This window comes from Triturus cristatus, chromosome 3_1 (assembly GCF_964204655.1).
Source record: "Triturus cristatus chromosome 3_1, aTriCri1.1, whole genome shotgun sequence".
NCBI classification, from domain to species: Eukaryota; Metazoa; Chordata; class Amphibia; order Caudata; family Salamandridae; genus Triturus; species Triturus cristatus.
Genome location: NC_140583.1, coordinates 280,075,754 through 280,364,111, shown reverse-complemented (window position 1 = coordinate 280,364,111; position 288,358 = coordinate 280,075,754). Strand labels below are relative to the sequence as shown.

The 288,358-nt window shown below is 44.8% G+C and overlaps 1 protein-coding gene across 1 annotated transcript; it reads left to right on the top strand.

The window, feature by feature from the left end:
• Positions 1-57,132: 57,132 nt before the first annotated feature.
• LOXL1 (lysyl oxidase like 1) lies at positions 57,133-234,906 on the top strand. Its single transcript, XM_085643899.1, has 7 exons — positions 57,133-58,881; positions 192,989-193,097; positions 205,136-205,273; positions 212,204-212,360; positions 218,060-218,155; positions 220,627-220,742; positions 233,889-234,906. The coding sequence occupies exons 1-7, from the start codon at positions 57,720-57,722 to the stop codon at positions 233,893-233,895; spliced, it is 1,785 nt and encodes a 594-aa protein (XP_085500025.1). The 5' UTR covers positions 57,133-57,719; the 3' UTR covers positions 233,896-234,906.
• Positions 234,907-288,358: the final 53,452 nt, after the last annotated feature.

Here is a 288,358-nt window from a genome sequence, read left to right as displayed (position 1 = left end):
AGTGCAGTGGACGGCTGCCTGCCAGGAAGCTTTCGATGCCCTAAAAAAGGCCATGTGTACTGCCCCCGTCGTCCAGGCTCCCGACTACGCCAAGGAGTTCATAGTCCAGACCGATGCCTCCGAGCATGGCATTGGCGCCGTCCTGTCCCAAGTGAATGACCAAGGCCTAGACCAGCCCGTCGCCTTCCTCAGTCGGCGGCTGTTGCCCCGAGAACAGAGATGGAGCACCATAGAGCGCGAAGCCTTTGCCGTGGTCTGGGCACTCAAAAAGCTACGACCCTACCTGTTCGGCACCCATTTCAGAGTCCAAACTGACCATCGGCCCTTGCGATGGCTCATGCAGATGCGAGGAGAAAATCCCAAGCTACTGCGGTGGTCAATCTCCCTCCAGGGGATGGATTTCACCGTAGAACACCGCCCTGGTACGGACCACGCCAACGCTGACGGCCTCTCCCGGTTCTTCCGCCTCAGCGAAGAGAACCCCCCAAGATGATGGGCAGTTCTCTCCGGCTTTCAGCTGGGGGGGGACGCGTGTTGGACCCGGCCTCGTAGAATGGCCCGACGTGCCCCCGCACCACCGAAACCTGGTACCTGCAGCCCCAAGCACACGGCCCAGCCGACCCTCCCCACCAGGACACACGCACCGACCCGGACATCCCCGTCCATGGCCTCTCCCCTTTCGGCCACCCCGGGCCCGCGTGCCCACTTCATGCACCAAGATGGCCGCCCGGCCCCAGCGCGACCCGGGCCTAGAGGCGCCACTCCGGCTGGAGGACATCACGCTTCCAGGGGATGAGAGAGGGAGGAGCAGTTTCTATCGCACCTCTGAACTCCCCTGGGACGATGGGTTTCGATCGGCCCTCCGGCCTCCCTGAGGGCTGGCTCCGTGCCTGCTGGGTGTCTGGGACTCCTCCCGACCCGGCCCTGAAAGGATCAAAAGACAATAGCAGGAAATCCCGACAAGCGACCCCCAGGTGACAAGACCCCTGCCTGCACAGACTCCGGACATCAAAGAGGGGTCGACCTATAACAAGGGGTGCTCTGGGTCTGTCCGGCAGATTCGACACTGGAACAACAAGAGCCTGCCGACGTGGTCGCGGCTCCTGAAACTTGGACCCTCCTGAGCCCTGCTGAGTGACTCGCGGCTCCCTGAAGATCGTAAGACCTCCGAACTTGTACCTGAGCCTGCTGAGTGACTCGCGGCTCCCTGAAGATCGTAAGACCTCCGAACTTGTACCTGAGCCTGCTGAGTGACTCGCGGCTCCCTGAAGATCGTAAGACCTCCGAACTTGTGCCTGAGCCTGCTGAGTGACTCGCGGCTCCGTGAAGCTCGTAAGACCCCCGAACCTGTACCTGAGCCCGCTGAGTGACTCGCGGCTCCAACAGACTCTCACGGTCCCGCCGGACCCCGACTACAACAACGTATCCCCCAGCTCGAGGATTGTGAGCTGTGCGCCGGATACGTCCCTGCCTTGAACCTTTACCAGAGACTGTCCCGCTACCCCCTACCCCTTCCGAGACTCATTGAGCCCGTGCTCACCGTGTACATATTTGCAGTGATAACCTACTTGATAAAGATTGATTTCTAAGAATACCCGGTGTGGTCACTCTGTGTCGTGTGGTGCCAGAAGTACGATCCTAGATACGAGATTCTTCCCCCTGGGGAGTCTCCCGCCAGTGCCCGGCTACGATACTTCGAGGGTGGGTCTCAGGGTAGTCAGAACCCCTTCCAGGCTCCTCTGAGGTCGCCATCTAACATCGACCAAGAAAATATTGCTGAGGAAACCTCTGGAGTGAGGCTGCGCCTCGACGATAGCGTGCTTGTCCAATAAGGCGGAGACCTCTAGGTCGACAAATGCCATGTCGGCGGCCGAAAAAGAAAGAGGGCGAGGGGGAGCCAACTGGAAAGGTTCTCCATGGAAGTCTATGTGGAACCCTCGGACCGTTTGCAGCACCCACGCGTCCCCCGTGACAGAAGTCCAGGCCTGGAAAAAATGCGCCAGACGGCCCCCCACTTTTAGAAGGGAAGAAGGGAGAACACTCACAGGACGAGTGGGAAGCTCCACTGCCTCGACCGCCTCTGCCTCTTCCTCTGCGACCTCTGGTCGGGTAGAAGTTTCCGAATCTGGCTTGATCCTGGTAGTTGCCATTACCGGAGCCTTGCCCTCTGCCCTGATTAGGACGGCCTGACGAGCGGCCCCTGCCTAGTCCGGCCCCCCGGAAAACACGGGGACGGAAAACTTTCCTGATGGAAGAATGGGCTCTATCTAGCGAGGTGAAAGTATTGACAAATTTACCCAATTCCTTAATAAAGGGTTCTCTGAAAAGGCCTCCCTGGGCCACGGAGCCTGCCTCAGAGTCAGCGAGGTCGCCAAGCTTGGGGTCCACCTTGATGAGCAAGCTTCGGCGTCTCTCCGTAGAGAGTGCGCAGTTGGAGTTCCCTAGGAACACCACAACGCGCTGAGCCCAAGCAGAGAGGGTATCAGGAGAAATCAGAGAGCCTGATACTTTGGCCTCTTCGGCCATATCAAGAATCTTTGTGGCAGGCCCAAGAACATCAAGGAGTTTATCCTGGCAAGCTTGCCAGGACCTGTCAATACCCCGCTTGGGGTCCTTGACAAACTTTTGCAGGAATGTCGCCAAGCGGGGGTCAATCTCAGGTGTAGCAGCAACCTTGCCCTCCAGAGAAGGCCGGGGGAATTCCGCCCTAAGACAGCTCCTGGCTGTGACCTCTAACAGCCGACGGATTCTGCTGGCGACATACTGGGCGACTTTTTCTGAGGGAGCCCAGTCCGAGGAGCGGGGATGCAAAATATCATCAGGGTCTAACATGTCGGCGCAAAGGTTTTGCGCCTCGGTAGTCGGTTCTGGACGGGATGGCCGCCAGCGACGGGATGGGCCAGCCTCGTCGTCAGCATTGTCTGCTACCTCCCCTGAAGGTGCAGGAGTTGCCGGTGTGGGATTACTCGCTAAGAACGCCTGCTTAAGGCGAGCGAAGGCATCCACGTCCACTCCAGTCTCTTTAGGCCGTTTGGCAGGGGGAGGCTGGGTATCCACAAGAGTACCACCGGAAACGGAGGAGGGCGGAGGGAGGTTTTGCGCCCTGGCTAACGCCTGCTCTATTCTACGGGAAAGGCGATCCTCCAAGAGCCCCATGGCCTGCTCAACCGCCCTGTGGACAGAATCAGGTCTGCTAGGGGATCCTCCTCCCACTGACCGTCCTGCTGAGAAGCCTCCTCGTCGTAAGACTCCATGAATAATGAAGGGCGTCAAGCAGGTAAGTGGGGCAAAAGAGGGTAACCTCTATAGTGTAGGGGGCTGGGTGTCAGCCTGAATAAGGTGCGGGCAATGCTCGTGATTTAGAAGGGAACAAGCCCTGGGACCCACAGCCCTGGTGCGATGAAAAACTTAGGGCACCCTGCCAACAATATGGGACCCAATACTGGCTCTGCAGAGCGTTATTAAAGCATAAAAATGATACAGACCCCACCCCCAAGGCGATTGGAATCGCCAAGAGACTTGCTGCCTAATGGCAGGTAAATACTTGCTGCCTAATGGCAGGTACAGACTCGCAAAGCGAGCATTCAAAAAGGCTCTGGGGGGGGCGTTGAAATAAACACTGCCTCAGGGCAGGACAACAGACCACACGGGTGTAGAAGGCAGGGCAGGCTCCTCGGCGAAACGTCTCAGGCATTGAAAAGCGCACGAGAATGTGCAGAATGCCAGACGTTTCGCCGATGAGGCGCGCGCCAGGCGCCCTCTAGCGGTAGGAGGAGCACCGCAAGCCTGAGCACCACAATACCCGGCCGTTAGGGAGGAAGAACGCTCCCACGGCCGAGCGAGCAAGGGAAAACCGATTAGCGGGTCCCTCGCACAGCAGCTGAAGAGAATAAGATTAGAATCAGCAAAGTTTTAGAAACGGAAATATGACACCGAAACTGACAGGAAAAACGCGCTGCAAATGAACGCGTTAAATAAAGCCAGCTGATCCCAAAATAACATTAGCATACAGCGCGCGTGAAGCGCGAGTGAAACATAAAACTGTTACCACATGAGAACATGACATTCCCCACAACCAATTTAAGGAAAGGCAAACAACACTTATCTCAGGCTGCCAGCATTAAAGAAAGAGGAGGAATGGATAGGGACAGAGGACTACATACCCCCAGGAGCCCTGTGATTGGTGCATGGATGTTGGACTGTCTACCTATGAACACTCTCTATTGTTTTGTATTAGGTTCCCTGTGGTTCATGGGAACAGTGGCTTTGTTTAACTTTGAAGTGCTGCTATTGAAATTAAAGAAAGATAGAGCATAATCCTCGCCTCCGGTCCTGACAGAGAATTGGTAAATAAGGAATCGGTAAATACCGATTCCTTATTGCTCTTGCATTTAAGGAATTGGGAGTACCTATTCCTTAAATGCAATGCAGGAAGCACTGAAAACAGTGCACCTCAGCTTTAAGGAATCGCTATTTACCACCAATTTCAAGTTGGTGGTAAGTAGCGATTTCCTTACAAAAAGCACTTTTTTGCTTTTTTTAATGTGCCATGTGGCACACATCCATGCCCTTAGGGCATGTATGTGCGCCACATGTGCACACATGCACATTTCAGGGGTGCAACAGGGTGTCCGTTGGACACCCTGGCACCCTTGAAATACCTCCCGCTATTAACGATTCGGTAATACCGAATCGTTAATAGTGAATGTCTTCACATTCATTCTTATGGGCCTCCAAGCCCATAGAAATGAATGGGTAGGTATTACTTATTACCGGATCTCAATTACCGATTCGGTAATAAGGAATATTAACGATTCAGTATTGTTTGCCGAATCTTTACCTACATAGGAAATACCGATTTCTTAATACCGAATCGGTAAAATTCGCTATTAAGAAATCGGTATTTCACACTTACCTACATCTGGTCCCAAGGCTTTTCTCTCCCATTTCCATCCAGCCCATGCTACACTTTTTCTTTTATTGTACATTTTAATTGAAATATACTGGAAAAATGTAATCCCGTATATCAAGAAGTGAACTATATGACAATGCACATTAGCTTTGTATTATCTTCGACAGTTGGTGAACCATGAATGCTGTTTTTTATGTAGGATCCTTTTTTAAATCTGCTCTCCGCTCATGAAGCATTTTGAGTGAATATTTTTATATGATGGAGCGTTCGCTATGTTGCACGGTTTTTATTGTTCATTTCTATACTTTAAAGAAAAGTTTTATTGTGGATTATGATTATGAACTTTTATGGATGCTCTATGCCTCTGAATAAAGCATTTATGAATGAATGAATGAGTTAGTCTTCAGATATTGTAGTTGGATCAGTTCTTCATGTGAAAATTATAACCATCAGTGAAAGAACTATTCTAGTTTGTCATCTACAGCATAGCAAGTTCTCTCGTACTCACATTTATTCGTTTACAGGTATTTAAGACATGGTGGATAGCACATACATTTTACAGGTACAATTATAGTCAGGGCATAAACATGAGGGTGTACATCCACAATAGTCAACACATTGCTTGAATGGAATTGGAGGGGACCAGTATGTCACACATACTTACTGCAGCCACCTAAGGTGGGCGAGTTAGGTAGGTGGCTAGGAGCCAGGCATCCCAACCCCATATCATATCTAGGGTCTGCTCTGTCCTTGGTTTTCGTGAACGTCCTAGTAAGGAGGTTGACTATGGGGCACGCAAGTCGGGTTGTTGGCCATCCACTGGCTGGTTCGTAATAGTGTATGTGTCGTGAGATGTGGACTATATCCAGCTACGGATACCATATTATGTATCAACAGAAGAGCAGGTTATCATGAATTACTGAAATGTATGTAAATGACAGACTAAAAATAATTCCATTCAAGGAATTGGAGTTAGGTGAGTCAAAGCCCTTGGAACATTGCAAAGACACTGGCCATTGTTTGGTGTTGATACAAGTGTTCCAGTAGAGTGATTCTATCGCCAGTCAATCACCATGTGGTTATTTATACTACTAGGCTAGATGTAATCGTAGTAGGGGAATGAGTTAACTGGGAGGTTTTTAAGTCTCAGCCTTAAGTCACTAATTACAAAGCAGGTCCTCCCAGGGACATAGCTCCGGTGCGGGGGGTGGGGTGTTTGGGGTGTTATACCCCCCTAATGAATGTATTCTCTAGTACATAGTTGGGTACAGTGGCTTTCAGTTGGGTATGGTGAGGTGGCTGTTATATTTCACCTAGGATTTGTGCATGCACACATAGACAAAAACATACTCACACACACTTTGTCTCTCTCCTCTCTGTTTTGAAGTTCTTTAAAACTGTTGGTTATTTTACAACATATTGCGCCTAATTACACACTGCTGCACCACCCGCAGAATTACGACTGCAGTGGTCGGATCGCACGAGAACACTGGCACATCTGGGAACAAGGATCCTACTGGGCCGGTAGTCTTTCGCCGGCAGGAATATGCTAGCGGTGCTGCAGCTCACACCGTCGACCATATTCCGAGTTGCCATTTCACCGCCCTTTTCAGGGCAGTGAACTCGCCATGAAAAGGGTGGCAGAATGGGAGCAAAGAAGGCCCTTACATGGCCCCCTGCAGGATCTGAGCCTGGGGTGTATGCGGGGGATTTGCACCCCCCCCTGCCACCGTGCAGGATGGTGCAGTCGGTGCTCTGACTGCAGCGGTCTGCATGATAGGGTCTTCTATGAGCCTAGCAGACCTCCCCAGTCAGACCACCGCAGGACCGCCAGCCAGGCCAGGATTTAATTCCTAATCTGGCGGGCGGTCACACCACTACTTTGATGGTCCTGCTCCGTCCGCTGTAGGACTGCCAAAGTCATAACCAGGCCCATAGTCTTTTTTTACTCAGAATCTTTTTATTGATTTTCAACAGGGACAGCTACAAATACCAGCCACATAATACAGTGTAAGAAGTCATTCAATAACGTAATACAGAAGGAGAATCATACAGATTGACCATATTTCAGTAAATGAAGCAAGCACAGTAGCGGCCCATCGACTACCAATAAATGCATTTTTTTTAAATGTATCTTAAAGTCACCGCTGTCTCCTGCCGCATCATGCTCTTCCTGCATCTGGACACAGGCTCCAGACTGCACTGCGGCCAATCCAGGCATACTGGGAGCCTGTGCCTGCTCTCTCCAATCCCAGCAATGCAGCTGGGGCTGGAGAGAACTTCACTGCACATGAAAGTTTGGCCGGTCTGAGACGGCCGGCCAAACCCTGATATGCAGTGAAGGCAGTGCACACTGCTCCCCCACCAGCAGTGTTATCCCCTGGACCCACCCCCAAGTCTCGTCAGAGTCCTGGGTTGGGTTCAGGGGATTAAAATTAATGATAATAAAATAGATTTCTAACCTGTTCTAATATTGTTTAATCTGCTGGTCGTCGCGGGGGCGGCACTCCACCACTCTAATTGAGCAGCCACTGCTGGGCTAGCATGAGGAGAAGCCTAGAGCATCAGGAATGAGGAGAGAATATCAAAGTATCATTAGGACAACATTAAAATGTTGCATCAACCAAGTCCCACTTATAGCCTTATAATATAAAAGCACAATGTGAGAAAGGCAGATACTGATTACCCCTCTATAAACATGGCAGCCAGAGAGAAGTATCTGATTACCATGCCTAACACAGAAAGTCTGCACTGCTATCCCTTCCCACTGCCCCTTAAGCCCCCTTTTCAAATAAAGGGGCAGATTTACAAGCCCCTTGCGCCACTTTTGCGTCACTTTTATCATGGGAAAAGTGACACAAAAGTGGCGCAAGAGGCTTGTAAATAAGCCCCAAAGTATTTTACTATGATATGCCATGGGTGATTCTTTTGAAATTTGAAACTCACCCCACCCCAATCTTACTGACAAATCTAAGACCCTGGGTCCTCCTGTACAGGATATTCAGTATACTTTGGTTTCAGCCATTACTACCTACCCCAAAGCATAAGTTAAGCAAATGTCTCACTTTATCTGCCTAATTGTTGCCACATTAGCTCACAGCCCTCTTTTCGTCCTTCCGTCTCATTCTAAGAACTGTCTCTCTCACCAGAAAGTGATTTCTCTTCAGTATACTCAGTCTCACCCACATCTCTCTACATCTTTTAAAAAATATATTTGTTAGATTTCAAATAAAACAAACATATTCAACAAATGCAAGTTGTCAAATATTGCATCACCAGAATATATAATGACCACAAAATAGCAGGGCACATCTCTCTTAATCTTAACCCCTCTCATTTCCTCTCTTGCATTTAATTATTCTATTTCCTTCCTTCTCAGTATCTTTTTATTCTTTCATTTTTCCTTCATTTTTAACTTCTTTGTTTACGAGTCTATAATATCTTCCAGACATGTTTGGTGTTTGGTGTTTGGTGTTTCCTCTTCCTGTCTCTCCCAATATCATTTAAATCATTCGTTAAATCGGTCACGCCTTTTGTTTCTTTCTTTCTCTTTCATTTTTCCTCTGTTAATGTCATTTTTTCTTTGGCTACATTATTTGTCTACTTAGAGTTTCTAGCTTCCTTTCTTTGTATTTGTCTCCTTATTCTTTTTTATCTTGTTCTTTCCTCTTCTGCATTTTCCTTTCATTTCATTATTTCCCCTGTCCTTTCTTTTATTCTCCATTTTTCCCACTCATTCTTGCTTCTCTCACCATTCCCTCCTATTTCGTTCACCTATTTTCTTTCACAAGAACATAATTACAGGAACTATGGAGGTTAGTTTGAGCACTTCGGAGGCAGGGGCGGTTTATGGAAATGTATGGAATGGAATATACCTTGGGCAAAATCGGGCATATACGAAGCGGGGTGACTGACTATTAAACTGCGGAACAGGCAAGCCCTTTCTAGCTTCAATGCGCTGAGTTGTCAGCAGGAAATGGATCGCGCTTGATGTATGCATGGGGCAATTTCTTGTTTAGATTAATCTCATATTATTTATGGACTTACCCATTCATTTGCACCTCATTCCGCCTCTACAATAGGGAAGGCAGAAACGGTGGCAATCTTATCAAGCACAATTAAAGGGGCAATGTCAGCTAAGGGGCTTGAATATAGCCTCAAAGAGCTATGTAAATATTATACAGAGGGCATCTCACACCATGGTCTATATCATACATCCACTGGCATTGTGCAGTAGTATAACATTTGTATAGTGCTTAGTTTCCGCTTATGTGGCACGCAGAAGTGAGGCACTCATCTACACGGATAGTATGCTACCCCGTTTTGCTTGCAGTCTTACTGGTTGAGCATTTTATCCCACAAAGTGAAGGCCATATAGATCAGGTTCCCTCAAGGAGCACTACTGATCTTACTGGGATGTATGCTAGAAATTAAATGGACAGCAAGAATGGTCAACAAAAATTAGTAGACCTTATAGTGCTGACAACAAATTAAGTGACATAAGGGAAATGGGGCACTGCAGAATCTCCCACCCGAGAGGCAGTCATCACAGGCTGTGGTATGGATTGGGGAAGGAAAAGAGATGGCATCTGTAGTTCTTCTCAAAGGACTTTAAACATGTGACTTATTAAAGGATACGTCAACACTTCAGGTCCTACAGACCAGACAGGAAGTGGCCCCTTAAGTAGGCAAATATTACCAGAGTTGAAAGTTAAGAACTGTGGGTGGAGTCCTGGGAGAGATTAGGTTTACTTCAAATGTTGTGCATGGGCGATCCTATGGTCCTGTGTCCAGCTGCGGTTTCTTTATGAGGGCATGGGGGCATTGCTGCCCCTGCCCCCGGCACCACATATTAAACAATTAATTTTTCAATTATTAGCCACAGCAGTATGCAGCATAGCCCAGGTGAACTTTGCCATTTTGTAATGTAGAGTCGGGTGAGGCTGGGCGGATGTGGTGGAGCTTGAATGGAGGTTGTTGAGTGAGTGGGACGACACTGGGACCCCTTGGGGGAAAGTGCGCATGTTGGGTTGGACGGGTGCTTTTCTCTGCCAAGCCCGACATGCGCACTTGAACCCTCGCCTTCCTGCAATGATAGGAGCCCGGGGTAGATTACATCCAGAGCCCCCAAGTCTCTTGAGGAGCGTTGGCAGCCCCCAACCTAGCCAATCCTTGCGCTGCACTTCTGCTTTTACGGCAATGAAGCAGAGCGAGGATTGGCTAAAGAGTCGCAGGGGTGGAGCTGCAGAAGGGTCAAGTTGGTGAACAGTGAAGGCCGTGGCCGGACTGTACAGTGAATGTGCCTGTTCATATTTGTTTTTAAAAGTGCCCTCCTGGTACCTTAGTCTGTGTAGCCTCAGCCCTGCCTAAACACATTGACCCCACACTGTTGTCACTAACATGTATGAAAAGCCAGGGGTTTACCGACGGAGGCGGAAAGGGGGTATGTAGGCCATGGATCGCATTTCCTCTGCCCTGCCATGGCTGTGTCTGGGATTGTAACAACATAGAAAAAGCTTTATACTTTTAATTTGCTAATGCATTCTTTATGTCTTACAACTGTCTCAGATGTAAAGCACGCTGGCTTTGGTAATAATCTCTCAAACAATTTTGCACAATAATTTTGTATTCTGCCAGTCGCTAGCAATGCTTGGGGCAACCAACAGAGAGGCAGGCTTTTATCTTCACTGAGCCCTCTCTCACTTTTTTAAGTTGAGTCATTTCAACACAATACATTGATAGCTGAAGTGGTTCCACATGCCTGTTCATGCTCTAAAAACACAGGAAATTACATCACGCAACCTTTAATACCGATAATCGGCTACAAAAATTCTTTATTGAAAACTCGAGCTTGCTGTATGATAAGGACAAGTGGTAATTAAAATCCTCAACATATAAATCTCTACTCACTTTAAATATCAGCAATGAGATACATTTATAAAAGCAAAAAGGTTACAAAGCTGGCCGCAAATCTGCAAGCACAATACACGATCAACCATTGCCGCCCTTAATTAACAGCTCTCAAGTAGCCCCATTGCCCGATGCTGACCTCTAGCCAGTCCTGGTCACTGAACGAACCTACAAAGTGGAAGATGAAACTGTAAATCCCTGCTCCCCTTCTGTCATGGTGGAAATTGAGTTGTCACAAGCATGACAGGGACGTCGACAGGTCGGCATTGTGATGCTTTAAATTGTATTTTAACCGAAAGAGTTGAATTGGAATAGCAGTTCTTTCCATAAGGCTTGGTGTTTCCAAATATCCCTCTATCAGCAAATCATGTCAGTCCAATGCATTCTGGGACATGAAGTCCTCGCTTTCTTTCATTAGATGTTGCTCCCAAGTTTTGCATTCACCATTTCTTTCAGTTAATACCATGTAGTCGCCCAGCAGGCTCTATGCCCTCCACAAGTTGCATGTGTTATTCTTCTAACACAGCAGTGCTGAAAGTGGGAGCTGGTAAAGATATGTTTGTTCATTGATATTTTTAGACAGGAAATACAGTATGGTATTGTAAATGCATCCTCAGTCCAGCATGTGCTAGAACAGCAGGAACGGGGCTTTTCCAGTGCTTGCTATATCATACTGAACTTTATTGACCCCCTGATCTCTACACAGCTGCAGTGACTTGGTGAACATGAACTGCTTTTCTTCAAACTAGGAGCACTGATAGATATGCAGGACAAAGGTCATGCAAAGGTTTCTGGCGAAACAATATACATATGTGTGTTTTCAAAACTTGAAAAATCCTACCTTTTTTGGTCACAGAATGTTGTTAAGAATAATATATCTGTTGGTCTGTGTTTCAAAAATAGTTGCTGCTCTTTGCGCCTTCTTTATATTGACACGTAGCTGAGGTAAGAAGTTTGTCGCTTCCCCATGATGCTATCGTTGTTACTCATTTATCTTAAATAGGTAACAACCCTTTACATAGCCAATTGTAATGAGCAGTTTTAGGTGTATATCAGTCGTTGTGTTATATACCTGGATGCTATTACATCTCATACAGAAGCCTAAATACCATGCCAGATATTTTACATGTTCCCTTTTACAGAGCCCCCAGTTTTTTCATGCCACTTAAAGACGTGTCTGCACATATTTCTATTTCTGTGGGTTCTTCCCGAAGCCTGGTTATGGCATTTTCTTGCAAAGTTGATGCCGCATGCAGTGCAAGACACTGGGCAAGGCAAGCACACACTTTAAAGGACTGAAGTTGCCACTCTATACAATTTGCACATTATAGTAACTGTTGAATATATTAATGCAGTAAGATATGGATCAGTTTTAACGTGTTCAATATTTCAAGACTATACTTCCCCACTGCTCATAAGCCTTGCTTTATGAAATTCATTTGCTTTAAAATGCACCATTTGCCAATTTTTAAAACATTTTTAATCAGGAGGAGTACCTACCCTGGACCCACCCTGGACCTCACTTTTGTCCAATAAGCTTGCTCTGTCGCACGCTTACATAAAAGTCATTCCCAACTGTTACGCCCCACCACTTCCAAATGTCACCAGATGCCACTGCCTGTGGAAGTGTAGTAGCACTCTTTAAACCTTAAAGAATGTCTCCCATGTGCACTCGAGCGTGATGTTCAAAGTGATAATATAACTGTAAATAAGTCTTCAAATGATATTGGATTTTAATGTTGATTTCATTTATTGTAATTCACAAAGTTCATCATTAGTCAATTTGGTTCATAGAAACACGCGTGGAAATCCTTTGAATTACTCTTCATTCAAGATTTTTTAAATGCCCAATGCATTTCGGGCTTAGGAGCCCTTCATCAGGGGCTGACATAAAAATTGCATCTCAAAGAGAAAAGTCACGTTGGTGCATATGAAGATAACCAGTATTGCGGTAGTAATGCGAGGTTTCCTCTGTCAAATCCCCTTCGAAAGGTTGGTTCACTGCCTGTGGAAGAACATAACCACCATTCCTGCAGTCTGGCCACATTTAAGAACAGAACAATCTAAACAAAAAGAAGCACCTATATATAAGATCCTAGGAGGAATATTGTACTCCATGATGCAAACTGGATATGGCACTTAATGTCCTACACGTCTAAAGTCCCGCCATGATGAAGACCTTCATACAAACCAACCAATCTGGTCCAACTATTCGAAGGTCGAAACGCGTTGGCTCTCTTTTTAGAGAGGTTTAGAGCAACCGAACAAAACAAGTCTGTTCAATAATAGGCGTACTTGTGCCATTTAGATTATCGCTCTAGACACGAGTTTGCAAATAAGTCTCTGACCTCTCCAGGACCCGCCTAGTAGAGTTAATTGAGGGCTTAACAGAGTGAATAGCCCCGATTATAAATGTAAACCAGTAGGACTTACTCAAGTCAGGAATGATACACGTGAAAGAATCATTGTAAACAGGATTGTTGTTTTGTATGTATGTAGTTCTTTTTAAAAGTTTTAAGTCACACCTATGTATGTGTTGTAAATAGTGTATATGTTTTCTGTTTAGATTAATTGTGCTAAAAATTCACTATTGTACATACTCACATAAGTTCAAAAGAGAGGTGGATGTTATATATGTGTAACGTGAGGGTAACCTCGTTTTTTGATTAAGAAAAAATGAAGAATGAATCCATAATTAAATGGAGCCAATGGCTATTAAAAAAACATTGAGTTATAAGTAAAAAAACATTCTATGGTGTCAGAGGCATTCTGTTTTTTTGATAATCATACTGATTCTAGCCTCTGTACTTCCTGAAATGAATCATCCCCCACTTGTTAAACTGTGGCAGAACTTGAGCACAAGTGAACTTCTTTTGGTGGTGGAGGGTAATGGCTAAAGTGTTGTTCTGTTGTTTTGATTCAAAAATGTAAATGACAACCTATTGGAATCTAATCATATGCTTATAGGAAGCCATACTCCGCAATCTCTGGCACACGTGCAAACACTGCCACCCTAAAAGGTTGAAAAACATGTTTCCCGTTTTGGAAACTTTAGAAACAATTTGAGTAAGGCCAAGTAGATACGTAGGAGAAAGGTTAAACTCCAAAGTAGCAAAAATTTACTTGACAGCTTTTTCAAAATAGGGAACCTTCATGAAGATCAAACCCACTGATGACAGAAGAATGCCACACATGTTCAATCACATCTGGTTCATCAAACTTTGTGGCAACCAGCATAATTTAACTAGAATCATTTTGGCCCTAACTTTGGCATTTAGTGGCATTCGATTCAGGTGTAAAACAAATGTTGATATCCTTGCCAGATTGACATTCAGAAAATGTAAAATGTATTTTACATACCAATGACTTGCAGGAAAAGGAAGAGGAACTTGACTTCCACGTATATCAGAGAGCTTGTGCACCTTTGGACGTTGTTCAATTGATCCATTTTCTATTTCATAGAAAGAGTCTGAGAGTGAGTGAGCAATTCATTGTATCATTAAATCAGCTACTTTATTGAATGGCCTCCACCTGTGCTGTCTTCAACTAATTCTCCGACCAGACGAAAAAATGTGGGTCACTTGACTGAAGTCCCTACATCTTAGGAGTATTCACTTTGACTAACCCCTTCATAACTTCGCAGTACAGTTTGCCTTCTCTCGTTCGCACAGAAAAGGCACTCTGTAAATACTTGACTTTGTTTTAGTTTGGATTTTGAAACATGGTTACTTTTTGTCGTATCCTTTAGGGATACTTATTTGCACCAGGAGGTGGCGCAAACTGCTTTCAAATCGTTTCGAGCCATATTAATCTAAGAAAATTGATTTAACTTTTTCATTTAAAATGGTAAATTAATATAAAGGGGAATGCTGGTAAAATTTAGTTTGTGAATTTTGATATAGGTGCCAATCTGTAGCCATTATGATGATCATTTATTATTTTAGAAGGGAAATATTTATGGAAAAATTAAGAATACTTTTATAGAAATCCATTTAGCTCTGTGGCTGTTACTATGTTATATATGAATACAGAATTCTACATTCTCATTCTCCCATGACATAGGTGATTATTAAGGAAAGTGAAATAATATGTCACAATTTACTTCCGTTTACCCATTTTCATTCTTGCCGAAATTCTATGCCCGAAAAGAGGTAGGATTTTTCATGTTGCAAAAAAATCTCATTAGCACGTCACGAGAAATAACTGACATTATATGAGCGTGACCTTTCACCTGAAAATGACAGCAGAGGTAATGATCATGTACAGGAAGCAGAGAACTTCACCATGAAGGGGTAAGGGGACAGAGGTATTCTAAATGATCAAAACTCGGGGGCATATTTATCATTGTGTTGTGTCACGCTTACGCCACGCAAGGGCGACACAACAGCTGAGTCAGATTTATCAAGCCACACAAGGCCACCTTGCGTGGCCCTGCATGGCTTGATAAATCTAGAGTAACGCAACACAGGGCAAATTGCTGGGCTGCCATACTCTGCCCCAGGGAGGCGTTCCATGGGTGTTCCCATGCATCCACCCATGGATTTTGGCGCTTTCCCATAGTTACCATTAGTGGTAGACCTAGGAATGCACGAAATGCTACATCTCCCCAGGTGAGGCATAAAGAGGAGAAATATCTTTATTTCTCCTCTTTCTATGTTTGCTGTATTCTGCAGCACACATAGAAAGAGGAAAATGCCCCTGAGGATTGGTTCTGCACAAAAACAATCCTGCTTACAATGCAGACATCCTAGCACCATGGTGCAAGGTTGCCTGTGTTGGCGCTAGGCAGCCAAAAGTGCACCAGATAATGGCAAAGACAGGGATGAGCCGTATGATGTAACATGTGGCTCATTCCTGCCCTTTACGCAAAGCAGCAAGGTGGCTTGTTGCATTGCGAGAAAGTTTGATATATGTCCCCCTGGGAATTTTAGAAACATGACAGCCCTTTACTTGCAGACTACATGGTCTCGAATTTACCTTTGCCTTTTTTAACCCTATTATTCCCTTGTGTTTTAAACCTGGTGTGCCCGTTACCAGCCCCTACATAGTATCTACCTTTATCTTTTGTAACACAGGTACAGTGCTCATAGGCACTGGCACTACTGATTTTCACCTGTGCATTAAAATATAAGATGAAGGACAGAAAGGTGTATGGGAAGAAAGAAGGAATAGGAATAAAAAGGAAATAGGAACGAAAGGATGCAGAATGAAAACGGTGGATGGGAAAGAAGGAGATGAAAGAGGAGGAAACAGTAGGTAGCGAAGAGAAGGGGAGAAAGACAGAAGTTAAAAGCAAGGATGAGGCTGAGAGGAAAGTGGATGGAGAGAGGATTATAGTGGGCGCATTTTTTGAGGGCTTGGTCCAAAGGAACAGCAATAGGAAGGTCTTGGGTCTCAGCATTGGAGTAGGGGTATGGTTCCTCGATAATATATTTTAATAAATTGCACTATATGGTGAGAAAGAAAAGAATGATGAATAATTTGAAACATTTTTTAAGTGTTAGAATATTGACAACTATTTGTGATACATAGTAGGAAATTATGCCTTTTAAAGCACAGCGAACACTGGACATTGGGCATTTGTCAAAAGGTGTTTTGAAAGCATCTCCAGCCAGTGTATTGAATGGAAACTAAAGAGCACATATTTGAAACTGCAGTTATGTAAGTGGTCGTGTGAAGCAGCAGCTCCTCCATTATGGCGGAGGAGCGTCGCCCTGCCTGCAGCCAGCGCAGCAGGCACACACATTCATAAAATGGTTAAAAAAATAAAATGTTATCGTCTGTGGCAGGCTTGCGCTGCTACAGCACGATGGCAGGGGCAGGGCTGATAAGTGCAATTGCAATTGCACTATTAAATAAGACCCTGCCAGTGCACATGAAAGATTGTCCGGCTGTCTGCAGCCGACCAATCTGACCTGCGCATTTCAGGGCCTGCAATCCCAAGGCTGAGAAACAGCCGAGGGATTGCAGCCACAGGCACCACAACATGAGCGCTGGGTTAGCCTGCCCCAACCAATCCTGGAGCTGTGCTTCAGGATTGGTTGGATTCTTGTGGCCTAAGGGGCGAAGTCCCTCCCTTTTCACTGAAGAGCACCAGAAGAAGAGAGAGACGCCGACCGGACCCTGTGGTCAGCAACATTCTTCTGGTGAGTTTTCTGGGCATCGCGCCCCACCAGATGTTAATGTTGCCGGCAGCTACTGGTTGTGTGTTCTCCCTCACGTCACCTTTGGGGAAATGTGTGGCAGATGCTGCAGTTTCAGGCATATTTACTAACGATCATCGATAAAAATAATTGAAAAGATTTCAATGGCAATTCTAAAGCGACTGGAAAGAGTTACAAGTACACAGAAATGGCACATATGACGATATGCCTCACCATTAGTTTACACGGCATTAACTGTACCTGTCTTCTGCAGGAGAGACCTTAATGGAGCAGTCAGCAGGACACACAGACAAGGTAGGCATACTATGTTGGGGGAACAGGTGAGGTAGGCATAAGGTGTTGGTGGAGCACAAGTACATGGGCTAACTTCCATTGCTCAAAGGAGCAAGAATTAGCCAGACCACTGCTGGTGATCGCTCATTTTCACTCACTCTGGGGCATATCAACAACAACCGGCGATAATTATCGCTGAGCGCACTTAGCGCCAGGATAATTATCGCCGGCTAGCGCCGATTTTTATCGCTGAGATAGCGTGCTATTAACAACGCTTATCTCCTCAGCGATAAAAATCCTGGCGCTAACTGGCTAACGTGAGATTATCGCTTGAAACCCAGCGATAATCTCACGTTAGCTTGTTGATAGGGACTCACAAACTGAGCCATGATATCCTCCTTCCATAGGATATCATGGCTAAGTCAGTCCTGAAGCAGGTGTTAGGAAAGTAGCGATAACAGGTGTTATCGCTACTTTTCCTGATGCTATGCTTCATAGCGTTAGGCTTGCTGATAGGAGAAATGTCGCTTAGCGACATTTCTCCTGTCATGCCAGGTCAGGAACGTCCACTTTGCATCTCATTAGAGATGCAAAGCTGGGCGTTAGAAATCCTGACGCTAAAGCAAGGTTTCACGCATTAGCGTGACCTTGCTGATTAGGCGATAAAATTATCGCTGCTTTTCGGCCGAAAACGGCCGCAAAAGCGGCGATAATTTTTTATCGCCTGCTTGTTGATATGCCCCTCTATTATTTGAGGTCCTAGACTTATTTTCATCATCAGAAGTTGATCCAGTGTAAATGAAAGAAAAGCAAAAAGCGAGAATATGCGGGAAAAAGTGGAAAAATAAATATAGGAAAAGAATGGTAAAGGGGAAAGAAAGGATAAACAGAACATGGAAAAGACAAAACACAGACAGAAAGTGCAGGATGGTTGAAAAAGAGGCCTGTGGTGGAATCAAAATAGCACAGCATTGGGGTTTGGCAATGACTTTGGTGTATGGTAACCTTCACATGCAGCAGGCCAAGTCTGATTGGAGTCCCCATTTACAGTGATGACAAAAATCATGTGACCATCTACCAGTATTGAAAACCAAAAGGTGGTATTCTGGTAACACAAACTGTCAGAGGCAGTGGTTGGGATTAAGTTGTGCAGGGCTGGGGCTCAATGTGTTTGGAAACTGTTAGGCTGTCTTATTGTCTCAAGAATAAAGGATGGGAAGTATTGCTAATGATCAGCAATCACCAAGGTGATGCCCTCTTTGTGACGAGGCCTGTAAAATAATGTTGATTGGGCGAGACTATTGACTTGCTTGTTCATACAACCATGGTCCAAGTGCCGTGTCTGCGGTCCCCTGGTCTGTCCCCCTGTCTTTGTGTCCATGCATTAGAGTCACTGTGTTCTCTTGTCCCAGTGCCTGTGGCCTTGGTTGTTTCAGTGCCTATGTCAGTGTCCCTGTATTACCATGTCCAAGTGTCATTGTTGCAGTATCAACCTCCCAATGTTAGTGTCAGTCATAATATCATTCTGTCAGTGTCCCTGTGCTAGTGTCCAAATGTCGATGCTTCCATACTAGTGTCATTGTCCTCGTGCCTACATATAATATTGCTTATTTCATAGCCTCTGTGTCCGTGTCCCATTGACAATATCCCCAACTCAATGCCGGTCTCATTGTCCCAAGTGCCGGTGTCTCACTGAAGCTGTGGTTATGTCCCGGTGACAGTGATGGACTTCCCAATGTCCGTGACAGTGGTCGAGGGTTAGTGTCAGTATCCTTTTGTTCCTGTGGCACTGTACAGGTGACATTGTCCCTGTGTGAGTCTCCCCCTATCAGTATTATATGTCCATGTTGGTGTTTTAGTTTCAGGGACAACTACTGTCAGTGACTCCATACCCGTGCCCTTGTTGCGGGCTACTTTCTAGTGTTAGCATCAGGATACATTTGTCGTAGCATCCCTGTGACAGTGTCCCAGTGCTGGTGCCCTTATGTCAGGTAAGTTTGTAGATTTGCATAGTGCAGCTTATCACCCGTGAGGGTATCCAGGCACTGTCCATGAGCACGGGGAGATTAAGGGATTTGCCCAGAATCACAGGATGTTGGGCCAACGTTGAAACTCGAACCCAGATCCCCAGTTCCCGAATCAAAACACTGGCCGCTGCTCCACATCCTCTACCCTCGCCTTCACCCAGAATTAGTGTTTGTGGACAGTATTCCTGGGTACATGTACTATTTCAGTGACAGTGAGTGTCATTTGGTGCCTCTGTGCGGGTTTCCTCTGTCAGTGTTCCAGAATAAATGTCAGTGCCCTTATTTCGTCATCTAGCAATAGCCCAGTGCCAGCGTCCATTTGTCAGTGTCCAAGCGCCAATATCCCCTTGCCAGCTTGCTCTTCAGAGTCATTGTCCATCAGCCAATGCCAGCCTCCCACTGTCAATGTTCCCATGTTAGTTTCAGTGTGTTTATGTCACTGTCCTACAGTCTAAGTATATGTGTGTGTGTACCCAGGCAGTGTCAGTGTAGCAGTAACCCCTGTCAGGGCTGCCTTGCCCCAAGACAGTGTCTCAGAATCAGCATTAATGCCTACACCAGGGTCTCCTTATCAGTGTCCTTGAATCAGTATCCCTTTGTCAGTAACCCATGTCAGTAATCAATGATCTATGTCAAAACCACAGGGCAGCACCCGAGGGTTGCCACACATCAGTCCCCTAGCATTATTAGTACCTTGTGTCCTATTATTATTCTATGCTTGTGTTCAAGCATCAGCATCCCTGCATCCCTGTGTCAGTTTCACAGTGTCAATGGGTGTGCCCCTTGTCAGCGTTCCAGAGTTAATGTACCGGAATATTTTAATTTTTTTTAGGATTTTGCATTTTCAAACCGGTTTAGCAATGTCCAGGGTAAAAGGACACAACGCGTGCATGCACAAGAGGTATTCCTGGCTGTGTGTGTGTGCAATGGACATCACAGCTCCATGTCCTGATAACCACTGCCTGTGACTTCCCTCTATAGAGAAGGGTCAATCTGCTGCGGGTAGGGCTGTGATCTGCCAGTGTCTAACACTGTCCCGGATAGTGTTGCAAAGACACATTGTCTCTCTTGGGTAAGTATGTGGAGGATGCTGCGAACTTTTTCCCCTGAAGAGGTATTATTTTGACGACTGTTCTCATCCCTCCAGAAAGACACTCTGAAGCACAATAACCCAATGCTTGCAGCTGGCCACACCCACTCGCTCCCTTACTGACCATGCCAACATCACTCCATCTGATATTGATTGTTTTGCCCAAGTCTCTCTTTGGTTTTTTGCTTGTGAGAGTACCAAGTAACATACTACTTTCTTTCTCTTTATGTAGTTGAACTGTCCATTCACATGTATGGACATCATTTTGCGTCACAATGCTCAGGTTCCCATGCCCCTTTATCCAGCCTCAGGTTGTAGCCAGCTCCTTCCAGTTATATTCAGATAAGCAGCAGTGATTCTATCGAGGTTTCTAAATGTCATAATCTAACTCTCCACTTCCTAAATATTTCGGGGTTGATTCTCAAAATGTCGTTCCTGGTCACTCTTCTCCATATCTGCTTCTTCTTCCGGTCTTTCAGACGTGACGCCTGAGTGGTTAAACCTAATCTGGCAGGCATACCTCCCCTTGTCACTCCTAACCCATTCATTCAATGCTCTCCATCAGAGGAGGTTGTCTCAGTGCTGGTAAATTCAGTTTTGTTTCTATTTTGGAACCCACCTGAACTGCATAGGGGCAGCATAGCATCTTTTTTTTGGGTGGGGGGGCAGGAAGGCGTGCTTTGCATGCCACTGTGGTGGCAGTAGCTTAAGTTGTTGAGCTGTCAACACAGGTTCGTTGTTTTGCAAATGAGGCAGTTGTCTAACCGGGTCCACCAAGACTGTTTGTTGGCTCCAGGGAGATAAGCAGGTTAGTCTGCGTGAGAATGCGCCATCTTCAAGCTGTGTTGCTTTACTCACAAAGTGCTAACCAACTGGTTACCAACTTACCTTCACAGCAGACTTCACCTTTGCCCACTAGCCTGCTCAGGTTTGCAAACAAAGCTTTATTAAGGATCCCTCGCATCTGCACCTCATGATTCCGAGTTAGACCCTTCTCATATATTGCCCCACTTCACTGGAACAAACTTCCTCTGCAAATGTGTATGTGCTCAGAACATGCCACTTCAAAAGACGCTTAGAGGCGTGGGTGTTCTTATTGCATTGTACCACTCCCAAGTTGCAAAGCGCCGAGGTAGACCTCCAGATGTGAGGTGCTGCGCTGTAGTAAGTGCCCATAATTATAATAATTATAACATAATAGACACAGCAGTTCAGGGAACAGTCACCATTCTGTAGTATGATCAAGAAACCCACTTCTAACCACACCCTTTGCACTTAGGGTATCTCGCAAAACAAACAAACATTAGTAAAGGCAATAGATTTATCTTAAGTCTACTATCACATGAAGACACAGGCATTTAAAAATATGTCAGACTATTTATGCCTCATTGCTCTGCAGGTATCCTCCAAAATTAGTGCTGCGATCCAGAGGTTTACAAGACGCACAGCACACATAGTCTGAATGCATTTGTGCATGCCTCTCTCCAGCCCTGGAAGTACCAAGCACCAGGGGTTATTGTGATACAGTTTTGCGGGTGTGCCCACATTCCCACACTAAAATTCATTCTCACTCCTTTGTAGCTCATTCGAGCATAGCTGGGTTGCCTTGATTTCAGCATGCCTCAATTGTTTGATCATTCTGCCGTGCCCCAGGCAGTGTGAACCAGGCTCAGGGAAAAGGTGACTATGGTTCCAATGGAAACCTACTCTGAGCCCTGTGTGTTACAATTTATGTCTGGCACATCCAGAAACAACATGACAGGGTCTTCTGAGAGACACACAGACTGAGCAGCATGCAGCTCTTGAGAGCATGCTGATCCCAGGAGCGGTATCCAGCCAAATCCTCTTTGCCACAAGGCTTCAGTCCTCTGCTCAGACCCTAGTTTGAGACTCTGGGTCTGAGAGAGCAGTTTCTTAGCAGCCTGGCAGGTGTGCCCTGACTGCAGATGGAGATGTTGCCTAGAAACAAATTCTCAACACTTAAACCAGGTAATCCATGCCAGTGATGCAGTACTGTTTGCATTTCTTATTTTACTCCATCTTGCATTCCGTAAAGGGTACATGGTCCAGCCAGATGTATGTCTGCAGTTTATTTCCTTGTAAATTGTGATTCTTGTATAGTGCATGAACTGTGAACTGAGCCTCATTTACGTGTCTAGGTAAGTTTAGATTGTGGTTGATGCGCATGACGGAGCACAATCAAGAGCGCTGTTGTTGAAGATTAGGGCAGAGAGAGCTTCTCACAGTGCCTGTTAGAGACTCATAAAGATGTTCAGACCACATTAGCCTCTCTACATGGTAAACAAAAGGATGGTAAGCCTTCCCTTAAAGTAGTCCATGTCAGCCATGCAGTCCCTGTTTACATTTCACATTTTACTTCATTTGCATTCTCTAAGAGTAGATTCATTTTCCAAATGGTGTGTTTTTGTATTTTTTAAGGCAGTGACGGCTTCTCATAGTGCTTCTTGGAGAGTCAAAGTGGTTTTGACTACACACTCATTCAACCCGTAGCTTCTCTCCAGAGTGCACCTAGACACACATGTGTCTTTTGTGATTATCATTTTATGTGATTGAGTGTGAAGGTGGAACACAGCAGTTGAAATACTGACAGCACCAAACCAAGTAAAATAAATTGCTGAATTTACAGATGTGTGTGTGTCTGTGAGTGTGTGTGTGTGTGTGTGCCTGTGAGACAGAGAGAGAGAGAGAGAGAGAGCATAGCGAAGAGTGTGACACAATGAAGTACCTGCAGAAAGTCAGAGCGAAAAGATAGTGGCGAAGTGAAAGGAGATTACGTGAGATATGTAGATGGAGGATTTCAGAAAGATGTGAGGTGAAAAATGGTGTAAGCGGTAAACAGAGTGGAGTGAGAAAATGCTAAACAAAGTGAAGAACAGGACTTATTGATACACACTGTAGACGAACATATGTCTTTGTCCCGCAGTCTTTTTCCCCGCAGGGATTCACAACGCGGTCGTTACAACGACCGCGTTGTGATTCCACATACCATTACTCTGCAAGTCGAAACAACGATTTGTAATGTTTAACTCATGGTCTAATTTACTCATAATCGAAACATTTTCAATTTTATTTATTCACAACAAAATTATTTTTATTACTAATTGATCTGATAATGCAAACAAGCATTAGCTTTGCCAAAAGATCTAGCTTGCATTAGGCGTTTGTTCATTGTTGTGTATGTCTGAAGACAGTACTAGAAATCTCAAAGGGAGGTACTCAACGACTGGCCATTGCTTTGATTTACTCACTATAGTGCCACTAGTAGTGTCATACAGTCGAATGTCACTCACACGCCAACTGAAACCATAGAAATGTCTCACGTAAGCTAAGCATCTCCGAACTTCGCAGTTATACTTATACTGGTCGAATGTGTTCAACTGCTGCTAATTATTTTGTATGCTTTGTTGTACTGTATTCTACAAACGCGCCCGTAGATGGCGCTAAGCACTTAAACTTCTTACTGAGGCGCACTGTTTTGCTGCAAGCAGAACCGTGGAAGTCTAATTTAAAACAGTTTCTAACAGAGAAAACACACACACAAAAAAAGATAAGTGTTTTCATTTGATTGGGGATTTTTTGAGCTGATAAGTTTAAACCATACTCGTACTGTAATGATGGCAACGTTATCCATAGTTCCTTACTATCTTTGGGAGAATGCGATTCAGTCCTCTAGTCTTCAATGGTGTCAGGGAACTTTCTCCCTCACTAATATGGCTCTTGATTCTGTGTCCTCAGTGATATATGTATAAATCTGCCGAGTGGCTCCACGCCATGTGTTTGAAGCCAGCAGTCGATAGAATTCTGAGACGTGTATTGTCATTCTAAACATGTTCCTTATATGTGAAATATCCTAGCAAGTCATGCAATGTTTACTTTGGTTAAAAGGGAAGTACTGTGACAGTGTCACGTATTACATATTGCTCATTGGATGCTATAAATGCATTGGACATTAACGATTGCCTCACTGCTTAATATTTGAGTTCTTGTGTCATGTGTGTCACTGAAACTTGTCTGCCCCACATTGCCCTCTAACTAAACCTGACAAAGCCTCCCCGACTTCTTAAAGCCAGTTGGTACAACATTACAATACAACACGACACAATACAATACAACACGATACAATCAAACACGACACAATACAACACAATACAATACAATGCAATACAATACAGTGCAATAAATGTATAAAGCGCGCAGCTGCTTCCGAACTAACACTTGCAGAATGAGACCAGGATTGGCCAAACTAAAGAGGCCAATCCCCAAACATGGGAGTTTACCAACAGAAATTAAAAAAGAAACATCTTCAGGTGTTTTCTAAACGTAGCTTTAGAAGGAGCTAAACGTAGACCAGGCGGAAGAGAGCTTCACAGCCCTGCGGTAAGGTACACAAAGGATCCCCCTCTGTAACGGTCTAGCTGCTCAGGGCATAACGCCGATACCGGAAGGACCTGCACACAGTGTACCACTCTCTGGCCAGGCGTGGCAGGGCCGGCCTTAGCACTGGTGGCGCCTAGTGCGACAATGTTAGTTGGCGCCCCCAATGACCACCTCCACCACGGATTCTCTCACTAGCACCCTTTAACAGTGACCAAGTCTCCATAACTACTTTCTCTCAGATGCATTGAATTAGTTATATAGTGACACTCATACCAGTAAAGGATGTCAGAGCACTTTGCATCACACACATATTGTACAGAGACACTCAATCATATGTGTGTAAATCAGTGCATAGGAACTGTTACATAAGCCAAAGGACTACAAGTGTAGGAGTCACATGTCATCCATACTGGTAGGCAGTATTCTTTAGGAGTGCTTTGTGTGGAGAAGCACAAACAAACTCAGATTCGATAAAGAAACAGCATAGTAGGGAGTTTTCTTTAATAATAAGAATTGATTTCTACCCAAATGAACCCTTTTTGCAACATTAATCTATGCTCTAATGTATACTTTGCAGTGTGTATGCAGTTCTATGGTGAAAGTTAATAGCTCACTATTCCATATTAAGACTTTAAGTTATAAATTGCTAGTAACAAAAATATGTCTCTTTTAAAAGCAGTAACCTGCTGACCCATTTACATTATATGCAATCTGTAGACTACATGGTACACGTACTTTGGAGCAGGCATATTAACCCCCTGTACTACCTTCACATAAGTCAAAACCGCAACTATACTGAACTCCTATCTCTGTCTAGGAAGAACATTAATCACAGGAGTTATCTTGGCATTTTTGTGATGCCTGGTAGTTGCTGGAGGAAAGAAGCACAGCAGCAGGTGCTTTAAAAACATGATAAACTTGCAAACACGGCGCCTCCAGGAAGCCAGCACCCGGTGCGGCGGCACCGGTCGCACCACCCTAGAGCAGGCCCTGAGGCGTGGCCAGAGAGCTTAAATAAAGGAGCCGGAAGGTCACGAGCGACCTCGGCTTCTTTATTTAAGCTCTCTGGCCACGCCTGGCCAGAGAATGATACATTGTGTGCAGGTCCTTCCGGTGTCAGAGTTATGCCCTGAACAGCTAGATCGTTACACCCCTCCACTCCTAGCCTTATAAATTCGAGGAGTTTGGGTTATGAACAAACTAATTCAAAACAGAAAGGAGCACACATAGCCTTAGGTTCAATTGATTCACAAAAGAAAAGCGTGAATGTGCATGTGAAGTATACATTTACATTTCACAATGGTGGGGATTTTCACTGGGTTTATGACGGAATATTGAAGACAAAAATATCACCCAACAAATATTTGTGGCCAGACTATTGAATACCATCATATCATGAAGGGAAGTAATAAGTCAGGTATTAGAAGCTATTTATTTATTTTATTTATTTTTAGAGTTTTATATAGCGCGAACTTGACCCGGTTACACCACATTGTTATTAAGATTACCTACAATATCTCAAGTTGATCCCATGCAACCAGAATGGTGCCAAGTATGAATATCTCCGTCTGTAGCGCAACTGGTGCTCATGTAAAGCGCTCTGATGCCTTTGGGTCAAGTTTATGTGACATAAAAATGCGGCGGGAAAAAAAGCTTGAAATACTCCATTTGCCAATGATTGGACACTGTTAAGTCATGGATAATCAGATTCTCACCAACTATGTCCTTAATATGTCAAGGATAGATCATTTGTATGCCATTGAATGCCAAAACGTTGTCACAAATACCCCAATAATAAGTCACAATTTTCAGAGCCACATCCTGTTAAGAGCACCTTCGAGCCACTACCAAAACCCTGCCTAATTAAGTCCTCCTCCCCCCCACCAGTCGCACCCAAGCACACTCACAAGAAGGCCAACATACAAACACAAAGGTACCCTGACTTATATACACAGACAAATGCCACTCCTCAACAAATTCCCTCCTCGTTTGTCTCCTGGACAGTGAATCTTGGATCTTGGCACCTCAGCAGCTCATGATCCCAACCTCTTAGCTTCATGAGCCTCAACGTCTGTGGGTGGAGGTGGTCACGCAGCAGGTAGCAGGATGAGGGAGCTATAGGAGCTGACACCAAGCAGCCTCAAGGTTCAAATCTTCAGCAGGGCTCATGACCTCTCTTCACCTCTGAAGCCAGTGTGGCTTGATCCTGTAGGTAGAGGTGGGCAGATGCCTCAGGGGTGGACTGAGGAGACATGCAGCAGTGAACTAGACGTATGCATGCAGCAATTAACGTGTCAAACTCTCTGCTTCCTAGGCCCTGCCTCTTCCTCTTATTTGCTGCCCCTCTAAAGAATTAGCCAATGGTGTGGCAGTGGATTACTGGAGGATGGATTTGGCTCCTGCCTGGGCGCAGGGCAAGCACATTTCGCACTCTTAACCCCAGAAAAACTGCAGGCACTTCCAGCCATCACCTCTGCCTCTCAGACACACAAAACACACGTGAGACTACGGAGAAACTCAAGTCTCCTACAGTTGCATGCCCAAAGCGTGATTTTGCACAGTGCTTTGCTGCTCTTCTAGTGCCTGACTAAGCAACAGGAGAGCAGCAGGCCAGTCTTCCAGTCTCTTTCTCCATAGCTTGTGGACAGTGTTGTCAGATATTGTAAGCTTTTTATAGCCCAAAGCCAAACAAAAAGTAGCCCAGAGTAGCCCAATATTGCTACTTTAGGGAAGGTGGGGCAGGGACAGTGTCAAGCAGGCGTTGAATGCATTGGAATTGATGTTGCAGCAGGATGCCAAGTAAATATTTGTCTAATAAAGTGCTTTAACATCCTACTTTACTGGAGCGCTTGATATATATTTATAATCTGGAAACTAGCACAAACCAAAATTTTACCACACAACCGGCAAAATATAGCCCAACTGTGCGTGATCTAGGCCAATCTGGCAACACTGCTTGTGGAGCACCACCCTAAATGCTCTTGTGAATGAACCATCACACAAAGAAGCATTTAGAAAAATCTGTACCATGCTGCGTTTCACTCAGTGGTTAAAGTCCAAATTAATCACGTCAACACTCTGCTCCAAAGCCTTCCTGAATACCACCTTGACTCGCTGGTAAAATCAAGCCACTGGACGCAGCCTGATGGATAATCTAAACATTCTTAACCTTCCTCATCCTTAAAAAAGACTCCACTAGCTTCCACCTGCCCCAGAATCAATTTTAAAACATTGTCTGACTTCTTGTTTTCGGATCAACCTGACTCATTCCTTCCAGCTCATCAAACTAAAACCGTACATTCCACAAAGAAATCTACTCTGTACCCATTTCTTCATCTGTCAGGTCCCTCCTCCAGGTAGGTGCAAAAAGGCGCGCGCTGCTTTTCTGTGACTGCGCTGGACTCCGATGCTTGTCCATGCCATTCTACTGGCATTCATGGTGCCCATCCACCCTTGTATCACTGTGCCTTATCTGCATGCTGTTCACATCCTTTCAATGTTCCCTTCGCTGAGAGCAGTCTGGTTTCAGGCACTGATATGTTCAGGGTGTTATGGTGATGGATAGAAGTAGGTGGAGTGTCTTGAATAGTGCGAGTTTGATCTTGAATTAATATATAACAGGAATATCTGCTGCCATGTTGGCTAGTTTGAGGTGGCTGTGAAGAAATTTGTCTCTGGTGTTATTTGTACCACAGATCTGTTCCTGACTTCAGAAATACCCTGAAAATAAATGCCCCCCAATCAATCAAAAATAATTTCCACTTTCCTCACATCTTTTTTGTCTTTTTTTGTCCCCCCTGTTGAGAAACACATAGGTACGATTTTATTTTTCTGCTTGTTGTTTCACAAATATATGAATGAATAATTGACTGGATACTTAAATAAACAGAGACTAACGCAGTGAGTGGTCCTGGAACAATTTTCGCAGTGAGGTACTAATATCAATATTACATCACTAAAGTAATAGAGATTATGAAAAATCCAAGCGTCACACAAATAACAAGTTTAGGAAATGTGTTCAGCGGGAGAGTGGTAAGTGTGTGGTATGCAGCCTGTGCTCCGTATTGGAGCATACTGTTGCAAATATATTACTATAGCTTTGTGTGGAAGTGCATTGCCATTTACAGACAGCACACCTTCCATTCACTTCACAAAATCCTCTCACTTTTAAGTCAGAGAAAGAAATGTATGCATCAATATCTGTGTCACGAATGTCAATTAACCAAAATGTCAGGGGTAGCAGAAGTGACATCACATGCCCTTTGACCTTCAATTTCACTCACACACATGCTAGCACACACACATGCACATTTACACACACTCATGTGTAAACACATAATTCTCCTCAAGCACACGCACAGCATACATTTAAAAGTATTTTTCTTATTTACCTCAGCTGCTAGGGAAGGCCATAGTCCAGCTAATTGTACTCTATATTTTATAACACTAATAGTGAATAATGAAACATTATTCACTATTAAAGTTATAAACTATTTGTGAGAAAATAGAGAAAGTGGAGCACCAGCTGATGTCCATAAGGACGAGCTGACACTGTGTCCCTGGCACTAATGTTACCACCTCCAACTCCAGAGGTCAGAAACACAGTGCTGAAGGGTCGCAAGGGGCAAGCCAGGGGTTGATATTTGACCGCTAAAGCTCAGCAAATGTGACAAGATAAACACAAAGTTTAAAGACGTATTTACTCCTCATTCACCTTCTGAACTTTATTTTGGGGGGTGCGGAAGCATCTTCTGCACCCCAACTTCTAGCGCCTATGGACTAAGGTGTAACTGGTCATGCCTGACATTACCTGTGCATTTTCGCAAACCGTATGTATTAGCCTTCTGACAGTTGGCGCACATCCATAGCCCTGGAGTGCGCGTGACGTCGCGCTCCCTCTCGTTCTCTTTCTCTACTGTGTTAATCCCTTTTTCGATTTTGGTGCTCCTTACTGGAGCTGTCTCTACATAGCACTTTAAATGGCAATTACAATTTGCACATGTAGAACCCATTTGGTCCTCCAAGAATGATAGCCATTGAAGGTTTAAACCTTAAAGGTTTGTTTTCAGATTTTAAATAATATAGAAATCATCTAAAATCAAAATCTATTAATCAATAAATCAGAGCACAAAGCTTAGTTTGAGTAAAGAATCAATAAATTATACTCAATCAAGTACAGGTCAGCAAAATACAGAGTATAAAATGGAAGAGCAATGAGGGATGAATAGGCCACCCAAAGTAAGTAAGAAAAGGGCTCCATCGCGCATCCAAAAAGATTGTACATTTATAGGGATCTGAACAAAGGTTTTCATGCATTCAATCCAGTTGAACACGGTTCTCACAGAATAAGCTCACCAGAATTAAATTGAGTGAAACCGTTGCAAGAAAATATATTTTGAAAGTCTCTCATAATCCTACAAAATGGAGCTCTCACGACGCCACCTGCACTAGAATAAAAATTGCTACATTTTGTGCAATTCAGCTAAAACAGTAAGGTGAAACTTTGAACATGTACAACTCTGCTGAATCAATATTTTTATATTCTTGGAGGGGGCATGGCTTGACCAACCAACATGGCGGCTGCTTTTTAGTGTAGCTCACCTCCAACCCCTTGCATGCAACATTCATTCGGTCCTACTGCCACCATCGTGACACCCTGAGTTGCTCCTAAGACTAACCCAGCGGAATTGGCGCCTCTTTGTCTATAAAACTCTTAACTGGAGCATCCCGATGCTTGCTGGGGCTCTGGGGCCAGCAGTGCGGCCTGCCTCTGAGAGGTTGCGACCTGCCAAGTGACGTGTTCTTACTGGCCTTTGTGGGGTTGCAGGAGCGACGGAGCTGGACACCCCCTTTTTTTGCCCCAGTGACAGCGATGTGAACAACCTGAAGTTGAGAACCTGGACCGGCACTGCGGCCGCCAGGGGCACCTGTGGACTGGAGAGAGGCCGAACAGGGGAGGGTTCAGCCTGTATGGGAGGCAGCCCAGGTGCCGGCTGAGGTGGTAGGACAAGCAGCGCTGCCTCCAGGCTCAAAGAGAGGGCCTGCTGGTGTCTTGTGAAACTGATGCTCCCTGCCTTAGGAAGATGGCAACCCTTCACGTTTTTAAGGCTTGGGACCTTATTGGAATCACAGAATTGGGTGACGTGTGGTCTGGGATGCACAAACACTCTTTTCAAGGCTTGCAACGTACATTAGTCCTCACACTCACTTCTATAAATATCTTCAGCTCCGTCACACCCTCCATACTCATGTCCCGACAACCAAGTCTCTCCCAGAATTTAATCTCATGGAACCAAAACTTCTTATGGGCAACCTGGGGTGAGGGGGAATCTCTTAGATCTACCGTACTCTGATAATTAACTCGCCCAGCACGCTGCAGCATCTTAGAACTCGATGGGAGGGTTAGTTGGGTCACATAGAGGTCAAAGATTGGTGGGACGCCTTAATGGCACCTCGCGAGCTTACCATTTCTTCTCGTTTTAGAGTGGTATAAACATATTACCTTTACTTCACCTGTCTCTCCCCGACACGCTTGTACCATGCAGGCCTTTGCTCTCACCCTTCCTGCCCCCGTTGTAGTATTGACCCAAGAGATTTCAACCACAAGACGTGGTCCTGTCCTAATGATGTAGAACTGCTGGGCCAGAGTGGTCAGGGACTCATCAGGCGTCCTTGGATGGGAGGTCTCCCTTTCCCCCCTACTGATACTACTTGGGGTGTTGGAGGGCTCTGGGGGAACGAGTGCGGATCAATCATTTCTAGGCACCGCCCTTCTGGTTGTGAAACGAGATATTGCTGCACTTTGGATGTCCCCGGCTTTCCCTTAACTTGCAGGGATGGAGATGAGGTGTAGATTGGTGACGCGCACAAGAGCTGGTGGTCTATGAGGCCAGGGGTTGTCCCCACGAGCACGGGTGAGTATGGGAAAGTGGTTGGGTTTACTCTAATTGAGGGTGTACTGGCTATGGAATTTTTGATGCTGTCTTTTATAACCAAGTTGTACTGTGAAGAAAGTGACCCGATTAGGGTCACCCGGGTCTCTCACGATCACCTCTCAGCCTTCCATACCAAATAAAGAGTCGGTCAGACAGTAGAGAATACAAACCAATAGTAGTTTTTTCAAAGTACACTCAGAGCAGAGTCCTGTCTGCCCAGTCGCTAGGAGTGCTGAGGGGGGACTAACTTCAACAAGCATAACAATACATTATGTACATTTCGAAACCAATGCAAGTACGCCCACCATGGAATTTTCCAGAGAGGTGCAGCTGGACCGTAAATTACAAAGAAGTACGTTTCGATTCTGGGGCCGGGCACACACTATCTACCAGTCAAGGTCATTCTGCCCGTGCCCATGCCTGCCACCAGACAAGTGGGAGAAGGCTTACATCTAACAGGAAAGGTATGCACTAATAAGAACAGTTCATTCATTAGTGTAGCAAAACTCAGCTCTGAAGAAACATAACTTAGAGAAGGCCATTTCTCAGAATAGGCGAAAGATTGGTTTCGATCATGATACAAGATGGCCCCTGTACACAAAATGGCACAGCGAATGCTAACTTATGTAGAACAATGCAAAAGCATGATTTTTATTCCAACTGCTTGACATTTGATAATGTGAACGATCGCGGTCTCTCCTATCTCTTTTGTACTGAGATCATTGCGTGTCAAATGTTTAATTTTAGCTCTGAATGTGGCACAAAATCAATCAAATCTGTTTATCAAAAAAAAAATATTCTTTGGAAGGCCATTGTCTTGCCTGTTGAAATACATTCAAACATTATTTTACAGAGAAATGAAAATACATGTTTGTCCATCTGATACAAAATATTGGTAGCAAATGTCAAAAACAAAATGGAGTATGAGGACTACAATTGCTATGCTAGCTGGAGTTAACTTTTTCATTAGTGCTATATATTTATTTTTGAAAAACAAAGTAAACACATGTAAAGCATTTCTAAAAAATGCAGTGCATGGTTTTGCCAAAATCAAACTCTGATGTAAGCATTCCATTCTCAGATTACATGTCAGAGCACAGCAGTGTTCCTGAAAGCTCCCCCGCTGTAGCCCCGTGCCTTTTTTCTTGCATGAAACAAGCACACACTGAAATTTACTTTTCGAGTAAATATTCATCAGGCTACAACTGCCAAAATAAAAGCTTTAGACCGCTTGTTCTTTCCTTTCTCATATGCAGGCATTTAGTTACAAATTAGATATGGTTAAATAATTAAAGGACACGTGTGTATGGCATATGGGATTATTGTGTGAAAGAATGTTATGCTAGGTAGTGTTATGTCTTGGCATTCGCATAAACATACCAACACATGTAAGAACAGGTGTAGTTTCGGGTGGCCAAAGGATGCGTGGTTAATTAATGTCCCCAGAAGAGCAAGATGACATTATTACCCAGTAATTCACAAGAATCAAACTTTTTTTAATATATAAAATATTGTGCTAATTGTATGAAAAATATGGTTCTTGTACGTAAATGCTTGTAGAAAAATATGCATTTATATATGTGGGAAATATTCGGTGTTCTTCAGAGCATGCTGAAAAGAATTTTAAATAGAAAATGATTTCATTGTAATAACAGCTAGTGTTTCATACAGAATAGGTACAAATATACATGGCCTTGAAAATGGTAATGATCATGAAAATGAGAAGTGCAAAAAGTAGGAAGTCAAAAGTTCCAATTCAAGACTTCTACCACAAGACACTGGCCCCACAATGATCCTCTCAAGACTGCAAACACAAACTTCTTTAGTAAACAATGAGACTCTGAATTCACTCTCCTTTTATAGATGTTCAATTCAAGATGGCCACTGTATTCGAAATCCCACTTTCCCTGAAATTCAAGTAGGGCTCGTTTTGGTTGCATTCACCGCTGCACATTCCAGCTTTTCCGAAGCTGGATATAGTTATATCTAGATCCTCAACTCTTCAAATGCAGTAAGCATTTAACAATCACCATTTGGGCGTGTTATTACCCGTAATTCACCAATTCTTAAAACAGCTATATCATAAAATCATGACAATTTGATTATTGAAAAATTATGTGGATATATATTAGGCTTTTAAATACCAATATACATGTGACCATCTATGTGGTGCTGATCAGTAAGTTGTTTCTCAGTGCCTAAAGTGTTTAAGGTGTGGCTCCCTTCTCCGTTTCAATGATTGCAGTGTTAGTATCCTTGAGCCTAGTGTCACGAAGCCATGCCTCAGTGGGGTATTTAGCCACCGCTGAATATATAAGGGGGTTTACAATTTCAATGTGGAGATGTGCAACAGTGAAAGATTTGCATCACATGTCATCATGAAGGAAAGTGATAAGTCCCCTAGCTTGAACTGTGTTTGACTACTTAAAAATGAGGTTGATATATATTGGAAATTTAAATGCCAGGAACCATCTCGGCTATACAAAGCATTCACACTTACATTTAATTGTTGCTCAGTGCCAAGGTGTTTAAGGTGGGGCCTCCTCCCTGTTTATAATGTATGGCTTGTTGTCTTGGTTTGCAGATGTGTAAGGCGCCAGATATTGTCTTTCTTACTAGAGTCATGAAATCATTTGGTCACAGTTCTCCCCTCTTTCTGTGAGAATGTTATCTTAAGGAAGCATTCTCCAGTTAAGCACCTAACTCCAGGGCAGAAAAGGCTGCAGAAACTCCCTTGAGCCACTTTTTTCTGTTTCTTTATTCATGACACATGGTGTCTTTCATTTGCTGGGTCAGACCTATCCTAAGGAAGGCAGGGTGTTTACCCGTGAGCACCCAGAAACCGGTAAATGCCCACTATTTTTTTCTTACTTCTGGAGGCCCTGATGAGTTGTTTTAGGTCTCGCCTACACAGCGCGCATGCACTGCTTAGGAAAAAGACCTTTAGCCATCGATTCACTTTTGCAGGCAAAAACATGCACGCGTTGCATTGATTTTAATGGCACCAAGTGCACGTTTTGCGATTCCCTTGCGGGAGCGAGCTTTGACAGATGGTTCCTGCTTGCTCCCGCAAGGGAAACAGGCGCAGGCCACCTCCTCTCTGCCTCCCCCCTGCTGCCAGCGCGAGGCACGCGCGCTTGTTGCAAAATGTCTCGGTTTTTGATTCTCCAGATCTGGTCACCCTAGTCATACTCCCATCCAACCTACCAGGAAATATCACTAACAGCTTTGTCGGCGGTAATAGCTGTATCATGCAATCAGATTTGTGTCGCTGTGTTTGAACGTATCCACAGTTTCCTATTTTTACATTTTCTGCATTGACTACAATTGCACTTTAACACACAGAATTGTGTACAGCAAATAAAAATACTGCCGACAGCTTTTACCACCACCGCAATCAAAACCGATCTGTTTATGATCTGTTTATGCGGTACAGACAATCGCTCGTAACAAGTCATTATAATAAATGTATGGACATATGCAGAGAGCACTAAATGCATCAGTGCTGCCCTCTGCTGGACGCACAGCAAGCCCTTTAATCTTTGACTGCGCCCATATTCCTTAGCAATCTGTAGAGTTGAACATTACTCTGACACCCTGATAGACATCTGTGCCGCAATGCTGCTTCAAAGTCAAACACACAAAGGGTCATGACCAGGAATCGATTTTCAATTTGTAAACCAAGACCCTACACTCCGAGATATGGTCCCAACTCTTGGGCAATCCTCTTCTATGGACATCCTGCCTCTTTTTGCCTCAACCTCGCTTCTGTGTCTGTCTTGGACAATCTGCAACCCTCAGCCTCTCCCCCTTGCTACCTTGCTCCTTTCGTCTCCCAAATAGTTACTTAAAACCTTCCAATGCAGTGTTGTCGTGACCCTCAATTATAGCTGCTAGAGCTCACGCGTAGGTTACCGCTGGACTAATGGGCTGCTAAGATGGATCCCACTAATAAATACAATAATTCTTATTGGGCGCTCCTAGCTGGAAGTACACTGACAAAAACTCATAGCTAACACTGTACGTGAATACCACGGCGGAGGTGACAAGTGAGGGTAAGAATCCAGCCCTCTGTCCCCTTACTGTAAAACCCACCCACAGTCTCTAGACAGGGTCTTCAACCTTTCCTGTAAAAAGAGCAATTTATGTTCGAGGAAAAATCACCCTGAGTTACTAATATTATTCATGTTGCAACAGTGACCCCAAAAGACAAGATTACAGTTGTGACCACCAATGAAATATTACCAGCAATGTTAACCATCAGGCAGCGTTGCCAGTAGTAAAGCAACAAGCATTGGCAAAGCCAATTGGTCGCACCTTTGTGACCTATTAGCTTTGGCAATTGCTTTTGGTGGGACCGTACAGCAACAAGAGACACACAGGGAAGCCTATTTAAAATAAAATAAAATTTTTAAAAAATCTTGAAAATGTAATAGCTCTCACATAGGCGAGACCTATTGGCTTACACCCACTCCTGTGTTGCCTCATTCTAGAACGGGCTCCTTTCACACTTTTGCCAGTCCTGATTTTTTTGTTCTGTTTCCAGTCCTGAGTTCATCTATTCACAAAACATGCTTAAAATCAGGAAATGCAGTTTATTGATTTGAACAGCAGCGATCGGCAGGGAATAGTGAATGTCGGTTCATCTTTTGAGTTAGGAATAGTCTAATTCATAAATGCTAATATAACCAAAGGAAGGGCAGCATAAGCACTATTTATCACAACAGAAGTCCATTATTCATAATCAACATAGCTTGATATGTGTTTATAAGGCGCCTTACTACCATTGGCATCCAAGCACTAAAAGGATGCAGCCCCTTTCTGAGCTGCGTATGACAAATTCCTCTTAGTTTCTTAGACATACATGTTATATAAGTAATTTCTCGACTGTTAACAGTACGGATTTCATGCCATAATGCTGGCCAGTTGGCCAGTTTCAAATGGTTTGTATTGAGAAAACTGCAGTTGACTGCAGTTAGGAGATGGGTATTCTCGTTAATTGCAAGCTATTGTCTTAGTCCACATTTTTTATTTAACCAGTAGAATTACTTTATCATTTAAGACAGATGTTCAACACCCCTCGCGCTATAAGTGGGTTAAGTGGCATTTCCAACAGAGCTGGGATGATGCTCATGCGTCATTGGCCACTGCAGCTACGTGGCTTTCGGAAATAAGCACAGCGGGCCCCAATTCACAAAGGTTTTCCTGTGAGTGGGTGCGATGTTACTCCTGGACGTCAAGTAAGCCACAGGTGCCCGTGAATAGAAGCTTCGTGAGTCCGGCTGAGTGATCCATTCATGTCCGCTGCCATTGTGGATTCGCGTCATAGTGCTCTCGACGTATGTTAATGGCATTTGTAGAAATCTCAGGTATAGCACACCAGTGACAGTGTACGTGCATTTAGTTATTAAAGAGATTTCTGTTGTAAAAAGACAGGAGGAAAAGCATTGAGTGTGGGTGATCCCTTGTACTGTGAGTGCTGTGAGCACTCATAACTCTCTGGTACATACCATGGACTGAGCTCCCAGGAAAACAGAGTGTGTTTATCAAATATTCATCCCATTTAATGTACATATAACTAGTATTTTAACAAGCATTTGCAATGCAATAGGTTTTGCATTTGCGCGAGTTTGAGCTATTGGCATTGTAAATGATTATGCCTTTTATTTACATTTTAAAAAACAAAACATAAATAAAAGTCATTGTCATTTACAATGCCAATAGCTAAAACTCACGTAAATGTGAGACCTATTGCATTGCAAATGCTAGTTTGTTCTTGGCTCCTGTGTTGAGAGAGATTTATTTCATACTCAAGCAACTGTAGGGTTTGTCGGAGGAATATGAGCCAGCACCCTGTTGGCCCTTTTTTCTTCAGGGACTAAGAGGAATATCCAACAATTACGGGAACAATTGGTCCCTCTTATGCTATTCCATCTGAAACATCACACATAGCATATGAGATCATGAGTGAGCTACAGACCTGCACAACTGGCTACGGTGAGAACTGACACATTCAATTACTGCAACACTTTGACATTCCTTGGCTAGATCTTTAATAGGCTGCAACATCCTAAAAGTAATGAAAGACCATCTGTGGTTGCAGTGAAATAGGCTGTACGAAGAGAAAGTCTGGTCCGCTTCTTACTAGACAACACACTAGCAAGAAGCAGAATTGATTTACACTAGGCATTAGAAGAGGTCACAAATTATGGAGACCCTCCAGGTGACAGCCACCAAATGCTTTGCCTCCCTATCGATATCCAACACAAGCTGAGGACCAAAAAATAGTCTAATCACTCTTGAATGTCTCTTTGACAGTGACAAGACTGAGAAGAACATTGCAGCTCAAATGTTACAAACAGACAGTACAATGGTGAGTGACTGTTGGACTGTATAACCAGGATTGAAGATGTTCTGTAGGACTTGTGTAGTCAGAAATAGATGCTTCCAATGCAGCACCCCATGAACTTTGGGGCCATAGAAGACCTTTGGGGACATAGAAGACTAAGTCTTCTCTGGCATCCAACTTCAATACCATGCTTAGAGGAACTCTATAAAGGGAAGTACCAGAACAGCCTCATGTCTCCTCAAACTGACTTAGGTATGATCCAAAGCAAACTAAGCAGTTCACAAGTGGTAAGGTGGAATTACTTGTCAAAAAGTGTGAAGAAACAGGCGGAAGCTCTCAAGATTAAACACTTCTCGCCACCAAGAACTAGTGGTAGGAAATTGGACAGAAAAATAGTCAGAGCATGGGATATACATGCATTCAGAGGAGTTATGGAATCGGAGACTTTAGGTGAGGGAACCAGTAGAGACACATTGAGGAATACCATCTATGCTACAAATGTGTAGATGATCGGCGCTTTGTAACAAGGTAACGTAACCCTACCCAGTATTGTTTATAAAGGAAGTGTGCCATACCTCTAAACACCTCTAAATACAGCTCCACCCAACCCAAGACATAATAAGCCACCAGGGCCAATGGAAATGGAAATATTCACCCTCACCGGCGCGCTCCTCACTCTACCTTCTGTTTTTCTATCAGCCTTCTTTGGAAATAGAAAGTGTTTAAGACAAAGCCCTCTACTGTTCAGGTGCACAGATGCTAAAACTCACCTCCTTCTTGCAGGTATTGCAGCATCCAGAAGAAATTGAGTGTGCTTCTCTTGCAATGACAATCCTGCTCAGAATGTCCACAGGGACAAAGTGGGTAGAAGATGTTTACTCCAGCACTTTTCCCTTTCTAGACAAAGGTGCTCCTTCAAAGTGCATTTGGCCATCTCAGCCAGTAGGTGGAGCTTCATCCTCTCCAGTTCATTGTACTCTCACCATGGAGGGTAAGCAGGTTTCAGTGGAGTTTTGTCAGGGTGTAGGCCTTTCCTTTTCACATGGAGGATCACGCTGTAGCATATCAACAGGTGCTGGTGGGAGTTGAGTAGGTGTTCATCACTACTGATATTGATGTTTGTCTGCCGTTCTGCTGACACAGACTCTTTGTCAGAGACTTGCTGATGGATGTGGGGTCTAAGGTATTATTTGACTCAGCATAAACCTTCCTCCCTGTATGGGTACATGCAAGACAATTCTAGTGTCTGGTTTTTTGGGGGCAGCAAAAGGTGCTAGTGATGGTTTAATACAATGAATAAATATTCTTATAAAAGAAGTACTCTTTGATTCAGAATCAGATGTGTCTTTGACTAAACTTTCCAAGACAGCAGTAGGGGCACAGCTGAAATATGTATTTTTAAGCTACTGAGATTTTCCGACATTGAGGTCAAGGGTCTTAAGTAATGAACTCCTAATAAACTGCTCTCCTACTCCAAGAAAACAATAGAAGGGTATGAATGCCCCGGTCACAATTTTATAAATACCTTCAATTTCGTCATGCCTTCTCCCCCTACCTTACACATCAGGAGGCTCTGCCTGAGTTTAATCCCATAGAGGCTAAAGTGTTCATGGGGGAATTAGGTGCACACAAGATCACTATGATCTATCGTACATTAGTGACAAATAGCCCCACTTCTCTTAGCAGAGCACAAGAGGCCTGGCAGAATGACTTGGGCCCACTGGATGAAGACGACTGGACAGAGGCTTTGGAGTCCCCAGGTGGCGCTCCTATCGCGGCACGGTTAAGATTCGTACAATTCAAATATCTGCATCGCGTTTATTACACCAGATATAGGCTCTGTCGGTCTTATTGAGTCCCCTCTCTGCCTGCGCTGCCAAGTTATGGACGGCACCCTCATACACACCGTATGGAAAATACAATACACTCTCTAGGTTCTGGTGGGGCGTACTCACATGACTGTCAGAAGTCCTGGGCTGGGATATCCCTTACTCGCCTCGGCTAGTCTTGCTTCACATTATGGATGGTATCTGGGGCAACATATATAAACGCCATCTATTGCTCCTGGGCCTCACGCTGTCGAAACAGGATATAGCCAGGGCATGGAAAGACGCCTCCCCACCACGGGTCGGGACATGGAAAAAGGGCCTTGATTTCTGCATGGGTCTAGAATTACCAATATATAAAGCAAGAGGATGTCCCCAGAAACATCCCAAGATCTGGAAGAGAAGGGCAGACTATCGGGGATTATATTTGGAACCTATCCCAACCGAATCATTCGATTAGTAGTGGGTGAAATGGCTTTATTGTAGATGGGAGAATACGGCTGTCATTGTATAGGTATGCGACTGGGGGTGTGAGGAATGGCATGCATTGTATTGTTTATTAGATATATGACACTCTTGTTTATGGTTGGCGGAATATATTTGATTGTATTCAATTTTTAACTGCTATATTGCAATTCAAAAGTCAACATCACTATTGCTACTCTGTACCTTGTGCTACGGGTTAACCTGGAATGGCCAGGCTTGGTACGGCTGTTGACAATAACATTTTGTTGTGAAAAAAAAAGAAGACAATAAACTTCATGTAAAGTACAAGGACTAGTTTCTTCTTCTACATCCTCATCATTGGATGAGGAAAAATCAGCAAGGGCAAGTAATGTCACAAAGAGAACTTAAGCAAAGATTTTGCTTTACTTAAACAAACTCTGACTTTGAAGGAAGTGCAAGCACAGAGCAAAAGCCATGATCTATTCAGCTGAGGATCCTTTTCCTTGCTTATCCATCCACCCACTAATTAAAGACTTAACACAGAGACTATTGAAGAACATTGACTAGAGGCCAATGCTTTGGCCATATTTCTTTGATTGGGCAGATTCAGGGATGCCATAAGTGAAACAAGTGCATTCCCTGATGTCCCTAATGGCTAATCTCTCCAATACATCATCTGCCCTGTCTAACGAGTCTACCCCATCAGAACCGTTAGATAGTATGGTGCACCGATTTTAGAAAGAGCCGCGTATTCAGTAGTCAAGGATATAGACTTTCACTGGTCAGGAAGAAAGGGGTTGATTTTACAAGTTTAATGGTAGACATGGGGATATATTAAAGTCTTTGCCGGATATTTTGTTTGACCTCCTCAAAACATCAGCCATTGCATCTGGAGAGACCGTTGTCGGACTCTACCAGATATGGATGAGGAAAGGGAATGTGGAATGGCTATACAAGTGTTCACTGTGTACCTAACCTTTTCCTCCTTGGTTCTCTTTGGGTCCCAAAAGCAGAAGATGCAATCCAAGTTTTTCAACCATCAAAAACATGGAGTGCGGGTACTGGATAACCATAAACCACGTGCAAGCAGGTTTTGAAACTTTTTCCAATTTTCTTCTAGGGGTTAATACCAGGATAGGTGTCATTCCAGATGGAAGAACAGTTCACTTTTACACTAATGGATGTATCTCCGTTACTGACCATTCAGTCCTGAACATTATCCAGGAGGAGTACAAGATCATGTTCTCTTCTACCTTTCCCAGAAATCGGGGTCCCGCTGCAGCTTGCCAAAACCCCTTTCAGAGGGCCATGGGACAAGCAGGAGCTACTGGACCCAACCCAGGGTCCAGCCTACTACTGATTCTGAAGCAAATGGCCCAAGTAACCCTTCAGCTCAGCACTTGACTCTCAGGATTAGTGTGGTTCTACCACTCCAAAGATTCCTCGATGTGAGGTGGACATAGGGGAGTGAATACAGGCACGCTACTCAAAATGCGAGCAACAATAAATCATTGTCCAGCCAAATGCTCACTTGTATGAAAAAAAGAGACGTGTTTTATTTCTACCACTAACAACACAAAGGTAAAATATGGCCTTTATATACACCTACACCATCTGACTGAAGTTAGGGATGTAGTGTTTCATAGGCAGTTCCTTGTCCCACTTCCTCTCTGGCAGTGGTAATAGTTGCTATTCCCCATTCATTATGTGCAAAAATCCAGGGTATGCCCCACTAGTAGTCCGAGTATCAAGAGTCCACTATGACTGTGTTTTATAATCAACAGTGTTTCTGCGCCACAGCGCTAACTAGCATCAATTTATCCTGGGTCCCACTGGCTTGAGATCACCCGTACTTACACATTGCAGGATCGGAATGACTGGAGTTCCAGAGCACACCACTGCTGTGGGCGCGGAAGCGGCAGCAGCTGATTCAGGGGACTTCACTGCACACAGCCCAAGAGGATTGCACGCAACAATCCTACGCAGTTGCGCCTCCTCAACTAACAGAGATTCTGGGCAGCTCCTCCTTGCAGGGTAAGTTTCTAGTTCCTCTTGCGATGGGGGGTCAGGGGTAGTTAGGGAGGATGGAAGTTCATTCATGGCAGGTGCGCAAAGTCCCACAGTGGCCTAGTTTCTCTGACAACAACTCATGTTACACGTCTTGCTGGTCTCGGTGACCCCTCTGGCATACCAGCCGTGGCCCGTGCAGGTAAGAGCGGTGGGGCCGGGTTGGGGGCGATTCGACAGACGACCACGAGGGGAAATTAAATAATTAAATAATTTTCCCTTGTAGTCGTCTTTCGAAATCCCCCCCACCCGGACCCACAGCCCCACCACTCTTACCGGCACGGTCCGCGGCTGTGGCATACAGGTTCACTGTATCCTCACGGGCTCCGGCCCGATTGTCAAAGTGAACTCCTTAGTGGTGGCTTCTCCTGAATTAGCGGTCGCGGTCTACTAAAGCACCGGACTAAAGTCCTCACCGTATGGCCAGTAGCGGCTGGCAGGGAACGGAGATGGTGGGGCGGAACAGGGAGGAATACAAAAAAAAACTCACTTACCTGCTACAGCCGCCGTGACCATCTCTCCACCATTGTGTCTCATTCTCCGGCGAGTCCTGGAAGCAGGAAGCCCACAGGCTGCCCTAAGCCAATCTCAACGCTGAAATGCATTGTTTTTATTGGTCTGAGCGCTGTGGTTCGACGCTCAGACAGGGAGCCTCTGCATGTTCCCCACCAGGCTGTGTACTACAGTCTGGTGGGGAACATGTAAAGTGTGCATGACTGTTTGGCCGGCCCAAGACGGCCGGCCAAAACGTCATGCACACTTGAAGTGTGCAAACCACTCCTTCCCCTGTGCCACCAGCCCTGTCTCGCCCTAACCCAGCCCCGAACCTATGAAAAAGAAAATGATAATAACGACGTTATTATGATTTCAGGGCAATAGGCTGACACTCCTCCGCCTTAGCACACGAGCCGCCCTTGCTCACGGCAGTCTTACAGTGGCCCCGCCTGGCATATGGGTTCACCGCTCCCCACTACGCATGGGGTCCAGCTAGATCGGTGCAGCGATGCAAAGAGTTCAATTCACAGAAGCCCTCCTCTGGCAATCCTAGGTCACCAACTTCTTCAGGCACATGGGCAACAATCTGACCACTGCAGCAGCCATCTCCTCACACGTCGCAAAGGGAGTCCACTCAACAGGGCTCACCACTCAGCCTTGCTCCCTCCAGCGCACTCTTCTTCATCACAGGGCACAGTGGTCTTGGCAAGCAGGCAGGCACTAGTGCTTTAGGGCAGGTGATCTTGGATTCCCTGGGTGATGTCCCCTCACCCTGTAGGGAGACTAGCAGGCCTTAGTACCAGTCCTGGTCACAGATAAAAATCTTGCAGATTTTCCCCTCTTCATACAGCCATCCGACTGCTTGGCAGATTAAACTTTTTGGGGCCTCAAACTCCCCTACTTATAGCCCATTTCCAGTCACCCAATGTGATTTAGGGCCTGACTCGTTGATGTTTATGTGGGGGGTATGCTTCTCTTGAAGCGCCCACTCCTCTGCCCTAGTTTCCTCTTGAAAGTAGTCAGTCATATCAGAATTGACTCCAAAGCTCCACAGTTCACACCTGAATGTCAACCACAGTAATATGTGTATCAAAAGGCTGTCCCCCCCAAAAAAGAGACATGATGCAGCCAGCGTTGGCTACCCAAGGGGGGAGGGAACCAACGGGAAAAGGGAGGGAAAGTGAAAGCGCGCCATGCACGCGTTGTCCTGAAAACGCCGCGAGTCGTACACGTGCACATCGCCTGTCCAGGCGCGTGCACATCTCCTGTCCCCTTTCCGAAGCTAAACCGACAACAATAGATCTTGACAAAGCGAGCAGCGCATGCACTGCATCGCTAGGTAAGACCTAAAAAGGACCTGTTCATTCCTACTGATCACTATGCCCGATGCGGCCACCACAGCATTTGTGCTGCTTAACTCTTGGTGAAGGCAGTAGCCTCTTACCACTTTGAGGGTAGCACGTTTGAGCACCCCTCCCGGTCCAACAGGACCGCATTTGTGAGAAGTACCTATATTATGGTGCATTTGCTTGATCTATGTTTGCCTGTGACAACAGAAATCAGCATTGGCGATCTAGACATCAGCATAGTTGGGCAATCAGGGATCAGGGTGCAGGTTCCTTACCAAGCGGATGATTTGTTCATCCAACACCCGCTTTGCAATAAACAGAGTTATGTAGGAAATCAAGAAGATGCAGATACAACAAATAAAGGGTCTCCTTTTAAAGAGTACATGGCATTAGTACCACCGGAGAAAAGAGGTATGTTTGACAGAGTCTCTTGCCACGCATCTCTCTTCAGTACACATTTTGAACTTGAAAATGTGTTTGATGGTTGGTGCTTTTTCTTTTAATTGTCTTCTCTACCCTGGTTATTTTTGTCTATACATGTGTTTATTGTTTTGTACATACACAAGATATAACAATACACTGCAATACAAAAGTGGCATAAGGAATAAAGAAGTACCACCCTGTAAACACAAAGTATATCTTACTGTATGAAGACAAGCATAGCGCATACTCCCAAGTTCACATCCTCTGAGTATATGCATCTGGGTAACCACAGAGCCCACATTTTGTTTGTTTGCGCACCCTCTCCATTTGTAGATGGTGCTCTCCATGCTCCTCCCCGTGAAACTTGTCTGCCACCCAAAACATTTCTTTGCTATCTCTGTTCTCATGCCATTTCCAATAAACAATTGCAATTAGGCAGGAATAGTGTGAGAATTTTCAGTGCTCGGATTCTTGCAAAATAGCATTTTATCTGCTGGAGCACCACTGATGCAATGAAAACAAGAAATATTTCTAGCCCTCCTTATTATTTGGCACCCCTGAAAGGAAGCACACTAAGACTGCTGCTTTACTACTCCTATCCAAACTACTGGCAATGAATGTGGGTGTTGATACTCTGTCTTGACCGTGGACACAGGGGTTCCTGTTTACTGGCTCCCGATTCCTCTAATTCAGTGGTTCTTAACCTTTGGTCTAGGAACCCTGAGGATGAGAAAAGCTTACTCAAGGGGTCTGCAGCTGCTTAGAAAATTAAATAATATTAACAGATAAAATGCATTATGTAGGAAAAAAGCTAATTGTACAATTGGAAATTTTAAAACGTTCTGTAAATGATATGCTATGATAGAAAGTATTTATAAAGCACACTACCACTCGAACTGAACATCCTGGCACTAACTCAGAAACAAAAGTAGTTGAACAACACCTACAAAGAAGGATGTAACATTAAGGGCCTGAGAGAAGGGAAATTAACATTGAAATCAGTCTGTCAGGCGTCTGCAGGAATCATCTGATAAAGAAAAGAGTGTTTCCTTAATTCTGTTTCACTGTCTATGAATCTGAGTGGAACAGAGAGCTGATTCCAAATTTTGGGGCCCAGTGCAGAGAAAGATTTGCCTCCCTTTGTCTTGCGCCTAAAAACAGGAATGGCTAGCAAATTCAAGTAAGAATATCTTATGGTTTTTCATGACTTGTAATGTTTAAAAGGATCGGAGAGATATATAGGGCCAAAACGGTGTAAAGTTCTGAAGTCCACGGTCAGAGTCTTGAAAAGAATCAGTTTGTGGACAAAACGCCAATGCAGCTTTTAAGTCCCGGAAAAACTGAAACATTATGTGGAAGTTTATGAACTAATCTGACTGCAGTAGTATGAGCCACTACACGTTTCTGTAATAGGTGATTAGTAATTCCTGAATACAAGCTGTCACAGTAGTCCAATCTTGTAGTATTAAGCGATTGAACTACTGTTTAGCTTTCTGTCAGAGGAACATACTCAAAACATTTTTGTAGGAGAGTAGGATCTGCACTAATGTTGCCCCCACTTTTTTTCTGATGTTTACACTGGATTCTGGCTATAGTCTGGCTGAGTCCCTGCTAATCTTGGAGTGCATATTATATGCACTAGTGATTGGATACTGTGGTACCTTATGAGCCCCTAGTATATGGCACCTTAGGTACCAAGGGCATAGGTACTTCACAGGCCTACCAGGGGCTGAAGCATGTATTATGCCACCCCTGGGAAGCAGACTAAATCTGACACCACAGTCCTGCCACTGTAGTGTTAGCACTCCTCGCTGAGGTATAGGTTCCCTATATCTCACCTTACACACACATATAAACCTGTCAGTCACCCCTAAGGCAGGCCCTAACAATCCTGAGGGCAGGGTGCTTGGTTTCCATGTGAGGGGGTGCCTCTGCCTGAGCAGGGCTCCTCTGCAGCTCTCAGAGTCTATTCTCTGTAGCTGTTTGTGGATGCGGTTAAACCATATACTCTTAAGTGCATTATAACTTAGAGGTAAATGCTAACTTTAGGATGACAGCATCAAAACATGTCGTGTTTGGTGTCAAGCGCTTCGGAATCATACCCCCACACCAGTAACTGGTGTGGGAGTATGATCCCACCCTTTTAGAGGGATAGACATGTACCCACTGTGGAAACACGGTAGAATCCTGAAGAGACCTGGCATCACAAAATGGATGCCACCAGCTCAGACACTGGGCTGCCCTCCTGCTGCTGACCAAAACTCGCAGTGGAGAAGGCCCAACAATAGGCATCCTGTCACAGGGAGGTGTAACCACCTTCCAGACAGGATATAGTGTATTGGAGCTGGGTGGGTGCCCTCCTAGAGTGCTTTGAAGTCCTGCACTGGGGGAGCAGTAGGCTCCTCTGTGCATATGCCGGCTCAAACTGGTTCAGGGGCTACCAGCCCCTGCTCTGGCGTGAAACTGGACAAAGGGAAGTGGGTGTAGCCACCCACTCCCCTGACCCTCCCATTGGAGTGGTCATAGAGCTAGTCCCTCCCTTCCTTGTAGTATAAGCTAGGTAACCCTTGCCATTGTAAATTAGATATCCCTGGATGACGCTCTGAAGAAGAATCCTGGACCTTCGACGTTCCACTACCTTTGGAAGACTGAAGAATCTCCCTTGGAGTCAAGGTGTGACTCACCTGCTTGGCAGGCACCAAAACTTTGCATCAACGGTCGCAATCTTTCCCGCTCCTATTGGAGTCTTAAGTCCCTGCAGCCCCAGAAGTAGATTTCCTGACTCCTCCAAGACCATCGTGAGTCCCCAGTAAAGCTTAGGCAAGTGGACCCCACGAGTGACGAGGAACAGGAATACCCGGGTCCCGTGCACTATTGTCAAGTGCAACCCCTTCACGACATTCTACGAACTTGTGCTTTGGACCACGTGTGTTCCAAGCCTCCAGAAAGATTTCTTCTGAAGATCAGAGGCCTACCTCGTACCGAGTGACCGTGGGCTCCTGGTGAGTGAATCCTCCCGAGGCGTCTTCACGATCCCTTGCCAGCTGGCTTGTGGGTCCCCAGAAGACTTTTCTACAGAACCAAAGGGCTCCCCTGGTTGCTCCAGGCCTACCATGGCTTACCTTTGCTGGGTGAGTTCCTCAGAACTTGCTGGTCTGCACCGCTGACTTTCTTCACTTTCCACGAGACTTCTGTTGCCAAGGCTTGTTGGCTCCAATCCAGTTGCCTACACCTCAGTAAGCTGCACACTTCGTGGGACACGCTGAATCCAGCACCTGGTCATTGTCAACGCCTCCTAGACCTCATGGCTGAAGAGTCAAGACACCCGTGATCACCTGAAATCACCTGACTACTGTGGGCATCCAGCTTCCTGGCCCCAGGTCACTGGCAAGTGACTTTGAACACTGTCTCCTCTGTTTTCAGGTCGTCTTTCTTCTGAATCCAGCCTTGGATTCCACCGGACACTTCTCCTGTCTTCACAAGCAACAAGCCTTCTTTGGCTCCCATTGAAAATGACGCCGTGACCCGACACCAAAAGACACCTATGCACCCGGCTTCCCTGGGTGAGGTAACTCCAGCACTAGGGTGCTCCTGTGGGTGTTGGCTCTAGAACTACTTACCCTGTAAGTGACTTGCTTGTAGACTCTCCCGAAGTATCCGAAAAACTTTAAAATTCCAACCGCGACTTGCTCTATTGAAGTCTATTGGGATCCGCGGCTGTGTTCTCACACTGCATGAGTCTCCCGTGGGTCCTTTACTTACCTGCCTTGGGTGGATTAGTGAGGCCCCAGCGCTTCTGAAGGCCCTAGGCCTTGTCTCTTCTCAAGTCAATATTCTTATACCTTTTTAGTATATGGTCTGGTACGCCCCTAGGGCCTCAGCCATATAAGTGCTTAATTTGTTGTGAAACGTTGATTTTTGTGCATATGTCCTTGACTTCTAATCTCATAAAGAGATTAGTAGAGTGTGTCTAGTAATAAATACATATATATTTTATATATATACCTGTGTGGGGTCCTTTCATTTAGTGATTCAAGAGATTATAAGGTAAAACAAGCTGCTTTACATTCCTCTAAAGACTTAGCCTGAAGGCTGCTCTCCACAGCTACCACTAGGATAGCTTTCTTTAAAAGGTTGTCTTAAACCTATCTACCATAAGAGTCAAATTGTACTGGTGCAAAGTGGCCACTATAACTAGTGACATGGCATATACCAGGCCAACTTCTCACACATTCCTTTTATGATTTAATCAAGTAAATGAAGGTATTAGAGACAGATACGACTAGAGAACGAAAGGAAAGTAAGCAATAAAATATAATACATAGATTGCGAGCCACTTTAACTGGTGATGGTCTGGCCACTCAAGCTGAGGAGAAAATAAATTATTCTGACCAAATAACAGTTTCTCCATCTTGTCAGTATTATATTTAAGGGAATGTGAAGGATTTTAAAATTGGCAGCTGAAAATTAAATTAGCATCCTCCGATTGACTAGTGGGAGCAATATAAGTACATGAAACAGAATATAGTATGGCTGATGAGATAAGCATAGACAGTACAGTTTGTCATTAAATAACACATCTGGCAGTCAGGAGGACGGGAGGAACCCATTGGCAGTCATTTAAGATCGTCGAGACGGTAATGCGAGCCAAAGCAAGGAGGCCAACATTGTAACTAGGAAGCGATATGTGTTTATTTTACCCTGTAATATTGAAATAACAGACAAAGCGGCTTCCTCCGTAAAACACGGCAAAAATCACCCAAGACAAAGCAAGGAGGAGTTTCACTGAAAGAATAATCTGCCCCGTACTGATAAGACGTAGGAGCAGTATTTCGAAACAAAACAAAGCAATACCGCTTAACAAGATGTTGCTGATAAAATTACAAGAATAAATAGACAATCCCTGCATTCGAAGAGTTCAAGACATGCTATAAGGAGCTTACCGCAACGGCAACCAATCAGTGTCTACAATAAGTGAGAGGATGAGACAATCTTTGTCTTGAAAAAGATGGACAATTAGATTAAACCATCGAAACGCGTCGACGCAACACTACAACACAATCTGTGGGAACAGCTTTTCTGGCAGACACTGTATTTACATATTGTGTATAGGAAAAGCTTTGTCGAAGATTCATTAACAGATGTGTTATTTAATGACAAACTGTACTGTCTATTTTTGTCTCTCCACTTCTGGTTTATGGGTTTGCTAATTGATGGGCACAGCTATTGTGTACAGCCGGGTCTGTAAAACTACACCCAAGTTAGACGTATTTGTTGTGCTTTTGAATTTAGCAGAACTTATCTGTTTATTGGCAATAGGCACAATTTCTGACAGGATCATAAACTGTTTTTGTATTGCTTGTTTTTAACTGGTTTTTAATAAAATATGATGTTTTTTTAAATTGCATAGTGGTATGACTTATATTAATCGGACATATCCTAACACATGGGCTTATGTTTGTGTTTCTGATTAGAAAAACTCAGTTAACTTCCATACTATTCTGCACCACGGGAAATTTCTCTCTACCCTAAATTTCTCTCTACCCTAAAGTGCTCACCATGCCGTTCCAGTTTGAACCCAGCCATATCTGTTGACTGGGTGTGAGTGTTTGATTGGTTCTGATGCTCCGTCCATCACCACCCCCTTTTGTACCGCTTTGTTCGCCATAACTTGGCAGGGTATGCTCAGACGTGAGTCCCTTGCTCACTTTGCCACTGGATTCAAGCAAGCCTGGCTGAAGACGGCTAAAATGCCAGAAACCGGTCCTAGGAAGCTTGTTTCCGGTCCAGGGAAGGCATGGCTTGGCAGTTCGGGCTGGACTGTTCCCATGAGGCACAGAGTCAGACTGATTTGCATATGGCCATGTCTGAACTGGGGTGGCAGAGTGGGCTAAAGAACGGTGATGGATCAAACCCAGATCTGTTGACTGGGTGTGAGTGTTTGATTGGTTCTGATGCTCCGTCCATCACCACCCCCTTTTGTACCGCTTTGTTCGCCATAAGTTGGCAGGGTATGCTCAGACGTGAGTCCCTTGCTCACTTTGCCACTGGATTCAAGCAAGCCTGGCTGAAGACGGCTGAAATGCCAGAAACCGGTCCTAGGAAGCTTGTTTTCGGTCCAGGGAAGGCATGGCTTGGCAGTTCGGGCTGGACTGTTCCCATAAGGCACAGGGTCAGACTGATTTGCATATGGCCATGTCTGAACTGGGGTGGCAGAGTGGGCTAAAGAACGGTGATGGATCAAACCCAGATCTGTTGACTGGGTGTGAGTGTTTGATTGGTTCTGATGCTCCGTCCATCACCACCCCCTTATGTACCGCTTTGTTCGCCATAAGTTGGCAGGGTATGCTCAGACGTGAGTCCCTTGCTCACTTTGCCACTGGATTCAAGCAAGCCTGGCTGAAGACGGCTGAAATGCCAGAAACCGGTCCTAGGAAGCTTGTTTCCGGTCCAGGGAAGGCATGGCTTGGCAGTTCGGGCTGGACTGTTCCCATGAGGCACAGGGTCAGACTGATTTGCATATGGCCATGTCTGAACTGGGGTGGCAGAGTGGGCTAAAGAACGGTGATGGATCAAACCCAGATCTGTTGACTGGGTGTGAGTGTTTGATTGGTTCTGATGCTCCGTCCATCACCACCCCCTTTTGAACCGCTTTGTTCGCCATAAGTTGGCAGGGTATGCTCAGACGTGAGTCCCTTGCTCACTTTGCCACTGGATTCAAGCAAGCCTGGCTGAAGACGGCTGAAATGGCAGAAACCGGTCCTAGGAAGCTTGTTTCCGGTCGGGGAAGGCATGGCTTGGCAGTTCGGGCTGGACTGTTCCCATGAGGCACAGGGTCAGACTGATTTGCATATGGCCATGTCTGAACTGGGGTGGCAGAGTGGGCTAAAGAACGGTGATGGATCAAACCCAGATCTGTTGACTGGGTGTGAGTGTTTGATTGGTTCTGATGCTCCGTCCATCACCACCCCCTTATGTACTGCTTTGTTCGCCATAAGTTGGCAGGGTATGCTCAGACGTGAGTCCCTTGCTCACTTTGCCACTGGATTCAAGCAAGCCTGGCTGAAGACGGCTGAAATGCCAGAAACCGGTCCTAGGAAGCTTGTTTCCGGTCCAGGGAAGGCATGGCTTGGCAGTTCGGGCTGGACTGTTCCCATGAGGCACAGGGTCAGACTGATTTGCATATGGCCATGTCTGAACTGGGGTGGCAGAGTGGGCTAAAGAACGGTGATGGATCAAACCCAGATCTGTTGACTGGGTGTGAGTGTTTGATTGGTTCTGATGCTCCGTCCATCACCACCCCCTTATGTACCGCTTTGTTCGCCATAAGTTGGCAGGGTATGCTCAGACGTGAGTCCCTTGCTCACTTTGCCACTGGATTCAAGCAAGCCTGGCTGAAGACGGCTGAAATGTCAGAAACCGGTCCTAGGAAGCTTGTTTCCGGTCCAGGGAAGGCATGGCTTGGCAGTTCGGGCTAGACTGTTCCCATGAGGCACAGGGTCAGACTGATTTGCATATGGCCATGTCTGAACTGGGGTGGCAGAGTGGGCTAAAGAACGGTGATGGATCAAACCCAGATCTGTTGACTGGGTGTGAGTGTTTGATTGGTTCTGATGCTCCGTCCATCACCACCCCCTTTTGAACCGCTTTGTTCGCCATAAGTTGGCAGGGTATGCTCAGACGTGAGTCCCTTGCTCACTTTGCCACTGGATTCAAGCAAGCCTGGCTGAAGACGGCTGAAATGGCAGAAACCGGTCCTAGGAAGCTTGTTTCCGGTCCAGGGAAGGCATGGCTTAGCAGTTCGGGCTGGACTGTTCCCATGAGGCACAGGGTCAGACTGATTTGCATATGGCCATGTCTGAACTGGGGTGGCAGAGTGGGCTAAAGAACGGTGATGGATCAAACCCAGATCTGTTGACTGGGTGTGAGTGTTTGATTGGTTCTGATGCTCCGTCCATCACCACCCCCTTATGTACTGCTTTGTTCGCCATAAGTTGGCAGGGTATGCTCAGACGTGAGTCCCTTGCTCACTTTGCCACTGGATTCAAGCAAGCCTGGCTGAAGACGGCTGAAATGCCAGAAACCGGTCCTAGGAAGCTTGTTTCCGGTCCAGGGAAGGCATGGCTTGGCAGTTCGGGCTGGACTGTTCCCATGAGGCACAGGGTCAGACTGATTTGCATATGGCCATGTCTGAACTGGGGTGGCAGAGTGGGCTAAAGAACGGTGATGGATCAAACCCAGATCTGTTGACTGGGTGTCAGTGTTTGATTGGTTCTGATGCTCCGTCCATCACCACCCCCTTATGTACCGCTTTGTTCGCCATAAGTTGGCAGGGTATGCTCAGACGTGAGTCCCTTGCTCACTTTGCCACTGGATTCAAGCAAGCCTGGCTGAAGACGGCTGAAATGCCAGAAACCGGTCCTAGGAATCTTGTTTCCGGTCCAGGGAAGGCATGGCTTGGCAGTTCGGGCTGGACTGTTCCCATGAGGCACAGGGTCAGACTGATTTGCATATGGCCATGTCTGAACTGGGGGGGCAGAGTGGGCTAAAGAACAGTGATGGATCAAACCCAGATCTGTTGACTGGGTGTGAGTGTTTGATTGGTTCTGATGCTCCGTCCATCACCACCCCCTTTTGTACCGCTTTGTTCGCCATAAGTTGGCAGGGTATGCTCAGACGTGAGTCCCTTGCTCACTTTGCCACTGGATTCAAGCAAGCCTGGCTGAAGACGGCTGAAATGCCAGAAACCGGTCCTAGGAAGCTTGTTTCCGGTCCAGAGAAGGCATGGCTTGGCAGTTCGGGCTGGACTGTTCCCATGAGGCACAGGGTCAGACTGATTTGCATATGGCCATGTCTGAACTGGGGTGGCAGAGTGGGCTAAAGAACGGTGATGGATCAAACCCAGATCTGTTGACTGGGTGTGAGTGTTTGATTGGTTCTGATGCTCCGTCCATCACCACCCCCTTTTGAACCGCTTTGTTCGCCATAAGTTGGCAGGGTATGCTCAGACGTGAGTCCCTTGCTCACTTTGCCACTGGATTCAAGCAAGCCTGGCTGAAGACGGCTGAAATGCCAGAAACCGGTCCTAGGAAGCTTGTTTCCGGTCCAGGGAAGGCATGGCTTGGCAGTTCGGGCTGGACTGTTCCCATGAGGCACAGGGTCAGACTGATTTGCATATGGCCATGTCTGAACTGGAGTGGCAGAGTGGGCTAAAGAACGGTGATGGATCAAACCCAGATCTGTTGACTGGGTGTGAGTGTTTGATTGGTTCTGATGCTCCGTCCATCACCACCCCCTTTTGAACCGCTTTGTTCGCCATAAGTTGGCAGGGTATGCTCAGACGTGAGTCCCTTGCTCACTTTGCCACTGGATTCAAGCAAGCCTGGCTGAAGACGGCTGAAATGGCAGAAACCGGTCCTAGGAAGCTTGTTTCCGGTCCAGGGAAGGCATGGCTTGGCAGTTCGGACTGGACTGTTCCCATGCGGCACAGGGTCAGACTGATTTGCATATGGCCATGTCTGAACTGGGGTGGCAGAGTGGGCTAAAGAACGGTGATGGATCAAACCCAGATCTGTTGACTGGGTGTGAGTGTTTGATTGGTTCTGATGCTCCGTCCATCACCACCCCCTTTTGTACCGCTTTGTTCGCCATAAGTTGGCAGGGTATGCTCAGACGTGAGTCCCTTGCTCACTTTGCCACTGGATTCAAGCAAGCCTGGCTGAAGACGGCTGAAATGCCAGAAACCGGTCCCAGGAAGCTTGTTTCCGGTCCAGGGAAGGCATGGCTTGGCAGTTCGGGCTGGACTGTTCCCATGAGGCACAGGGTCAGACTGAGTTGCATATGGCCATGTCTGAACTGGGGTGGCAGAGTGGGCTAAAGAACGGTGATGGATCAAACCCAGATATGTTGACTGGGTGTGAGTGTTTGATTGGTTCTGATGCTCCGTCCATCACCACCCCCTTTTGTACCGCTTTATCTAGTCGGTGAGCACTATTTTCTTTAATAATCTTCCCTATTCCGCACATGACGTCGCAGCACGCCACCACCTTTTATATTGTTATTAGTCATGTATTTTTTTCATTTTCAGCGTGGTCCACTTTAACTATAGCTGCCGCGCTTATTTAATTATTTCATTTAGAGCGCAGTCCGCTTTGGCTGTGCTTATTTATTTATTTAATTTACAGCACAGGCCACTTTCACTTTAGCGACCGCGCTTATTTAATTTACAGCACAACCGCTTTCACTTTAGCAGCCGAGCTAAAGAAGCTTCATTCATTTGTTTATTTTTATATTTTGTGTAAAAGCACCCCATTTGCACATTCACTTTAATGTTGGCTGCGCCCCTTTCTTAAGACCCTGCTCACTGTAACCTAAATACAGTGAGCACCGTATAAAGAAAGGGATGCAGCCACAATTGAAGTGGTCTCGCATTTGCGTGAGATTGAGTTATTAGCATCAGAAATGCCAATGCCTTTTATATATATGTTGCTTTGAAAAACATATAAATAGAAGACATTATCATTTACAATGCCAATAGCTTAAAATCTGGCAATTGCGGGACTTATTGCATTGAAAATGTTTGTTGTACTTTGTTTTGCAGTTCAAATAATCAAAAATGCTTAGGCCAGGGTCCCCGGCGTCCAGTAATAACTCTGGGGCAGATTTATGTTGCACTTGCGCCTCATTTACGCCGCCGTTGCGTCACTTTTGTGACGCAGCAGCGGCGCAAATCCTGCGCCATGGTGCGGGGTATTTACAAACGTGACGCATCTCCCAGATGCGTCACGTTGTAAAGCCCTGCGCCACATGTAGGCGTTCCAGGGCAGGTGGGGGCGTTCCGGTGCAGGAACGCCTCCTAAAAGTGGCTGAGGGAAATCTACAAGATTTCACTCAGTCACTTTTAGGCCCATGCTGCGTCAAAACCCTGCGCCTGCTTGAAGCAGGCGTAAGGATTGACGCAGCATTGTACAGATAGGGCCCCCCAGATCATTGCTGGAGCTGCGTCGCGCTTGCGACGCAACTCCAGCAATGCGCCACTTTTCGGCACAGATGCGTCACGCATCTGTGCCGTTTTTGCCCCATGGTGCGCCGCATGCGGCGCATCCATGGTGGCGCAGCTGTGGCGCATAATAACTGGCGCATCCCTGCTGATATGCAGGGATGCGCCAGTCGTCATAAATCTGCCCCTAAGTGAAGATCCTCGGATTACAATAATGATTAAGAGGGGGTCCACAGAAATGAAAAAGTTAACCACTGCTCTCCTTCGAAAAAAATTATTTGTACATTGAAGCTGAGAGCAAAATCTTTGTGATCATTGTGTTGTGCCCAACGGTGTCTTGATTTCCTTAGACATATGAAGGAAATGACAAATGAGGGTATGAGCATGCAGGAGTTTAGGCTTCCCTTCATTTCCATAGCTATATGAAGGGCAGCACCGTCATAATTATTAACCATGCCTCACATTCTTTACTCAGACATTTCAATATATGAACATACAGCAAAACATTATTACCCAACTCAATAATGGCAGCACAAAATGTCATTAATAAATGCATGGTCAAAAGATGGAGGCTAAAGTAAAAACCTCTGATTTTTCCTCCGAGATGCCATTCCCAATCTGGACTTCTGTTTGCATTACCCTACACAAGTCCATGAAGTGACTGTGGCCAAACAACCGAGCTCTGAAGTGACACTTAGTATTTTGCTCAGATCAAGAAGTCTAATACTATGTGTTGTAGGTTCAGCTAAACTGGACCTTTTAACATACATCACGTTGCATTCTGGGACTTGTAGTTTCATTTTTAACATTGTAAAACAGGGTCTCAGTGTGTGAACTTTTCTTTTCCTGAAGCCAGGTAGTATTCACAGAATATCACGGACTTGCTCATAGGCTTCACCTATATGATATTTGCGTGAGTAGGTGCATTAAATATAGCCTCATCAACAACCAATAATTTTGAAACTGTGTGTTTTATTCAGTATGATTTTTAATGTTTTATATTCACTTCAGAGAAATATATGCATCCATATTATTTTTAAAATATGTCAGTAAATCTGTGTTTTGGAAAATGTTTTAATCGTTTTATTGTGAATCTTTCCGATGCCAATGGGGGTCTGAGGTCGTGACCCTGTGGAGTAGCAAAACTTGAGCGGGCCCCCCTGGAAAGTACAAGAAGCACCCCCTTGCCCCCCTCGACCCCCCCCCCGCCCCCTCCTCAGGATCTCTCAGGCCAGATTGCTGTGCTGAGGGGGGGCCTTCTCCCGCACTGCGGGGGGCGTTGATACGCCACTGATGTGACGGTGAGCACATGAGGCGGTAGGAAAATGTTTTGACGCCCCTCCACATATGCGACGGTTTTACCGGGACACTGCAGTGAGCCCCAAACCGGGTGGTGTCTAGGACCTCGGAGGACAACTGCCAGGCTGCCCGCAGCCCTCCAAAACTTAACACAGACTTGTTGCTTATTCATTCAGAGCCAGGACAAACTAAACGGGTAGTGAGAGAAACAGAGGAGAGAGGGAGAGGGAGAGGGAGACGAAGGGCGCGCTCCAATCCCTGCGCAGGACATCCTGGCAACGCGCAGAACACGCAAAGGAGACGGAAAAAAACGAAGCCTTGTTCGACGCAGAAACCCCTCCAGTCAGAAGACATCCGCAGCAGCTTTGCCTCGCCACCGCTTCAAAAACATTCCGTGACTTTTTTCCACTTTTTGTTGCTGCTATAGAATTCTGTTCTTCTGACATGCCAACGGGAGATGCTGCTGCCAGGACAAGGCTGAGTGGGAAGAGCTAGTGTCAGAGAGAAACAACAGAAGAGGGGACATCTATCTCAGGGAGGTAGAAAGGGGGGACATCTGCCCCTGGAAGAAAGAAGAGCGGGGATCCATTCTGGGGAAGAAGTGTTATCCATCTTTCCACGAAAGGGGATATCCATTCTTCTTCCGAAGTAAAGGGGGGATCCAACCCTGTGAGCAAGAAGTTTGGTCTTCCTTCCAAAGGAATTTTGGGAAATCAGCAAGGAATTCACCGCTAGGACTGTTGAGAATCTAGTGCAATGCCACCTCAGTGGGCACTGCAGACCTGCCTGGGGCTAGGGTTCCTCCTGTTGGTGCAGGGCCAGGAGAGCAATGGGGACAATGGCCGGTGGAGGCAGATGATCCAGTGGGAGAACAACGGCAGGCGATACAGTCTACTCAACAGTGGCTCGGAGTATGTGCCTGCCATGGGCCGGGCCAGGGACGAGACCCCCTCCAGGGTCATGCTGGCAGACACTGCTACTGGACAAAGTCGAAGGGTGCCAGGGAACACAAGGCGGCAGGCGCCCACACAGCCAGTCCGCTCTGGGTCTGACACAGTGCGGGGACAGACTCGGCATCCATTCGGATTCGGACAGGTGCCAGACAACTGGAGAGATGGGGCAACGCGGGAGAGTACCGGGGGCCAACGTTTCAGGCCATCCTTAGGCCGCCAGCGCCAGACTGGTTCCTCTTCATCTTCTTCTTCTTCATTCTCAAGGACCTCGATTGGCCAGCCACCCTTCATGCAGCCTGCCTTCCCTCAGCCCCCATACTTCAACCAGTATGAAACCTACGACCCCCAGGTGCCTCCAAGCTACGACGAGAGCTCGTCTTACTTCAGAACTGGGGGCAGTGCAGGTATCTATCCTGTCCCACCTCAGCCACGGTTTGATGACTTTGGAGAAGATCAAGGTGGCTATAGAACCCAGGGGTTTTATCTTCCACAGGAGCAACCGCAGGTGCCATACCGACCCCCTCCTCAACCACCGCAGCCTGCTGATGGACTGGATCGGCGGTACACCCACAGTCTTTTCCAGGGTGGTAACACAGATGTAGCCCAGCCCAGACAGGACCCCATTTTGGACCAGCAGACTGACCCCCGGCTTGGACAATACCAGCCAGTTGGGTATGGACCAGTTGAGCCTTACGTACCACCCCGTAACGTGGAGCCATATCCACCTTTCCGCAGCCTGGATCCTTACCCTGCTGCTCCAAGGCAAGACTCCTATCCCGTGGCCCCCAGGCAGGACTCGTACCCTGTCTTGCCAAGGCAAGAACCTTATCCGGTGGTGCCCAGACAGGAGCCTTATTTGCCAGCCAGGAGCCCAGAATTGGCTCAAGCTGGGCAGGATAATCAGGCAGTACAGCAGGCAAGAACCAACGTGGGCAGTGTCTTCAGGCCCAACCAGAATGGAAGGGGTAAGTAGTTAATTTCATGTTATTCGTGGTGGATGCTAGCAGGAGTCCCTTCCATCTGAAGATAGTGTCCCTCCTCTATACCACTATGAACGTAGTGCAGTGGAGAGTCTGAAGGCCTGCGTAGAGGCTTTGCAGGTGAAAAGTGACCACATTATCTGCCCAAACTACTCATTATAATGTATAACTGTAACTCCCAAGGTCGAATCTGCACAGAATAGAGGCCGTGTCTCTCGCCAAGTCAACAGCTCACTATGCTGCTGACTCAGGTTTTTCTCTAGTGCGCGTTTTTAATTGTTTTTACTTGCAGATATTACTGCAAGAAATGTATGTATGCATCAAACCATAAGACCTTGTGCATCTGGTGCCTTACATAAATCGTCTTTAGGAAGCAGTCAAGCAGAGCATAACGGCGCGCTCCAAAAGCATGCTCGCACGCGCCCAGGTAAACAGCGTTCCAGGGAAGCTCCTGACGTCATCGAGAGGGCGGAGGCTGGGGTTTGTTCTGGGGAGGTAGCGTGTTTGAGTAGGCGTTTGGCTAGGTGAGAGTTTACTCTGAAGTCTAGGCGGAGGCTGCTGTGGTAAAGATGTGCAAGGATGGCGAAGGGCGTAAATGGATTTATTCCCTGCTGCAGGTGGCTAGGAAACATTACTCCCCTAGGCTCTCGTTAGGAGTTGCCGGTAATCTCAGCGGGGCCTGTAACATAAATTACTGTCCCTACCGGGTTTACAAGAATACTTTTACGAAAACATACATCCCTGACCCAAAACCTCATGCAATGTGTTTGCCGCCCTTATATGCATGGACATTCTCTCAAGTTGCCATAGTTCGTGCTCGGACAGTTTATCCAGGGCAGATTATATTCCTATGCATTCTGGTACTTGTAGTCCTGAAATTTAATGCATGAAACATGACTGCAAGTGTCTGAAAGCAAAGAAAAAAGGGCGATAATTGAGAAATATGAGCGCTCTGCAACCCATTCCGAAGTTGAATGCAGTATGCCCTCACTCAGCAGCTGTGAATGTCTGCCACTGACAGGCCATTCACCTCACAGTATGTTCTACCTTATTGCATTGTGTATGGCCACCTCAGAGGCATGACATTTCTTTCACTAAGAAACCTTTACACCGCAAGGTATTCGATCAATTAATCAATCAGGGGATTTGTAGAGCTCCTTACTCACCCGTGAGGGTTTCAACGCGCTCAGGGTGAGGGGTTCGGGTATTAAGGAAGTATTTTTACAAGCATATTATTCAGGGAGCTTGTCTTGCTGAAAAGTGTAATATAAATATATCATGGAAAAGTACTTTGAAAACTACAGGAGCAAAGAGTTTTTCTAGCTCAAAAGCCTTTCTCAACACCAGAGCCTATTGCAGTGCCTTCTCACCTTGGAGGAAGAGCGATTTACCCACTTACAATGCACCCTCAGGACCAGAGGGTAGTGCAGTGTGCCTGCGCGCCACAGAGGCAGGGGCCATCGCTCACTTGCAGACAACAGGCAGTAAGAGCCTAGCACAGACCGCCTGCACACCCTGAGGCCGCAGGCTACGCTGGCTGACTGACCAACCTGAGTATCAGAGTTTAGTACAGCGTGCCTACACCTAGAGCCAGGGGGCGTCAGTCATTAACACTCCATCCCCAGCGTCACAGCTCAGTGGGTACAGTCACTCACTGCATAAAATGTTGTCTTTCAACTATTCCAAAACTCTACACCCTACAGGAGGGTAGCCTGTCTCACTGACACCCCCACCCGAGCATCAAGGGCTAGTGCAGGGATTTGCACACGTGGAAAGCAGGGTGCTGCTTACTACCAAGCCCTTGATTGCTTACTGGAAAAGCTGGTAAGCCAGAGGCTCTAAGATAGCTCTGCGGACTAATGCATCTGTGGCAGCCATCTGCGTGTAGCCTGAAGGTGACGGGTTTAGATTATGAGAGGTCCATTGTTCTAAGGTCTATGAAGTGAGTGCCATTCAATTATTTAATGAGTAGCACTGGTTATCGGTGCATTGAAACCGTTCAAGTTGTAGAGTGTGTGATATAATTTGTGTAATTATTATTATGGAATCTTTTGGAACCAGTTTACTGCGCCACTATAATGCTAGGTTCCAAGGTGCTTTCCTTGCCAGAGGATTGTCAGCCCATAAGGAGCTGCAGTTCCTGGAGGGTGGAAGCATAGACCAGAGCCGGCCTTGGGTGAATCAATATCACATGCCCTGCCCTTTTTCATATGGGATCCTTCCACATGTCTCCCTGTGGCACATGCAAGACACCTATCATTCAAGGACCTTCCAGCTCATCCAGAGAACATACTCTTGTCATACATGATGTTACTTCTCGGAACCCCTCACACTCTGAGGGTTGATCGATCTGGGGCACAATACAGGGTCTAGTACAGCCAGAGGAACTAACTTCCACCCTTTACCACAGTTGTCTGCTCTTGGACACACCAGTCAATCTCCTTAGGTCCCACTTCCATTCAATGTCAATGTTGGGGGCACTTCTAAACAGGCTGCATGCCACTATATTAAAATACACGTCTATTATGGTCAGCCTGACACTGACCAGAAACAATCCTGTTTGAGGTGTCATGCCGCACAAGCCCCCTCGCTCACCCTCTGCCATTGCTCGACACAACAGCACGAGTCACCTTGCATTTCTTAATTTCCACAGATACAATCTAAACCTATATACCTTAACGACGTTACATTTGACATGTTATGTAGGTAGCCTTTGCTCTCGTGCACACGTTTAGATAATCTATCCTCTCAAATGGGACTTGCGGTTTAAACCATGCACCAATTTCTGAACCTGTGTTTAAGCTGTCTCCCATCTGCACCTACTAGTCAGTAAATCAGGGCTTCAGAATTGAACACACTGCGCTCCGTTGATGTGCACACTGGTTACACAACCTCCCTTCATGCTGCTCGATGTGGTCAGTCTGTTGGCCAAGTATATTACAGACTTTCACTCCTTCCCAGATGGTAATCAGCCTTCTGAAGGGTCATTCCAGTATTTCCTGCTGAGGTTTGTGGCCAGCAGCATTAACTCCCTCCATTTTGTGGTTTGTGGTCAGCTATTATCTTCCCTTTTGTGCTTATTCCCTCCCGCTGCCTCCAACTCGTGATCACTTGAATATTTTTTTCTAGTCTCTAGCTTATGTTAGTCTTGTCTCACTCCAACGTAGTCACCCCTGATTTACGTCATTTTGTAGCCAGGATTTTGCTCTCCTTCCAGCTTGTGCGTAGTTCTCACTTTTCATCTTGTGGTCAGCCCTTCCATGTGTATGATCAATCAGCCTCCACCTCTCAGTTTAGATTTTGGGCAATGTCCTATTCCACCTTCACTGTGTGGTCATCCCCCTCATCTCCCACCACCTTTTTGACATCATCTTCCTTAAAGCGGTGGGAGGTTATCCTCTTACCCTCCAGAGTCCTATAAGAATCTCACCATACCTCCTCCGTCTTTGGCCACCTAACCACCATTTCTTTTGTTGGATTATGGTAAACATCCCGCTTTATCCAGGGAGTGGTCAGCCTCAATCCAAACACAGGGAGGGCCAGAGGAGGGTTAGAGACCTGCCAGGGTTGACTCCCCTACTCAGAAACCAACAATACAAAAGAAACCCCTGCATCTAACAAACGGAAGAGTGATACAGAAGCGTCCCTTTCAAAGGATGGTTTCCCCTCACCCACCCGAAGGTAGCGTGGTTCATCATAGGGTAACCTCCTCGCAGTATGAACCTAGTCATAATGCGGGCTACAAAAAGGGAGGAGCTCAGGGATGTTTTTTGGTGAAGATATGTATAGTAAATACCTGAAGATGTGCTGGGTGTGATGAGGGGTGCAGAACAAAGTGAATGTATTGTAATTGCATTTATATAGAGCTTACTAGCGCTGACGAGGGCTAAAAAAGCTACTCCGGAACCCATAAAGGATTAGTGGTGAATTAGTATGGTGAAATATGAAAGTAATATGAGTAGCGGATATGTTAGTCAGTTATCTGGACTGAGAAGGATAGTGTGAAGTCAAACTAACTTCAGGTTACACAATAGACTTTACTGGGGCTCCCCTGGGCCAGGATTAAAAACTGAGCTATAACAGGAGGGTATTCAACCTAACATAGAGTAAACAAGCATTGGCATAGCCAATAGGTCTCGCCTTTGGGACCTTATAAGTGTTTAGCTATGCAACAGTTGCATAACTAAATACTTATAAGGTCCCAAAAGCGAGACCTATTGGCTATGCAAAGCGGCCATGCGGCCGCAAAAGTGAAAGTGATCGCAATCGCGATCACGATCAAACATCAAAGCGGCCGTACGGCCGCGAAAGTGAAAGCGCGCGCTCCCGCGCACATGCACTGTACCTCTAGGCTGGCCTGGTAGCACTTTTTGGAGACCTCTCAATAAGTCTCGCCAGACCAGCGCATGCGCTGGGTCAGGCGAGACCTAAAAAACATAGGTTGGCATGTTTCATCCTAATACTCTCGACAGAGGTGTGGTGGCCTTCTTCAGGACCTTAGGAAGCTACTGCAAGGTATGTGTAAACAAGAGTGATGAAACATAAATGGAATATTGTTATATACTAAACCAGTGGTTGGAGTGGAAGTCCACTACATAGGGAGTCCACTGGTAGGTTTACCTGAAAGAAACAACATGTTTCAAAATGACATACTCTTAAATTTTACGACACAACATAGCACTCATTCTAACAGTTCTGGGTAAAGGAAATATCCTGGAACTGAAACCAGGCTACCACTGCTGTCAGTAACAAATACGTCAATGCAACTCAGTGCTATTAAGTCAAATGCATGAGCTTACCCACAGACGTCGGGTAACATGCATCAACCTTAACTTCGCGCAAAACTCAAGGTGGCATCAAGTTGTACAAAAGTGAAAGTACACGTGCAATTCAATATGTCAGAAGACAGCAGGGTTGGTGAGATAAGCGACAATTGCAAACCACATCAATACCCCTACTATATAAATGTAATGTTTTATTTACTGCTTAGCCTATACGCGGAAGGCATTGGCCATGCTGTTAAAAATAACGAAATAAATGTGAGGAGAGTATGATCAAACCAAATGACATCAGTCATTGTTCACACCGTGGCCGCTTATCGTGTCCACCAGTTAGCAGCGCTCTCAGGTGCTCTCCCCTCCAGCATACAGGAGGAGATCACACAAAATGACGGCGACAACCGTTCAGTACAATTCCCTTTGACGGTAAAGCTTTTGGTAGAACCCTCTTAAATTGGTCTTGCACGTGCGTCGCAGTACTGATCCAGCAGGTGAGAATGTGCCACTGGTAGAACAAATCATGGTAGAACAAATTTCATGGGACACCTTAAAGGTGCCCACTGTACACATTTAAGGGAACCACCTCTCCATCTAATCTCTTAAAACGGTAAACCGGTGTCTTTGTTAGTAGGTAAAATCTGTCTCTAACGTGTAATTTGCCTGCCTTGTAGGAAAAGCCAATAAAGCGGTTAAGAGTGTACCGCTGGTGCATCATTTCAGGTCCGTTTAATGAGACCCCTTACAGACTCCCGCCATACAGAGCCCGCAATTTAAAAAACCCGCAAACAACAGCAATTCAAGAGTAAGGCAATTCAGACAGACCACCCCCCAGGGGGCTGTTGCGGACACATACCTTCTAGACACAATGGCTTGTGACGCGGTTTGCGCCGAGGAAGGCATGACTTGCGTCATGAGGCCGGACCTTGTATGTATGTCCTTTCAACTGACATGTAACAGCATGCAACATGCCCTGTTCTCGGTAGCCAATTGCAAGGATAGGTGTAGCCTAAAGAAGCCATAGAAACTGTAGTTCTTATGCACTTCATATGCCACGTGAGGGATGACTACCAAAATACTGGGAGTTGTCACCTCAATTAACGCATGCGAAATCAGATCAGCGTTGATTATGGATGGGCCAAAGTCTGTATCCACGATTGAGGAAATTCACAGATTTTATTGTGAACCGGGGTATTTACCAGTCTCTGGGTAGGATAGTAATTGAAAACGGCCATGCGCCCAAGTATATGACCAATGTGAGGAGATGTGTCGCTACATATGCATGCTGGAAAATGTAGTCTCATGCACCCATGTCAAGACACTATTGGCATATGTAGATTCCCCTGGTGTTAGAACAGGCTCCTACCCTGTTTTCGAGAAACCCTTAAAGGAATGCCTGCTATTTGTGGCTGAATCTGGAATCAGTTAACACCCTTTGTGGCATTACCGTATTTTGCCATTATTTTTTATCTGTGTTTGAAGGGCCTAGGACAAAGTCGCTATAGTTAACCTATTCATAAATGAAAAAGTAAAAAGCAATTGTGGACCTTTGGCTAGCCAAGGAAAAATAGTGCTATATTTACCTTTATTGTTCCATTTTTGACAGTATTCTGTCCAGCCTTGGCATAATAATGGCCCATACTTGACACGTGGACATTATTGACAACAGCCTGGCTATCCTTTACGCAATAGCCACCCATTCCTGAAATAGTAAGGGTAAGCCTGACAACAATCTAGTTATCCATGATGTACCCTTGGACCATCCCTAACATACTGTTGACATACTTGGCGGTATTTTTGTGTATTCCTGCTGTAATAGTGACACATGCTTGCCGTACTGTGGGCATTCCTTTTTATGATATTGTCTACCGTTGTCATACTAGCTATGGAATTCCCTGCATAATGGTGGTTAACTTGGAACTTGTAGATGAAACAAGGTCATAAAAGTCAGAATCTGTCCATGTTTGGCAGTAATACCTGAGAGTACTTAATAAAAATTACAAGAGGATGTTTAGTGACCCTCCATGTATTTAATAAAAATGATAAATTGACATTTTGAGTAAATAACAGAGTTTTCTTAATGCAAATGACAAGCTTATTTGGAGCGGCGGGTGCGTTACTCCGAAATGAAAAGTCTGTACTTGATAGTAAAACGTATTTATTTTTTAAAAACTGTTGTGCTGATATTTAGGAACATTCTTTTCGGTGACAATTAATTCTGTGTTATTGAAAGCTTACTACTGTTCTTGGTTGTTTGGTGGTGTACTTTGAAATGAAATGAAATGAAATGAAAAGGATGGTTTATATAGCGCAACTGTCACTCCTGACGGAGCCTCCTGGCGCTTATTGATAACAACACTGACTGATTACTGTGCAATCTAAATGAAGGCAAGGGAGGCGGTATCTGATAGACCAAAGATCCAGGTGTTAATGGCTCGTCTAAACAGATCTTCCCGTTGGATTGCCCCCAGTTCCTTTGGCATATGATTCCAAGCTTTTGCTCCCAGTATCGTGGCTGACTTCCCTCCTTTTGATGACAGTTTAAACCTACTTATTGTTAACAAATTGGCCGAGCTTGATCGTAATGTTCTAGACGCGATGTAAGGTTTAAATCTGGTGGAGAGATAGGCCGGCCCGACTCCTCGTACAGCTCTAAAAGTTGTCAATAAAAGTTTGAAAAGAATTCTTTTTGGAATTGAGAGCCAATGCAAAATCTTCAAAGCCCCAGAGGCCGAAGATTTGCGAGGGAGTCCCAAAGCCAATCTAGCAGCTGCATGTTGGACCACCTGAAGCCTTCTCAGGGAGGATTTATTGGTCCCTACAAGAAGGCTATTACAGTAGTCCAACCGTGACAATATTAGGGCCACTGTTACCGTTTTCTTTGCTGCTGACGGAATCAGATTAAAGAATTTTTTCAGTGTACGAATGTAACCAAAACAGATCCCCGTTAGTTTTAGGACATGTGGCTTAAAAGAAAGTGATGAGTCAAACAAAACTCCCAGATTTCTTGCAACCTCCACAGTTGATGGAGGGGCTGCGATTTTCTCTGGCCACCAGTCTTTGGGTTGAAACGTGTTGTTTTTGCCTATGGGAAGAATCTCTGTTTTATCGGTGTTACAACAAAGATGGTTGTTAGACATCCATTTGATGATCGCTGAGAAACAGGCTTTAAAATTCTCTTCTGCTGATGTTGATCCATCCTCCAATGACAGAAGGAGCTGGGTATCGTCGGCATAAGATGTGGTCTCAATTCCGAAGGAAGAGATCAATGAGATCAGTGGCGCCATGTATATGTTAAACAACAGGGGGCTGATAGAGGCCCCCTGTGGGACACCCGTGGGGACAGTGCGTTCAGATGACACACAGGATCCCAGGGAGATGATCTGTCTCCTGTTAGACAGGAATGATGATATCCAGTCCAATGCTCGATTTGTGATGCCGCCTGATCTTAATCTGGCAATCAGGATATCATGGGAGATGGTATCAAACGCGGCAGACAAATCCAAAAGAATCAAGACTGCCTTCCTGCCGCTGTCCAAGATGAATTTCAGGGTGTCAGATATCTCGAGTAGGGCTGATTCTGTCGAGTGTTTGGGACGAAAACCCGACTGTCGAGGATGGAGGATAGTTGCAGATTCAGTAAAGCTGGCAAGTTGCTGACATACTATTTTCTCAGTGATCTTACCCAGGATAGGGAGGAGAGAAATAGGCCTGTAGTTGGATAAGATTGAGGACTCTATATTCTGTTTTTTTTTTAACGGTTTGACAACGGCAAATTTCCAATCTCTGGGAACAATACCCAAGGCAAGAGAAGAGTTCACTATACCATTGATGACTGGATTGACCACATCGATTATACGATGTAGAAAAGTTGGGGGGCATACATCCAAGGGTGAGCCTGATTTACAGGCTAAGATGGCCTCTTTTGTTTGAGCTAATGTGGCCATTTGAAATGATGAAAAAACTAGAGAATTAGGATTGGAGTTTGATTCTCTTATATCAGTAAGATCTTCTGATATAAAGGTCTTTAAGTTCCTTTGAATGTTTTTAACTTTTTCTTCAAAAAAACATGCAATATCATTGCAAAGTGCCACAGACGCCGGTATGGTGGAATACAGGGCTTTAGGATCAATAAAAGATTTTACAATTTTAAATATTTCTTTTTGATTGTTCTTGGCTATAGTGATTTATTGCAAAAGTATTCCCTTTTTGCAGTATTAATGTCCAACTTATAGTTCTTCCTAAAAGCTTTAAAGATAAGCCGGCTGGATGGTTCATATTTCCTCCTCCACTTACGCTCCAGTTGCTTACTGTGAAGATGGAGATCCTCTAGTTCCTTGGAAAACCAGGGATCATTGTGGATCTTCCTTTTAGATTTTTTTACTGCCTCCCCTAGAAGATTCCAGTTTATTCCCAATGGATGTGATCCATTTGGACAGTCTAACTGAGTCCTCTTCTGGTTCCCCTATGAGTTCAGGTACTGTGTCTTGAGCTATAGCTGTCAAGAGAGGATCAGAGGCTAATGAGAGCCATTTCCGCTTAAAAGCATAGATGCGATCACTGTCATTTATGCTTGAACTAACTTTCTGGGGAATGGAAAAGACGAAAGGTATAAAACTGTGGTCCGTCCAAATCTGTGGCAGTAAATTGCTTATCTGGTGAGACTTTAAGTTAGAACAAACGGTGTCAAGCGTATGTCCTCCACAGTGAGATGGACCTTGGACCATCTGTTGAAGTCCCAAAATAGAAATAATTTCAAGAAAAGATGATACTCCCGGGCTATTTTCACATTCCAGATGGAGATTAATGTCCCCGAGAAGGGTAAAATTTGAGTACCTAAGTACTGCCTCACTAAGGGCGTCTCCCAGGGATTCCAAGAATATATTGCTATTACCTGGCGGCCGATATAGCAGTACCCCAGAGAATGTGAAGGAGTTGCCCATGGCCAACAGAAGCCCATGTTTTCTGCTCCTTTTAGGCCTTGGAGGGTAAAAGTCTTCACCTGCATATTCTCCCTATGTATGATGGCGACTCCCCCTCCTCTGCCCTCCTCTCTGTCAAGCCTACACAAAGTGAAGTCTGGTGGCAGGGCGATCACTATATCTGGGTTGCAGTCTTCGCTCAACCAGGTTTCAGTGATGAATAGAAGGTCCAATTTATTCTCTACAATCAACTCATTTATGTCCAGGGCATGCTTCCTTAAGGAGCGAGCATTTATTAAGCCCCCAAGGATGGATACCGAGTGGGTGTTTATAATATCTGAGTCAGTCGTTATATGGGGATTAACAACATTTATTTGGGTCTGGCATTTCAGGCAGCTTATCGGACCCATAATATCGTTCACCTCTAACATGTGACCGCATTGTTTACCTATGTTAAGTTCCTCCAGATGCCGAGTCATCAAAATCTGATTTAAGGGGCATCGGGCAACATGGCTGGCGCTGGACGCTTGACGGTCGCGGACGGGCGCAGACGGGCTTGCCTTAGGCGCGCCGCCGGCGCGCCCGCTGCGCGTCAGCGCCATAGCCTGATTATATAGCATGCAGGACAGAATATGTCGAATGACTAGACCGTCACCTCCTCAAGATGGCGGTGTAAAGTGTCCCACAGGAAGTGGGGAAAACGAGTATAGCGTGAATGCTCCCTCCACACAACCAGCACCCGCTGTGGTGGACCGGAGAGTGAACGCAAAGGACAAATTGACACAGGCAAGATTTTACAAGTATATTTCGGCAATCACCGTGCGATTTCTACCGCTTAATGAAGGCAATTTTTATATCAGTTAAAATAAAGAATACAACGCCGCAAAATAAGGGGATACAGTGAATTTTAAAATAAATTATGTTCAGCGCAAAAAAGCGAGCCTTAATTGAGTTACAGCAGTCTCAGCACACAAGTTATCATCAAGTGCGCGTCAGCGCCATAGCCTGATTATATAGCGTGCAGGACAGAATATGTCGAATGACTAGACCGTCACCTCCTCAAGATGGCGGTGTAAAGTGTCCCACAGGAAGTGGGGAAAACGAGTATAGCGTGAATGCTCCCTCCACACAACCAGCACCAGCTGTGGTGGACCGGGGAGTGAACGCAAAGGACAAATTGACACAGGCAAGATTTTACAAGTATATTTCGGCAATCACAGTGCGATTTCTACCGCTTAATGAAGGCAATTTTTATATCAGTTAAAATAAAGAATACAACGCCGCAAAATAAGGGGATACAGTGAATTTTAAAATAAATTATGTTCAGTGCAAAAAAGTGAGCCTTAATTGAGTTACAGCAGTTACAGCAGTCTCAGCACTTTCTGCTGCAGCTGTTATTTTCTACTTTTATTTAGACATTTCATTGTCTGTATTGACTGGTTTTTGATATTTTCACTATTTCTGCCTAAGGCCTGAGGATCACTTTGAATCGAGCATTAACACCCAGTAAGAGCCTGTACAGTTTGCCTAACTCTACTATCTGATGTCCACGATTTTGAGATGTGTATGATGTTTGATTTTCCACTCTACACATTTCAAGTAGCCTCTCAGTTATGAGCTATGATAATAATCTCATTAGGAAATGTGGGGTGACAAATAAAAAGGAAGTGAAATGTAGAAGTGAAGAAATAGGCTCTTACATTTTGAAAAATGATAGGCCATTTGAAATTGTATTACCAGATAGTTTTATTGACTGTATTATCAATTGCTATGTAGCCAATGTTTAGGAATATTGTGCTGAAAAAATTTATTGTTTCGCCAGTTATCTTCCAAGTTGTGTTTGGAAGGATGAACATGGAAGGATGTCACACATGGAAAATATTGAAATATTTCATTATCCCTTCTTGAGTACCTCTTGATTGTTAGTTAATTTATGTCGTAATTATGCTTCTAAATACACCATCCAGATCTGCAGGCTTTAGTTGTTTTCTTTGTCTTGGGGTGAACCTCCTATAGAACTTTTTACTTGTTCTATGCAGTTACAGGGCACAAGTGTAAACTCCTCCACTTTCAAAGTAAACTTAGTGCTAGTAGTGGCCCGTCTCCTCCTTCTCTTGTGGGTAACTACCTCTTCTTTTTCCTTTTTGGGGCCATCTTTCCTTCAAGTCGTAATATAGCTTGTAGTTAGACACCATTGTGGATTTTATCGTAGTCCCGGTCTAATCCTCCAGCATGTTCACAGTGGACAGCTTGTTTTGCCTCTCTATAGACTGTGGTTAGCCAATTTGTTTCCTTCCGACTTTTGGGAAGTCTCCTCCAGGCCTGCCAGATTCTCCAATCTGTGGTGAGTCATATAAAACTATACATCTGGCTCCTGTTTGCGGCCTCTTGCCCAACCAACCAACTCGCCACAGTATCGTGTTCAGATTCATCTCTCGCCAGTTTGTGGTCAACCTCCCGAAGGTCCACTCTCCCAATATTTTTTCTTGGCTGTTTGTGCAAATTCAATTTTCTGGCTACGCTTTGTAGCTCGCTCCCTGTCTTCACGCTTGCTTCCTGCCCTGTGAACTCTTTTTAATAAGTGTTTAAATAATTTCCAACCTCCTTTGAAAATGGGACATCGTTGCATCACCCCTATTTCTCTTTCATATGCTCTTCCACATAGTCTGAAATCAACAACCCCCTTCGTACAATCCGCACCAAATGAATAAACCATAGCACTCTACAGACAGAGCTCAAAATGCTTGTTAATGTGTTTACCAGTGCCTTACCTGTGCAGGTGGTGGTCACTACCATGCATCTTAGATAACCAGGACTTCTATCTCATTAGCAGATGTTGAACTAGTGCACGGGAGAGAAAGGCTGAAAAGGGAGAAAGATAGGAAAACATAAGGGGGTAGACGAAGATGAAAACGATATTGCAAGAGATATAAGTAAGACGTTTAGGGAGGTAGAAGAGCGAGACATGAGGCTGAGCCAGAACATGGGCCGGGCAGAAGGGGCTGTTTGTCCCATACCTTGCCAATATGAGGCCCCATCGTTTGGTTTACAAAATACTTTAAAATAATTACATAGAAGACAAGACCTGGTTCTTTATGTGGCAGCCAAAGCGACCACAAAACTAGGTGGTACCAAATGCTTTTTTTCCCTTTCTACATTTAACATTTATATTAATTATGAGATGCTTTGTGGATTGTATAATAGAAAGGGGTCTCCGAACAATACCCCACACAACCCCGCTACCACCCCCAAAAAAAGCTTCTGACAGACTAGGAATGAGATGGAATAAAAACTAGCGCTGCTCGGTATTTGTCAACGACCGCATTTGGCAGTTCAATCGATGTGCCCTACAAGACACTTTAGACCCGTGCATATTTTTTATTTTTTTATTTTTTTTATTACAAGTTCAACACTGCTTTTTATCTTTCTGAGGTTCTGAGGAAGACACCTGGAATATGTTATGCCTCTCTCCCTCCTAGTCCTCTCTCTTTTATTCTTTCTCCTTCACAACCTTCTCTCTCCCATGCTCTGTCTCTGTTGCTCTACCTCAACCCTCTCGCTCATAATCTTTCTTTCTTTCCTTCTTCATCACACACTTTGTCATTTTTCTCTTATTTCATTTTTTTTCTTGTGTTATCTTTCACTCTATCATTTGTCATTAAGAATCATTCAAAGCTTTACCTTGGAACTGCAAATATTTGTACTTAGCAATTCAGCTAATCGAAAAAGACCAATGCAGTCAATCAGTGAAGCGGTATTTGACAAAAACTTAACATCTCTGTATCTTTGCCATGTTGGGAACTTAGGTCCTTATTTTGATCTTGGCGGAATGGGTTACCCCGTCACAACGGTGATGGATATCCCATCCGCCGAAATATAAATCCCATAGGATATAATGGGATTTATATTTCGGCAGACGGGATATCCGTCACCTTTGTGGCGGAGTATCCCGTCTACCAAGATATAAACATGGGCCTTAGTTCTACTCTGCAGAGATTACTTCAAGTCCCTCAAGCTACTTTCTGGTGATGGTCAAAGTTCAGGGCTTGGATTTCAGTTTCTAATATCGGCCCCTCACTATGGCGCATACTGCATCATGTGTTACTGGGACATATATTACCTATTTAGATGGTCTGGCAGATGTTATAGGTGCAATTCTTAGAATTAACATTAACAAATTAGCATTCACCACAGGGAAAATGTGATTTCATATAGAGAAATGTTTTTTTTTTCCATAGAGAAACAACTTTCCCGGAAATCCCACCAAACAGGTTTACAGCAGTAAATCTCGCCCTGTATTCAAGGTGGGAATGCAAAAGTGTGCGAAAGCAAACAAATGTACACATTTTGTAGTTTTCACCAATTGTCCATTTAATTCTGAGCTGAAATCAAGCAATCTACCCGTCTCCTACCTGCTTTCCTCTGTGTGACACCCTAAGTGCGAGGGGTATGTCAAGTCTTGGGTTCCATGCTAACTGTGCCCTACTGAAGTCATGTGTTAGAAACATTCTTTGTGAGTGGTAATTCACTTTTTCTGAACCCAAACAAGAACTTACACTTGTAACACAAGCAATTTGGAAACCTAAATGGCAGCTTATCATGGCTTGCGATTTATTTTAGTTTAAGTATGGTATTTATTTTGTCAGCCAAACTGTGATGAGCCACATCACGTACATAAGAAGGACAAATTAAATAAAAATCGAGGGCTTGAGGTGAAAATGGGTGAGGACCGGGTCTACTGGTTGTTAATAAGACCGTGATTTTCATACTCAGTTTAGTCAGGAATGTGGAATTGATGGACGATGGGATGGATGCAGTTCGCCTAATTTATTAAGGTAAAGTTTTCCAGAGTTTTGGAGCCGAGCAAGAGAAGGGTAGGCTCCCAATGTTTGCTTTTAAAGCTATGGGTGCTTTTAGTGATTTGCCATTGGAATGGAATGTGCCATTCAAATTGCCAGTGGAATTATTCTTGCAAATAAATTTACATGATTTAGACACCGTATTAATTGGTCTGTACAACAGGCCTCTTCTGCAGGGTTACTCAAATTTGTCATTGACATAACCATTTTGTTTTGTGACCCGATTTCATCAGTGTTTTTCCATTTTTAAAGTTACTAAGTTGGTTATGACCTATTACACACATACACTTGTACCCTTTTATATATCCAAACCTTACTGCATCCATGAATACTGATGGGGTATCGTTTCTTAGTACTTCTGATTGACAAGATACCGCAAAGCTTTCTAACACAATCAATAAATAAGCATTGGCAAAGCCAATACATCTTGCCTAAGCTTTTTCAATGTTTTAGCCATGTTGCATAGCAGCGCGGCTGTTGTGCAGCATGGCTCTAAGTAAAAAAGAATAAAAAGCACTATTATGCAACCGCTATGATTGCCTGCAGAAGGACATGCAGGAGGGATCTCGAAGGGTGCAACACAGAGTTTTAGACAGTGTTGGATTTGGATGCAAAATAGGCCCGGGCACCCTAAAGAAAAAGTTGCCCACATTTACGGATTGCGCCTATTCACAAAACATTGCTTCAGTGTCTTAAGTATTATGAAGAGAAGGGGGAGGGTTGTCTGAAAAAGGCATGTTTTCTTAAGTTCACTGAGATAAAAAAATGCAAATGCTGCCAGGACTCTTCGTGCACAGATTAGTTCACACTGGAACCACACCTGAAAATAAGTGAGACCACTTCTGCCCAGGCCCTCTGCTCAGTTTGCATACATTAATGAGCCGGCCCAGTGTGAGATTGGACATGACATCTTCTCCCCCTTGGTAAAAGGGAGGTAACAGAGGGCCATCTGCCTCCACAAAGGCCACCCAGGCCTCCAATGGGTCACTAACAGCATCTGAACAAGCACAGACGCAGCCCAAATCGGCTATAAAAGTGCCCCACTGCTGCAACTCAGATACCGGCCCATCACCTGAGTACCCACTTTAGAGATCCTACTCTGGTTCTAGATGCCTCCATCCACCAATACCAAAAGTGCTATGACTCATCCAGAGATGGCCACGTGATAGGACATTGTTTTATCATTCAGCCATGCTGTGCAACATGGCTAAAAACATTGACAAAGCCAATAAGTCACACAGGCGAAACCTATTTGCTTTGCCAATGCTTGTTCTAAATTTAACAACTGTAATTAACATGTAGTACTCATTTAAATCCAATATATCATCTAGGAATGAAGAAAGGCTGTGTTGTCTCTGCTGAGTTTCGAGCTTGTGAGTTCACTTCAGATAGGTTCTGAACAATGTCTCTGGTCAGGTCTAAAAAAGAAGTCCGAGCGTGTTCTTCCAAGTAAATAACGGCGGTTTGTTCTGAATATAATACCAATGCATGCAAAACATTGTGGAAGTACGTTTTTTTCCCTAGGCGCCAAGACGGGTACCTGCGATTCTTGTGGCTCACCTAGAAAACAAACATTCATACTGATTAACCAGCAGTTCTGTGAATAAGAATTATTTCCACGAAAGTACTCTTTCAGAAAAGTACAGCAAAGTAAGAATAATTGAGTAGTAAAATTATGTGTCCAAGCCCTCTTCCGACACAATGGCCTTTTAACGTTGAAATGTAAATTCAAAGCTTTTCCTTTGATCTGATGGGCTCCTACATATTTGCATATAAATAATAGGTTTATTGGATGGTGCTTGTCACGTCTAAACGGTGGGTGAGTTTAAACTTCCAGTAACGTATTTGCTTCTTCCTTAGCCCGTTAACTGCTGGGCCTAGGCCTCCTCCCCCCCCCCCACTCCCATGCCCCAAGTGCAGAGCCCCTTTTTTGGCTATTTGGAGTAGTTTGTGCTTAGGGCTCCATAACTTCTTGTCCACAAGAGGTATCCATGCCAAATTTGCGACCAACAGCCTGGGGACTCTAAAGGGGCCTAGGGTTTGTGGACTCCCCTGGAGGGGACTGAGAAAATAGGCACGATTATGTTTAAAATAAAAAATAAAAATAGGGAGAAATGCTCCAGATAATAGTGTCTGATCTTTTTTCCTAAAAAAAGGCACCCACAAACGGTTTACTGCACTAAAGTGACCATCTTCCCAGCTTTCAGGAACATGCAGAGCTGAATCAGACAACCTAATTTTGTAACACAGTTTTGGCATTTTTCTAAGAGGTAGCCTATTTCCCCTATTTTTTGTGTGCTCTCAACCTACTTCTAGTTTGTGGTGGAAGCCAGTATAAAACCTACAGGTGATCCAGGAAAGCTATAGATTTATGAAAAGAAGACAACATTCTGAATTCAGCCAGGTGTCATATTGTTAGATCCCTCAAGGCTTTCCCAAGGAAAATAACAGTTGAAATAAATATTGAAAATGATTGAGAAAAAACAGGCCTTTCTGACAACATTTTCATCTGCAACTTTCTGTCATGATGGCCGATTTACCTAAGCAATATACCACAATGTCCGCTAGACCCTTCTGGTTGCAGCAATATCTAGGGTTTGTAGGCTGTCCAAGAACCCAAGGTACCAAGAGCCAGCAACTGAGCTGCGCAGTAAAATGGTCATGCATTGAGTATCGAGTATAGACCAATTCATATAGTGAAATAGGCAGAGTGAAAAATTAGTATGTAGGACACCTATGTGTTTCTGAAATGGACACAAGATATGGATTTTAGGAGCAGTGGTTATTTGTACATCTCTGAATTTGTGGGTACCTGTACTAGCATAGGATTTTAGAGGGTATTTATCTAAATGTCATGTTTTTTATACACTGGCTTACATTTGAAAGGCGCATATGAAGCAAAAACCAATTGATAATAACACATTTTCTACTATCCTATGCTCCTCCAAGTCATCAAATAAAAATGTTACCTAACTACTGTGGGTAGGCCTAGTGGCCGCAACAGGAAACAGGCCTAAACGCAGCATGATCGCATCTCATTTTTCCACTGAAAACAGGCCCTTCTTAGGTCTCGCGTGGCGTTGCAGCGCAAAGCGCTGCTCGCCTCGGCGAGATTTATTGTGAACGAGGAGTTTCAGAAAAAGGCTTTAAGCTCCGCCCCTCCTTTCCATCGGCTGGCGTCAGAGTTTATGCTAAACGGTGGCCTGCCATTGGAAATGAGCTGTTGGCGTTGCCTCCCTTTCGCCTTTTGGTCCGGCCCTTCCGGACTGGATCACCTGCTTCACGGCTGTCGTGAAGCACTTTCTTATCGCAAGGAGGCGTGTTTATATATACAATCCGTGCGATCCAGTCCGGATGGGCCGACCCAAAAGGAGCCGCATGTTTATTTTGCATCGCACTATCACTTTAAAGTGAAAGCGCGATGCAAAAATAAACAGCTGGAATGGCGAGCGCTTGGCTTTCTTGTTTAAACTTATCTCTCAAACGTCGCCCTAGCAGCAGTCTGGGGTTACCCCAGGAGATGGTAAAGTGACTACAACTCACGTAAGTATGAACAATAGTCCCTCGCCCAGGATAAACTCGATCTCGTGAAGAGATGCAGCTGTTAAAGGGCCTGGTTTGCAGAAGAGGGGTAGAATGAATCTCCAAAAACGAGCCCCTCTGCTCATCGACAAACATCTGCTGAGCCACGTGCCAAGTGTCTGCACACACATGAAGTGCCCTAGAAGTGATGGGGACAGGTGGCCACCATAGATGTACAAAGTCCCAGAGACATAAAAGAAACCATAGCCCTGGCCCGGGTTGTTCGGACCAGTGACCCAAGGCTGGATGCCCAGGGCTGGCTTATACGGGGGCGGGGGGCCAAGTGCAAGAGAGGTAGCGGGGCCCCTCGACCACCCTTTCCCCTCACACACACTGTTCTTCTGTGTGTCCCTCTTCCTCACAGCATGTCCCCTCCTCACACCACACGCCCCCGTTCCTCACAGCACATGTATTTACTTTATTCCCTTTTTACAGGAGTTGCGTCTTGGAGCTTTTCACAGAACGGCATCTCTTCCTCACACTATATGCACGGCACCTCTCCCCTTTACACTACGTGCCTCTCCTTCACAAATCCTACTCTCACACCACATGTGCGTCTTTCCCTCTCACTCACTTTGCCTCCATCCTAGCGCCTTTCTAACTAACCCCACAATCTTGATGCCGACTCCCCTGAGTTACGTGCCTCGTGCTCACACAAATTTTCCCAACACGCCCCCCCACGCTAGTCATATCTCACCTTAGTTCCTCACCTCGCCCTAGGCCCCTCTCCAAAACCCGTCGCCTCATGTCACACACCGCACCCTACTCACTGCTTCAAGCATCTGCGCCCGAAACCCATCACCTCACAGAGCTCATGCTGTCGCATACGTCACATCTCACTTTATCTCCATACCTCCCTCGTGCTCTCGAACATGTCCTTCATACATCACATCTCACTCTAGCCTCTCACATATCTCATCCTACCTCCCTCGGACTCTCCCCCCTACCCCACCTTCACATGACATCTCACACTAGCACCCTCAGACACCCCTGCCCCTCACATGTCACATCTCACACTAGCTCCCTCACACACCCCTGCCCCCTCACATGTCACATCTCCCACTAGCTCCCTCACACACTCCTGCCCCCTCACATGTCACATATCTCACACCAGCTCCCTCACACACCCTGCCCCCTTACATCTCCCCTCATCTCGCCCTTGTTTATGATCCCTTCACCGCCGTGCCCTCTCCACACACCCTTCACATCACATGTGACACATCTCCACCTGAGCCGCCTCCCGCTTCTCTCTCCCTCAAGGCCCCATCATTCCCTCCCTCCCACCCCGCCACGCACGCACGCACAGAAACCCAGAGATGGAGGGAACAATATTCCCGATGGGGAGACGGAGCAAAAGAGGAGGGAAGAAATATACTGGTAGAGGCGAGGAATTAAGGCTCAGGCAGCTGGGCCCTCAGCCTACGGGGGCAGGAGGGCGGGGGTGAGGTGGCAGGAGAGAGCAACCTTATAGGGGGTGAGAGAGAAGGGGGGGATATACTTGGAAAAGAGAGAAATAAGTCGGCTGGGCGTGGTGCAGAGGCTCACACAGGGACGGAGGGAACAACATTTCAGAGGGGTTAGGTGTGGGGAAGGGAAGAAACAAGGAGAACAAAACAAGCGAAAGAAGAATTTGCAATGCAATAGGTTTCAAATTTTCACGAGTTTAAGCTATTGGCATTGTAAATGACAATGCCTTTTATTTATGTTTTAAAAACAAAAATAAAAGGCATTGTCATCTGCAATGTCAATAGCTCAAACTCGCATAAATGCGACACCTATTGCATTGCAAATACTTGTTTCCAATGTGGTTAGCTCTAGATTTTGGACCCTAGCTCAGCCAATACCTAGGGAAATCTAGCCGACCTATACATTTTTTTAAACTAGGCACCTAGATGTTTCCAGGGTGGGCTGACTTGCATGCCTCTCACTAAGTTTGTTACCCTGAATCCCTTGCAATCCTCAAACTCTGACAAAAAAACAAAATTTCCTTACATTTCTGTGATGGAAAGTTCTGGAATCTTCTGGAATCTGTGGGGAGCTACAAACTTCCATCCAGCCGGCATTTCCGCATGTCTCCCGATAAAAATGGTACCTTACTTCTGTGGGTAGGCCTAGCGAGAGCGACAGGAAACAGCCCAAAAGTCAACATGGGCGCATCTATTTTTCCACCGAAAACAGACTCTTTTTTTCCAAGGTGGGTGGCTCTAGAGTTTGGACCCTAGCTCAGCCGGTACCTAGTAAACCGATCCAACCTGTAATTTGTTTTAAACTAGACACATCTGTGTACCTAGGGTGGGCTGACATGCGTGGCACTCACCGCATATTTTACCCAGATTCTCTTGCAAACCTCACATTTTGACTATAAAACTACTTTTCCTCACTTTTCTGTGATGGAAAGTTCTGGAATTTGTGGGAAACACAAACTCCTGTCAAACCGGCATTCCCCAAAGTCTCCCGATAAAAATGGTACCCCACTTCTTAGGGTAGGCCTTGTGGCCGCAACAGGAAACAGCCCTCAACGCAGCATGGACGCATCGCATTTTCCCACCAAAAACGGATCCTTTTTTTCCACTGTGGGTAGCTCTAGAATTTGGACCCTAGCTCAACTGGCACCTATAAAAACCTATCCAATCTGTACATTTTTTTAAACTGCTTGCTTGCTTGATTCATAAAGCTCTTTACTACAATGCTCCAACCTACCCGGCCAACAAACTCGTCCTATCAGGCGAGAACAGAACTCTATAAAGCACAGGCTCCCTCTTATCGAGGCCTTCAAATTCCCTTTAATTTTTTAAACTTTATTTATCATTTTAACAATTCACAATAAACTTATGATACATTAATGTGCAGTTGCATTTACATCAATCCACAATCGTGGTTTGCTTAACACATATGTAGATCCTTGTGTCACCCCTATAATTTTGAAGTACACATTAATCGTTCCCTGTCTTGCCACTTGTGCACCTTAGTTCCAGCCGTGAGTGTTGGTTCTTTCTATTTGGCATTATTTCCAGGTACAGCTCGTGTGTACACCATATTATTTATATATCTTATTTGGAATGAATCCCTATTGATTAGGCTGTATGGCACTTTCCTCTTGCTGTTGGAGATAGTCCTGCAAAGGCTGCCATATGTCCTTTGGGCGGCATGTGGGCGGTTGTAGCTCAGCATATATTTCACTTGTAGTGTCGCAATATGTCATGCTCTTAAGCCAACCTTTAACTGTTGGTTTTTGCCTGGTACCACAGCGTATGACTATTTTGCGCTTCGCTAGGAGCAATGCCACTGCTATGAATCTGCGATTACTTTTCGGCAGCATGTCTACATACCTCAGAAGTGCCAGTAGCAGGGAGGCAGGTAGTTGTAGTCCAGTCATCTGCTGTAGTGTACTGAATATAGTTTATGTTAGAACTGGGGGTCTCTAGTTGGCAGAGGTAGGTACCTTTGGCCAAATAGGGACCCTTGCTTCTAGTCAGTGTAAGGGGGTACACTCCTAAAATAACCCCTGCTCACCCCCTTGGTAGTTTGGCATGAGCAGACAGGCTTATCTCTGAGGCAGTGTGTAAAGCATTTGTGAACACATACAGTAAGCCAGTGACAACACTACAGATGGACACCACACAAGTTGTTGTATAAAATTTTTTATTTTTATATAGACTTAACACAAGACCACAAATGACAAAAATCCACAATACTGTACTTTAAAAATGGTAGAAATAGCTTAGTTCTCTTAAGATGTAAAACCCAACACTTTGAGTTCAATGTACCTTAGGATGCGTAACGCTATACAACGAAAGTGGTGCAGGGAAGGTGATGCGTTGGTTCCTTACACGCAAGAACGGTGATTCGTCGGGTCCCTGCTGATGCATAGGGGATACGTCGGCTCTTCTCTGCGAGGGGAGGTGATGCGTTGGTTTCTTACCACGCTTTCGTGGCAATGCGACCCGCAACGCCGTGATGCGATGAAGATCCGGTGCGATGAAACAAAGATGGCGTCTTCTTCTTGATGCGACACGATGCGTGCACGCCCGACGGCCATGCGGCAGCTCAACGATTCTTCTGAGCCGCGACAGGCCCTGCAACATGCTTCCTGGTGATGCGGCGGCATCTGATGCGACGTCGATCATCTTCTCTGGCGATGCGAGGCGCTTCGGCAACGATGCGACAACTGCAGTGGCGACACGCTTTCCCAGCCATGCGACGACAGCGGCTGCGGCTGTGACACGCTTCTCAGATGATGCGGCGGCGTCTGATGTGACGTCGATGCTCTTCTCCGGTGATGCGAGGCGCTTTCGCGTTGTGAAGCGACAGCGGCAGTTCGGCGTCACGCTTCTTCGTGCATTTCGCTTTTCAGCTTCTTGCGACACACCGTCCCTCAGAAAGCCCAACACAACTGCAGGCACTTCCAAAGAACTCTTGGGGAGCTGGTGGGTGAAGTCTGTTGTCCCTAAGACTTCAGCAGGAAGCAAGCTCTATCTCAAGCCCTTGGAGATCCTTCACAAGTTGATGAAAGTACACACAAAGTTCCTCTCTCCTTTCCTTGGCAGTCAGGCAACCACTACAGGCCAATCCTTCAAGCTTAGGGATAGTCTCTCCTCAGTCTCTCTGGTTAATCTCCTCAGCAAATGTTTCTTCTTGTTTCCCAAAAGTGATCTAAAGTTCTGGGATCTGGGTCCCCCTTTTTATACACAATTTATCTTTGTTCTCTGAAGGCAGAGAGGCCTTTGCCTAGTCCAAACTAGTTCTGGTCAGTCTTGGAGCACTTTGTTTACAGGACTCCTTCTTTCCTTTCACAGTGCCGGCCAGGGACATCCAACGCACCACAGGAGGTGGAGCCAGCATTGTGGAGGGAAGGCACAGCCATATTCAGGTCCCAGGTGCAACTCCTCCCACCCATCTACATGCAGATCTCTCTATTGAGCCCTGTGCTGGCTCACCCTGTTTCCTTTAATCTCCCAGCCCCTGTCACTCAAACTCCAGACAAGGAATACACAACCTAGCAGAGGCAGGCTTAGATGGTTAGACAAGAAAACACCCACTTTCTAAAAGTGGTATTTTCAAATACAGAATGTTAAAACCAACTTAACTAAAAGATGCATTTTATCATTCTGAGTTCAGGCATACTAAACTCGAATTTATACCTAGTTCCCTGAGTCAGCTAGGATTATAAGATGTAATAATCAAACTGCCCATTCTGGGAACAGGTAGCCTTGCAATAGTGAAAAACGAAAATGGCTGTAATTCACTATTAGGACATGCCACACCAGGGCATGTCTTACCTTATACTTACAGTGCACCCTGCCGTTGGGCCTACCATAGGGGTGACTAATATGCAGAAAAGGGAAGGTTTAGGGACTGGCAAGTGGGTGCACTTGCCCAGTCAACATGGCAGTACCAGACTGCACACAGGCTCTGCAATGGCAGACCTTAGACACATTTTACAGGCTGCTTGTGTGGGTGGCACAACCAGTACTGCAAGCCCACCAGCAGCATTTGATTTACAAGCCCTGGGCACACTCAGTGCACTGTACTAGGGTCTGACCAGTAAATCAAATAATCCAATCATGGAGTCTCTAATCCATACATCAATTTACCATAGAGAGAGCATATGCACTTTAGCACTGATCAGCAGTGGTAAAGTGCCCAGAGTCATAAAACCAACAAAAACAGGTCAGACAAAATACAGAAGGAAGGCAAAAAGTTCAGGGATGACCCTGCAAAAAATATTATATTACATGTCCAAGTCATGTGTATGAAAGGTGCTGCTAAGAGGTTGCACTTAGGGCAGTGCATGAATTTAGTGCTATTTATCTGGGTCATCTGCTGTGGTGTTACGTAAACTCGTCTAAGCCTCCAATTGAGCTAGCGTACGCCTAGATAGAGCTTCAAGTGTTGGAGGCAGCCATGGGTTATCTGATATTAGTAGCGCCAGTGAATATAATGTCTCCTTCCCAGTCTTTCTAAGAAGTTTTGTGGAAATGTGCCTTTTAATTAGCAGACTGGTGCAGGGGTCACCCTTCTCTGTCCACGGGTCCATAGACCAACAAAATATAGATTGGCACTGAAGCTGGAATTCAAATAACAAGTTTATTAATCACTCATGAGTGGGACTACGTCCACACAGCACTCTCAAGTGCTGCCTGAGGTAGTACATTGAATACACAGACCATGGTGCTTATATACAGAGTTTGTTGCAGAGTAAGCATGTAGTTACAAATAGAAGGTACAAGCCTACATAGGAATAGTTACAGCCAGACATGGGCAGATGGGTAATCACTTAGCAAAGTGGGAGGGAGAACAGAACTGTTTACAACAGCACAAATGATTGACAGTTACATCTTTAACCAGGTGCATTTTAGCAGCTACAGTCCTTTTCTCAGCACGTACATTGCTTTGGCTCAGTTCAGAAGGAGTTAACTAAAGCTGATGGCACAAGCAGAATAGAAGAGCAAGCAACAGTGAAGACGGAAGAATTACATAGCTAACAAAATGGATGCCACAACCAGGATGGCTTCAGCTTATGCTAACGGAAAGTATTTCAGATTTCCACAGACGACCCTTTTAGCATTTGCTGAAGACATCTTCCTATGCTTTTGAAGGAGTACGAAAAATATCGTAGACATCAATCTTCATCATTTCACTAATTTCTTAATCTTTTGCTCAGCGGGCATTTAAATTTTTGACATTTTGTTTAGTCGGTATACATGAGGTGCAAGTAGAAACACATAGGGAACAAAGCATTGGGCCACATTGAATACGTAGGCAACAAGTGAAAAGAATAGCAAGAAATATACATAGGGCTGACAATAATTTCCAGCCCGAAACAGTAAACATGGTCCATAGCCATTCAGTCAAAGTCCATGTCCCTGAACCTGGTGGATTTCAGTGGCTATTTTGTGCAAAAGAAATTGCATCAAAAACAGAAGGGGTCGTGGTCAGGGATATAAACGCAGTAGCTACTCCCGATGATGCGACATGCACCACCACGGTCTGCGAGGATGACATCAAGAACCATCCTATTTTGGAGGGCCACAATTCTCGCAATTTGAAGTTCCTCTGTGATGTTACCAAGCGCCATTGCTGTCTGATTGATTACAGCCTCTACAACTCGTGTCAAGCGTCTGATCTTTCGACTGTTTAAGGCTGCTCCAACAAAAAGAATAGTCCCAAATTAAAGTCAGTATACTGCTGTAGTGCAGTATCAGTTTGATCCACCTCATCATTATTTATTGTCCTCTTAAATCTATTCTTGGAAAAGTCATTAAACAGTTTATAGTCTTTATGATAGGATGCAGGTGCTAAGAACACAGGGGGAAGCAAAAAGGATACGTAGCAACTTCCTGACCACCCAATAGGCAGATGGTAATAACCTTTACTTCCACAAATGAAATAGGTGTTGTGCGAAGACAAAAAACTGCTATTGTTCATTCCAGTAATATTCGACACTAAAGTACAGTCACTTTTTCCCGCAGGATTATTGCCAATACTGCTCACGCAGAGATCCACTCGAGCTCTAGTAACAGCGATAACAGGAGGTCCATTACCCTTGATGGTTCGAGTGTTGTGGAAAACAGTGTGTGGAGGAATTTCCTTGATGATACTCCTCCATTTCCCATACAGTTCCTTTAGCTTGTGGATCTCCTTCCTCATCAGGGTAACAGACTTTATTCAACTGAGTGTTAAGTCTACCTACATCAAAATTAGTAATATTAGTGATATGAGAAGCCCACAGTAGTGCAAACCGGGCTCTGCAGGAGCCATTATGTGAAAACGGCAAAGGAATTAAAGGTGTTCCTTCCTTTTTAGGTCTCGCTGGCGTTGCAGCGCGAAGCGCTGCCGCAAACGAGACTTATTGTTGCCGTGTTTGCTCTCAAGGGAGACAGACCATGGCATGCGCAGCGATCGGGGTCTGTGGACGCGCTTCTGAGACGCGTTTGCGCAGACGCACACGCACAGACACACGCGCATGCACACACTCTGCCGCTGCCGACCCCCCTCACCACATCCCCGGCTGCCTAACGCGCGCGCACACACCTCGCCACCGCCGCCGCCCCCCCCCTGTTAGAGACCAGTGTCTGGATCAAAAATTTCTGATCGCTGCAGGGGCAACATTAATGTCATTTAGGCGTCAAAAGATGCATGATGCCATCCCCGCCACTCAGACTTTTTGGTAAATCAATGTACATAAATAACATCACGGTAAATGTACATAGGGTTCACTCAGAAAGGTTGCGAATAATAGTTGTTAAAACAATGAGAACCCCTTGATTGAATGCATGAGAAAGATCTCCGCTTGACGCCAAGTATTTATTGGAACATGAGGAGATAATGATACGCCAACAAGCACACAGTGTGTCCGCGGAGTCGCGCTCGCTACTCACAACCAGTGCCTTCAAAAACACTCCGTACGCTCCAGCCGCCAACACCGCAGACAGAATGAAGGGAGGGATCTGCAGGAAGACCACGTCTTTGCCAGTCTAAATAAACCGAACATTACTGCAGCACTCCGCTCTCAGACAGAGCAGCCGGCACCCACTCTGGATAAGGGAGGAGTTTCCTTGGCGGAAACTTAATTCCGTCCTTTCTTGCTGTCTCCTCTCTCATAAGCCTAGCGCAAGGCCAGCAGTGCAGCTGGCAGTCCACAGACCCGAGCAGCGGCAGCGAACGCAGTGAGGCGTCAGTGTGTGCTGACATACTAGGACGGTAAGAGATGCTTCCGTGCACGCGAACAGGAGAGTGGGAGGCAATGCGTGCCTGCGCACCTGCCTGACATCATCCCATCGTGGCAGAAGGCTGTCCCATCATGAATATAAACTAAGCAGCCTCTACAGCTCTCCGATGAGTCTTTACAGGTGAAAAAGATTGTCGTGATGGTAAAACGATTTGGGTGATGTGTGTCGTGTTGTACCAACTCACGAAGCAGCGTTGCCTTTAGAGTTTACTATTGCAAGGGCTTGTTTAATTGTGCGGCAATGAAGCATCATACTGTTTTTCTCTGAGGCATGAGAATACAAATTATGTGGCAAAATGAGATACTCCCGATGCACTATTATTCCATAATGTTGTAATTTTAACACATATTATTACCACAGGGCCCAAGTTTAATCTCTTTATAATCGTTTACTATTATTCCATAATGTTGTAATTTTAACACATATTATTACCACAGGGCCCAAGTTTAATCTCTTTATAATCGTTTAATACCTGAATACAACAAGGTGGCAACTTAATCTTTCCAACAGGTCTGCTACTGCGCTCTATCACCAGCTGCATGTAAAAAAGCACATTTTCATCCCCTTGAACTAGAAACATTTTTTGTTGTAATTTGGAAAATATGTAGAAGATGTAGGCTTATAGGGCAATTGCGGTAACTCTATAATTAGATGGACAATGTCGTGGTAATAGAATCGCGTAGTGTAGTTCAAGTGGCCCAGATTACATTTTTATTAAACATTAAGCATTAAACATTATTTTAGTTGTTAGTTTATATTTTGAGATGACATATTAAAACGTGTGTAATTGTTACTTTCAGTTTTCCCTGACGAATGCCCTTGAGGCCCGAAATGCATTGGATTTTAAATAAACTGCTATGGATGAATTTGCCTTAAGTCGTGTTCTTGGAAAGAGGTTCGGATGGCCCGGCAGGAGCATCAGAAATATGTAAAATGGCCTTATCTTGCATGAAGATCTGAATCATTCTAAAGGGAATACATGGATTACCCATGGGAATAAATAATGTTTTGAACACTGGATAAAATGAATACGAGAATAACAATTACTTGCAAATGCAGTTTTGGCAGTGCCAGTGGATCGGGGCAGAAGGTTGTCCCGAAAATGTTGTTGTTTCGAAAAACATGCTGTTTTGGCTGAGCGCGACGCCACTGTGCACGCAATGGTTAAAAGTAAAAGTTTAAAATCGGAGAAACTTGTAGTACATAAGGAGTGCAACTCGCCTATTTTTGATGATTACAATGCGGCATAGAACGTTTTCCCTGGAATATACAAACTGGATGTATGTGCTTCCCTCTGAAAATGATTATTCTCACTAATTGTACTTGTGCCTGGATTCTGGGCGGAGATCCAAAGATAAGAAGCTGTCATCAGGCATACCATGTTCTAATAGTGGACTTTCATTTTACAAGCTGATGCATTGTGGGATTTGTGAGCTCCGTGACATCAAATGAACCAATTAGACTAATATAAAAAGATGTAGTGGTTTAAAAGAGAGGAAGTATGCTAGGAACATGATGCCCTGGTGTCATGGAGGTATCTGGTAACCTTAGCAGAGCGAGCATACCTTAAAGAGTGGGTATGGTACAGGATGCTGTAAAATAAGTCTATAACTTTTTAGTATTTAAAGACGAGGCGTTAAGGTGTGCCTTTGCTTTTTACTGCACTTTGCCCAAATCTACCCGATATATTAGGGTCATTGTTGCCAGACTTGCTATTTTTTCTATTGATTTTTTTACTGTTTAGTTTAAGCAAAATATAGATTAAATTACAATAAAACAAGACGATCAGTAATAATTCATCAATACCTTTAACACATTCAGCATTATTTGATTACATGTGAGAGTGCGAAGTAAACTATTTCCTGAGTATGCTAGGATAATATTTTGTGCTGCAGGGCATCAGACTACTAGCGCCCTATCATTGTTGTGTGGAGGCTGAACCGATCCCTCTCCTGCCATAACTGGCCTCACTGACCGCTATCTCATCACTTTTGCCTTATATGCCTCCCCTCCGTCAGTATATACATTTCACTAAAAATATAAGTACCCTAACAGCATTAACTCGTTATTGTCTTTAACTCGTTCAGATCTCCTAATCCTAATCCTATCTCTTACCCTTAACCTGGTCCTATTGATTACATTTATTTTACCTTAACCTTAACAATAACTATTTTACCTTAACCTTAACAATAACTTCAAATTAGTCCTATATCTCTAGGTTACCATTTTACCTGCACCCATGTCCACTGGAATTATGCAATTCTTCAATCTACACCTGTGGTATAAGTACCCTAACAGCATTAACTCGTTATTGTCTTTAACTCGTTCAGATCTCCTAATCCTAATCCTATCTCTTACCCTTAACCTGGTCCTATTGATTACATTTATTTTACCTTAACCTTAACAATAACTATTTTACCTTAACCTTAACAATAACTTCAAATTAGTCCTATATCTCTAGGTTACCATTTTACCTGCACCCATGTCCACTGGAATTATGCAACTCTTCAATCTACACCTGTGGTCGCTAAATGTACTCTTGCAGTAGGATTGTTTTCCCCCACATTACTCTTAATTACGTGAGCAGACGTAATCACGTTATTGTTGGAAATTCCGTGTCAAAGGGTAATGCAGAATTACTGAAATTACTCCAGCATAATTAGAATTACACCCAAGCCTATTTGGTACTCCTGGCAATGGCTCTGCTACTCCCTTTCTCAGAGGTCGGGATGATGCAGTGGAAGGACAATATTTCTATACCTTGCCATTCCCTTAGCTTCTCAGCAGCAAATATAAGATTGTTGAGAGGCTAATGGTGGAACCATGTGCCAACAGTGCAAAAGTGTGCATTATTCTTCTGCCTTTTTTGGGGAATTTATGTCCATTCCCCCATTTTCTTAGCAGGTCTTCATTCCGTTGCATGTTTAGGTTTGACGTGTAATGATGTTTACACTATTTCGAGAAAACATTCTGAATTATGTACATACTCCATGGGGTTTGGTTCATCCTTCTTCACCCACTAGACTTTGGCTCGGGATTCTTTAGACACAGGCTGTTTTTGGTTGTATCCTTCCACCTCCACTGAAATGCATGTCAGTCTATTTTACATCTGCAATGTCTCTTGTCACTCATTTAATTCTTTATCTCATCCATGCTTTGTCTACCCAAAACATTCCTATTTAGGTCTCGCCTGGCGTTAGCAGCGCACATGCGTTGCCCTCGCCATGCAAGGGCTTCTTGGAATCTATACGGTTCCAGAAGTCGTGTGTCCGCTCCGCCTGCAACTGTCATTGGCGCGCATCGGTTTTCGTCACTTATTATGCTGAATATGCTTCATTGATTGCACTGGGGGGGTTTTTAGTAGGCCTGGGCTAAATTTCCGTTCCGCTCGCGGAAATTGCGATAATTTGACATTTTCGCGTTCCGCGGAGAGCGCGAAAATGTCAAAATTTCCGTATTCCGCAGCTTAGCGATAATTTGTTTCTTGCTCGCGCTGTAAAATAATACATTCTTGCGCGCGCGCGATCGCCTTACCTGAATCCCCGCGTTCGCTGACAAGTTTTCCCGATCCGGTCGCGTTCTCCAGGAGATGTTGGATTGTTGGTAGCCATTTGCGCTATCTCGCGACAGTTCGCGCCCGCAGTAACGTCATGCGTCACGCGATCACGTCTTTCTTCTCGCGATCATGCACCGCGAGAAGAGTGAAAACAAGATGGCCGCGCCCGCGAGCAACCGCATGGGTAAGTTGGCGAGCCGCGACCACGCAGAAAATACCGCGAACGGGCGGGAAAAAAACTTCCGCATCTTCGCGATATTTCCGCGTGTTTGCGGAGATTTTTAACATTTTCGCGATAATTTGCGAAAGTCACTTTCGCAAATTCCGCCCACCCCTAGTTTTTAGTCCCTCCTGGTTGCCACCCTGTCTGCTTTAGGCCACGCCCACCGGGATTGGATCTTTCACTGACGGCGTGAGACGGTGGGTTTTATAATGACTGGCCGCACTTTGTTTTTACTATTGCGTGCTGTTTGTGTTCTTGTTTGTTCCTGTTTGCCTTTGGTGCTCACACAGTCTTTCAGGGGCGCATACCTTGCATCAGAGGTGTTAGTTGTGTTGGACCCGAAGGCGTCGCAGCACTTTACATAAGTGCACAAGCAGCAGTCACGTTACCGAAGGTAACAACTTCGTTTTTTGTAGCAACATGAGTTGGCCATCTTGGTAGGCGCTAGTTGAATAAATCGCATTCCAGCTCAGAGTTTGCTGTTGTGGCTGCTACTTTTGTTGTTCTTTCAGCGCTTGTTTAATTACGTTTTCTCTCCCAGATGGAAGATAATTTGTCACTCAGCAGGGGTTCCCTGTGTGTGTCCAGGTTCTAGTGTGCGCAGTGCTGAAGTGGGAACTCATGGGAGAGGGAAAGTGTTACTGGGGCCGGAGCTGCTCTGGCCGGTTTGTGTCTGTTCTCTCGCTGCTTGTAACTGGAGGTGATGGGTGTTAGAGCTATCCCCACACCCTCCCCCCGAGGTGGGCCTCAGGCCGTGAGAGGAGAAAGGGAGAGATTGATTGCAAACAGCAGGAGTGCAGTAAGGGTTGAGCTGCTCCTTTCCACAGTCTTTTAAAAGTTGTCTCGAAGACTCGAAAGCGAGGAGGAAGACTAACCACCTCAACCCTATCCTACATTAACAAGCATTTACAATTCAGTAGGTCTCTCATTTACACGAGTTTGAGCTATTGACATTGCAAATGACAATGCCTTTTATTTTTGTTTTCGTTTTTAAAACATAACTAAAAGGCATTGTCATTTACAATGCCAATAGCTCAAACTTGCGTAAATGCGAGACCTATTGCATTGCAAATGCTTGTTCTGATGAGCTAGCATCATTCCACATACCCAGCAGTTGGTAATGTTCGTAGCATTGTGTGTATGTTGCAACATCTGAATGAAAGTGTTATTGAGGTAGGACATTCTGTGCTTTTGCCATGATAAGGTAGAGTGAAATGGTGATGTTCAATGGGGACAGGAGTAGTAGCAGTCAATAGATTTCGAACAGGAGCTACTTCCTCTTCAACCCAAGTTATTGTAGTGATGACAACAACAGTAAAAGTGAGTCCAGTAACAATCTTAGTTTGTTTATTACAGATTCTCGCAGCAGCCGGTTTCTTCTCCTCAAGCATATTCATTCCGTCGTCAAACAACAAAGCAGATGGTGCCCTAAGGTCCTGGGCGGGCGTTGATTTCTTCACTAACATTGAGATGAGTAGTTACTAATAGACTACCCCCCTTTAAAGTCAGTCTTTAACCACCCAGGACAGTGGCTCAAACAGTCTTTTTCAACAAAGTGTCTTTCCTCCTGGGTCAAAGCTGATATTGGGATGTACCAGGGATCGTGTGGTCCGGGATAACTTCCTCGGGTCCTTCAGGTGACCTAGCTCTTCCTTTCTCGGTAACCAGAATATCGAGGTGATCTGTGAACGCAGCTGGGCTCACTAGGTCCTGCAACACTTTATGACAGTGTGTCGCATGGACCCAGTTCTTCCGATTAGTCACCCGAACTGCAGTCCTGGTAGCCAGTAGCACCTGCTCAGGGCCTCGCCATCTCGGTGCTAGGGAGTTGGTCCTCTGGAATGACTTTATGACCACAAAATCACCAGGAAGAAAGCAGTGGCCTTCACCTTGCGACCTGTCTGGAAAGGTTTCCCGAACCTGTTGATAAATAGAAGACAAACTATCAACTGTGACAAATAATTATTCATCAACACATTTGGTACATCATGAATAGGGCGTGGCTTAGGAATCCCCCAAATATTCATAGGCCTTCTGAAAACCACCTCATACGGTGTGAGGCCAGATCGTGAATGTGGTATCGATCTGATAGATAACGCCAGAGGCAGCACATCAGGCCATTTCAATGACGTGGAGGCTTGTATCTTAGCCAATTTCAATTTCAGAGTGGAGTTATATCGCTCCACTAGCCCCGCTGATTGTGGGTGAAAAGCAGCATGAAACTTCTGCTTAATCCCCAATCCTTTCATGACATATTCAACAACTTGCTCAATGAAATGGGGTCCATTGTCACTCCATAAAACTCGACAAATGCCGAAACGGGGGAAAAACTCCTTTAGGAGCACCTTTGCTGTCGTCAGAGCTGTATTATCCTTCGTAGCATATGCCTCCACCCATTTACTGAAGGCACAAACCACTAGCAGGACATACTTTAGATTGTTGCAACGCTTAAACTGGATGTTTGCAGGACCTCAAACGGTATAGTTGGTATCGCAAACCCTCCTGTTGGAGTTTGTGTTCCCTATCCAGGATTATACTGGAGACAAATCAGACATGACTGGACTATCTTTTTAGCCGTGCCGGCAATCTCTGGGTGATCCCAAACTTGCATAAGTTGCTTTGTTATTAAGGATGCTCCAACATGTGCCGGCCCATGTGCCATGTGAATCATAGGATGTAAATAGGCTGTGGGTAACTTCCAGTTTGTCATTTCTTTATTCCTCCAACAGCCCTCATCATCCAATGTTCCTTCCTTGGACCATTGGTCTAATTCGTCAACAGAAGCAGATTGTTGCATGTCCAGCACCTCTTGCCTGGCATCATGACAATGCTCAGCCTGTGACTTAACTACATACATAGATGTGGTACTTTGCTGCATTGCAGTCTCACGAGCTGTGCAATCCGCAAAGACATTGCCTGCTCCTATTTTATCAGTCACTTTCTTGTGTGCGCCACACTTAACAATTGCTACTTTCTTAGGATAGGTCAAAGCAGTAAGGAGATTATGGACTAATTCCCCATGCATTATCTGTGTCCCATGTGAAGTAAGAAAGCCTCTTTCTTTCCAAAGTTTCCCGAAGTTATGCGCCATGCTGAAGGCGTATTGGCTATCAGTGTAAATGTTAACAAGCAAATCTGTACTAATCTCACATGCTCTTGTCAGTGCTATCAATTCGACTTCCTGAGCTGACTTCTGTGGAATGCGAGCTGTCTTAACTACTGTCTGAAGTGTTGTAATTGCATAAGCAGCAGATGTAGTGCCATCAGGCAACTTCAGGCAAGAACCATCAACCCATAGTTCTCAACCAACATTAGAGAGAGGCGTATCTTGCAGGTCAACACAACCCTTTGTTTGTTCTTCAGTAAGGGATATACAGTCATGTAACTCTTGTGCCTGAGACTGAGTAGCTGGAAGTGGCAATAATGTAGCAGGATTCAAAGTCAAACATCTTTTCAACGTGAAATGAGGGGCCAAAAGTGTCAATTCATGTCCTGTCAAGCGGGCACTAGTCAGATGCTGTGTTTTCGTTTGATTTAACAAGGCATCAACTTAATGAGTTACTAACACAAACAATCTATGTAACAAGACTATTCCCTCACTCTGACGTATGGACACAGCCGCTGCCGCCACCGCTCGGAAACAACCAGGCAGCTCACGAGCAACTGGATCAAGGACAGCCGAAAAATATGCACAAGGACGTTGTTTATCATTGTGTGCCTGTGTTAAAACCGAGAGGGCACAACCTTCCCTCTCGTGTACATAGTGTGTGAAAGTCTTAGTGTAGTCTGGAGTTCCTAATACTGGTGCAGAACAAAGAACTTGACGTAGCTTTTGGAAGGCATTCTGGCATTCAGTAGTCCATGAGAGAGGCATCGGATTGTCAAAAGGGCCATCAAGGGTTTAATATTGTATGAAAAGCTAGGAACCCATTGCCTATAGAAGGAAGGCCAATCAATGCACGGACTTCCTTCTGAGTACGGATCACAGGAGTATCTAAAATGGTCTAAATGCGATCTGGTGTGAGTGCACTTCCCTCCTTAGACAGAAGGTAACCTAAATAGGTAACCTGCAGTCTACAATATTGCAATTTCTTCCGAGAGACTTTATGATGATGAGAGGCAAGGAATGATAACAACAACAGTGTTCCTTCTTCACACTGTTCAGGGGTATCGGCCACCAACAAGATGTCGTCAACATATTGAATAAGAGCTACCCATTTTAGTACAGGAAAGGAATCGAGCCGCCTTTTCAATGCCTGTCAATAAATGCTAGAACTCTCTGTATACCCTTGTGGAGCTCTACAGAACCTGAATGATCTATTGTTCAAAGTGAAGCCAAGCAAATAACAGCTGTCAGAGTGAATAGGTATTGAAAAGAAAGCATTCTTCAAATCTATTACACTAAATGTAGTGGCAGTAGGAGGAACCATAGTAAGAAGTGTTGTAATGTCAGAGACTACCGGGTATTGGGGCACCACAATTTTGTTAACCTCTCGTAAATCAATAATGAATCTGTAAATTTTAGTATCAGTGTCTCTTTTCAAAATAGGAAGGATAGGGTTATTACAAATCTTATAAGGAACTTCTTCAACAACCCCCACCTTGATCAAATCCTGAACAATGTGTGTTAATGCTTCTTCGCCTTCCCGAGATATTTTATATTGGGGCAATCAAGGCAATGAAGCACCTTCCTTCACTTGAATATGCACTGGTGGAATAACCATTTGACCCACATTGGTATCTGATTTAGCCCACAAAGTACTAGGTAAGGATCCCAGAGCGATATCCTCTTTAATGAGACAAGACCTCTCAACCATTGGATAGTTATCATTTAAGATAACTCGCACACCTTCTGGGGAACAAAATATTTTAGCACGAAAATATTTGAGCATATCAATACCCACAATGTTATCCGGCGTGTTAGAGGAAAGCAAAAATGGACATGCTGCAGTGAATTTATCAAGACTAAATGCAAGTGGCTGTGGCAATGGGCTAGATGTAGGTGTCCCATCAAATCCTATCGATGTTATCATTGCGCCAGACAGGAGAGCCCTAGGAACCAATTTTTTAGACAGAGCACTACGAGTAGCTCCTGTATCAACCAGAAACCAATCAGTAAAGCCCAAGACATTTGCATCAACATAAGGACCTTTCTGAACTACTGGGACCTCAACCAGTTCCTTACCCCATCCTAGGCATTCCTATGCGTAATCAGAATCTGCAAGACCGTCAGCAGGAAAGTCAGACATTTAATATTGGTTTCGTCTATCAAAGGTATTAGAGTAATTTAGTCCGTGCTCAACTGCCCCAAATCTAGGACGGGTTCCTGTGCCGCCTCTGTTCCCAAAATTCTCTGGGTGTCCTCTCATAGTTCCCCTACCCCGTTGATACTGCTGACCTTGCAAAAGGGGGCATTCAGAATGCCAATGTCCAATTTCTTTACAATAAGCACACTGATCAGAAGACAAAGTTGATCGAGAGAAAGGGGGTACGCCAGGGGTATATACTAGACGTCCACCTCTACCACCACCTCTGAATGGTGGACCATATACTTAAGCCAACATAACTTTTGTTTTTAAATCCTTTACCTTCTAATCCTCTTTGCCTTTTGCTTACAATTCCTGATGCTCAGAGTACTAGGCCACTGTCAAAAGGGAGACAGGGGAAACATAGTCCAAGAACTCTCGCTGGCCTTTAGGCAACTAGCTATTTCTGGCAACATGTTAGCGACAAATTTGTCAACGAACAAATGCTTACCCATCTCATCTGTCAATGACTGCCCACTAAAATCATGGAAGGTCACTTCAAATCGTGTAAAGAAATCTGAAACTGACTCATCCGCTTTCTGTTTACAAGACGCTAACGTATTCCAATCTATTTTCTTACGGGGTATAAGAGTTTTCAACTTAGTCACAATAGCTTTGGGAAGATCTAATATCTCCTGCTGTGGTTTCTGCGCAGGCTCCCTGGCCGCATCTATTTTTTCTAAATGCACCCAAGTATCACCATATGCTATGTTGTCATCTATTTTCCGAATCATTCTCCACATTTCAGGGGGCAAAATAAGTCCAAAAAACATATCCATATCTGGCAAGGTCATAGTGCAGGAGCTAATGGCTCCTTCTACTTCTTCATAGAAAGCGGCAGGATTTTTCTGCGGATCGGGCAAAGCGGCTTTAAGAGCCATAACATCCACTCTACTCCAAGGAGTATAAACCCGATTATAAATAAAATATGATTTTGCATCATCTGAAGTTTTATCTTCATCTGTTCCCGTACCCTTCAGAGGAATATATAAAGGTGCAGCTTTGCGCATTGGTCGTATATTAACTTCAATACTACTAAATCCATTATCTGTTTCAGGAACTTCTACTATCTGTTCTGAGGGTTGGGCTACATGTACAGTTTTAGTTTTACCAGCTGCTTTTTTCTCAGTTTTTAAACAAAATGTGTCATCTCATAATTTAACCACTCACCTAATTAGATCAGGTATTTTTGAGCAAAGAAAAGTTCCATCACTTAATTGTTTATAATCAGAATTTATATCAGTGGGCTCTAAGTTTGTAGAAAGGTTTCTAAAATTAAGTATTACTTCCCAAGTAAACTTCTCTGCAAAATATAACTGCTCTAAATCTTTCTACTGTTGAACCATCACTACAAGATCTGAAGCAGAGGTAAACCCACGGGCTTATTTGTGAACAGTGGATCTGATAGTAGCTTTTTCATCAATAGTTAGAGTAGAGCGAGTCTGTCGCCCATCTGACTTATCTTTGTCTTTATCATCCGAAGAAAGATGTTCTTCGTCGGAAAGATCCTTCTCAGAGGCAGAGGGAAACTTATACGGGGGTAGGGGTCAATCTAATAAGATGGAATCAGCCTCAGGTTTATTAAGTATGAGATAGATGGGGCGCCTAATAGGGTACTGGCCAGTTACCTCTAAACGACGCTCCCTGTCTTCTTTTTTTTTATTACCTTCTTCTCCTTATTTTTTAATTTTAGCGCTTTTGATATATCGTTTTTCGCTGTTCTTTTTCTGCTATAGCTGCTTCTCTCTTCACTCTCTCATGCACTTCTTTCTCTCACATTTGTACACAATCAAACATATCTTGTCAACTTTTCCTTTCAAACAAACACTGCTCTACATACTGAATCTTTTTAAAGTCAAATGACCCATTCACAGGCCATTGTAGATCAGGATCCTTTTTCGTATATTTGTTCCACAGTGTACTATAGATTATGGAAGAAATACCATATTGGTACCACCAAGACAGCAACACAACCTACGGTGTGTGCTGGAAACAGGCATGCTACCAAGTTTTTGTAAAATATTACTTTTCCAAAATATTAAAAAGTGGGGGGAAATCTCCACATTACCTGCCTTTATCTTTTGCAAAAAATAAATCAAACAAACAAAACCAGAATCTTGGCCAAGCAAATCAAGAGTGCCGCTTCAGCGACTTTACCAAACAAGAGTCTCAAACCTCCAACTGCCAATCTCTTGGTCGACCTAATGGTCACTGCAAAAATAATGTCAAAGGATACCTCAGACGGAACCGGCCAACACCTGGAGGGTCAAATCGAGAAAACCGGAAAAATCACTTTGGTTGCAGAGACAAGGGTCTCCTCATGCAGGACCTCTCCTCAGCAATATTCCACTATTCCGTCAAGCCCACTCCTTCGGACGGCCGCATCCACGATGAGGCCCCACGTGTCGGGCGCCAACTGTGGAAATGTGCCTTTTAATGAGCACATCGGTGCATGGGTCACCCTTCTCTGTCCATGGGTCCGTAGACCAACAAAATAGAGATTAGCACTGAAGCTGGAATTCAAATAACAAGTTTATTAATCACTCATGAGTGGGACTACGTCCACACAGCACTCTCAAGTGCTGCCTGAGGTAATACATTGAATACACAGACCATGGTGCTTATATACAGAGTTTGTTGCAGAGTAAGCATGTAGTTACAAATAGAAGGTACAAGCCTGCACAGGAATAGTTACAGCCAGACATGGGCAGATGGGTAATCACTTAGTCAGCAAAGTGGGAGGGAGAACAGAACTGTTTACAACAGCATAAATGATTGACAGTTACATCTTTAACCAGGTGCCTTTTAGAAGCTACTGGCCTTTTCTCAGCAAGTACATTGCTTTGGCTCAGTACAGAAGGAGTTAACTAAAGCTGATGACACAAGCAGAATAGAAGAGCAAGCAACAGTGAAGACGGAAGAAATATATAGCTAACAAAATAAATGCCACAACCAAGATAGCTTCAGCTTATGCTAAAGGAAATTATTTCAGATTTCCATAGTTTCTGCCATGCCCAGCAAGTAGTAGAAATCATTTGTATGTCGTGTGAGTCAGCCTTCAAATTCAACAAAAAGAAAACCTACTAGCGTTCTTTTTTCCAGGATTGCCTCTAAAATCTGGAACTCTCTCCTGAGACCAGGTCTAACCCTTCAACTGTACTCTACAAATGAGAAATAAAGTATCTATTAATGAACAGATTCCTTCCACAATAAAGATGTTACCTCCCAGAATTGCCCTTCCACAAGACTATGTGATCCTTCTACATACCCATTGTCATTTTCTCTGTTATGTCACTCTAGATATTATGTTGGTGACCACTCCTAATCTGGACTCTAGTTCCTTTCTTGTTCTTCCACATTTGTATACTCTAGTATCCTTTTTCTGATGTACAGCGCTCTGATTCCCGAAAGGGTCATGTTCGCGCTATAGAACACTCTATAAATTATAATGAAATAAAATAGCCTGAGCCCACAAACACAAGAAGAGGAAGGACAATGTACTGAGCAAGAAAGCAGTAGTTGGGCCGTGTTCCAGGGGAGGGCCAAACACACAAAGAGGAAGTGAAGCAGGCATGTGCATGTGCTGACCAAAGAGAAGCAAAGAAATAAGAGTGACAGTGAATGTAACCAATGGTAAGCAATCAGCGGGATTTAGGTCCCCTGTAAACTAACGAAAAATGTCTTGCAAGTGACAGCACATGGGCTGTTTCAGGAGAGACCTAAAAAACACCCTTCAGTTTTAGCAGCCAGTGTCCAGTTTCCACTTAGGCAGTGTAAGAAGGTGCGAGATGTACATTTACCAACAGCCACAATAGAAAGGTATATTTTGCTGACAAATCATTGCCACACTGTCCCCTTTAATATGGGAAAGTAGAGTTAGAGAGGAGCTTGATTTTTTTCTTTTGTTCACTCGATGAGTGACTTTAGCGTTTGGTGACCTAAGCCAGTGGTTCCGCGTTCGGTTTTCTAAATTCCACAGCATTCCCATCAAAACCAGCCCACAAATACGAGCATTAGAAAAACAATGAGGCGTTATTCATTGCTGTGCAGAGACTGGAATCTAACTTTAGAATGTTGACTTTGAAAGTTGTGTTTTTGTGCGCCCAGGTAACACGCAGAGTAGAGTTGTGTGGAGCAGCGCAGGCCTTTGGCCACCTCAGACTTCATAATCCTAAAGTTGCGTGAATTGTCAACAGTGACAATATTTTAAAAACATTGCACATCAACCGCAGGCTGTAAGGTGGCCTGCATCCTGCCAGAAATAAGTTACATTTCTCAGCATCAGTCGCGAAATCTGCAGAGCTATCCATCTGCAACAGCCAGACAAGAGCGGAGGCAAAGTCACTGATGTAGTTACAGGAATCAATCAATGAAGCTTCCATGGATCTTCTCAACCCCTCCCTGACCCCTTCTTCAAAAGACACAGAGAGACCCCCCACAACACCCCCAAATGAAAAAAGCTTACTCAAAGGGTTTTCATCCACAGGATAGATAAAGACATTCACTTTCGATTCTAAACCAGTGCTTAGTTTGTAAAGTGTTGGTGCTACTAGATGTCAGTGTGCCGAATACCAAAGCTGCATAGTCTTGAATCCACCTCAGATCTCTTTAATTAACTACCATACACCCCTCTGCCTCTTTATCTCACTGTTGCATGTTCCTTTTTTCTCCTTTTGTAATGGGTTTTCTTCTTTCTCTTCCTCTGTCTTTCTGCTTTGTTTTTCCCTTTTCTGCTCTTTGGAGTGTCTGTTGAGGTAAAATAAGAGCTGGTCCCCAAAAATGAGTGCCAGTCGGCCTCACCAGCTCAAATTAAGCATGAGGCCCCACGTGCCACCCGTGGCTCCAATTGAGCCCTGTCTAAACCAGAGTGATTCCTGCAAGAAATCAAAAAATATGCCCTGTACCAACTTCCTTCTCTGCTCGAAATAAGGCTTGAAATGAGGAAAACAACCATTCAACGAAGAAAATCAGGTCTTGCTTCTGTACATGGCAGAAAACTAGTACATGTGTTTTTTTTAGCAAAAACCATACTGATAGGTCCGGATTCTTGACTACCTAGTTATTTCTAAGAATCCTCTCAGGTCGCCAGGATCTTTTTATCTGCTAAATAGTGTAGAGGGGAGGAAAAACAATTATCAACACATAATCTCCAAAATTAGATTTCATTTGGAAAGGACCACTGACTCTGAATCTAAAAGTTATAGGATTTTATTACAACCAAAATTAACTGAACATACAGACACCTCAATACAAGGTGTAGAAGGTAAATGGGCACTAATACAAATGCAAGTCGTCGGAGGATTCTCATCCGTCTCAAAACAAAAAGAATCACTGATTCTAAGATCATCAAGAAAGCAATGGTTAAGCCAATATCCAAATTAGGAATCATTGATCTAGGAAAAACGAAAAACGTTAGTCTATCCCTACTCTATCTCTAAGGTGACATCCCTACTTAACATTCCCTCCCAGACATGAGAAATAAAAAGGTGTCAGGAGTGAAGACTTCCTAAGAAGCACATTCACTCAATCAGAGCTCTTTCTAAGATGCTCTTCCTAGCTTCCCGTCTAAACCTCAACTGCTCAAACCACGGGGCACTGTCCCTAATACAAAATCCCAAAATCATAGAACACGCCCTTCGGCACATCTCTCCAGCCAGGTCTACTTCCAGTACTTTTCCTACATCTTTGTCTGGCGTCCAACGACGGTTAGCTTGACCTTGGGTCCCAGGCACCTTCTCCGCTGAAAGTATCATCCTCACATTCCAATGTACTCCCCTGTTGGCTTCTCGCAGCATCCTAACTCCTAAAACAAAGACCTAGTCTCACTAACAAGCTAAATGTCCTTGCTCCTGCAACAGAAACATGGGAACGAAAAACATTTCACGTCTCCAAGATTTTACATCTCCCTGCAACCCAAAGCCTTTACCAAGGGAAATCATTTTCGACCTACAACGTTTAGCTAACATAAGAAAATGAACAGGCCTTTCTCTTCAACCGTATATGCGATCAGGCCTTTACACTGTTAAACGCATTAATAAATCACACTCTAAGCATTAGTTCATTATTCGCATATAAGTAAATAAGCAACCTACATGTGTAATTCTAACACATCACACGTTTAACCTAATACATTGCATTGCATGAAAAATAATCATTATGCATTTACTAAATACATTCACGATAGCTTGCAACGTTACTCTTCACAAAAGCATTTTTACATTTCTAATCACCCCTATGTTAAACGATTACAGCAATACATTTCTACGGCACTTCTTAACCTACATCGAATAATATGCGGGTGCTGACTAACGGTAAATATGATGCACCCCTAGAAATTTCAGAATCACATGACGCTCTATCAGTACTTTACCAGGGAAGTGACTCAGTCCACCCTCAGAAGCCTATGCTGCCAGTGACAAATAAAAGCACAAATTGCAGACACAACCCTGACCCACCGAAGGGGGCATTATGTCATCCAAAAATCACTTTTCTATTCCTGTATTTTACATTCCCTCGTCAGGTGTGCTGGCCCCACTGGCTCTAATTAAATGAACCAAGATCACAACTCACAGAGTCTACCTAGTTAAATAGAAACCCAGAAGTGGAAAGTTGTTTTACAGTGACATGAAGTCATTTATGATGATTGGGTCACCCTAATCATCATACAGCACCCCTCTGTGCTGGGAGTGTAGGAAAGACTAACTCACCCACATGCAGAGACTTTCTGATCGGCTCAAGCCCTCCCACTGAAGCACTGTCTATCTAAGGTGGCTCGAGCTGAGAGCTTTTTAGGTCTCGCCTACGCAGTGCGCATGCACTGCATAGGAGACCTTTAGCCGTTGTGCAGCTCTTTTTCCAAGCACATACTCGTGCTTGTGGCGGCATATGGCTTGCGGGACTGCACAGCGGCACACCACAAGCACGAGTCTGTGCTTTGAAAAAGAACACACTGCGTGCACGCATGCACGCATCGCGATCGCTTTCACTTACACTGCGCGACCGTGTCTCTTTCACGCCGCGCGGCCAATGTTTGTCTCATCTTACTGGTATTTACCCATATTTACAGTTTTGTTTTCTGAAAAAGGAATTTGCACCTAGTGTATTTCCACACTTGTCTTCGTTTTTGTTTTTTTACTTCTCTTTTTTTTAGTGGTTGGAAGTATGTTGCACACCCTTCACAAACATGTTGTGGACAAACTTACATCATTTGTTTACCCGCTGCACTCGTAGTTTCTGTTTGTACGGCTCCCGGGCCACAGTTTGATTTTCAGTAGGCAATTTGTTTACGAAGTTAAGCTCCCCTGACAGCCTTTTGATAACTGCTAACTTAAAAACCATAACAACCAATTATTGCGTGTAATAACATCAACTTGTTTTTAATTTGTGCCAGTTTAGCGTCAAAGGATTTATTATTTGTAAATGCAAATTACTTTTCGCAACATCTCGAACTTGATTACAAGAGGAAGAACTGATGAATGGAAAATAAAACCTGGTCATCTTACCTACAGGTGTCACGTGTTAGAGCAGTGGTGTTCACTTTGGTTGAGGCTCTTTGTAAGATGTGGCACTGTCAGTCACTCAATACAAAATGCATCTTCTTAAGCAAGCTATTTTGAACCACTGTAATTATTAGATACAGATTCCCTGGCCCTTGAATACGACAGCCTGTCCATGTAGATCCTGTTTTTGTATAGCCTCAGTGGTTTGATACGTCACATGTGCCACAGCTTCATTACACAGTGGTGTTTGCCTGGGCACCTCGCGATCTGTTGCACCAGCTGTTCTCTCTAAGATGGTGCGTGGCGGTATTTGACATTTGAAGGTATCTGCACTGTCGCTGGCTGTAGTTTTGTGTCTTTTAACAGCACTCTGCACTACAGCACATAGGCCTCTCCGGTCTACAGTGTTTCCTCACCCGTCTTGCAGTGGCAAGACGTGGGTCTCGATAAGCCCAGCAGTTGCTGGGAAAGTTGCACTTTCAGAGACAGGGTTGCAGCCTTGCTTGATGTTATCACAGGGGATGCTTGTTGTGATGCGGGCCTGGAATCCTCCCAGAATTCTTACATCAGAGTGTGGGGGAACTAGATTGACACCATTTCAGCGATTAACTCAAAGCTTTTGTCGCTCATTAAAGATCAGATACCGTAAGATAAAACACACAGTAATTACCTACTGCTGATTTTCGGTCCATAGCAGGGGGAGGGGCTCTTGCGAGACCTGATCGTTGCTTCACCACTGAAAACACCAACAAGCTATGCAGATTTAAAGTTCATTTGACGGAGACTAGTGGAGAGAAGAAACAGGAATATTTGTCAGGTGTAGGGCAATAGCAGTGGTTGATAGAAATTGGGAGACATTACTGGCTATTTCTGGGATGTTAGCAGTGAAACTGCCCTTTTGCTGAATGCCTCTGAAACTAAAATAGTCATTAACCATCCTGCATGTCCAGTAAGTACTTAAACGAGAAATTGCAGTATTAATACACAAGTACGTTCTGTGGGAGACCACTGTGTACTGAAGTGTACATTCAAACTACTGATATCTTAATGCACTAACTCCCAGTGCCTTCTTTGGGGTGATAGGAATCCGTACTTGCCATGTATGACGTAAACGAGGGATGTTCACACATCAAGCGTACACAAGGCTGGTGTGCTCGTCCTGCAAGGAGTTTGTGCTCTCTGATAATTAGTGCTAGAAATGATTCCCAACATGCAAGTCCAATGAGAAGATTTGAACATTTGTTGTTCATTTGTACCACCGGAACTGTCCAGGGAAGATACCCAATACACATAATGAAACTTCCACAATTTGTTTCTCCATTTTTTTAATTTCAAATATTTGCTTCCAGGATTCTAAAAAAAACTAGTCGCCTCTTTCCAAAACACATCTTACATTCTACACTTTCTGTAGTAATTTTAGACTGCTGGCTTCACTTTCCATTCTGCTGTTCCTCGTGAGGTATTCGAGTAGTGATGGGCGACTTGAGTACCCTCACCCCATCATTGTTCCAAGTGAAACTCGCAGCGAGTGTCAGACTGCTGAGCGAGTATGGTAGCAGGCTCAAGTCCAAAGAATTGAGCAGGTATGACGTTGCTGGGATCGGCATCTGATGACGACAGAAGCAGACTGCTGAGATCTAGAGCGCAGCATATGCTTTCACATTGGCATAGTTCTGACAGTGATTAGCCATTTTCGTAAGAAGCCTATTTGAACTTTACTCAGGTTATCCATTATTAAAAAAACATGTAAACACCCGGTTTCTGTATGCATGCTACAAGAGGGGAGACTGGGGGTGCAGGGTGTCTTCAAAATGTTTTCTGCCTTGTGCTTGCTTTCTGGTCTGCAGTTAAAGAAAATGCCAAGTCCGCAGGTTGCCTACATAGAATATTAACTAAAGTTGCACATGATTCTGTGGTATATTTATAGGTTTGACGCTAAAAGTATTGGAATTTCCGATACCTGGAAATTTTGAAGTATGGGTGCATTGCATGTGTTCAGTCTGCAGTCAGGATTGACCTGCTCTTGAATAGAATACGTGATTTAGGTGAGGAAATGGTACACTTATAAGGTACAAGGTTTAGCCATGCAACAGCTGATGTTGTTGCACCAAGTATATTGTGCTGCAAAACTAGATATAAGGTCCCAAAAGCGAGACCTATTGGCTATGCCAATGCTTGTTTTCAAAGGTCCTGTATATTCAATGAATAGCCATTTTCATTCATGTTTATTGATGTAATATGTTCAGGTACATGACTGCCAAGTGTGCTTATTTGTGACATTTACATGTCTTCAGGCGCTTTGTGGTAATAGTGCGATATTTCCCAGCTCCATGTTTGATGAGCTGCACCAGTGCACGAAGTGTCCCAGACAACAAAAGTGAGATCTAAAAAGGGAGAACATTCATGTTGTGTGGTTTAGCTTTGAGAGGAGGGAGAGGCTCTGTAAGCTGTGAGGCAATGCACACATACATAGTGCCAAATATTGACATGCAAAATTTAAACACTAGCCTGGCCTATGCAGAAGCACCGAATATTTTTAAACCCAGCTGACAGAAAAGCTGCTTTTGAATATGTTCTGTTAGTATTTAGAGTAAAATCAAGTTCAATTTCTTGATCTGAGAGACCTCTGTCATGTTTAACAGCACCCAGCCCTGACTTTATTTACATCTCTTTCCACTCTGGGGCATGCAGTTTTACTGACATATAGTATTATACCCTGATGACGTTGCCATTAGAGAGCATGTAATGTCAGTTTGTCATGACCACTGTATATGTGGTCAGCCCTACTAATGTATTTGAAGCATATTTCAGTTAAACCAAATAAGAGTTTGTTTTTTGTATAGTGTGCACCCTGAACAAACTTACCTCACGACGCTTTCAGATTAGTTGGTCAAGGAAAATGGGAGAATGAAGTACAGCGATTTGCCTGACATTTCTCTGTGCTGTTAATAGCAGGTGCAGGAGGTCCCAGAGGGGGCGCTCAGAATACAGCTCTTCACCGAACAAATTCAGTGTTTTATACACGTTCTTCGTTCATATTCCAGTTGCCATTCAGCTGTCCTGCATCCTGTATTCAGAAATACATTAGGGGGGAATAGAGGGTGTTGGGTCAAGCTCCATTTTGGCTCACTAGTTCCGTGGGGCAATTGCGGGGCCAGGGTAGATATTCAACTGGACCCAGCTTCCATTCTTGCCTGGCTTGCCCATCTCTAGTTGGGAGGAACCTCACACTGCTGGTTTCCTACAGCACCACAAAGTCACTAATGGAAGGAAGAAAGCACTGCTGTGGTCCTACAGCACTAGGGGCAGGGCAGGACCCTCACAGTGCTATGGTGACAGTACGGATAGGGCACTGCTGGTAAAAAGCTCACACTGCTGAGTCCTGTCTCAAAGAGATGCTGCTCAATGAAGCGAACATTCCTGGGGTCCTATTGGGTACAGCACAGGGAGAGGTCACTACTGCAGTCTTAGCACGCACAGGGCCCTGATGGCGAAAGGTCATATTATATGAAAGTGTCCTCTGCTCTAGGCATTCTACACCACAAGCAATACATACCCCTCATTCAGAACAAGATGTTCAGTATCGATCTGAAGCTTATTCTCACAAAGGGCTGTTATTTTCCAATAAAACAAGCAATGACTAGTCCGACTCTGAGACAGCAGCAATAACCAGAACTGATTTAGACACTAACTTTCATACAATAAGATGTTACTTGGATTCACCATGGACGCCAACCTCTACACCAACCTCATTCTGAAGAACCACACTGCCAATGAAAAAAGAACAGACTGGTACCATCAGACTGGGGCCAATAATGTGCAAAAAAGAAAAAACTAGACGGCAGATGCAGATGTTCTCTATCAATGCACCCAGGATCTGAAATGACATTCCTGTATCTGTCAGGGCCTCACAAACCATGCTACGGAACAAGCTAAATATACTCCTTTTTTGAGAGCACTTCATCACAATGCAGTAACAGTTGACTTCTCTGAGAACCCTGTGTCCCTCCAATCAGTCGTTGACACTGCATGAGACTCTGCAGTGTATAGGTTTACATCTATGATTATAATACCTTAAACAGCTACATCCCAATTATTTTCAGGGAGAAAAATGGAAGTACTTCCAAGGCCGGGCTTTTTTTTTTCTTCTTTTTTAAGTTTAAGGGGCCGGGCTTTCATCCCCGCACCTACCCACCCAAAAAAAGTAACATAATGGGGAGCTGTGTTCAACGGCCGCGGAGCCACGGGTCAAAACAAATTGGGAACCATTGACCTCAGCTTTACATCATTTCTGATTTGATGAGTGTGGGTGCTCTAAAGCTTTAAGTTTGAAACTTCTTTGTGCATACTGTTATCGTAGAGACAGGTATGTGCCATTATTGTTTGATTCAGGTATGCACGGTGGACTATCTGCACAAGATTGCCTGTGGCTCAGTACCACAAGACTCATTGACTCTTCCTCATTAGACGATGAGCCCCAATCCTAATGTCATCTTGTTACTATTTTTTGGATAGCTCGGTAGATGTTGGCGGCACACTGAGTTCCATGACTGTCTTCAATTGTATCTAAAATGTAATTGTGTCGACAGGTGCAAAAGAAAAGGTTCAAGAAAAAACAGCCGTTAAGCATAGAATGTGGGTAAGGAGAACAGGGGTGACAGTATCATTCTGAAATTAATAATTGTTCCAGTGTTTTTGATCTGTAATGCTTTTGTTCCTAGAATCAGTTACTTTTGTTGATTATCAGGAGTGTCGTTTCTTATGGGAGGGTTTGAGCAGCAACACTTGTCTGCTAATTATAACAAATTGTTTGCATAGAAGGCTTAAGTGGAGAGTGATCTGTCGCGGTATTTAGTGTTCAGTAAGAAGCTATGGGAGTTGCTGTAATAAGGATGATGTAGGCAGGATGAGGTAGGGTTCCAGAAAGGTAGAAAGCTAGGTCTAGCTGCAGCACTTTGGACTGGCTGATGAGCTTATAGGTCACTGTCTCAAACGTCTGTGAGCTTGGATGGGCAGAAGTGTGCAAGCGGATTTAAGTGAGGTCATGGCTAGCTGTCATGATGAGAAAGGGAACAGAAAAGTTTCAGGGTGCTCTGCAGTTTAAGGTTCAGAGAGCAGAGAATAGTTAAGCTTTCAATATTATTCAATAGGATTAAAAGGAGTTACCAGGTGAAAAGAACTCTATAACATAACATATCAACATCAATCCAGCTGCAGGGCAAATAGGGTTCAACAACATAACAAAACATCAACCAAGCCTTAGGCAGTTAGAATCCTATTTTATTTATTTATTTATATTTATTTATTTATAGAGCGCAACATTCATTCAAAAAGGATATCACGGCGCTAGAGGAGCGAGATCCAACGGTAGGGGTGAGGTGGGATGAGGGGTGCTGCCAATATATCCAACATTGGGCCTTAGGGAACAGATGGGTTTTCAACTTTTTTCTAAATGCCATGTAGTCCTCAGTGAGACGAAGATCTAGCGGTAGTTCATTCCATTGAGTTGCAGCCAGGTGGGAAAAGGAGCGGCCTCCTGCTCTTGCTTTCATGATACATTTTTCCTTGGCCTGCGCCTGATAGCCTGACCTCAGTCACCTTGTGGGGGCATAGAATTGGACTTTGTTTTGAAGAATTCTGGGTCCGCGTTGGTGTTGGGCCTTGTGTGCATGGCCCAGAAGCTTGAATCTAGCTCTTTGACGTATGGGCAGCCAATGGAGCTGTCTCATGCATTCTGACGCTGAGGTATATCTACTTTTATTGCACACCAGTTTGGCAGATGAATTCTGTATCACCTGCAGGCATGTGAAGAGGTAGTCAGCCATGCCCACGAACAATGCGTTCCCATAGTCCAGCTTGCTAATGAGTAGGGCTTGTGTAATTGTTCTTCTACATTCCATAGGAATCCAAGGAAATAGCCTTTTGAGGAGCTTCAGAGTAGCGAAGCTTCTTCTGCAGAGGGCCCGGACATAGTCCTGCATGGTTAATGTGTTATCAATAGAGACGCCCAGGTTTTTTGCGACCTGTTTGGGTGCTGGGGCGGCTCCCAGCGATTGGGGCCACCAAGAAGCATCCCAGATTAAATGGGCTTCTCCAAAGACAGGATCTCTGATGTTTCAGCGTTCAGTTTCAAACAGTGCTCTGACATCCAGGTCACCATCTCTGAGAGGCAGCTGTTAAGTTTGATCCTGGTGTCCTCATGCCTTTCTTCAAGGACTATCATCAGTTGTGTGACATCTGCCTAGGAGCAAATACTGAAACCCCATTTCTCACTAATTTTAGCCAAAGATGATACATAGGCGTTAAAGAGCGTGGGGCTCAGGGAGGCTCCCTGTGGGACACCATAGCAAATGGATTTTGGGCTTGAGGAGAACGCACCCGTTTGTACAGTTTGCGTTCTGTTGCTCAAAAAGGAGCTTAGCCACTGAAGGGCTTTGGCATGTACACCTTTTTCGTGTAGGGTTTTCAGCAGCAGTCTTTGTGAGACCGTGTCAAACAACACCGACAGCTCCAATAGGATCAAGGCTGCAGCTTTTCAATGATCGATTAAAGATCTTATATTGTCTAGGACAGCCAGGAAAGTTGCCTCCGTACTATTGGTGGCTCTGAAGCCGGTTTGAAAAGGGTCTAGCAATCCGTTGGTTTCAAGAGAGTTTGATAATTGTGTATTAACCAGCTTCTCAAAAACTTTAGATAGGTAAGGGAGTTGCGAGATTGGCCGATAATTGGCTGGGTTGTGAACGCTTGTGGCTGCCTTTTTCAGCAAAGGGGTTACAACAGCCTTCTTCCAAGTTTCTGGGAAAACTGCAGTATCCAGAGATTGGTTGTATAGTTGGGTTACATATGGGCATAACGCCGGTATAATCCTGGGGAAAATAAAGTGCGGGCATGGGTCAAGTGGGGACCCCGATTTGACTTCCCCCATTGCCTTTGCAACTTGTTCCTCTGTAAAAGGGGGAAAGCTTCCCAGTCTGGCTCGGGCATCAGGGTGAAGATCCAAGTGTTCCCAGTTTGTAATGTCTATCGAGGGTTTAATACTGAATGACGGATATATCTCGCAGCATTCTTCTGAAGGAGGCAGGGTTTGGTACATACTTGCTGGTTTTCAGAGTTCTTTTACTATTTTATACAGCTCTTTATGCAAGTTGCTGTTCTCGTTAATTCGCTTTGCGAAGTAGGTTTTCTTAACCTTCTTGATAGCATTGTTGCAACTTCTCAACTCTGCCTTATATACCAGCCTGTTTTTATCTTGTTTAGACAGTCTCCATTTGTGTTCCATCGTTTTGCACCTTCTTTTCAGTACCCTGAGTTCAGGCAGATACCATTTCTCAGATGGTGTTGTCTTTTTGGGTTTGGATTTTAAACTAGGTGCGCACTGATCCAGTATGTTTAAGATCTCAGTTTCAAGTCAAGGCTTACTACTCCCATGTTGACGGGGAGTGCACCTAGAGCCTTTGCATCGTTGGGGAAGCAGTGGGATTGAAATAGGTCTGAAGTGATCAGCCTCCAGGCTCTATTTGCTGATGATAGGAGCATATGAGTGTTTTTTGGGGTTGCCAGCAGGTTGAACGAGAAAGAAATTAATGAGTGGTCTGTCCAGGAGAGAGGTCTGACCTCTTGGACAAGGATAGATTCTATATTAGAGAACAGTAGGTCCAGTGTATGTCCTGCAATATGTGTGGGCCCTGTAACCCACTGCTTTATTTGTAGAATCTGTATGTCATTTTCCAGATGTGTTGCCACAGAATTTTGTTTTTTTAAATGACATTGAAGTCCCCTATTACTACATAGTGTTTGTGATTTAAGCATGCGGGGAATAATTGGGTGAGTAAATTTGCACTAAAATCTGATTGATATCCGGGTGGATTGTAAATTACTGCTCCACCAAATATTATGTGGCCACCTCTGGATGTCTGAAATGATAATGTTTCATATTCTCCCAGTTGTGCCACTGTGACAAGTGAAGCAGTTCTTGAACAGAATGGCAAGACCCCCTCCCTTCCGTCCCTGCCTATCTTGTTTTAGTAGTTTATATTCAATGGGTAAGGCATTGGCAATATCAGGGGAATTGTTATCGTCCAGCCAGGTTTCAGTGATAAAAACTAAGTCGGGATTCATCTTGTTTATAGTGTCCCAGATCCCAAGGGAGTGCTTGGGTAACGACCTAGCATTAAAATAAACGCAGTTCAGTTTGGACTGGTCATCAATTTCTCTGTGTGACCAATCTGACTGTGCTTGGCTGCACCATTTGCAGCTGAGAAAGGAGAAAGGGCCCTCAATAATCCTTGGATAGGCTTTCATACAGGATGCTTTGTTGCCTAGTATGTTTTCAGATAGTGCCAGGAGTGTGTCTCTGGAGTTGTGAAAATAACGTCTGTGGTCTGGTTTAGAAGGCGCAGGGGTCCTGGCCCCTTGTCCCAGTCGGGCACGGATGGACGCAGATGGGCTTGCCTTAGGCACGCCAGTGGCGCGTGTCCACTGGCACATGAGTCTGAAATAGGGGAGAGAGTGGCTAAGCTACTCCACCCGCCTCCTTGCCCGGAAATGAGAGGTGATTGGCCCTGGGGCTGCCTACCACGCCCTCCAGACAAACGGCAATCAGCCGCGGTGGACTGGGACGGGGAAGGCAGGTAAGAACGGCGAGAAATGCGCTTAAAATGTGCTCAGAATCTAAGACAGTTCAAAGCTGTTATAACTCTTCAAAATGGTATGTGATGTAAAAATTCTTAAAATGCAGAAATTCTTAAAATGCTAGCCTGCAGCCAAGCGGCAGCAACCTTACTGTAAACCGCTATCCTATAATAAAACATCTGCCAAGCTATAGAGAAGATAGGTACCTGGAACATATAATAAAATGACATGCAACCTTTGGGCAATAGGACTCAATAATATATCAGAAAAATACCAAGCAGAAGACAAATGGAATTTTGTAGTGTAACATAATAGCAATCAAGTAACTGGGCATAAAGGGCTGTATAACATAAAATTACTTAACATAACATAATGTAACATCAAACAAGCCACAGGGTGAATAGAACTCTATAGCATAACATGCAACATCAACCAAGACAAAGGGCAAATAGGGTTCTACAACATAACAAACCATCAACCATGCCATAGGTAGATAGGACCCTATAATAAAACGTCAGCCAAGCCGTAAAGAAGATAGGTACCTAGAACATATTATAATAAAACATCCAGCTTCAGGGGAATGAGACTCGACAACAAAACAGAAAAAAAGACTAATAGAATTATGTAATATAACATAACAACAAAGAAGCAGCAGGACATACAGGGCTCTATAACATAACGTCAACCAAGCTGGAAAGACTCTCTGGAATTGTACTTGACGACCGAGTTTGGTTTTGTGAGGAAAGTGTTGTGAGTGAGAGTTAGTGAAGAGTGTCTGTCGGTTGTGAGTAATTTGCTCTCTTGTTCAATTTAGAGGGTATTCTGTTTTGTTGTTCTTTGGACAGGGCAGTAGAGTGACATCTAGCTCTGGAACAATTGAATGATTAGGAGTGCTGGAAACTAGGGGGATCTCGCTAGATTCCAGTTCCTGCAGCTATTTCTGGAGTAATGGATTCAATTTCTAAACCGGGACACAATTCTGCAGCGCCCGCATGTTGTCTGCATTCCATTTGGTGCAGTAACCTGCAGGCAGCGCGAGGGGGTGGGTTCTTATTGTATCTTCCAGACGAGCCCAAAGCAAATAGCTGATTTGAAGGGCTAGATGCCAATGCAACGGAAGGAAACAAAGGTATATAGCTTATCAGTTCACAAGTACTTTAACGGACCCATGACTTGGAGGCAAGGTCCGACTCTGACTGGGCGATCTGGTAGTGCCCGATGGGCTGGTTTTAGAGGTCAGTGTGTAGGTCATTTCTTTGACTGTTTGTGGACCTGTTTTATGGTCGGTTGGCCGGGTTTTTCTGTTGATTTCCCTGATTATTACCACAAACATAACTTCCGACAAGCACACATGCATGCAGTCTTCCATACTCTACAAAAACCCCTATACAGCCTGTCTTTAGAAGTGAAAACAGCCCGATCTGCAAACGGTGCCACTTTTTGAGTTACCTGAGAAGTAAAAGTAGCTACTTCTATTTGGTGCCCAGGCTTTTACTCTGTGTCCCAGCCATTGGAGGCCGGTTTTTGATTTGTTTAATTCTGGATGTAAGAGATTTGCATGCTCTGTAAAAATACAAGATTTATCTGTGTGTATGAGTAATTACACAAATAATGATTTAAATAGCACGTAGTAATTTATTTTTTATTTAATTATTTTATAGTGCTATTTATACCAGAATAGGGTTTCAGAGTGCTTTACATTAGAGACACACAATAAATCATACATGTGTGTAAATCAATTTACAGGAAATGTTACATAAATCAGTGAGGGTTGTACCTTTTATGAATGGTGTTGACATTGTATCTCAAGTGTGAATGGTTGAGAGAAACACAAAGTCAGGATATAAACGTAACATAGTGATTGGGGTTGCCTTTACTAACAAGATTTTATTACTTCTCAAAGGAACCCTTCTTTGCAATCTTAGAATAATAAAAGATTGAAATAAGCAATAAGGATCTAAAGCTGTGACTTGCAGTTTGCATACAGCTTCTTGACGCCGGTAAATAGATCACCGTGGTATAGTAAAACGGCTGCAACTTATAAACTGGGAGTGACAAAATGATCTCAGTGTCAAAAGCAATAGCTCACTTACCAATATAAAATACTGATCTGTGATCTGCATGTTGCATGATGTACTTTGCAGCAGGCAAATTAATCCTCTATTCTACTTTGAGTGAAAACTGTGATTGGACAACACACAGAAATCTCCCAGAACTGCATTAACTCTGAAAGTCCTGGGCCCATTTGTTCAGTAACCCTGCGATGTCGATCCTTCTATGGTTCTTTATAGCAGCATGAAAATGTGAAGGGGAGCAAAATTTCGGAAATTAATTTAGAATACAGTGTAGCCCAATGTGGCTACACAATAACTCAAGTCAACAACCAAAAGACGGTTAGTTAAGTTTATTACAAATTCAATAGTTGAATATTTACGAATCTCAGCATAAGAGTATAAAAATACAATTAAACAGGAAAAATCCAAATCTTCTTAAGAGATTCACTTGGCGCACTAAGAAAAGAACAACAAGTTCTATGATTAGGATGCAAGTTAATCAAAAAACAGGAATATAGATTATATTGCATTGGATCTGTGTTGGAGAAAAGCATTTAGTTCTATCTATCCGTACTCTACCTCTAAAAGTCACGGCATCCCTAATGTTTCATTTAAGCGAAATGTTCAAGAGCGGGAAAAGTGTCAGTGATTGGAGCCTTCCTAAGAATTCACTCCAACATCAGATAGGTCAGGCAGCATAAAGCCACAATCAAGAAAATAGCAAGCTAGTACACAGGTGCTTTCTGTCGGAAAGGTAAGATGGAAACGGGCATCTGTCCCTCCCTTCAATGCATCATATATTCAAAATTGGATTCAGCAAATGTCCCATAATTTTTTTCTCACACGTACTCTACAGTAGGCTTCAGCCACAACATTTTCCATTACGTCGATTCCTTCCACGGCCTCCTCTGTGTACGCCCCTCTGCAACAGGTCGTCCTTGGTCTCTTCTTCTTCTCCTGTGTGAACGTACCTACCATCACCTTATCTTCGCCAGGCCAAACTAACTGTAACTCCTTCATTCCTCAACTATGTAATGGAAACAGTACCCTTACTCTTCACTAACAGAGCGTTTTTCCACCTGCAGTGCAAAGCCTGGAAACAAGTAACATTCTACAAGACTTGCATGGGAATCTAAGCATTAGTTTCAGAAACGAGAACATTCAAACTTGCCGTGGATTCAGGCCTACTACTTAGGCTAAAATAATAAATGCACCATGCTATTTGCGTTTAGTATTTACACAAAGTCATTAGCATTTCAATAGAGAAATTCACTAAACTATATTAAAATGTCTGTTTCCACTACATCATTGGCCTAATAAAAATGGGCTGATGCAACACATCATTAATGAGCCCTATATAAGTGTGCTACATCATTTATACGTAATCAGTACAGCTGTTAAACTTCATATTGGATTGTGTTAATTCCACAAGAACATGTTTATTGATTCACATTTACTCTAACATTTAGTTTCACCAGCAACACTGAATAATATGTGAGCGCAAATTACAAGTGGTTACATTGCACCCCATATAGGATACGAATTTCCACATTATCAACACCCATAATATCTTACGCTATTATGACCTCGTCAAAATTGCTGGACACACAAAGACCTTTTTAGCTAATGCTTAACCCTGAGATATTTTAAAACGCAGCCTCGTTGTGACCATAAGCTACAACAGATTTACTGTAGTCCTTCCTGGCAATTTCTTTGCAGCAGATCTGAAAAAAAAAAAAAAAGAAAAAAGTATGAGTTAGATGTCAGACTCCCAGGTTCATGTGTTTTGTGCTGCTCCAATCCAGGTTCTTTTTTTGAATTCTGGGACCTGTAGTCCAGTTTATAATGGAATAAACAAGACTACAAGTCCTGAAATTCAAAGAAAAAACTTTGATTGGACCAGCAGATCATGCATGGATCAGGAAAACATGGACCTGGTATACTTGGCAGGGCTGCCACTACTGCTGATTACCTTCATATAGCGGCTCTAATACAAGAGGCACCGAGAGCCCATCGGTTCACATCTGGTTAAATGTAGGACAGTTCTATACACGAAGGGATCTTTGGGGCACTCTGCAGTTTAAGGGCCATTCACATTAGCAGCTTTTGCTCATTTTTACTGCTTGTGTTCTGTTCTTGAGGAAGAGCTGTATTTGCTTTCAGAACATTTCCAGACAGACTTTTCAGCTGGGGGGTGTGAATTTCTGTACCAAAGTTGCCCAGGAGTTCATGAAGGTCATGTGCACTTGCAACACTTGGGTAGTATAGTGAGGAGACTGACTGGGACAGCCAAGTACTGAGCTGCTGGGTTGTTGGCAAGGTGGGAAGTGGTTTGTTGCTCACAGAGTAGAATGTTGTGTACTAGTGGTGTAGATCCGTGGTAGTCATCGTACGGCCCGCGGCCTGCTAACGGCCCGGCAGGCCTTCCTTGGTGGCTCGCGGACCTTGCATGTAATATACCCATGGCCCCCCAGAGAGAGAGAGAGGAGAGAGAGAGAGAGAGTGGAGAGAGAGTGGGTGGAGAGAGAGAGCGGAGAGAGAGTGAGTGGAGAGAGAGTGGAGAGCGAGAGAGAGAGAGTGGTGAGAGAGAAAGTGGAGAGAGAGAGTGGAGAGAGAGAGAGAGTGGAGAGAGAGTGTGGAGAGAGAGAGAGAGAGTGGAGAGAGAGAGAGAAAGTGGAGAGAGAGAGAGAAATTGGAGAGAGAGAGAGTGGAGAAAGAGAGAGTGGAGAGCAAGAGAGAGAGTGCAGAGAGATTGGAGAGAGAGTGGAGAGAGAAAGACAGTGGAGAGAGAGACTGACTGACTGACTGAGAGAGAGACTGACTAAGAGAGAGACTGGCTGAGAGAGAGACTGACTGACTGAGAGAGAGACTGACTAAGAGAGAGACTGACTGACTGAGAGAGTCTGACTGACTGAGAGAGACTGACTGACAGAGAGAGACTGACCGAGAGAGAGACTGACTGAGAGACTGAAAGACAGAGAGACTGACAGAGAGATACTGACTGACTGACAGAGAGAGACTGACAGAGAGAGAGAGACTGACTTACTGAGAGAGAGACTGACTGACAGAAAGAGAGAGACTGACAGAGAGAGACTGACTGACTTAGAGAGAGGCTGACTGATTGAGAGAGAGACTGAGTGACTGAGAGAGAGACTGACTAACTGGCAGAGAGAGACTGGCTGACTGACAGAGAGAGACTGGCTGACTGACAGAGAGAGACTGGCTGACTGACAGAGAGAGAGACTGGCAAGAGAGAGACTGACAGAGAGAGAGAGAGAGACTGACAGAGAGAGACTGACTGATAGAGAGAGACTGACTGATAGAGAGAGACTGACTGTCAGATAGAGACTGACTGACTGAGAGAGAGAGTGACTGACTGAGAGAGTGACTGACTAACAGAGAGACTGACTGATGGGAGAGACTGACTGACTGAGGGAGAGAGCGATAGACTGAGAGAGAGAGAGACCGACTGAGAGAGAGAAAGACACAGAGAGACTGACTGACTGACAGAGAGAGACTGACTGACAGAAAGAGAGAGACTGACAGAGAGAGACTGACTGACTTAGAGAGAGGCTGACTGATTGAGAGAGAGACTGAGTGACTGGGAGAGAGAGACGGACTGAGAGAGAGAAAGACACAGAGAGACTGACTGACTGACAGAGAGAGAGACTGACTGACTAAGGGAGAGACAGACTGACTGACAGAGAGACTGACTCAGAGAGAGAGAGAGACTGACTGAGTGAGAGAGAGAAACTGACTGAGAGAGACAGAGAGAGAGTCTGAGAGAGAGAGAGAGAGAGAGACAGACTAAGAGAGAGACTGACTGAGAGAGAGACTGACTGAGAGAGACAGAGAGAGAGTCTGAGAGAGAGAGAGACTAAGAGAGAGACTGATTGAGAGAGAGACTGGCAGAGAGAGAGACTGACAGGCAGAGAGAGAGACTGACAGAGAGGGAGACTGACTGACTGACTGACAGAGAGGCTGACAGAGAGAGAGAGACTGACAGAAAGAAAGAGACTGATAGAGAGTGAGACTGGCTGACAGAAAGAGAGAGAGAGACGGACACAGAGAGACTGACTAACTTAGAGAGAGACTGACTGAGAGAGACTGAGTGACTGAGAGACTGACTGGCTGACAGAGAGAGACTGAGAGAGAGACTGACTGAGGGAGAGAGAGAGAGTGAATGACAGAGAGAGAGACTGAATGACTAAGAGAGAGAGAGAGAGAGAGAGACTGACTGACTAAGAGACTGACAGAGAGAGAGAGAGAGTGACTAAGAGACTGAGAGAGAGGGAGACTGACTATGGGAGAGAGACTGACTGAAAGAGAGAGAGAGAGGACAGAGAAAGAGAATGACAGAGAGAGATACTGACTGACAAAGAGAGAGAGACTGACAGCGAGAGAGAGACTGACAGAGAGAGACTGACTGAGAGACTTACAGAGCGAGAGACTGACAGAGAGAGAGACTGACTGGCAGAGAGAGAGACTGACTGACAGAAAGAGAGAGAGACTGACACAGAGGGACTGACTAACTTAGAGAGAGACTGACTGACTGAGACTGACTGAGAGAGAGACTGACTGACTGAAAGAGAGAGACTGACTGACTAACCGAGAGAGAGAGAGAGACTGACAGAGAGAGAGAAACTGACAGAGAGACTGACTGAGAGAGACTGACTGAATGAGAAACTTACAGAGCGAGAGACTGACAGAGAGAGAGACTGACTGGCAGAGAGAGAGACTTACTGACAGAGAGAGAGACTTACTGACAGAAAGAGAGAGAGAGACTGACACAGAGGGACTGACTAACTTAGAGAGAGACTGACTGACTGTGACTGACTGAGAGAGAGAATGACTGACTGAAAGAGAGAGACTGACTGACTAACCGAGAGAGAGAGAGTCTGACTGACAGACAGAGAGAGAGACTGACAGAGAGAGAGAAACTGACAGAGAGACTGACTGAGAGAGAGAGACTGACTGAGAGAGACAGAGAGAGAGAGATACTGACTGACTGAGAGAGACTGACAGAGAGAGAGAGACTGACTGAGCGAGGGACTGACAGAGAGACTGACAGAGAGAGTGGCTGACTGACTGACAGACAGAGAGAGAGAGAGACTGACTAAGAGAGGGAGAGACTGACTGAGAGAGAGGGAGACTGACAGGGAGAGAGAGGCTAACAGGGAGAGAGAGATAGACTGACAGAATGACTGACTGTGACTGAGAGAGAGACTGATTGACTGACAGAGAGAGACTGACTGACCGATCTACTGGTCAGTAGATCTCTTGTAGAGTCAGTAGTGTGACAGAAGTTTTTAATGTTGACCAGCATCTCCCTGATGTCTTGATGCTGCATGCTCTCACCGATGGGGGGCTCCTTGGTGGCACAGGGACTAGGTCTGGATAAGTCACATGTGTTTGTCATTGAAAGGCAACTTGGATTGCTTGGGGTCCTGTTCACCGCGTGTCGCAGCACAGTGAGTCTGTCTCACCCCAGCATAAGGTTCCTCACAAGGCTTAGGGGCACGAGCAGACTCCTGCAGGAACCCAAGCGGTAGGGAGCAGCAAATGTGGTCTGTTTTCAAGGTCCTCACGGTGCACATTAATGTATGGCTGATGTTATGGCGCACCAGGCTGAGAGGGACATGCGCCAGGCAAGGGTGTACCCTGTGTGTCCCTTCAATCAGGTACCGGATGTCAATACCAGTCCAAGTCCTGCCAGAGAAGTCCACCGCCAGGACCACGCTACAGTGGATGAAAGCGGGCCGCAAGTCCAAGGGGCCACTCTTTGTACTGGGTGTTCATGGGGGGGGGGAAGAGTGCTCTCACCCCCAGCACTATATGCAGCTGGGCTGTGTGGTAGAAGATATTACCTGCTGCTCCTGTTACTGCTGAGGTGCCCGTTCTGATTAATGCTGTGGTTCCTACTATAGTTAAAGCTTTGGTCACTGCTCTGGTCTACACTGCGGTGGCAGTTGTGGTCTCTATTATCATTAAATGAATTACCACTTCTGTGGTTTCATGCTGTGCTTTGAACTTTTTTTACTGTGGTTGTTAGGGCAGCCGTTTTGATTGCATTGTTGGTTGCTGTGGTTCCTGCTGTGACAGGCATGCCAGGGGTCGCATTTGTCAGGAAAGCGCCTTAGTGAGATTGCAAAGATCAATAAAAATTTTAGCACTCTCATTGGTGCAATAAAACAATGAAAATCATCACTGAAATCCACTCATTGCAATTTCTCTGTTGTGTCTTTTATTCACTTCACATGTGTTCGGGTAATAGCTAAACCTGTCTCTAGCTCAACTCCTAGACAAATATTGGCACGTCCAGTAGGTCTTGCGTTTGGGAACTATTGCCTTTGAAAATGGTTTTAGGTCGAGCCTGAGGACCGCATGCGCAGCTCTGCGAGGCCTGCTGTATTTGAGAATGCACTTGAAGCCCCGCCCACACTCTGCCCATATTTGTCTTTGGCTTGTGGCATTGTCCTTCGTAAATGCTGGCTTCTGATTTGTAAATAGGCTTGTTAGTCTCTCCTTAGTACCGCCTTGGCTTCATTTGTAACCTCCCATAAGGACACCCCCTTTTACATGTGTTGTTGCTCGGTAGGCTTTAATTACAGCCTCCGAGCTTTATTCCGTTTTATGGTTTTCACATGCCTGCTATTGCAGGCATGACACACTCACTCTCAACAGCTTTATTATTATTTTTTTACATCACATGGCTCGCCACGCTGATAGTGTTTATTATTATTTTTTTACATCACACGGCACGCCACGCTGATAGTGGCAGCCGTGCCTTTGCTTTACTTGCCACGTCACACGCAGCCGCATGTTTTAAAAAAAACTTTTTTTGTTAATTTCCCCATGCCGCACTTACACTTTAATCTCAACCACACCCCGAGCCGAGTGTAAAGAAAGGGGCGTGGCCACCATTAAAGTGAAAGCGCGGTATGGAGCGCTTTTTTCCCCAAAAAAGTATTTGTTTGTCAAGTTAACAAACAAATGCTTTTATTTGTAAAAGTGCCCCATACGGTGCTTTCACCTTAATGGCAGCCGCGCCTCTTCTTTTAGACACAGCTCGTCTAAAGAAAAGGGCGCGGCCGATATTAAAGTTAAAGCGCAGCATTTGTAATGCAATAGGTAAATGCGAGACCTATTGCTTTGCAAATGCTTTAGCAATGCTGTTCAGAATTTTCGATGAGACGCAGAATGGCTAAAGAGTAGAAAATAAAAATAGATCCTTTGACAAAGCTGGCCTTGTCATTTTGTTGGTGCGTGCACCAGGCATGCTGAGCTAAGTTGGATCTGTAAACTAAAACAACTTTGTAAATCTTTTTTTTTAGAGTGTCTGTAGCAACACAGAGGATGCAATTGAGGTGGAAACAAAACGATTAAAAGCAACAGCAGTGGTGACTGCCCCGCTAAGGCGGAGGAGTGTTGCCCCACTGCTTTTAGGCACCGCAAAGAAGGGAAAATAAAATGATAACAACACGATGTTGTTATCATTTTATGTTTCCTCGTTGATGCAGGTTTTGGAGCGAAGCTTGGCTGTCATCGCAGCCAGCAGGGGAGGAGGAAATATGTGCACTTAAGTGCTCATGACTGTTTGGCTGGCCCTCTTTGGCCGGCCAAACAGTCATGTGCACTTTGCATGTTCCCCACCAGGCTGCATTACACAGCCTGGTTGGGAATATGCCCGGGCTCCCTGTCCCCATCTGAGTGCCGAATCACGGTGCGCAGACCAATCACAACGCTGCATTGCAGCATTGTGATTGCAGCATTGTGATTGGCTTAGGGGAGGGAGCCTGTGTGCTTACTGTTCCTGCAAACTGAACCGGACGAGAGATGACGATGGAGGAGAGTCAGGGATGGAGGAGAGTCGGCGGCCTACAAGGTAAGATATATTTAATTTTTAAACACCCACTTCCCCTGCCCCGCCATCCTCATTCAGTACCAGCCGCGCATGAGCAACAGAGAGGTTGCAAGTAGTGTGAAGCAAAATGGAGGACACAGGAGGGCGGAAGAAATATGAAGGGTGGGTGTGGAGCAAAATAGAGCGTTGGGGGAGAAAAAGTACACAGGCAAAAGAGCATAACATGAAGTTAAGCAGCAAAGCACGTCTTTTAGAAAGCAACAGAGGGAGAAATACATGGCGGTGAGCGCAAATATGAAGGGAAACGGGTGAGAAGCACACGGGTGATAGAGAGCAACACTGAGTGCAATGGAGGGGGGAAGAGAAGTAAACAATGGGGACAGCTGGAAAACACATGTACTTTAATGGAGTGCTTAACAAAATGAAAAAAATAGTACCTGAAAAGTAAGCAGTAGAAGGACACAAGTAATGAAGCCAGCCTACAGGGGAGGGAAAAGCTGAAGAAGAGGAAGGAAAGCCCATATAAGCCAATGAATAGGAAGCACGCAAATGAGAGTGACAATAAAGCCAACCAATGGTAAGCAGTGGGCGGGCTCTAAGCCAGCTCTTTTTAAAAGTAAATTGAACTGTCTAGTAGGCGAGTTCTAGGAAGGGCTTCTGCAGCCCTTTGTGACGACAGGAAACTCTTCCTGGTAACGTGAGGAGCAGTGTGTGGACTGCTGCAGCTTGGCCCCCATCCCTTTAGCCACATCCAAGCAAGTTCCTTGCTACATTGCCCCTGTCCCTTACCAAGGTCCTCATGGGCTAAATCTCACACCCCCAAGGCATCGCCCAATAGGAGCTTGAGCCCCCTATTCCAGGCTCAGTCCCAACTCCAGCCATTGACCCATACACAGCCCTGCCCACTTCTCATTCTTGTCCATACAAGTAGGCCAGTAGCTGTGTATCTCTTGCTTCAAATGTGGAGAGTCTGAAACTAGAACAAACCAGTTGTGTGGGCTTCGGGTGGGCAACCGTCACATACATGAAGTTGGGTGAAGTCCTAACACTATGGACACCAATTTTCACAATTCCCTTGACTTTGCCTCCAGTTCCGTCCATGAACCAGGTACTCCGGTGCATTGTCTGCAGGAGTAAGTCTGACATGCAGAGGAAAATGTGAGTTGATTTTGATTCCATGACTCAAGACCAGGGAATTCTAAACCTTCAGCTTAATTTTATGCACATCAGTTCGAGTTACACGTGCAAAAAGCTTCGGACTCGGATCCATATTGAGACTGATCTGGAAAATTGTGCTCTGAGGGATGTTTGTGGAACACAATAGAGATTTGCTAAAAAAAATGTGGAAACCATTTCAGATGAAAGGAAAAAATGATAGAACTCTCATATTAGGAGAGGAGGGCTGTCAAGGGGGTCTGCTTGTGATAGCATGACTAATGCCGCAGGATGATGAACAGCAGGTTCTGGCAAAGCTTCAAGACCCTTTGTCAACAACTGCACTCACGACTGCGTTTCTGCCTAGTGAGATCATGAAATACAAAATAAATGAAATGTGACTGAAAGAGTTTTTGGTATGTGTCTTTCCAGTCCTGCGTTCAAGTATGCTACATTTACTGGACCCTCGGTTTATTTATCTAACTTAGATGTTTTGTGTTGCACCAACACCCCTTAGCGACGGCCCAGAGCACTTTGAGAAACTGTCAGACCAGCAAAACTGCACGCAAACGAGGCTGCACGCATGTGCACGAGGAACATGCCTCGTGTATCTCGTGCCCCGGCAGGGGTACATGTTAGAGGCAGAGGCCGTCTTGGCATTCCTCTGTGGTCTGTCAAGTCTTTCTAGAGGCCCTACATAGCCCTTCTTTTTACCCTGCGGTCTCTCGGCTGTTGCTGCCATGGACGTCAATTAGGGGTAGCAAAGGGTAGACGCTGCCAATATGACCTTTTACATTAAGAAAGTGGCGTCAGGAAGGGAAAGCAAGCAGGGCTTAGTTTCTGAAGTTCACACTTTCTGTCCAAACCTTCGGCTGCAAATACGAGACTGTTGAGGAGGAACTGTGGGACAACTCATCAACTTTATAGTATTAAGGATCAAGGGGGTGCCTGGTGTAACTCTTGTTACACCTGGAGTTTGGTCAGCAGTTGATTTAGCTTAATGCTCTTTAGTAATAGTATATATGTGCTGTTAATACCAAACCCAACTTCTCTTTCCTACTCATACATCAAGAATACCTGAAAATGACAGGTAGGATCTATTGTCACCGTGGATAGAACCCACCTATTGTCTTTGGGCTCTATTTCATTAGCCTAACAATATACCGTTCCCCCGATAGACAATCGTCCAATTCAGCAAAGCGCATGGACACAGCCTAGCATTCTTTGAAGTAATAACACTTTATTTAGATTAACTCTTAAAATGAATGTCTTCTCACAAACATGTGCTCTAATGTATTTCAATTGCTACAGAGTCCTGACTTTTGAATGTCTCTCTAGGCGCTAAACGGAACCGAGAACACTTTTTTCATGCTCAGTGACCAGCACCAGGTGGCGCTGTCCAGCATCATCCGCGACATCTTGTGACCTCACTGGAAGTGATGCAACAACCCTATATAAAGGTCACAGGTTCCAGTGATTTTAGTTCCCTTTTATGCATGCTTCAACCAAAGCGGTGATCTGTAACCTCTGAATATTTTTGGGAAATTTTAGGCTTGTTTTTTTTCTTTTAAAAAGGCTATGAGATTAATTTAGAAAACCTTTTATATGCGATTTCAAAGACTTTGATTCTCAACATGTACATCTGTCACTGGCACAATGTATTGTCAGAACGTAAAGCAGTCACTGTGCACAGTGGCTTCTTTGCAAACTGAGAATTATATATAAGAACTTATGTCTCCTTCTTAATCAACAGGCTTCTATAGCTGTTATGCACCTACGCTATACCATCACAACTGGCACCCCTGCCTACTTGACTAACTAGTTTGCCATCTTTAGTTGCCTTGGCACACTCGCAGTAAGGGCCCAATCTGAATGGAGTTAAAGAGATTGAAAGAAAATACATGCCTGCAAGCCTTCTCTATCCATGTACCTAGGATCTGGAACAATATCCTCATATCCATTAGGACTGCCCAACCTGCTCCATTGTAAGAAAGAGACACGCCTCTGTAAAGACACCAGCTACCTTTCCAGTCATACGATGACCGTCTCTTTATCTTTGAATCCTTAGCAATGTTCCACTGCCTTTTGGCTAGGTCTTCACTATATAAACCCTGCATATGCATACACATACGGGAAACAGCATTTACAACACTGCATGAACCAGGCATGCCATTACAACGAAAGCTTTACCGGCCAATTTCTTTACCATGCAAATATGCTTTTCCTACGCATATACCTTAACCCTGCATGGCTTTACCACGCATGCCTTTGGCACGAAAAATGTTAGTATGTCACTGGTAAGTCCCAAGACTTTAGATATACATATAGGTGTGTGTATGTATATATCTATATATATATATAATGGCAGGGGTGTTTTTAGGGTTTAGGTTGGGTGTGGGTTTTTGGGTGACAAGGGTATTTTTAAGGTTTATGGTGGGTGTGGATTTTTGGGTGGCAAGGGAATTTTTAGGATTTAGGATGAGTATGGAATTTTGACTAGCAAGGGAATTTTTAGGGTTTAGGGTGGGTATGGGTTTTTGGGTGGCAAGGGGATTTTTCGGCTTTAGGTTGGGTGTAGGTATTACGGTTGCAAGGGAATTTTTAGGGTTTAGGGTGAGTATGGGATTTTGACTGCCAAGGGAATTTTTAGGGTTTAGGGTGGGTATGGGTTTTTGGGTGGCAAGGGTACTTTTAGGCTTTAGGGTGGGTGTAGGTTTTACGGTGGCAAGGGGATTTTTAAGGTTTAAGGTGGGTTTGGGTTTTAGGGTGGTAAGGGGATTTTTAGGGTTGAGGGTGGGTGTGGGGTTTTGGATGGTAAGGGAATTTTTAGGGTGTGGCGTAGGAATTAGAGGTTGTTAAAAGAAAAAAAAGAACATTATATATATATATATATATATATATATATATATATATATATATATATATACACACATTTTATTAAAAATAAATATGTATTTTAAATATGTATTTGTAAAATAAAGATTCCTGTTCTTTAGTCTATACTTCAGGTGAATCCCCCTCCAGCAGGTGCTGCTGCTTGCCAAATGCAGACTTTCAAGCAAGACAAGTTGAAGATTTTGAGACTGCACTCTCTGAGGCATCTCTTCCAGCCACCAGAGTGGATGCTAAGTTGTTCTTGGTGGTTCTTCTATCGACGTTGGTGATTTCAGTCTTGACTTAGTTTCAGACTTATGTTTGCTCACATTCGGCGGCTCTGGCCAAGGCTGAGACTGACGCATACTGTTAAGACCGCTTTGAAGTGCAACAAATGCTGGCTGCGTCACTCTAGACACTGATTGCTATTTCACAGCCAGAATCTATAACTCAGAAAGATTCTGTACACAGCTGCGACTAAAACAGAACATTACTTAAAGGAAAAGGAATTCCTGCATAGTACTAAGATAACCTCACTGGAGAATTTTTCAAGGTTTCAGGAATGGTTTGATTGTGATTCAGGCGCAAGGTAGGGCCCTCACCCTTCAGGTCACACTGAGGATAAGGATGAGGGCTGTAAGACTGCCGGTTTCTAGCCTGCTGTAGACAGTAAGATCTGCTACATGCCAGTGGTTCTAAACCTTTTGACTTTGTGGACACCCACTTAATCATTACTGGAACATATTGAGCCACACTGAATCAATATTGGAATCCGGGGTCTCCAATTAAGTCATTACTGGAAACTAGGGACCCGCCATAAGCAATTCTCAGGATTTGAACCACAAAGCAATAGACAAAAAATATTGAAACAAGCATCCATCAAACAATTGCACACATGATGAAATATTTAATTTAATTCATGAACAAATATAAAATAATCAGAATGTTGATTGTAATGGGAATGTTGGAGCTTTTCTAAATTCAATTGATGATATTGATTGTCCATACTGCAATCTGTTTTATGAGACTTGCACTGCTCCCAGAAATCAATCTGAGGATCTACATTTTTGGCATTCGCTTTCAAATTCCTTCAGCTTTACAGAACTTTTTTACATTTTCAGTTTTTCTTCTTTATTTATCTACTCTTTATTAATCTGTTAATATTATTTTATTTTCTAAGCAGTCATAGACACCTTGAGTAGGCATCGCTGACCCCCAAGGTTTCCCGGACCACAGGCTAAGAACCACTGGTCTAGACACATCAGAGGGAGATTTTTTGACCTTCGAATGGTTTGTCACTCCTGAGTAATTGCATTATGCTGCAAGTATTAAAAAGGTATTGTAGACTCTGGCAATTTTCTTACATTTAGTAGAACCAAAGATTTATCGGTTCACAAAGATTGCCAAATTACCTCCCCATGGAATATTGTCATTTAGAAAGACCTTAATGGATCGGGTGCATGATGTGTTGGACAAATCGCAATCAGCCCCTTTGGTACTGAGGGCTATCTGTAGGAAATAAAGAACAGCATCAATGGACCCTCTGTTTTATTTTTATCAACCTTTTTCTAAGAGCTTGGTAGTGCAAGCATCTTCCTGCAAATTGGGTCAGAACTTCATGCCTTCTGCATCTCCAGACAGAAAATTTAGAGAAACTGGATGCATTCCATCGCAATGTCTTTGCACCAGGGAGCCATGCTTTCCATTTACTGAATGTAACATGTATACTGGCACGTTATAACTATACTTTTTGTGTGATTACTACTGTCATTGAGTATATGAGGCCACCCTTTTAAGCAGCTACTTGCTTTATTATATTATGTTATGTTCGAGGCATATGAGCTGCAGAATTCATACCTTGGCATAGATCGCCATCTGGTGTTGGGCTTGGATGCTAGCACCTTGTTGTTGTCTTGGAAAGAAGTCTTTTGTAGTCACGAGATAGGTGACTCCTCCCTTGGACGATAGTGCGCATGGGAATCAACTCCATCCTCAGATTGTTTTTTTCCGCCATCGGGTTCGGATGTAACTTCAGCGCTCTGGTTCGGTACCGTGCTTTTTCGATGCGCAAACCATCGCAAACTCAACGGTATTGTTTTTGTTCGCGTGCCTTTCGACGCGCTAACTCAAATACTCGATTCCGGTCGTCGACGCGGGCCGCAGCGCCTATCGACGCCATTCGGGCCTACAGCTAATAGAAAGGACTCCATTCAAAAAATGCCCCCAGTGTGGAGCTAAATTCCCACACAGCGACCAACACAAGGTCTGCAACCTTTGTCTCTCGCCCGAACATGAAGAAAAAGATTGCCAAGCCTGCGACTCCTTCCGGTCCAAGAAGACAATCCGTGATCGCCGGGCTCGACGACACATTATGGTGCAACAGGCTGCAGTGGTGCCAGGAGACATATTCGGTGAAGACCCCGACATTCTAGAGGCAGAGGATTCGGAGGATCTCGACATTGTATCCGAAGCAGATGACTCCGACTCCGATGACCACATCACTCCAGGTCAACGAGTGAGTACAACTGTCCCTGCCCCAACCCCACCTGAAAAAAAGAAGGCTCCGGTCAAGACTTAGCCTGAACACCTTAGTCGCGACTGAAAGAAAACTTCAGAAGCCCCGCCTCCGGGCCCGGCTCTGAAGACAAAGGAGAATCCTTCCGGCAGCTCGGACCTAGCAAGCCGCACGTTGGTGCCCCAAAAACACCGTTGGTACCGGAAGTGGGAACACATCCTACTCCCGCTCTCTCCAAAAAGGCCTCGGCACCAAGCACTTCGGCACCCAAAGAACAAAAGGCCTTGAATCCGAAGTCACCTCGAAAACCTTTGGATCCGAAAAAGATATCGGACTCGACACCAAAGCCGAAGGACCAAAAATCCCATTCTAAGGCTCCAGAGCAGAAATCTAAACCATGTTCGGAACTGAAAAATTCGGCGCAGAAAGCAGACGCCAACGAGGAAGAACTGTTTCTACCAGATCTCATCGATCCAAAACAGAAAACACTGCATGTGAACCCTAAAACAGGCCATATTGTCAGTATCCCGATGAACAAGAGGAAATTGGACACCCCACACATTCCTGAGGTGCCTGTGAAGAAAAGAGACTGTGAAACTTCACCATTAAGACCCTCTTCTCCTGTTCTTCCTACTAAACCTTTCTCTCCCCCAAAGGCTCCCATACTTCCTCCATACTCACCACCACCACAGGATGATGATGACCTGGGTGGGGGGGTGGACATAATGACCCTTTCAATGATCCTGATGATGACACTAACATACCACAGGACACATGGGACGACTACAATGACCCTGTAGATCCTCCAGACCTTCCTGATCCAGATGCATACCCAACAAGGCCATCTCCCCCAGATGACAACATTGGTTTTAGTCAGCTCATTGATAGGGCTGCCCAATATCATGGCGTTCAAATGCATTCAGACCCCACAGTGGAAGATTTCCTGGTAGACACTTTTGCACAGACACAAAAGAGAGTACAAACATTACCCATGCTGAAAGGTGTCATCAAACATGCTCCAGACATCTTCAAAGAGCCTGTCAGGACCAGGATTCTCAATCCTCAGATTGATAAAAATTATAAACCCGCCCCTAATGATCCCACCTACATTAAAGGCCAACTCCCCTTAGATTCCCTGGTAGTGACCAATGCTAGGAAGCATGCCAACTCTCAGACCTCCGGTGATGCTCCACCTCCAGACAAAGAGTCTAAATTACTAAACGCTTCAGGCAAACGAGTTGCCTCCCAGGCAGCTAATCACTGGACGATAGCTAATGCACAAGCATTACTTGCCAGATACGATAGGGCTCACTACAACGAGCGTGAGGGCCTAATACAGTATTTGCCTGACCATTACAAGGCCAAAGCCAATGATTTGATTCAGGAGGGCAAGTTAATCACAAACGCATCCATTAACTGTGCCCTCGATGCAGCAGACACTGCATCTAGATCAATTGACAATAGTGTGTTATTACGAAGGCATGCATGGTTGCGCATTTCTGGGTTCAAACAAGAAGTGCAGACTACTATCCTGAATCAACTGTTCAATCAGGAACAACTTTTTGGCCCAGCTATAGACACAACCTTAGAGAAAATGAAAAAAGACACTGAGACTACAAAATCGATGGGAGCATTACAGTCTCCATCTACACGAGGCGCCTTTCGTCACTCCTTTTACAGAGGCACATCCAAGAACATCAGCACAGACACTGCTTCCTCCTACTACAAAAGTCCCACACAAACATCACCCAACAAGGGATATTTCAGAGGTGGGTACAGGGGAAATAACAACAAAGGGAGAAGCCGAGGTAACAACGCTCGCTCCTCCCCCACTAAAAAACAATGACTTCCCTCCACTCCCTCCAGACCATTCCACTCCGGTCGGAGGAAGGCTCTCCCAGTTCCTAACTATCTGGAATTCCATCACTACAGACAGGTGGGTAACAAATTATCCAGTATGGTTACTGCCTGGAACTTACTGCAACTCCCCCCAAAATACCGCCCAAACAGCGTCCAATGTCCACAGAACATCTAACACTTCTGAAATAAGAAGTTCTCTCACTGCTTCAAAAGCACGCAATAGAACCAGTTTCCCTAGAGCATCAAGGGACAGGGGTTAACTCCCTGTACTTTCTAATCCCCAAGAAGGACGGTACTCTCAGGCCAATACTGGACCTCAGACCTCTCAATTTCTACATACATTCAGATCACTTCCACATGATCACTCTCCAACAGGTCCTTCCACTGCTGCAACAAGGCGATTTCCTTGCCACATTAGATCTCAAGGACGCCTAGTTCCATATTCCCATACACCCTGCTCACAGGAAATATCTAAGGTTCACAGCGGACAGCCAACACTATCAGTTCAAGGTTCTCCCATTCAGAGTAACCACAGCACCCAGGGTCTTCACAAAGTGTCTCGCAGTAGTAGCCGCACATTTGCGAAGACAGCAGATCCATGTGTTTCCATATCTGGATGACTGGCTTATAAAAGCCAAGTCACAATGTCAGTGTGTTCATCACACTCACCAAACAATTTAGCTGCTACACCACATGGGGTTCACATTAAACCACGCCAAGTCACATCTACAACCTTCCTACCTACATCTGTATCTAGGAGCCACAATAGACACTTCCAAAGCTCTAGCATACCCCAATCCAGCCAGGATAGCCATTATGCAAACCCTCATCACAAAATTTCAACCCCAACACTCCCTTCCAGCTCGAGTGTTTATGCCGCTCAGAGGAATGATGGCCTCTTGCATTTTCATAGTACCTCACGCATGACTTCAGATGCGCCCCTTACAAGAATGCTTAGCACCTCAGTGGAATCAGGAACTTACAGATCTGGTGTTGGTGGACAGCCGCACACATCGCTATCTGCAGTCGTGGAACACACAAAATCTTTCCAGAGGGCGGCCATTCCTAGAGCCAGTTCCACAGATAGTGCTAACAGCGGACTCATCACTCACCGGCTGGGGAGCCCATCTACTAAACCACACAATTCAGGCCAGGTGCACCACTCAACAAAAAGTGCTCCACATCAATCATCTAGAATTACTGGCAATATTTCTAGCGTTAATGTCATTCCAAGCACATCTCCTCAACAAGACTGTCCTCGTCCGCACGGACAATATGACAGCAATGTATTACATACAGAAACAAGGAGGAACACATTCATTGCAGCTGTCTCATCTAGCACAAAGCATATGGAGAGGGGCCATTCCGCAAAACATATATCTTCTGGCAGAACATCTTCTAGGAGTACACAATCACATTGCGGATCTGCCAAATCGTCATACACAGCAGACACATGAAGGGGAACTTCATCCTCAAGTTCTTCAACCATTTTGTAGATGTGGGGCCAACCAGACATAGGTCTAGTTCGCCACACACACAAACGTAAAAGGCCCAACCTTCGCCGCCAGGTTTCCACACCCGCTGTCCAAGGGCAATGCAATATGGATCAACTGGTCAGGTGGATATGCGCATGCTTTTCCGCCACTCTCACTCATTCCGCTAGTAGTACGCAAGCTCAAGCAACAGTCTCTCAAGATGATCCTAGTTGCTCCCACATGGGTACGGCAACCATGGTTCATAACACTCCTCGAACTCTCAGTAGTTCCACACCAAAAACTAAGTCTCTCCCCAAAGCTGCTGACGCAGAACCATGGAGTGTTAAGGCAATCTGGCTCCTGAAGTCCTAGAGTTAGGTTACCTTAATCTCCCACCGGACTGTATGAACATTATCAAAGAAGCCAGACGCCCTACTACTAGAGCTTGCTATGCAGCCAAATGGAAATGATTAGTTATTTACTGCAATAACAACAAAATTGACCTGCTAGATGCTTCCATTCAGAACATCATTTCCTATTTGCTGCATCTACAAAGATGTAATCTACCATACTCATCCATAAGATTATATCTGGCTGCCCCTGCCGCCTACCTACAAAACAGACAACATTTGTCATTGTTTAGAGTACCCGCTATCAAAGCCTTAATGGAAGGCCTTCCTCCCACACTGCCACCCTCTCCGGTGTGGACCCTAAACATTGTCCTTACTAGGCTCATGGGTCCCCCATTTGAGCCTTTACACAAATGTGAACTGCAGTTCCTTACATGGAGAGTATCTTTCCTTGTCGCAATCACCTCTCTCAGGAGAGTAAGTGAGATGCAGACTTTAACCATACACAAACCATTCTTACAAATACATCGTAACTAGGTGGTTCTTAGAACAAATCCTAAATTCGTTCCCAAAGTAATCTCTGCTTTCCATCTTATTCAATCTGTAGAGTTACCAGTGTTTTTCCAAAACCCACATTCCGTAGCAGAGAGCTCTTTACACACTTGACGTCAAAAGAGGTCTACTTTATTACATTGACCGGACTAAACCTTTTAGAAAGACAAACCAACTGTTTGTAGCTTTCTCTCCACCTCATAAAGGAAACCCCATCTCCAAAGCTGGAATTGCCAGGTGGATAGTCAAATGCATTCAAATATTCTACCAGAAGGCAAAACGCACATTAACAATTCCCCCTAGAGCGCACTCAACACGCAAACTAGGGGCTTCCATGTTTTCTTAGGGAACATTCCCCTAGAAGACATTTGTAAAGCAGCGACATGGTCTACTACACACACCTTCACCAAACACTATTGTGTAGACGTGCAGGCGCAGCAACAGGCTTCTGAAGGCCAGGCTGTTCTTAAGACACTTTTCCAAACCACTGCAACAAATACAGGTGACCACCGCTAAGGGAGACACTGCTGTACAGTCTATGCAAAAGTATGAATTCTGCAGCTCATATGCCTCGAACGGAAAATGCTACTTACCAGTATGCATCTGTTTTTGGCATGTAGAGCTGCAGAATATCATACGCCCACCCACCTCCCCGGAACCTGTATCTGTTCCAGTGTTATGTTACTTAGATACATTCACATGGACATCTTTTCTGTTTCTTACAAACTCCATCATTTCCCATCCTGGCGAAAAACAACCTGAGGATGGAGTCGATGCCCATGCGCACTATTGTCCAAGGTAGGAGTCACCGATCTTGTGACTACAAAAGACTTCTTCCAAGACAAAAACAAGGTGCAAGCATCCGAGCCCAACACCAGATGGCGATCTATGCAAAAGTATTATATTCTGCAGCTCTACATGCCAAGAACAGATGCATACTGGTAAGTAGCATTTTCCTTCTATTTGTAGGGCACGCATACCACCCATTAACTTATTCCGGGGCCTCAGTAGGCAGTGAAAAGTCTTGTCTAGGGACCAGACAGCAATGTCAGGTTTTAAGTTTCTTCTGGAAATGAAGGATGGAGCTGACAGCTGTGATGTGAAAGGAGAGTTAACTTGAGGCTTTTGGGGGCGAGCCTGGAGAGTACTCGACTTCTGGCTGTGGGCTGGCAGATGCATGAGACGTGGGTGAGGACCAGGCTGGCCGAACAAAGGTATCGTGCTAGGTTGTGGAAGAGGTTGCAGTTGTTAAGCTATGCTGGGTTTAGTTCTGTAGTGCTTTATAGCTGTGTATGAGGGGTTTAAAAATGTGTTTGGATATGTGCATGCGCTATGTGAATTTGATTGCAAGTCATGTGGCTGTGTTCTGTAGCAACTTGGAGCTTTTTAGTGAGTTGAGAAGTGATGCCAACATAGATTTAAGCCTGTTGGTGACTAGGGTTTGCAAGATGGTTGCACGGGTTTACAGAGGGAACCATTTGAAAACTTTTCTGAGTAGCGTGTTTAAGCAGGTGGAAGTGACCGTGTTGACTTGATTCACTATGAAGGTACTGCTGTCAATGACGATACTCAGGTTCCTGGCTGCAATGGATGGGCGAGATGTGCCTGGCTTTTCTTGCTTTCTGAAACGTACAGACTCCACGTTAGTGTGTCTATTTAATTTGTACTTAAACTTCTTGATGTTTAAACTTTGCAAACTCTGCGCTAGTCTGTCTTAATAATTTATATTTAGACTTTTCTAGAAGTCTGAAAAACGCAGATTTATGTTAGTATGCTGAACTATATTTTGGTTCTGCCTGTTTACTTGCTTTGAAGCTGGTCCTTATGTTACTACCTATCGCAATTTGCATTATTTGATGCTGATTTAAATTTGACTAACTATTTTTGCCATCTGTTATGACTTAAATTTGAATAAACCTTTATGGTTTTGACTTTGAATTTAGTCGTATGAAGGTTTTCCTAAATGGCATTGGAGACTCGTATGGCCTGATCCTGTGTCTCGCTCCTTTTAATTTATTAGTTAAAATTGTTGACATAGCCTACCAAAAGGTTACACAGAATGCAATATTTTGTTTCCTGGTTCTAATCCAAGCTTTAGTAGAGGGCATGTTCTAGCCTACGTCTTGGGTCCAAATGGCTTCTTCTGTATCTCTAATTCTGCAAGCCACCCTGCACATGCATCGTCCCACTGGAATCAGATTTTTAGCAATCTCACAGTTATGATTTACCTCAGTCCAAAAATTTGACTCATTCGCTCTCTTGGTGGATAGCGCCCATGAATATTCTGAATTGTGAAATATTATGCTCACTATGGCCGCAAATGACCCTAGTTTGCAGATTCTTACCTATTAGGTTCAACGATATGGCTTTCAGGGTACCATCCTCACATATCATCCTCGTAGGACTGAGAGTTGTATGATTGGCTTTGGTTAGTTACAGAACTTTACAGATAGCAAGACAGCAGTGATTTATCTGACTAAATAGGAAGTGTTGGGCCGGTAAATCACTGTAAAGAGACAACACTCAGACATAGACTTTGGCCTGTCACTAGTTTATTTAGCAGATAACAGTAAGTGGAGGCGGATTTACTAAGCAGAATATCCCCAATCAATCCTAAATGTGAAATCAGTCAACAGGTCTTGGATAAGATTTAGCTTTCTCTGGAGTTCCCAGGGATATATTTTTTCACCATGATGGAGAATTAGAAGTGTTGTCATTTCTGTTCCAGACAGTGTCCTCTGAAAGCGTCTCTATAGTGTGTATTTATTCTGATATGGTTGAACAATCTGCATGGTTTTTCCTAACCTTATTTTTACAGGGCGTGAGTCAGAAAATTTGATATCACAGAGCAAGAGGGACATGGTATCCAGACCTTTTACATCTCTGTTGTGCTACTTCTCATTAACAAATTGATGTTTTAGATCAATGATTGAGTTCTTTATACCAAACCTCAAACGCTGCATGCAGTTGCCGCATTTGAAAGGTCTTTGAAAGGTTGCCGCATTTGAAAGGTCTTCCAACCAACTTCTTTAAGTGACCAAGGGCCATATGTACGACCATTTTATTTTGCGCCCCGCAATTTGCGACTAATTGCGAGTCGCAAATTGCGAGGCGCAACATAAACTGTACAACAGTGTGTTTTACACTGTTTGTGATTCCCAATGGGGTCGCAAATTGCGAGGCTCAATAATATTAATGAGCCTCTGGAAATTTGCGAGCCCATTGGGAATGACAGGCCTTCCCAGGGATGGTGGCGTGCTTGGCTCATGTCTGGGACTGCTTTTAAATAAAGTAGTATTTTTTTCTAAATGCAGCCCATTTTCCTTAAAGGAAAAACGGGATGCATTTAAAAAACAAAAAAATGAAACGTTTTCGTTTAATTTTTTAAGGGCAGGAAGTGTTCGCAGGGACCACTGCCTGCCCTTAAAAAATATTTTTGCATGCATTTGCAAAGGAGAAGGGGTCCCCTGGGGACCTCTTCTCATTTGCGAATGCATTACCACTTACTTGAAGTAGGGGGTAATCGCAAGTGTTTTGCGACTCGCAAAACCTATTTAGCGAGTCACAAATAAATTGCGACTCGCTAAATAGGCTTTGTACATGGCCCATGATGTTTTTGCATGCCCAAACGGGTCGTACATCTGTCCCCAAAACTGCAAGGTTTGCCTACTGTAGCAGATGGTCTGTGTTTTGGAGATGGTGCAGGAATAACGGTTGGGGCCATCTTCAGGCTCAGAAGATCCATATATTGCAGTTGGCTTTGTTTCTTGCAGAGCATTTATAATCAAAGACTAATTAGGCACAATCTTGACATGTAGTTTTTCTACTGTTTAAGGGTCTTTATTTTGTTAACTATTTGTAACTCAGTTTCTACATTGGCTCCAAATTTTGTTTCTGCTAAGTCCTTTGCTAATACTTTTTGAGGTCTAAATTGGTTCATACTTGTTTCATGGGGCATCCTTTGAGACATTACATTTCTGTCAATTCAAGTTTCTTTTAAGTAAAGTGACTTTCCTGATAGTCATTACATCAGCTAAGCATGTCAGCAAAATCCAAGTGCTCTCTGTTTCTCCTTCTCTCTCAATTCAGTAAATAAAAGGTAGTTCTGATGGTAAAACCTTTCTCCCAAAGGTAACTTATTAGTTTTGTGCGTCACTGATAATTTCACTAATGGCTTTCTTTCCACCTCCTTGCCCCTAAAACAATGAAGAGAGGTTACACAGGTAAAACAAGCATTGAAAATGCAATAGGTCTCGCCTTTGATTTAGTTAAAGCCATTTGCTTTGCTAATGGTAATGTATAGCAAAGCAAATGGCTTTAACTTATGAAAGGCGAGACCTAATGTTAGTGTCAGTGTCAGTCAGTCAGTGTCAGTCAGTCAGTGTCAGTCAGTCAGTGTCAGTCAGTCAGTTTCAGTCAGTGTCAGTCAGTCAGTGTCAGCGGGCACCGCGCTCCAAATGAAAGTAATAAAAATAAGTAAATAAACGTAGCGCGGTGTCTCTGAAGCAGGCACCGTGCTCCACATTAATGTATGTAATGATGTATTTTGTGTAATGTTTGTTTGGCATCTGCACTGTGTTGTCACTATTCCCAATGCTGTCGCTTAACAAGTGACTGACGTGAGTTATTTGTAGGCACAGTTTTGCCTAAACAGTATGTAAATAGGTAATTAAATAACTCAATAAAATGTTATTTTTGCACTTACACCAGACCTTCCTATTGCTTCTTTAATTACTTTGGCTCCTTCTTTTAACTATGGATAGCCACTAGCACAGCACACGAGATCGTAACCCGAATAAAAGGTGTGGTACTCTGGAGACCATAACATCCTCATCGTGGACTATTTATTGGAGGGAGTGGGGAGTTTATGAGTGCATACCTGAAAGTAGAAACCATTCAAAAAGGCACAGAGCTTCTGGGAGCAAGGCTTGTGATTCGGGCTCATGCGTGCAATGGTGCGCATTATTTTATGACTCCAACACATTATACCGTGGCGACGCTCTGCCAAGGTGTGAGCGGTGCCATTGGTGGGGCCCTTTGCACAAGTGGTCTGGTCTATGCAGAAGCTAAGAGCATCTCTAACAGGCTCTTGAATCTAGAAGGACGGTATGGCTGGGCGCAGTTATTCACATACAAGTGACTCTGGGGAGTGATCCTGCCCCAGCCACTCCAGCCTGTTAATGCTTCTGATAGCCATAAATGCTAGTCTGACTCTGGGGTCCAGAAGATCCACCGAGAAAGCTGCCACTAAAACCCGCCCACGCTGACCCATTAGCCATGCCTTCCAGGCCTGAGACCACCCTGAAATACTCCTCATCACCCCTCCCTCGCTGACGCCTCAGCCATACCTTCCAGGCCCAGTCCACTGAAGTCACAGGTGCACCATGAAAGCTGCCACTTCACCCCTCCCTCACACTGACCCCTCGGACATGCCTTCCAGGTCCGAGACCCCACTAAAGTCACGGGTGCACCTTGAAATCTGCCATATCACCCCTCCCCCACACTGACCCCTCAGCCAGGCCTTCCAGGCCACAGACCCCACTGAAGTCACGGGTGCACCTTTAAAGGTGCCACTTCACCCCTCCCCCACACTGACCCCTCAGCCATGCCTTCCAGGCTCGAGACCCCACTGAAGTCACTCGCGCTGTTGAGACTGTGGGGCGTTCCTGGGTGAGACTGCAGCAGTGAAGCTGGCATTCAGGGCACCACAAGAGGAAGTGAGAGCACACCCGGTGACTCAAGCCTGGTGTGTCTGTTCCTTTCTGCACACGCCTACTCCAAACTCTACGTCCACCCACCACCTGTGGAAGCTGTCCCCTCCATGACCTCACCTTCATCACCAAAACCAGCATAACGGTCAGAGCTGCCGACTTTAGAGCTGAGGAGCAGGTTTGAGAGTCTCGGCGCCGGCTCAACATCCTGTGATTCTGGGCGAATCACTTAATCTCCCCCGTGCTGACCAAAAATGAATGTGTCCTTGTGTAATGTAACTAGTGCGCATTTAAAGTGCTCCAATACCTTCGGGTCCAGTTTGCATGACCCCTCCTCTAACCTGGGGGTGTTTGCTCCAAAGCCTCGCGTTCAAGTGACTCTTTACAGTGGCCACTGCTATTGGCCAAGCCTTCAGGGTCAGCCTCAACGCCAACAAGCATTGGCACAACCAAGGATGAACATTTAACAAAAAAAAGTAACGAGGGAGACGGATCTGAAACAAGAGAGGCGCACGCAAGATGTACACCAGAGCTGTGCACGCCGCACCAGAGCTGAGCAAGCCCTGAACAACCAAAAATAAGTAAATAAACGGAGCGCGGTGTCCCTGAAGCGGGCACCACGGTCCAAATGAAAGTAATAAAAATAAGTAAATAAACGTAGCGCGGTGCCCCTGAAGCGGGGCCCGCGCTCCAAATGAAAGTAATAAAAATAAGTAAATAAACGAAGTGCGGTGTCCCTGAAGCGGGCACCGCACTCCAAATGAAAGTAATAAAGACGAGCCCTCCTCCGCTGCTAGGCAACCTGCGACGCTGGGCCAATCCCAGCGCGGCTCGCGGTGACGTAGGAGCCCACAGCAGATGAAGCTCCCGGCAGTGATCTCTTGTCTATATGGGGCCATATGTTTGAAACACATGGCCCCATAAAGGTAAGAAACCTTTCACGATGCACGGAAGGCAGACGAGCCCGTCCAAATGGGGCGGCTCAAAAAGCCAAAAGTAAACATCACAAACAGCTCTTTTCCAATGGCTGGCCACCATTTAACATTAACGGTGACTCCAGCCAATGAAAAAGAGGGGCGGGGCTTAAAGCCCTTTACAGAAAATACCCAAAAACATAATTTCTCGCCAGCGAGACTGCGCATGTGCGCAGCCCACACCAGCCGAGACCTAAACATGTGGGATCCTTAGCCATTACATTCACAGGGCACAGGCTTTCTGGGCTGATGATAATCTCTTTGTGCACTTTCGAAAAGCCAAACTTGTAAAAACTGAAACAAACTATTTCAAGCTGGATTTCTTTAATAATCTGACATTGTAAGTAGTTGATCCGCCTCCTGATGATTTTGAAGCTTACCTTACTTCGAATGTATCCACCACCCTGCCTTTTAAGTTAATTCCATCTGAAAACAATATTGCCTTGATGTGGAGTGAGCGTGTGGCATGAGTCACAAATTGCTACAGTGGTACTACAATCAATCTTTTACTATCCATATCTAGTGATCTTACCTCACCTCTTTGTTTGAATGATGTGTGCATGGTGTAAAAGTAAGGACTTTGTGGGAGCTAGTAGCCATTAGATGAATATGTTACTTTCCTTCAGTAATGGTCTTTCTGATGGATTTGACAACTCTTTCCAATTCATTAATACCCTCCATCCTGTCCTGTTGAGGAGGTGTTTTTCCATTTCCGTATTCATTTTTGCTTTTGTTCTTCAAGTCCTTTGCATCCATTTGGCCTTAAGAAGTGGCCAGAGCAGATGTCACTAGTTGGCAAGGTTTTAAGTTGTGGAGTTGGGTCACTTTTGGTAAAATTTCAAGATATAGTGGACGACCCGGTGCAACAAATCTGCTCCGTGATAGAGCCTGACACTTGGGACGAGGTGCAAAAGTAAGGCATCTGCGGGAGCTATCATCCATCAAAAAGGTATTTGGAAAAAATATCGAGTTAAAAATATCATGTGGACAAAATCTTATGTCAAGAATAAAGAGGACAAAAATATCGTTAAGGTTAGTTTCTATAAATAAGAAATGTTTTTCTATACTGAACTCCATGTATATGTACATTAGGATATATACATCTTCGAGGTATCAAGATGTGGAGTTAAGAATAGTTAGTCTATACTTACTTACCTATTTGCACTTATCTTCCCAACATTTTGGCCAGTCATTTTTCTGGAAAGATAGCCGTCTACAACATAGTTTTTGCTTCGATGTTCTATCAAACATCTCATCAAAAATAATGTTACCAGCGGTAAGTTACTTGATATTCTCAAACACACTCTTTTTCTCTGGTCTTATATTACACATTCACATTGATTTGTGCATACCATACACTCATTCTTTCACAAACAGAATAACTCTTAAACTACTCTCTCACAAATACAAACATATTTTCTCTGTTTTGCAGATAAGGCCTCATCCATACATTCATGCTTGCACCTATACACTAACATGCTAATTCATACTCTCTCACACACTGACACATTCTCCACATTCGTACTTGCACCTATATATGTACATGCTAATCCATACTCTCACACATTAACACATACTCATTTTCTCTTTATTAACACTCATTCGTACACACATGCACTGACAAATGCACACACACGATTTCTCAGTCATATGCACAATAAACAATCTTACAGAAATACACTAATCTACACACATGTACACACATACAGACCTCACACACATATACAAACACCCATGCATATACACACACCTATTCTTACACATGTACCCACCCACTTGTGTAGTTGCCAATTCATTGTAACACTTCAAACAGTTACCAACGTGTTATCTTTGACACACCTTCATTCTAAGTCATGAAGTCTCAAACATGCCTAAATGTAGTCTCACTAATTCTTTCACCTTCTCATTCACCTCATATAATCTCTCAGATACATTCTCTTTCACATCCACGTTGTTTATTGCAATGAGCTCTACCATCAATAAGACTAGTAGCCAAACTGCAGTTGGTCCAAAATGCAGTAGCAAGATTCATTCTTGATGTTCCTAAATTCTATTCAGCCTCGGCAAGGATGTACAAGCTTCATTGACTGCCTGTGAACAAACGCATCACTTTCAAAGCCAGTAACAGCTGCTACCGGGCAGTGGTGGTGAGGCAGTAAGGGAGGAGGTGGGTTAAAAAAAAGGGGGGATTAGAAAAAAGAAGAAAAAATCATTTACCTTCCCGGCGGCCGCCTCTCTTCAGTCCTCTTCATCGACAAATCAGGAAGCACCCAGGCTACCAACTCCCCTAGCCAATCACAGGGCAGCGTTGTGATTGGTCTGAGCGCTGTGGGTTGGTGATCAGAGAGGGACTGGGAGGCGGGGCATGTTCTCCACCCAGACTGTATAACTGAGCCAGGTGGAGAACATGCCAAGTGCACATGTGTAGTGCTAGAGGCACTCTTGTGGTCTGACACTCCGTGGTGACCTTTGACTACCATTATTTTAATTGACTTTGGAGTTATTTTATCCTAGCTTGAATGTACAACATCCTGCACATGCCGTGTTTCTCTTAGGGGTTTCTTTCTTGTAATCTTGTAGTCTTTCAGTGGAAGCTGTCACGGAGTAGAACAGCCTTGCCAAGAACAGAACATGTGGGATGTGCATTCATTTGAAAGCATGAGGGAGAGAGAGGTGTGGAATCTACTTTTTGGTTTCGAAGGACAGTGTTATGAGCAGTTGTGTACAAATGTGCACTGTGTTGTACATTGAGAGCTGAAGTATGTGATGCTATAAGCAGTGGTGCAAAAATGTGCATTGTGTAGTATTATTAAGTTCTTACTATTGGCTTTGACATGGCCTCATGTCATCCTGAATTCTGACTCTGCCTCGCTCGAGCTTCATCTGCGTGCACAGCCACGCTTGCAAGTTGTTTGGGTTAATCACGTTCAAGGATTGTTTTTGTGAGAGATTGTTTAATGTACCCTGGAAACCTTTCATGAGCTTCGTCAAGATAAAGGCTGGAATATGCGAGAATCTAGAGGGAACGTAGGAACTTCTTCCTGCTAAGGAATGCTTGCTTGGAAGCTGGCCATTCCTGGTAATATTCCTTTGGCGCGGTGAGGAAATTCTCGAACCTTCTAGTGTTAGTTTTGAGATTATAATGCTGAGGGTTGTTGACTTAGAAACCGGGATTTTGGATTCCGAATGGGGACGGACGTATCTACTAAGGTACATTGGAACCCTGGTTGCTGAGGCTCTCATCTCCGGCTGTTAATCCCCCGGTCAGGAGTGGGCTAAGATGCAGTGTTTGCACCAGGTGAAGCGTTGAGTTTTGATTATTGCCATTGTGATGTGTGGCCAGTGGCTTTGATCATTTGAGGTGTTTTCTTTGTGATGTCTGATTGAGCGAGGTGCACATCCAAAGTAATAATTTGATGTATCTAGTGTATATATATCTTTCTGATCTCATGCAGGACGTCCAGCATATTATATTTTCTTGAATTTATCTCATATTATTTTCTGTTTGTTTATTCGTTAGTATTATTCATGCATTTAACTGTTGCATTTACCAAGTTTGTTATTATTGCTTGCATATAAACATATATATCTCTATGTGTATTTGAATGTTCTGCATTTGGCATCTGGGAAAGCCTTTTCTGTTAGAGAGCATTGTGTAAAATAAAACCCCAAGCCTTATTCTAAAATGAGAGTCTTTTCATTTTGTAAAATAAAGCCCTTTTCTGAAGGTGTTTGTTTTGTGTTAGGTCTCCAGCTTCGCCGTGTGGGTTTGAACCACCATGTGGGGAGATTCTGTAATATCTGAATGGCGAAGCAAGACAACATGACAGTTTGGACAGCCCAAGACAGCCGGACAAACCGTCATGCGCTCTTAAAAGAGCACTACCACTCCTCCCCTGCTCTGTGGGAAGCACAACCCCACTCCACACACACCTTTACGTAGCCCATAAATGTAAAATAAAATGATAATAACCTTGTTATTATCATTTAATTTTTCCTGTTTGGCGACGCTCCTCCGCCTTAGCGAAAGAGCCACACCTGTTTAAAGCACTATGTATTGTTCACAAGGCACTGCATAACACCGGGCCTGGAGGAATAAAAAACATGTTTTAATGGTACACTCCCTCCAGACAACTGCAATCTTCATATGAAAATTGTTTTCGAGGCATATGAGCTGTAGATCATATGCTTTAGCATAGATCGCCATCTAGTGTTGGGTCCGGATGTTTGCACTTTATTTTTCTTGAAGAAGTCTTTGTAGTCACGAGGTAGGTGACTTCTCCCTTCGGTGATAGTGCGTATGGGCATGGGCATCGGCTCCGTCCGTTGATTGTTTTTTTCCACCATTGGGTTCGGATGTGTAATGCGATGCTCGGGTTCGGTATCGTTTTCGTACTTCTTCGACACGCATTCCTCTACTCTCAGCGGTATTGTCTTCGATCGCGGTTCCTCATTCAACAGGCATCATTCCAGCTGAGAAAATCTTCGATCAGGTTACTCAAGGTGGGCCGTTGGGCCTACCCGTGCCGACCACACTAGCAGTCGATGGAACTGACTCCATTTAAATTATGTTCCGGGTGTCGTGCTAAGTTTCCACATACTGATTTGCACAAGATCTGCAACCTCTGCTTATCCCCGGAACACAATGAAAAGGACTGTGAGGCGTGTCGATCATTCCAATGGAAGAAAACTATTTGTGCTCATCTGGCTCGACTCCACGAGATGCAACACCACAGCGGCTCCGTTCCAAACATCTTCGGAGAAGATCCAGATATCCAACATCCAGTCGAAGGAGTGAGGAAGAAGAAAAGGTCTCCGTGTCTGAAGCAGACTCCGACATGGAGGAAGAAGAGCACATCACTCCGAGTCAGTGTACCATGAGTACTGATCTCCCCGTGCCCAGTCAACATAAAGCAAAGGCTCCGGTACCACTTTCGCCTCCGGGCTCAGGTCGGCACCAACAGAAAGTTTCTGATGCCCCACCTTCCAGCCCAGCTAAGAGACATAAAGAAAAACCTTCCAGCTCGGGCTCGAGCCGTCCACATTCCGGTGCCGAACCAACACCCTCGTCACCGAAACATAAGCACAAGTCTCTACCTGTCACCACACCGCCGGGACCGAAGACTATACCTTCCACACCGAAGGCTTTGGAACATAAGGCCTCCAAACCTAAAAGTTTGGATCCAAAATCCCAAATACCTACAGGATCGGAGCCGAAATGTTCCACACCGAAAGGCTCGAAGCCGAAATCCTCAGCATCAAAACACCCGGAGCCAAAATCCTCCACATCAAAAGACTCAGAGCCGAATTCCTCCGCACCAAAAGGCTCGGAGCCGAAACCCACCAAACACAAAGACTCGCAGCTGAAAACCCCAACACCAAAGGTGCCAGAGCCGAAAATCTCTGCACCGAAAACAACAAACAAAGTAAAAACACACTCCACCCAAAGAGCCTCGATCCAATGAGCCATCTTTTGACCAAAACAAAAAAGAGTTGTTATTAACCCTTAAACAGGGCATATTCAGGCCACTCTTCCTCAGAAACAGAAGCTGGACCTCACAGAAGACCCTTCTATACCTCTTAAGAAAAAGGACTCTGGTACTAACCCTTCTACACCTTAAATTCCACCTCCCTCTCCTCCTATTAATCCAAATTTGATTATTTCACCATCAAATTCACCTCCACTTTCACCTAGCATTCAGGATGAGGATTATGGGAGTGGGGATGGGGATACTGATGAGGAGCAGGACATACCACCAGATCAGGATAGACCTCAAGATACTGATCCATGGGAAAATTACGATAAGGAACCAGATACAGATAATGACCCGACCTGTATCCTTCTAGACACTTTGATGATACCATTGGATATGGTCAACTCATTAACAGAGCTGAACAATATCATGGAGAAGAGCCTTTGGAAGAGGATTTCCTCTTTGAGACACTCACCTATTCTCAAAGATTTACTCACACTTTACCTATGCTAAACGGCATGTTATAGCACACCGATGAGGTCTTTAAATGCCCAGTTAGTGCTCGAATACACACAACCAGAGTAGACAAAAAATACAAACCCGCTCCAACAGACCCTGCTTATATTAGAGGTCAGTTACCCTTGGACTCTCTTGTAGTCTCTAACGCTCGCAAGAGAGCTAACTCTCAAACCACAGGTGAGGCTCCCCCTCCTGACAAGGAGACCAAAATCATTGATGCCTCAGGCAAGAGAGTGTCTAAACAGGCTGCAAATTATTGGCGTATTGCAAACACTCAAGCTCTGCTAGCACGCTATGATAGGGCTCATTATGATGAGTTAGAACAGCTCATGCAACACTTTCCCGATCAGTATAAAGCAAAAGCTAATGACCTTATCCAGGAAGGCAAACTTATCAGTAACACTTCCATTAAATGTACACTCGAAGCAGCAGACACAGCAGCTCCTGCAGTGAATACTAGCATGCTAATGAGCAGACACGCTTGGCTTAGGATTTGCGGTTTTATGCAGAAGGTACAATCCTCCATACTAAACCAGCCTTTTGATAAGGAACATCTTTTCGAGCCAGCCATAGATACCTCCATTGAAAAGATGAAAATGGACACTGAGGTCGCAAAGTCTATGGGGGCTTTACAATTACCAACTAACAGAGGTTCGTTTCGCTGCTCCTTTTACAGGGGTGGCTCAAAGATAGTATCCACAGAGAATCCCTCTTCTTCTTACAAAGGTAATAATCAATCCAACTCTCCCAGAGGTTATTTTTGAGGAAATTATAGAGGGAACAATAACAGGGGAAGAGGCAAGGGCAACTCCATCTGTACTTCCCCCGCAAACAAACAGTGACTTCCCTCCGCTACCCCTGATCACTCCACACCTGTCAGGGGACGTCTCTCACAATTCCTGGCTGTCTGGATTTCAATCACCTCAGACAAGTGGGTCCTACAAATTATCCAATATGGTTACTGCTCAGAGCTTACAAGCACTCCCCCAACTATTCCTCCAAAACCACATACGTCACCAGAACATATCACTCTCCTAAAACAAGGGGTTCTCTCTCTATTGGAGAAACATGCAATAGAACCAGTTCCATTTCATCATCAAAGGACAGGAATCTACTCCCCGTGCTTGCTAATCCCCCACAACATTAAACCATTAATGATGAAGTTACATTGGCCTCCAGTGACCCAACGTACGATATTAAAAACAGGTTGCATTATCTTCAAATCTCTCCATGACAAAGGTCCCAAGTTCATGTCCACCAAATTCAAAAACATTCACCAAAACGCAATCTTAGGTCTACACAAAGAACCTTCTAATGACCCCAAGATTCAAATGAAAGAGACTGGGAGGTCTTTGCTTCTCGGTGCAAGGTCCCCAGGTCTGTAATTCCCTTCCCATTGCAATCTTTTCTCAGGCTTATAGTAGCTAAGTGTTTGATCTGATGACAGCTCCTAAACCAGCACAAAGAGACCATTTAGTGAACGTGCGCGGTATAAATGGCCTCTTGAATAAACTATATCATAATATATCATACAGATATACACCTTCCTAGCTGAAGGTAGTGCTTAATTTTAGCAAGCGGTTGCTGGTGGTGGCCACCGTGGGCACTTATTTTATGGGACCGACACTTATTTTTCCAGATTAGACATTTCCTGAGAGCAAATGAAAGATAAACACACTAAGGGGAAAGAGAAAGACGGAAAAACCTCCACAAAGGAAGAAGGCTAGAACCTGTAAGAGTGAGCTAAAGGGGCAGGGAGTGTCTGGTAGTGGATTAAGTAGGCATGAGGTGGACAGGGAGACAAGGTAGCATTGGCATTCAGTGCGCTGATATTTAATAGCCACGGGGTTCTGAGCAGAACGTTTGGCATGGGCACTCATTCTTTCACAAATCAGGTGCTGGCTGCGGACATCGTTCCTGCTAAGCTTTGTATCCAGCTATCCGACCAGTCACATCCAATATTCCATGGTACAGTGACCACTCATGCATGTCGATGCATCTTCACACGATTCTGGTACTGCACGTAGAACATTATTTGAGCATACACTATTGCACGGGACAGAATACATTAACCTTTGAAGAACCACAGACATTCATGGGGGGGAAAAACAGGCACTCGATTTGATGCACCACCACTTCCTCCTTAGAGCTCCGCAGACACAGAAAGAAAACAGCTCACAATACAAATATCCCTTACACTAGGATCCCTTTCATAGCAGGTGAATGTTGGCGCAGTCGGAGCCGCAGGCTGAATAAGAATGCACTACTGCTGCAGGTGAGGCGTTCTACACATATGAACGGATGGATCTGTGAAGAACAAGACGTTTATGCTCCTGCCTGTAGACTCTGTGGTTGATGCGCATGTGGAATTGGTTTGACCTGTAGCCATGGGTTCTTTTTATATTGATAATGCATGCTCTGCATGTCCTGATTATAAGTTGCACGGTACTGGTGGAGTGTAAATCTATCAGGTCATGCAAGGTGAGCATGAAGGGGTTATGCCTTGCCCATGGCACGGTGTAAGGCCAGAAAGGATAAACCCCAAGAAGGTGCCAAATATACATCCCCTCCACAGCTGTATCCTGTGAGATTGGCTCATTACTGTCTCGCTGAAAAAATTCATCCTTGATACACTCCTGCTGCTGGAGAGTGATGAATCCGCACGCGGCCGTCCAGTTTATTATTCTGGACTCACAACAGCTTACATCATCTGTCCGTCCATCTGGAAAGAGATGAGTTGTTTTGCCTCCTCCCAGGCAAACAATCTCAGGCTTGCTCTGAGCTGTGTATGACAATGAACCTGCCGCAGTCTCACAGTACCTTGCATTCACAATCACACCTATTTGTAGTATGAGTGTGAGCCTACACTCTCCCCTGGATCCAGTCCACCCCCGTGGACCAGTCGCAGGGCTAGTAATCACGCGTATGGACAACGATTACCATACCTGGTGCATACATACATTTATTAGATATTCAAGACAACCCTTTCAGCATACATTCACATACACATCCTGCTATGTACATGTGCAAAGGTAACCTGAACAGTTTATTCAGGTTTCAAAAAGCAAACAATACCATGGCTTCACCATCATTCAACATCTCAATGACGTGTATTTTCATAATGGTAACACTTAAAGTTAGATGCTATCTTAATTTGATCAAACATCTTACCATTATGGAATCTATTAGGTCAGTCACACAACCGATCATAAGTCCTTGGCTTCAAAACAGCTCCAAAGCCCTCTTCTCACCCTTCTTGGGGCTTTCAAGTTAGCCCTTCAGAATCCAATCCAGAATCTGCAAAGGGTCCATAGCGACTACAAAATAGGTTTCTTGGCAACCCTAAAAGAATCCCTAGTTGGCTGCAGTCATGTATGCATCATTTGCACACTCATGACAGTGCACTTAACATCCTACACAAGCATCTGCAAACTGCCGCCTTGCATACCCTTTGAATCTGTCAGTCATTCCCAGAACTTGCTCCCCTTTATGGGCCACATTTCGGGGTTGTCAGAGTTGTATTCATGTGGCGGACACTGGTGGATACAGCTCCATTTTACTAGGAGTGGTCTGGTATTTACTGACCTCAAAGTACAGTGTCTGGAAACATTGAACTCAGTTTTCCCTTTGAACCCATTTGTACCTGAGCCACACCTGGTAAAACTGAGACTGGAGAGGAACAGGGGCTGTAGACAGAGGCAGCCCAGCCCCTGCCTGCCCGCTCTGGGACATTGACGAGAGCAGAGAATGCTCCCCCGCCTCTCGCATGCTTCCTCAGCCCAACTCTTGCACCCGACACACAGCAATCCCTCAATCTCAGTTAACATCATGGTTCTGACGTGTTTTGGGCCTTGGCGTCAGCTCACTGCCCCAATAGCACTCAGCCTATTGAAACACACACCAACTCTCAGTATTTGACACTATCTGAGTGACATGCATAGTGGCACATACACATCTCTGTAGAGGTACTTGTCGCCTGTGAGGGTATCCAGGCGCTGGGTATTGTGCCGATCGGGTTTCCCTACATAGTCACACCCTAACTAACCTCTTTAGGTGTCGTACATAGTAGCGGTGCGTCCATTAGGGCATTGGGGCGTAGCCCCCCTGCCCGCAGCGTCGCCCGCAGCGTCGCCCGCAGCGTCGGCGTCTTTGAACTTAAGTAAACTGAATCAGTTTACTTAAGTTCAAAGAAGCAGAGGGAGAACTGACAATCATGTCAGTCAGCATGACGTGGGACCGCCCACCCCCTCCATTGTCTGAAGGGGGTGGGCGGTCCGGCGTCATGTTGACTGACATGATTGTCAGAGGACCAGGCAGGTGCAACAGGCAGCAGCACAAGTGCGCATGATTGGGGAAGGTGAGCGAATTTTCGCTCCGTGCCCAGTCATGCGCACTAGTGTCTGCTCTGGCTGGCGCATGCCCATTAGGAGACCGAGGGTTGAGCAAAGGCTCAAACTTCGGTCTCCTAATGGGCAGGCGGGCGAGCAGTAACCGTGCCCTAAGCCAATCCTGGCGCTGCTGTCAGCGCCAGGATTGGCTGAGAGCCTGATAGGGGCTGTAGGCGCCAACGGACGGACCCGAGGCGGTGCGGTGCTGAGGACCTCAGGTAGGATTTTGTTTACATTTACTTTAACACCCCCCCGGCCCCCACATCTCCCCCCCCCTACCCCTCCCCCGCGCGAGCCGCAACTGTCCCCGTCTACACTGGCAGTGGACAAGCTGTATGGTAATGTTGGCATCCTTTTAGTGCGCCCTCATAAAACATGGAATGCGGGACAGCGTGGCAAGGACATGCATTTGCATTCCACCGAGTGTGCATGAGGGCAGATCTGCAAAACAGCCAGTCGTCAGGGCAGGCCCACTTCCTCAACAGCTATATCTTCGACCGCATATTTGCCCCCTTGGTTAAAGGAAAGCACTTTCCAATGTCCGATACTCCATGGAGTGGAAACCAGAGGCTCATAAGCAGAGCTTCACTTTTAAAACCTGTTCTACGTTTTTCTTTTTCTTTTTTTATGCAAGTGTGTCAAACTCTAAACGCCATATTTGCAGCCTGCCACACAGCGAGTGCATTGTTTTACTTTGAATATTTTCGCTGGGGAAGGTCATGTACTGGATAAAATCATTCTGTGTGGGGTTTTTTTGTAAAAGCTGCAAGTGGCAGGAAATGTATACATTAGAATATAGTAATAGGTTTTTCAAAGGTTGTTTCGAGGGATTTGGAAGATAAACACCAATACGGAGCAGAGAGATCGCTCCAAGTGGCATGTCTAACGCTGTTGAGGCCTCCGAGGCATTTAGTTTAGTGATAATCCTGTTCATCAAAGTGCTTCCCCTGCAGTAAAATGAAACGCCTATATTAATTATTAATTAACATGATGCCAGCGCGAACTATGCCACTAAGAGAACAAGATTAGTGCCAGTTTTGAATGAGAGCCAGATTTGCTGCGAGTCGTCGGTCCCTTGTACCAGAGATGCTCAGCGATATGCTTTTGGCAGTGTGGTTGTCTAGTCTATTAATGTCATAACTGCACTTTCACAATTGCTTCATTAACCTTCTTGCTTCTCAAATTTGCTTGAAAATGCACCATTTACCCACTCGCTCGCCACGGTGCACTCCGACACAAAGTTTGTGGCTCACCACTTTCAAATGTCACCAGCCGCCCCTGGTCATACATCTACCTGTTGGTTGTCTTGGTGCTATTTTGTATAAGGAGCTCATAGAGATATACAGAATAATTTTATTTGAATAGTTAAAGGGCCTCCTCCCTGGTAGCAGGTCCAAGAAAGACTTCATGTGAGCTTTAATTTTTAACAGAAATGCACATACTTCTTTCAAAGGTGCCAAGTTCTGGACATTTATTTACATGCCCCAGTCACGGAAGGTTTTAACACATCTAAGCATGACCAAGGACCTTGAGAAAGCCAGTAGGTCAACACTCATCCAGAGCACAAATGGTGCACCTCACACACTCATGCATTTCTGGCTTACACACTTCCTCCCTTGCCAACAATGTCAAACCTATTCTGGTATGTTAGCTCGATAAGTGAAGACTTAGCAACAAATAAATACAAGCAGAAGTGAGGGCAGTTCCACTACCAAAGCCACATCATGGTCCACATAAGTATTGAGCTATGAAAAGAATGCCTGTCTGGCAGATGTGTTCCCTGACCGTGGACGAATGTCTCTGGGGAAGTCCTTCCCCAATCAGTGAATTGGAACCCTTTGCTATGCCTTGACCTTGGCCACCTTGATGAGTCCTTTTCAATGGTGACTGACTGCACAACACTGCTAACTTACTGTCTGTCCTAGGAAGTCATGCCTAGCGCCTGCTTCCCATCCTCTGCACCTCCCTACGCCATGTCAGGATGGACTACTGACTGAGAGATGCTTGTCAATCTGTCTGCTGGTGGGGCGTTCCTGCTCTGCTGGTGGGGCGTTCCTGCCGAGTCCCAAGGCCGTGGAGCACTTGTGTCCTCAATAGGTTGGGTCCTGCCTCGTGTAGAGTCCAGCTTTACCTACAGCCTCTACTATGAGCACTGGCCCTGAGAGGGTAGAGGCCCTGTGCAGGTGCATCATGACCAGTTCCCATGAGCACAGCATCCATCTTCTCTGAGTCCGCCATGGTTAACACACCTTATGAAAAGTTGTGTTCTCCATGTACTCGTGCTCCTGCAAGGTAAAACCCATCAACAACCAGAAGCCTTCATCAATCATCGTGGATAGCTATTGCTTACATCATCCTTTCTTACTGAAGGATATACATTTTTGTCATCCTTCCCGATCCCCCTCCTCCTGCCCCCTCACACACACAAACCTCAGTGGCGCTGGAACAGTTTTTGAGGGGTATGGGAATTAAGAGTTTACTAAATAGACATACTTCAGTAAGAGAATGGGGGTCCTGCAGAACATTTTGAATACATTTTCATAACTATATAGCTTCATTTTGTGTGGTAGAGTAATATGGTCAAGAGGGTCTCTGTGCAATTAAATCACCAGAGTAATCCACTGGACAGTCGCCTCAGTTTTTACTAGAGCCTTAGTAGAGCTTTCACACTTTAAGGTGGCATGTTAAAAAGACTGACCTGGAGAAGCGTGGCCTTCCACCTCCTAGCACGCTTCCTGTATCCTAGCCTTGAACGGTCCATTGGCCATATACATGTGTGAAATAAACCAGATGGTGCCAGCCAGACCCCCATAACCAATAAATCAAATGAAGGCACTAATTTGTTTTATTGTTAGTAGTACCTAACTGTGCGCTGACCCTTGTAAGCATTATACATCTGACAGCTGCCAAAAAATGACTGATCTAGGATACTCTAAATAATATGGATAATCCACAATCAAACACTTGAATGAAACACAATGGTACTCATTTAAATAGCACTGCTAAATCAGGAGGCGAAACTTAATAGCAACAAGCATTGGCATTTGTGACCTTATAAGTGTTTAGCCATGCAACAGTTGATGTTGTTGCACCAAGGATATTGTGCTGCATAACTAAATACTTATAAGGTCCCAAAAGTGAGACCTATTGGCTATGTCAATGCTTGTTATTTGTGCTGTTGGTTGCCGGGGGCAACGACCATCACTTATATCCGGGACTCTGCTACCTCCTGCACAGTCCTCGTCTGCAGAACACAGCAGATTAGTTTCTCTTTTATTTCCACTAATGTTATGGAAAAAACAGGGCAGTCAATACACTGATCATTTACTACTCAGTGTATCTGCCACCCATCCTCTATTTCTGTAAAGGGACAGTGGAAATAAAAGAAGGCCAGTTTCTCACACTCCCAGACAGTGTGCCTGCTGCTCCCCAGCAGCCAGCTACAAGAAATGGTCAGGGCTCATGCCCGTTATTTTGCTGCAAATGTTTGCTGGTCTAAAATTGAGAAGGATAAGGCCTGCCTCATTAATTTTGGGGAACGGTGCTTGTCATTATAAAATTAAGTCAGAGCAAAGGAGGCGGTATACTCATTATATAGGTTTCAAAAGATACAAAGAGGATCAAAACAAAGCAATATATGTAGAAACAATCCATAAATAGTAATGGAATTAACTACTTCCTTCTTCAAAAACGCATTCTTGATTGGTTCACATTTCAAATCGCTGCGAAATACTTGCCTATAAGGTGTGAACAATAGCAGGAGTAGAACATTGCTATGCAAAGGCAAGCCGATCTCAAAAGTCACAATGTTGAATTAAAGTCTTGATACAAAGCAAAGTAAACACAAAGTTGTGTGCGCTGCAAAAATAAAATAAAAAAAACACGCGAGTGGTGGGAGAGCGAGAGGAAAGCCAGATGGCGCCTCTGCGCTGCGAAAGTGAAAGTGATCGCGATGCACTTAATGACCCGTGAAAGACAGATGGCGGCTGCTCGCGTGAAAGCACTCGCTAGGCCAGCCAAAGTGTGGGGTAGCACTTTGAAAACCCTCCTACTAAATGTCTCGCAGGGCAGCGCATGCGCTGGCTCAGACGAGACCTAAAAATAACATTTCTACTGGAACTTACATCCCACTACAGCATTTTCTTGACAAATGACACAGGGCATAGCATAACTCCATTATTGTGAGCTTTTTATATACTTTTGCCTACACATTTACTAGCTGAATTGGCAGGTGTTAATGGGAGACAGTTTATGCATGCTGTGATGCAGTTTCAGCTTGTGACTGGATAGAGGTAAAAAATGTATTAATAAAAGCACACTTTGAGGTGATGTGGCATAATAGAGGTTTGTCCCTCCCCCTGATAATGTGCATCACTTTAAAAAGTGTCAGTATGGATGGCAAAAGGCATCGTATTCTTAAAATCCAATGTATTTGTCTGTTACATCAAAAATTTAGTAAATTTTTAGTTTTGTAACAAATTCATTGTTAAATGAAAACACTAAACTCTGTTCCTCTTACAATTCACGGCATCAGTTTCCTGAAAAACATTTCTTTACGTTTACTTCTTTGACTTTTTGATTTATAAATATTTTATAAATGTTTCAAATTCACAAAGGTTTCAGCTGCACTTCTGCAATAGTTACAGGTTTAAAGGAGTACACCTGGAAAAGGTTTATGAATTCCCAATGAGGTGCATGCAGACCCAAATGTGTACAATTGATTGTGCAAGCAAAAATGCCTTCGCATTATTTCAATTACTGTTTTACATTCTTTCTCCAGAGCGAAATTGTTTTACCTGTCAAGAAACTACTTTCCCTTCACCCTGACAAAATTTGGTAGGGGATGGACTTGTTCCCTTTCCATCTGATCCAGAAAACAAATTTACTGTTGTGATCAACATTTGTAAATTTCTGAAGAATGGAAATGGGTTGAGGAGAACTTTGGGATTCCAACAAATGTATGGGTTTCTTTGTTTTTTCCCAAACATGAAGGGCATCCCTGCCCTGGATGTACCACTTTTCCCCGATTTACCCATGTGCAATATTATACCATACTTGGGTGTTATTATGAATGCATGTTATTTTGCAATGTCTTTATGTGTGCACATTAATTTTCTGCTAATTTCAAAAGTGAATTTGCAGTTGAAAGCCATGCCGTTTCCCCATGTACTTTTTTTTTACTTGCATGTAATAAGGGCTTTGTGAACCAGGCTTAATATTATCTCATCTGTAGTTCACATGTTTTTGGGATAATTTGGAATACATCTAAAGTTTATTTTGGAAAACTAACAGCTGTTTTATGTATATGTGTGTTGGAAAGCACTGGACATGGTATAGCCTTCTTCTTTCATACACTTCTACACAGTGTGATTACGTTAAAATAAGAAACTCCCCTCACTTTGAAGTCACAGAAAGGAAATTAAAACACAAGTGCCATATTAAAATTATTGGCATCAGTTTCTCTGCAGAGGTTGCCTGAGGTACGCCGGTCTGTCTTTGAAGACACAACAGATGTGGCCAGAAGAAAACATTTGAGGAACCCTTTATTGTATATTCTCCTTCTAAACACTCAAGTTTTCTGGGGTACTGCAGCACCTCCTTCATCCCTAGTACAGCCAGTGTTGGCTTTAGGGCGGTGTAAATGAAAGTGGATTCAATATTCACAAAAATTATTCAAACCGGATGCAAAGGGTTGTTTTGAGGTTACTTTCCAGCAAACTACTTTAAAGTATCCCTAATGTAACACCAACTAGCACTGTGTGCTAGGCGCACCACGGGTGGCACACACCCATCCCTTTTAATGCTAATCCCTATCTAATAGCTTTGGAAGAATGAGATTTGCATTAAAAAATGATGAATTGGCTACTTTAATTTGAGGCAGGCGTAACAGCGGAGAAAAGATGTCTTTTCTTCCAACTTTGCATGTGTGCCGCACCGTACAGCTTACATACATATTGGTAAAGTGTTAAACTTTGTCAAAGTGAACAATGGTGTGCTGTAAACGTTCCCTTCCAGTATAAAACCCATGCTTGACATCACACACACATCCCAGCACTATGTGCAAGGGGGTGTGCGGATCGGCGCAAGGCAGCCTAAGGTATGTCAACAGTACACTAGAGAAGAGAACAACAGCACTATATGTTCTGTTGTGCTCTCTCCTTTTCAGGCAGCGCAGCATAGCAACTTTTGTTACTGCACTTTATGAAAACTTAGTAAATCTGCCCCTCTCTTTCTCCAGACCAAGCATTCCTAACATTTATTGTCTACTAGCATGGATATCATGGGATTCCTCCATCTTAATAAGCAATATTGTCGTAAGTAACATTTACATACATCAATTTACACATTTGTATGACTCATTGTCTCTGTAATATATGCTTGTGATGCGAAGCACCCTGACCAGCAGCAGTCCGTCACCTTTTTCCGACACATAAAGTGTGTCTGTCAGGCTGAGCAAAAGTGAGCCTGAGAGACTCTGTTTATGTTCGTGTCAGGCATCCTGGAGCTAAACATGGGCTAAACGCACAGGTGCCTGGCTGCCTTGCTGAGGTTGCTGGGGTGCAGATTTCATAGCCCGGTGAACGTAACCTTCTCAGCCTGACAAAATCTTCTTTGAGCCTCCCCCTCTGCTTAGGGGCAGCACTACTAATAGACTTAGACCTGGGTGGTTCCGGTTTAAGCCCTCAAGTGACCAGGATCAAGGGCCTGTTATGCTCATCACAGAGTGGGATTGGGTCACCAACTCTCACCGACCCCATCCCACTCTGTGTCAAGTAACGGAATTCTGCATCCTCCCATTGGCTGAAGGTCAGGCAATGAGAGAAGGCGGCAGACCAAGTCCTCCAGCAAACTCAGAGGCTTCCCTCCTGCCACTCAAGATACAACCCGATAATTTATTTTTGTAATGTTCAGTGTGGGTGTGTATGTTTGAATGTTTCTGTCTTTGTGCATGCATGTTTTGAATTAATGTGTGTGTGTGTGTGTGCTGGGTGTGAGTATGTGTGTAAAAGACAGTGTGCATATGTGTGTGTGTGTGCGTGTGTGTACCTGCCTCACCCCTGATGCACAATATGGGCCACCACTGACTCTGACACTCTACATTGGGATGAGTAGCACAATAAAATAAATAAATACGAGGGAAAGGTCAAGGAGAGATGAGGGGCACCATTAGGGAGTTGTAATGAGGAAATCTGTAAGAAGGTCATTGCGGGGCAGGGGTTAAGCCCAACAAAGATTGTTGAACCATGCTTCACCAAAGCTAAAGCCAGCGCTGTTTGCAGCACTACTGCACATACGTATTTGAGGTGGCTTTCAAGTTGCACACAGAATCTTGAACAAAGGAAGACCCAAAACATATGTTTATATATTCATTCATTTGTTCTCGTAGATCTGCTTATTTTAGGTCTGGGATTTATCCAAGACCTTTAGATATTACTAAAATTGTATGCATAATATACTTAAAGACACCTCTCTTCATCTATTGGTCAGTTGTTGTGTCATTCTAATTTTGTTCTGTCCACTACAACATACATCATGGGGCAGTGGGTCAGCCTACTTCAGCAACTGGTTTCCTTCACTTTGAGTGACTGCATTTAGCTTTTTCACAATGAGCACATCCACACAAAAGGTAGTTCTCTTCAGTGTCAATGTTTTTGTTTTTACTCAATAACTACTTTAGTGTTGCACTTGTGTTTAGAGCCTGAGGTGATACCAAGATGCTTTATACCAGATGAGCACAAACCACATTCCAGCTATTTGTAAAGTATGAATTAAAAATAACACTAAAAATAATTAAGCACCAACCACAGTCATCTGGTTGCACTCGATCAGCACTAAGGTGAAAGTTAAGGCCAAACGCGATGGAGCCCTGTTCCAATACAGGGACCAGGTTTGTTCTGCTCAAAGAGCTACCTTTGCACTTAGTAACATTTTTAGAAACAGAAAACCTTAAGTGGGGCCAGGCAGCAATGTGCAGGCTGTAGCCAAGGAGGAGCTTGTCAAAAATGGGAGCTTCAGGATGAGGTCTCGGTGAATCCGTCTACAAAGGCAGGAAAAGCTCAAAGCAGATAAAAGTTTTGCATCCAAACAGTCTGCGGCATCGATCAAATGCAGGCGGCCGCTCGGTCCAGTGAAGAATTCTACTTTGAGACTTAGAAACTTTCTTGGAAGTTGGATTTCCTAAGCAAGGCAAGGTTGCAGGCTGTAGCCAAAGAGGGTTTGACATCACCAGATGCTGATCTTGTGGAAATGGATTTGCTGCTGGGGAGAAGCACATAGTGGGAGCTGGGATAAACTCAATCCCAGTGGTGTTGCACCTTCAGCGTATCGGCTTGGCAGGTTTGTCCCAGTAACACCCCAGTTCTCGGAGCAAAAGGTTTGCAAAAAGTTTCTAAGTCCCAGGTTTTAGGGTTAATCCGTGAGGAGTACAATTTGACTCGTCAAAGTATACTCCACAGCCAAGGATTCAGAACCTTGATGGCAGCACTTGGGGGGCAAACACTGACTCCAGCAGCTTACTGCAACAGGGTCCATAGCAGGTCCAGTTGAAACTCATCAGCAGGATTTGCAGGAAAAAGGCTTCTTGGAACTTGTTGTGTCCCTGTAGCTCAAACAGATCAGCCTTATGACTCATGGAGTCACATCTGGAGTTGTGGCTACAAGGAAAGCAGGTTAGATCTTCTCAGGTCTTCAGACAGCGGAGCAGTCCACTTCTTAGTCTTCTTTAGGTCCTGCAGTGTTCTGAGGAGGGAACAGGAGATGTGACTTTTATGCTCAGTACCAGTTGTGGAAGAGGGCAGCTCCTGGCCAGTCCTTAACTGATCGGGTAAAACTTCCCAGATATGATCCTTCCCACTTTTGCAACACTTCCTGTTTGTTCTGACTGTAAACTATCCCACGGAGCCCCTCTCTCCATAAAGCCAATGTGACTGAACCTTTCTTTCGCTGCTCAGAACTCCATGTGCCTACCCAAAGGTGTTGCTATGGAAATGGGTAAAACCTTGGGGTCACTCTAAACCTGTTCTGGGACAGCTTCCCTCCTACAGTGATTGGTGCCAGACTGACTAGAAGGACAATAGAACGGGCAGGCTTAGGTGTGAACTACTTCTTCATGTGACAAGGTAGACCTCTGTTGAAGTCCACCAAGTGCTTGGGCACAGCCCCCAGGCCATCCTCTTAAGTGAAGGAGAATACTTCCTCCCAGCAAGGTCTTTTTTTCTGTCTTGGGACAAATTCACCCCTCGCTGTAGGGGGCCATCCTTACAGGCTTTTAAGCAGGGAAAAGAGGATTTTCTTAAATACCTTTTCCTGAATAGTTAGACAACATATTACTTTGCTATTAAATTGGAGTTTGTTTAACTATTTAAGAGTCCTTTTTCTAGCTGTTGCTCTTATCGACCTGAAATTAATATTATAAGGTGCTATAATGTAATACAGTGTCTCCTTATGGAAGCAGCCAGACTTCCTACAGTACAAATAGCTTTTAGGCTTTTTCACTGTAAGGACATGTGGAACATTAACATTTTACATGTCCTACTTTTAAATACTATGCTCCTTACCTTTATGAGCACTAAGTCCAATTTTAGGCGTGACTTACTAATATTTAAAAGGAAGGTTTATGCCTGTCAAAGGGGTTTAATTTGACGGCTCGAATTGGCAGTTTAAAAACTACTCTGCCATGCTACAATGTTAGTTTAATGGTAGAGATTGGTTCGGCTTGCTGTGCCACTGTAGTGGGTGGCACAATATGACGGCTGCCCACTGGTGACGTTTACAGTACCTTTTGTACCATATAGTTGGAAATTATAGGCAAGTTAAATGCATCTATCAGGTTTATGCCAATTCCATCATGTTTAAAGGGTGTGCACAATCACTTTGTCCATGGTTAGCAGGGGGAAATTGTGCAGAGTTCTTTGCCCAACAAAAACAGTCAAGGCAAAAATCTGTGGGAATACCATGCAGAATATGGTCATTTTGAACACACATTAATAAGATCAATTCTTAGCAGGACTGAAAAGCAGACAAAATCTGCACCTTGTTGCTGCTGCTATTAGTGTAAATTAGGTGTTGACACCTAACAACCTGACAAAGACAAAATGTGTTATTTTTAAATCTGGTGGTAAATATGTATCCACTTAAACCAGATTGAATGTGTTTAAGGGCTAGAAATGATGCTGCTAAAATGAAACTGTGAAGTCTGTTAGGGTTATTTACTGCTGGAGCTAATTACTAGTGGCATCTTTTACTGGCAGGTGGTAGTGACTACATTTCCATCCATGTGGGTGGTCATGTATGGGCTGGGGTATTTCCTCTGGTGTTTCTGCCCCTCACAGATTCTGTCACCCTTTTCCACTCTCGCAAATCACATTCTATTTTGTGAACAGTTTCTTTCTCATACACAAAGACACAATTGTATTATCACAATGCCGTCCCCTCATTGGAAACATTGCGATTACTAACACAAAAACACAAATCTTTCTGGTTTGTCTCCTGTTCTCTCCATCGTTAGCTCTCACGCTAACATGCGGAGCTGACTCTTGTTTTCTCACAAATACCCTTGAGCGCTTAGAAAATACATACATGCCACTTTGAAGCACTATATAATTCGCCTTTACCCTCAGTTGTCATTTTTTTACCTGCTTTGACCCTGACATAAACACGTTTCTCTTGTGTGGTAACATGTCCCTCCCTCTAGTTGCCACTGTTGATTGAGTTTAATCAGGTTATTGTGTGAATGTGTGCGGGCATGGAGGCAAAGGAGAATTTTGTCCACATGCCAAGGTTCAGAATGCATCAGATGGCACATTTGCCGTGCAATGTGGGGAGGGATAATCACGTGGGCCTTGTACCGCGCATTGAGAGTTGCACTAAGAGATCAGCTCAGTATTGGAGAACACAAACACGTCCATCCACTCCCTCCTATCTCGAAGCATCCACACGGGCCTTCCCTCATTCGCTCTGACCTAGTGCTGAGGCAGGAAGCACGGTCCAAACTGGTGATGTGATGTACCCAGGGACCAGGGCCCGTGGAAAAGAGACATTGTTCTGCTTGTGGAAAAACAAACAGTCCCCGAAAAGAGAGCCTTTAACAAGCGGCTTGTTTAAATGAAGTAAGAGACGGGATTCCGGGCAGGCGTGGGTGGGAAGCTTGCAACGCCCAGGCTATGCCACATAAAAGGTAGGGAACGTGGGCGCTGTGAAGGGGGCTCAGGTGACCACAGCTGTGTCTGATTAGGGTACCCATGGAAAAAATGAAGGGCCGCTCCCCCGCACAGCCATCACGTGCACCTGCTTTCACTGAGCACAACGCGGGCTCTATTTGGATGCCAGCGGCCTGCAGCACGCGGCCCTCCTGTTCTCTCTCTCTCTCTCTGCAGTGGGTGAACATGGGTACCCCCTCCCCCTTGTTCTTTGGAGGCGCTGGAACGGAACCGCGAGCAGTTCCACTTACAGTAAAGTTTTGCAGTCTGTTTATGGAACCATGGCGCCCCCTCCTACCTCCGGGATCATTCATTTATCGGCTCCCACGCTATGACCTCACGCTTTTCCTATGGTTTATGGCGGGGGCTTGTGGTCACTTAAAGGCGGCGAGATTAGGAATCAAAACAGTCCCCCCCAAAGGAAAACAAAGTTTGAGGCCCTGGACGATGTGCAGGCGCAGCCTGGGCCCTGGACGGCCGGTCCTTGGCCAGAGCTGGTGCGGGCGCCGGGACGGCTGGTCTGCCTGGCATGTGGAGGGCACCTGTGACTATAACATGTAGCAGTGTCTGCAGAACTCCTGGCCATGGGCTCGTTAGTGTCCCAGTCCAGAAGCCTTTACATGTTGTCCTTATCCTGTTGCATTTGCTGTACGTCCAAAGCCAGAGAGGTCACAAATCAGGCTGCGCCTTCCGACACTGCTGCTTATTCCTTTAACATGAAGGATGGTGATTACTTTCCGTGGTCTGACTGCAAAGTGAGACGGTTGTTTGAAGTGAAGTATCTGTAATGACGGAGCCACCCGGCCCGTGCACACACGCAGGACACGCATCCACGCACCCTGAGGGCGGGCGCGCCCGAAGGTATAAATAAAGGGGCGCAAGACTGCTCGGGGTCTTTGGCCCAATTGTATAACTGAGTGTCTGTGCCGTCATTAGATTGCCATCCCCACTGGCCTGTATTACCATCAGCGCGAGTGCCCGCCCCCAGTCACTACAGTATCTGACCTTCTTGCTGGAGTACAAGGCATAGATGTGCAACCTTAGTGCGTTTTGTTTACACAAACCTAGAATATTTAAATAAAAGGCTGTCAATTTGTTTCTAACACAATACAATTTAAATACATTATATTATACACATATTTCAAAATACACCAGCAGTTCAGAAAGGACAAATCATGCACTGTTTTTGTAATTCTCAAGTGTGATGGAAGAAAATATTTTTAATAGAATTTAAACAAATCACGTCATTTTGGTAGTGAATTGCAAATGATAATTGGTCGCTGAAACTCGATGTCCACACTTTGCCGTTTGTGCACTAAATACTTTTATCTGTAAAACTGCTTGTCTGTGAAAATGTAGTGCCCATTTCAATGGAAAATATGCTGCCTGTAAATGGCAATGCGCTACCATGCCATAATATGTTTGCAACAGTGTGCTGCCAAATGCACCACCGCCTACATACCACACTCCTACTACTCTCCTGCTGAATGGGTGCGGCTCATTTGCTACACATCTTTGTGTAATGCTTGGATTTTCTTTCTCACAACTCCTATGACTTTGTTGTAACACTGCTGGCAGCACCCCTCGCTCAGAAAATGAGTCCAGTGCCTCTGGCTACATCCCTATAAATTCAAGCCCTGGAAGCTCCAGCCCAAAAGGCACCAGCACTACATGCTCTATAGCCGCTATCCATTCAAGCTCCAACGCTACAAACTCCATTGCTTCTAGTTGCATCCCTTAGACGCTCCAGCTCTACAAACTCTAGTCCTGCAAGCTACATCCCTTTGAAGCTCCAATGCAACAAGTTCTACTTCTGCAAGCAACACCCCATAGTAGATCCAGCACTACAAACTCCAGTCCTGCTAGCTAAATTCCTTAGAAGCACCCGCACTACAAGCTCCAGTCCTGCTAGCTACATCCCTTAGAAGCTCCAGTCCTGAAAGCTGTATCGCTCAGAAGCTCCAGGGCTACAAGCTCCAGTTCTGCAAGCTACATCCCTTAGGAGCGCCAGCACTACAAACTCCAGTTCTGCAAGCTACATTCCTTAGAAGCTACAGAGCTACAAACTCCAGTTCTGCTAGCTACATCACTAAGAAGTTCCAGCACTGCAAACTTCAGTCCTGGTAGCTACATCTCTTAGTAGCTCCAGCGCTGCAAGCTCCAGTATGCAAGCAGCATCCTTTAGAAGCTCCAGATCAATAAACTCCAGTCCTGCAAGTTACATCCCTTAGAAGCTCCAGCGCTACTAGCTCCAGTTCCGCTAGCTACATCCCTTAGAAGCTCCAATCCTGAAAGCTGCATCCCTCAGAAGCTCCCACACTACAAACTCCAGTTCTGCCAAATACATCAATAATAATTTCCAGCACTACAATCTCCAGTCCTGCTAGCTACATCTCTTAGAAGCTCCAGCACTACATCAAGTCCTGCAAGCTGCATCGTTTAGAAGCTCCAGCTCAACAAGCTCCAGTTCTACAAGATACATCCCCTAGAAGCTGTGGTAAATATTTCATTACCGGTACTATTTTTTATGTGGTAAAGTCTAGTAAGAATAACTCAGTAAATATAAGAGGCAGAATCAGTGGTATTAGAGGTTCTAAAAGGCTTAATTCCATTACACAGGAAATACAATTCGAATTGCAGGCTTCTAATTCCATCACCACGAAAGTTCAGGAAGGAAGGGCAATACATTATTGACAGGTAATGGTATTTATATGGAAAGCATTACATTAAGACAGATGCAAGAGGCGTAACAGCTGATAATACAGATAAAATATGCATACATAACTAAAAAAGGCGGACATATAGGCGTAACTTAGTAAACGTCATTATACATGATGTCACAAGTGGGTGGATCCGTAAGAGAATCCTGCAATGTCAGCAGAAATATTTGGCAGAGATGCGCGCGCAGCCGCATGACGTGTGATTGACGTGCAACTAGAGGGTGAAGGGGACTTGACATTTAGCTCTACATGTGGAGACAGAAGTCTGGGGGGTCATGTCAACCTAATCCCAAATCATATCTAATATCCTATGTTTAAAGAACTGTGTTATCCAAAAGGAAAGGTCTCTAGGATAGAATCTATTCTATACTGACTGTTAGTGCGTGTACAAGCGTCTAAGTGTCTACATGAGATGCGAGGGGGCAGGAATATTCCATGGTAACAGGGGCTATGAATTACTTGCATGAGGACAGCGAGGCCTGGCCCTTTGCACGGTAGCTGGAGGAATGTTTACCTAAACTACTAGACAGGAATGCATCGGATGAGGAGCGGAGCAGATAATCTTGAAGGTGAAATACAGTTTTTGGCAGGCAACAGGCTGGATCAGGCACCGTTAGCCGCGCAGGGAGTAGGACAAAGTTCATGGATACAGATGCAGGCTCAGACTGGAGCTTTCAGAGGCAGAAGGCAGGAAAAGGCTTGATGACAGAATTCTGGGCCTACTCGCCTGAATCTGTAAAATGTGGAAAGTGAACCACATAAAGTCGGTGGCCTTTCATACTTAGGAATGGAATATCTGACCCATTCATGGCGGATCTGAAAGAGGACATGTTGACGGTGGACGCACATGTATTTGCGTCTTCAAAACTGGAACTGGAGGGAACATACATGTACTTATAGCATGCACATGGAGCCGTTGGGGTCTACGATAGGGGACATAACTGATCACAAAATTCATATTTCCTCATTCCCTCCTTGTCCCCTACGGACCCTCAGGAGATATCGATCTTCATCAATCCATCGATCTGTTCATATAGCATCATTTGTTCTTCTTTCTTCTTCCGGGATCTTGAACGAAAACTTGGATGTGGGATACACGATGTGGCACACAGACCACAAATCGCTGGCCCACATTGTAGACATAAGCAGCAACTGAATAGTATGAGAAAGCCAATACCTAGGAAGGATAGGATTCTCCATCCCCAGGCTGACAACACGCTCCAAAACCAACCGGACCAAGTCCAGGTGCCTGGACTCTGGTGTATCTGGCTCACAATCTTATGGAGACGAGTTATGGCTTTATATACTGACGGCGAATTTTCTGGTATGAAAACACAGCAACTTGATCCGATGACCCTACAAGCTCCGCCCCTATCGGCCAGGATGACGTCAAGGACAAGACGATTTTGAAGCACAACAATCCGCATAGCAGACTGCTCTTCTGTTAAATTGCCTAAGGCGGAAGTAGTCTCGTTCACTACTGCTTCAAGGGTTCTAGTTAATCTACGTATCAGCTTACTATTAGTGACTGTACCTATATAGGGAAAGAAACCTTTATTGAAATCTGTGTATTGCTCCCATGCTGTTTCAGTGTAATCGACAATTGGGAGATCTCTCTGCTGTCTATTGTGTACTAAATGGGTATTTCTGTGATAATCAGGAGGGGCTAGGAAAACAGGTGGCAGAAGGAATGCTATGTAACAGGTACCATCCCAATCTAGAGGTAGACGTATATATGCGGTCTGGCCACATATGAAGTAGGAATGACGGGAAGCTCTAAATGTAGACTTGCCTTGATCACTGAATTTTATTACAGTGGTGCATTTACTATGGCCCATGTGTATGGAACCATTCTTTCTTACACATAATTCCCCTTTTACTGGGAATACTGACATGACGGGCAAGATTGGTGTAGCTTCAGATTCAACGTTCAGGATCATGAGGTTAAGTGTAAAATTACCTAATCCATATACTTCATTTTCTAGATCAGTTCCTGTTCTTTTGGGAAGTCCCTCCTTGTTAGGGTAGCAGACTTTAAGCAAAACTAGGTTCAGGTTTCCCCATACCCAGTTGTCTTGATAAACTGCGGAATTTGAATCTAGGGAATTAATCAAACTAAACCATGCTCCACAGGAGCCATTGTGTGTGAACGGATATGGAAAGAGGGGCAAAACTCCCTTATAGTTCTGATAGGGAGGGAGTCGGCCACATATCCAACAATTTGTAGCATTGCTGGTCTGATGGGAATGATGTAACATACTAATGAATGTGTTGTTGCGCAGCGCAAATCTATAGGACAACTCATGCGGAGGTAATTCGCTAAAAGAATGTTCTGCAGTTACATTGTAAGCACGCTTAGAAATAGGGTAATACATGTGCAGTAGTATACTAGAAATGATGATCAGAAGACTTAGAAAAAACAAAATTAATAATGTTACTGTGCAGTGACTACGAAGTGATTTACAATACGCATGCTTTTTAAGCTGCATCTGTTGATTTCTTTCTCTATTCCGGTCTAGAGGATACATGTCAGAGACAAATTCAACCGATTCACCTTGGAGAGGACTTAAACAATCAAATTGTCTGACTTGCTAGACCTTAATTTCAGTTTATAAAGTTCCGTTTTTGACTGTTCAACCAAGGGAAGCTTTGAGTCTGTCTGTGAGGGAATGCAGGGCTGAGAGTTCACACTGGACGGTAGTCCATAAAATTTCTTGATATGACTCGAGTGCAACCACCCTTTACGTCCCTCGATCTTCACGGCTGTCCTTGTGGTTAGTAGAACAAGTTTTGGCGATTTCCACCTAGGCTCCAGTTGGGTCTTCCGGTCGAAATTCCGGACCAGAACCAGGTCGCCTGGAACCACGTCATGGGGCTTCACCTCAGTATTATCGGGAAAAGCTGCAGCTACCTGTGAACGACAAGATTGTAGTGCAGACATCAAGGAAGCCAGGTAATCTGTCAGCATATTACAGTCAACATCAGTGATTTTGCGAGGTATAGGCGTCCCCCACATATTTGGTGGTCTACCGAAGATCACCTCGTACGGGGATAGCCCTGTTCGAGAATGTGCCACCATTCTCATGTAAAAGAGCGCAACTGGTAAGGCTACTATCCAATCGACACCTTTTTCTCTACATATTTTGGACAATCTAATTTTCAGAGTTTGATTATGGCGTTCCACGAGACCTGCTGCCTCGGGATGTCGGACACAGTGGAATTTCCATTGGTAGCCTAACAAAAGGGAAACGTGTTTCATTAGTTCGGATGAGAATGGCTGGCCGTTATCTGAGTAGACAACACGTGGCAAACCATACCGTGGGAAGAATTCTCGAACTAACTGTTTGGCAGTAGTCGGGGCAGTGTAATCTGAAACCGGGTAGGCTTCTGTCCAACGAGAAAGAGCACAGACAACTACGAGAACATATTTGAATCCTCGACATCGTTCCATCTGGATATAATCCATCTGGAGGACTTCAAAAGCATGATCGGGAGATTGAAATCCACCCTGCTCTACGGGGATGCTTTTACCTGGATTAAACTGACAACATATCATACAGGTACGAACTTTTTGTTTAGCTGCTGCTCGCAAGTGTTTGTTGAACCAGATGTGTTGAATGCTGTCTAGCATAGCTTTTTCTCCTAGGTGCGCTGGACTATGTATTGTGTTAATGATGACTTGAACCATGGAGTCGGGAAGAAACCATATAGATTTTTCCTTCGTCATCCATCCTTGATCCGTTTGGATCCCTCCTAATTCAGTCCATTTCTTTATTTCTTCTGGTGTAGCATGTGTCTGTATGTCAATTACATCAAGGGCGGGATCCTTAACTGTCATGCAATGTGTTGGTGTCGGAACTATTGTCTTTGTCGTGTCAGTTGTGTGAGTCTGATTCTGAGCAGTCTGTTTAGCTGTTCTGTCAGCTAGGTCATTACCCTGAGAAATGATATCGGTAACTTTTGTATGGGCTTTGTATTTCATAATCGATATTGCAGTAGGTAGATGAATCGCGTCTAATAGGGCTTGAATGAGGGGTCCGTGTTGGATGTGGGCACCGTGAGAAGTTAAATAACCTCTCTCTCACCACAGTACGCCGAAGTCATGGACGACTCCGAATGCATAACGTGAATCTGTGTATATGTTGACTTTCTTATCTTTGGCTTGAATACAGGCTTGTGTCAGAGCGATGAGCTCTGCTGCTTGAGCTGACAAAGTGTTAATACAATTTGTTTCAATGACTTCAGTGTCTGTTGTAACTGCGTAAGCAGCCACTAACTCTCCTGTACTTGTTCTCATACATGAACCATCTACATACAATGTCAGGTCTGGATCTGATAAAGGGATGTCTGTCAAGTCTTGTCTAGGTTTCGTCGTGATAGTAATGACTTCGACACAATCATGTGCCAATGGATCTGTTCCGCCTACTGGTAACAGTGTGGCAGGATTTAACGTATTACAACGTCTGATTTCTATGTGTGGCTGAAACAATGTCAATTCGTAACCAGTGAGTCTCGCTATAGTCAAGTGTTGTGTTTGTGTGCGGTTCAAGAGAACCTCTACTGCGTGTGGTACTTGTACTGTCAATTGGTGTCCTAACACTATGGCATCGCTTTGTCTGATTGCTAAAGCTGTTGCTGCCACCGATTTCAGGCACGCAGGAAGAGCCTGAGCTACTGGATCTAATGTACTAGAGAAATAAGCACATGGTTTGTGTGATCCTGCTTGTTCCTGAGTGAGTACTGACAAGGCAGTACCATCGCGTTCTGTAACAAAGAGTGTAAACTGTTTACTGTAACATGGTGTTGTTAAAACAGGTGCTTGGCATAAAGCTTTCTTTAAGCTTTCAAAGGCATGTGTATGTTCTTGAGTCCAAGGGAGGACAGTCGATGTGGCTGCCTCCTGTGTTGTCAACTGGATGAGTGGTTTTGCTAGAAATGCATATTGAGGGATCCACTGCCTACAGTATGAAGTGAGACCTATAAAAGCCCGCACCTCCTTTTGTGTCTTGGGTGGTGGCATGTTAGCGATTAACTGGATGCGATCAGGTGTAAGCTGTCTTCCCTCCTTGGACAGCGAGTGCCCAAGGTAAACAACTCGCTGGACACAGAATTGCAGCTTAGAAGGGGACACCTTGTGCCCCTTGTCGGCCAGAAATTTTAAAACCGTCAGTGACGCTTTTTCACATTGAGGTTCGCTTCGGGCGGTGATCAGCAGATCATCGACATATTGAAGCAAGGCAGTGTTAACTGGCATGTGGATACTGTCAAGTTCTCGTTTCAGTGCTCGGCTATAGATGCTGGGGCTTTCTGTAAATCCTTGAGGTGCGCGTGTGAATTTAAAACTTCGTCCATTTAAACTGAATCCGAACAAATATTGACTTTCCGGATCTATTGGGACACTAAAGAAAGCATTTTTGAGATCAATTACAGTGAAGAACGTTGCTTCTGAGTCAATAGCTGTTAGTAATGAAGAGATATCTGGGACCACAGGGTATTGTGGTACAATACATTTATTTAATTCGCGCAGATCAATAACTAATCGATATACTGGTGGTGCTTTTGGATCCGTTCTTTTAAGAATCGGAATTATCGGGGAATTGCATACATTGGAGTCGGTTTCCACAACCACTCCTTGTGCAATGAGCTCGTCAATGATTTGCAGCAAAGCCACAACAGCATCTGGTGGTAACTTGTATTGTCGCATTCGTGGTAGTACTACTCCTGTTTTTAGTGTGACACGATATGGTGTAATGTTCATGCAACCAACATCAGTGGGGCCTTGTGCCCATAAATGTGTAGGTAAATTCTGCAGCCGGTGATCCATGTCTCTGGACACGTAGTGACCTTTAAAGTCACGTAAAAATAATCGTACTCCCTCCGGAGAACAACATATTATAGCTCCTAGAGCTTTCAATGTTTTTATACCTAACAAGTTTTCTGGACATGATTTAGTAAGCAATAAATCTGTAGTACGTGCCAATGGACCAACCGTGAGTGGAAGAGGTTGGGTTACATCATTAATTATAGGTTTTCCTGAGAATCCAAGGGAAATATTTTGTGAGCCTGAGAGGGGTGCCCCTGGAACTTCACTGCGTCGTATAGTTGTTCTGCTTGCCCCTGTATCAAGTAAAAACTTTCTGTCTTCCCCTAATAGTTCACTATGTACATAAGGTCCCTCTTGGTCTACAGGAACCTCGATAAGGGGTAAGCCAACTTCCCTCTCTAGGCTATTTCATGTGTATCGCTGATAATCGGGATAATCTGCTTGTGCATACTGGTACATCTGTTGTGTTGTTGCTTGTGTGGCAGCAATAGGCTGCACTTGAGGTGGTGCCACGGTCTGTTGTGGAGCTGCCTGTTGCGGAGCTAGTTGTTGCGGAGCTGACCTAAGTTGTGCATGCTGAGGGATTTGTTGTTGATTCTGATCCTGTCTAGGTGGACGTGGTCTCTCCTGGGTTCTACCTGTGGCAATATTATGTTTCAGTACTGGACAATCGTGTATATAATGACCTTGTTGTTTACAATAGTTGCATGTCCCTTTCGCCGGACCTGTTGAATCACCCTTTTGATGACCATCAGCTGGAACTGACTGAGCAACAAGCATTTTCATTTTTGTATCTTTCATACGTCTTTGTTCATGTTCTTGTTCTTCTCTAATTCTATTGTGGTGATATTGTAACATCTGTAACATCTGTGACGGCGTATTACCTTGCCAGGTACTCTCAAATTTCAATACTCTATTCTTGACTTGCGGTAGGGAATTTTCAACTAATTTTGTCACAAACAGATGTGGATATGACTCGCTACTTGCTTTTATGCCACTATTTATACCAAAACATTTTTCAAATCGGGAATAGAAATCACTAGTGTCTTCATCTTGCTTTTGTTTACAGGCTGAGATTGCACCCCAGTCTTCCTTTTTCGTAGTTAATAAACGTGGCAGTACCTGCACTAGTAACCCTGGTAATGCTGTAGTCTTTTCCCCAAGCCCTGCTCCTGCAGCTCGGGCCCTTTCTTCGTTTTCTAATGCTGTCCAATCTATCTTTTGGTCTCCCACCTCCCATTCCTTTTCTTTGAGTTTCTCGTAAACACCGGCAGGCATTAACACTTTCAATATTTTCATAATGTCGGGGTATGTGTACTCTCCCATGAGTAACATGTCTTTTATCTCATGGTGGAAACCTGCTGGATCCTTGTCATGGCTGGGTACTACTTTCTTCATTTCTAATAATTCAATTTTAGTTATAGGCGTGTACACAAACACGCGTGTAAAGTTATTACCTTCACCTCTGATTGGGTGTACTTCGCGTAACGGATTCTGTCTATCTATGTGATACATTTTTCTTCCCATAATGGGAACTGGAACGTGTTCTGGGCATACGAAAGTTATATACTGGTTTCGAAATTCTAGAATTTCATTAATTAAATCAGTACCTGACCCTCTCCATTTATTCGTGAGTAGTTCTGTCAATATGTCAGGTAAGGGTCCTGGATCGGAGTGTTGGCTTTTATATAATATAAGGAGGTGTTGAATCATGTATATACTAGCTAAACGCTGTTCGTATGGGGCAAGATTCAGAAACGTGTGTGCTAGTGCATCATCATTGTATTCGCTGGGACTATCAGCCCATTGTACTGCTGACCTGGCTAATTCTTGTTCGTCCATGGAATCGAGCATGTGGTACCCCCTTCGATCTCGGAGTAATTTATCAGCGGCTTGGAATAGGTGTTCAGGGGATCTTGTATTTAACATAGGGTTTGGAAAATGTCTATTACATTCTAGACGTATCGGACGTATCGGATCATTAAAGCCTCTAGTATTATTATGGGGTCTTCCTCTACCTACATAAGCTATCGTTTCTAATTGTTCTGATTCTTGCTCCTCCTCTTCCTCTGATTCAATTCTGTCTGCTTCTCGTCTTTCTTTATGTATTCGTTCTACTTCCTTGCGGATCTTTCGATACATGGCGATTATACACGCCTGTTTATCATGTTTCTCTTCTGATATGTTCTGACCCCATTTGGCAAGTTTTTGCATGGTATCATGATCTGCCCCAGGCCTGTCTTGGTTCCTGATCACGCAATTTATGAAAAAACGTAGTAGTTGTCTTTGGACATCCACTTTCTGGTATTCCATAGCTTCGTTAATACTCTCTGGACCTCGCCCTGTTTGGACAAAGCGATATATATTGTCTAGGTGTTCAACCATTCCTGGTATCGTCATTAAATACAATGTAGCTCGTTGTATACGTAGTGATGATATGAGCAATCTGTCCTGTTTACCTGGCACTGGATCGTATCTACAATCCACTAGCTGTTCTTTAAACATGTCGGATGTCGCTAGTTGGGGTGTATGTTGGAGTGCTAAATCTCTAAGGGTCTGTTTATTTCGCGGCGGTGTGGCAAACATGTCTCTCGTACCTCCTGTAGCACCATCTGAGGTGCTGGGCAAGAAAGGATTCGTTGGACGTAAGATAGAAATTGTAGATGCGGGAAAAACAGTAGAAACGGACGGACCTGTTGGAACTTGTGTAGGAGTTTGTGGTTGCGGGGATACAGACGGATGCTCTTGGTGTTGAACACCATCGGCAAGCGGTGTGTGTGGTATGGTATTAGCATACTCGGGAGCTACGTCATCTAAATAAGAGGAAAGAAAAACGTCCTTTGCTGTTTTAGGATGTGTTTTGGGATGTGCTTTTATCAGGAGCAATGGAGGAGTCAAGTCTTTTGGTATTTCCGGGGTAGCCTTAGGTAACCCTTCGGCCAGGAGAGGATACATACCATTCATAAGAGTGTTTCTTTGTCTATCTACTTGTTCTGATTTTACTCGGGTACCTTCCTCAATTAATAGATTTTCTCGGGTTTTATTTGAATTCTCCCTACCTTTCTCTTCCTGTCTGAGCGCTTTTTCTGTACGTCTATATGATTCTTTACGCCATAATTCAATGGCATCTTTCTGTGACTGTCTGGCTTTATTTTTCCATAATTCTTCTTCTACTCTCATGATGCTATCTGCATCCCAGGTCCCCGCTGCGGGCCATCTCTGATTTTCTGGTAAATCCTTGGTGTAGTCCACCCATAAATCAAGAAATAATACGGCATCTAGGCCATGCTTATGATACATAAAGTACCCTGGAGTGTCCCTAGGTGGGATGGGAACAGCTTCTTCGAGTACCCCTTTTCTAGTTTTGATCTGTCTTAATTTCGAAAAGAGCGGCATTTTTTAGACCTTATTACTAGGACACACTTTATACAATAAACACAATAATGAACAGTCATTCACACCACAATATATAGAACGTATTAAAACATTTAACACCTAACAGTTTAACGAACGATGATAACTAATAGAAAACTAGTTATTGACATAATACTGACACTAGATAATACTTATTTATATGCAAGACATACTAGATATACTGCTAAACAGTACAGATACACTGCTGAAACAGTGCAGACCGGATTTGTGTACCCAAACCCGTCTTGACCGGCACAGACTATGTGCACGTTAAATGCCTCCCCGGCAATGGTACTCACCGGGTAGCGCGGAACGGAAGGCCTCGGAACGGAACTGAAACTGGACCGGACTGGACTCGACTCGACTGGACTCGGAACTTCGGAACCTGGTGGGCCTCTGTATACCTCGGATCTTGCTCTCTCAGCTAGGCTCTGGTCGGGATACTTCGCACTTCTCACCGCCTCGTCTGGGTGTTGATCGCAGCCTCAGTCGCCCCCGCTTGGCCGGAGGGAGATACAGGAAATCCTGCAGGTACGCGTTTTTGTCCGTTCAGCTGTGGCAGGAGACCGGGCCTGCAACGCACCTCCGGCGCGTGAGATGAGAAAGTGTCCCTGTTCGGGCGCCAATTTATGTGGTAAATATTTCATTACCGGTACTATTTTTTATGCGGTAAAGTCTAGTAAGAATAACTCAGTAAATATAAGAGGCAGAATCCGTGGTATTAGAGGTTCTAAAAGGCTTTATTCCTTTACACAGGAAATACAATTCGAATTGCAGGCTTCTAATTCCATCACCACGAAAGTTCAGGAAGGAAGGGCAATACATTATTGACAGGTAATGGTATTTATATGGAAAGCATTACATTAAGACAGATGCAAGAGGCGTAACAGCTGATAATACAGATAAAATATGCATACGTAACTAAAAAAGGCGGACATATAGGCGTAACTTAGTAAACGTCATTATACATGATGTCACAAGTGGGTGGATCCGTAAGAGAATCCTGCAATGTCAGCAGAAATATTTGGCAGAGATGCGCGCGCAGCCGCATGACGTGTGATTGACGTGCAACTAGAGGGTGAAGGGGACTTGACATTTAGCTCTACATGTGGAGACAGAAGTCTGGGGGGTCATGTCAACCTAATCCCAAATCATATCTAATATCCTATGTTTAAAGAACTGTGTTATCCAAAAGGAAAGGTCTCTAGGATAGAATCTATTCTATACTGACTGTTAGTGCGTGTACAAGCGTCTAAGTGTCTACATGAGATGCGAGGGGGCAGGAATATTCCATGGTAACAGGGGCTATGAATTACTTGCATGAGGACAGCGAGGCCTGGCCCTTTGCACGGTAGCTGGAGGAATGTTTACCTAAACTACTAGACAGGAATGCATCGGATGAGGAGCGGAGCAGATAATCTTGAAGGTGAAATACAGTTTTTGGCAGGCAACAGGCTGGATCAGGCACCGTTAGCCGCGCAGGGAGTAGGACAAAGTTCATGGATACAGATGCAGGCTCAGACTGGAGCTTTCAGAGGCAGAAGGCAGGAAAAGGCTTGATGACAGAATTCTGGGCCTACTCGCCTGAATCTGTAAAATGTGGAAAGTGAACCACATAAAGTCGGTGGCCTTTCATACTTAGGAATGGAATATCTGACCCATTCATGGCGGATCTGAAAGAGGACATGTTGACGGTGGACGCACATGTATTTGCGTCTTCAAAACTGGAACTGGAGGGAACATACATGTACTTATAGCATGCACATGGAGCCGTTGGGGTCTACGATAGGGGACATAACTGATCACAAAATTCATATTTCCTCAAAGCTCCAGCGCTACAGACTCCAGTCTTGCAAGCTACATCCCTTAGAAGCTCCAATGCAACAAGCTCTACTTCTGCATGCAACATCCCATAGAAGATCCAGCACTACAAACTCCAGTCCTGCTAGCTACATCCCTTAGAAGCTCCAGTCCTGCTAGCTAAATTCTTTAGAAGCTCCAGTCCGGAAGGCTGCGTCGCTCAGAAGGTCCAGCGCTACAAGCTCCAGTTCTGCAAGCTACATCCCTTAGGAGCGCCAGCACTACAAACTCCAGTTCTGCAAGCTACATTCCTTAGAAGGTACAGCGCTGCAAGCTCCAGTATGCAAGCGGCATCCTTTAGAAGCTCCAGGTCAACAAACTCCAGTCCTGAAAGCTACATCCCTTAGAAGCTCCAGCGCTACAAGCCCCAGTTCTGCACGCTGCAGCCCTAGGAACTTCAATCCTGCATGTTCCATCCCTGAAAACTGCAGCCCTAAAAGCTCCAGTCCTAAAAGTTCCAGTATTGTTGTTTTAATTCTGCAAGTTCTGTATTTAATGTTTCAGTTCTGAAAGTATTTCATTACTTTTTGCCGGAGTCATTCATGCTTTAATTATGCATACTACAGACTTGTAAATAGCAAAGTCAGTATATCAAGTTCTACCACTCCTTTTTAAGAGAATTCAGCAACAAGTGATGACCCTACAATTGGGACTTAGAAGATTTTTTAATTTTTTTTATCTTAACCTTTTTCTCCTGTGTACTATTTACAAGATGGTATTTGTCTGACCTGGCCCTCGCTGTATGGTTACCCCCAAATGTTTGCCTTTACCCCTCCTGTTTTGCTGAATTCCTTTTTGTTGGCCTTGCCACTGTTAACTAGTGCTAAAGTGAGTGTGCTCACTCCCTAAAACTTGGTAAAATAGATTTACGCTTGATTGGCATACTTAATTTAACTTTAAGTCCCTAATAAAGTGGTATACCCAGGGCTGGTACATACAATGCTACTAGTGGGTCTGTAGTGCGTATTGTGCCACCCAGTTAAGTAGCCACTCAAAACATGTCTCATGCCTACCATTGAAACCTATGTGCAGTTTTAATCTTACACTTCGACTTGGCAAAATAAACCTGTAACCAAGGCAAAAACTAAATTTTTAATAGATATATCACCCCTAGGACAGGCCCTCCACAGCCCATAGGGCGGGGGGCATTGTACCTAAAAATGTAGACATGTACTTTTAAGTTTTGCATGTCCTGGTAGTGAAAAACTCATACATTTGTTTTTCACTACTGTAAGGTCTACCTCTCCCATAGGATAGCATTTGGGTTGCCCTTATTACATTTAAAAAGCGCTAAGTTTTTTGTGGGAGCAGGTAGAAATATCATGTTTGGTGTCTAAGGAATTGTATTTTAAAAAGCTCTATAATGGAAATGTCGGATTTTAAGTCACAATTTTTTTTAAAGTTGGCATTTTCTTGTCCTAATCATTTGTTCCTGCGTCCTGTTTCCTGGGTCACATGACTAGGTGTAGTTGGCAGTTGCCCTTGTGTATTTCTCCCCGAGAGCCACACAGCAGAGGGACTGGACGTTGGTAGGATGGGCCATCCAGGCAGGATGAGGAGGGTGGAACTGTGGAAAACCACACTCACACTTCAAAGTAGGCGTGGGTGGAGTTCGCAGAGTTTTACTCCGCGGAACTCCACGAAGTGACAGAAAAAATCCGCTGTGCTCCGCGGAGTTCTGCCAGTGGCAGAATATGTTAAGTCGCGCTGCTCGCTCTGATTTTAAGCACCGGGAGTTTGTCCTGCGCTGTAAAATCAGTGTGAACGGCACTCCGCATCACGCCGGAGGGCGCTGCTGCTTTCTGCTGCATGAGTAGTCATTCTGCTCGAGCGGCAGCTTCCTCAATGCATGCGGCAGATTTCTTAACGTGATAAATCTCATCGAGAGGAGGTCCAGCACGATTTTTATCTCGTGAGTGTTCGCTTGGCGAGCCGTGCCAGAAAAGAAACTCTGCTCTGTGTCGCTTCATGGATTTTTGCGGAACTCCGCCCTCCACACGGAGGGCGAAGTGTGCAAAATTCACCGGACTATGCCGGGGGAGCAGAATTCTTTGCCCACACCTACTTCAAAGCAGCTGCCTCAGCCCTCACACAAATCACTTCACACTAGCCTTTTGTGCACCCAGACATCCTGGGACCAGGGCAGGGAGGCAGGGAATTCCAGACACCTCTGTGGAGGGAAACTACAGAAGTTTCTTCCACTTTAAAGGGGACAGCAGAAATACAATGACGACCCTCAGACTTGCTCAATAGTTTACTTCTGCACCTACATAGGAGTCTCAGAGGACTGCCTGTGGCCTGCTGTGTACAACAGAGGACTGCCCTGCTGCTACAACAAGACTTCCTTTGTTGCTTGAGGCCTGGTTTGTGCTCTCAGAGGACTGCCCTGCCGCGTGAGACCTGCGTTTCAGCTTGAACCCAGAATTTCCCGCGTGGCTCCAAGGGCTAGTTGTCTGGCCTCGTGATCAGAGCTTCAAGGACAGAAAAGGCTCCAATCATCTTAAATGCAAACCTGGACCCAGCCAGAGTTAGTATTGCCCCTATAAGTGGTATTCCTCCTGGCCTGGACCCTTGAAAGTGGTACTAAAGGTGCACAGATAGTCCAAATCCAAAACTTGAGACTTAGAATATTTTCAGCCAAAAAGTGTTCTGAGAACCGAGCGGAGACCGGGACCTACCTGCTCGCTAATCCACCAAGGGTGCTTCGGCGGTTGGCCTGACTTTATGGTAGCTCCTCGTACGTTCTTCTACACAGCAGCAAATCCTATACAGTGGTACCACACAGAACGGGTTACCAGCCTCATCGACTACAGCATGCAGCATCAGCGTGCTGGAGATTTTCGACTTCCATAAAAGAGGCTGTGTCTGGAGGTAGAAATCTTCACAGCAAATTCATCCAGACGTTCCCAGATGACGACACCTCCTCCTCGGACACTGCCGGCTGGCTTACCCCACCGAACTTAACCCTCTCAGATATTTTTCTACAAAATTTCTTCTAAGTCCGAAAGTAAGTAGAGAACATTCCCAATACATTTCTTGTATCCAAACCGATCTCCATCGCAGTCAGCCATAATTTTCGACTTTGCCCCATTCTCACTCGACTAGATGTCCACGGTTGACCCTTTTTTCTTTTTGGCACTATTTTTCACTTTAATATTTAAAAGTTCACACCTTCAGTTCAACTGATTGGATTGTTGGCATTTTGGTGTTAAATAATTTTTCCTTTATTCTTCTAAATTGGTTTGGGATCGTTTTTTGTGTTTTCACTTTATTACTGTTTAAGGGCTCCATAAATACTTAACAAATAGCCTCTGTAAAGCTTGACTGCTTTTGTACCAAGGTTCCAGAGGGTTAAGGGCTGGTTAATTTAGTGACTTTTTATGGCTCCTCTGATAAGGATTGTGACTTTTGCTTAATGGCTGGGCTGTTGCTTGAGAAGGGCTCATGCCCCCTCTACAAACACAACCAATTTCTCAAAGTATCCTTGTTGGAAAACGAGGCAGCATCTGTGAGGCCTGCACAAATAACATGACCACATTTGTCCTTCAGTGGGAACCAAACACCCAATTGTAGCGCCTGACTCTCAGAGGGTAGCGAGCAGTCTGAGGCTTATTCAAGGGAGGTGGTGTGAGCTAGTAATCGCCATTTGCAGGTGCGCAGAAATAACACTCAATAATTGATTGTCCAATCTGTACTTTGCTTTATAAAAGTAAGAGTTCATTTATTAAACACACACTCTACGCAATACTATGCACCAATTTACAAATATACATAAACTGTTGGAATTACTTTGTGACATTGCATAATCTCTCCACCCCTCCTGCAAGGGGTGTGGGGTCTAGTACCACCACTCCCATGTATGCACATCATCTTGCCCCCAATGCAGTTAGTTGAACATAACCTAGAGCGAGGGCCCTGCGCACTGGCACCTTCCCAGTGGCGACCCACCCCACTACCTCAACAAGCATTAAAAAGGGGTACACCTGCCTTGGTGACACATGACCCTGACTGAGCATCTCCTACTGACCATAAAGTATGCAACTCTATATCTTAAGGGCTAGCAGTCTGGGGTCTTCACCTAAGCGCAGCAGCAAGAATACATGTTTACGCACACTTTAGAATGACAGTACTCAGCACATTTGTGGATCTTTAGAATGTATTGTAATTGCAGCCCTAAAGGCATCACAGATGAAATCACAGGATTACAAATGCAGCCAGACACCCTAGCAGGAAAGTCTGGCCACATAACCCCACTTTGCTTATGACATCACCTTACACCAGTACTTCACATTGAACGCGTGAACTTCAGTCCCTCTAAAATAAATAACCATTAGTAAATGCGTTTCTGGTGCAGTTAAACCTCTTGAGGATGCCCTTCTCAAGACATCCCCAACTCAGCCTTTCACTCCTGGATGCACTTTTTAAGTCACCTTCAGCTGTAGAACTTAAGTTCCAGCCCAAAAGATGTTTAATGCAGACTGAGCTCTTGAGGGGCTATTCCTTTCAAATCCCCCAGGAAACTTAGGGTGGGACTTTTCTTCTTGATGGGGGAGATTGCACTCCTCCAGCAGTTCCCCCAGCACCTTTGCACTCACATGGTGGTGACCCCGTCCTCCTGGGGCCACCACGAGCCAAGAAAAAGCTGTTTTTTTCCCTGCAGGCCGATCCAGGCCTGCAAGGTATTATGGGTGTTGCCGCATATTAGTAGCGGCTCCCCCGCTTCTTCGGAGGGAGCCGCGATCTCACTGTGGCTTCGCCGCATCTCCTGTTCTTGTTGGGGGGCCCGGTCCAACCCGGACCCCCAGGGGATTCATGGCAGCTTAGGGTGCCCACCCCCTGCTACTTCGGCCAGCTCCCCGCGCGGCCCGCACCTCGGTGTGCGGCTGCGGGACCCGGCATTTTCATTCTGGTTTGCCCGACACGGAGGTTCCCGCAGGTGCCAGCGGACCTCCGGGGAGAACGACGGCACTCCCCCCGCCTCCCTCCAGCTTCGGTGCCCGGGGACAGGGTCCCGGGCCACCCCTGCAAACCTTCACGGGGAGCGTGACGGTGCTCCCCTTCTTCACTTTTTGGCGGAGGCCAGGGTGGGCTCCTGGCACCCCGCGGGGTCACATTCACGGGGAGCGCGATGGCGCTCCCCGGTTCACATCTTCACGGGGGCGCGACGGCGCTCCCCCCACCTCCATCTTCGGTGGGGGCCAGGGTGGGCTCCTGGCCACCATGCCGGGCATCTTCACGGGGAGCGCAACGGCACTCCCCGGCATTACTTCTTCATGGGGGCAGCCCCTGGGACCTGACCCACCCCGGGGGCATCTCTGAGACCGGCGGCGGAGCCTCACGCGCTTCGTCGTCGGTCTTCTTAGGGGGTCAAATATCGCCTACCTTCCAGGGGGCATATCTCAGCCCCTGGGGGTCCGTTCTGCCCCATTTCCGCGTCTTCTTGCTCCTGGTCGCGTCCCCCAGCCACTGGGAGCACTCTCCTTCACCCCCTGGGTCTCCAAGAGGGTGGATTCAGCAGGGAGCTGTCTTCACTGGCTGCCTGCGCCAGCCTTTCGCCTGGCTCTCCTCCTTGGCCTCTCTTCTCCCTGCGCAGAGGCCACTGCTTCTGCGCACCGGTCCTGGGCTCTTCTTCTGGTGCTGATAGGGTCCTGGGGCAGTCAGGGGGTCTCTCCTTCCAAGTGCCCATTGCGCCAGTCTCCAGCACCTTCAGCCGCAGCCGACCACACCCCAGAGAGAGCTTCTCTTCCTGTGCAAGCACTTTTTAAAAGTTGAGTAGGGGGCTGGCAGGAAGTCTCTGTTGGTCCTATCAAACAGCGACACATCACTTCCCTGCCCCCTCCTTCTTGTCCAGCCTCTGGGTTTGTTCAAAATGGCGTCGTCCAGTGTTTCTGGCCACATGCCCTCTGAAACCCAACTCCTTCCATCCTTGGTGCAGCCTGGTGCCTGGTACCTAGTGATGGATGAGCCTGTAGCCCCACCCATCATCTCTTCATGGAGAGGAGGCCCTCGCTTGTGGAAGAAAGGTTATCAATCCATCTAGCTGAGGTCAGCTCTCATCCTGGGTCTGGTCATGGCTGACTCAGAGAAATATGACAGTTCTGGATGACCCAAAAGCAGTACAAATATGACTTTGGACTCTGCAGAATACTTATTTTCACATCCGCTACAGTGGACTTAAACACATGTCTGGAATCTGTAAGCCTAATGTAAGTTAGTCTAGCCCATAGGCTCCACATTCCCAAAGGGAAATAATGAAGTAAAAAAACAGAAAGACACACTGACTTTCCCTGGCATGTTTCTTTCCAGTGTATAAAGCCTATTCCATGTCACCACCCAATACTACATACGTCCTGCCACGCCATTCACTTTGTAGCTGCTCCTGGTCTGCGCACGCTAGGAATCTCCCCTGCGCAGCCCGTACACATGTGCACACGCATGTACACATGTGTCTGCATGTAACCAGCCCGGTGCCCCATACTCCAGCTGCTGCGCAGCGGCCTGGTCAAGCCAGGGGGACACCAGTAAAATCCCCATGCAGTCTCTTACATCCTGAGTTCACTGTGGGTGAGTCCCACCTTATGAGGCTCCCCCACAGTAATAGCTCTACAATCAGGTGCTCAAAAAGTGAAAAATCCGGGCGGCCCATAGTGTCAGAACCACCTTCTAACAATCTTTCTATAACCCTTGTTACTATGGGGTACATATATAGGCACATGCAGAGTTGTAAAATCAAGCAACTTGGCACTTTGCCAAGTTTTGAGAATGTAAAGCCCACTAAGTTCAAAATGAAAAAATGGCTAACCTCAGCAGGCCTTCCTGTGTTACTGAAGGAACACTCAGCATAATTTGAGGCCTCCTGCCGCTCAGAGGTTACCCCATCTCCACTGATCCAAGATGCCTCCCCATGGACAATAATCTGAGTACTGCCACTGGACCAAACATTGCCCATACATGCTTTGCTGTTTGAGCCGTCCCCTGCCACGCTTCTCTGTACTCTTGAGCTGTCCCCTGTTGGGGACTGCCCTACCACCCATAAGATATCCCATTGTGCTATTGTCACCACACTGCCTACTCCTCTTTTCTTCTCGCACCGCTTACCTGCACATATTCACAATTTTCCTGGCATATGGTGTCCCACTCTCAGGACTACGTAGGTTATACTTTGCTTCATACAAAGTCAAAAATTATAGCCAATTTTCCTGAGGTGAAGTTTCCGACTTCGCCCTACTTTGCGGGTGAATGATGAAGCTTCAGGCAGCCCTAAACAGGCAGTGTGTCTTCAGTGAAGGTTCACCATTACTTCAAAACCTCAAGGAAAGAAGTGAATAATTTAGGCTGCAATTCATCCATTGATAGCTGCACAAAAGATCTTGAGATAGGATAAGTATGTCACTTTTATACATGAGAGAAATGCCTTGCTTTCAATGCAATTTAAACTATGGCCTCTTCCTGAAGGCAGCCCCCTAGAACTATGCAAGATCAAATTCCTGGTGATAGCGGGATATGTAAGGATGGTATTTGCACCATGTTAACTTGGCTCAAACTCAGAACACCGCTATGTCTGTTAGGATGTAGCTTTTTCTCGAAATCAGGCTGAAATCGCCAATTTACTAACATTTCATTGACAGTGAAGCATTTTTGCCCCATAATCAGTTTTGCCCCATAGTAACGACAGAGAGGGTTAAGTTTTGCAAACTATAAAGATTTATTAGAAAATTAGTAAAATTACAATCTCAAATTGGGCACATATCAAAAGCTACCTAAATATAGCATACATGATTATAATCTAAATAATTCAATAAGTAATGCTAATATTTTATTATTAAAGGCAACATATATAAATCGAAACAAAGTCTTGTTTCTATAAAATATACTCCCCAATGCTAAGCTAAGGTTGTGGTCAGTATGGGGAAGTTCAGAAACAGCATGTGTCAGCAAACATAGCATCGGAAGGAGAACCAAATCAAGGTTCCAATGAGAATGAGTAGGAATGTGCTTGCTCTTGAGAGTAACTCTATGAGCAGAGAAATAAGTACATTGGTCGCAAAAGTAGGGAAAGGATGTCTGGCTGCAAGGGTGGACAGGGGGAAGTAATCTAACCAACAAGCTTCACACAGTTAAAACATAAGTTCCATCCAGGTGATACATCTTTCAGGTTCCCACTGGGCAAGAACCAATAAAAACTAATGTTCTCTCTATTCATGGTGTGGGTCTCCTTCCCACTGATAATATAGTGTCAACTTCTTCCCCCATTGTGACCTTCATTATATCTCACAAAGGAGTATTCACCTCCTCAGATTCCCATCCTGTGCAGGTGCTAAAATCACTGCCCAAACCAACTGATTGACACTTTACGACCTTCAACCTTTGTACTAACAGAGAATAACATTTTACATGAGTGCAAAGTGACTCTGGTGCCTGAAACAGAAAACGTGTTATGCACAGCAAGCAAAAATGCAATGTTTATTTCAAACAGGGAGTAAGGCACCTAGGCCTATTCACAATAATGTTAAATTGCACATATGCTAACTGAAATTAATCAGAATATATGATTCATCCATTCGCCTTAACCTAAATATAAAATAATGTGAAAAAATAATATGTGAAACAATATATGAAATAATTAATAAATCAGGTGTAAATCATATTAGGAGTGGTTATGCAGGTTACGCATTAACATATCAGTAAGCACAAATAAATGATGGTAACATTGCATAATCACTGGCAGGATTGCTGAGTGGGCAAAATGCTCACTGCTGACATATGCGGGTCATCAGTTCAAACCCTGCTTGCCTGATTAAACCTTCCAACTGTCCGAGGTTAGTATATTAAGTATCACCGAGGGAACTTTTACAGGAGTCCCAAAATTGACAGGGATTACTGGATTCAAATTCCAGTGAAAGGCTTGTGTCACTGGTGTCTTATAGCTTCCACTGGTGTCTTATATCTTTACCATACTATTAAGCCCTAAACTAAGTCCCAAGTACAGTCCTTTAGCACTCGACCAACAGGGTAATGAAGGCAAGCAGTCCAATGCTTACCCAGGGAGATGATGCAGGCAGAAATTCTGGACATATACTACTGATTAATAAATTATTTTCCAGCTAGTGCTAGTACATAAGAGAAAAAGTACTTTACTTACACACCTTGCGCCATACTGTGAATAAAAGGTCAAAGGACAATACTGTGGTGCGCAGTTTTCAAGGTGATAGTCACTGTGTGAGGGAACTAGCTGGTATCTAACAGATTCTGCTCTCACGCTAAAATGGTGTAAATGAGTGGAAGCCAGGATCCCTTGCCCCCTTCAGACAAATAAGGGTACGATTCTTCAGTTCCCCTCGTGGTCCCACCTACACCTCTCATATAATATGGTTAGGTTTGTAGTAGTCCCCAAAGTCACAGTTCTCCTGAAATACCTCTCCCTGGCACCACACCTTACTTTTTTACTTAATAGAAGGCCAGCCCCCTTCTGCTGGCGGACTGTGGAGGCTACGTAGTTTTCAGTGGTGGGAGGTCTTTTATGGCCCACCTGGAATGGTGGCCCTTGCTTGGGTCTCACTGCTGCAGTTTCCAGTCTTGCTATTATACACAGACATGCACTACAGCTGTGGAGGCAGAGCAGCACACACACAGGTTGCTTGGGCAGCTGTGCTGCAAATTAGGAATCTTTTTTGGGGGTTCTTCAAAAGGCCCAGCACAAAACCACTGCTCAAACAAAGTGAAGAGCCCTCCCCATGTCACAGTTGTAATACAGTGACACGCACTGTAACTTCTGTCAATATAAGGCTATCTGGCTATTGTCCCAACCTAGGTTGAATGGTAACAAAATGTATTCTGTTAAGTTAGCCTCTACTCCTCTTCCATTTTGTCTACCAGCCCCCATTTTGTGTTTCTGCAGGGACTTTCATAAAGTCAGAAGTTACATGTTCACTGGAAAGCTGGTTGTACTGCTAATACTTGCGTGCCACAGTAAGGAATCCTGCCCTGCCGAAGGGCCAAAGTGCACATATGTCTAATCTGTTAGCCCACCAACGCCTGTAAACTCCTTTGCCTATCTACAAAGATGACGTGGGTAGGGGTTTATCAGGATTCAACAGTTCAGCATGTACGCATTATGTAAAAATGCCAAAAGGGGTTGTGTAAGCATTATGTGACAATGACAAAGGGGTTTTAGTGCTTGTCTTACTGTACCAAAAATGTATAAAAGATAGGTTTGAAACCATGCTTATCAGTTCCCTCTCAGGCACTTGTAGTGTCTGTACGACGGACTCTTCTCATGAGATGTAATAAACTTGTGTGTTGTTCCACTCCAGTGTCGATCCTCATTTTGTGAACCCGTAGACAAAGTGTGGCCCTGCACCAGTGAGACATATAAGATATCTCACTTCTACACCTACTCAAGGTGCTTTGGCTTCTTTTAATGCAACTATTGAAATGCAATCACGATTCTCTAGGTACCACCTGGTCACAGGCACTTTGTTTGTAGGTCTCGCCTAGCGACGCAGCGAATGCGCGTTGCTCACCTTGGCGAGATCTATTGTTGTCGGTTTCTTGGCCGAAGGGGAACAGGACATGTGCGCGCCCAGACAGGTGATGTGCACGCGTATAGCTCGCGTGTTCAGCACAACGCGTGCAAGGCGCGCTTTCACTTTCCCTCGCTCACCGTTCTGGAAGCTCCGGTTGTGCACATGCTCAGCCCAGAGGTTAGCCGTGGACTTGGTGGGCGGCATTCTCATGCAGGGCAGGACACGAGAGTAGCGCAGTAATTCCCCTGGTTTCCTCTCATTTTCGGAGACACCTTATTTGCGCTGGTTTTAGTTTTTTCTGCTCCCTTTTAGGCTCACAGGACTTCTGTTTAGCGTGTGAGCTGGTTTGCGGCCAGCAGTGCGCAGCGACCTCATTAGCTGCGGTTTCAAAGAGAAAGTCAATGGCAGATACTGGTTGTACTCTGTGATCAGTCGGTCTCTTTGTTTGCAGCTACAATTGGAAATGGTTTCAGTGTGTGGGACTGGTTCCGGAACATCTGATTGGTGTTCTAGCAAACTCGTGAGTATTGGAAGCACATGCAGCACTTCTAGGTCGTCTTAGTAACGCTGGCTTCAGGGCAAGCAGGAGGCAACAGAGAGGCCGGTAACCAAAGGGCCTCTAAAGTGGTGGGGGAAGAGGCTGAGCATTAAGTTATGCGCTACAAACCTACAGGCTCGCTACAGGCTTCTTTCTGACTGGAATCAATGCAGAATTTTTCCTAGTTTCAGGTCGGCAACTGTTGCGACAATGCTGTAAACAGCCAGAATGCCTAACACTAGGCAGGGCTGTACGTAAATGTATTTTACAAGAGCACTGATGAATTAATTTGAAAGCGTGTTTAAAGCGCAAGTTGTAGTTTCATTTTTGTAGGGCCATTTTGGCCCAAGTAATATGTTCTATGCGTCACGTGTGTGAAGAGTAACAAAGGGAAGTTGAAACGTTCAGGGAGAAAGAGATAAGTTGTGGAGCAGTTTTGCTAAGCGGTTACGGAGAGGATCATAGAATCTGTGACATTTCATTGAGGATTTAGGAGCATCTCTATTGGACGAGTATTCTTTCAGCCCTTTTCTTTCACTACTCATCTTAATCGTTTCATCTTTTTCCTTCAGGTATTGATAAAGGCGTAGGTCTCAAAACAGATTGTCACAAACACACTTGCTTGCAAAACGTCTGACAGGATTTTAATACACCTGGTGAAACATAAGATGTTGCTGTGCAGTGCTCATCACTATTTAAGACCCTTTAGTTGTCAAAGAGTGCTCTCTGTGCATTAAACTTGTGACTGGGAAAAAGAAAATGTGCTGTTGACTTACTGCATGCATTTCACACGCCGTGATAAACAAAGAAACGCCAGGTGGGCAGCTTAATCTGTCAGATTGAAAATGTCTCCCTTTATAATTTTGAGTCCATTTATAACGTTGTAAGATAAAAAGGAGGTTTTGGGTAGACTATCCTGATGACTTTTGTATTTTCCTACCAGCGCTTGATGGCTATACCATCCATTTTTTACAGGTAGAAACATTATACTTCGACTTTGAAACCACAAGATTATATTATTTTATCTATTATGTTCCAGTTATTGGATCAAACCTCAAGGTGTTAAGTGGCAAGGGGATGTCAGTCTGGAATTGCTACCCTTTATTTATACTGGTACTTTGTATATCAACATCATAGTGTACTTGCATTTCTTGTTGTATGGGCATCTTTACCTCTGTTGCCCATCTTGGTCTTCAGTAGTATTTGCCATTGTGGACAATCTACGTTAAAATATTGCTCTGCGCTTTAAGAGGACTTGTTGCTAGGAATGTACTTGTTAACTGTGCTGTGCACTCACCCCTCCTCTGGGGATGTTTATCATCTCAACTAAGAATGTAACAAACCATTACTAAAGCTCTGATAGACAGACAACACTCATCTTCCTGTGAAGGATGAAAGCAGTGCCTTGAAGCCCTTTTTGTGTTCCTGCCAGAGATGAGTGCTATGACTAGAGATGTTTGTTGCCTTCGAATAGCCCGCGCCATCACTTAGGCTTTCAAACAGACACTTCTGGTCCATCTATTGCTGATTAAAGTTTTGGTTCATGTGGCTGGGCCCAAATATGAATCATATAGTCGTGCGTGCCCGTTATGGCAGAGGAATAGATGTGGCTTGCTCTAGGAGGAAATGAACAAAGACTCCGTCTTATTTCTTTCTCCCTGGACTCTTGTACACCATCCTTGAGGGGGGAGGAGTTGTTTCTGAGGTCTGGTATATTTAGCATCTCTTCGCATTGCAGTGAAAGTGCTGTCTCCTTGACAGGACCGACGAGGGACCCTTAAGAGGCAGCAGTGAAGCTGCCTGTGTGCCGAGGGCAGGCTACGGAGACCTTTGTTGCATGAAATATTTACTTCTTAGGGCAGCCATCAGCACTGCTATTTATATTCCGCTGTTATCTACTGTCCTGTCTCCTAGATTTGCAATTGGCGAGATAATATTAATAGAGTTAGAAAACCGGTATAGGTCTTTTTAAGAGCACTAACTCGCTGAGGTTACCCATCTGGAAGGACCTAGAAGGATGAGTGGCCCCGTTGGGCCCTGCTGCTTTCAAACCTGTGATCTCAGATACTTATCTGTATCAAATGCTCATTGGAACTTTGCAGTTAGCTGTCTTGCTTTATAGTGAAGTGAGGGTGATGAGCTTCAGCTTCCTCCGGCATAGTATGCAGGGATAGTGTTGCGTGTTTTGAATACTATAACACAGTAACGGCTCACTAATGCTACTACAAATAATCTCTGTGACACCATCCCATTTCTCATATATCATGTTCTGTTTTGAGCTAAAGAAACAAATTAAACAAATTAAATCAAGCATTTGCAATGCAATAGGTCTCGCATTTGCGAGCGTTTGAGCTATTGGCTTTGCAAATAACAATGCATTTTATTTCTGTGTTTTGAAAACCTGCAAAGACGTACTTTGTACATATAGTCCTTGCTTACGAGATGCAAAGCTGGCAATAACTGCGCCTCTTTTACTGCCAGCCATGCTTCTCGTAAGCAAGGACTAGAAGTACAAAATGCGTATTTACACACCGCTTCCAGCTTTTCAAAACGCATAAATAAAAAACATTATCATTTACAATGCCAATAGCTCAAACTCTCGCAAATGCGAGACCTATTGCTTTGCAAATGCTTGTTTTATGTGGAAGCATGCGGACGCAGGTGCAATTTTCAGGTCATCACAGACCTTTCTGGTTATGTTATGTTGTGTTGATTTGTACGGCGCACTGATCACCTGGGAGGTTATCCAGGTGTCTAGAAGGAGTTAACTGCACTGTCTGAGAGGAGTCTAGTTGAAAAGCCAGGTTTTAAGTCTCCTTCTGAAATCAAGGTGGGAGCTGGTTGCTCTGATGGGGAAAGGGAGTTTGTTCCAGGTCTTGAGGGCAATGTAGAAGAAGGCGCAACTTTCCATTTTCGTGTGCCAGATAAGGGGGATGTAGGTGAGGAGTCGTCCAGACGGTTTGAGGTACCTGGTCAGGGTGTGAAGGTGCAAGCAGTCATTGAGATAGGCAGGGCCCGATTTGTAAAGTGCCTAATAGCTGAGGGTGAGTGTGGAGATGTGAGTTTGAGGAGGGAGGTTGAGTATGAGTGTGAGGGCAGTGTTCGGAACCACTGTAGTCTGTTTGTAAGCTTTGCACAGATGCCTACATAGAGGACAATGTTTTTGTTAATTTTCGGCCAGTGTCCACTGTGTGCCATTTGAAGATTTTTCGTAGCATCTGTGAGGGTGTGGAAGCGCATGGCAGCTATGGTGTTTACTTGGCTGGGCATGGAGATTTGACTGTCGATCATGATATTGAGGTACCTAGTGGTGTTGGTGGGGATGAGTGCTGGTCCTAGGATGTTGGATCTCCAAGCCGGGATCCTTCTAAAATTATGCTTGCTGCACAGTACCACTTTTATTGTGTCACAGGTGGCTTGAGGCTGCTCCTTTTGAATCAGTCTGCTATGTTGGATATGCACATTAAGAAGTTGGAATGCACCGTAGGTGTGTCTACTGAGAGGGAGAGTATGAGTTGCATGTCATCTGTGTATGAGAGGATGCTGAGGCCGTGAGTGTGAATGATGGAAGCGAGTGGGGCCATGTAGATATTGAGGAGTGTGGGGCTCAAGGAGAATCCCAGAGGAGTTCCACAGATCAGTCTGGTGGGGACCGACTGGAAGGGGGTGAGGCTGAACTTTTGAGAGCATCCAGTGATGGAGGAGTGAAGACAGTGTCAAAGGCTACAGAAAGAATCAGAAGGATAAGGGCTGTTGTATCACCCTTGTTAATGATGCTCCTTATTTCGTCCATGGCTACGATGAGCTGTGATTGTCTCTGAAACACGATTATGAGGGGTCGAGGAGGAGGCTTGTCTCAAGGTAGTGAGCAATGACCAGTTTTTCAAAGACTTCAGCGGAGTAGGGTAAAAGAGAAATGGGTCTGTGATCAGAAATGGTCATCAGGTCAGCCAAGGGTTTCTTGAGGAGGGGTAGGACGGCAGCACGTTTGCAGGTGTCCAGGACTGTGGTGGTAGAAAGCGAGAGGTTGATTATATAGGTGTGTGCCAAGCAGATGGGTTCCAGTCCTCTTAAGCAAATGTAGTAATGGCACTGGTTAAAAGAAGCTCTGGGTTTGATTGATCGTATGGTGATAGCTGTTTCTATGCTGTAGATTTTTGCCAAGCACAATAGCTGTGGGCATGGTGTGGTGCTGGTGTTTGAGATGAGGAGGTTGAGGAATGCAGAGACTGGTTTGGGGTCATTGGTCCTGATTTTCTCCACAAAGTAGATGGATAGGTTGTTGCATAGGTCTTGTTAAGGGGTGACCACGATGGAACTGGCAGGTAGGGATATGAATTCCTTGACAATAAGCGAAGATCTCTTTGGCAGTGTTCTAACTGGTCTGTATGCGCAAGCAGAGGGCTGAGTATTTGGTGACTTTGAGGTATTGACAATAGATCCTGAGGGCGGACTTGAAGGAGAATATGTCATTGCTATTATTGGTTGGGCACCATCGTCATTACAGGTGCTTGCAGTGGTGTTTCTTGAGCTGGAAATCTTTGGTGTACGAGCTGATGTGGTATGTGTTCTGGGGTTTTAAGTTGGTTTGGATCTTGCAGGGAAGTCTGCACAGGTTGGTTATCCATTTGTTGAAGTTGAAGACAGAGTGTATGAGGTTGGTGGGCTGTGATGTCGGCGAGCAAGGTCGTGCGTGACTTACTTCAAATGCCCTTGGAGGTCCTAAAGTTTGCGGGTTTAGCCTGGTTGGGTAACTGGATATTGAATTAGGTAGTGACCAATCCAGCTCAGAGGGGTCAGCGTGCCCACCAAGATGGGGTCAGGCAGGTGTCTTGGTGTGTGGTGTGGGTGGGGCCGTTGACTTATTGGATGAGGCCCAGGATTTAGAGGTCGACTAGGATTTGGGAGGAGTTGCAGTCCGTCTGGTCCTTTAGATAAAAATTCAGGTTGGCGGGCAGGATGAAGGTGTTGGATTCTAGTGTCCAGGGGCCGATGAGGTCCGATAGGACGTCGCAGAAGTTGGACAGACTGCAGGGGCATCAGGGTCTCAAAACAAGCTAAATGTCCTGGCAGTGCTGATCCTTTCTTGGGTTGCAGCAGGGTTCATTCTGCTCCTCCTGCCTCATCTGTCCTATTTTCCTACATTGCTACCTGTGAACTTGCAAGCACACGAAGTGAAATCTGGATTATCCGAATAGTTTATTGTTGGTGTTTGCGCTGGTGTGATTCACATATGTTCTGTTTCCTCTGCACCTCCACAGGCAGCAAAGTACTGAAGCATATACTGCATTTGCTTGTGCTTGTTTAGCCTAGACTGTAATGTTATATTTTTTCTTTATTTGGTTCTGTTTTTTAGATTTTTGTAAACAATAAGTTTTAGAGGCGTTTGTTATTAATGATTAGAAAATTGGAGGCTGCCTTGACGTCTGTCCAGTGGCTGAGGGCCAGTAATGGCTGTATCTTCTCTTAAACGGTTCAAAATTTGTCTTACTGTTTCTATTTTGTTAATTTAGAACATTCTATTAAGTGGATGGAATGGTGTAATAGCTTAATACCTTTTGCTTCAAGTTATACCCTTTGGTAAAGGCCCTTTCTCTCAATCAATCAACATTCTTTATTAGGATAAAATAGCCATAAAATGTTATATCAGTAAATACACAAAAAGTTAAGATACGTTTAAAATCAGAATCAAGTATTAATGTAAGCAAGCAATCAATACAAGTTTAGATGTTACAAAAAGTTGTTTGATTCAATAATCTTGCATGCAATTGCCCACGCCATATTTTTTCCTGACATTTAAAGTAAGTCTTATATTAGTTATCACCGCATAACAAACTTGTATTGTCCCCAGCTGCTGTAAATAAATTATGGCCATTTCATGTTATCTAATGTTAGCAGCTATTCAAAACCAAGGTGTGTAAGGTTGAATCTGTATTGGGTGTTACTAATTAAGGATAGTGAAAATTCTTGGCCAGGCACGATCCTCTAAATTGAATTCAAATCTGGGCCTTCACATGACGCACCTTATCACAATAATTAAAAAACTTTTGACTACATCTATGGATTGTACATTAATACTTTCGGTGTTGGTAAAAAATCTCAGTAACACCCAGACCACTAATAACCCACTTCACATGACTGATCAAAGGGATTTAGGTTTAGACAGTTTTTATGTATCATCGTCAAAATCCTAGCTTAGGATTTCCTTAAATTCTAAGCCATAAAAGGAGTGGGCTTAAAAACTTTGATGACATCTTCCTGGTAGCCAAGTCCGACCTCAGAGGTTCAGATAAATGTGGCAGTGGCTTGAGGGGCAGCTAGCACTCTACCTACAAACCTATTTCCCGTTCTCTGTAGGGGTTCAACACTAGTGTAGACCCATATACCTGGACCATATAGACCCACTGAAATACATTTGCTCCTGTAGTTTTTAGTTATTTCTCTCATAGGCTTATAGTGCAGCTTTGAAGTGAAGTGGACCTCTGAAGTTGCTGTGCTCTTAAATTTAAAAATAGCCCCAGTTTCAAAGCACAGTCCAACTGAATGCGCCTTTTATTTGATGTTCTTTGGGCCACTTCTCCTAGTTAATGGCGTTGATAAGTTTGTTTTTAAATCCATGTCGCCCATTAAGCCTATAAATCAGTACAAAACGCAATGCCTTAGTGTGCACATTCTTCAGTAACTGGGACTCCCCTCATAGAGTGAATATTTAATTTGGTGTTCTTTGGGTGACGGCTCATAGTGGATAGGTGTAATATTTGTTTTTGAATCAAGGTTGCTCATAAAGTTCGGAAATGAGTCTAGAATGATTTGTAGCCAATTCACGGTCCTTGATCTAAGAGCATTGTCGTCTGCAAATAGAAGCTCATGGACTGGGTAATGCCCAATTGGGGATTATCTTTTTCAACAGAAATCAGCAAATTAAAAACAGAAAAGGCACCAAAACGCATCCTAGGCGTACACCAGATTTGTATTGAATTGAGGAGGAGAGTTTACCATTAGATCCCTAGCGGACTCTGGCAGGTGAACCCAAGTGTGACATCTTTGTAAATCAATCAAAGTCTTTTCAGCTTCTAGTTCCTCCATAATGGCCCACAATTTGGAGTGATTTACTATGTCAAAGGCACAGGAGGGGTCCATGAAAGCCATATCTATATCTCCTGTCTTTGCCCAGACATATACCCCTATTAAAAGATATAGGTTGAGACACTGCTACACCATTCCCTCACCGGGGCAGAAGCCGTCCTGCATCTCGGAAAGGATATTTATTTTCCTCAAACCACGCTTCCATCCTGACGAGGAGTTCTCTACCCAAGCTTTTAGATGTGGAGTCAAATAAAGAAATTCAACTGTAGCAATTTGGCGAGTTCCTATCTCCTTTTTTTATAAATTGGCACAATGGCTGCCTCCTTCCAGAATGCTATACCTAGACCAACTATGGCAGCTCTTAGGAGCTCATTTGTTAAATGAGGGCCCAGAAGAATATATTCTTTAAAAATATCCATATGGACCTTGTCCGTTTCCTTTTCTGAAAGGCTAATGTGTACGCCTAAAGTGACGTCTTTGATATTGATTGTATGGGCCAGCAGCCTCTCTCCCATTGGAGGCTCTCAACCCAGGTAGAGAACCTTTACCAAAAGTGATATAGACCTCAGAAACGGTGTTCAATGCTATAATAATGATCAGTCCAGTGAATCATTTCTATTGTTCTATAGGAGGAAGTGATTGTGCACCAACTGATCGATCATAGAGAGCTCAGCGTTGTCACAGTCTAATGTAGGAATGATTCAAATGATCTTCCTGAGTAAAAGACGCACAGACGTATGGTGAGCAGGGCATCCGTCGCATTATAATAAAGATGCATTCATGTCTTCATGCCCATGATTCATTGCCTTTCCTCTGGACATATTATTGTTCGGGGTATAGGAAGGCCTCAACCTCCTTGACCGTATTATCTGTGGTAACGCTCAGATGGTTGACCTCCGTCGGTGAGAATAAAATCCTGCCTCAATGTGTATTCATTTCTTTGTCGTATTCGCCATAAAATTGTACGGTTTAGTGAGGGACAGATAACTCATACCCCAAAACCCTTAAATTACATGCCTTTGTGGTTTTCCCCAGCGATTGCTACTGAGTTTACTTGGTGTCTTTTTTCTCCTCAGGTCTCCCAGACCTTGTACCAGATCCTAACTATGTCCAAGCTTCAACCTATGTACAACGAGCCCATCTCTATTCCCTCCGCTGTGCTGCTGAGGAGAAGTGTCTCGCCAGGTAATGTTTTAACTATTGCCTAAGGACCATAAACCAGTCTTTCCATGCAACGTGCATCTGATCACCATCACTCCAAAATATACCAGCGGCTATGTGGGCAGTGTCCGAGAAGCAGGGGCAAACGAAATTTCAAACCGTAAGGTCCAAAAGCTTCCTGGCGCTCACTTTTGATTTGTAGATATGTTACCTCCATACCGTCTATAGAGTCTATAAAAATGGATAGAATGTTTATTTCACCTAAAATGTTCTTGTCATCATGGTGTAAGGGGTACAAAAGCAGTATTATGTTGGCTTTCAAATGTTTCCAAATGTTTATTTTTATAGGTATTTTGACGAATGGAAAGTTAAAGTAATAGTGTTTTGGATGGGTGGAATGAATTGGGGAGCACTGCTGTTGCTCAGTTTGGTATTTGGGGAATGGAACACTCTTCACTTGCTTTCCTTGGCCAGACGGTGGGTGACGATATATATGGGTTACATTTATTTGGGTTGTAAGAGGTAAGGACCCATGGGAATACTTTTTCACTCCTACAAGGTCTCAGCCTGGTAGTACTGTTGCCTCGGCTCATGGATGTGGCTTTGAACTTAGAAACTTTTCTCTCCCAAATACTGCTTATAGGTGGGATGCGCAGACATTGTCACCAAGATAGGTAAGTTGAGAGGAGGGATAACACACACATCACTGAAAGCATTCTTTGAAGGATGGAAGCAGAAGAGCATGAATGGTGCTACATGCACATCAGGTCTTTGAAGGTAGAGATAGAAACTTTGCCTCCAGGTTATGGGGAGTCAGGAAGAAGGGGATGATAAGTGCTTGTGTGGAGAAAAACTCAGGGGCATATTCACAAGGAGCTATCGCCGAATTAACGGCACTTTATCGCAGCCAAAGTTGTGATATATTTACCTCTCCATTCACAAGCTGGTACTAACAGCCCACAGCACCAATTTACCCGCGATAGCAGCCGCAAACAACATCGCCACAGAGGCCCCCCGCAACTATCACTAATGAGATGCAGAGTGGGCGTTCCCGTGCCAAAAGCCGCGACAACATCACACCTCAACATTCTCAATGACCAGCCAGCTCTGCGATAAAAACACAAAACAGACGATAAGGCGCGTTAGCACCAGGAAATCTACACCTGCTCTGACCTGGTGTAAAGTCAGACGGCAGCCTGCACCACAAAAGGGAGCACAGCCCAGGGCCACATCAGAAGGGCAACAGATGCCATGGAGCCACCCATCATGCGGCCCGGACACGAAAAGGAGGGCACAACACCCACTGACACCACCCAAGGACCACAACCCACACCCGGAACACCCCTCCCCCCCCCCCGGACCACCACAGACTCAGAATAGACAAAGACAGCGGACCCCCAGGAAGCGTACCAGCCACACAGACCCAACCTCTGACAATGTCACCATCCACCACAGGCTGAAAGGGACAACCATCCCACGCTTCCCGACCATCATCGCCTAACAGGCGTACGGCACCAACACAGCAGACAACCAACATCCCACCTCACACCAAGCTGCTGGCTTGGCTGCACCTGTTGGCCCCTGGCACCCCCCAACCAACACCCGTCACCACAGCCAGTGGGGAACCTCTCAGAAATCTTGCCTGTCACGCCCCCCCCCCCCCCCCCCAGCGTGACCGGAGTGGGATGGCCCGGCGTACGCCACGCCAGCGTAGGGGTGTGAATAAGAAGCACGGAGCCCTGGGCGGGGTCCTCTTCCGGAAAAGCCAACGTCTCTGCCAGGGTGGCGCCTCTCAACCTGCCAAGAGGCCGACGCCGTCCTCTTGAGTGGAGTTGCCTGCAACGCTGTGCGCCTGCCAGACCCCAGCACGCTGGACCACAAACCCGTCAGGCCAGTCCCTGCGCAGCCCGGCCTCACTGATCACCTGCCGACACCGGCGTGTGTCAAGGAGGGCCCACCACGTTCCGGCGCAAGGTCGAGGCCGATCCCCACGACCTTGGTAGCCTCCTTAGACCATCACGGCCTCCACCACACAGGCTCGCTTTAGTCCTTTTTCATTGACGTACTCTACTGCAGCCTCAGGCCTACTCTTCGGCCCATAAAGTCCCATATGTGAAACTGTGTCCTGAGTCATGAATGGCAGTGATCTCAAATCCGGGCCAGCGGCAACAGCAACAGGCCCCACCCGATCAGTGAGGCATAGTTCCATATGGGCTTCTTGCGACACATGGTACCACTAACCCTGTTCAACGCCAGCCGGCGACACGTGGTGCCACTAACCCTGTTCAACGCCAGCTGGCGATTCGTGGATGAGGGACCAGGACTATCCTGCGGACCAGTAGGTCCCACATCCAGCACCTGGTCGCAAATCACGAATGGCAGATACCACACCAGTGGTCGCACGGAGAGGAGTAAGAGGAAGATGCGGCTCAGTCCAGACAAAACCCGGGTCACAAACACGGAGGTGTCCGAACATCGTGGTGCCACTGAACCTGAACTACGCAGGCCGGTGGGGCCATCCAACCCATGCCGGCGACACTCAGTGAATGGGCCGTGCTGACCGCTGCCTCAGGCCTACACCACGGTCAGGTAGGTCACACTTTTTGAACAGAGTCTTGATTACACCATGGCAGTGAACACTATTTAAGGCATATGACAAGTCACTATACCACCTTCGATGTGGTGCCAACAAGTCTGTGCATGGCATCACAACCACACGTGTCTGTGGGCCTACGCGGACTACTGCCCTCGGCCTACGCTGCGCACAAGTGGGTCACAGATTTGGAACTGAACATCGGTTATTCAAAAGACAGAATACATGTCAACGCACGCATGGAGAGGCGTAAGAGGATGATGCTTTGCAGTCCGGAGGGAACAGGATCATCGTTACGGAGGTGATCGTACACTACCGACACTAACTCTGTGCCTCGCCAGCCAACGACACGTGGCTGTGGGCTACTGCTGACCGCTGCCTCTGGCCTACATTGCGGTCCAGTAGGTCAAAGTCTTGATTTGACAATGGTGGAGTTCATGTCAGTGTACCGGCATCATCGCAGACTGTATCCCCGCTCAGCACCTGTGCCACTAAGTCTGTTACCCGACATTCATGGACACTCTCTGGTCATACATTGGTGGCGTCTGAGTCTATGGACTAGGGTCTGTTTTCATCCTCATGTAGCTGATACCGAATTGGTGGTGAAAACGAGGCTGGCGCTTTCCACTCCTCCATTTGCTTCTGCCTGATGACATCAGACCTTCCGCATCCTGCCCTGGAGGACACCTTCCTCTGTCCTCCGCAAGCCTATGCCACATTCACCTTGGACATCGATGAGGACCCGCTCACTGCACGTGGACCTACCTCGGTGCACCGCAAATCACCATCCCGTGGCAGGGTGCCTGTGCTGGCCGCAGTACATCCGGGGCCAATAACTCTGTGCTGCTCAGGTCTGGGACCCCTTCTTCTGATATATTGGATGACCTCTGTGACGGTGGTCTTTGGGTCATCAACGCCATGTGTCTGTGGCCCTGTGCTGTCTGCAGCCTCCGGTCTCAACTGCGGGCCACCAGGGCCCACACATAGATACAGGTCCTGACCGGCCCGGACGTCACATCACCGCAGGAGGCACATGCCACCACCGCAAGGACCACCTCCAACCACCATCCGTCAGAGTTGATACAGTGGTCCGGACAGACCCACGGAGTTGCTCAGACCTGTCGTGGATGCCATCATCGGCCTGATACCCTGATACCCTGCTCAGCACCTCCAGGTGCCAGTGACTCAGTGCACCGCAAGCCATTGTCCGTAAGTGATTGAGTTTGCTGCTGTGGAGATGTTGCGCAGCTATGTCACCTCATGCAGTGTGGAAGACCTGGGAATATGATGGGGAAGATATGTCAAGTGTGCGTACGGGAGATGGCACAGACAATGGGAGGGCAGGAGGCAACATCCCCAAGGCAGGAATGCAGACTGGAGGTGGTAGTCAAGCTACACATCCGGAACCTTTACTGGGTATTGCGCTGTTGACTGCGGACGCAACTGTCACCTCAGACAGTGTGGGAGACCTGGGACGTTGATGAGGAAGTTGATGCAGGTGTAACCCACCCCACTGCATCTGGACTAACCTGAGGGGACACAATCCTAGTAATTCCTTCACATGAGCGCGCTCATCTCTAGTGCCCCTACCTCAGTGCACTGCAACTCACGGAACCGCCTGACTGAATATTTGTCCTGTCCTTACTCCGGCTCCCACCATGTTGCTGTGCAGTTGACTCTGTTATGCATGTGTTTTCTGTTTCCGTTGCACTGGTGTCCAATGTTCTAGTTGTTGCCAGCACCAAGGGCCGCCGTACGCTGTGCCAACGTGTGTGTGTGACTGCTATTTGTGCACCCCTGGGCGTGGTTCTGAGGGTGGTAGACTCCAACGTATGTGTTCTAGATCGCCTTCCATGGGTTCGGCACCCACCATCACCTGTTGGGCCACCTCCTTTTGGCTTGATGACACCTGGCATTGGGGTGCCATGTGTGGGTGGACGAAGTGTCGTGTGCCAGCTGTGCTTGCATGTGCTTCCTGCTGTGTGGTCTGTTGCACGAGCTGTGTTCTCCTCTGAGTAGCTTGTCTGGCCTGGTCCTGGTGGTGGTTTGCGTGGGATATCCATGGGCTGTTGTGGGGCATCTGTGTCGACGGTGTGGTGGTCCTCTGCGGCATCACAGATGTGTTGACTTCTGTGCTCTGCTGGAGGAGTTGTGTGCCCCTCTGCAATGTCGACTATGCTTATTGTACCACGTTGTCATCGATGTGGGTGTGCTGTTCTTGCTATGTGTGTGTGCTGCAGTGTGCCAAGGGGATGTGGGACATGATCCTGGGTAATTGTGGGTGTGCAGTGTGCTACGTCTCATTGTGCATGTGTGTCATTGTGCCCATCTCCCCCCCGCCACCCAGTCCCTGTCCATTAATTTCCCTGTTGAAGTTGTCAGGTCCTCTCGAGCTGTGTCCGTACTCCCTACTCCTTGCACCATCTGATGACTGTGGCCTGGGTTTCCTCCAGCTCCTCCTGTGGTGCTGGACTGCCACCTCCTGTCACCATTGCTGCCTTCCTGTTGGCAGCGGGTTTGTACCTGGTTTAGGTTGTCACGTCCTGCCGGCGCCTCATGGCCTCCTCCGTTGGCCTCCTCGACACTCCGGCTGCATTCACGGTAGTCTGCTTGTGGGTCGGTTGCTGGTAGTGTTTTGTCACCTCCGTGACGCTGGTTTTGTTTTCCTGCGATCTGTACCCCGTCTTCCTCTTCCTTTTCTCATTGGCCTTCCCCGAGCCTGTTGTTCCTTGCTGGTGGTCTCGGGGGTTGTGGGGTTCGCATTGTCCTCTGCGCTGGGTCAGGGTGCATTCATGTTGCTCCATGCTTAGGCTTGTTTCTGGTGTGTTGTGTCTGTGGATTTTATGGTGTATTTTCCCACAAGACGCAAGGAATTTGCAGGCCTGTAACAGGTTTTCGCTACTTTTTGAGCGCGATTGGCCTCATCTCATGTATTTTCATGTTCACGTTTCGCATTTTTGTGGCGTGGCGTTGATTTTGACGCTGACATTTGACGTGTTATCTGGTGTCTATCGCATGCTACTGCCTTGTTGTGAATTCCACGTTGACACAGGGTTATTTTCCCGCGATGGGCTGCGATATTGAAAGTTGCGTTACGCTACTCTTACAGTAGTTATCACACGTTCTTGTGAATATACCGCTCAGTGTTATTTATGCTGTGGGAGGGAAGGGGTTTGGTCAGTGGCAGTGCTGGGAATGAGAGGGGGTTCTTTATGGTAGGTAAGGCTATGTTAGGATATGTGCCTCACTGTACTTCTCCAGTTAATTTTTCACAGCCTCACGGAAACAACATTTAGTGTGGATATATACAATTAAGGCGATGTGCGTACAAGTCGTCTGATGTCAGAGGCCACGCCACCCCAGGTTAAGGCAAGGCGACAGTGGCTGTGTTGAACACTGCTTGAAGGATACCGAGATGCTATTTTGCAGTCATTGAATCCAAGTTGAGGATCCAAGAAGCGTCATTGGCCCCTCAAGTGTATTGGTAGTGCAGAATTGGACGTGCCTTAGCATGCAAGTGTCTCTAGAGCCCCCCGTGTGGCGGCTGCACTGAACACCAAAGGCTGCCTAAATGATATCAGCATATTACTTTGCAGCAATTAAATCCAATTTGAGGCCCAGAAAGTTTACTTGGCCCCTCAAGCATGTTGGTGCTGCCAGACTGAATTTGCCTTAGCCTGCAAGCAGTACCAGGAGGGAGCAGAATTTAGACCTCTTCATCTGGAGCAGAATTAAGGCTTTCTTTAGATTTGCATGCAACGATATTGTGACGCTAACCTTTTGGGAGGTGACCGGCCTCTCTGTTTGATTGGGCTTGGTTGTATTGTCTACCTATCTGGAAGAAGAAGAGTCAGGCTCCTGGGGAGCTGGGAACCCAGAGTAGAGTATCACAGGTAAGGTGAAATAGCTCCTTATGTCTATCACTGTCTTCCTCTTTGGTCGTGCTTTGTACTAGTGGTGGAAGAGCCCTTCCCTAAGTATCTGAGTGAGCCATTTTCTTTCAGTTTAAAATCTGCATGGCATGGATGTTTATACCATACCAAAAAATACATCCAATGCCTATCTATCAGCCTCAATTAGGAAAACTTCAGTAGGCTACACTAAAGATCGTTGTAAGGGGCTGGCAACAAAAAGGCGTGCATCCTGTGTTGCTGCAAAATCTAAGGCCCATCTTGCAATTCTTAAGACAAAGGGAGAAAATGGCTTTGTGGTTACTGGCCTGATTAAAGAATCGGAGGTAGCTGAGAAAATAAACAGCTGTCCTATCTCTGGAACAGAGGGCACACCACAAGTCCAGTCACGATACAGAGTGGACATGGTAGATCAGGAGAGAATGGAGACATTGGCACCAAGTAGAGATATTTCAGAGTCTAGCTTCCACTGAACCAGGAGGTTGAAGATTTTGGATACCATGCAACTCAAACCTGGAGCAGTGGCATGAATATGGAGGAGTGGGGTAGTAGGACAACAATATGGGTGGGCTTAGTCTCCATTATGGATGAACTAGATGGTCCCTGGCCTGTTGTGGTGGTTTCCAGCTCAATCACTTCACTAAATGGGAAGGTTGTTATAGCACCTCCTCTTTTAACAACTACAACTTCAGCCTTTAGTCAACCAAAATAAATTTCTACAGAGAAACTGTTTCCATGGTTTAATATGGTAAATTGGGCCTCCAGGAATGCAAAGTCAGCTAATGCGATATCTCTGCAGCTCCCTGCAAAGCAGCCAGGCCTCTAATCTTGTGTAAGTGGGTAGTGCAGCTCTGTGGTATGGATTATGATTAAGGCTCCCTGTTTTCCGTTTTACTGATTTTTACAGATAAATACAGAGAGAAACCCATTTGTTTCTTTGTCTGTATTTATTTTTAAATGTGAATAAAAACAGAAAATTAGGTTGCTGATTTGAGGTGATTCTAAATTCTCTCTGCTGACACTGCCAGGCCAATAGCTGTGTTTGATTGATAGGTAATGGGTTAGAACAGAAAGGGAATTTAGTAAAGAGGCTTTAACAGCAGTATATATGTACACGGTAGATACTGAAATTTGCATATTTTCACATAAGGCGTGATTTTTCTTCGAGTGTGCCTAATACTGAAACCTGGCAGGCTTTCAAGCATGAGTTCATATTTATCTGTAAATAAATGTTGAAATATACCAGTTTCAGCCTATTTTTTTCACAAACCCCAAAATAAATATGGATTAATACAGATAATATTAGCAAAAAGTAAATATGGATAAATACAGACGGAAATGTCAAAAAAATTAATACCATAAAACTGGGAGCCCTTGTTATGATAATTGGGCTGATACAAAAATGTAATCTTTATTATTAACAATTCATGTATTATGTATATTTGAATTATTTTATGTAGATGATTATTTTTACAAATTCAAGTACTGAACAGCTTTTCTAGCAGTTTGAACGCATTGTTTTGCTAATTAACCTAGAAATAGGTCAAGAGCTCTTTGTTACATATTGCACCACACAGGTAATTCCCAACAAGGCAGAAAGGCCACTTGGGCTCTGCGTGTTCCCATTCGGAGTAGGTGTCACCTGGTGGAGAGACACTTTTTAGAGTGGGGAAAAGAGTGAGTAACATATGGTTGTCCCTGTAGTCAATAGCACAAAGAATCTGATACTGGATCAATGGATTGCTTGGATTGTTTGGAATGATTCAAGCATTCCCAGCTATACTTTTTTGCACTCTATAAGTGAGTTGCTTTAGTTGGCGTGTGTATCACCGACATGTCTCACAATCTGACAGTGCCACAGTGGCTCACACTGTGCCTCACGTGCAGACCCAACAAGGCCAAACCACTTGTGCGCTCATGATCCTACTCGCATGGTACGGGGCCTTGCAGTGTTGGCTGAATGGCTCCTTTATGAGGCGTGTCTAGACTGCATACTGGTGGTCACGGACTGTAATGACCCAGACGGTGGGACAAAAAATGCGATGTAAGTACCAGTGGTTCATGGTGAGTTAAGCATTTTCATTCGTCACTTTTCTGTGTCTATGTAAGCTACTGTAAGCCGTAACGTTATGCCCAGTCAGTGGCCCAGATTGCCGCTTCCATAGGGACTCAAGATGCACCTAAGTGATGATCCCAAAACAAGGCTTAGGTTGCTTGTTTTTCTGTTGAGAGGGTACATGGTCTAGCACTGTGGGCAGAACTGTCCATTTTGAGGGTGAGATAAACTGATTCTGGCATGGTTGGTCCATATCTGAAATGCCACAGATGGGGTAACCTCACTGGACTGTATCAAGAGCACAGTAAAGTATCACTGGGACCTCATGTTTACAGTATTCCCATCCATCACGTCTTTGGTCTCTGAATGAATCAAAAGTAGTTTACCTCACTATGCCTAGATGTAGGTCCCCAGCTCACATCGCTACAAAGACTCTATCGGACCCTCAGCTGGGATCCAGCAGGCGGGAACGCATCTGGGCTTGTTCCTGATCCAAATTAAACGGGATTTGGTGTCCTGGACTCTCTCTATTCGATGGAGCTAAAACTGATATTACTATATGGTTAGTCCGTGTTTCAATGGCACGAATGAGCCGAAATGGAATGTGCCTAGAATAATAACACGCGGTTCAGATTAATTTAGGAATTTGCTTCTATTATATTTGACCTATCTGAACAATTTGCTCATAACCGTGACTTGCAAAGATATGTATTTGCAGAGCATAAATGTAACTACCTCAATGGCACTGATGTTTCCCTCTATAACCAGAGTCATTCCAGGTATCACCACTGTTAGCGAGAGAGCGCAGGGGAGACATTACTGTGGAGTAGAACAGAATGTGAAATGCGCTTTTGGAAAACTCTTGTGACCTCCACTCCATCCTAATAAATATCCATGCTTTCAAAAATTCCTATTTACATTTCGGGACTCAGGCATGAACTATGATGGTGGCAGGATGAGGGGAAAGGTTTCAACCACCTGAGATTGGAACAGAGGATTCTGGAGATGGGGAATCTTTATTCAGGCAGAGGTCACCTTTGAGACTAGCTGTGAGTAATGTACTTCAGTGAAACAATAATAGTGGGACAGTAACAAACTTAGCTGAGCTCCCAGAACACTGTAAAGTAGCTGTTCACAGGCAGACAGAGCTGACCCCCTTGAAGTACCGTTACCTCACCTTTTGGTAACGCAAATGGGTCCTCTGGATGCAGAAATGAAGAACCACTGTTCAATGCACCTAAGAAACAATGACATGAGTGAGTCGTTTAACCTGTGGCAGGAGGCCTGACACCCTGCTGGTGTGACTTGGGCCCAAACCTGCATGCCTGACAGGGGACTGCTAACTCATTTAGAGAGACCCACTGGCTTTGCTGGGATTTTTTTGGGAAAAAGTGCATCTGCCGGCATGGCCTAATCATGTTTCATAAAACTGCACACGCCATGACATGGACCAGGTGAGCAGTCAGAATTTATTTGCATTTCAGAATCTAGCCTCGATAGCGGAGTTTATTTCTGAAATGCAAAAAAATCAGTGACTTTGATGTGCAAGGAGTGTTCTTCTTGAGCATGGGGAATAATGGTGGTTGGGTAGGATGGGGGCTTAATTTTCGGCTGGGCCCCCACTCCTTTTAATTCAACTGCTAAGTGTCCAGTAATAAACCTACATTCAATTTTTATACTAAAAGTCAACCTAGCTTTTGTTGTAAAGGAAGTCAATGGTATCATGTAAAACAGTCATATAATGTTGTAAGTGTCTGAAGATGTATTGTTTTGTGATTGGGATGAAGGAGTAGTCATAGCTGTAAATGGACTATGTCGGCCTGTGGGCGGTTTTGGCCAGATGGAAAAAGATGGCATGGATTGCTATAAGGGGCATTTAAAGTGGGGCCGACAGCTTCGGATTGGCGAGATAGAAATACTATTCAAATAGAGGTGAGGTGAAGAGAGGGTTCCAGGCAGAAGAAGAAGTCTCCCACAGCAGGATATCTCACCTGAAGATCCTTACGTTGTTTTCCTTCAATTTCGACCAAGGTGTGCATTTTTAGTATTTAAAACTGTCTAGTGGACACAGGTCAGCAGTAATAGCTGAACACAGTACCTCAGCTTGGAATAGCTCAAGGCTGAAGCTAGTAATAAAGAATCTCGGTACAACCAGTTGGAAGAAGCAATGCTGGACGTCTAGAAGAGCGTGTCCTTCTCAAGGAGTCAAAACTTCTTGGTCTGATAAACTGTTTTACTCATTATCTATTGAGCTTATATTTTCATTGGGTTGTGCAGCCTTATGGAAAGTACTTATCTTGTCCTCATCACTCGCATATGATGCAACCTTGCGGCTGCTTCGTTGCAGGAGAAGCACATGAGGGCATTGTCTCTGCCCAGGACTTCAAAGATCTCGTTTGCTAATCAGCTCAAGTGATACTCAAGGTGGAGTTAGTGACTCCTTTGTTCCATCAGCATTTAGGGCCTTGCTTTCTAAAGGTTTTATGCACTTGATCACACGGTGAGGTAGTCCCGGGCCTCCTCCAGTGGGAGGCCCATCAAACGGCTTTTAGCACAAAGGGCAAAACAGGTCCGCCCTAAAGATGCACTCAAATCCGCTTCACAAGTTAGATATTGCTCCCTCTGCGTAACAAAATGCTTAGTAATAGCAAACTAATTATTCTCTGAAAATGGAAATTTGTGTGTAAGTGAATGGACTGCAATCCTAACAAAGCAGACAATCTACGACTGATTACGCTATGAACATACCTTTAAGTCCATGTGAAATATTTAGATATTTTTTTTGAAAGATTCCTGGGTTTTTGTTATTCTAGTAAGTGCTTCCTCTTATCTTTTACATGTTAGCATAATGTATTCATTCATTCATCAGTTGCTCTCTTACATCCTCAGCCTCGTTCTGGGATTATGCTTTAACGTAATTGACGTTCTATGTTGTAAAGCTCGATGCTTCTCAATGTAATGCATTGTTTTTACCCGGTATTACGTTTCAATAAATGAAAAAAGATCGCATATGGGATCAGCCAAATGAAAATCAAATAAATGCCTCGCGCTGTAGTGAAATATGTGAACCAGCCTCACTGATTTGGATTATGTGGCCGGGTCATTAGAATGGACCACTATGATCTAGCAATGAGAAGTTTGGGATATTGGCTGAGTGAGATGGTACCTACCTCTTACGGTAAGAAATGTAGGGACCAGGCAATGAAAGTGATGTGCTTTCCCTTTTCAACATTGGATAAGAGGTAAAGTCAGGTAATACCAGAATATTGTGACCAAAATATCATTTGATAAAAATAATGAATCCTCATTATCGTTTACAAAAATATTACCCTGTTGGAGTTAATAATACAAAGTGGGGCTACAGTTTTGTCGAGGATATTTAAAACACGGTATTTCTTCAAAATATTTTTGTTAATATTATTCTGACATGTAACCCTTTCAAATACATAGGCCAAAGGATTTAACTTTATCAATTCTGACCTCTTCTCTTTACCTCCTGCAGCACAGCCTACACTCCTGAGTCCACGGACTATGACATCCGGGTGCTACTGAGGTTCCCGCAGCGCGTGAAGAATCAAGGGACCGCAGACTTCCTGCCGAATCGGGCACGCAATACGTGGGAATGGCACAGCTGCCACCAGTGAGTTTGGGAAGGTGGGAAGGTATGGGAGTATCATAGCCATGGTGCTGCATGCCAATTGTAAGTTAGAGCCGCACATTATTTTTTATTTATCAGTTATTAAATCTTACCTCTTAATGTCAAGAATAGATCCAGTAAGTGTATTTATCTAATTCTGAAAACCTCTTACAGAGACTTACTGAGCTTCATGGTTACTACTGGATGACCATTAAATGTGCCTTCTATTTTTTGCGAAATCCATATATAATTATTATGTGAAATAGACATATGCTAATGTGGAGTGATTTAAAAGGTGTGTGTGTAACAGCCCGTGCAAATATAGGTATGGGGACAGGCAAGCCATGCTAGTGAGTGTGTTTTTAGATCCCTGGATCTTCACATAAAAGGAATCAGCCTCATCAGTGCTCCAAGCCTATTTATTACCAGATCCTAGGATGATTTTCCCAGAATTCTCTGGATGAGTCAACGTCACAGACAGCTAAGACCCAAATATTGGTGAGCTTTAGCAATCAAACAATGTCTCATTCAGTGACCCAGACACATAACAGAATTGGAAATGGGCTTTCTCCCTCTCTACGTCTCTCGTCTCAACCAGCTTGGGTAGTGAAACAGGGCAGTCTGTGACCCCCTCATATGTAAGATGTGAAGGGTCCCCAGATGTTACCTATGGACCTTCAGTGTCAGAGGGCCTTCCTCAGGACAGTCAGCCCTGCCTGACTTGCTGTTTTGTTTTCTTAATTCCAACTGCCTTCTCTGACTCCACATTCTAAGTGCCAGGGTCCTGCCCCCTAGAAGAGGAAAAATGCCCCCATCTCCAGAACACACACCCTCATCTGTGGAAACTGATCCATGCACCACCCTGCTGACCAATGTAACTAGGATTCCTCTGTTACCACCACCAACAGTGGTACAATCTTAGGGTAATTATGGAGACTCACACCTGTCTTCTGCTCCTGGTAAGTCAGGTGATTGAAACCTCCTCCTTCACTGTGGAGACCATTCGTCCCACCTTACATTATGCTGGGATCCCTGACAGGGTGCATTCTATCATCAGCTTAGTCATCTTCTCACTGGATTGCACTGATGGACTCTGCCTAGGCAATAGCGGCCTGTAGTAGGAGTGCCGCCAAATGCAATGCAGCCCGTGCAACGAAATTTGTTTTATTTATTTATATGTTTATTTACCTCTAATAGGCCGTAATCCATAGTTTACTACCCCCCACCCTGCCCCTCCTCCGCCCCACGTCAGCGCCCGGCAGCACTCCCACCACGGGCAACTACTGTTCTTAGGGACCATCTTGTCTATCCTACATGGTCTAAAGCACGTCAGCTACTGCTGGAACTCTCTGACAGCAAGAATCGGGAGCATTCCTAACCACCTTGAAATCTTACAAGCTGGCTGCTCACAGCCCTCAGACTGCCACACCCATCCAGGATTTCCTCATATCACAGGCTTCATCGTCAAGCCAACACCTAGATCACCAAGCTAGAGCCCAGCTGGTGTTGGCAAGTATTGTCAAGCATGACTCTACATAACTCACACTGTTCTGCTTTAAGTACATTTCTAAATGCAGCACCAAGCCCCGGGCAGTGACCGGAGTATCCCTCTCCCCTCATTCACTACACCCAATACTTTCTACACAGGTCGTATTTGATCATATACTCTACCAACTAGACATTCCCATCATATATGAACAAGCTTGACCTACAGTTCTCACAGTATCCAACATCACTGGAATATCCAAGGGCAACACCAAGGCCACAGGAAAATGACAGGAGCATAATTACGACCTTCAAACATGATATGTTTCCCATCAAGGTCATGTGACCAGTGCTTAATTTGAGCTGATGGTTAAAGGTGGGGTCCACCGGCACTCATTTTTGGGGACCAGCATGTATTTTTCTTCAGCACAATATAACCAAAAGCATGAAAAACACACAAAGGAGAAAGAAGGAGGAAGAGAAGGACAAAACAAGCATTAAAAATGCAATAGGTCTCGCCTTTCAATAAGTTAAACCCATTTGCTTTGCTATACAATACCATTAGCAAAGCAAATGGCTTTAACTTAATCAAAGGCGAGACCTATTGCATTTTCAATGCTTGTTCATTTTCTGCCTCACATTGACCAGAAATATAAACAAGCATTGACAATACCAATGGTCTAGCTTTAAAGGGATGTTGTATGGTAACGGTAATATGGTATCAGTAAATAGCACGGGAATAGATATGTCTTTGTGTGGAACAAAGAACTGTAGAATAATTTTGGTGTAGGTTAAAAGGCCAGGATGCAGTTGCCCTGCCTAGACAGAACAACAAATCCATGTAGGTTGATGACTACCCACCTCCCATTCATGCTGCTGCCAGAGAAAAACAATATAAATTACCTAGTTATCTAAGGACCAATATTTCTCTAGTAAAAGCAGACTTGCTACTGCCCGCTACCTGCATACATCTGAAATGCGAAAATATCTCTTATACCGCAAACTATGTAACCCACGACCTGCAAGAACCTAAAAAAGTGAGTAACACCTGATATTACCTAAATTATGCAACCCAGTATCTGCATGCATCAGAAACAGTTCAGGACCATGCATTATACCCAGAGGTCAAAATGCACTAAAAATGAATGGGAACTGTGATGCTGATTAACCACAGTGCCAGTCACTAATACAATCACTAGAACAGTCAATCATCATCAATTACAGCGTAGTGAATGCTTACTAGTACAATCATCAGAGTGCATACTTACCAATACATTCACCACAGTGCCGCTCACTATTACAATCACTGGAACGGCCATTCATTAACAATTTCAGCATTGTGAATGCTTACTAGCACAATCATTAGAGTGCACAATTTCCAACATATTCACCAGAGTGCAGCTGTGCCGGTCACTAATACAGTCACTGGAATGGGCAATCATCAATTATTTCAGCATAGTGAATACTTTACCAACATAACCACTCCGACTTCAACCAAGTAGAATACTTTTTAGGAAGCAAATTAAAAGCTGGCTTTACTCTCAATGCTAATTGATCTAGTCGCACTTGCAGGTACTCTATCTTAGTGCCAAGACGCCTCGGCATTAGCTGCGCTCTATGAATGTGTCAGTCAGCCAGTCAGTCATAACCATCAGAGTACGTAATTTCCAACGCTTTCATCCCAGTACACACTTACAACACATTCACTTGAGTGCACAGTCACTCGAGTGGGAAATCATGAATAATTTCAGCATAGTGACGATTTACCAGCACATTCACCAAAGTGCACAATTATCAACATTTTCATCTTTCACACTTGCAATACATTCACCAGAGTGCACACCTCCGGCATATTCGCTGGGGGTAGACAAGCTTCAACAAATTTACCAGCGTGAATTCCCACCAGCACACTCCCCAAAGTGCTCAATTGCCACTGTGCACACTCAGAAACACATTTAAAATTGCACTTACCAGACTATATACCCAACCCGCTGCTACGCACTCGTCAACCGTCACCATTCACCAGTATACCCACTTAGCATTATGCAACACTGTGCCAATTAAAATAGGTAACAAGAATGCCTGTTATCAACAGTGCTGGAGTATGGAAACATTGAGGTTCCGTGGCTTAAAGCAAAATGACGGGCCCCTGCAGAATGTGCTTAAGACTCCCTGGGTCGACCATACACTACAGATATTCACCGGCCTTGGGCTGGGTGGGTCCTGTGAAGGCTTGGGACCTCCCAGCATCTTGGGGGCTGAGTTGCGGCCATGTTGCGGTACCTATTGGCCTACAGTAACACATTAGCCAACACACTCACCGGAATGCAGACTCTGCAACATATTCACAAGGGACACACACACTGTCAGACGCATTCACCAGGACTTAAACCCACCAACACGTTCATGCAGCGCACACATGGACTCACATTTCTGTGCCTGCTCTGCAGCGGGCGCGCACACCCACCTGCACAGATGCAAGCAGCTTCATTCATTCAAGCGCCTGCCTCTCACTGCCCTCCATTTCAAGCCGCGCTCTTTAATGAGTACGTGCGAGAGTAAAAACACAGCCATTGAGCGAACGTTGCGTTGCGAAACAATATATGTCACAATATATCGAGAAAGCCAGCTTCGCGCAACAGAGCGTGGAACAACGGAACCAGGAGACCTCCCTTGTAATCCCGACTTTCCTGTGATGACATTGTGTGATCCAGGACAGATAACATCTACCTGTGGCACAGATCGGCATAACCCGGGGGCTATTCACAAATAGGCATTTACATTTAACTCACACTTTGCATTGCATTTGCACCTGGTTTAGTCAGGGGAGACACTCGGAGCCAGGCAACAGTTTTAAACCTGTTTGTTTTTTGTCGTTTTTGTCCACTCATCACCCACCAGGACAAAACGTGAACTGATCTCAACAAGAAAACAGGAAGAGAGTAGCTCGTCTGTCGAAGGAGGGAATTAAAACAAAAAAATGTAGTGCTTGCGGTCCCGCAAATGAAAGCGTACTGTGCTCCCTTAGTCCATGCAGGTGGTAGCAGATATTTGCATAGACAAACTAGAAAAAAAAATATAGTGCTCACAGTCCCAAAAATGAAAGCGGACAGCGCATGTAACTTAGTGGCAGCAGGGGATTAAAACAAAAAAATATAGTGATCGCAGTCCCGAAAATGAAATCAGACCTCGCTCCCTTAGTGAGTGCGGGTGGTAGCAGATATTTGCATAGACAAAGTAGAAAGAAATATATAGTGCTCACGGTCCCGAAAATGAAAGCGGACCATGCATGTAACTTACAAAAAATAACAAATATAGTTTGTACCGAGTAATTGAAGGAGGCCGTGTCCCTCTGCAAGTAAACGATCCAATCCCGGTGGGCGGGGCCAAAAGCGGACAGGGTGCAACCTTCAGTGTAATGATTGCCTCCGGTGCAATCATTACACTGTGTTTTGCATAATGCATGACGCAAAACGATTCGCATGAATCAAAATTGCAGGCGGAGCAGCGACGCGACTTCTGGAACCGTATTTATTCCACAAAGCCCTTGCATGGCGAAGGCAGTGCAAGGCCGCTATTAACGCCAGGCGAGACCTAAAAAGCGAGAAAGCAGGAACTTGCAAGACTGAGATAAAGTGGCAGCGTGTGTCTGGTGGTGGATTAAACAGGCATGAGGGTGAATCAAGACTACACAGCTTTGCTATTCGGCATGCTGACATTCAATAGCGTGGCTGAGGGTTTCTGAGTAAAGTTTAGGGCCCAAACATGTATTCTTTTAAAAATGAAGCACTGCATATGACACATACACAATGTCCTTACTATGCATTTGAGACAGGGTTGCCACAAACTTGACAAGTGCAGGAAAACATCACTCAGGCTATCCTCACAGCTGATCTCATGAATACAGTGTGTGAACACAGTGTCTGTCTCTCTCGTTCTCTCTGTCTCTCTCTCTCACACACAACTGAACTCACTCGGATGAAGTGCTACTCCTAATTCTTTATACAGACCGGTGTCAGAAGCCAGTCCCAGATACTGTATACAGGAAAAAAAGGAATCTATTAATGATGAGGGGGCCTTCTAACCAAGGTCATCTGCCGCCTGCTGACATCCTAATCTGTGAAGATTGTCACCGTAAGATTTGGATTTGGACATTTGCTGTTGTAGTATTGTGTTATTCCAAGTGACAAGTGAGTCTGCTTGGAAACTGCAAGCCTGAGCTTTGTAACCAGCAGCTTACCTGCTCTGTAAACATCCCTAATCATAAAATGTTTTTGACCATCAATAGTAGCACTGCTGCAGCAATTTGTAACAGGCTGATGAAGATGTGATGTGCAGAATGTGCATACCGTTTTGTGTTGCTTCCTCAAGTATCACAATGTTTATTGATTTTAACACACTTGGAAAAAACTGTTCCAGAGTAGTGCTTCGGGCTATATAAAATGTGAAATAAATGATCATCTTTAGGTTACCTAGTAAGCCATTCTGTCTGCGAGTAGTGTGAGCTGGCAGTTGTGACTTGTTCTGGTTGGTCAATGCTGGTCTTTGGCGTTGCTTTACTGAAACGTGTTCCCATTTTTGCAGACTCTTCATTGCATGAGGGTTGTTGACCGCTAGACGAGAAGCAACCCCTGCAGTGACCAGAGGCATTAACATTGTTTCCTTTCCACTTCTCAAAGATCCAGGAAGTAAGAGGGCAGAGCACCCTCACAAAGTGACCAGTGATTTGCAACTCTGTGAAGGCGTGGTGGCCAAACTGTGGCGTATCATTTCTCACAGTGTGTGCTGCAATAGTGACACTTGTTCTGCAGTGTGACATCTCATACACCGCATGGGAAATTCCCCTATGTCCTTCACACATATACCCCCAGCCCCTTTTAAGCAAATGTCACTAATTGCTTTTGCCATCAAATTGTTCCTTATATGTCCCTCACATATTCAATAAGGCTCTCAGAAGTATGTATCAAATGTTTAAGGTGCAACAATAAGGCCTTTCATTTGTACTTCCTGGCTGTCTAGTGTAGGTATGAGAAAAAAATAATATAAAGCAAAATGTAGCACTTTATCTAACCTGGGCTGGTGTATAATCCCAGGAAGAGCGTCAGGCGGATATTTGCCCCTCTTTTCTTACTGGAATTTGTACATGGAAAATTGAATAATTTGAAGTTATTACACCTTCTGAACTACTCCTTTTGCTGTAGGCAATTCAAATGAAAGCAAAATAGGATTTTTAGCTGTAGTTACAATGGGAGGGCACTACTCATAGAGGAAGGCTAATGATTGAGAGGGAATGGAGTGTAAAATCATCTAAGAGCGGGTAGAAAAGCACCATAATGATGCTAATATTCCAGTGTCGATTAATTTTGTAAGTGCAGTATGGGGTTTTCCTTCTACTGTTGTGCTATTATAATAATTTTTTGATTTGAACACTTTCCTTCCATCCTCTAGGCACTATCACAGCATGGACGAGTTTAGCCACTACGACCTGCTTGATGCAACAACGGGTAGGAAGGTCGCTGAAGGACATAAGGCCAGTTTCTGCCTAGAGGATACTACCTGTGACTTTGGAAATATGAAACGTTACGCCTGCACATCACACACCCAGGTAAGTGGCTTGCAAGTCATATAGCCTAGAGAGAGGTCTGCATGTCACACACTAAGGTAAGAGGCTCCTCCTCTGATGATTTATTGTCCAGGCAAATGGTATTCAAGTGATATATTTAGTATTGTAGTACTTTGGCCATTGCACCTATATAAAGAGCATGCACATCACACATTCAAACAGGAGACCTACACATCACATTTGGGCAAAGGTCCTGAAGAGGAGAAGCATGCCATGCTTCAAGTTCATGGTGCTGATTATCACAAATTGGATACGGTGCCTTCAAATATCATCCTCTGTGAAGGAATTGTTGAATTTCCAGGTAATAGGTACGCACTTTTCACCCCCTGTTGGAATGGAAAAGTCCTCTGCATGGTAATGGATGTGTACCCCTGTTGTGAGTGCTCAACTGTATTGTTGTTTGGAACCCTATTTCTGTTTTTTTAGACATAGGCAAACACAGATCATGTGTGTATCCCATCACATAGACCTGCCTCACGGATTGCGGTATTGTTGGACTGGGAGGAGCACCCAAATCACTACCTCATAGTGGTGGAAGGCTCCTGCCTTCACCTACAAGGTATACATTTGAGATGTAGTGCTGTGTAGTGTATGCACAGTAGAAGCATGTGCTGGGTGTATGAGTGCTTGTGAGAAGTGCAATACATGAATGGTGTAGTGTTGTGCAGCGCACACATGGTAATTAGGTGCCGGCAGTGTGTGTGTGTGTTTGCATATAGCACATCATGGTGCAATACAGAAAGGCTACCCTACTGAGCAGTGCGCACTGAATGAATGTGTAGGCTGAATGTATGTCTGCCTGGGGTGGCACAATGCATGGGGGTGACAGTACTTGAAAGTATGTGCGATGTGTATGCAAGCTGAGTGCCACTATACTTGCAATGGAACATTACATAGAGGACCCTGGGTTCCAGTTTGGGAAGCACTGGCCTGCTTGATGAAGACATGAAGAGTAGAGGAGTCCCCCACCCCCACCCCGTCCACCTCCCTCGACCAACTGATCCTGTGAGCTGGGTGGGACACACTGGAGGAAGGGAGAGAGATAATCCCCTGTACACTTCGAAAGGGTGCTCTATTGTACAGTGAGAAATCATAAGCAAATGTCCTGGACACACCTCAGGGAGGAAATGGGGGTATCATAAAGAATTGGGCTGGGAGCCTGGGATTGCCTTGTGATGCACATATCACTGTGTATGACTTACAGGTGTGAACTCTAGTAACTCCCAGTGCCTCTGTTATGGGACTGTCAGCTTCAGAGTCTTTCCTACTGTGACAGACAGCCTTTCAAGAGAAATAAGAGAGAGAGAAGTGTACACTTCAAAAGAAGCAGAACCCCAACACAAAACTCCAAAGACCCAGACCCTAAATAACATTTGGTGTCTGGAAATTGACTATTAAAAGGGGAGGTAGCGACCCCCAAATTTGTCATCTGCCAAGCAGCCAGATTGGCTGTCTGAGGAGGGGGAGCTCTGAAAAACTTTTGCTTGTGACCAGGATAGGGGGCCAAGGCCTGCTAGTCTCCCTGGAGGGTGAGGGGACATCACCCAGAGAAACCAAGAGCACCTACTCTGGAACCTCAAGCACCAGTGCCTGCCTGCTTGCCAAGACTAGAAGAATGTTTGAGGGAGCAAGATCTAGTGGGAAACCCAGCTGAATGGGCTCCCGGTGTGAGGAGATGGCTGCAGCATCGATCTGGTTATGGCCCTGTGCAGATGCCAGAGAGTGACCCCCATATGGTAGTAGGGGTCTGCAGTGAAGGCAGCCATGAGCGGAGTGCCTTGCGGGACAAGGGCAGCTGTGTGGCACCTGTTGTGGCCACCCTGTATGCCAGGAATGCCTGCTGTGAAAGTTATTCTGGATTGGAAGGGCCATAGCCTGTGCGGAGCCTAGCAGCGACTCCGTATACCAGATGGGACCACCGTAGTATGGATTACTGTGTAGTGAGGGCCAGCACCCTGGCTGGTTGAGTTACTTCAACCCTGTATGCCAAGAGGGGCTGCCAATACTTAAGTGGGTGCGAGGATGAGGCCGACACCTGAGAATTCTGAGCCGTAACTGGTGGGATCACCACAAAGCAACAAAGATTGAGCAGGAACTGCCCCTGTGAAACTAAGCATTTCTGCATTACCGAGATCCCAGTCGGGAGCACAGGAAACCAATTCCCCCCACCCCCGTTTGGGGAGCGCAAGACTTAGCTTGCAGTAGGAGCAAAGAGCACCTTGATCACTGCTGAAGTCAGCTGTGTATGCTCAGGAGAGGGCCGCATGCAGCCAAGTCCTTGCAAAGGACTGAAGCAGTGTGAATGCCCATGGTGTCATTGCACACCTCCTCGCAGCGGGTAGGACTGGTTACAGGACTATCAGTCCCCCGGGGAACTCACTGCTGTGGGTGTTCTGGCTCCAAGACACTTTTGACTGTTTTATGAAGAGTCAAAGCGGTCATCAGGGAATGAGGAATAACCCCTACCATTTTACACAGTGTGGGTTGGAGAGGGATTTGCTAGTGAAAAACTAGAGCCCTGACCTCATGGGGAAATCTGTTATAGTCTATACATGTCATAATATTGGTTTGAATGTGTAGACTTAGAAATAAAATACTTCTTTTTACTATAAAATTCAGTATTTGACTGGACATTTATTTTATTGACATTGCTGTGCACTCTTTGAGTTATAAGTCATGTTCACTGACCTGTATTCACACTTTCCCCAACAGAACCTTGGACTGCTCGAACCTAGCTACCACTAACAGTAACATGCAGAAGTAGTACTTGGTCCAGTGGCTCCAGATCCATAGTAGGTTGGGCCCTGGGACATCAGGAGTAAAAGGCCTCACCCTGAACAGTTGGGCCCAGACACCCCTGCATTCCCTTTGCTCCCTCTGAAATGTGTTTTGACTCCCAATATAAATAACCTGCATAGCATACACCCAGATAAAGGTCCTTTAGAACACACACTTCTGTATATGATCTCCGCATACGTCATTCTGGTAATTGGTCTTCCCAGTATTGTAACTGGTCAGCTAATGAGACTACCCACACCACTCAGATATATCAGTATGTTCAGGTTACCACTGCTGCTGTCATGATGGGATTATTGAAATTCTATTTTGAAAGCCCATTTGGCATATCGTGTGTATGAAGGAAGTCCATCGATGCTTATAAGTAATGGAATGATGGGCTCTGTGTGTCTGTGTTTGAGTCTTTACCATGGTTCGCAACTTGCAACCCTTCTGTAAAGTGTGTGGTATCAGCATAAATATCAGGCGAAAACGTGCTTCCTATCCTCTGAACTCAGTGAATCAGTGGTACTAACAGGATATTGTACGGTTCCACATATTTACGAATAAACAAAATGAATTCTCAAACAAAGCCTGTTGTCCCTGGAAGGATGCAATGTAAATTATCATATAATTGACTGATTTAACAGATTAAAGCCTTGCCAGTAATACCATTTAGATACAGTTAATACAGCTTGGAGAACCAAGCAGCTGTTCCAAGCAGGCATAGCATCATGCCAGTAATTAAATCCAGAGTATCAACCAGGCCACAAACCTGAACACTTGTGTCTCTTAACATCAGTCCCATACTCAAATTCAATGAAATTAAGGACAGGCTGTTGATGAGTGGTAAAATAATAAACTGACAGCCAAGTTTTATTGTAACACAAAAGGGGTGCACCCTGACTAATGGCAATGCAAAGGCCTGGTGTTTCCAGAAAAATATAAAACTCAGGAGAATGCCTCTTCTACGTTAAATACATTTATTAATGATGTAACCCCTTACTTAACATTTTAAATTATAAAATTCAAAAAGAAGATTGACAAACGAGTATTTTTGAATTATCCATTACTTTAATTTATATGTGGAAAAAAGTGCAATTAGCAGCCAAATAACATCTATGTATCCCGTTAGGGTGGAGCGATCACCCCCGCCACACACTCCTTTAAAAAACATAAGCACAAAAACAATGTAGACAAAATTTAAAACCCTATAACAAAGGAAGCCAGCTCCAGGGCCAAAGGATAGAGTGTGGAGGATGTCAAGCCGTCTTGATGTTTCAAAATGAGGATCTATTGTCTTCCTTCATCCCAATACAGAACTGCCCTATGGAGCTCGTACTCTGGCGACATTTCGGTCCCCTTCTAGTAATGTTTAGAGTACAATAGTTATAGGGTACTACAATAAAATACAATCTCACATTCTACAAAAATCTCCTCTCCCAAGACAGTGCAGCTTTGATACTTCAGGCAAACACTGTACCATATCTCATTTCAATTGAATACATCACAGCCTGCTAATGTTACGCATAATAATTTATGACATCTAAATTATTGCTGCATATAAAATTAGAACCCTGGTTAAATAGATACTGGGGAACTAATGTAACTTGATGTAGGAAGCACTGTCAGATAAAAGTAACAATGAAAAGGAGGTGATGAAAGACCTCTTAATTAGATGTGAAATTTCTTTTGTTATTATGCGTAACGTTAGCGTACTGTGATGTATTTGAAATGTCGACGGAGTATGAGCTCCATAGGGCGGTACCACATCAGCAGGAAGGAAAACACTGGATCCTCATTTTCAAACATCAAGAGGGCCTGCCTTTCTCCAAAATTCCATTTGACCCTGGTGCTTGCTTTCTTTGCTGTGTGGTTTAAAATTTTGTTAATGTTTTTTGGTTTTGCTTTTTAGAAGGAAGGTGTGATTGGGTTTGATCACTCCGCCCTTAAGGGGCTACATATAGTGTATCTGTATGGTGGCTGCACTTTTTTCGTTATATAAATTAAAGTAAGGGATAATTGAAAAATACTTTGTCACTCCCCTTACTGAACTTTGTATTGCAAAATATTAAGTAAGGGTTTAAATTATTAATGGATGTATTTAATGTACTTGGGTTATTCTCCTGCGTTAGATAAGTTTTGTTGTAAAACAACATTTTAATTTAGCTAACGATCAGTAGATGAACATTATTTGACATTGATAAATGCACTATTTAAAAGGCTAACTTGACAGATGCCTTAATTTTTGTACTAATCTATGTATGCATTTCTCTATGTAGGATATATATTATTAACCTAGCTACAAAGCAACAGAGTGCTATACCAAGCTGGGGATAGTGTGCGGAGTACATAAGGTCAAGATAAGGGACGGGATACAGGTCAGAACAAAGGGCCCTTACCAGCTTTGGTGTGTCTTCCACAGGAATATTTGTGGATATAGCATCTGGTTTCCTTTGCTGATCACCAATGGTGACCTGTAGATGCATTCATGTTCTCATGTGGCTACCTCTTCAATTTGTCTGCGACTTGGCATTCAAACTAGACCTATGTATTTGAAGCAATGACTTCAGTTTTCTGTTTGCTGTAGTTACTACTTAGCACTGGTGGCTTCCTGGGACACTATGTGCCCCTCCCCCCCCCTCCAAGGTGCCTTGCTCTGACCAATTCCTTTTCAGACAGATCACACACATAACTGCAGAGAATTAAAAACGACTTCACTAAACCAGACATATGTTAGAGCTTCAAGGTCCTTGCCGTACTATTCGTCTAGGCATGTTAACACATGGGTGTATGGAATGTAGACATTTTATCACCCTACCTTTCCTCTGCAGGCTAAGATATATTCACAGGCACAAGGTCCTAATAGGAGACAACTTTCAACTTTTCATTTTCTTCTCTCTCAGGGATTGAGCCCCGGCTGCTATGACACGTACAATGCTGACATTGACTGCCAATGGATCGATATCACTGATGTCCAGCCTGGAAACTACATCCTGAAGGTACGGGAGTCAGCTCTGTTCTGCTGTTGTGTCCACGACTACCTGAGAATTATAATTTCTACTCTTGATTCAGTGACTGATGTTGCCAGCCAGAGTGGGACTGGCCTTTATGGCAGCCTTGCAGTGCCAGATGGCCTGGTGAGACAGGTTAGTGTGTTGGTCAGGTTTTGGCCGTTTGTGACCTTGTTTTAAGGTCAGGTGGACCGGTGTTTAGTGTTGATTTCCCTGATACTACCACAAACATTGCCTGCAACAAGTGCAAATGCATTCAGACTAATATACCTTGCTAAACACTTAAACAGTGTCTCTTTACAAGTTCAAAACTGCCCTGATTTGCAAATGTGGACCACTTTTTATCTATCTGATTCACTAATGGAGAACATTTTTGTTCTGATGCTCGGGCTTATTTTCTGTCCCAGTCAGACCCTGTTGGCAGCCCTGCACACCACAGTGATGATAGGCATCAAGCTGCAAGCTGCAATTGCACAGTAACGTTCTTCCTGAAGCATTTGTTTGCGATTGTATCTTTTTTGTTTTCAGTTGGCATTTTCATTTAACTAGTAAAATTTCCCTTTCCTTTTCGCTGGCTGTGTCTACTCCAATCTTAACATCACATATGCTGCCACTTGGACCAGCTAAAAGCATGCAAACTTGTAAATGTATCACCAAGCCTCCTTCAATCATACCCAGTTCTATTCAATATTTATACAAACCACATTCTGGATGTACTGAGAAACCAAAACCACCTCTGTCACTCATATGCAGATGACACACATTACAATTGCCAATCACAGAAACAGAAAAGCAATTCAAAACATCAAAACGTTTTTAAAGCTATAGATGCCTGGTGGACAAAAGCAGCCTGAAAGTATGCGGATCTATGATTTAAAAAAAAGCCTTGTTTCGATCGGGCCTCATCTGCAAAAAAAATCCATCCTTAATTTGTCCCCTTCCCATCTTAATTGGAGAAAAGGCACCCATACAAATTAAGCTTAATAACTCAAAAGAGCCCTCCGGGGCATGGATCTTAGTCTGAATACCCAACTGGGATCCATACTGAAATCCACATTCTTCCAAAAGACCCTACCATTCATCTGATCTAAAAATCGCCCCAGCTACAGCGGTCAGCGCTCTAGTTAGCTTGTGTCTTCACTACAACAGCACACTTTACGGTGGCCTATATGCTTCTATTGGAATAACAACCTGGGCCACATGTACAGTACACATGAAAACTGACTTGATTTTTTGTTCAATAATGGCATCACTATCAAGGCAATGAGGAAATGGGCATACATTTTTTTAAACTATCACTTCAAATGAATGTCACTCAATGCGTTGATACAATCAAGTCTCAAGTCTGCATTGCTGTATGCCAAAATGGTTCTAAACTGTTCCTGCATTATCGCACATCTGCATCTATAGATGCTATATGGTATTGATTAGGTCTGGGTGAAATTTTAATAACGGTGCATACATTTGAATAATTTCTGTGATTCTGTGTTACTCTTGTGACGACAAATTAAACAATTATGCCCTCTCGCATAATTGGAAGTAATATGGGACAAAAATCTTACTGCAGGGGCACAGGAACAACGAACTAAGAATGCGTTAGTCACTGCTGGCTGCTGCTGTTCGTGTTCTGTTGCATTTACCACTATTTTCTTAGCACAAAATGCATCCTTGTGGTCTATATTAGATGCAAGGGTGTAATTTGTGCTAAAAAAGAAAATGCTGGATTATGCTCCTCATTTAATTAAATGTAATTATGCATAATTTAGCTGTAATTCTGCGCAATTACACTGGAGAAAATTACTATGTTATGCACACACCTAGTATTGACAATGTAAATGGGTACATTTTCAATAGGATTTGTGTAGCATATGTTTTCAGTAGTAGAGTTTCTCATTTGTATTTGCTAGAGATTTTCAAATCACTTTGAGGTAACGTACTCCATGTCAAATGTGTCACTTCCTGTAACTGCACAGAGCCAAAGATCTTGCAATGTTACTTCCTGTGGCATCATGGGGGTGTCAAAGGTCCTATGATGTAATTTCGTGTTATATCACAAGGTCAGAGGTCTTGTGATGTCACTACCTGCAACTTCATCTAAGATCGAACGGCTGGTGATGTCACTTGCGCTACTCCTGGCAGTCTTGTAAATCGATGTCCAGGCGTACTTGTAACCAGTTACCCCCATGCATGTGCTATTGTTTCCCTGTAAATTGAATAAACACATTCATCCAATTTGATTTTCAGAAATAATTGTCTGCCATGGTAGTAACTGACCACCAAGAATATCAGGATTACTTCAAACAGCAAGAGGTGAGGGATAGATATTCTGAGATTCCCTCACTCCTCAAATGTACAGTAATTTGAATTAGAGTCATCCAGACAGGGATATATGCTGCATAAGAAAGTACATGAGTTTATGGTACAGCAAATTTTGATGTTATTTTTTCTGTCTTTCTCAGGTGGTTGTGAACCCCAAGTACATTGTGCTCGAGTCAGACTTCACCAACAACGTGGTGCGGTGCAACATCCACTACACTGGTCGATTTGTGTCCACCACGAACTGCCGAATAGCACAGTAAGAGACTGAGCGGGTTTGATCCACTTTTTTTGTTTTTTAAATGTAGGGCGGACGGTGGTTGATGCGCAGTGAGACTGGGATGTTGGCGAGAATACATCATTAAGGATATGTTTTTGCTTTGATACTACTATCACTTCTGATTTTCACTCCTGATTGTTGTTTACAACAACAGTTTTCTTTAGATTTTCTTTTGTGGTCAACGGCGGGCAATCAAAGAAAAGAGTGGATAGAATACAACAATCACTTAATCGCGCTCTAAGAAAATTCTAATGCTGAAGGATAACTGACTACCAACAATGCATCCACCTTCCTATAGACACACTTTTGGAAGTTAACTTATGTTATGTAATGTTATGTTATGTTATGTTACAGTGTGCAGTAGTTCACAGAATTGAGAAACTTGGTTTGGATCATTGGTACACCTGAGATGCCTTTATTCCCATTATTTTGTCATTGCCTCCACTAACATACTCAAGGAAATGTTTCCCCTCCCTCCTCTACTGGCTGAGATGTTTCTTGTTATAAACCTGGTCATCTTTGTTGAGGTTCACCCATATGATAGAAAACTCTCAGCTGCTCTTTCCTAGTATGCACTGTCTCAGGTTTTCTTGTAGACTGATAATCCCACTTCCACTGGTCACATTTCTTATTAGGTGTGTGGTAATCAGACCATTCACGAGGAACACAAATGAAAAGTAAGTGTGGTTTTATTGAGCCACGTCCCATTCTCAAAAAATAGGATTTATCAGAAGACATCACGATCCTCACAAGCTCCCAAGGACTTGTTCTGTCCAGCATCAATGTTGGAAATCAAGTGAATCTTCAAATACTAGAAGTAATGAAGGTTGCTTGTTGCCATCTTGAGGGTTCTTGCTTGTCATCCAGATGGTCATTGATGCTAGCTTCTGAAGTCAAACAAGAGGATATTTTTTGTGACTCTATGAAGAAGAACCACAATCCTACATTATTCAGCCTGCTGCTTTCAGATTTGTCAGATAAAGGTGTTCTCACTTATCTCACTATTCTACAGGGACCAACTGAACTTGTAAAATTCTAGAGAAGTCTTTCACAGTTTCTGCTTCATTGTTTGCAGGAGATCAAAAAGTAGTTTTCCATACCCATGTATGTGAAAACGTTCAGCTGTGTGAACACATATGCCTGCCAATAATTAACATCATCAAAGAGCAGAGAGCTTGGAGGGGAGCATGCAGTGTTGCATTACTCTCCTATTAAACCTCAGTGCAATCCGGGTCTTTTTAATAAGAGAACTTAGTCACCCTACATTAATATCTCTCATTCGCAGACAGATAGTCTTACTTCTTGGAGGCGAATGTTGGGACTGTGAGAAGTTGGCCTGGCATATGCTGTCTCCTAGTTATAGGGGACAACTTGCACCAGTCCAATTTGACTCTTATTGATGATAGGTTTAAGACAACCTTAAAAGAAAGCTATCCTAGTGGTAGCTGTGGAGAGCAGCCTTCAGGCTAAGTCTTGAAGGAGTGTTAAGTTTATTGTTTTACCATAATAACCTCTTGAATAACCAAATGAAAGAGTAGCCCACACAGGTATATATATAAAATATATGTATTTATTCTAGAGAGAATCCCACAGTCTCTTTATGAGGCTAGTGGCAAAGTTACAATTCAAACCAGCATTTATAAACACAATAAATAGCACTGGAATCACAGGGCCCCGGGGGGGGACCAAACCATATATTAAAAAAGTGGTATAAGAACCACGACAATTCTACAGACAATGCCTAGGGCATTTAGGATCGCTGGCCCCTTAAGAATCCACCCCAGGTTATGAGGAAGGGGACCCACGGGAGGCGCGTGCAGTGGAAATAGCTGCTATCGGGATCTCTATTAAAGCCTATGGAGAATGTCGCGGTTTGATTTACACAGATTAAAGACACTTCTAGCAGGAGTTCAAAGTTAAAACTTTAGAGTTAAGCTTTTGAGGAGCCCACTACCACGAGAGTACCGAGGTACCACTGTTACCTGCCCCAGGGAAGCCGGGTGCATAGGTCGTTTTCGATGTCGCGGGCTAATTTTCAATGGGAAAATGTTCAAAAGTGCTGATAGCCAAAAGCATCGATGATGCCGTGAAGATTGAAGTTGTAGAAGTTGAAGAGAAGAACCTGAAAGCAAAGGGGACAGAGTCTGGGTCACGGCACAGTGACCAGGGAGCTCAAAGGAGCTTGGATCTGCAGCCACGGGCTCCGGTAGGCTTCAAGAAAGGCCAGCTTCTGGAGGGCGACTGTCCCACGTCGGATGATGGTCGCTGCGGTGTTAGTGTCCGGATTGGATCCACTAAGCCTTGGTAACGGCAACCCACGCAAGATGAACAGATCAGCTACTGGTGCAGACCCACGAGGTCTGTGAGAGGTCTCCTTTGGAGAGACTGTAGAGCAGGCCTGGAGCAACCAGGAGAACTCTTAGATGTCGAGATTGTCCTCCGCTCGGGCCCACAAGTCGGGAGATAAGGGACCGCGGAAGGCAGCAACATGGAGTGCTTAAAAGGGAGCCCACGGGCCACCGGGGGGGGGGCTAGGGCACTGATCTTTGGCACAAATGCTGCTTGGTGGTTGGCTCAATAATGGGCCAAAGCACAACTTCCCCACTGGTCAGGGTCGTGTGCTATGCAAGAGGTGGCCGGTGTCCTAGGGTATTGGGAATCTCGGCACCCACGCGGTCCACGGTGCTCAGGTTCACTGTGCACACTCACTGGCCTCTGGGATGCTGAGGAAACCCACCTCAAGGGTGCTGGAAGTCGTCGAAGTCCGTAGGAGCAGCGAGGTTCCAACCGGGTCACTTGCAGTGTTTCAGGTGCCTGCCAAGCAGGGGGGTAACTCCTTTACCCCAAGGGAGATTTCTTCCGTCAGCTGGGCAGCAGCAAGTCGAAGGTCAAGACTGTAAAGTTCAAGATTAATCTGAGGCTCTGGGGCCACGTTATTCACCTTTATCCCCAAGATTAGGGGAGTGTCCAGAGTAGTGTTCACCAATGAGTGGTGAGGCGGGAAAGGGTGGCTACACCCTCTCCCCTTTGTGTGTTTCCCGCATGAGCGAAGGGCAGGATGCCCCTGAACCGGTTCCAAGCGGTGTATGCAGAATGCAGGCACTGTAGCTGCCTACGTGCAACCCTGAAAGGACATTTGGTGCACCCACCCTGTTCCAATCCACATTATCCTGTCTGGGGAGATGCTAGCACCTCCCTGCCACAGGAGCCCTATTGTCCAGCTGGCGAGGCTGGGGTTTTCCCCAGCAACAGCCAGCCAGAGTCGTGTGGGTGGCGGGTAGTAGCCATTTTGTACTACGTGTGCACTTTTAAATTGGTGTCTAAATTCTGCCGCTTTTCCCATATCGCCCCTCTAGCAGGGGGGGAATCGTACCCTCATGCCCATGGCTGGACTGGGGGTATGATTCCTACATGTTTGACACCAAACATGATATGGTTCTGTGTAGCCATTCTCAAGTTATCGTGTTATCGCGATAGACTTATAATGCGGTTAAGAGTATATGGTATGGCTACACTACAAACAACCCAGCAATGATTTTACGAAGGTTGCAGAGAGGCCCTACTCATGTAGGGGTCCCCCCTCACACATACCTCAGCACCCTGCCTTGTAGGATTAGCAAGGCCTGCTATAGGAGTGACCTATGAGAGTATATGTGTTGTAATGGGGTGGGATATAGGGTACCTATATCCCTGTAAGGGGTGCTAGCACCACCTTACCCAGACTACAGTAGTGGTCTGGTGGTGTCAGTTTGTATGGCTGTCCCAGGGTGGCACAATAAGTGCTGCAGCCCTGGTAGGCCTACTGAGGGACCCATGCCCTGGGTACCTAGGGTACCATCTACAAGGGACTGTCAGGGCATCCTCAGCATCCAATTGGTTTGTACCTAGGGTACTTCACATTAGTTTTAGGGAGAAAGCAGATAGGCTGGGGTCCTGGATAGCAGGATCCCAGCCAGACTAGTCAAAAACCACTCAAATACCAGGCAAAAAGTTGGGGTCAACCATTAGTCAGATTCCACCTTCCTACATACCCCCCCCCCCCCTCAAACGAAAGGAGATAAGGCTAACCTTGTCCAGATAAGCCTTTATTTCCTGAGTGGCCATATAAGGAAGAACCTGCACTAGCATGGTTGCTCCCTGTCTCATGGTCCACTTGGGAAATCCTACCCCAAGGGGTTCTAGAGTTTCTCCAAAGTCTAGGGGAATTACCTGTATTGGTTTTTGGTACAGAGGTGGGCTGGTGGGGTGTCTGAGTCTGGAAGTGAGGCCCTATTTGGGGTGGTCTCAACCTCCTCAGGTCACTGGTCACCATGGAAGCCTTTCTGCCGATGACTGTGTCATATCTGGCCCTAAGGGTCAACCTCTGCTGCCTACAGCTGGGGGTTGGGTCCCTCTGGTTGGAATAGTGGAGGGCACTGGAATGTTTGGGGCAAAATTGGGGCAAAATTAGGATTTGTCTCAATTTAGTAGTCCTAACTTTAGACTTAGGACTACTAAATTGAGAAAAATCCTAATTTTAAGACCTTCGGTATTCACAGAAGGCATTTAGGAGTCCTAAAGTTAGGAGTCCTAACTATACTACTACTAAACTGAGAAAAATCCAAATTTTAAGACTTTCGGTATTCACAGAAGGCATTTAGGAGTCCTAAAGTTAGGACTCCTAACTTCTGTGAATACCGAAATGAGTAAGTGCCTTCTGTGAATACCAAAATGAGTAAGTGCCGTCTGTGAATACCAAAATGGTAGTAAGTTTAGGATTTTGTCTTAAGTTAGTTCTGTGAATCGGGCCCATTGTATTCTAAGCTTGAATTTATATGTACCTTTGGTACCAAGTGGCTTTCACTTTAGAAATTCAATTTGTTATCTGGTAAAACAATGGCAAGCTTGAATCCCATCGCTGCACACCAATGTGAGAAGTTGGCCTGGCATATGGTGTCTCCTAGTTATAGGGGACACCTTGCACCAGTCCAATTCGACTCTTATTGATGATAGGTTTAAGACAACCTTTAAAGAAAGCTATCCTAGTGGTAGCTGTGGAGAGCAGCCTTCAGGCTAAGTCTTGAAGTAGTGTTAAGCTTATTGTTTTACCATAATAACCTCTTGAATAACCAAATGAAAGAGTAGCCCACACATGTATATATATAAAATATATGTATTTATTCTAGAGAGAATCCCACAGTCTCTTTATGAGGCTAGTGGCAAAGTTACAATTCAAACCAGCATTTATAAACACAATAAATAGCACTGGAATCACAGGGCCCCAGGGGGGGACCAAACCATATATTAAAAAAGTGGTATAAGAACCACGACAATTCTACAGACAATGCCTAGGGCATTTAGGATCGCTGGCCCCTTAAGAATCCACCCCAGGTTATGAGGAAGGGGACCCACGGGAGGCGCGTGCAGTGGAAATAGCTGCTATCGGGATCTCTATTAAAGCCTATGGAGAATGTTGCGGTTTGATTTACACAGATTAAAGACACTTCTAGCAGGAGTTCAAAGTTAAAACTTTAGAGTTAAGCTTTTGAGGAGCCCACTACCACGAGAGTACCGAGGTACCACTGTTACCTGCCCCAGGGAAGCCGGGTGCATAGGTCGTTTTCGATGTCACGGGCTAATTTTCAATGGGAAAATGTTCAAAAGTGCTGCTAGCCAAAAGCGTCGATGATGCCGTGAAGATTGAAGTTGTAGAAGTTGAAGAGAAGAACCTGAAAGCAGAGGGGACAGAGTCTGGGTCACGGCACAGTGACCAGGGAACTCAAAGGAAAGAGCCCTTCAATGTCGGGTGCTTCAAGTGGGAAGAGGAGTAGTTTGGATCTGCAGCCACGGGCTCCGGGAGGCTTCAAGGAAGGCCAGCTTCTGGAGGGCGACTGTCCCACGTTGGATGAGGGTCGCTGCGGTGCTAGTGTCCGGATTGGATCCACTAAGCCTTGGCAACCGCAACCCATGCAAGATGAACAAATCAGCTACTGGTGCAAACCCACGAGGTCTGTGAGAGGTCTCCTTTGGGGAGACTATAGAGCAGGCCTGGAGCAACCAGGAGAACTCTTAGAAGTCGAGATTGTCCTCCGCTCGGGCCCACAAGTCGAGAGACAAGGGACCGCGGAAGGCAGCAAAATGGAGTGCGTAAAAGGGAGCCCACGGGCCTCCGGAGGGGGCTAGGGCGCTGAACTTTGGCACAAATGCTGCTTGGTGGTTGGCTCAATAATGGGCCAAAGCACAACTTCCCCACTGGTCAGGGTCGTGTGCTATGCAAGAGGTGGCCGGTGTCCTGGGGTATTGGGAATCTCGGCACCCACGCGGTCCACGGTGCTCAGGTTCACTGTGCACACTCACTGGCCTCTGGGATGCTTAGAAAACCCACCTCAAGGGTGCTGGAAGTCGTCGAAGTCCGTAGGAGCAGCGAGGTTCCAACCGGGTCACTTGCAGTGTTTCAGGTGCCTGCCAAGCAGGGGGGTAACTCCTTTACCCCAAGGGAGATTTCTTCCGTCAGCTGGGCAGCAGCAAGTCGAAGGTCAAGACTGTAAAGTTCAAGATTAATCTGAGGCTCTGGGGCCACGTTATTCACCTTTATCCCCAAGATTAGGGGAGTGTCCAGAGTAGTGTTCACCAATGAGTGGTGAGGTGGGAAAGGGTGGCTACACCCTCTCCCCTTTGTGTGTTTCCCGCATGAGCGAAGGGCAGGATGCCCCTGAACCGGTTCCAAGCGGTGTATGCAGAATGCAGGCGCTGTAGCTGCCTACGTGCAACCCTGAAAGGACATTTGGTGCACCCACCCTGTTCCAATCCACATTATCCTGTCTGGGGAGATGCTAGCACCTCCCTGCCACAGGAGCCCTATTGTCCAGCTGGCGAGGCTGGGGTTTTCCCCAGCAACAGCCAGCCAGAGTCGTGTGGGTGGCGGGTAGTAGCCATTTTGTACTACGTGTGCACTTTTAAATTGGTGTCTAAATTCTGCCGCTTTTCCCATATCGCCCCTCTAGCAGGGGGGAATCGTACCCTCATGCCCATGGCTGGACTGGGGGTATGATTCCTACATGTTTGACACCAAACATGATATGGTTCTGTGTAGCCATTCTCAAGTTATCGTGTTATCGCGATAGACTTATAATGCGGTTAAGAGTATATGGTATGGCTACACTACAAACAACCCAGCAATGATTTTACGAAGGTTGCAGAGAGGCCCTACTCATGTAGGGGTCCCCCCTCACACATACCTCAGCACCCTGCCTTGTAGGATTAGCAAGGCCTGCTATAGGAGTGACCTATGAGAGTATATGTGTTGTAATGGGGTGGGATATAGGGTACCTATATCCCTGTAAGGGGTGCTAGCACCACCTTACCCAGACTACAGTAGTGGTCTGGTGGTGTCAGTTTGTATGGCTGTCCCAGGGTGGCACAATAAGTGCTGCAGCCCTGGTAGGCCTACTGAGGGACCCATGCCCTGGGTACCTAGGGTACCATCTACAAGGGACTGTCAGGGCATCCTCAGCATCCAATTGGTTTGTACCTAGGGTACTTCACATTAGTTTTAGGGAGAAAGCAGATAGGCTGGGGTCCTGGATAGCAGGATCCCAGCCAGACTAGTCAAAAACCACTCAAATACCAGGCAAAAAGTTGGGGGCAACCATTAGTCAGATTCCACCTTCCTACATACCCCCCCCCCCACCCCCCCCCCTCAAACGAAAGGAGATAAGGCTAACCTTGTCCAGATAAGCCTTTATTTCCTGAGTGGCCATATAAGGAAGAACCTGCACTAGCATGGTTGCTCCCTGTCTCATGGTCCACTTGGGAAATCCTACCCCAAGGGGTTCTAGAGTTTCTCCAAAGTCTAGGGGAATTACCTGTATTGGTTTTTGGTACAGAGGTGGGCTGGTGGGGTGTCTGAGTCTGGAAGTGAGGCCCTATTTGGGGTGGTCTCAACCTCCTCAGGTCACTGGTCACCATGGAAGCCTTTCTGCCGATGACTGTGTCATATCTGGCCCTAAGGGTCAACCTCTGCTGCCTACAGCTGGGGGTTGGGTCCCTCTGGTTGGAATAGTGGAGGGCACTGGAATGTTTGGGGCAAAATTGGGGCAAAATTAGGATTTGTCTCAATTTAATAGTCCTAAATTTAGATTTAGGACTACTAAATTGAGAAAAATCCTAATTTTAAGACTTTCGGTATTCACAGAAGGCATTTAGGAGTCCTAAAGTTAGGAGTCCTAACTATACTACTACTAAACTGAGAAAAATCCAAATTTTAAGACTTTCGGTATTCACAGAAGGCATTTAGGAGTCCTAAAGTTAGGACTCCTAACTTCTGTGAATACCGAAATGAGTAAGTGCCTTCTGTGAATACCAAAATGAGTAAGTGCCTTCTGTGAATACCAAAATGGTAGTAAGTTTAGGATTTTGTCTTAAGTTAGTTCTGTGAATCGGGCCCATTGTATTCTAAGCTTGAATTTATATGTACCTTTGGTACCAAGTGGCTTTCACTTTAGAAATTCAATTTGTTATCTGGTAAAACAATGGCAAGCTTGAATCCCATCGCTGCACACCAATGTGAGAAGTTGGCCTGGCATATGGTGTCTCCTAGTTATAGGGGACACCTTGCACCAGTCCAATTCGACTCTTATTGATGATAGGTTTAAGACAACCTTTAAAGAAAGCTATCCTAGTGGTAGCTGTGGAGAGCAGCCTTCAGGCTAAGTCTTGAAGTAGTGTTAAGCTTATTGTTTTACCATAATAACCTCTTGAATAACCAAATGAAAGAGTAGCCCACACATGTATATATATAAAATATATGTATTTATTCTAGAGAGAATCCCACAGTCTCTTTATGAGGCTAGTGGCAAAGTTACAATTCAAACCAGCATTTATAAACACAATAAATAGCACTGGAATCACAGGGCCCCAGGGGGGGACCAAACCATATATTAAAAAAGTGGTATAAGAACCACGACAATTCTACAGACAATGCCTAGGGCATTTAGGATCGCTGGCCCCTTAAGAATCCACCCCAGGTTATGAGGAAGGGGACCCACGGGAGGCGCGTGCAGTGGAAATAGCTGCTATCGGGATCTCTATTAAAGCCGATGGAGAATGTTGCGGTTTGATTTACACAGATTAAAGACACTTCTAGCAGGAGTTCAAAGTTAAAACTTTAGAGTTAAGCTTTTGAGGAGCCCACTACCACGAGAGTACCGAGGTACCACTGTTACCTGCCCCAGGGAAGCCGGGTGCATAGGTCGTTTTCGATGTCGCGGGCTAATTTTCAATGGGAAAATGTTCAAAAGTGCTGCTAGCCAAAAGCGTCGATGATGCCGTGAAGATTGAAGTTGTAGAAGTTGAAGAGAAGAACCTGAAAGCAGAGGGGACAGAGTCTGGGTCACGGCACAGTGACCAGGGAGCTCAAAGGAAAGAGCCCTTCAATGTCGGGTGCTTCAAGTGGGAAGAGGAGTAGTTTGGATCTGCAGCCACGGGCTCCGGGAGGCTTCAAGGAAGGCCAGCTTCTGGAGGGCGACTGTCCCACGTTGGATGAGGGTCGCTGCGGTGCTAGTGTCCGGATTGGATCCACTAAGCCTTGGCAACCGCAACCCATGCAAGATGAACAAATCAGCTACTGGTGCAGACCCACGAGGTCTGTGAGAGGTCTCCTTTGGGGAGACTATAGAGCAGGCCTGGAGCAACCAGGAGAACTCTTAGAAGTCGAGATTGTCCTCCGCTCGGGCCCACAAGTCGAGAGACAAGGGACCGCGGAAGGCAGCAAAATGGAGTGCGTAAAAGGGAGCCCACGGGCCTCCGGAGGGGGCTAGGGCGCTGAACTTTGGCACAAATGCTGCTTGGTGGGTGGCTCAATAATGGGCCAAAGCACAACTTCCCCACTGGTCAGGGTCGTGTGCTATGCAAGAGGTGGCTGGTGTCCTGGGGTATTGGGAATCTCGGCACCCACGCGGTCCACGGTGCTCAGGTTCACTGTGCACACTCACTGGCCTCTGGGATGCTTAGAAAACCCACCTCAAGGGTGCTGGAAGTCGTCGAAGTCCGTAGGAGCAGCGAGGTTCCAACCGGGTCACTTGCAGTGTTTCAGATGCCTGCCAAGCAGGGGGGTAACTCCTTTAACCCAAGGGAGATTTCTTACGTCAGCTGGGCAGCAGCAAGTCGAAGGTCAAGACTGTAAAGTTCAAGATTAATCTGAGGCTCTGGGGCCACGTTATTCACCTTTATCCCCAAGATTAGGGGAGTGTCCAGAGTAGTGTCCACCAATGAGTGGTGAGGCGGGAAAGGGTGGCTACACCCTCTCCCCTTTGTGTGTTTCCCGCATGGGCGAGGGGCAGGATGCCCCTGAACCGGTTCCAAGCGGTGTATGCAGAATGCAGGCGCTGTAGCTGCCTACGTGCAACTCTGAAAGGACATTTGGTGCACCCACCCTGTTCCAATCCACATTATCCTGTCTAGGGAGATGCTAGCACCTCCCTGCCACAGGAGCCCTATTGTCCAGCTGGCGAGGCTGGGGTTTTCCCCAGCAACAGCCAGCCAGCGTCGTGTGGGTGGCGGGTAGTAGCCATTTTGTACTACATGTGCACTTTTAAATTGGTGTCTAAATTCTGCCGCTTTTCCCATATCGCCCCTCTAGCAGGGGGTAATTGTACCCTCATGCCCATGGCTGGACTGGGGGTATGATTCCTACATGTTTGACACCAAACATGATATGGTTCTGTGTAGCCATTCTCAAGTTATCGCGTTATCGCGATAGACTTATAATGCGGTTAAGAGTATATGGTATGGCTACACTACAAACAACCCAGCAATGATTTTACGAAGGTTGCAGAGGGGCCCTACTCATGTAGGGGTCCCCCCTCACACATACCTCAGCACCCTGCCTTGTAGGATTAGCAAGGCCTGCTATAGGGGTGACCTATGAGAGTATATGTGTTGTAATGGGGTGGGATATAGGGTACCTATATCCCTGTAAGGGGTGCTAGCACCACCTTACCAAGACTACAGTAGTGGTCTGGTGGTGTCAGGTTGTATGGCTGTCCCAGGGTGGCACAATAAGTGCTGCAGCCCTGGTAGGCCTACTGAGGGACCCATGCCCTGGGTACCTAGGGTACCATCTACAAGGGACTGTCAGGACATCCTCAGCATCCAATTGGTTTGTACCTAGGGTACTTCACATTAGTTTTAGGGAGAAAGCAGATAGGCTGGGGTCCTGGATAGCAGGATCCCAGCCAGACTAGTCAAAAACCACTCAAATACCAGGCAAAAAGTTGGGGGCAACCATTAGTCAGATTCCACCTTCCTACAAAGACCAATAGAATAAAATTCTGTGAAGGGTTGTACACTATCCCGCTGTCTTGCATCACTCACTTCTCTACCTCTGTAACATTTCCTGTGCCCCCATCAGCTGCTTCAGCAGAGGTTAACTAATTCCAACATGGGCAGAAGAACTTTAGACACTGTGCTCTATGGCACAGCCCTCTGTGACAAGCAAAACACCCCAGAACACCCACACTTTGTTTGATGATCTGCTGCAGGGCACAGGACCCTAGGATATCCTGTTTCAGGACCCAATATCCGGGACACTGTTCAGCCACAATTAAGACCCTCGGACACTGTGCTCCCAGATTTTTTGGCCTGTGGTGTAAAAACTTAGAGTACCCTACTTCAGAACCCAATACACGGGGGGCTCTTCATCAATGAGTAAGACCCTAGCATATGGTAATTCCGGTCACGGAGGCTTAGGGTGCTTTGATCCAGGCCATCATACCCGCTTTAGGCACAAGTCTCTAGGAGTTTGGGCCAAAGGCAGGGTACTCTACTCTGAAACATGACCAGAGGAACTTGTAAAGTAAAACATAAGAACATATTGTGCTCTGGGGCACTACGAGAATGTTGGCCACTGAACGTAGAGTGCAAGATACTAGAAAATTCTACACCAGTGTACAAAGCCTAAAACCTTTTGCACCTATGTCAAAGCCCCTAGAACACTCTTTAAATGGCACTATATTCTAGGACTGCCTCTAAAGCACAAAGATGCTAAGACTCTCTGTGCCGCAACATAATCCCATGGAATACTTTACATCAGGATATATGACTTTAAAATAAGTTGCATCTGCGACCAAGATACTATGACACTCTCAGCAAGGGCATAGGAATCTGCTCCAGATCATCACACATAGGATACTTAGCTCAAGGGCACAGTATTCTAGGACATTTGGGCTCACGCAGTGACATCCAAGGTCTCTTTGCACCAGAGGACGTAAACATTGTAAAACAATTCCTGTGCATGGGACCCTACGAAAATTCTATTCCAGAGCATGAGACTAAATGTACACTACTCCTGTAGAGAAAATCATAAACAGTGTACACCAGGAACAAGATGCTTAGGCACACTAAATCAGTGAGCAAGTTTGAATTTAATAAAGACCTAGAATGCTCTACTGTAGAGCACTAGGTCACAGGAGAAGTTGTTTCTGTATACAGAAGTCAGTGTGGCTTAATGCCTCAGGACACGCTGTTTCAGGGTACAGAACCCTGTGCTGCGGAGGCCTAGGGAAATTCACCCTAGGATACAAGACCCTATAACAACCTGTTACAGACCAAAGACCCCTAGGACAATAGTTTTATGCAGAAACCTTAAACTCTAATCTGGGGCACAAGACCCTAGAACACTGCCTTATGGAAGATCTAATTCAAGCTGCCATGGGTCCGATTCCACTCAAAGGGCTTTACCCATTTTGTGTCTATGGGAAAATGTGTTCATACATATGGCCTTTAGTCACTTGTCTATGAACTCGCTTTGTCTGTTGATATTTCATTCAGAGCGCCAGCCAGAGTCTGCCTTCACATTTCTAAGCCTCAACCCAAGTCTGTGCTATGCTTGGCTTAGGGTGACTCTCTGGCACTTGAAACGTGGCACCCACTCCCTCGTCTAAGCTTTCTGGACTATGTAAGCCAAAGATAAACATTCATTATCTCCCTAATTTCCCCTTCCTAACAAACTGATAATGAGTGTGTGTCTTTTGCAGAAGTGCATTGTCAGCCTGGTGTGCTTGACCTGACAGGCTGTAGTCAAACTAGAAGTGTAAAGTACACAACCAGACAGGATCCTCGTTCACTTTATACCTTTTTCTCTTGCAGGTCTTGATCTCAGTGAGTGCAAGAAAGAGCATAGCTGTATTCACAAGACCACAGCACACTGCCCAACCTTCTGTGGACCAAGGACACTCAATACTGCCTATCTCCTATGGGCCTGAGGACCACTCTCTACAGCCAATCTCTCTGCGAACTAAGACCCACTTCATCCTGCCCTTCTCGCTGTAGCCTGAAGACCACTCCATCCTGCCAGTCTCGCTGTGGCCTGAAGACCGCGCCATCCTTTCCATGTCACTTTGACGACTGCTCCATCCTGCCCATCTCTCTGGGAGCTGAGGATCACTCCATCCTGCCCCATTTTCTGGAGCCTGAGGGCCACTCCTTCCTGCCTATCTCTCTGGTGCTGAGAACTACTCCATCTTGCCCATCTTCCTGTGGCCTGAGGACCACCCCAGTCTGCCCATCTCTCTGCAAACCGAGGACCACTGTTTCTTACCCATTTCTCTTCGGCCTGAAGACCACCTCATTATCCCCATCCCTCTGCGGCTTGATGACCACTAAATCCTGCCATCTCTCTGCAGCCTGATGCCCATCCATCCTGTCCACTTCTATGCAGCCTGAAGACCACACCACTCTACTCATCTCTCTTCTGCTAAAGGCCATTCCTGCCTATCTCTGGAGCGGAGGACTATCCATCCTGTGCCTTTTCTCTGCGTCCGGAAGACCACCACATTCTGCCCGGGCTGAGGACTGCTCACCCCTGCTTAGCTCTCTGGGGCCTGGAGATCACTCCATCATGGCCATCTCTCTGGTGACTGAAGGGCACAAGTTTGCAGGTTCAGAAGATGGGGCTTCTCTGACCTCCCTCCCCTGAGACCTTCTGCTGAGGGGACCAGACTACTTCAAGCTAGGATACTGTTTAAAGTAATATAGGGTCTATTCAACTTGAATGGTTTGTGTTAATATTTGTGTATTTACCTTTTCGCTAAAAATTTTCATGTCGATTTCTGTTGTATTGATCATTTTGGTTGAATAAAATGATTGGTTCTATACATCCAAAAAAGCACAAATGACCTAATTCAACACTACAGAGACTCTATGCCTTGCAGACACACGCGGGCGTGAATAGAAACGTATTCACTAAGCATTAAGCAAACACTGGAAGCACTTCCACTAAAACATGCCCTTGCACTTTTCAAAGTTAGGGTTAGCCGGACACATTCATGGAAACTGTCCTAAAATTGAATGCAACATGAAAGCAAAAGTGCTTACTAGTATATCCGAAAGCACTTTAAGAATGCATACGAGTAATATGTAAGGTAAAGTGCTGGGAAAGCATGTAGATGGGCTCAAGATAATCCAGGCAGTGTCCAAAGGTACTTTAGAGACATAAGTGCATCACCGTTCCTACAAACTGTTCCCCTGCGCACGTTATAGGCACCGAGAGAGGTGCATCAGCCTTCATACAATGTGCTCAGAAACACTTTAAAGGCAGCCACATCACTAAAAGAACCGAGAGCGGTTCATCAATCACCTTTATTAAAATCTGCGCGCCAATGCACATCGCAAGCATTAAGATACCTCACACTTCACACAAACTTCCCCTAAGCACTTTACAGGTACTGACATCGTCGCATCGTACAAGTGGCGTCCTACAGCACTTAACAAGCTCTGATGCATGTGCATCACCTATCATACAAAGAACTTTATAAACTGCCAGGTAGCACACTTTTCAGACAAAATGTATTCTAAAGCACTTCTAAACCACAGAGACAAATGATTCACCTTTTATGTTAAATGTATTTCTTAACATACATGTTAAATGTATTTCGAAGAACTTTAGAAGCACTTAGATAGATGTGTTAACATTTATACAAAATCTTTCTTACAAAATAAATACCTCAGCCACATAAACAGCAAAGTGGTATTATGTGGCATAACAAACATTGACAATGCCAATCGGTTCGGCTTGCCCATAGTGAGAGAGAGACTCATTTCACAAAGCACGTCTACAGTAATTTGTGTTTGTTTCTTTTTCTTAAAGTATGCTTCACTCTTGATTGACCATGTAGGTCTAATGCAACTGAGTGTTTTGTCCTTTCGATGTCAATACACTGATCGTATGTTGCAGCCTTTCTTATCGTAACTTGGATGTGTAAAAGTTTATAAAACTGTCACTCAGGACCAATTAAGAGAACTTGAAATGCCCCTAGTAAATGTTCCTGTTTGTATTAGTTTGTCTTCTGAAATGTAATTATACACTTTCATGGCAGCTGAGGTAACTAAAAAATGCTTTTAAAGGTATGTTGTGTGCGTGCTTGCCGGTGAGAGAGTGTTTATGTGTGAGAGAGTGTATATGTGTGAATTTGTGTGTATGTGTGTGAGTAAAAGTGGAGGTCAAAGGGCGTGTGATGTCACCTCCACTACCTCTGACATTTCTGTGAATTGAGGTCCAAAGAGTGGGGGAATTTAACTGGTGCAAATATGACAGAGCATCGGCACACCTTCTGATGCCAGATTCTCTTCTTAGAGGAACTAAAAACCTCTTAAAATAAACAGTACAAGACGAGGGTAAAATGGAGTAAGCTCTGAGGTGAGTGTTCATCACAAGGAGAGATAACTGTAGTGGGGTCATAATGGCCCAAGGCGAAGCTCAGGAGCTACCTCAAATGGCGAAGCCTGAATCTGGTTAAGAGGACTCTATCCCAGGTACCCATGGCAAGTATGGCTCCATTTTAAGGGTAGTTTGAAGATTCACTTACTCCCTAACAGAGAACTTTGAGGTCTCACCTTCCTCTCTGAGCCGATGTTTCCTAGTTTTAAACACATTCTTGAGCCAGCCTAGATCAGACATAGACATGGCAGAGAGATTGGAGAAAAGTTCAGATCTCCTCAGATTTAACATTTCTTTCTTAATATATTGCAACCATGGTATTTCCAAACCTCTATCACAAGCAAGACAGTCAAGGATCACTTCCTTGTTGAAACCTGCATGCAGATTCGCCGAGACTGCACACCATAGTGCCAGAGGAACAAATTAAATGCTATATACTACATGCTCAACCCCGAGCTCTTGTTGTACAATATAGGTTGCACAAGCTGTGGGGGGGGGGGGGTGGGGGGGGGGGACTGGGGGGGGGACTACTGTCATAGGCTAACACAAGCCAATGACACCCGTGCCTCATAATTTAAATAAGTATCATTCATTCCATCCCCAGTGGAGCCAGTCATGACAGCCAGTTTAATTTAGCATGCAAAGGTGCTACTAATCACTGTCCTATTTTAAGTGAGCCACTCTAACCTCTGCTTTTAAGAAGTCCTCTTTACCGTACTATATCTGAGGGGCGTCAAACTCGTCCGGTTGGCCTTCAAAGCCTACTGCTGAGTCTGTGGCACATGTGCCCAACACTTTTGGGAGCTATTAACAACAGAAAGATTAAACTGGTGGTTATTAACCTTGCTGGAGTTATCTGTGTTTTGTGTAGCCACAGTTTTGACTCCTAAGAAAACCGGATGGAGGATTAATGTACCTGCCTCAAAGCACAACGTTTAACATGCAGACAGTATATTTGTATTTTTATGTGGATAGTCAATGGGTTACTGCTTTTGTCACAGAGATCCTTTTTAGGTATCGGCTCTAGATGGCCCGCAAGCTCTGTCTCAAAATGCATTGTATGTACTTTGGGGGCTACAGCCCGCCTATAGGCTTGCCATTTGCTGACTCCCTCATCGTGGCATTGCTTGTTCTCTCCATTTGCACCTGCCATGCATGCATCATGTCTCTTCCTGTCTTTAGCCCTCCCTAAGAGCAGCAACCAATTACTGCTACACATACGCAGTGGCCATTTTAAGACATTGTTTTGGGACTACTTTTTTATTACTTTAAGAGCGCTTTTCACAAGCGCTCCTGCCTGCTTGTGCTGCCTCGTTATTTCTTTTGCCTGCTCAAACATTAACGCATGTTAGGGTATGCTTCTGCATGTGCATATTAGGGGCAGGCACTATATTCACACGGGAAACATCGTTTACAACGCATGCGATACATCGCATGCCATTACAACCCAAGTCGTTACGAAGTGTGTTACATCGCATGCCATTACAATGCAAGTCATTACAACGACTTGCTGTAGGGGGCAGAAGGTGTTGGATTTGTTGAATTTTCAATCCTACACCTTCCCTACTGTTGCACACACTGGTGTTGGAATAGTAAATTATACTATTCTAAACTCCAGCGCCACCCCCCTCCAGCAAGTCGCTGTAAAGACTTGCGTTGTAATGGCATACGATGTAACAAAGCGTCATTGTAATGACTTGCATTGTAATAGCATGCGTAGAAAACGCATGCATTGTAACGAGTGCTATTCTATTCACACATTAGTTCGAAACTCTACGTACCTAAGCTATGGAGTTATACCAGAAGATCATGTTACGGCAGGTACTATATGCTCATGTGAAGCGTAGCGGCAACACTCATCTTAAAAATGTTAGTCACTTTGAAAGCAGACACTCACGAACTGAAACTATACGCTCACGTTTGGGGCAAGGCAATCATGTTCATCATATAGGGCCATTGAAATGAAAGGGTTATCATCTACCCCTCTCTGTCTACCCTCCCCCCAAGTCTCTCTGTAGTGCCCCGAACCGGTAGAGATGCCACAGAAGAGCCAAAGGAAATCCACTCCTCTAAACAAATGAGAGCTGAGGCGTGACGTCACCGCCAGTGCACTGATGGGACCTCGAAAGCGCTGCCAAGGTGAAGATTGAAACACAAGTGCAATAAAATCTTCAAAGAGCAGCACCTGGGTGCACTAAAGAGAGAGGTCTTCTTTGTAGCATCAAAATGGTTTATAGAGCTCGCTACAACCAAATTCAGTAGTCACGTTACTACACTACCGAAGTGGACCCTCACACATTCTACGTCTGCCTCAGAATCAGGCTTGGAACACAGAGGTCTACACTAGCTTCAAGAATGGCTTGGTCACTGGACTCTGGTAGGTTAGGAACTCAGGTGGCGATAGATGTGAGCAGAAACGTGTGTCACTGCCTTTCAGGGATAGTAGTCCTGCAACAGAGATGATTTTTGTTTTTTTTTACACAGTGTTATATAGAGCGAACTCAATCCAAATGTATTAGATCACTTAACATGAGCGTCAGTTACATTACACAGGGACACATTCATTTTCCGCGCCTCACCCGCTACCTATAAGATTGCTAAAGGCAATGAGTGACAAGTGCATTGTGTTTTACTCACTGCTGATTTCTCTGCTATTCAAGTCTTGCTGCAGCAAGCTTAAATGCAGTCGACATCTCCCATACCTTGGATTGCATTCGTAGAGCGTGTGCAATGGTAAGTGGCAGCGTCCTTTTTCACTGCTGGCCCGACGGGTGTCCAGTACAGTCCCTATGGGTAGCTCTGCCGGTCTGTGTGCAGTCGGATTTATTTTGGGAGTTTGTAGGCCTGTTTGGTCTAGTGCTCCAGGTTTTACTGGTGATTTGTGGATAATACAACAAACCTTGCCTGAAGTGTCCTTAAATAAACGTGGTTGCCCATATGAACATCTACAGCGTGTGAAGGGGCAGGCTGCAGCTTATAGCTTTCGGTTTCCTTGCCTCTCCTGCCGCCAGTACTATCCCCAAAGGGTAGGTGTGACAGGTCAGTGAGTGGATTGGTTTTTAGGCTGTTTGTCAGGCTGTTATGCTGGGTTTTACTGCTGATTTCCATTGCATTACCACAAACATTTTGCTGCAGCAAGCATACATTCCCGCAGTCTCCCATACTTTGAAAATCGCCTCCATAGCATGTCTTGATTAGTACAAAATTGCCACTATTTGCAAATGTGGGCCACTCTTTTAGCTGTCTGATTTGCTAATGTAGGGCCAATTTCCTTTTGATGCCCAGGCGTGTTTTCTGTACCAACCCGGGTTTGGCGGGGGATATTTCCTCTCTGGTCTGGCTGGCAGACACAGGTGAGCTTTCTCACAGCTCAAGATTGGATCGTCCTCAGCTCTTCTACCTACATACATCATCACTGCCTGCTCCTGCAGCCTGGTGGCCCATCTGCCCAACCCAGCCGAAGAACTTGGAAGACGCCCAGGGCAAGTTCTCATTCTGGCAGACACACGTAGAAACACCCTGTAGACATTTCTAGAGCCACAGTCGAGTCAGGTGTGTTATGCACTCTCTCTGCATTGAAGTTCACTCAACTCTGCAGCATGTGCATAAACTATATGGCTGCACCTCCAGTTTCAGCTATATGGTACTGAAAACCAGAGGCACGTTATTCTTAATTTCATTTTATTTTGAGACACACTGGTCTCTCCAACTTACTCTGAGCCTATTAAATAGCGTCGATCCACGATTGGTGCCTTGTCAAGCTAAGGACATGGCTCAACAGGCCCGTGGTGAACGTCCTTATAGTGTATCTTAATTGCGATGAATGATGACGCCACAATTATTTTACAGAACATACATCTTAGAAATAGGCTGTAAGTTCAGGACCTCCCATTTCAGGTGTTTTGCATTTGTTTCAAGACATTTTTAGAGCTTCTCGTTGCTCAGAGGGTTGTAATTGGCCCCTGCAGTTGATGCTGTGTGGACAAGTGGTTCTTTCCTCCCCCCTTTCACCCCCACTCTTAGACACTGTTCATTAGAGTGTTATATCTCTCCACTATAATTATTACCTTACATTTTTTTTCCTTAGTACCGAATTTGTGCTGGTTAGTATCTTTTCTTCTCAACCACGTCGTTCTTTCAGGTTAATGGAAAATCCTTCCTTCAGTATTAGCTGTGCACACTTTTGTCAGCTGCCTGACACATCAAAGCTTGCCTCACAAACCCAACAGGCAACTAGAGTTAACAAATCACAGTCCTTCTAATACAGCACAGTGCGTGATGAACTAGCATCAAAGGCCTGCATGCAAACTGCAGTGCTGGGGTTTAGAACCTTATGTTTTTTTCTCAATCTTTCCTTATTTTAATTTTGCTAGAAAGGGTTATTAGCACAGATGCCCCCATCCATTGTGAAGTTTTAAATCCTGACTTTGTGTTTCCCCAGAGGAAGCACTCTTAACATGTAATGTGTTCCAGCATGGATGCACCTTGTAACCCTCATTGTGTTAGGGAACGTTCCCTGTACATTGATTTTCGCACATGCATGATTTAGTGTCACTGTCTAAAGTTTATGTGATGTAATTCATTCTGGCACCATGCACTGGGATGAGTAGCACTATAAAAACAATAAGCGCTATTTAAGTCATTATTAGATGAATTACTCGTACAAGCAGATGCATCTGATATTTTTGCAGTGCATGCATATTTTTTTACATGCAAAGGTAGAACAACGTCAAAAACCTGCTTTGAAATCATAGCAACTCTTACGCGCTTTTGAAGTGATAATAAACGGAGTGCCTTTGTTTAGTTCTTTTGCGTTGGCATCTTGGTTTAGACTCCAGATTGCTGCAAAGCAGGTTTGACACCAACAAAATAAGGGCTGATGCCCTTTAGGGGCGGCTTTTATGTTGAGCCCAGCTGAAGTGAAAATAAGTGACCCCTCCCTTATCCCCTGCAGGTCGCTGCTTTGAAAGGAAAGCAAACGTATTGGTGCTGCTGAATGATCCCTGGTGCTAATTACGCCAGTACATTTTACCCGACAGTGTGTGGGACTCTTGCCTACCCACAGCAGCCTTCACAGCTGCCAGACTGGCTCCTCCTTCTTCCAGTTTTAAGTTTTCACACTGTCTCTTCACGGTTAAGCACACTTGTTTTCCAGGAATACTGCTTTTTGGATAGTCAGCCACAATGTTTACTTTTACTGCTGTGCCATGCTGTCACAATTGCCTTGTGAAAGAGGCCTTTTTTTGTTCAAATATCTAATGTTATATAAATAAAATGCAAGCCTTCCCAAATAAGTCCTGCTGGAATTACTTTACTACAGGGGTAGTTCTTTATGCGCATCGTATGGTGTTAATCATGTAAGAGATGTTTAGTGTCCTGTTTTTAGAGCCACACTGCTGAAAGATTTGATGGTCTGTCCCTCAGACGTCATTAAAGTTGATTATAATCTGCTCTTGTTGCAGTCAGCCAGGAATGCCAGGTTTGGGCTTGGATCAGTGGGACTGATTTTCACAGATACTAGTTATTAATAGAATTTGGACATGAATGCAGAAGTTTAGCTGCCCAATGAACAGTGCTTAATCCGAGTTTTTGGTTTCCGGTGCTTGGCACATGCAGTTAAATGTCAACACCGGCGCTTGTGACAGTCTGTCTGGCTAATTTAGAGATGACCGCACTAACAGGTAATTATGAATTCATTATATATTAAAAATGACGATTACCTGCCACCAAAGCCATTCTTACAGCTTTGGAGGCCTGGAATGGTCCTAATTGTCCCACTTGTACAAGTGTGATGGTTAGTAGTTGTGTTGGTACTGTCATTGGCAGCATGGCCGAGGCAATATGTGGCGCAAGCTGCAGTGGCCTCATGACGAGAGCCCTGGAATACATCTTTTTACATATTAAGCATTGTCAATGACCCGCCTCCCAATACATGCATATTAAGTAGAAATTAGAATTATGTTTAAAATGGTTGATATGCTCTTATTGTGTATAATTTGAGTTGCAACTTGGTGCTAATTTTAGGCTGATGCTACCTACACTGGGCTGAATTGGACAGCTTTGGGCTTGGGACGGGTCTCGAAATCTGGGAACACTGCGCGCACCTTGTGGCCATGGACTGTGTTTCCGGGGCGGCCTTTTGCTCGTATAGCACCGGGGCGAAAGAAGGCCTACTTGCGCACTTCCTGATCATCTGGGCCAAATCAGAGGTAAGAAAGAAGGCAGCTGGGAAAATGGAAGGAATATAGGCGGTAAAGTATGAAGACACACATATTTATAGAGATGCTATAAGACCATGCATAGGGCAAGTGTCTGTAATTAAGATTAAAAGTAATTTGGTAGCTAAACTCCATGTGCCCATGAAGCAAGGCGCCCTGGGCCGGTGCCCAGCTCATCCATGCCTAAAGCCTACCCTAGTGTAGTGTGGCCTCTTTATTTAGCGCCTCTCTGCCCCTACAGCTAGCACAGCCTCGATTACGTGTTCTCTATCATTATCACCAAAATGCACAGACCCTATTACCAGCGGTCTCTGCCTGTGCCCCACCCATCACATCTGCAGAGGACTGTCCGGCTCTCAGAAGAAGCGACAGCAGCAGCACGTGTCAGGGGTCAGCACCTGCGCAGGTGATTTGAGGCAAAATGAGGTCACCTATTCACTTTATGTAACAAACCTTCTGTCTGTTCAACAGGTCGTGACTTGTGCACTGCCGTCCCACCTAACCCAACCCTTGTTCTCTTCTGCCAGAACTGGGAACGGGTCCCCTGTAGGATCAGGCGCGTAAACGCGAAGGAAGCGCGTCAGAATTCTCCGGCAGGCCCGGCTCCGCGGAGCAGGTCACGGCAGAGACGGAGCCGGCATGCCAGGAATGTGGCAGCCGCTCAAAACATTCCTGCAGGTACTGAGCGCGTCCTAGGCGAGCCAAGGTGCCGTCTGGGCCCCACGCCCGCCGGTGACAGCCAGACTGTGGGGAGGGGGGCTGAGGCACCCTCCAGACGTCTCTTCTAACCCGCTGAAGCAAGCCCTCTGTCTACGTACTTCTACGATTGTTATTGAGTTTAACAACCCACATTACAACTCCAATGGCTTCGAATACTGTCGCTTGTGGGCAACCGGCTTTTAATAGCCTGTGTCACAAGAAGGCTAGTAAAGCGCCAGTATTTTCTTTTATTAACTGGGCACTATACCCCCCCGCCCCCTCTCACACACTCAAACTGTCTGTGGCACTGATCGGCAGAGTTTATTGGCAGTTTGAAGGATAGTGTTGCGCGCGCAGGTAGGGTAGCCCGAGGCAGCCTGGCTTGGAATAGACCTTTACTGATTTTCTGGATCTTAATAGGTAGAAAGAACTCGTTATGTGTTATAATGCATCCCTCCTGCAGATGGCGACATGGCCCTGGGTACCACTGTTTCGGACCTTCTGGAGATGGCCAGGGCGTGCTTGCAATGACGGCCAGGATGAATGCTGATGCGTAATTCACATTTTTGTGGTTTTGATTAAACAAGCGTATTCATAAATATGTTCAGCACTTTGGTGAATATAAGGTGTGTTTTTAAATCATCATATTGTTCTCAAAATGTAAGTACATTCTAAACTGGAAATATAAACATAGAGGAGAAGAAGGTGTGTTTTGATCATCATATTGTTCGCAAAGTTTAAGTAAATTCTAAACTGGAAATATAAACATAGAAGAGAAAGGCGAATACTATTAGTACCTTGCATAACCACAGAACAACCAGTGGTGTACATGTTTTGATTTTTTAGCTGCCACCGAGCTCGCCTGTTCAGGGCTCCCAGTGTATCATGGATTCGAACTGTAATAACGGCTTGCCATGGCGGTAGTCATCCATGCTCGAATCTTCATTCATTCCTTCATGCACATACGGTGGCTCGGGTACACCCAATCCCCCCATCCAAAGACAATACCATGCACGATAGGGGGCACTGATGGGAGAACGGGGGTGCCATGCAAGGGCTACACCCAACGCATTTTTTGTTTGTTTGTCTGAATGGGTAAACAGCCTTTACCACGAAGCATTTTCTACGCAATACGTTTACAACGATACACTTACCTCGTAAACGTCTTCACAACGCGTAATGCTTCAACGACCATCTTCACCACGCAAGCAACGTCATCCCGGAACAACGTCATCCTAATCCAAAAAAAAGCATCAGTCCGTTTTCAGTGTCGGCGGAGACCTGCGGAAAAAGGAAAAAAAAAGAAGAAAGGGGGCTTGGGGGGGTCTCCCCCCCCAAAAAAGAAAAAGCGGAGTAAAGGTAAAATCGGGGTAAGGGGAAAGCGTGGAAAACACATTCCGTTGTAACGCATGCGTGGTAAAGGCATGCGTTGCAACGGAATGCGTAGTAACGACATATATTCGTCTGAATGATGTGACTGAATATTGTTTTGTGGCCTTGGCACGTGTCCCTAGCCCCCGTGTTCTACACTATCAGAAACAATGTGATGAGCTAGTGTGACCACTGGGGGCGCCGTTGCTGCCAGATTCTGCATGGAGTAAGTGAGTGCAGACAGCTTTACTCCTCCCCAGTGAATATAGTACAAAGCCAGGTGTTGAGCAGGGAAGGCGGTGAATATAGCCTTCATGTGAGAGCTGCGCTGGGTCCACTAGCAAAATAGATCCAGAATTGCTGCTTGACAACCTGCAATTCTCTGTTGAAAAGCAGAAACCTGTTGAGGCGGGGTCATCCAATAGGCTGGAATGTCTGGGAGATATTTTAAGGAGCCTTCCTCATAGGTACACTGTCCTGATAACATTTTGGAAGTGTGTGAAACGTGTCGCCTGTTAAAACCAATAATCGTGCTTGGTTTGAAGGCTTCCATTTTGTCTGGTATTTTCTGTCCCCTTGATGTTTGTTTGGAGCCATTGATCAAATGGCCCCAGAGTGGAGCAGCCAACACTCCCTCCAACTCAGAGAAAGGAGCGCTCTCTGGATCTGTCAAGCACCATCCGGGGACAGGTAGGGTCTTGTAGTATGTACTTTGCAACCTCACACCTGTTGCTACCAACAGATATGTACTCATTGTCCCTTACCCCATTCTTCCATCAACCTCAAAAATGCTAGTGTGTTGTCCACTCTGGACTAGGGGTGTCTAATTCCGCTCGTTCGCAGAGTTTTCATATAAATACAAAGAATTCCGCGGAGAGAAACTCTGCGAGTTCCGCCCAACACTACTCTGGACCAGTAATGTTTAATTACTGGACATTCCTAAAATAGAGTGGAAAAGTTTTCATTTCCAGATTTATATCTGAGACAGTCTCACTCTGTGAAAGAGTTTCAGTTATATCAAATGGAAACAGGATGACATTGCTAGGAAATGGACCGCCATCATGGCCTCAGTCCAGTCTGCCTCTTCCAGGAGTCCCATATGCCTTTTCCATTAGCTGTTAGGAAGGTGAAGGACATAAAAGCGGATCTAGGTAGACCTAATGAGAGACAGGCTGAGGGATTTTGTACCAGCCAAATCCTACAGATCATATATAGCTGGCACCTAAAATAAATGGAGTCACGGTAGAAGTAAATAGCAGTATACTGAATAGCGTGCCTCAAAACTCAGATCTCCCCTAATTAAATTCATTCTGATTGTATTCTTGCCTTCCACCCTGTACAGCACTCCGCTGGCTTTTGCTGGAGTTGGGCTATACAAATGCCACACAAAACATGCAAAAAAAACAATTGATGGAAAGAATGTTGAACAATGTCAAACATTCACCCCAGTACAGAGATATGGGCCTAAATCCATCGTTTTTTTGCTCACCATGCCAATCCAGTTTAAACCCAGCCATGCCAAAATCAGTCCCAGAATGCTTGTTTTCGGTCCAGGGATACCTGGCTTGGGAGTTTGGGCTGGGCTGTTCCCATGAGGAAAAGGGTCAAGACTGATTTGCATATGGCTGGGTCCAAACTGGGGTGGCGTGGTAAGCTAAAGACTGATGGATTAAACTGAGATCTTTGTGTGACTGGGGGTGAATGTTTGCATTGTTCAGGAGTCCGTCCATCATTTGTTCCATTTGCTTTTGTTCCCTACGTGGGCAGTGCAGATTAAAAAATGCAGACATTTTATTTGGCAAGGTGCAACAAATATAATCTGCTGGCCAGCTGAACTTAGAACTGCTCCCTCACCTAAGATGGTGGTTACGAACTTGGGAGTACTCATGGACCAACCACTTTCAATGAATGAGCAGGTGACGTCAACCTTTGGCTCCTGTTTCCATATTATGCACCTGCTGAGAAGAGCTCTCCCCTTCATCCCATTCTCTGCAAGGAAAACAGTTGTCCAGGCCCTGGTGATTAGTCGCCTGGATTACTGCAACTTGTTGTTGGCTTCTGCTAATGAGACGTTGCCATCTAAACTGCAGGTGGTGCAGAACACTGCGGCTCGCCTTATTTGTAATCTGCCTCCTATGACCGCCTCTGCGCCCCTCCTTCAAACCCTTCATTGGCTTCCAGTTCAGAAGAGAATTATCTTCAAACTATGCTGTCTTACAAACAAAGCCTTAACTGGTCATGGTTCTGTTTACTTAGCCACCAAACTTAGACAGTACCACCCGCCTAGACTGTTGAGATCAAGTGACACATCACTGTTAAGTATTCCACGATTCAAGAGGGCCTGCTTGGGCGGCAGGTCCTTTTCCTATTTGGCCCCTTTATATTGGAACAAGCTACCACACTATATCAGGACTTGTACAGATTATTTTTGCTTTAGGAAATTACTGAATACAGTTTTGTCCTGAGCCTGGTTTGCGCCGAGATACCCCTCAGGGTGATTCGAGCACGTTAGATATGGCATTAACATTAACCAGTGTATGCCCAGACGTGGGTATTGTGCTCACTGCACCACTGGATTCAAGCTAGCCTGGCTGATGAGTGGTGATGCCCCTAAACTGGTCCCAGGATGCTTGGTTCCTGTCCAGGGAGGACATGGCTTGGCAGTTCAGGCTGGACTGTTCCCATGAGGAACAGGGTCAGGACTGATTTGCAAATAGCTTGGTTCAAACGGGTGGCACGATGAGCAAAAGAACAATGGATTAAACCCAGATCTTTTTGACTGGGAGGTGAATGTTTGCATTGTGCAGCATTCCTTCTATCATGTGTTCCCTTTATCATAAAAACATGCAAGCAAACTCAAGAGCACGGTCTGATGGAAAAAGATCTAGTGTGATTGACAGCCACTGTAGGGAGTCAATGCCGTAAAAGAAGATCGAAGAGCATCTGATTATGTCTGCAAAGAACATGCATGGTAAGTTGGTAATTGATTGGTGCGATGCTGCTGAGTGAGGTCCACCTGTGATGTTGGACTTCAGCCGTGTGTCTCTAAAAGAGTGCAGGTATAGAAGTGTAACATACCTTCGAGAGGGCCTTTGCTTGGAGTGGCTTCTCTAACACATAGGACAAGACCCTCATGGACCAAAAAGCTGGACAGGACAGCACAGCACAGCACTCGGCTGGCTTGACTTGGGCGTAGGGAGATCTGCCAGGGCTTCACTGGTTCAGCTACATCTATAGGTCTGAGGCAGTGGATGAGCAATATATGGCAGATGAACACTACAGGGTAACCAACCTGGTTGGGAGAAAATAGGTCAAGCAGCACTCCGTTTGTTTATCCAGGGGTTGAATATGCTAAGAATGTGGACAAGGGGTGCTGGTATATCTGAACTGGAGTTAGTTCCTCACAACAATTCACCACCCTCTTTGTGTTATTTACTTTTGTCGTCTCTCTTGTGTAAGTGTGGGCACAATGTAGGACTCACAGGATAGGTGGGTGTGCCCATTGTAATCCTGGTGTAAAGGAGAGTAACCCTGAAAAAAGAGCCTCACACTTGGTGCAGAGCAGGCATAGGCCTGTTCAGGGAGGTCATTGCCTGCTATCCCTCGACTACTGCGGGGTTCCAGGCAATGCTGCCCCCTGCAGCCCCTCCCCAGCCCCTGCAAGGTTCTGCTGTCTCTGGGACCAGAGTTATCACTTCTTGAGTCTGTGCACCTGATCATTCTCGGCCCAGAGACAAGTGGAGTTGCATGTTGCTATCTTTCACTGAGTTACTGCTCCTGGTGAAATAAGTAACCCAACTCGTAATGAGGCCCTAAGTGTAGTGACAACTTTTCGATGTCCTGTTTCTTGTTATATGTGCTGTAGTAACTCCATTTTATTTAAAGGTGTCAATGTCGACACTATTGGAGAGTCTGCCCTGGAATACATAGAATGAATATACTTAACTATATATGGGCTTATGAGGTACCATTTTCTTCCTTTTATATGTCTTTTCCTTTCATGCTCACCTTCCCTTCTATATATGTATGTATATGGTGATTGAGTCCCTTTTAAGGTCAAGCCATATTCTTTCAGAATATATCAAGTTTATCGGTGCATATGATATGATGGGCTATGGTAAAGACTTACAAATGACTGGGGTGTGGTCTAGTAGCGCAGCATGGTGGATGTCATTCTTTAGCATTCCCACACAGGCACCTGGAATCATTACACCATCCTGCTTGATATACCCCATAAAATACCCCACAGAAATAGTGAATGATAGACGAACGTTTGCGCTGCTAAACAAGGCCAAGGATTCGGCACGAGGCATCAACTGGTAGATAACACACTGGGAGGACCGAAACCAGCAAAGTGATATAGCTGCACAGAGAAGGAACACCTGTGTGAAGAGAATCCAACCAATGAAATGGTGGCTGAAAGGCAGTTCTGGTGCCAATGAAAGGCAAGAGGTACAGTGTCCTGCCCGGTGCTCTGGGATGATGGTGAGTGGGGCCTGATGGATGACACAAGAATTCTGTAGTGAAGGAGCAGAGCTGGAGAGTGGATGGAGACCAGCCTCAGCTAGTAGGAGGATGCAGTGAGTGCCGGCGGCTGGCACCCATCGTAGTGAGGACCATTAAGCAGCTGGGGTGCCGCTGCCACACATCTCTTGTGAGGCAGCAGGCCACCATCAAGAATAACTGAGCTGTGAGGCATTCTGAAGCACTGTGAAAGACTGCTACAGAAAAGGCATATAGAGACAGCAAAGGAGAAAACTCATGCCAAAGTCACACACAGATTGACTGATTAATAAAACAGCCATTGGCAAACCCAGTAGCTTAAGCCTACACAAAGCTATTGGCCTTGTCAATGAGTTTTAGCTATGTTGTACACCAGCATGGCTGATATTCAGCATGGCTAAAGGTAAGTGACATAAAGAAGAGTAGAGTGGAGTGGAGCAGAATGTAGTGGAGTAAAGTGGCGAAGAGTGAAGTACAGCGGCGAAGAGTGAAGTAGAGTGTTGTAGAGTGGAGTAGAGTACAGAAGCAGAGCATGGTGTAGAGTGGAGTAGAGTCGTAGATTGGAGCAGAGTCATTGAGTGGAGTGGTGTAGAGTGGAGTGTCATAGAGAGGCATCGAGTGTTGTGGAGTTCATAGAGTGGAGTGTCATAGAGCGGAGTGTCATGGATTTTCATGGAGTGGAGTGTCATTGAGTGGCCTAGAGTGGAGTGGAGAGTGGTGGAGTGTTGTATTGTAGAGTAGAGTATGGTAGAGTGGAGCAGAGTAGAGTGGAGTATGTATGGTGTATTAGCATACTGCCATTACAGACAACACATTTTAAATTGCAATGGCCTTGGCCTATGCATTTGCACATACAGTTTTACTGATAAAACTATACAGCACACAAACAATAATGTTTGGAAATGGAATCACCTTGGGTACTGATTTTTTTTAATTGTATTAAAATATTTGTTTCCACCACACTTCAAACTTACAAAACAAATGGACTTCATTTGTGCTTTCCTAATTCTGATATATTCTGAAATATTTGCACAGTTTATTTAAATGTTGCTTTGTGCTAGAAAAAAACCTTTTACATTGCCAGTACCCAACAAGTTTGTCAGATAAATCTTCTTACTTTGAAGTCAGAGAAAGAAAACTAAACCCCAAGTTTCCTCAAAACACAAAGTCTGACATTTAAATTCACAGCAAATATGACAAGATAAGAACAAGATTTAAGAGCCTATTTACATAAAGCGAGCTTTGGTGGAAGATGATAGTAAACAGGGGGTGCCCCACAGGAGGAATGAAGACATGCTTGTCAGGCCCAAAAAAATAAAGGTTGCAAATAGAAAACCAGAAAATGTAAGTTACAAACCATAAAGCTAATGGTAAACAATAAGTAGAATGTATGTCCAGGGACGAATTCAGCATGGCCACCAGAAGTCTTTTTGTAGGCTTCAACCTAAAAAAATAGGGTTATAAACGTTTTAATTTCCCATTGACGGTAAAAATTCAGACCTTAACCATACATGGTTGGCTGTGCATGCCGGCCCCGAATCACAGGGCTGGCTGGTATGTAGCCAATAAATAGAAATAAAACACCAAAGAGACTAATGCACAACAGATATGGAGGAAGAGGAGGCAGTACATGGGCTAGGTGTTTGCCAGGAAGGAACCAGGGGATTAAGTGTTGTTGACAGGCTCCTACTCAAATAGTGAGGCTTAACCAAGCCCACAACAGAGGTGTTAAGAAACCTAATTATAAGAAACCTGGAATATATGACTAAGGTGGTCCCTATATCATTGCCAGCCAAAGTAATGTGGTGAAGAATCTGTGCGTACTATAGATGCATAGAATCAGAGCAATATGTACACTCCATATTGCTGGTTGAGGAAGCATGTGGACTTACTGAAATATTCATGGTTAAAGATAAAACAATCTCTAGATAAGGGAAATTAGACAGATTTACAAAAACTCTGATGCTGACACTGCAAGTCTCAGAACTCTTATTGCCAACCCCATTGATTGTAGAGGATACGCAGAAGGAAACCCTGCCTCTACCAAAATAATTTTCACAGCCATTCAGATCCCAAGACAGGCTTTGGAGCAGAAAATAAGCAAAGAAGGGAAGTACAAGGCACTCCCGTGTCAGGATTTGCACAGTGCAGTTGACTGAGTTACAGAGGTGGAAAGTCGTATATCAGAACTAGAAGAGATGGTGAAAGAACTCCAAAATTCTGTTTGGCAACTGATATCTATAATCGGAGACCTAAATGTGAAAGTAGAAGACATGGAGGGTTGCTCCTGCTGCAGTAACCTGAGATTAATGGAAAACCTGAAAGAGTGGAAGGGCTGTGTCCTAAGATCTTACTGGAAACTTGGCTGAAAAGATTTTTTACCTGCGGAGTCGAATTCTCCATGCTTCACGATGGAACAGGCACACCATTCTCTCTATTTAAAACCACCAACTGCCACCCTCCAACCCCCACCCTTCAGGCTGCTAATTGCCCTTTTTTTAAAATACAGAGATGAGAACTTCGTCCTCAGGACAGTGTAAGAATTAGGAGTTGTGAAATGTGAATTACAAAAAAATCCTGGTATTTCAAGATTACATAAAATAGGTTTATAAGCAGCGGAAATCATTTGAGCATGTTAAACAAAAACTGAGAAGAATGGAATTAAAATACATGGCCCTATAGCCATCAAAAATGAAGGTCATCTTCCAGAATAAGACCTATTTCTTTGAAAACCCAGAACAAGCAGGAGCATGGGTGGCAGAACGCGAAAGAGCGATGACAACAACTAAAAAAATGACCCAGAATCAACAGACCTGCAAATAAGACTCTGTAGGATGTGAAGACCGAAGGAGACCATTCAACAGACACAGAGTGGCAGATGTGAGGTGAAGCAATCTCTTCAACAGGAAAGAGGCTACTCTGGATCCTACCAAATCATTGCAGAATGACCTGGAGTGGAGGCAAAATTAAGAAGGTTTGCATGGATCATCAGATGACGGGTGTGAGACAGTCTCATAAATAGCTGAAAAAGGGACAAAATGTTCCTTCAGGCGAGGAGGGGAGGAGTATGACTCCTCGAAGAGGACTATAAATGCACCAAGTTCGACCTTGCGGTGCCCAATAAAGTAAATATCAAGTGATTAAATAGGGGGAGCGATGGGGAAACTGAGACACACATGGTGCTACACTACTTAGTTTAATTGGGTCCAATGACAGTTGGAAGCCCATTGTAAGAGGCTATAGGTTGAAAAGAGGGTAGGGGGATATATTTTGTGGTTATTGTCACAAGCATTTGGACCCGCACGTGTGTTCCTACTATGCTTTTTTATCAGAAACTGCTGTAATAGCACGGTTTGTTGTTTATGTTTTCCACAGGACTGACCGGTGAATCTGCAGAGCTGCCGGATCACTGATTTAAGTTACTCACACATATTCATCATCACGTTTTAACTTTTCTTCACTCACGTCGCAGTAGCATTTCAAAGGTATCCTGACGAAAGCCATGACACGTGTAGGTTAACGGGCTGAAACATGTCGATCACTTTCTAGTGCAGCAGCCTCTAATGTCGGCAGTTGCACTACCCACTTGTTGTTTTTAATCCCAGCACTAGGTAGCAACAATAAACTGCGTTAGTCTAACCTTGTAGCTAGTTTTAATCACTGTCTACCCAGCACTGCACTCTCTCTACTACACATGACGCTCACATTGGGTTTTATGACCACCCCTTATATCGAAATACATCCCTTCGCAGGAAGGGGGTTGTAGCCTGTGTCACGACTAGGCTTGTGACGCGAGGAGGCATCTCGATTATGAAGCGTGACACCTCTGGTGTGTGAGGGAAACAGTCCTGAAAAGGGATTCCACCCTCTTCTTTAGCATAGTCGGCTCCACACACACACACACTCTGAGTGATTCTGGACCCGAAGGCTTTTTGTGTGTTTCACTACAAGAAGGGTCACAAAGCAAGAAAATGAAATTAGTACAAACTATGCCACCCATCTTAAAGTCTGGGGCCCTATCTCGGTAGTATGGTTAAACCATCTTGTGATCACCTTCTTCGTGAACACTCCTAGTGGTAACTCACTCACTAGCCCAATCACCTGAAGAGACCACAGCTGGTCAAATGTTCACAGTGAACATTGGAAACATACCCTTAGAGGATCCAGACCACATTTTGGCATGGACCCACAGATTGTGAATGAAGAGGTAACCCAGTGTATAAATTAATTACTGGACCAAGTAATCCTCATGAGACTCTCACGTGGTGCACTAAGGACAAATCTGCCCCATGGTATACCTCCCCCACATCCTAACGCAAAAAAAGGAGTGCAAAAAAACCAAAAGGAAATGGAGGAGAGACTATTGAGAATGAAGTACAGTAGAAGATCGAGAATCCTGAGGAAGTATCACTTTGAAATTAAAAAAAGCGCAAGCAGCCTGCCACGAAGCTAGGATTAACAATGCCTCCAACTCCCTGTGTGAAATGTTCCAAATTGTGCAATCATTGATGGAATCCACATTTTATAGCATCACTCTTAAACGCACACCAACACACTGCTATGACCATGTGAGATTTTTCTGTAACAAAGTCACTGATATTTATTTACCATTTTACAAATCTAACATACACCCCAAACACAGCTTATTCAATGATAATCAAGCAGTGAATAAGCCGGTCTTGCCAACTTTCCCACTCTCACCCATGTTACCTTCACACTTCTGTACAGCAAAGTCTTTTTCTCCTCTTTCTTCAGCCCCACCTCACATTCTTAATAAAAGTGGCTGAATTCACCCTCCTGATCATGTTAGAGATGGCCAACCTATCCCTTGCAAAACCTCAGTGCCACCCGCATGGTAACATGCCAAGGTTAAAGCCCTCCTAAAAAGATCTAACCTGGACCCCCTTTGCTCAGGAAACTACAGACCAATCTCGTTACTCCTTGATCTGAGTAAAGTTTTAGAAAAGCATGTCAATCAGCACCTCTCTGATTTTTTAGAAACAAACAACATCTCACATCCCACCTAGACGGCGTTGTTCCCTAAACACAGCACAAAAAACGCAATCCTGGCATTCGTAGAGGAGTAACAAATGCTCCTTGATTAAGATGGCACAGCAGCCATTATACTTATCGACCTTAGCCCAGCATTCGACATGGTGAACCATGACATCTTCATTGAAAGAACTAACTGTGCAGGTGTTATGGGACCGGCATTAAAATGACTCATCTACTTCTTGAAAGACAGGACATTCAAGTCTTTGAGCAATCTTGTTCCTTGGACATCTTGCCATTACAGTGTGGAGTACCGCAGGATTCGTTCCTGAGTCCGACACTCTTTGATATACTTATGCTTCTGTTAAAGGACATTGTCCTGTCATACAATATATTGATTGTATCGTATGCTGATGACACCCAACTGGTGTTCTCCCTAACCAAAGGACAGGATCCCATAGACCCCAAACTGGGAACCTGTCTGGAGGGAGTAGCAAGCGGGATGGCAGAATTCTGATTCAATATTAATGGGGAGAAAATGGAGCTCATGGTAGTAGGCAACAACATCAACTCCCATCCAGACCTAGACTGGGCATGGGCCTTATCCCCTAGGTGGTTATCAAGAGCCTGGGGGTATGGTTGGACAAATCATTAGGCATGGAATTCCAGGCCACTGAATTATTTGCCTGCTGCTACAGCATTCTCAGAATGCCTTGCAAAATATTACACATGCTCCCCCTCCTCTCTAGGAGGCCTGTGGTCCAAGCTTTAATTCTCTCTCCCTGGACCACGGGAATTCGCTATACCTGATTGCACCAAGAGCTGTTATCAAAAAACTGAAAGTGGTGCAGAATGCATTAGCCCGAGCCCTCCTTAATGTCCCCAGATTCAACTCTGCCTGTCAGATCTTAGCCTCTCTCCACTGGCTACCTGTTGAGCAGAGGGTCAAATTCAAAGCCCTATTCATTTCCCACAGAGCACTTGAATTAAAAGGCCTTTCCATCCTCAGACCTAGGGATAGCCATGATCTTTGTAAATGTGCATAGAATAGACTGAATACATTTGGTGATTGGATAATTAACAGAGAAACAGGACTATCCCATTGACAACACATTCTCTGTCTTTGAAATACACACTACTAGCACAAGGCAGAATAGCCAATAAACACATACACGCACATAGATACACCATGCATATGTATATGTTTGTACAATCGCTGCATACACTCACAGACAGACACACACTTGCATTTAGACACATGCATACTCATATAGGACACTGATTACTCAAAAATAGAGATGTACTCACAGCACATAACCTTACACACACAACACACACAGGCATAGCCATACCTCACACTTGCACAATGTAAATGTGCACCTGCTCAAATGCACAGACATAGAAAGACACGTGCCACTAACATAACCTCACCAGCAATCAGCACCTATTCGTGCATTTTACAAGGAAAGACAACATAGAAAAGCATATTGGAACACACGATGCACACACCACCAACAGGCACACTGCCACATGTAAACCCCCACATACACCCATCTTCCACACATCTGCTCACTACTCTCGCACAAGACGAGAAACGACCAAAAACCACATACAGATACTCACAAGCACACACAAACTGATATCTACCTACACACCTGACGTAATCAGATCAGAAACACCATACACAAATACATACGGTAGTAATACAAACCCAGACCGCCAGCACTACACATACATGCAAGCATGCATAAGCAAGCATTCACGGACACGCACACCCGCATATACACACATATACATTTACTGCATATACATTTACTTATTGGCAGCCACAACGGGCACGTCAGCTAGTACCGAGAGCAAAACATAGCTGGGATTTTAGGCCCCCGGACCTGGCCTATGACCCATCATATCCTGCCAAGAACATTAGCGCGGTGTAAACAAAAGTCAATAAAAAAGTGAAGTGTTGAAAGAGGAAACGAGCAGCCCAGGGCACAGCAAGTCATACCAGTGTCAAACCGTGCGCAGACTCAGACATAATTCAGTCCAGACAGGCGTGCGAAGTAAGGAAAATCCGACAGTGTGAGACAGAAAAGCAAAGGAATGGCTATGCAAACACAGACTCGGTGCATCACTTCCGACATGGACGGCTCAGGATGGGGTAGCGATAAATAGCCGATTACAGAATGCCGCAGTCAGACTTGTGATCCAGCTGTCTCGCAGGGACTCTGTACCCGACTCCCTGCATTGGCTGCCGCGCAGACAGGCACACATTTTGTTGAAGCCTTCGGTTTTAGCGATTAGAGCTTTCAATCTCATTGGCCTAAAGTACCTTTCAGATAGAGTTACCCACTGTATAACACACCTGCCCATTTAAAGAGCAATCTCACAGTGTGCGGAGGTAGGGTGACAAGAATTTTAAAGCTAAAAACTGGGACATTTCACAAAAATAAAAGAAGGACTACAATTTGACTTCAAGCGAGCGCAGAGAATGACAGCGCTTCTCAGTAGAGAATTACAGAACAGGCAGTAAGAACTTACATAAAATGCAATTTTAAAACCCAGTAGCTTGCCTATTAATTAAATTGCTTTCTTGAAACAACTGCTAACTCTCCTTGCTTTGTAAAACATAAAAAATACCTCCCGCCGTTTTCAGTCGACCCTCTCTAAAAACCGGAACGTGAACTAAATTTCTTGAAATCTACCTGGAAACTTGGTGAAAACCCGGGACTGTCCTGGCAAATCTGGGAGGCCTGGTCACCCTAATTTTAGCTTCTTTTAACAGCTCGAGGCTCAGGGTTAAACTTGAAAACATGTAACCCCATTGGGACCAGCAATTCCCATCACCTGCCCCATCGGAAACTTCAAACGGGGGCCAGAGTGCATGCCTGCTAAGAACGAAGGTCACAATTTACTGGGGCAAGGATATTTGTTATTTCATCCCCAGCAATGATTGCCCCAGGACATTGATAAACGAATATTTTATCTCTAGGAATAGATGACTTGGTGCATTGTAGTGGTGGCTCCTCCACTAAGGCGGAGGAGCGTAGCCCCACTGCTATTCAGCAGTGTAAGAAAAAATAAAGTGATTATAACTCAATTTTATTATTATTTTATTTTTTCATGTTGCGGACGCAGCAGCTTTGGGAAGCGGGTCGGGCTGCTGTGCTGAAGGAGCAGGGAAGGGGAGGAGTGGTTTTCAATCCCTATGTGCGCATGAATGTTTGACAGGCCGCCTTGGCCCGGCCGAACATTCATGGGCACATAGTATGCTCTCCACCCAGGCTGCAATACAGCCTGGGTGGCAATACAGCCTAGGTGTAGAACATGCCCAGGCCCCCATTCCCCGTCTGAGCGTCAAACCACGATGCTCAGACTAATCACAATGCTGCATTGCAGCGTTATGATTGGCTATGGGGAGCCTGGGTGTTTCCGGTGTCCTTCCTGTTCCGGCCTGAGGAAGGAGTGGAGAGGCACGATGAGGACGACGCGGGACACGGACAGGAGACACGTTTTTAATTTTGTATTTACCCACGTCCCCCCCAGCCCTGCCTCGAAGCCACCCCCGCTCACTGCCGGCCGCCACTGGTGCATTGGCATTGGGCTTGCAATGCACTTTCACCAATTGGGCCACGTGTTGAAAAATAATGAATTAGAGCCATTTTTCTCTTGAACAAAATCCATCAAAATCACACATCCTTTGACCTTTAATTTCACTTACACAAACACATGCTCTCATGTAAACACACACTTACCTGCAAGCATGAAACAACATACTTTTAAAAGCATTTTTTTACCTACATCGGCTACCCGGGAAGGTCATATTCCAGCTAATTGTATTTATTTTTTTATTACACTAATAGTGAAAAATGAAACCTTATTCTCTATTAATGTAATAAAATAAATTCAGAGAAGAGAGTAGAGTCCCAACCGACATCCATAAGGACGAGCGGCCACATTCCTCCTGTCACTGATTTTGCCACCTCTGAGGCCAGGAGTCGCAAAGGCAGTGCCAGAGGTCGCAAGGAGCAAGCCAGAGGTTGCAGCTGCGACGCCTAAACGACCTCCATGGATTATGATTTTGGACCATAAAATTGGGATCCTGGTCGGAGATGGAAATGCTGACATTCAAACCTTCCTTACTTTCCAAGTCAACTTATTAAAGGAACCAAGGGCCAGCTCATAGAATGCAGTGTGATGGCTGAGCCAGAGAGCATATAACCAAAATATCACACACACTACCTATTAATTAAAAGTATAAGAATAATTCTTTTAAAAAGGAACAACATTTTATGAAACACATTAGGCCTTTTTACAACAGTAAATTAGCATGAGAGTAAATCTACACGTGCAAATTTACTTTTACCCTTTGTAACACATTTGCTACTTTGGGCTATTTGCCATTAACAAAGTGTAGGATTACTTGTCTCCCCGCCTGAAACCAGTGGGGTAGAGCTTCACTTACTGGTAACTTTTCACACATAGGCAGAGGGGCATAGTTTGACTAAGTAAATCCCCAAACTATGGATCTCACCTCTTCAATGCTCAAATGACTGCAAAGTACTTGTGCTCTCTGGTCTGTAACTCTCAACTAATGAAGGTTTCCAGGTGATCTGACCTCTCTCAGTGAGTTGGGTTGGTATGGACCTTTTGCCATGCACAGGAGGGCGGGTTGTGATCTAGTGCCTTCAGACTCAGTGCCCTCCAGAGGAAGTTCTCCAGTTGAGATCGGCTGACATTCCTCTGCCCATTTAACCTTCTTGTGTAGCTGCTGGTACCACGATGCCACTCACCTCGACTGCTCTGCAAAGTTCAGGCATTGCCCAAAGAGGGCTAGATGAGCTGCATCAGTTCAGGTTGCGGAAGTCTCCCACGTCTTGATCGCTTCGCTTGAGCTAGGCCTATGGACACTGCACCTTTCCACCTGCTTGCCTTCATGGCATGTCTAACCCTTTGGAGTGGCTGTAACACCTCATGGGTGCATCGTAAGATCTTCCTGAAAACAACAACTCTTCACCATGTAGCGAGCTAGTACTGAATGTGTCCTGTCCAGCAAGGGGAAGTTTCACCTACTTCTCAAAGGGGACTGGTGAATAGTTTTTTTTCTGGAAAAGGCCTTTGACATACGTGGCAGGGCATTTTCTGATGACGTGCGTGTTCTATATAAATAAGGGCTAATTGTTAGATAAACATGACTGTGCTCATTTTTAAAAAAAATGTGATATGTAAGGCTTAGGGCCCAGGAAAGTAATATTCAAAATTGTGATAATACCTAGCACAGTTTGCGATATCATCATACTGCCATGTTATAAACGGATGACTTCACTTAATCTAGCACACATTACAGAAATACAACAAAGAGAAAATCTTCCATTTTGCTATTTAGGAAGCTGTAGCACGCAGCACGTTTAAGTTGTAAGGCCGAGCATGATTCTAATGGAGAAGGAAACATGTTTTTGATACAATTGAATGCTTTTCAGATGTGTCTCTAACGGAGGCATTGGTCACACAGTGATCCAGATACAAAAATCTGCCCAGCGACTCACTCCCATCCCCTCTCCGTAGAGAATCACTGGGGAGAATGGGATAAAGAGATCTAAGAATTTGGGAGGGGTACACATGAAAACTGGCTGCTTGTGTAGAATGCTGAAGAGCTGATATCTGATTGCAAAAAAGAGAGCTTCTTGGAGGTAAGCTGGAATAATATATGACTTGGCATAATATTGTGAGAGAAAGTGCAAAATATTAAGCCTACACCACAATTAAGAGACTCACAATATATAGGTATAATGTAAGGTAGAGACTATACTAATTATTAAAGATAAAAGTGATGCGCGATATAAGATCCTTTGGGCTTTTCTAACATTCATCTTGTTTTATATTATGGCTGCTGAAATAATAACAATATGTCTCATCATTTTTATATCCAAAGTTTGTGTGTTAATTGTACATAATAAATACGTAATCCTTATAAACACCAATCGCTGTGTTTGTCTACTGCTTTAAGGGATCAGGGAAGAGGGTCCACACAGCTACAAGTAAACCATGATGATAGAAGTACTTCTGACAGGGTTGTCTGACTCATACCCAGCGCCTGAAATACAGTGGCTGCAACACAGCTTTGTGATTGGTCTAATCACCGTGGTTCAGCACTCTGAACAATCACAAAGCTGTGTTGTAGTGTTTTGATTGGCTGACCGGAGCCTGTGTGTGCTTCCTGCTTCCGTTCTGTGACCTCGGCAGTAAAGCGGAGGAGAGACACGGCCGGCCAAAGAGGTAAGTGGTTCTTTTGTTTTTCACCCCTACACCTCCTGCCCCTCCACCCCCGTTCCCTACCTCCCACCACTGATTATGATATATTAAGAAATACTTACATAGTTCATTTTACTGTTGTGGTTCGGATCTCAGACAAGGAATGGGAGCCTGGGCATGTTCTCCACCCAGGCTGTAATGCAGCCTGGGTAGAGAACATGCGAAGTGCGCATGAATGTTTGGTCGGCCAAACATTCAGGCGCACTTACAGAGTGCCCACCACTCCCCCCCCTTGTGACCCTAGCCCCGCCCGCCAGAACTCAGCCCCACAGCCACCAAAAATAAAATGAAAATGACAAAGTTGTTATTTTTCCATTTTTTACTGCCATGAGAGCAGTGGGGCGACGCTCCTCCGCCTTAGCGTAGGAGCCACCCCTGATCAGAATTATAAACAAAATGAAGCACATTTTCTGTGTATTGGAAACAAATACTGTAATATCATTAAACCAAATCATTACACTGAGGTGATGCAATTTGCACACATTTTTGTTTGTGAATTGTATATTTTTATTAGTAAAAGTGTATGTCTGTGCAAATGTAATGCTCATTTCAATTGAAAATGTGTTGCCTGTACTGGCACCACACCATGCATACTCTGCTCTACTCTGTACCACTCTACTTTAATCCATGTCACTTCACTCTACTCCAATCTGCACCACTGTACTCTATGCCACTGCACTCTACTCCACTCTGCACCAGTGCACTCCACACTACTGCACTCCACGCCACTGCACTCTACTCTGCACCACTCCACTTTACACCACTGCACTCTAAGCCACTTCACGCTACCCCTCTCTACTCCACTCTACCCCCATTGCACTATACTCTGCATCACTGTACTCTAGGTCACTACTCTTTATGCCACTCTAGTCTTCTCTCCACCGCTGCACTCTGGCGCTCTACTCTGTAATACTGCACTCTCCGCCACTGAACTCTATGCCTCTCTACTGTGCACTACTTCACTCTTTGTTGCTCCACTTTATGCCACTGCACTCTATGACGCTATACTCTACTCTATACCTCGTTGTGCTACTCTACTCTGCACTACTTTATGCCACTGCACTCTATGCCGCTCGACTCTACTCTGCGCTACTGACCTCTGCATAACTCTACTCTATGCCACTCCTCTCCGCCATGCTACACTGCTGCACTCAATGCCACTGCACTCTATGCCACTGCACTCTGTTCCACTGCAATTTGCACCACTCCACTGTGCACCACTCCACTCAACGCCACTCCACTCAGCGCCACTCCACTCTTTTATGCACCACTTTAATCTACACCACTGCATTCTACGACACTGCATTTTACACCCGGAATTCAATGCCACTGCACTCAATGCCACTATACTCTGCAACACTCTACGCCAATGCACTCCCCAATGTCATTTGTTCCTGCTCAAGACCATCAGGATAGCCTGGTGGTTCCAAACAGGGAAAAAAAATCCTCCATGCACTAGGGGAAAACTTATATGGTGTCAAAGTCTTTATTTTTTGTTTTTCAAAAATAAACTCCTGCTTTGGGAGCATTTTCCAAAAAACAACAACTTTTCTGACAGGGGCGTAGCTTCATGGGGGGTGTTTGGGGTGTAACAACCCTGTAATAAATTTATTTTCTGATAAATATTTGGGTGCAGGTGCTTTCAGTTGGGTATTGTAAAATGTCACTCGGATTTCACAAGGGATGTTTACATAAACACAGACAAAAACGTACACACACTTTACTTCTCTGTTTTGGAAGTCCTCAAAATATTGGTTAGTTTACAAAATATTGTGTTTTCTCTCTTAGTACTTCTACCAATTCGCATTCCTCTTCCTTTGCATTGCCCTATGGCTCTCTCATGTGCCCTGCTTGTCGTATAATGCCAGTCTGATTGTCGGAAAATCTGAAGCTCACCCCCGAATCTTACTGACTAAGCCACACCCCTGTTTGCTGAGTGGCTGCAATAAACATGGCAGTGGCTCCCACGAAGGCAGAGAGACCTCCACTAGAAAGGTGGAAATCTCTAAATGTGGTGAGCGGCAGGCAAGACTGGAACACGTAAGAGCGGTGGGGCTGGGCAAGGTGCGGGGGAGTGTACAGACAACGAGATAGGTAAAAAAAAATTTTTTTAAAAGCCACTTACCTTGCACTCACCGAGTGAGTGCAAGGTAAGTGCTTTATTTAGTTTTTTGTATTTTTTTCACCTATCCCTTCATCTGTCGACTCCCCGCCCACCTCTCCTACCTGTGCCGGCCACGCCTTGTGAGCTGTTATCTGCCAACGTGGAGGTAATGACCTCCAACACTCTTGCAGGATAGCAAAACACCCAGCAAAGGCTAGGTAAGCCCTTATGTTCCAAAAACTTTATTTTTTTGTGAATTAATGAAAAAACATTGACGTTATTGATTTAAAGACCATTTTATACAACATTATTACAATCCTCGATTTGGAAAGTCTCCAATGAACTCATCTAGCTTAATCATTGAACTTTAAGTAAGTATTTATGCCAGAAATGTTTCGCAGAGATGTGCTACATGCATGTATGACTAAATCATGTTAACCCTTACTTGCATTGCATAATACTAAACGTTTGCTTTCAGTTGTTGTCGTGTTATAAGCCATCATGACTTACCACCAGCCTGTTTATGCTCAATCTGCTGTTGAGGTTTTAATAATGTGGTACAGGTAATTGCTATTTTAGCACACTTCAGGAAAAGGCCACGTGGCTCATAAAATATATATACTGAACTGGTTACCTATTTGTTCCCCACAGAGTCCATAGTTGACAACATAATGTCTCTATTTGATTGGGTAAATGAAAACACAATCATATTAAAGGTTTTTTTTATGTTTTGACATTTCACAAAAAAAACATATATACAATGATCAGTTCCGTCACATGACAAATTTAACAGTTGATGGCATAAAAAGAATCCCTATATTATTACAACAGACAATCAACTTTGCATATATTTCGCGTAATAATTCTTGTGTGTATGGGAAATGTCACTCTAACTTTGAAGATTATATATATATCAAATCATCAAACCCTGTGCTCACAGAAATCGTGGACATTAAAGTCAGTATATGGTGCGCAGATACATACATGGAACTGTAGAATGTATGGAGGAGCAATGTGAGATCTTTCAATTGTCATGTTGTGTGAGGGTCTACATAGTCCATCTGATGCCACAGTTAGGGGCTGAGAAGAATCTCTGCTTACCGGTCCCACAGTCATGTTGGTGCATGAATATACATCACATTCAGTGTTTATCTATTCTACACACATCCCAGCGCATTGCCAACAATCTTCGAGGAGGCCTCTTGGATTGCTAACAGTATGATATCCCACTGTGTGATACTTGGTCCCGCTCCTCTCCTATGGCTCAGACCGGTTAACACAGTTACCTCCACTATGGGTCATTTCTGGACAACTTTTTAACCATAAATTTATGTGTGGTGCTTGTACGGCCTTCTATGTCATGGCTATTTTGCATTTAGCAAGTACTAGCAGAAGGTCCAGGACCCACCTACATGTTTGTTTGTCAGCCTTCGGTCTATGGATCTGGCTTAATGTGCAAGTCAAGATATCTTGATGCACTGATTTTCACGTCAACTCAGTCAGGAATCTATTAGATCTCTGCCAAATCGCAGAAGTGTTTTAAAACTTGAATACAGCATTGGCGCTCATGATGGCTAGACGGCAAAATGGCGCAGTCACAAAGCACTCGACTCCTGTGTGTGTGGAAAAGGCTGCTTTAATGAAGCAGGTATGAATCACAATACACTTCTCTAGGGGCTTAGCCTTACAGACTAAACATGCCTCACTAAACCCCAAAATATCATTAACTTTATTTCCCCCAACCCTAATGAGCATCCCAACATACCTCCCACCTGCAACTTTGCTTACACTGGAGCTGAAGACTTCCAACTTTCTGTTTATGAGCTAATTGTCAATCTTACTTCAAACCTTGACCTTCCCCATAACTAACTGCACCACCCTTCTTCAAATTCCACCAACACCACCTCGCCGCCTTGCTCCTGAGTGCAATAACTCTTGCCATGCATGCATGTATGACCCGCGCCTTGATGGTGGCAAGGGGCCCTGAACCAACTCCAAAATGTTCATGTGCCTGTGTTCCCAAGCTCGGACGACATTCCGGTTTTCTCATCCTTCGCACCCACTGACACTTCTCCACTGTAAACAAGACAAATCATCCGCAATTTCATTATCTATTGCCGGGAGATCCTGTGCATTAAACACAATGTTGAGCTGCAGACACCCCAAAATGGAAACCCAGAGCAACTGCCCTATTTTCAGGTCTTCGCTGACTGCCTATTCACTATGTTCACCAGAGCCGTGTTGTCGACATTGAAGAGGACCTTTTTGTTTGCAAAATCCCAACTTAATTCTGAAGCCATCACTGCTGGGAAGAGCTAAAGGAAAGCAATACTGCTCCCCCTTCTTTCTATGCTGTGGTAATCAGTCACGTACCAAAAGTAAGTGTGAACAGCAGTCCAAAATTACAGATTCGCATTGCACAACATATGGCCGCCGTGATGGTCAACAACAAGTATACAACCAACGTTCCGCGAGAGGAACCAATTCAGGAGAATGGGGAAAGGATGGAAAGAAGGAAAGGAAGGGGGAAAAGGGGAAGTGAAAAAGACAATGTAATAACGAATTGATACTAATACATTACTAAATTATATGACTCTGGTGAATAACAGTGTTAACAAAAACATGTGATACAACACATCCCCTTCCGTCCACAATAAATCAGGAACTTTGGAGAACTTTCCACCATGGAAGTCTTGCTCCGGCTATGAATTTCATGTACTCAGCTACTGTCACCTGCCCATCACAAGAATTGCTTGACATAGGTATTTCAGTTTGTAATATAGGTGGCACTGTGGTTTCTGTGGTCTCTGAACTCAAATACTCTGCTTCGTTCATACTAGGCTCCATGCTACCAGAGCTAGATAAAGAAAACATCTGATTGTGGCATGGAACTTTTATCAGAGGCTCAAGAATCCTTAAACTCAGGTTATACAAAAACAGGTTCCTCGTTGAACTCACTTCCCATAAATATGTCTACAATCTACAAGGACAAACTGTGGTTAACCTTGGATACCCTTTTTGGCACTTCTCTGATTAATTTTTACAACTTTGATGGTCTTATGATATTTACTACCGCCATTCTTTATCATTCTGGATATGCAGATGCAGACCCAATCTCCAACTTTAATTTTAGGATCTACCACCTTGTATGTATATTACATCTCAATTTGGATTTCTTCTGATGTTGCTGCAGCTTCCTTAGAATTCCTTAAGAATTCTCATTAGAAGGAGGATACTTGGCTTGGAGCCACCAGGGACAAATGGCTGAAACAGGTTCGCTGCGTGGAGGATTTGCCTGTGATTGAATTGTATGTCCAGAATCTCTTCCTGATGGATACCTTAAAGAAAACGTCTTCAGTGAGAGCCGTGTGCACTCTGTCTTTGAGAAACAAATGAAATTATTCAACCATACCATCACATAGGGGGTCATATAGGGCTATTCTAAAATGTTTTATCCTGTGTGTGACTAGAAATTCTGTCATTTCGGATGATACAAACTGTACGCAATTTACTGTCACAAGGTACTCACGGTATCATTTGTGAGTGAATTTGTCCGTAAGAAATACAGCTTTGGTGGATATTGTTTCCGGTAACATTCTACTTGCCACCTATAATGGTAATCTATCGAAACAACAGTATACTGCATGCTTGAAGGTAGGTTTTTGAAAAGTCCAGCTATATCTACACTAACTTCTACCATGGAGTGGCAGGCCATGGAAAATTGGATATGGGAGGAACACTTGCTTTACTTGACTTGTCAGAGGACAAACAGTTGACAATCTTCTACCTCAATGTCCATACTTGGGCACCATTATTGGTTCCTCAACACATTTTTCAAACATGACATGCCTAGGTGCTCTTGGTTACCTTCCTTAATCATCTCTTACTCCTTTAGGTGGTATACACTTCTCATTGCGAAAAATACACTCTCGTACTATATTAAGTTCATGTGATACTTGTGCAATAGAATGGAGAGGAACTTTCAGATTTTTAATAACTGTGAATCCCTCACATAAATATTTACAAACTTGCTGGAAAGCAACATTTCTCCGATTCTCCAGACACCACTTTTCTCATTCACTTCTTCACACGTATGGCACATACATCACTGACACACACTCCTACTTCAATTTCATCATACACACAACTATCTGAATCTACATTAATCTGAGACAGTCTGGACAAACAGTCAGCAGGTTGTTTGGTGCACCCTGGAAAATGCATAACCTCGAGATGATACTCATGCAGTTTTGGACAGAGCCTGGCTTCTCGGGCAGTGTTTGCCACACGTCCCCCACAGACAGAATGTACGTGAGAGGCTTATTATCAGAATGCAGAGAAAACCTGTTACCTTATATTAATTATCTAAAATGGTTGACTGCCCACACAAATTTGCATTCAATCACAGAATATCATCTCTTGTTGTCATTTAATGCTTAGAAGAATATGCCACTGTCCAATGACTTTTTCCGGACCTTTGGGTAAGTCCCGCTACAAACCCATATACACTTGCATTCACAATTATGATGCATTGTTTTCCACTTTCAAAAGGTTGTAGTGTAGGAGTGTTAACAAGTCATTCCTTTATGGATTGCAAAGACTTATTTTGTTCTTTTTCATGAGCAAATTCTGTCTATTCTTAAGAGCGTTCTGGGATGCTCCATTAATGTGGCAACATTTTTGGCAAATGTTCTGTAATATTCACATAATACTGCGGAGGATCTCAACTTTTCTTTGTTGTCCAGAGGTGGTGCATTCTTTATGGCATCCACCAATGACTCTTTGGGTGTAACATCATTTTCAGAGATGGTATGCCCAAGATAGTCAACTTGTTCTTAAATAATTTGCAGTTATTAGGGCAAAGTACTAAGCCTTCATTGCATAGCCCCTTCGCATCTTCTCATAGAATGGGATAATGATCTTCCACGTTCTTAGTAAAAACTAACATGTCATTTTGGAGGCAATGTCCATGGGCATCCATGTCTTTAAAAATGTGATATATCACATGTTGGAATACTAATGCCTCTGATGCCAGGCCAAACGGCATTCTGCTGTACTGAAACACCTTAAATGGAGTGACAGAGCAGTAAGTGGTGTAAACTGTTCTGCCAGTTCAACTTGATGATATGCACTCTGCAGACCTAACATGGAAAACACTGATGCACAATCCAGCATTGATTAAAATGACATTCACCTTGGGTAATGAATGACTGTCTACATTAATACATGCATTTAAAGCACAAAGGTTAACATAAACTGTCAAATTCCCTTGATTTTTTTTGAGGATCTCAGGTGATATCCAATCGGAAGATTTGGGGGCATATTATCAAAGAATAGTGATAAACATGGCTAAGCGCACTTAGCGCATTTCTGTTTATCGCCGTCTATCACCGGATTACATCGCCGTGTTAGCAGCATATTATCAACGCTTTGCTAACAGGCGATGTAATTCCAGCGAGAAAGGATGAAAATGAGAAATAGTGTGTGAAATCCAGCGAAGATTTCACAGCGCTATGGGCCTGCTTGCTGATAGGGGAGTGTGGACCTAAACATTCAATCCACCTCCCATTATTAGTATAGCTAAGTCAAATAAAAATCAGACGTTAAATTCCAGAGATAAACACGGGTCTGCTGCAGGGTTGTAAATAGCACGAAGCCGTGTCAGCGTGAATTGACATGGAGTTATGGACGGCAACTCCTACTTTGCATGTCATTATTGATATTGATCGCTGACATGCAAAGTAGCAAGGAAACACGCGCTAACGCTTGTTAGCGTGTCCTTGTTGATTGAGTGATAAAAAAATCGCCACTTTTTCGGCGCTATATGCCGAAAAAACGGCGATTACACCCTTGATAATATGCCCCTTGGTTTCTTCAATGTTGCCTTAGTTGAAGATCTTTACGGACACTGAACGGCACATTTCTTGGTGTTTGTCTCACTGGAATTGAATTAATCTGTATTTTTATGCGATGAGGGAACACTCTTAGTTTGCCTATACTGTCATTGAACACTTCAGGAAATTATTTTTAATCTTCTTTTGCAGATGTTCTTCAGAGATTATCTAACACGTATAGCAGCACATGGATTGAGGGTTATTTCCAGAGATTGTTGGTAATTCCAACTCTTTTCTTGGCTACGTGCAATTTAATTTTGACACATTTGTTCTTTAATTGTTGCTACTTCTATAAAGTATCTATCAATGGAAGTAAATTACGTTCCCATCTAGTGCTCTTAAACCTCCAACTTTCTCCAAGAAGAGAGTTCCAAGATGTCTTTAGTGATAAATGTGCAGGACGAGCCTGACTCTGCTAGCAATTTCACATTTAAACCATTTATAGTCAGGGTGCATTTGGGTAGCTTGAATAGTAAACTGGTATTATATGTTTCTTCCGTGCTCACCATCAGTAACATGATATTATGATCCGACCTGCCTTATTCATCATTGGTCACATCTATCCTGTTCTCTTGTGAAATCTGGTCACATGTTCCCTTCCATTTCAGTTTCTTTCTCTGCACATTTTTGCAAAATGTCCTTGATGTTTGGAGACACTGCACTCTTCTTTGACTGTAGGACAAGCTTTATAAATAAGACTCCAAAGGAACTGGGCGCAACAACAGAAGTCTTTACCTTACCTGATCGAAACAGAGACCAAGCCAGAGGTCTCACTGTAAACTGATATGGACTGCAACAGGCTGTGAACCAAATTTGGAGTGGAACAGAAAACCAGAGTGGAAAGAGTAACCAAAATACATGGCAGACAAGACAACACTCAGACAAGAGGAAAATCAAGATAACAAGGTCCCAGAAATCAAAAACAGGAATACAAGCATCAAGGCAGGCTGTACCTAACAGGCACTGGAACAAGTAATTCCCCGTTGATACAGGGAAACTGGAACCAAGATTCGGAGCAAGGAATGCGAGGCTGTACTCAACAGGCACTGGAACAAGAAATGCCCTGTTGGTACAGGACAACTGGAACTAGGATTCAGAACCAGGAATTCAAGAATGTATCCAACAGGCACTGGAACATGATATTCCCTATTGGTACATCAAATATGCTCAGGAATAAAGAACCAGGACAAACCAGTAAATCAGAACAAGGAAACAAATTAAACAGGGAAAACACAGAAATCAGGATATCAGACTAGAAAAGAGAAAGACAAGGAAGGGTGAGACTGAGAAACAAGAGAAACACATAAGGCACAATGCTGCTCTGGGAAGCCAGAGGAAAGCAGGACACTGCAAAAAGCAGTATCAGGAATCAGGAACTCCTCTCCAGCTTTCAAGGATTCAGCAGTAAAGGTAACTGGAGTAGACAGCTGGAGCTCAAGTTCTGAATGCAGAAGCCAGGATTAAAGCCCTCCTCCCCGCTCACTGCCATACAGAGGGATTGGAAATTCAGAACAGGTGTGAGCACGCTGCAGCACAGGGCAGTTGAGACCAGTCAAAGTCCCCCCGTCCAGCACTGTGGCCGAAGGAATGCACAGAGGCTCCAGGAAGCAACCAGTAGGCAGAACGAAAATCAGGAGTGGAAAATGGATTGCATCTAGTTTCATAATATGACCAGAATTCATGAAAAGGAGCACATGGGTACGCTGGAAGAGGTAAGACAGAGTTCCAAGTATAATATGATTAATCCAAAGTTTCCTCTCATGGTAAGGCATGAAAGTATTATAATGCATACGTGGTTAATAAGTAAACACTGTAATGGAGTCTGGAGTAGATCTGATTTCCAAGAGGGTTTGAATACTGAAGGTCAGCACATGTCTCAAACCAGTATTCATGATTGCAGTGGGCTCACAGAAGGTCTTCCAGTAGCACCACCCCGTGGGAGGATTGCAGGATCCTCACATCTAGGCCTTTTGACATCATCTCAGGCCCCAGACTGGCTACAGACCTCTTACCTGGCCTCAAGGTCAGGGACTGCATGAAACCTTCCATCCTGCTAGTGGTCGGGTCTTAAGCGATTTAGATTGCACCATCTCCTCTGGATTCAATTGCCCTCTCTTGCAAAACACCAATCTGCGCATTCTTATTGTAACCCTCCGCCCTTCACTGTGCAAAATCCTCATCCAACCAACGCCATTCTGCTCCACTCTTTTCCTCCTACCCATCATCTCTCACTTCACCTCACTCCAGATCATCCTCCTGTTATAATCCAGCACCGACATATCCAACATTTACCCCTGTACAAGCACCATTTGTCCCCTGAATTTCTCCATCATCAAACAAACCAGGCATCCAACCATCATGTGTGCTGAAAATTTGTGTCGCAGAGAAGGCTGCATTAGATCTTCCCTGACATTCTGTCGACAAGCCCATCGCTGTATTCCAGCCAGCTGCCATTCTCTGATCCTTTGCTTGCTCTCAAGGTAACAGGGCCACACTAAGTCCTCCTGAGCCTGCTTGCAGCTGCATAGATGAACCTGCTGGGAGAAAGGGGCAGTCCAACATGTTGAGTTCCAAAACTACCGTCTCAGTTCCCATAGCCAGCTCCCTCTCCTACTCCACTCCTTATGCACGTCCTGTGGTACTTTGAAATTTGGGACCGCGTGGGAGGCAGGGCCCTACCCCTGTCTATTCCAGTATTAGCGAACCGCGAATGGTCAATGCGGTATGTACAAGTGCTTTGTATAACGTTTTAGCGATAAATGCACTGTGTATACGGTATTATACATTGACTTCGTGGGTTCCATCTTAGAGCGGTGGCCATCTTATGGTTGCCCTCACATAGGCTACACATTACGAATAAGTACGGGTCTTTAGAACACATGTACTTTCTGTTTGACTTCTCTGTGACCTGTGCAGCTTGGCTCCGCTGCCCCAGGTCAGTCCGGTCTCACGAGCTCCCCGTCCTACGGCCACCTGTGATTAGCATCAGGGTTTGACACACCATAAAGCCTTTTCATCCCACACGAGCCTCCGGCTAATCTCTTTCACACTTGACTCTTCCTGCTTTATGGCTTGTTTTCCAAACAGGAGATGCCCGTGTTTATTGGGGCCTGTTGATATCTGATGTGGGATCTGAGCCTCGCTGGGTAAATAATTGTGGGCTGGCTTAACTGGAATGTGGGATGGTCATCATGACTCTGCCTTTTCGTTTGTAATGGATACATGTGAATGACCATACCATAAAACAAGGAATGTATGCCTGAAGCATGATATTTTGTATTTAAGGAGAAGCTCGTTTCTGTGATTTTAAGCAGTCTCCTGAGAACATACATTGTGTTGTACTTCTCGGATACCTGTAATTGGTCTGCAGCCAATAAATCGATCTTTGACTTCACCCAGAAGACTCTGTGTTTCTGTAGGTCTGAAACAGGAAGAACCCGAAGTCTTAGGGTGTGTTCCCCTGCACCGCTGGGCTTAAAATTCCCAGTACTTCAGTTTGGCGCCCAACTCGGGACGATTTCAGCGGTACCGGTCCAAGCCAGAGGTTCGTGAGGAGCTTCGTGTGGAAATTCTGGAGGAAGGCCGCCACTTCATCGACCCCTGCATGTCGACGTGGTCCGAAAGTCTTTTCTGCGAGGTTCTCCGCGTCCCGACGGCTACGAAGGACTGCTGCCCTGATTAATCGCCCTGTTTTGGACCCTTGATGATTTTGGTAGAGCGAAACAATCAAGAGAGTCTTCTGGTGACGCCATCGATCATCGATATTCAGTTAAGTATAAGTGGAGCGTCTCCCAGTTTGTTTGGTATCCTTCGGGATTTTTGGTATCCTTCGGGATCATTTTGATTTGGAGCTTGCAAGTGCCAAAGCCAGAGGACTCGTGTATTCACGAGACTATCGTATTTGATAATCCTTTGAAGTTTTGAAACTAGACTAGTGAGCGAGGATGCCTGGGTCTAGTGTATTTGGTAATTGGTTTTGTTCGAGTTGTAGAAGGGATTTCCAGTTAGAGGATTCATGTCCGGTTCCTCCAATTGGAACTCCAACTTATGAGCTTTATGTAAAACATGGCGTGGGCCCCATTGCATATAATGAAGTATGGATCCGATACACCAGAAAGGACGGTGTTTTAAAATGGCCCCAAAATGGTAGTTTCGATACAGATATCTTAGATAATTTGGAAGGGAAATTGTTTAAAAAGAAAGCCCGGCCGGCGATGTTTGACTCTTTCCGCCTATGGCGAAAGGAAGCCAAACAGAAGGAAATTAAACTAGCGAAAAGAAATAAGAGAGAAAGAGGTATGTCAATGATGCAAACAGCTGTGCAATTTAAAGATAATGAGGAGGAACAAATGAATGAGCAGTTACGTAGACAGCGCAAACTAGGGATCGATAAATGTTACCCTGTTTTGTCACCCCTTGTGCAAGATGAAACAAAAGAGAAAGAGAAAGATTCCCTAATGTCCCATTTGCTAAGTTCGCCACCCCCGTATGCGCAAAATGCCACAGCGCCTCCACAGCTTCTAAATGTGCAGCCTCCAGTAAATATGCCGCAAGCCTTCCCACAGCCGCCAGCTCCTCCTCAGCTGGCTCCTATCCCTGCCGTGCAGCCCTCTCAAGGGCCGCCAGTTGTGTTACCTATTGCCCCTGCGCTTCCTACGACTTTGCCTAGTATGTCAGCTGCCTCCCCTGGCGCTATTTCTTGCACTACCCCGGTACCTGTATCTGAATCCTCAAAATACCATAAATAGCTTTGATCAGCAAGCAAACGCGACTGGTAATACGGCTCAGTACTACAATAATGATTCTTATGCAGAAGACGACAATGTGGAAGGTAATGATTACTAGGACAGCCATAGACAGAGAGAGGGAGTTGTTTCAGTACCAGTGGATCAGAGTGGACCGTATGTTAAGGTGACTACAGCAAATGTAACAGAGCCCTTTCTGCTGGATACTGGTGCTGCAAAGAGTTCAATCATGCATTCAAAACTCCCTGGCGCGCCTTTGTCTGGCGAAATGAATGTTTCAGTAGGTTTTTCTGGCGCCCCAGTTAGGAACCCGATTTCTAGTCCTATGCCACTTTCTGTTGGACCTTGTGAGCTAAAAGCACCCCTCATCCTAACGACAGGATGTGGTGAAAATTTGCTAGGATTGGATTTGCTAAAAAGACTGCATGCAACGCTATATTGTTCTCCCTCAGGAGTACAACTTACATTAGGTAAGAAAGTGATTTCCCCAATGTATTTGTCTAAGAATGCAATGCCACTTGAATTGTCATCCCTTCCGGATGTCCTTTGGGCTACTGGTCCAAATGATGTGGGTCTCCTGGAAATACCGCCATACGTGGTCACTTTAAAAGCCAATGTCAGATTGCCACGCATTCCCCAGTACAAAATCTCCAACGAAGGTCAGAAAGCGTTGATAGCAATTGTCAGCGATTTGGTTAAAAAGGATGTAATTGAAGAGACAAGAGGCAACATTTGCAATAGTCCGGTTTTACCTGTCTTAAAACGAACGGACCCTTCACAGCCACCTGTTTACAGATTTGTGATTGATCTTAGAGAGGTTAATAAGATTGTTGTGCCACAGTTTCCAGTTGTCCCTGACATAACTGCCTTGTTAACTATGATTCCAGCTTCTGCTGCATGGTTCTCGGTGATCGATTTAAAGAATGCCTTCTTTAGCATCCCAATTGCAGAAGAGAGCAGAGACATTTTTGGCTTTAGTTTAGGAGGTCGCAGCTTCCGCTTTAAACGCGCTCCCCAGGGCTACTGTGAAAGTCCATCAATATACAGTCAGGCTTTAAAAGCGCAGCTTGATGCACTTGTTTTACCTAGTGGCGCTATCCTTATTCAGTATGTTGACGATTTACTAATCGCCGCGGATACTGAAGAGATTTGCAAAAAAGCTACACTGTCATTGTTGCATCATTTGTCTGCCATTCATCACAAAGTGTCTCTCTCAAAAATGCAATATTGTCGACAAGAAGTGACCTATTTAGGTCATCTCTTATCGAAGGAGGGAAGGAAACTGACCCCAGAGAGAATTCAAGCCATTGCACAATTAAGTGTGCCAAGAACACAGAGAGAAGTGCGTGCTTTCTTGGGCATTACTTCATACTGTAGGCACTGGATACCAAATTTTTCTTTGCTGGCAAAACCTTTGCTAGCATTAACATGCAAAGACACACCGAATCCTATTCCATGGTCTGAAGAGTGTCAGAAAAGTTTTTTGGAATTGCGTGATGCATTATGTTCAGCTCCTGTGTTGGGTACCCCCGACTACAGTAAGCCTTTTACATTGTATGTTCATGAAAAGAACGGTTGCGCATTATCAGTGTTGACACAGCCTTTTGGCGACAGACCGCGTCCATGCGCATATTTTTCGTCAACCTTGGACCCGGTAGCTAGGGCATTGCCAAGTTGTCTGAGAGCTACAGCCGCCGCAGCTATGTCTATTCGCCAGTCTACTGGACTAGTGATGGATAATACATTGATTGTTATGGTTCCATATGCTGTGGACACATTGTTAAACAGGACCAAGACACAGCACTTAACTAGTGCGCGATTGTCAGGATATGAATTGACACTGTTAGCAAATCATATACACATAAAGAGATGCAACACGTTGAATCCAGCTACATTATTGCCGATTCCAGCAGACCTGGATGAGATTGAGCAACATGATTGTCTGTTCAGAACAGAAGAAGAGACGAAAGGGAGAATAGATCTTAAAGACACTCCCCTGACTGAGTGTGATGGTACTTTATGGGTGGATGGTTCGTGTTTCAAGCTTCTGAATGGTGATACGACTGCTGCATATGCTATCACGACTTTGCACACGGTTGTTGAAACCGCACGAGTGCCACATAATTCAGCTCAAGCAGCAGAATTGATTGCCCTTACAAGAGCATGCGTGTTGTCTGAAGGAATGAAAGTGAACATATATACTGATAGCCAGTACGCCTTTGGCGTGGCTCATAGTTTTGGGCAATTGTGGAAAGAACTAGGGTTCCTGACTTCGCATGGAGCTAAGATTCAGAATGGCAAGTTGGTGAATGATCTCCTTGAGTCACTGACCCTACCGTTACAAGTTGCGATTATGAAATGCAGTGCGCACAAGAAAGTCACTGATGATGTTGGTCGTGGTAATGCGTTTGCTGATGAAATCGCGAAAGAAACAGCAAAAGATGTGAAAACTCGAATGTATGTTGCAGGCCCTGCAAGATGGGTTGGTGATGTCGGAATGTATGAAAACACGATAGAGAGTGTGAAGTCCCTTCAAGCTGAAGCCACAGAGAAAGAGTTGAGCAAGTGGAGAGAAAGTACGGGTAAATTGGATGAGAATGGTTGTTGGGTTGATTTGTCAGAACATCGGCGATGGTTGTTACCTGATGCATATGTGCTTCCAGTGGTTACTATGGCACATGGAATGGCACATATCAGTATGAAAGGAATCTGTAAGTTGTTGGCTCCAGTATGGCAGAATGCTGGAATTCCCAAGTGTGCAGAGAATGTGGTCAAGAATTGTATGGTATGTTTGAAGTACAACCCTGGTAGGGGAACCCCAACTCCAGCTGGTCATTTTGTGCCTCCATCATATCCATTTGAAGTTTTGCAGCTAGATTTTATCCACATGGAAAGGTGCAACAACCTGAAATATGTATTGGTTGTTGTTTGCGCTTTTTTAAAAATGGATAGAAGCATATCCCCTAAAAGACAACACTGCTTTATCCACAGCCAAAGCCCTTGTGAAGGAATTTTTCCCTAGGTTTGGAATGCCAAGAATGGTGTGGAGCGATAATGGGAGTGAATTTGTGGGTCGAGTGATGAAGAATGTGTGTGAGGGGTTAGGGATCAAGCAAAAGTTTCACGCTGCAAATCACCCCCAATCAGCTGGATTAGTAGAGTGCTACAATGGCACTCTGAAACTAAAACTAGCCAAAATCCAGGCGAGCTCCGGTCTTAAATGGCCTGACGCTCTGCCTTTAGCACTCCTATCCAGCAGAATGACTGTGCATTCACGAGTGGGACTTAGCCCATATGAGGTGATTTTTGGCCGCCCGGCCAATGTATGGGGTGTGCCAAGACCGACGAAATTCAGTGAAATCGAACATCCAGTACTGCTTGATTATTTGTATGAATTGACGGCTAAATTACGTGTTTTACACCAACAGGTGCATGATACTCTCCCCCAGGCCTCTGAAGCTCCAGGACACACTATCAACCCTGGCACGTGGGTTCTCATCAAGAATTTCCAGCGAAAGAGAAACGATGAGCCCCGTTGGATTGGCCCTCACCTCGTACTTCTGTCTACAAGATCAGCTGTTCGAGTAAAGGGGAAGAAGAAATGGATTCACGGCGCCCACATCAAGAGGATCCCTTTGCCTCTACCATATGACCAGTGGGTCCAGGAGGGTATCGCTGACTCTGAAACAGACACTGTACCTCGTTTTGTGCCGTTCAGTGATGCACGCGTAAGAGGCACAGCTTCAGCACAAGAGAGTGACGATATTTTACAAGGAGCTGTGCCACCGTCAATTCGATTGGACACCACAGAGCCTGAACTCTTGTTTCAAGACCAGACAGTAGCTGGTAGAAACCGCTACAATCTGAGACCAAGGCCTATGGACAAATAAATATTCCTTTCCCTTACCCTTTTGTTTTTGATATCATAGCTCTCCCATCTGAAGGACTTTCTTGATTTTTGTTTTTTGAACCACCATCCGGGTTCAGCCGCAGGGTCGCGGTGCCAAGACTTTGGGGTACAGGCCGGAGACGTTAGGTCAACGGTTCTGGTTGGTCTAGGGCGTTCCCTGGACTGACAGGCGTACTCCTTAGCAGAAGATACTCACCCGCCGCGAGCGGCACGGTTTGAGGATGGAGTTTTTCAAGATGGAGAGACCCGCTAAGGAAATGAACTTTAAAGCAAAAATATGTAAAATAATGCAGAGCAAACGTTTTGAATTGTAGTATGATAGTGTTTACTGTAGGATTTGTATTCTTCTCCTCTCAAGAGCCCTTTGCACCCACTATACAGCCTATACCTCCTCCTACTGCCTCCTCACACTCTTTTCACCCTCTGCCTGAACACGAACAAGCTAGACGATCAGAGTTTGTAAACAACTCGTTTATTCAGCTCCTGCACCAGCATCAACTAGTCATGAATACAACCAATTGCTGGGTGTGTGGTTTAATGCCACATACCATTAATAAGGGTATTCCTTATCTAGTGCTGCCGTTTAGTTACAATGGATCGTCATGGGCATTCCAGACCATGTTTCTCTTTGCACTAGATGCCTACTCCCCGCGACAACCGCGTTCCATCAGACCTAGCACAAATAATAAAGCTTTAATGAAAGGAGTTGCCGATATGAGCAGAGATATCGACGCATACTCATCTATTCCCAAGGATGAATTGAGAGCTTATGTAGGGTGGAACGCGACGGGGTATAGCATTAGTCTGGGTGAAAGACAGCGACAAATATCATCCCCAATCTGGGTCGTACCCCACATAGGTCGGTTCTGTTTACAAGGTAATGGTCAGAATCCAAGAGCTCAACTGGGGAGAAGTGACTGTACTGAAACATACACTTTTCCATCGCAGTTTTCCCCTGCGTTTTTGGCTGCCAAGGGTGCATATTTTGTCTGCAATGACCGAGCATATACATGGTTGCCCCCTGATTTCTCGGGCACATGTTATATTGCAAATCTGCTACCGCCGACATTTACTGCTGCCTCTGACTATCACAAGACCAGAGTTGTAAGAGGCGTAATTAGTAAGGAGGATACCGCAGGTCAGGAAGCGGGAGACTTCTTTTTGGGTTTCCTGCCGTTTTGGGGACCTATGGTCAATAGTAGGAACCTGAGACAACTGACTCGTGTGGTTGAATCCACCGTTAATGTTACCGCTGGTGCCCTTGGTAATTTGACAGCTGAGCTCCAAGCGGATCGCCTCATGACTTTGCAGAACCGCATGGTTCTAGACGTTATACTTGCAGACCGCGGTGGGGTATGTAAGGTTATCCAATCTAGTTGTTGCATTTTCATACCAGATAACGCTCCAACAGTTTATCAAGCCATCTCCAAACTGCATAAAATATCTGAATCCATACACGTGGATAAAGGAGATTGGTCACTGGTGGGGTGGTTCTGGGAACTGATATCTGCCTGGGGTTGGAAAGTTCTGATGGTCATTGGAATGATCTTAGCTATTCTTTTCCTGTTCTGTCCGTGCATACAGTGTGCTCCTGCGATATGTGGCCTCTGTGCTACATTATGTGTAAGGAAACCTGTATCGAGGGATGAGCTAAGTAATAGGATGATGCTACAGCAACATCTCCATAACTTCGTGAATATAGACTTGGAATCGGATTGAAATGAGCCTAATTATTGCCTATGTAAGGGCAAAAGGAGGGTCTGTGGTACTTTGAAATCTGGGTCCACGTGGGAGGCAGGGCCCTACCCCTGTCTATTCCAGTATTAGCGAACCGCGAATGGTCAATGCGGTATGTACAAGTGCTTTGTATAACGTTTTAGCGATAAATGCACTGTGTATACGGTATTATACATTGACTTTGTGGGTTCCATCTTAGAGCGGTGGCCATCTTATGGTTGCCCTCACATAGGCTACACATTACGAATAAGTACGGGCCTTTAGAACACATGTACTTTCTGTTTGACTTCTCTGTGACCTGTGCAGCTTGGCTCCGCTGCCCCAGGTCAGTCCGGTCTCACGAGCTCCCCGTCCTACGGCCACCTGTGATTAGCATCAGGGTTTGACACACCATAAAGCCTTTTCATCCCACACGAGCCTCCGGCTAATCTCTTTCACACCTGACTCTTCCTGCTTTATGGCTTGTTTTCCAAACAGGAGATGCCCGTGTTTATTGGGGCCTGTTGATATCTGATGTGGGATCTGAGCCTCGCTGGGTAAATAATTGTGGGCTGGCTTAACTGGAATGTGGGATGGTCATCATGACTCTGCCTTTTCGTTTGTAATGGATACATGTGAATGACCATACCATAAAACAAGGAATGTATGCCTGAAGCATGATATTTTGTATTTAAGGAGAAGCTCGTTTCTGTAATTTTAAGCAGTCTCCTGAGAACATACATTGTGTTGTACTTCTCGGATACCTGTAATTGGTCTGCAGCCAATAAATCGATCTTTGACTTCACCCAGAAGACTCTGTGTTTCTGTAGGTCTGAAACAGGAAGAACCCGAAGTCTTAGGGTGTGTTCCCCTGCACCGCTGGGCTTAAAATTCCCAGTACTTCAGTCCTTCCCCTTGCACTTACCCTTCCTAACACATCCTCCCACTGATCCCCTTGACCCACTAATTACCTTCCATTCTACCCCATCTGCAGCCTAGCACGAATACACCTTCACGGGCTTCTTCATTATAAAGTCTTCCTGTTCCTTAATGCCCCTTCAACCTTTTCCTCTGCTCAGCTTTCATCCCCTTGCCCCATTCCTTTACAATCACTGATGCTTGTTCCACCAATTGACTGGCTCCTATATACTGTCAGCTCTGTCAGAGCCTTGAGACCCCTCCCTGAACTGTGCCCTCTGGCCCTCAGAGGCCTTCACTGTGGCCTGACCAACTGTCGCTGCACAACTTATGTGGATGGGCCATTCTATGAGGCAAAACAGGATTGACAGGTATGTCTTTCTGGTGCACTGCTTGAATACCCTCTGGGGCCTGTGAGGGGATCCATTTACCCCTCTGGAAACCTGCACCCCTGCTCATCTACCACAACTTTTTGAAGCTTGTGGCAAGGTAGTGAACAAGCCAAGATGGCCACCAACAATCCTTTTGCTGAGCGCCTCGAAAGGCAGGCCCAACTTTGTGCTCCCAGAACTTCTACGGAGCCCGGCACCAAAAAGTCCTGCCTGCTTCAGGGCCCATATTGCCTCCTTTAAACTCATGACTACATGCCATTGTAAAGAATAACCATTCTTTTTTGTCCATTATCGTAAAGGTGCATGGATCGTACCAAAGTCTCGTATGTATCTAGAACAGTAACTGGGCATTCTAAGAGATGATCGTAACATAGAAATGTCTTGTGGGTGATTTGCAATAGACTGCGCTTGCACTTTAACTGTATACGGTTTCATAGTACCATTAGAAAAGACATGGCCAAAGAATAAGCTTTTCTTGTGGAATACACATTTGTTAGCATCCCGAGTTAAGCCTGCATCATTCAGCAAATGACATACTTGCTTGAGAGCTTTGTCATGCTCTGTGTGGCTCTGAAAAACAATATGTCATCACTATAGTTAAATGCATTTGCATATTGAATGATATCTTTGAAAAGCTTTGCAGCAGAGGGCACACCAACACTAAATTGCTTATATTGAAACAGACCAATATGCGTAGAAAAGGTTGTATGTATCTGGATTTTTCTTCAAGCTCCAACTGGTGAAGTCAAGAGAAGAACTGCGCACTATTCAATTGAGTTATCATATCAGCAACGTGCAGACCTGGATGTTTCTTTCGCTCTATTCCCTTGTTGGCATGACGCATGTCAAAGCATATGCATACAGCTCCTTCACTGTCTCTTTTAGGCACTACTACAATGAGAGAAACCACTGGTGTTGGAGCAGTGGCGTGTTCAATTAGGTCATATTTAAGCAAAAAATGAAATTCCTTTTCATCAGCTTCTTGCATGTGAAAAGCAATTTGTCTGCGTTTTTGAGCAATAGGATGAACATTTGCATTTATATGTAACTTTACTTTCATTGGTTTGAGTTTTCCTTACCCATGAAATAATGAAGAAAATTGACTTACAATTTCTGATGAGCATTCATATTTTGTAGTTCACTGATAAGAGTTCCCTATCAGTAGCAGTGTTGAAACTCAGCAAACAGGCACTTGAAGCTGTTCCTTGAAGTACATGAATGGGCACTTGTACCACAGTTTCCTTATGTTTCATCGTGGCTACAAACAAACTTTGACTTTTTAAGGGCGTTGAGGCAGCCCATGTGTATACTTTAGTCTTTAACTTGGTAAGTTGTGGTTACGGAGATAAATATTGATACTTCTCCTCAAGCATGATATTTATTGTCGCACCGCTGTCCATTATGAATGGTATCAAACACCCATTTATCTTTAGGGTGATCTTCGGATAATATTTGAATATTTTGGTGCTTCTTTATGTCAATTTTTCTTCATTTTGAGTTTTTCCTCACATTCGACTAGTCCCACATGTACATGCCTTTCTGAAGTAAACATCAACACTCCATAATTGTCATTTTCACTGGAAACAGATACTAAGGAACTCTTTGTCGATGATTTTGATTATGATCGACTTGGTTTGGTGTCAATTTGCTTCAGTTGATGTGACCACTTGGCCTTGTTGAAGCGCGTTTAACGTCGCTGAGGTAGCATTCGATCGGCCATTTTGTCTTCACTCTATGACACACTTACTTTTCTCTTCATATTGCAAGTCATCATGAAATGGTTCACTTTGCCACAGTCAATGCATATCTGTCCAATGGCGGGATATTTACCTTCATGTGGAAACGACAGTCCGCATCCGTAAGACATTTTATTTTTCAGTGGAGACATCGCCTTGTATTTTGGCTTAGTTACCAAGCTCATGACTGACGCACTTTGGGCGCCTCCAGCCTCCATGTCAATCGCTTGACTATCAGCACGCTCTTCAGTGTGAGCAGCCTTCAGGACTTGTTCCAAGTCGTATTTGTTGCATTCGTAGTCTAAAGGAATCTGACAGATATCCATCAAGTACTCTGAGACGGGTAGCTTCTTCATCATTACATTCATTGAATGTGCAGTGCTTCACCAGAACATCCAGTCTCTCAACAAACTCATTGATGGTTTCACCTGGTCTCTGAGATTCTTGACTGAATATGTATCTTTTATAATCTACATTTGGCACTAGATTAAACTTGACATTCAAGGCTGTTTTGATTTAATTGTATATCACTACAACTTCTTGTGGTATCTTTGTCATGGCTTCTTTCATTTCTTCACCAGTTATGTTCCTCAAATACTGTATAATCTTGTTATCATCTTTTTCATCTATTGCATCTATGAGATCTTCAAAAGTCTCTATACATACAGACCATCTATTACCTATGTTGTGCTTTTTGTCAGTATCAAATGCAGATAGCGGTTTTAAGAATGCAGCTTCTGTATATTGATATTTGTGGGAAGTAGTGGTCTCTCAGGCACTTCATGTGGAACTTGATCAGGCAGAGTTTCTCTATAGCCTTGTGACGTGCTGGCTTTGGGGTCAGCCTTAATGACTTTAGTAGCTTGGATCTCGCCCTGGCTCTCCATCGGAGCTCTTTGGTTGATGGCAGTCTGTGGAGTTGTTAACTGTCCGCTATCTAGAGGTCCTAACTATAGCTACACAGTGGCAACGGCCACTGTGTAATATATATGTATAATATCACAAATACTCATAGTTATGCTGTAGTGTAGTACACATATAATGTCACATTGTGGAAACTGGATGGGCACATGTTTACCTCGATTGCATTATGAATTAATATATGGTTATTAGTTAAACTGATAGATGTTTCAGGGCTGCTGGCCTGGCCTCTGAATGGGAGGTCACTGCTGCTCTAGGTCAAATAGCAGCTCGGGCAAACTTCCCAGAGCAGGACAAAGATGCCCTTCAATGCACTACAGCACCCATAAAGGCCAATATTCCTGAACCATAATGGAAAAAGATTTTAATTACATATCTGAAGAGTTCCCCTCTTTTTAAAGTGAGTCTGTGAATTGTGATGCCCACAGGACTGCTGCACGAGTTGGCAGCCACCTTCTTATAAGAATCGAAATAAAAATCTGCAAGTCATGACGTGAACAAGGCAAAACAAAAAAACAAACTACCTATGTAAACAGCAAAACTGATGAAAGCATGGCCTGAGCGCAGAGGCAAAGCAAACGGAATCGAAGTACTCTGATTATCTAGAAAAATAAGGGATTAAACTGTGGTAAATAATTTAATTACCGGTACTTAATTTGATGCGGAAAATTAATAAGAATAGCTCAATAAAATAAGAGGCAGAATCCGTGGTATTAGAGGTTCGGAACGGGCTTTATTCCAAAACACAATTCGAATTTGTGGGCTTCATATTCCATCACCACGAAGGTTCAGGAAGTGAAGGACAATACTTTATTGACAGGTAATCATTTTTATAGAAGAGGCATTACAGTGAAACAGATGCAGGAGGCGTAACAGTTGATAACAGAGATAAAAACATACATGCGTAACTAAAATGGGTGTAACTAGGCGTAACTAAAGAACGTCATTAGGTATGATGTCACAAATGGGTGGTTCCATGAAAGAATTTCGCAATGTCAGCAAAAATACTTGGCAGAGATGCGCGCGCAGCAGCATGACGTGTGATTGACGTGCAACTAGGGGGAGAATGGGACTTGACATTTAGCTCTACATGTGGAGACAGAAGTCTGGGGTTATGTCAACCTAATCCCAAATCATATCTAATATCCTATGTTTAAAGAACTGTGTTATCCAAAAAGAGAGGTCTCTTAGGATAGAATCTTATTCTATACTGACTATACTGACTGTTAGTGCGTGTACAAGCGTCTAAGTGTCTACACTAGATGCGAGGGCAGAAATCTTCCATAGTAACAGGGCTATGAATTACTTGCATAAAGACAGAGAAGCCGGGCCCTTTTGCACGGTAGCTAGAGGAATGTTTACTTAAACTGCTAGACAGGAATGCATTGGATGAGGAGCGGAGCAGAGCAGATAATCTTGAAGGTGAAATACAGTTTTTGGCAGGCAGATAGGCCGACAGGCCGAGTCAGGCACCGTTAGCCGCGCAGGGAGTAGGACAAAGTTCATGGATACAGATGCGAGCTCAGACTGGAGCTTTCAGAGGCAGAAGGCAGGAAAAGGCTTAATGGCAGAATCAGGGCCTACTCGCCTGGACTGTAAAATGGGATAAATGAACCATATAAAGCCGGTGGCCTTTCATACTTAGGAATAGAATATCCGGCCCATTCATGGCGGATCTGAAAGAGGACATGTTAACGGTGGACGCACATGTGTTTGCGTCTTCAAAACTGAAACTGGAGGGAACATACATGTACTTGTGACTTATACATGAAACCGTTGGGGTCCAAGATAGGGGACATAACTGATCATAAAAATCCATATTTCCACATTCCCTCCTTGTCCCCTACTTGCCCTTAAGAGATATCTATCTTCATCAATCCGTTGATCTGTTCATATAACATCATTTGTTCTTCTTTCTTCTTCCGGGATCTCGAACGAAAACTTGGATGTGGGATACACGAGGTGGCACACAGACCACAAATCGCTGGCCCACATTGTAGACATAAGCAGCAACTGAATAGTATGAGAAAGCCAATACCTAGGAAGGAGAGCATTCTCCATCCCCAGGCTGACAACACGCCTCAGAACCAACCGGACCAAGTCCAGGTGCCTGGACTCTGGTGTATCTGGCTTACAATCTTATGAAGGCGGGTTATGGCTGTATATACAGACGGCGAATTTTCTGGTATGAAAATGCAACAACTTGATCCGATGACCCTACAAGCTCCGCCCCTATCGGCCAGGATGACGTCAAGGACAAGACGATTTTGAAGCACAACAATCCGCATAGCAGACTGCTCTTCTGTTAAATTGCCTAAGGCGGAAATAGTTTCGTTCACTACTGCTTCAAGGGTTCTGGTTAATCTACGTATCAACTTACTATTAGTGACTGTACCTATATAAGGAAAGAAACCTTTATTGAAATCTGTGTATTTTTCCCATGCTGTTTCAGTGTAATCGACGATTGGGAGATCTCTCTGCTGTCTATTGTGTACTAAATGAGTATTTCTATGATAATCAGGAGGAGCTAGGAAAACAGGTGGCAAAAGGAATCCGATGTAACAGGTACCATCCCAATCTAGAGGCAAACGTATATATGCAGTCTGACCACATATAAAGTAGGAATGGCGAGAAGCTCTAAATGTAGACTTGCCTTGATCACTGAATTCTATTACAGTGGTGCACTTACTATGGCCCATATGTATGGAACCATTCTTTCTTACACACAATTCACCTTTAACTGGAAATACTGACATAGCAGGCAAAATTGGTGCAGCTTCGGATTCAACATTCAGGATCATGAGATTAAGCGTGAAATTACCTAATCCGTATACTTCATTTTCTAGATCAGTTCCTGTTCTTTTGGGAAGTCCCTCCTTGTTAGGGTAGCAGACTTTAAGCAAAACTAAGTTCAGATTTCCCCATACCCAGTTATCTTGATAAACTGCAGAATTCGAATCTAGGGAATTAATTAAACTAAACCATGCTCCACAGGAACCGTTGTGTGTGAACGGATATGGAAAGAGAGGCAGAATTCCCTTATAGTTCTGATAGGGAGGGAGTCGGCCACATATCCAACAATTTGTAGCATTGCTAGTCTGATGGGAATGATGTAACATACTAATAAAAGTGTTATTGCGCAGCGCAAATCTATAGGACAACTCATGCGAGGGTAATTCACTAAAAGAATGTTCAGCAGTAACATTGTAAACATGTTTAGAAATAGGATAATATATGTGCAACAATATACTTGCAGCGATTATTAAAAGACTTAAGAAAAACAAAATTAATAATGTCACTGTGCAATGACTACGCAGTGATTTACAATACGCATGTTTTTTCAACTGTATCTTTCGGTTTCTTTCTCTATTCAGGTCTAGGGGATACATGTCAGAGACAAATTCGACCGATTCACCTTGGAGAGGACTTAAACAATCAAATTGTCTGACTTATTAGACCGTAGTTTTAGTTTGTATAGTTCCTTATCGCTTAGTTCAACCAAAGGAAGCTTTGAGTCAATCGGTGAAGACACGCGAGGTGTATCGTTTACATCAGACGGTAGTCCATGAAATTTCTTGATATGACTTGAATGTATCCAACCTTTGCGACCTTCGATCTTCACGGCTGTCCTCGTGGTGAGCAGTACAAGTTGAGGCGATTTCCACCTAGGATCCAGCTGAGTCTTCCGGTCGAAATTCCGCACTAACACCAGGTCCCCGGGAACTACGTCATGGGGTTTCACCTCGGTGTTGTCGGGAAAGGCTGCAGCTACCTGTGAACGACAAGATTGTAGTGCAGACATCAAGGAAGCCAGGTAATCTGTCAGCATATTACAGTCAACATCAGTTATTTTGCGTGGTATAGGCGTCCCCCACATATTTGGTGGTCTACCGAAGATCACCTCATAAGGGGATAGCCCTGTTCGAGAGTGCGCTACCATTCTCATGTAAAAGAGTGCAACTGGTAAGGCTACTACCCAATCGACACCTTTCTCCCTACATATTTTGGACAATCTAATTTTCAGAGTTTGATTATGTCGTTCCACGAGACCTGCTGCCTCGGGGTGTCGGACACAGTGAAATCTCCATTGATAGCCTAACAAAAGTGAAACGTGTTTCATTAGTTCGGATGAGAACGGCTGGCCGTTATCTGAGTAGACAACACGTGGTAAACCGTACCGTGGGAAGAATTCTCGAACCAACTGTTTGGCAGTAGTCGGGGCAGTGTAATCTGAGACCGGGTATGCTTCTGTCCAACGGGAAAGAGCACAGACAACTACAAGAACATATTTGAATCCTCGACATCGTTCCATCTGGATATAATCCATCTGGAGGACTTCAAAAGGGTGCTCAGGAGGCTGAAATCCACCCTGTTCTACGGGAATGCTTTTACCTGGGTTAAACTGACAACAGATCATACAGGTACGAACTTTTTGTTTAGCTGCTGCTCGTAAATGTTTGTTAAACCAAATGTGTTGAATGCTGTCTAGCATAGCTTTTTCTCCTAGGTGTGCTGGACTATGTATTGTATTAATGATAACTTGAACCATAGAATCAGGAAGGAACCATACAGATTTTTCCTTCGTCATCCATCCTTGATCCGTTTGGATCCCTCCTAATTCAGTCCATTTCTTTATTTCATCTGGTGTAGCATGTGTCTGTATGTCAATTACGTCAAGAGCGGGATCCTTAACCATCATGCAATGTGTTGGTGTCGGAACTATTGTCTTTGTCATGTCAGATGTGTGAGTTTGAGCAGTCTGTTTAGCTGTTCTGTCAGCTAGATCATTGCCTTGGGAAATGATATCAGTAACTTTCGTATGAGCTTTACATTTCATAATTGATATTGCAGTGGGTAGATGTATTGCATCTAATAAGGCATGAATGAGGGGTCCGTGCTGAATGTGAGCACCGTGAGAAGTTAAATAACCTCTCTCTCGCCACAGCACGCCGAAATCATGTACAACTCCGAATGCATAACGTGAATCAGTGTATATGTTGACTTTCTTATTCGTAGCTTGAATACAGGCTTGTGTCAGAGCGATGAGCTCTGCTTCTTGAGCTGACAAGGTATTTATGCAATTTGTTTCAATGACTTCAATGTCTGTTGTGACTGCGTAAGCGGCCACTAACTCTCCTGTACTTGTTCTCATACATGAACCATCTACATACAACGTCAGGTCTGGGTCTGACAATGGGACGTCTGTCAAGTCTTGTCTAGGTTTCGTCGTGATAGTAATAACTTCAATACAATCATGAGCTAGTGGGTCTGTTCCGTTTACTGGTAACAGTGTGGCAGGATTTAATGTACTACAACGTCTGATTTCTATGTGTGGCTGAAACAATGTTAATTCGTAACCGGTGAGTCTTGCTATAGTCAAGTGTTGTGTTTGCGTTCGGTTCACAAGAACCTCTACTGCGTGTGGTACTTGTACTGTCAATGGATGTCCTAACACTATGGCATCGCTTTGTCT

Bases quoted from the DNA above. Each gene is read 5' to 3' on its own strand.
- LOXL1 (XM_085643899.1), top strand. From the start codon at position 57,720: ATGCCACCTCAGTGGGCACTGCAGACCTGCCTGGGGCTAGGGTTCCTC. The intron at 58,882-192,988 runs GTAAGTAGTTAA...TTTTCTCCTCAG, and splicing joins GCCCAACCAGAATGGAAGGG to GTCTCCCAGACCTTGTACCA. The intron at 193,098-205,135 runs GTAATGTTTTAA...TACCTCCTGCAG, and splicing joins GAGGAGAAGTGTCTCGCCAG to CACAGCCTACACTCCTGAGT.